Genomic DNA, 269,119 nt, shown 5'->3' with positions numbered 1-269,119 from the left:
GACATAAAAGGTATAGGAATTCCTGAAGCTTCTGAAGGGCTATACTCGCTTACACAGAGGGTTTTGGTTATCGCAGTCTGCTGCATTGTAAAGCTATGTAATATGGGGTGCTGGATTCATTCAAGAGCTTTGGGCAAACCTAAACAGAGATTGTAGGGTGATCACTTTCACACCTGAGTAACTAGAGTTAGGGACCTAAAATATATGTCAGCACCTATATTTAAGTGGAATTTTTTTAGGGGTGCTGAATGTTAGCAGTTTCCACTGACTTCAGGGCTTGAAAATAGAAGTCACCCAAAAATGAATTCATTAGGAACTGTGGGTTTTCAGTGCCTCTGAAAATGAGGCTGCTTTTATTTAGGTGCCTAACTATGCATGTAAGTGTTTAACTAAGATGGCAAAAATGTGGATCTGGATTTAAAATCCCCATAGTTCAGGAATGGTTGGTTTGAAACACTGTAATGGCAGGATGTGATTGTAAATTTCATATGTGGCTTTCACATTGGGGTAGATCAGATCTGAGGTTCTAGCTTGGGTCCATTTCTCCTTCCTAGGCCTGGCTCCATAGAAGTCAATGCAATGTCTGTACATTTCTATGCTAAGTGTCTTGAGGATTGCTCTTGAATCTGGTTCAGCAATACAGCTCTTCATTTATTTGCATTGGAAAAGCTATAGTGCGCCTTAAGTGCCTGCAGAGATTGTCTGACTTTTAATATTTTTGTAAATTTCAAAAACATAAACTTCAGTGACTCATTTAAATCTCCACTAATTGACGTTCAGTTAACGTATGTATTCCTCTAGCAATTAACAGATGTACATTAGTGCCAGTGTCAAAAACTGGAAAGGAGCCAGTCTGGGGGTCATTATTCCACCAGAAATCCTTGGTTGCTAATCAGTACTTGATAAAGATTAGACAGTTCCCCGCTGATGCTTGGCTATTAAATTCCATTTACACTGTTGCCCCATAAATACTATAAATTCTCTTGCATTAGTACACTGCTCGCAAAACCCTTTGAAAATGGAAGTTTTGTTTGAGGATGACTAAACAAAATGGAATTTAATTAGGCCAGAAGACCCCCCAAACCACCATTGTTTCTTAGTGTGTAGTAACTCCTCAGTAATTCTTTTAAAGCTGTTCTGCTACAGTATTTCAAAATAAATGTGTGGCATTAAATCAGTAGGGCTTAGCAAGCTGGGACACACAAAGATTTTGGTCTAAAGGACATGGATTTACAGATACCCATGAAGAGAGTTGGGATTTTTTAAGTTGAATTGCACTCATTCCACGCTGCTACAGTGGGAAACAACCAGTTTTGCTTCACAAAATCCTCTAATGAAAGTCAATTTTCCAGCTGTAGAAACTATGTCTGTGTTTTCGCACACAAATAACTTGAGGGGCATTAGAAATTTAGAACTGAAGGACATAATGCATTGATCTAGAATCTGAAGGGTTGTGTTGTTCTGAGTTCTGGATGCTCCTCCTTTCCTATTGGGTAGATGGGCTCCTATTGGGAGCAATATCTTGTATATTATGTTATTTTATAATTTGGTTGGAGAATAAGAACATAAGAACATAAGAATGGCCATACTGGGTCAGACCAAAGGTCCATCCAGCCCAGTATCCTGTCTACTGACAGTGGCCAATGCCAGGTGCCCCAGAGGGCGTGAACCTAACAGGTAATGATCAAGTGATCTCTCTCCTGCCATCCATCTCCACCCTCTGACAAACAGAGGCTAGGGACACCATTTCTTACCCAACCTGGCTAATAGCCATTAATGGACTTAACCTCCATGAATTTATCCAGTTCTCTTTTAAACCCTGTTATAGTCCTAGCTTTCACAACCTCCTCAGGCAAGGAGTTCCACAGGTTGACTGTGCGCTGAGTGAAGAAGAACTTCCTTTTATTTGTTTTAAACCTGCTACCCATTAATTTCATTTGGTGGCCCCTATTCTTTTTTGTGGGAACAAGTAAATAACTTTTCCTTATTCACTTTCTCCACACCACTCATGATTTTATATGCCTCTATCATATCCCCCCTTAGTCTCCTCTTTTCCAAGCTGAAAAGTCCTAGCCTCTTTAATCTCTCCTCATATGGGACCCATTCCAAACCCCTAATCATTTTAGTAGTCCTTTTCTGAACCTTTTCTAATGCCAGTGTAACTTTTTTGAGATGAGGGGACCACATCTGTACACAGTATTCAAGATGTGGGCATACCGTGGATTTATATAAGGGCAATAAGATATTCTCCATTTTATTCTCTATCCCTTTTTTAATTATTCCTAACATCCCGTTTGCTTTTTTGACTGCCGCTGCACACTGCGTGGACGTCTTCAGAGAACTATCCACGATGACGCCAAGATCTTTCTCCTGATGAGTTGTAGCTAAATTAGCCCCCATCATATTGTATGTATAAATGGGGTTATTTTTTCCAATGTGCATTACTTTACATTTATCCACATAAAATTTCATTTGCCATTTTGTTGCCCAATCACTTAGAATGAGCTTGCAAAGACCAACTTGAAAGCCCACTAAAAATAATGTTGTTGCTCCTAAGCTTGTTAGACAGCTGTATTAAAGTCCAAACTCAGTGCCACCAAGCCAGCATGTCCTTTGTGAGCCATTTTATACATCAGCAGTGAAAACCTGTGTGGTTGGTGAGAAATAATATTTCAGGATCTTGCATGCCAAGACAGATTGACGCTCCTTAGGGTTACTCTACAGCTGATGTTATGAATGATCATTGTGGTCAGGGATACACACTGTTGATGCCCTAAGGTATTTGGTAGAACACATGAGGCCTTAATAATGCTGGTAATCTTTAAGTATTTTTTCTGCCTTTCCATCCCTTACCGTGTACCCATCTTACTCAGCCACCAAGCTACCTACAAGTTCTTCAGGTCCCCTTCCCCATTTTGACCTTTTGGTGAGCCTTTAATTGATTTTAAAATGTCTTACATTTGGTTTCAATCTAAACTGACTTGGTGAAAATATGGTAGCTATGCCAATGACATAAATTTTAATTTCTCTGAGGGCAGCATTTGTTTGTTCTTCATCGTGTCTTTTATTAATATGCTGCTAAATCGCTCTGATAACTGCACCCACTGTGCTAGTGTGTGTGATGGCAGGTCTATTTTGGGAAATTATAGGTATATATTGCAGGCTGTGGAAAATGCATGGGCCAATAAACCTAAATATTATTAACTGTAGCATGCATCTAGGTACTACACTCCTCTACCAGTCACTAGATTCATTTACTACACTGATATTACTGATTAATAGCAGCCTTGAAACAGACAACTCTCCTGCTTATTTCAGTCTGCGCAAAGGCTACTCATTACTGGTAAAAGAACTTAATGCCTATATTTTTGTGATTTAAGAAATTTCAAGTAATGGGGCAATAGAATCAGAGAGACAAAGGACACCTACACAGTCTGGTCTCCCATCCAGGAGCATTTAAATTTTTGTAGTATCTTGATATTTGGAAGTACATAGAAGTCATATTTAAAAAACAAAAGGGTGAGGTGGAAAGTTGCACCACACAAGTGTGTTAATTATGTGTGCAGATGTGCCCACTTAAGTAGATGATCCAATAAGTCTTTTCTATCTCTGACCTCCATAGAGAGTCAAGTAGGAGGGGATTCAGCCAATCAGAATGATTATCTTTAGCACAAGAAAGGTGAGCTTGATGGGGATGCATTTATTCGGTGTAACTAACTTTAAAGAAGGACAGCAGCTTCCTGTTTGGGGTTGCAATGTCAGAAGATGGAGAACTTTATGAAATAATTTGAAAAAAACCCGATATTAATCTTTTCCTACCTTGCCCCATTGCATTATTGCATTAGCAAGAACCCTTTCTGAATCAAACTTGACATCATTAGTCACCTGCTGCCATCTTCTATGGTTGTGAACAGTGTAGCAAATAGAAAATGAAATTTCATTGTGCCTTTTCCTCTCGGCAGATGATGGTCCCCTCCACCCTTCTTGAAATGAGCTCTGGGCAAGTGGTTCAGCTGGAAGAACTGTTTTGTTGGCAACATCTGGAATGTGTTTCACCGCCAAACGACTAGACCTAGTCAGAGCCATTAAACTCTAGATTACCAGAAAATAACCTCTTGCAGGTTCTTTCCTCTCAATTTCTTCAGCAGCAGCAGATTCCTAGCAGTGCAGCTTTATCGCTCAGTGTTACATGTACATTGAAAACTGCCATTGCCATAGAGTTTATCCACATGCCGGATAGACAGAACAGTTCTGATCGCATATAACCCCTACAGATGTTAGAAATATAAAAAGACCTATTGTATTACCCAGTTTCTTATCTACGGTGTGTTTTCTAGTGTTTGGTGCAGTCTAGTGCTGGTATGAGATGGAAACCAGATCGAAATATCTTATCAACCATGTTGTAATAAATCTGTAGTTACCAGGGACTGCTGCACACTATGGCAGACTGACCTTCACATTGGCAGAGTGACCAAATTCTTATTCTTCTGCACCAAGAGCACAAGCCCCTATCACTTGAACTAGGGGAGAACTTCCATTAGCCCTTCATCTGGTCCTGATTTGGCTTCCAATTAAGTCAATAAGAGTTTTGACAGCAAACAGACTCAGGCCCTCTATTGCTTTCTATCTGTCTATGGATACAGTATGTTATAATACATACTGTACATAGAAAATCTTATTTTTATATGACGGGAAGTGGTCATTTAAACTTTCATTGATTTCAGATTCTTAAATGACGTTTTATTTTGTTGCCTTGCTCCCACCTGGGGTTGGTATTTTTATACCAAAACACCATTTGCTTTTATTTTACCAGCCTGTAGACTATCACAAAAGTAATAAATAATTCTGTTCTATTAAAAAACCCGTATTTCTTAATAATAATGTCAGGAATGAGAGCGCTGCTTTGAGAACTATAGAATACCAGATATGGTCACGTCTTACCGTGATGACACAACAGCAAGTCCTACTGGTGAGTCCCCCTTCTAATACCTTAATAATCCATTATAAGGTATGGTTGCTCTAGAATGGGACAAGGAGGGTGCACAGACCCAGAACTCCTATGTACAAGTGATAGGCTCAGAGGAGTGTGTGAGGCACAGCTCTGTGCTCATGTGCAAAGGGACAAAAGCACTAAAGGAAGGGCTAGCTATATCCTCTCTCAAGATGTAGGAAGTGTGACTGGTAAGGGTGTTCTAGGAGGCATTATGGCTGCTCCTGCCCAGTGCTAGCATAATGCCTCCAGCCTTCACTCTTGTAGTGCACCTCCTCTCAAGCCTACCATTAATGTGGCTCTGGTGCTAGGAGCCTTAACTGAGCTCTTTTTTAAATCTTGTGTAATTAACATGCTGAAAATACATTTCTGCTCTGAAAAGTGGTTGTGAATAAATGGCACCTTGGGGCTCCATGGTCAATGTCTTAGTGACTCCAGATCAAATGGCCTCCATTTACAGGTTAAAAAGTCCTTTTTTCAAACTGTCAAGCTGGGCTCTTAATTGATCATGCACCATCACCTGCTGATACAGGTTCTGCAGGCCAGTTATTGTCCTGAGTGACAACTAAGCCAGCTTCTTTATCTTCAGTGGGCTTGCCCAGGTCCAGCTGATTGAAACTTGATAATCAATTCTACTGATGGTGCACACAAAGGAGTGGAATCCAGCTCCCTCTCTCTGAGAGAGGCTGGGATGATTTAGTTGGGGATTGGTCCTGCTTTGAGCAGGGGGTTGGACTAGATGACCTCCTGAGGTCCCTTCCAACTCTGATATTCTATGATTCTATGATTCTATGAATACACTAACAGGATCTCAATATCCACTGCACTTACAGTGAAATATATGGCACATAGTGACAATGGAACATCATGTACCAGTGCCTCATAATGATAATGGCGCAAGTGGGCAATCCCAGCAGGGCCTGGAAGTAAGCTGGTATCTTTCACAAAAGCAGACTAAGCCTGAAATTGTACTTTTCAGATCTGTTTTTTCCCCTTTTCTTGTACTGTAGGGGGAGGAGGAAAAGGATCATGGAAAGTTGCATCTTCCCTTCTCCATGCAGCTCTTTAAAATCCAAGATGGCTTGTGTTGTTAGAAATGCCAGAAAATTGTTGAACAATAAATAGGTAGCCTTTCCCAGCCATTCAGAGATATTATGAGTTTTGTCTGTGCAGAGTAATGACCTTCTGTTTCATGTGTCTGCTACATACGTGTCCAACTGACTAATGGAGGAGGATAAGGGATTCTGACTTTCCTGGCCTGTTGTATATGGATCATATGTCGAGCTGCCCCAGTATTTGGGGTGTTTTTTGTGATTTTTTAAAAAAACAACAGTTTTTGTTTAGCTCAAAATGTTTCACTTTTAATTCATCTTTCAACAACAACAAAAAATCAAAATGAAAATTTTCAAAATGTAACTTTTTTTTATTTTTTAGAAAATTTCATTTAATTTAGAAATATTTCTTTTGAAAATGTCAGGAATTTTTCTCCTTTCTCTCACTTCTTATTTTTTCTGCTGGAAAAGTGTGAATAAATTTGAAAAAAGGGAGCCAAAGAGTTACTTTCTCTTACTATTACAAAAAACTGCTTTCACATTTTTCCAGTAGAAAAAAGGGGACAAGAGAAAAATAAAAGTGAGAGAAAATAGGTTTTTTCCAATTCATTTCCAATGTTTACTTTTTCCATCATTCCTAGAGGGAAAAAGTGAACAAGGAAAAGAAAAAGTAGAATTTTTTCCTTCACTTTCTCTAACATTTTTACCACCCGCCCCCAGTGGGAAAATAGTGTGTGTTTAAAAACGGATCAGTGGGTAGTGATCGATCTATCAGGGATCGATTTATTGCGTCTCATCTAGATGTGATAAATCAATCCCCAAATTGACGCCTGTACTCCACCTTGGCAGGAGGAGTAAGCGGAGTCGATGGGGGAGCCACCACGGTCGATTCGTCGCCATGAGGATGGCCAGGTAACTTGAACTAAGATACTTCTACTTCAGCTCCATGAATAGCGTAGCGGAAGTTGCGTATCTTAGTTTGAAACCCCCTCCTCCAGTGTAGCCCAGGCCTAAGAGTGGGAAATGAAAAATTCAAAACCATTTTGAAATTTGTCACTGTGAAATTTTTTGAAAGCCGAACTGTTGTAACATTTTTTATTTTTTGTGAAAGAAATTATTTTCAGTAAAACTCCATTTTTTGTCAAAAACACTTTTCATCAGAATAATTTTGATCAGCCCTAATCTTACCATTAGCCAGCAAAGACTCATCTTTGTTTGAGTTTTTTAAAAGAAGACGTTCACTGATTTCACAATCTGATGTGAAGAAACTATGTTCACTTGCATGATACTGTTACTCTAGAACCCATTCATCCAAGCAGATAGGCGTGACTCCATAGAGGGCTAAATCCTGGTCCAACTGAAGTCAGTGTGAGTTTTGCCATTGACTTCAATGGAACTATGTGTTGTGTGTTCTTCAAGTCACTCTTATTCCAGCTGTGTGTCTGATCTGTCTCAGTGAGGCACCCATGCAGATACTCTGATACGAGTGCAATTGTTAGGGGCACACTGATGTCTGTGTGGAACTTGCAGTGACATCAGTGAGATATACCACAGAGAGCCATCCAGATACACTCAGAACAATACCTACAGAAATATGGAAGAAAACAAAAGCTTTCCCATAACAGGGAAGAGTTCCATGCCAATGATTGCTGTGTGTGCTGTGGGCACAGTCAGTGTGAATGAACTCAATGTGGGTGCTGGCTGTGTGGTCAAGGGTATAGGTATCAAATACATGGCTATTGGTGCAAGAGCTCAGGTATTGGGGTACATGGGTCATGACTGAGTAGCCTAGGTGTGGGTAAAGTCAGCAGGATTTAACCTTTTGGGTTGGGAAATTAAAGCATCTAGGTCCTTCACCAGGATAGGGCTTAGATCTTGCTCACTGTACCCATCAATTCAAGATGACCGTGGGGGTAGTTCTTGAAAATTTGCTGTAGAGAAAGCACCCCCACATTCTTACTAGGATTGGAGGAGTGATGATCCCCAAAATAACTAAATTGTGTTGGAACTTTAAAAGAGCAGACTGGGAGTAACACTCAAACTGACTAATGTGTATATAGTGTGCATGCCACATAATACCGCTATAGAAAATGCTTACACTTGCTTCTCCAAAGCAATCTTCAAAGCAGCCACTAAATCCATCCCACATGGCTAACAAAAGGTTTACATACCCTGCTTAGAAGAGGAATATGCAGAACTTTTGAAGCAGTGCGATGAATTTGGTGACTCAGAGATAGCAAAGCACCTCACTGATGGACTTAATGCCTTTTGCAGGGAATGTTGGGAAGAAGTTACATCAAATATGGACATGACAAGATCTAGAAAGAAAGCATGGTCACTTATAAGGAAGATGGGAGCAGCACAGAAGTCACCACCTATATATCAGTTTAAAGTGTTACCAAAAAGCATCGCCACACAGCTTACATGGCAAAAGTCAACAAGGACAAGATTTTGAGGCATCAGAATACAGAGAATAGTGCAGATATAGATTTGGCCCACTTCTTTGGAGTGAAGAAGACATCTTCTAACCTTTCTCCAGTGAGGACCTGGAGAGAGTACTGAGTCACATGAAAGCAGGAAAAGCAGGCAACTTTACCAAGATTTCGCCAGAAATGCTACTACACCTTGGTAAGGAGATCATAAAATGGCTGTCAATTTTTATATCCCAGGTCATCCAAGAGAACAAGATGCCTAAGATATGGCAGAAAGCCAAAGTGGTACCTATACCAAAACTATGAAAAAATTACACTCTTCCAGCTAGCTACTTTCCAATATCACTTCTGAGCTGTGCTTACAAACTTCTGGAGTGACTAATTCCACAATAAATCATGCCTACTGTAAAGCATGCTCTGAGTGTTGGCCAGAGAGGCTTCAGACCTAATAGGAACACTTGTGACCAAGTTCTTGCCCTTATCTGTTTTACAGAAAATTGTTTTCAACAGAATAAGATGGGGGCTGTGTTTCTTGACTTGACAGCAGCATATGATACTGTATGACACACTGGTCTGCTGGTCAAGTTGTCAAAGATGTTACCTTGATGGGTTATTATGGCTATGGAAATGATACTTTGAAACAGACAATCCTAAGTGATGCTAGGCAGTAAACATGGAGGATCCAGAAGAACAAATGACCTCAGGGAGGTGTTTGTGCTCCAACTTCTTTCAACGTATTTATGAATGATCTGTCTCCAACATTTCAAGACCAATCAAGTATACAGGAGATATTGGCTGAGTTTCAAGAGTCAGACTTAAAAAAAAATGGAGAAAAACCTGAACCAAGACATGGCAGCTATCAGTAGCTATTTCAAGAAGTGGAGACTTAAGCCCAGTGACATGTTTCCATCTCAATCTCAATCATGCCGGTACTTCATGAGAACTCAATATCTTCTTGAATGAAGAATGACTGGCACAAAACCCAAAGCCAGTGTATCTAAGAGTAATTCTAGCTCACACATTACCTACAAAAAACACCTCACCAATGTAGCTCAGGTGCTTACAAGCAGAAATGGCCTTTTAAATAACCATGCAGGCTCAACTTGGGGAGTTAGTGCACAAAGACTGCACAGCTCAGCACTCTATCTTTACTACTCTGGTGAAGAATACTGCACTCCTGTGTGGTTAAACTCTTCCCACATAAAGCTAATTCCTATAAAATGGAATCAAATGAAGAGAATAATAACAGGGACTATGAGACTGACAAACATCAAGTAGCTACCAGTCCTCTCTAATATCCCATTTCCTAACATCAGATGCTATATTGCAGCAAAGAGCCCCCTTGAGAAATTCTGGGAGATGCCACAACTGTCACTTTTCAAAGATATATATAGGAAACACTTTGCCACTGACTCATCAGTAGAAAACCAATTTGTATTATATTACTGTCCACCTCTGTGGTGGATGATGCCATATTGTGGCAAGCAGTATGGGAACGAGCTACTCCCTCTGTAAGGAACTCCTTCCTCATCACTCTGATGAGAGACCACCTGGCTTCGACCTGAGGTGTGCTGCAAATGACCACACCTGGGGACTCAGGAACAACTCTCTGTGTAGCTACAATGTGACTGAAGATGCAACACATCAACAGAATGGCTGCTCATCTCATGCTGGTCTATCAGGAGGACTTTCCAGACTCCACACTGTTGACCCCCCTTTGACACTTTTGAGTTTTTCGCTCCTGTTTTATTTCGCTACTTTATATTTTGTGTTTTGAACTTTTTTCCATCTTTATTGCACTACTTGTGCATTCTCCAATAATAATAATAATAAAAATAATTAATAAATAATGAGTTATATCAGGATCACAGCCTATACAGGTGTTCCACTGCATGCCTAATAGCTGATTTCATAAGGAGGATAAGATTAAGCCTCCAACAGCTCCCTCCCTTCTGTTATTCTACATGCCTGACTCCTTCTGCTCCAAATCCTGTGTAAAGCTTTACTTACATGATTAACTTTACTTCCATTGAAATCGGTGGCAGTACTCACATGTACATGTATAAGTCTTTGCAGGATCGGAGCCAATGTGAGCACAGGGTGAAGTGAGCACTCGGTGCATTATTTTCAGTATGTTAATTTCACTTGTTCTTTGTGAAAAGCTTAAAGGCTCTGACTTCTTCTGTTTGCACTTTCAGGCTTGCAAGTAATTAAAATAGTGGCAGACATCATTTTACTACATGAGTAATGAGACTAATCAGATCATATGTTATTTGTGATATATGTGGTTAGTCATGCGTGAACTACTGTCTCATTACTTTATGAAGTGGTTCAGTGCAGGAGCATTTCTGAGTCTTATAGAGAAACCCAGGCATCTTTCTCATATGCTCTGCAGAATCAGGCTGGTGCAAAGTTTGAAATCAGTGCACCAGTTAAAAATACTGGTGACCATATGTTTCCTTAACTGGTGCATTGATCTAGGACTGTAGTCATAACCAGAAAGAAGAATAACTTTTTCATATTTGGTGGTTAAATTTTCAGCTATTTGGGGCAATCCAGGAATAATCAGTATATTTTCTGACATCTTCAGTATTGAAATTCTGAAGCTAACCCCAAAGGATTTGAGATGTTGTATGTAATGAATGGTCCATTTTCTTTCTTTCTTTCTTTCTTTCTTTCTTTCTTTCTTTCTTTCTTTCTTTCTTTCTCTAAAAGTTCCCACCCCCAGATACCACTGGAGAAAACAATTGGTTATTTTTTCTCAGAAAAATGTCCTTGCCCTTGACTTGAATCACAGCCCAGCATCTTGTGCTGCTACTGCCTTTTCCATTTCACAGAGATGTGGATCACTTTTGCATTGCACCATTATGATGTCATCTAAAGAGACAGTAAATATTGCAGATGAATCCTGCCAAAACTGAAGTAATTATTCTCTGATAAGTGACAGGCGTGTTATTAAGGCCATATGGCATTACACGTAGTTGGTATAATCACTAATCGGAAAGAGCTGTATTTCTAGGACATAAATGTTTGGCAACATAAACTTGACTAATAATCTTAGTATTAAACATATGTGCACTTCTTGCCAGGAAACCAAGGAAACCATCTATTCTTAGGGGAGTAAGCACATCTTCTGGGTAGCAACACAAATTATTTCTGGGACTTGAGATAAAAATGATACTTGCCATCTATTTTCTGGTCAATTAAGATTGAAGATGGCCATCATAACCCTTAGGGCAGGCTGGCTAATCCTTTCTATTAGCATTTTTTGTTGTGGTTGTTGATAGTGAATGCACTTTGTGTATAGGTGATTCAAAATGTTCTTTTATCGTGTCTGACCTCCTGGGCAGCTGGTGGTTGTTGTCCGTCTCCCCCCACCCTCCAGCCCACCCCAAGTGGAGTGGTGACATCAGCTAGAAGGACAGTACCAGTTTCTGCTGGAAATAGATTGTTTTCCTGGTCTGGCTCTAGGATTTACAGAATAAATATAAAATGACACTGGAGAGTCTCATTTGGCTCAGGTGGGCCTTGCATAGTTCTTAATAGCCTGCTGGTTCTGGGAGTGTTTTGTTGCCACAGTAATGATGGGAGAGGAGTACAGCGGTAATAGTTCCTCTGTTACTGCTGGAAATGTAACCGTGCAGATCAACATTAGGCAGGTTTTGCTAGAGCTAAAGAAAGCATGTCTGAGTGCTCGGTTTTGCCAGGAAACTCTTTACATAGAGTCTGATCCAGGCACCCTGCAGTTGATAGGAATATTTCTCTGAACATCAATAGACATGGGTCAGGCCATGGTGAAGAAAGCTGGGTCAACTGAAAACTGACGAAAGCCTCTAGGTTGAAGCTAGCTGGCAGGGGGGTGGCACTCACGTTCACGTTCACGGAAGAGATATTCCCTAATGCTTTACAGTGAAGTGAGGATCATATTACCGAGGCCTGGAGGCCCCAAAACCTCAGGGCCCCATTGTGCTAGACACTATGTGCACACAGTTCTGATATGGCACTGGGAATAGTCAAAGGGAATGGTAGGGCATGGGTATACTGTTCTCCAGAATTATACTGCTCACCTTTGCCTGCTCCATTAATGATGGTAATTGGACAGTGCAATAATAGTAAACTACAGGCTTGCATGGCCTCCACTTTTTGAATTTGTCTCCCCTATGCTCAGGAGATACCTGCTGATTGACCAATAAGAACAAAAATGTATAATATTTTTGCTGTTGCATTATGGGTTTCATAATACACTTTGCAGATGCTGAGACCAATTCATCCCCTATGCAATTCCACTGATCTCAGTGGCATCACACCAGGGATTAATTGGGTACATTGTATTACAAAAAATTGCTTGGTAATGGTTCTGGTAATGATAGTTGAAATCCATGGAATGGCTCATTATTCTGAATAGATTGAAACTCCTCCCCCATGATGGTAGTTCTGAATTCTCAATGCCTCTGGCCCTGTGTGTGTCAAGGTGGGTACTCTAAATTGATGAACACCTTTGAAAATATTGGCCTTAGTTTCTCTGGCCCAGATCCTCAAAGGTTCACATCTATGGGACTTAGGCATCTAAACACATTTGACGATCTGGGCCTCTTGGCCTCTATTTCACCATTTGTAAAATGGGGCTAGTAATACTTCCCAGGATTGTTGTGAGGCTCAGTTAGGTACTCTTAGTACAGCAAGCCAAGTATTATAATGAATGAGGCATATATTTGTTCATTGGACCCATAAACTTCTCTCCAAGCCCATAAATTGCTGAGACTTTTCTGGAGCAGATAGCACTTAGCCTTTAAAAAAAAATTATTTTCAGTAAAATCTTTGTTGTAATAAATCTTTAATGTTTTTATTTTGAATGTCAGTTTCTAAGTGGTTACATTTAAGCTCTCCAAAATATTTTCTTGTTCTCACAGAAATGCCACAGTGAAAAGCCTCTGGTGTTACTTTGATATTTATCTCACGGTTCTGTTGCTTTATAATTTTCAGCTGCAGAGTGTTTTCTGTATTTTCTCATTTTTATAACATATATTGCTCTCAGTATTCCATTAACTGGAATATGGGCATTTTAAATACAGACTGTCCTAAATTTTGTAAGTTCAGAAAAAGGGAACAAACATGGATTCACCATTGTTAAGCAGATACAGAAGGCTAAATTAATCTCTGGTGTTGCTTTATGATTTCAGTAAAGTTACATTGGGGATGTAGTTAACCCATAGTAATTGACATGGTGAACTTCAAACATGCACAGAGAATATGCTTTTTTTTTCATTGACCTTTGTGTGCACTTGATTGTGATTTTACTTCTTTTAACACGTCCTGAGGATCAGAGTGGTGCTTTATCTGAAGAGGAAGGAAATACATACTCTGGCTGGGAAAGTTTGTGAGTGGGATACTGTCTCTTTTAGTTTGGAGTCTAAGACTGCAATATAGTACTCAGGATTGAGGCAGATTAAACAGAGAGGAAGGCAGGGAGAAAAGCAAATCCTCCTGTCCTTGATAGGGGTAGAACTAGGCAATGAAAGTCTCCACTCTGAGGAAGGAACTTTTAATCCTCTGTGTAATGAGTGCCACTGCTGTTCTGCTTGAATAGGCTGTCGGGTTGAATATGCTTCTGGAATGAAGCTCCGGGCACAGCCTGTTTAATGCATAAGTAATGTATGTATTCAGTGGAAATAAAATGAAATTAAATGTGCATTAAAAACACTTATGCCATTTTTATTGCTAAGGTTGATGAGCTTATGCATAAAGCAGCATTCCCCTAGAGCTGAGCCAGAAGCCCTGGGGCACCTAGGGTTGCGGTGCACAAGGACCTTATGTTTGTTGTTCTGGGAGATGCAAAAAAGAAAATGTGAGATGAATTGTACAATTCCTCCTTCGTGGGTAAAGGGCTAAGTGGCAAATAGGCTATAGCTGTCACAGGGCCAGCACACAGTGGTCTTCATGCAGTTGCAAACATGCCCATTCAAAACAAAGGCAGCCCTGCATGTCATTATGGATCTGATCCAGGCAGGGCCGGCTCTACAGTTTTTGATGCCCCAAGCAGTGAAAAAACCTGCCGCCGTGGACAGCAAAAGGGAGAAGCTGCCGCTGATTTGCTGCTGCAGCTGGCAGAACAAAGAAGCTGCAGCCGAATTGCCACCGCAGCCGGCAGGACTGAGGAATTGCTGCTGCCACAGAAACACTGCCGCCCCTTTCTAACTGCCACCCCAAGCATCTGCTTGGAACGCTGGTGCCTGGAGCCAGCCCTGGGTCCAGAGCCCACTGAAGTCCTTGAGAATCTTTCCATTGACTTCAATGGGTTTTGGATTGTGCCCTATATAAGTAATCTGAGGCACTGTCTGTGCTGGGGTTTAGCCCCTATTTCAGCTTGTGGTGGCCAGCCACCAGTGTAGTTACCCTGGTGGAATTCCATAGTGTAGAGAAGAAAACTTGCAATTTACACTAATGGAGTTTACCTTGAGCTCAAGCAGGGGGAAACTTCTGGTGCAAATTCTGGCTTTTCTTGTCTATACTAGGGGTTTGCACTGGGCAGCTATGACAATTGCTGGCCACTGACATAGGTGCGGGAACTAGGAGTGTGTGGGGTGCTACAGCACCCCCAGGTTTTATGTGGGGCTCTGCTTCTGGCCCCCCACACCCTTCTGGCTGCTGGCCCTCCTCCAGGGGCTCTGCTCCTGGCCCTTCACCTGGGGTCCTGGCTGCCGGCCCTGCAACCTGGGGCTCTGCTCCTGGACCCGTGCCCGCACCCGCCCCCGGCTGTGGCCCTAGCCTCATCCCCCTTACTTCTGTCTGGGTCTCCCCCCCGGAGACACATCCCTGCTCCTGGCCCCAGCTTGGGGCGGGGGGTGGAGAGGGATAAGGAGGTTGGCTTTCAGCTCCCCCACTATTAAAAGTGTTCCAGCGCCACTGGCCACTGATTGCTGAAGATGGGCTAATATCCTGTTCAGATAGGCCCACATAGTTTTAGTTCAAGGAGGAACAAACATCGAGGTGATAGTAATCACACTCAAAACTTCTGTTTCTAGAGGGGTACGGAAACTCTCTGAATAAGGCTGACTAACTGCTGTCACTGCCCAGAAGGTGAAAAATTTGAGTGCTGGCTGGGCATGACAGGACAGGGAAGACCAAAAAACCCCCAGCAAACAAGATTGCAAAAGTGAGGGCACCTGCCATTTAAGGACAAACCTGGTGTAATTAGAGTAGCTGAAATGTGGCTGAATCAGGAAATAGGCTGTAATATTACATTACCAAGACCCACAGTGCATAAACAGGCTAAGTTCAATGAGAGGGGCAGGAGGAGATGTGATAATATAAACAAGGAAGGACATTATGTTTGAAGAAAGAAATAACATTCACACTGGATGGTAAATCTAAGACACCTTGAGCTCAAGACTAAACACTGACATGGTAAAACAATGATAATAGAAAACAATTACTGATCCCCCAAGGCAAGATGAGAAGACAGATCAGGAAATATTTATGCAGATAGAGGACTGTACAGGGTTATACCATTGATCATAGGAGAGTGCAATTACTCCGACATTGACTGGAATGAGAATTATGGAGGGATTTAGGAAGCAGAGGGTATATTTATTGACAGATTTCCTTATTCTGCATTCTCCGCGGCCAACGAAATCAGAGGCCCTTTGGAAAAAATTGCAAGAAATAGGCGAAGGGAAGCATCTGCTGACTGAAATAATCAGATTCGAAGTGAGTCAGTCAGCGGATAGGACAAAAGGAAACTGGTATTGAATCAGAGTCTGCCTTTGATTTACAAATGCACGAGGACATTGGAGGACCTTGTTATTTCATTTTACTTTTATTGTAGCCTCTGGATGAGCTGAGCATCATTCAAAGGACAATTCATCCTCTTTCAGGCCTCTCTGTCCGGCCCTTGACTGGAAAAGGACTCCGTGACCCAGGTGGGTGTTTTTTCATCTTCAATTTTCCTAAACAAGTGCAGGCACAAACACTGGTGATAAACTCATCTTCAGGAGAGAAGTCAGAGAGGGAAGTGTGTAGTTAAGAGCCTCACCTGCAAAACCAGTAGCACACTGAGGCCTCTAGGTCTTCACTCTTCAGAAATGCCCATTCTCTGCCCATGCTCCATCCCTTTTATACCTTGCATTCCTGAGAAGAAGGGAGCAGGTGCACATAGGTCTTGGGACTTATCTCTCCTCACCCTCCTAATGCACAATTTTTAACCTTGCCTGCTCCCACTTACACTACCACTCAGCCTTATGTTTGAGCACAACAGCTTTACATTCCCTGCCGGGCATCCATACAAGGATGTGCAAGATCCCCTATAACTGTGAACAAAGTGCGTCCCAGCAGCACTATCTCACAGCTGGGCCCCAATCAAGCAACCCCTGGAATTCCAGATCACCCTTTGACTTCAGTGCAGTGCAGGTGCTTTGCAGGGCCATAAACTTGTCTATTGGACAATGCAACCACTTGAGTCCTGGTGTGATGGCTGATATCTTGGCTGAAATTTTAGGGTCCTCCAGAACTAAAATATTGAACTAATTTTTCTAGATGGGGCTGTAAGAGACTCACATCCTCTGTGGGTTGGGTATAGAAGAGGATCTGTAACACACACTCACCAGTTAGTTACAATAGCCTTTCCTTTTGTGAGATCGTAGAAGCACCTGCTATCAACATTCTTTTTACTATAAAGCCATGATGAAAATAGCATTCATGGTTCACTAATGTTAAATAAGTTTTCACCTGTTTACCAGCTCCTTTGTTTTCCCATCTCACATTCTTTGCTGCGAGGACGGAGCTAGCTTTAAAAGAAAAACTAAGGAGAAGAAAAACCTGTGTTCTTTCAAACAAAATTAAACTGTCAAAAATGACAACAAAAGCCCAGTGGAGGAAGAAAATAAGCAAGGAGCAGTATTAAATATATACAAAAGATTGTAAAAGCTATTTAAAAAAAACTCCCTGAAAACAGGCAGAATAGGTAAATACAGGCTAATGGGAGAAAAAATATGAGCCCTACATATTCACCAAATAATGTACAATAACACTTTTTAAAGTGCATAGAATACACTATAAACCAGATAAATATTAATGCAAACTCTGGCATTTCTCTCACTGAATTCTAATGAGACAGGAGGCTATAAATCCAGCAGAGAGCGAATGTGGACTCCATTCATGCTATTTTATTCAGATCATGGCAGCATATGTTTGAAATCAGGTGACACATGCAAAAGTGCCCAACCCAGGGGTTCATTTTCAACTTGCCAGGTGACTAGGGGCTGCACCAAATTTGCATAGCAAGCTGTAGCTGCCCTCATCCTTGGTACCAAACTGTTCAACACTTACCGGTGAGCATAGACTCATAGAAGTCATTGGGATTACTCACATGCTTACTACTACAGGGGGTCACACAATTGGGTCCTTAAACCCTAATCTAATCCATCCTCCTCTTTTCCCCCCCACTGTTCCTCAGACATTCTTGTCAACTGCTGGAAATGGCCCACCTTAATTATCACTACAAAAGGTTTCCCCCTGTCCCCCCCCCCCCCCGGCTCTCCTGCTGGTAATAGCTCACCTTACCTGATCACTCTCGTTACAGTGTGTATGGTAACACCCATTGTTTCATGTTCTCTGTGTGTGTATATAAATCTCCCCACTGTATTTTCCACTGAATGCATCCGATGAAGTGAGCTTTAGCTCACGAAAGCTTATGCTCAAATAAATTTGTTAGTCTCTAAGGTGCCATAAGTCCTCCTTTTCTTTTTGCTAATTCCCCTTGGAGTCAATGGGAGTCCGTTTCCCCCCCCCCATTTACTTCAATGGGAGCTGAATTGTGGCCTTAAAACTGAGCTGCTCAGCCTGCTGAAAGGAAAGGGGCGCACTGGTTGCTGAGACCTGTTGTCTCTGCAGGTTGCACCTTCATGGCTCAGGTGTGGCCAGCCATTGTACAACTCCAAGGGCCACAGCTAGACAGGCAACTCCTGATGTCCACTCCCTGGCAATTTCCACTGGCTGGATCAGATTCTCAGCCAGTGTAAATTGGCATAGCTCTACTGGCCTGAGGTTCATGGAACAATGACAGTTTACACCAGCTTAGGATCTGTCCCTGTGACTGAACATTTCTGACACAAATACGAATTTGAAATATGCTTTCTGTGAATACGCTCTAATATTCACAGAATATTTGCTGTTTCTGTGAACAGCCCTGCCTGGTTACTCCTTCACTAGAATATTGTGGACATGGAACAAAAAAAGGGGAAGATGGGTAAACACAGAAGTTCAAAAGAACATTTGAGGTGTGTGTGTGTGTGTGTGCATACTTACACACACACAAATATATATTCAGTAGTTGCAGCATGTGCTTAGGGCATAAGGGCTACTGGATTGGGCCCAATATTCCTACTGGTTCTTTTAGAAGATAAGCAGTTCAGGAGGGATCCAAGAAGGATGGGTAACTCTGTAGTAGAGATAAGACAGCATATCACAGGCTCACACATGAGAATCACGCAATAATTGACCCTGTCTGTTCCAGGTAAATGAAAAAAGGCAACCATTGAAAAATGTCCAGCTAGGAAAAATAAATTCATGTTTAATTAAAAAACTCAGCTACTCATATGAAGTCAAATCACTCTGAGACAAGGTGGGTGAGGTAATATCTTTTATTGGACCCACCTTGCCTCTCTGATATCCTGGGACTGACATGGCTATAACTGCACTGCATATAACAGTATTAAATAAGTTTCAGTTCCTGAGCTAAATCTGCTTATGGAAAGGAGTTGTGATGTCTGAACACCCCAATGGATTCAAGCAACTAGGCCCAGGGCTCTCACTGTGTTGTATAGCATGTATCCATACATGCTATATTACCATGAAAGCACTACAGCTAGCCATAGCCACAACACAAAAGCCATTTTTCTTTCTGTCCTGTGAATGCGTGATTAGTGCTCATGAGAAATCCTGACTTGACAGCCCTGGTGAATCCTGTATCTATCCACCAATTTGTCTCTTTCTTAGATACAAAGAGAAAGTAAAAGAACCCCAAGAAAAAAAGAGTATAGCTGTATCCCTTTAATTGCATGGAATTTAATTCTCTTAATGTGGCTATAATATGCTGTATTTCCTGCACACTGCACAACTAAAATGGCTCACTACCATACTGATGGCCATTATTTCAAGAAACTTTCACATGCAAAGAGAATTAGCACCATCTACTGGCCATATGAAAAATACATGCATTCATTCGGTATAGCAAACCTTTCCTCCCATGGAAGGAAGCATAGTTCAGCATTGTTCCTCCTTGTTACACTGCAGGCTGTTCAAGCATGTGAGTAGCTGTAGTACAGGCTATTCACTTTGACACTTGGATACCAAGGTGATATTCACTTCATAGAGGGGAGGCAGCATGGTCCAGCAGATGGGGCCCCAGACTAGAAATCTGAGTGCTGTATCTGACTCTGTGATAGGCTCAGTGTGTGACTGTGGGCAAGGCATTCGCCCTCTCTTTGCCTCTGCTTCTCTTTCTATAAAATAGAGATTACAATACCTATGCTCCTTCGTACTGTATATTGAGATCGCTAGATGGAAAGTACTGTGTAAGAGCTAATCATTATTACATGTCTAAAATATAGACAGAAATGGTCCTTACAGACCAATTGCAACTGCCTCACCCCCTTTACAAAATCTGTCTTTTCATGTCCAGCTCATCCCACCAATCACAATCTCAGCACACGACATCCTGGAGTTCAGAGACCAGCCAGGGTTAATGACTGGAGGAACAGCTGAAGGTTGTCAGCCCTTTTCAGCTAGTCATTTATTGCCCGTAAATGCCTTATGCTGTCATTATTGCTTAAGTAACATCCCTGCCACGGCATGTGAAAGGGGATAAAGAGAGGGCCTTTGATTTATAGGATATGATCAATTCTATAAGGTATTTATGTGTCCCTCAAGAGTATGATCTCTGGTAGCATTAGTTCTGTGATTGTTCTTAATCAGAATGATTTGGCTTGCCCATGGCCAGCTGAAATAATTTGTTTCAAAATATGTTTGAATTTTTTCACAAAAATTTATTTTCAAAAAAATGAAGTATATATTTTAACCCTTCAATATCTTTCATTCACTGTGATCTCAAAGCTCTTATACAGCAATTATTTCAGCTACTGCTCAAATGCAGCCACCTCTGGGATGGAATGTGCCAGCTTTTCAATAGCACACAGCATTGCTGCAAAAATATTTAGGCCAATGCAGTGAAGAATTCAATATCTAGTTGAAATTGCAGGGGGAATTTAGGGAATGTGGATGTCTTTACTCCAAGTGGAATTTAACCAAAGCCCTGGGGCTAGTACTTTCAGTCCACTGAAAAATGTTGCAGTAATAATTAAAATAAATAACGGTTGATTTTCTACAGGGCAGGTGTGGAATGTTGCATATCCAAGTACATGGAACAGAGTAATGCACAGGAAGGGGAATGCAGGGGACACCAATTCTGTGTTATGAGACTGTGACACGTATCTCATTACAGAAGTGAGTCCAGAGAGGGAAGTATATAGCTAGCACCTTGTTAGCCTAATGAGGATCATGCTTAAATCCATGTCCTCTATAGATGCATCAGTTTGGTGCTCACATCTCACCTCTTTCTTGACCTACCCCACATGCAAGTAGCAGTGGTCATTCAGGGTTTTGAGAGTTCTGCTCAGCACACAGGATTAAGCCTAGTCCTTAATTTTACTCATGCTTACATGTAGCCTCTATGTACATTTGCACTGAAGTGCCACAGTCCTTTGCACCATGCTGTGCACTGAGCTAGGACTCGCAGGGTACAGGAGTTTGCCTTTAATATTTTTTTCATGTTCCTATCAGTTTACAAGCAGTGAGTAATTAATGGGGGTTCTTTCTACTTTGTATTAGATGGGGCTTCATGCCATTTTACTTCTTGACCTTCAATAGAAAAGATAAACCCAGTTTAAAGTTTTGATTCTTTTTAGGAACAAATCCTGCTAAAGGTAAACAGGAAAGCAAAAAAGGCAGTGGAGTTAAACGTGGGTTTATGTACTGAACATCTGTGCTCCACAGGCCAGGGTAGGCACTCAGCTCAGAAATAAGCTTTCTTCTTACGTGATTATTTGCCCCCCTCTGTGAAATCCACTTGCTACTTCCTAAAAGAAAAGGAGTACTTGTGGCACCTTAGAGACTAACAAATTTATTAGAGAATAAGCTTTCGTGAGCTACAGCTCACTTCATCGGATGCATTTGGTGGAAAAAACAGGGGAGATTGATATACACACACAGAGAACATGAAACAATGGGTTTATCATACACACTGTAAGGAGAGGTTTCAGAGTAGGAGAGTGATCACTTAAGATAAGCCATCACCAGCAGCGGGGGGGGGGGGGGGGGGGAAGGAGGAAAACCTTTCATGGTGACAAGCAAGGTAGGCTAATTCCAGCAGTTAACAAGAATATCTGAGGAACAGTGGGGGGTGGGGTGGGAGGGAGAAATACCATGGGGAAATAGTTTTACTTTGTGTAATGACTCATCCATTCCCAGTCTCTATTCAAGCCTAAGTTAATTGTATCCAGTTTGCAAATTAATTCCAATTCAGCAGTCTCTCGTTGGAGTCTGTTTTTGAAGCTTTTTTGTTGAAGGATAGCCACTCTTAGGTCTGTAATCAAGTGACCAGAGAGATTGAAATGTTCTCCAACTGGTTTTTGAATGTTACAATTCTTGACGTCTGATTTGTGTCCATTCATTCTTTTACGTAGAGACTGTCCAGTTTGACCAATGTACCTGGCAGAGGGGCATTGCTGGCACATGATGGCATATATCACATTGGTAGATGCGCAGGTGAACGAGCCTCTGATAGTGTGGCTGATGTGATTAGGCCCTATGATGGTGTCCCCTGAATAGATATGTGGACAGAGATGGCAATGGGCTTTGTTACAAGGATAGGTTCCTGGGTTGGTGGTTCTATTGTGTCGTGTGTGGTTGCTGGTGAGTATTTGCTTCAGACTGGGGGGCTGTCTGTAAGCAAGGACTGGCCTGTCTCCCAAGATCTGTGAGAGTGAGGGATCTCCTTCAGGATAGGTTGTAGATCCTTGATGATGCGTTGGAGAGGTTTTAGTTGGGGGCTGAAGGTGATGGCTAGTGGCGTTCTGTTATTTTCTTTGTTGGGCCTGTCCTGTAGTAGGTGACTTCTGGGTACTCTTCTGACTCTGTCAATCTGTTTCTTCACTTCAGCAGGTGGGTATTGTAGTTTTAGGAATGCATGATAGAGATCATGTAGGTGTTTGTCTCTGTCTGAGGGGTTGGAGCAAATGTGGTTATATCGTAGAGCTTGGCTGTAGACAATGGATCGTGTGGTATGATCTGGATGAAAGCTAGAGCCATGTAGGTAGGAATAGCGGTCAGTAGGTTTCCGATATAGGGTGGTGTTTATGTGACCATCCCTTATTAGCACTGTAGTGTCCAGGAAGTGGATCTCTTGTGTGGACTGGTCCAGGCTGAGGTTGATGGTGGGATGGAAATTGTTGAAATCATGGTGGAATTCCTCAAGGGCTTCTTTTCCATGGGTCCAGATGATGAAGATGTCATCAATGTAGCGCAATTAGAGTAGGGGCATTAGGGGACGAGAGCTGAGGAAGCATTGTTCTAAGTCAGCCATAAAAATGTTGGTATACTGTGGGGCCATGCGGGTACCCATCGCAGTGCCGCTGACTTGAAGGTATACATTGTCCCGAAATGTGAAATAGCTATGGGTGAGGACAAAGTCAAAGTTCAGCCACCAGGTTAGCCGTGATATTATCGGGGATACTGTTCCTGACGGCTTGTAGCCCATCTTTGTGTGGAATGTTGGTGTAGAGGGCTTCTACATCCATAGTGGCCAGGATGGTGTTTTTAGGAAGATCACCGATGGACTGTAGTTTCCTCAGGAAGTCAGTGGTGTCTCGAAGATAGCTGGGAGTGCTGGTAACGTAGGGCCTGAGGAGGGAGTCTACATAGCCAGGACTGTTCCTCAGATATTCTTGTTAACTGCTGGAAATAGCCTACCTTGCTTGTCACCATGAAAGGTTTTCCTCCTTTCCCACCCCTGCTGCTGGTGATGGCTTATCTTAAGTGATCACTCTCCTTACAGTGTGTATGATAAACCCATTGTTTCATGTTCTCTGTGTGTGTATATCAATCTCCCCTCTGTTTTTTCCACCAAATGCATCCGATGAAGTGAGCTGTAGCTCACGAAAGCTTATGCTCTAATAAATTTGTTAGTCTCTAAGGTGCCACAAGTACTCCTTTTCTTTTTGCGAATACAGACTAACACGGCTGCTACTCTGAAACCTTGCTACTTCCTGGTTCCCTGAAAACATCCAAGAACGCATTATGTGACACCACAATAGAAACTCACGGTATCAGAGAGGTGCTTAAGGTTTCATTTTAGCTTTGTAGTTCACCTTCCACCTCTCTTCACAAAACGAGTTGTTGACCTCTGTTGGATGGGAAGCAGTGAAGGATTATTCTAGTTGTTTGGCTTACTTCATTCAAAAGTACCCTGCTTCTGTTTGACAACAGCTCTGAAAGGTGAGAGAATCATGCTGTTATCATTGGCTATGTTATATTTATCTGAATCTCTAAACATGCTGGGAGTCATCATGTCTACAACAGGACTCAAGAAGATGCTTTTTGGCTGAAAATAGCATTGTTGTTATCATCCTTACAAGAAGTCCTTCTCAGGGGTTTTAGACAAAAGAACTGAGATGGGCAAAATCTAAGACTAGCATCCACGAGCTGTAACAGGTGGACTCTCGATTTTAGGTGTAATTCCAGGCTATATAGGACCAGATTTACAAAGGTAGCCTAGGGGATTTTCAAAAGTACTAAGTGAGTTAGGCACCTAACTCATATTTGACTTTCAATTAGCAAAACATTTCAGTTGACCTAAATGCATATTTTGATGAAAAAAGTTCAGCCAAAAAATGTAGTCCAGCTCTAGGTTTGTGTCAAGTTGTGATTTCTTCTGTGAGAACACTTGGTTAGAGAGGCAAAGAGGACATCCAGAGAAAAACCAATAAAGCAATCGCCTCTTGTTGTGGTTTCAAACAGAAATGAAAGAGCTTCTCAAGCTTCACTCTAACTATTCCAACTCTCCATTATGTGCAACCACAGTAAAGAAAAAAAAAATCAAGGTGATTAAAACATAGCGTGATCTTTAGACTCTGTTCTTGCTGAGGCTTTTAACATTCTCATTTTTTATTACAAGCAGTGACGACCTGTTAGTGATTGGTAAGAGGGAGGATGGATTGTGCACTTAGCTTTACCAGCTGACTTGGTTAATCTTCCAAGATGCAATTTATTCTCAGTGAATGTAATGGAACACAGAGTTAAAATTAGAAACCTGAAAAGCAAATATGGTCTATTGAGAAGCCAATCAATAATTGAACAATCTGACTCTCCAAGACCTGAGCCATCTTAATTTAATTGGAGTGTATGGAAAAGTCATTACATTCCAGAGCCTACTAGCATCAACTTCCATTACTGGTGACACTGCTCTAAATATACACATGCCTTTCACATGCAATAATGTGAAAGGAGTGGGACTGGGGAGTTGTGCTATGTATTTTAAATCTATTTTGAGTGATTTTGGGGGTTTTGGGAAGAATGCACTTTCCTGCACATGTGGAACCTCTCAGCGTGTCTGAAAATTTTTATGGACTACAGTCTACCTAAAACTAACGAGGCTGAACATCTTTGAAACTAGTTACACTGAGTCACAAGAGTAATCCATCAACTGTGGTTCCCCCAGATGAGCAAGAGTGGAACAAAAGTAATATTACCGTAATGGTATTATACAACAAATCACATGAATGACATCACGTGCAGAAAGTTATATACAGTGCAATTTGTTTTAATAATCACCTTTAATACTGATCATTCAACTGTTGTGATCAAAAATTGCTTTCCAAAAGCAAGTCCCTGGAAGTGCTGATATTTTGCTTCCTGCTCATACTAAAACTGGGGTACTCGGAAGGAGCAGAGTGGAAGTGATCCCTTTAATTTTCTTTGACTTTCAAAGATAAACAATTTCAGACCAGCTTGAGGGTGATTTATCTACAGGTAAAGAATGTAACAGTTTGTGGGAGAACCAGTTTAAGGTAGCTGCAACTAACTCACTGCTTTGGTATTAAAATGCCTGCCAGGTCTCATTCTACTTTTGCTGGGAAGAGGTTTTGGTGCTGTATGTGTTAGGTTGAGGAAGTTCACCCTTTTATAACTCTGGATGTGTATGTATAGAGATGATTCCATGTATATAATGGACCAGATCCAGAGCAGGTGTAAATTGAAATCAAGAGCTGATTTATACCCACTAAAGAGTTGGCCCAATATTTACATTATTGCTGCAGCCCATTAAAATCAATAAGAATTGGGGATCCATATCCATAGCCAAATCTAAGGCAGAATTGCTAATGCACCCATCATTGTGTTATGCCTGGGCGCCATTACTGTAAAACAATTTCCATGCATATTTTTCAGGAGATAACTGAAAAGTGTTTGCTGAACAATTATTTAGGTTCAGGGTCTCCCCCCCCCGACCATTTTGGAAGAGCAGAGAATGTGTGGTTTGGAGTCAACGTACACACCCTGTTATCACTTTAAATCAACCCTTCCTTGAAGATGAGTCCAGCATTATAAATTTAACAGTAAGGAATAAGTAGAAAAATATGAATATCAGATAATATTCAAGTGCACAGCACTATGGAGACAAACCACCCGCCACATGAACTGTGTGATGAAAGATATGGGCTTTACTGGGATCTATAAGGAGGGAGCGAGGGGACAGTGCACCATGCTAGGAGGAAATATGGGATATGTTCCAACCTCTGCCTTTGACATACACAAATCACTTACCTTCTCTGTACTGTTAAGCAACCTGCAGATGCAAAGCACTATGAAATTATAGCTGTGCAGCGGTTACTGACTGGGAAGTGTAGCCAGTGTGTTTCCAGAATCTTTATTGAGAAGGATCATAAAAAATGGGATTGCTTTTGTGCAAATGGCATCAACTTATTATGAATTCTTTGCACTTATTTACTTTAGTGTTTGAAAAGAAACCTATTATCTCACTTGAAACCAACAGGGTTTTTACCTACTGCTGCGAAATACAGATAGTTCCATAGATTTCTTTCATGTATTTTACAGTTTTACAAGTGCCCACAACTAAAACTCTCTGGTTATGAGGAGTAAAATGAAAAAGTATTAGTCAGCTATGAAGGCTTTATGTGGCTCTGAAACTACTGATAATAAAAGCTGATTCTGAACAATATTTCTGAGGATTCTTAATGGGTGAAGGCAAAGAAAACATACTATATGGGAGGAGGTGCTCAGAGCTGACCATGAGAAGCTCGTGTTTGAGGAAGGGCAGCAGCATCCAGTTCATTAGTTTTGAGAGAGTGGTTAGTACCAGCCTAGGGCTTATAATAGTGGGGTTCAAGTCTCTCTCCACCACAAACTTGCTGTGAAACCTTGGGCAAGTCACTTAGGCTCGGATCCACAAATGGACATAGGCTATGTCTACACTGTGAGCTAGTGATGTTATTCCCCAGCTTGTAAACACATACTCACACTAGCTCTTATCAAGCTCCCATGAGTATAAGTTGCAATATAGCCACAGTAGCTCTGGTAGCAACAGTGGAGGCTTGGCAGAGCCATACATGCCGAGTACAAACCCACCTGAAACCAATGATCTGAGATCAGGAGATGATATGGAGACTTGAGTCTGCCCTGTTTTGATTGGCCAGTGGCAAAAGATTTAGATGAGAAGTTCACTGACTGTTAAGACCTGAGGGTGGACTGGTGTTGGATTAGAAGCAGACTGTAAAGTGAAATGGGCTTGAAACAACCCCCACATCTAGACAACATTGGCTTTGTGGAAATTCAGATCTCTTACTTTCTGTCTGTGTAATGGGCCTAACCAAACCCATGAATACGAATCACACCTCAAGATCCAGATCTGAGTTTTATAGACTGAGTCAGTCTTTAATCCAAAATTTAGATAATTGTGTCCAAGGAGTACATTCTGTTGATCTGTGAAGAGTTGGCTGGTCATATGATGCTGGCTCCTCGTCCTTATTTTCAGCTGTTAAATTGCATTAAAAGGCAGATGAAGATACGATTAGGAAAGTATTTAATGTACCATTCTATGAAAGCAATTGATCTGGGATGATGTTATCCTGTTGCAAAGGGAAAGGAAGGGGATTAGTGTAATTGCAAATAGAAGGGCAAGTGCCTAACCAAACCCATGAATACGAATCACACCTCAAGATCCAGATCTGAGTTTTATAGACTGAGTCAGTCTTTAATCCAAAATTTAGATAATTGTGTCCAAGGAGTACATTCTGTTGATCTGTGAAGAGTTGGCTGGTCATATGATGCTGGCTCCTCGTCCTTATTTTCAGCTGTTAAATTGCATTAAAAGGCAGATGAAGATACGATTAGGAAAGTATTTAATGTACCATTCTATGAAAGCAATTGATCTGGGATGATGTTATCCTGTTGCAAAGGGAAAGGAAGGGGATTAGTGTAATTGCAAATAGAAGGGCAAGTGCTTCATTGGCCTACTAAAGTGCAAGCCACACTGTTTAGAATTTTGAGAACCACTGCTCTATTCTCGCTGGGCCTGAGCTAGACCCTGTTCATACTATTATGACCCCCATTGAATTAATTGGAGGAACACCTGATTTATTCTAAGGTAATCTCTGTATTTGGCACTGGGGCAATTACTGCTGGAATATTGTGTCCAGTTCTGCGTTCACAATTTCATGAAGGGTGTTGATATATTGGAGAGAATTCAGAGAGAGTCACGAGAATGATTACAGCATTAGAAACCCTGCCTCATAGTGATAGAATCAAGGAGCTGAATTTGCTTCTCTTAACAAAGAGAACCTTAAGGGGTTACTTGATTACAGTCTATAACGGGTGGGCAAACTTTTTGGCCCGAGGCCACAGCTGGGTATGGAAATTGTATTGCAAGCCATGAATACTCATGAATTGGGGTTGGGGTGTAGGAGGGGGTGAGGGCTCCAGCTGAAGGTGAAGGCTCTGGGGTGGGGCCAGAAATTAGGAGTTCAGGGTGTGGGCTAGGGCTCCAGGCTGGGGCAGAGGGTTGGGGTAAAGGGGGGGAGGGCTCCCAGCTGGGGTGCAGGCTCTGGGATGGGGCTGGGACTGAGGGGTTCGGAGAGCAGGGGGGGATCAGGGCTGGGGCACAGAGAGGGACAGGACTCAAGGGTGCAGATTCCAGGCGGCGTTTACCTCAAGCAGCTCCCAAAAGCAGTGGCATGTCCCCCCTTTGACTCCTATGCAGAGGCGCAGCCAGGTGGCTGTGTGCTGCCCCGTCCGCAGGCACAGCCCCACGCAGCTCCCGGAAGCAGTGCCATGCCCCTTCTCCGGCTCCTACACGGAGGCGCAGCCAGGCGACTCTGCAGGCACCATCCCACAGCTCCCATTGGCCATGGTTCCCAGCCAATGGGAGCTGCGGGGGCGGTGCTTGGGGCAGGGGCAGCATGTGGAGCCCCCTGGCTGCCCCTACATGTAGGAGCCGGAGGAAGGACATGCCACTGCTTCCGGGAGCCACGCAGAGCCACAGCACATGTGGAGTAGGGCAAGACCCCGACCCCGCTCCACAGCTAGAGCACCGGAGCAGGGCAAGCCCAGACCCTGCTCCCCAGTGGGAGCTCGAGGGCCGGATTAAAATGTCTGACCAGCCGGATGCGGCACATGGGCTGTACTTTTCCCACCCCTGGTCTATAAGTACCTATAAGAGGGGAACAGCTATTTAATAACTGGTTAATCAATCTAGCAGAGAAAGGTATAATGTGATCCAATGGCTGGAAGTTGAAGCTACACTAATTCAGACGGGAAATGAGGTGTCAATTTTTAACAGTGAGAATAATTAACCATTAGAACAATTTACCAAGGGTTGTGGTGGATTCTTCATCACTGACAATTTAAAAATCAAGACTGGATGTTTTTCTAAAAGATCTGCTCTAGGAATTATTTTGGGGAAGTTCTCTGGCCTGTGTTATACAAGATGTCAGACTAGATGATCACAATGGTCCCATCTGGCTGTGGAATCCATTCTATGAATCTATAAGCGAAAGGAAATAAGGCCCAATTTGTGTATTAGCTCATGCAGCAAGATACATTAGAGCTTGTATGGCTATAATGTTGCTTATTTTTTCACAAAACTATAATAAAAACAAATTAAAAAAATAAAAGAGGGCCGAGTTCATGTAAGATCAGAGATATACAATGCATCTTTTGCAAATCCTTCATTTCCAAGCACTGCATTCGTGTGGTGGCTTCATTAACTGTCATGCAATAATTTGAAAAGGAATTCTCAACCCAAAAAAAGCAAGTTTTCAAGTTCTGCTAATAATATGAATTTGATTTTACGCATTAAAACTGCGATAAAACCGTGCTAATTGTTTTTAAATTATCTGAAGACAAAAATGCCCCACTCGTGTAACTAATTATGTACGTAATTTAAAGCTGATTAAATAATAATGATTCTCTGCTCATTGCCCTCAAAGTGCTTTTAACCAAATTTAATTTTAAGAAGGATCAAGAAAATAATGACTTGATTCAAACATTAATTACTAATTTTAATCCTAATTCATTAAAAAACAGACCTATTTTCTCCCTGCAGAGTTTACGGGGCATTAAACAGCATTTCTTAAAGTGAGTCATTTCTTTTTATTCTGGAGCAAACAACCCTGCCCTAGAGAAAGAGAGAGTATGTGGGTGGGAGTCAGGAGTCTTTCTACTTTCATCTTTCCCATCACCTGAAATGGGAATTAAAACTGAGTAAGGATTTCAGGATTTGGACATACGCTATCTAACCTTACTAGTGAAGGATTGGTCCTTGTGATATATTTTATGGGTTTTGATCTAGTCTAATTAATTATCGACTTTCTCACCACCAGCCTGTCTGTCTGTCACTCAGGCCCACGACCTGGGCATCAGCTTCGATTCAGACTTCTCTCTCGATCCTCACATCTGGGCTCTGTCTAAATCTTGTCCATTCTTTCTGCATAACATTTCCAGAATACCGCCATTCCTATCCATCCATCCAGCTCGAACTCTCATCCAGGCTCTTTTCATTCTGTGCTTTGATTACTGCTACAGCCTTCTCTCTGGCCTTGGCAAATGGAATCTTGCTGTGCTCATGTCCAGTCAGAATGCTGCTGCAAAGAGCATTTTCCTAGCCCATCACTTTGACCTGTTACCTCTCTCTTTGCATCACTCCACTGGCTCCCCCTTCTCTAGCGCATCAAATATAAGTTACTTGTTGTCACTTTTCAAGGCCCACATTACCTATTATTCACTATCTCTCACCTCCAATCAGCTCGTGATGCCAGCTTCCATGGACCACTTATTAACTTTTCAATCAAGCACCTTTGTGCTTTTCTCCCATGCTACTGCTGCCGCTTGGGATGAGCTCCTGTAAACATCCTCAGAGCTCCCTTATTATCCTCCTTCAATCAAATCCCTCCTCAAAATGCTCCTTTGCTGTGATACCAACAAAGAAACTTGTCAATGGTTAGGCTGCTGATGTGCTGAGACCAACGCCAATCATGCTGACCAAGACTGTCTCACAGTTTCCTTGCATTCCCGTCTGTCTGCCTGTCTCCATCTGTGGTCTCTTGTCTTATACTTAGATTGTGAGATCTTGGGGGCAGGAACTATCTTTTTGTTCTGTGATAGTACAGTGCCTAGCACAGTGGGATTCTGCTCCATGACTGTGGCTCCTAGGCACTCTGATAATTAATAGTAATAGGGTCTTGGATTTTAAGGCAAGAAGGGACCATGATGGTTAGGCTTGAGAGGATTCAGTTTCTATTGGTAAATGTAAGTAAAACATCAATTTCACTGTACACACCCAAACTGACAAAAATATTTCCATTAATGTGGATAACAGGAATGTATAGATAGGCAAAGTAAGAAAAATGCTGCATGAGACTTTATCAGAGTCCCATCTGAATGTGTATAAAATGTGTTGTAATGCCAGTGATAAAGAATTATTGTCTGATTCCCCTCTTCATACTTTCACACAACTGTACAAATTTAAATAAATAAAAATCTAAAAAATGTTTAAATGACCATTATCAGTTGCAATTATAAAAAATAAAAATCGAATTATGACAATCTAGTCTGACCTCCTGCATTACACAAACCATAAATTTCTCCCAGTGATTCTTGCACGTAACTCAACTAACATGTGGTTAAAGTAGATCACCTCTAACTGTATTTGTACACTCTATCTAGTGCTATAAATACCAAGTGATATAGGCTTCCACCATTTCCCTTGGGAGACTAAGAGACCAAAGTTAATAGATCTCATCATTATCCAGCTTTTCGTCACATTGAATTTAAATTTTTTCACTTGTGAATTTCACTGCCTTTCCTCTCCCTTCCTGTCCCCATAGAACTCATGATAAGCAGAGATAGAACTGGGTCAAGCTTCTTATGGTGGATACTAGAGAAAATGCACCTTCCAGAAGGAATTATTTGAATGATAGAAAACCAGCCAAAAAGCTGCATTTTCCCATTTTGCTTTACATATAAAACCTGTTTTGTGTTGACCTAAAGTGCTCTCTGTACTTCACCAAACCCTGGCACAAGGAATATGTACAAAAGTAGAAACTGAGAATTCAACTATATCAATCTCACTGGCCACACATAGCCATTCTGGGCATAAATGTAACAACAAGAGATGGCATCACATGACATGGTTTTATTGACTCTGTGTAAACATCAGTGCACCCAGCCAGGTCTCTATAGTAATTAGAAAGTGATAGTTCAGAAAGAAAAAACACAATGTGTTAACTGAATGGCCATTTTATAACAGAGTGACCTGCACAAAACAGACAGCCATTTAATTTAATCATAAGAAAAGAGAATTAACTGACTCAAGGGGATTGCCAGTATTTGAGGGAGCACAGGGGTAACTCAGAAAGGGAAAGGAAACGAAACTGAAAGTTAAGACCCTCTTCTTAGCTATGGAAAATAGAGCATCGCACTTCTGAGGGGTAGAGTGGGGGAGAAGATGGCCTTTAGACTAGGGTGATCAGATAGCAAATGTGAAAAATCGGGATGGGGTTGGGGGGTAATAGGAGCATACATAAGAAAAAGACCCCAAAATCAGGACTGTCCCTATAAAATCAGGACATCTGGTCACCCTACTTTGGATGCTTCTGAAACTGGGCTGGCCATGTGCCAAGTTGGCCCCTGCTGTAGTAAAAGTGAGACTGAGGAGCGTGCAGGAAGCACAACATCCAAAACCTGATCGACCCAAGATCTGTGAGCCACTCAGTCATGCTCCTCTAAAGGTCCCCACTAGCTGTAGCAGCATGGCTCCTGTCTGGCCCACTGCTCCCTGTGAGGAGGGATCTATGTTGCTCTGAACTGGATTTGGTTTTTCCTTCTACGTTTTGGAGCAGGGAATAATCATCCTAGCATGGCTGTCCCTTGCTTCTTCATGGCACACCTCAATCACCCATTTATTGTGTAGTTTTTCATGTGTGAATTCAGCACACAGGGCCTCAAAGCAAGATGTTATGATGTCATTGACTTTCTCTGCATGCTGGCCAATTTCAATGGCTTTGGTCCTCTTCACACTGTACAGAACAGAGGAACATCTGGGCCTACATAATTATAAATCACTGATAACATTATAAACATGATAAACAGAAGAAAGAGCTAATGGAAAGGGCTAATGAGAAATGCACTGATGGTGCACTGGGCCTCACAGCTGATGCACAAGACAAAGGGCTTGGTCTGGAATGCAACAAGAGAGCGCAAAAGAGCTGCCAAAAGGCACATTTAGTCAGGCTGATGTAAGCACCATTGATATTTCAAACACAGACATCAAAGATGATACAACAGAATATAATCAGACAAGGGGAAGACTCCTGGAATAAATAGTCTAATAACTAACATGCTGGAAGAGCTATCCCTCAGAAGGGGATTGGAAGCCACACAAGGGACCCTGAAAGAAATGTGAGAATCATCAGGAAGGAATATATTTCACTCTGGAGACTGAGATGAAGCCATTATACACTGGTTTGTACCGCACACAGAGAGACAGAGACTCTGCAGGTGTGAGAATCTATACACTAATACACCTGCTACACAGAACTCTTTTTTCTGCCTTGTTGCATCTAGGGCAAGCTGAAACAAACATGCAGAGGAACTTAAGTTCTTTTGCTAATTTTCTAACTAAGGGGGAAGAAATAACATTGCTATGTGTTGCTGTTTACTAATTTCTTGTAATGGTGGCAGACTTGTGAGAATTCCAGCATTTTGTAAGAGTCTGACTATTACCAACATACAATGGAAACAGTTGCTAATTTCCTGTTGCTGCTCTGAGAAGACAGGATATTAATCTACATCACATTCATTTATTCTAGTTTGAAATTGTGTGCAGTATTGGTAGACTATTAGTATAAACTCTTCATCCTAGAGCTTCATTGGTTTTAGGTACCTAAATTCCTGTTGAAATCAATGGGAGTTAGGCTCCTAATACCTTTTAGAATTTCAGGCTTGCCTTCTGATACCACTCTCTATTTAGAAGTACCATTGTCATATTGACCCTTTGCTTTAGAAGGCCTAAGGTATAGAACTGGCTCAGTAAAGTCTGTCTCTTTTGGAGAACACTGTGAAAAGCTGCAGAGACCTTACCTGATTTCCAACAAGCAAGGAGTTAACTCTCGGCTCAATTACTAGCTCTCTACTTAGGCGATCAGGAGTAATGAAGCAGGGCTGGGGCAAAAGGCCCAATTAGGAAAGGCAGGTAACTCTATAAAAACAACTGGTGAGGCAGAAGATGGGAAATGCTTCTATTAAGGCAGGGTTCCCCACCTAGATGCTACAGAGCTAAGCTGTACCTCAAGAGGGAGGAAGATTGTTTGTGGTTCTGAATTATATTAGCCTATTTTTGTGTCCTCCTTGCTACTTACCTATTATAAATCCTTGAGAACAAAGCCCTGAGAAGGGAAACTTGCTGACTGAATTTTCTGTTGCTGAACCCAAATGCCTAACTCCTGTTATCCTTTGTTCTTCATTTTCCCTCCCTTTTTCCTTCTTTCTAAACCAGCTTGCCTTAGTGTTTGAGGCTAATTTTTAATGTAGTGTAGTTTGTAATTTAGGATGAAACAATTGCACAGCTTCACCTAGTATGTTGGCAGGGAAGAGGAGGTGTATGTTATCTTCATCAACCTCTGTTAGGTTAATTTCTATTCATATGCCACAGCAAACAATACTGTCTGGAGATTAATCCATTATTTATTAATGCTACCTATGGAATTTTAGTGGCAAATACACCCAGGCAGATGCAGCCTTGTTGTACTTGCTTGTGTAATACATGTTTACTGGAACAACCCCTTAGAACACTTTTTTAGCAGGCTAAAGCAGGTCCTTTATTCAAGTGCAGAGATTCTGTAGCTTCAGCAGAAGGAGCCCAAGCATTGTTCTTTACAGAGCCCATGACTTAGCAGCATAATGATAGGCTTTTTATGTGCACATTTAAGTTCATTGCAAATGGAGTGGGGAATGGTTAAAAACATACCAACATTAAAATTTCACAATTTGCAGGCAATTACCATTTTAGACCTAAACCACTTGACAGGCTAGATTTGAGTAAAGCTAGACTCCTGCCCTACTCTGTCATGCAATAATGGAACAGAACTGTGTTTTATTGCCCATCATCACAAAGGGTCCCTCTTGAGACCTGTACTTCCCTTTGGGCAACATTTCTTTCTGCTCCTATGAATATCAGGGAACCAAACTGTTAGCTCCTGGCCAGAGGCATACAGGAGATGGTTTTTACAAGAACTGACTCCATCTCAGTCTGCTTCTCCTTACTGGGAGCCCGCAGAAGTTTCTTCAGATGTGCAGGTGTATGCTGCTAATAATAAATACTGCAATAGGGGCTTTCACTGGATGATCTCAAAGTGCTAGGTAAACATTATGTACTGTAAGTAAACTTCCCAAGCCCCCTGGGAGATAGGGAAATATTACATTTCCCATTTTACAGATGTCTAAAATGAGGCACAGAGAAGCTAAGTGATGCATAAAATCAGTGACATCTGGGAGTAAACTATAGGGACCTAGTCAGTCTGTATTTCAACTGCTCTAACTACTAGCCTGCAGTACATCAGGTGATACCTTGGGATGTGATGAGTACTGTCATTTCTTTGGGGATTTGGGATGAACTGAAAGATAAATAGTTAAATTAAAGCATGTAGGCTAGTTTTGAGGGTATGTCTAGCACCTACCAGAGTTCCAGGGTTAAAGGAACCAAAGGAAATTGTAGATGTTAATTCAGTATCAAACCTGTAAAGGTTTGAAAGGCAGTAGTCCTCTAATTTTGTGTTTGCAACTCTGTGTCCATAAATACTTGCACTCACAATTTTGTACATGCAATGATATCAGCTAATTGGACACTGAATGGCTTGTTTACAGGCACAAAGCAAGCAGATGTCCAAGTGTTACCTATTGTGCCTGTAGTTGCTGTGAATGCTAAATTGCAAGTGTGGAATTTTGCCTACAGAATGAAAGGCTAGGTTGAGAATTACCTTAAAATTGGGCCCATGAAGTATTTAAGCTGGATCTCACAGTCTTTTCAGATGTAGAACTGCCGCTGACTTCAGTGGGAGTTATACCTGCAGAAAGGCTGCAAGATGGATCCCACCAACTCTAAAATCCAGATTCCAAGCCTGCTTACTCAGAAGAGCTAGGATCAAATTAGCAGTAATGCTTTGTTTCTTTAGTTCCAAACAGAGAACAGTCCATTTAGGGGGACCCTGCTCCACCTTTCCACACACACATTGATACTGTAAAGTGACTCTCTATGATGCATCATGGAGAAGGAAGCTGCTTGGCCAGTGCTTGCACACACAATGCAAAATCTCACGGACAAAGCAGGAGACAACTTCAACTATTTGCTCATCATAGCCAGCCAGAACAGATGTGGCCCAGTTGCAGGGATATCCTGGGGTTTGACTCTGACTTTGGTTTTAGTCCTGAAGATTCTATAGCCTGAGCCTGCTCTGCTGACTTCACTTGTAGTTTAGCATGAGCATCACCTTCTGACTCTAACTCTGCTCACTTTTTCAGGCCTGGCCTCAAACTTTGCAATTATACAGCCTCAGAATTGCTCTGTTCTATTTTTAATAAGAATTCTGAAGTGAAACCGCATCTGTAGGTGGTACTGCACAAACAGGAAGAGCTCAGCACTGCAGAGTCAGTTTGATCAGATATCAAAAACACCTTCAACTTTTGATCTTTCATAGCTCTGCAAAGTCCTAAATTCTGTCTAACAACAAAGAACTAAAGGGATAACTTATATAAATAAAATCATATCCTCTTTCATTGTAATATAAACCAACTTTTAATAATAAAATGTTCTAGCATGTATTTAATGAGAATAACACATACATTTTAATGTAAAACAGTGCACAGTGTAAATGCCCTTAGATCATCTTCTATGCGCCTTTAATGTCTGTACGAACTGCATAGATGTAGGTCAGGATCCTCATCTGGCAGTTTAAATCAGATCCACTGAAGTCAACAAAACTATGCTGATTTACCCCAGGAGAGGATACTGGCCCCTATGTTTTTATTTCTTGGGTGTTTCAATAGTTTTTCTTTACATATCATTACAGTTAATTTTAAATTAGGGGATTTTTCAAGAAATATCATTCTTTTCAACAGCAAATGGCAAGATTAAGTCTTCCAAGATTATGAAGAAGCACAAACTGCTTTGAAACAATGTTCTGCTGATCTGACTGCAGTGCAATGGATTCTACAGTAACTGACGCCTATATCTGAGATGTAACAGGAGACTGACTCACATAAGCCTCAGCTGTGGACTGAGGTGGGTCAGAAGGAATACTGAAAAGTAAATAAAACAAACAAAAGTGTGTTCTCTCCTACCCCCCCCCCAAAAAAAAATCAGTCTGAGCATGAAAGAAACCTAAACGTTAAAAACATTTAATAATTCAGAAAGCCAACACAACCCCTCAAAACTTGTAGTAAGTTATTTTGTGCTAGTTGAAGAAATGAAATTAAAAAAACCTTCACAGCCAGGTGGGAAGAGATGATTTTTAACTTTATATTTGGGATGGATTGGATTGTTAACCAAATAAAACTGGAGTTCATTAATGCCCTGTTCAGCACAAAAAACAAAACAAAACAAAAGAAAACCTTCATTCTCTAGAATGTCCATTACGCCAAACAGTTCCTGGAATCTCCCAACAATGAATTGTTTTAAAAGAGACTATGGCTTTTCTATGGTGAGAGACAATAATGTTAGGTTCCCCCACTGCCGTGAATTTTGTTAGATATAGGTGAATCATTATTAAGGCACTCACTCCAAAAGAACATTATTTCTGGCCTGAGACTGCTGACATGCTCAATGAGTATCAGCCAGTAATTTGGAGAAAATTACTGCACTAATGCTAATACTGATAGAATGGAGAACAATTTTGAAATAGGAAAAAAATAAAGTACATTATATACATGATTCCTTTTTCTTTTAACTTAAAAGCCTTCCTAATACATTTTAATAACTGTATTAAAGACTACTTAAATACTGAAAGATTTTAAATAATGTAGAATTGTTTCCAGTAAACTGGGATTAGCTGTGTAATTGCCAGCATATTGGTCCCATTTTAAACAATATAATTTTTATTTAAATCTTGTATATATAATAACATGATCCAAAACAGATACTCCACTCCACATAAATAACTATAGTTCTTCTGACCTGGTTTTAAAAACTACATCTGTTCAAATAATCAGAGTATAGGACTGCAATTTATTTTCTTTGTAATTTCTCCTAAAAAATCCTTCATTGCCAAACTCTCCTGTAAAATATTATTGTATTTCCAGAATACATAATAGACCATTAGTAAAAAATGTTAATCCCAAACCTGAATGTTACAGTAAGTAAGAGGAAGTAATGGTAAGAAGTATTATGGAATGTATACTCTGCAGCATACAGAGATTGGTTCTCACTGGCCTGAAGAGGAAAACGACTCTAGAAGAAATACTTTGTATTCATATGGAAATAAACCAGAAACTTGAGCTACTTATGGTTCAAAAGTGCAGGTCAGCATGTTAAATCAGTGGTATTTCTGATGCTGTTACTCAAGACCACTGACCAAAATTATGCTGGCAATTAAATGGATGCCAGATACGTTATTGGGATAGTAGATGTGCTTCGTCTTGCTTTTGCTTTATGGATCCATAACTTGAAGGCCACAACTTTCAGCCAGTAGCGCAGCTGAGTCATTAGTAAAGCTGCAGTTTCTTGACATGGAATTGCTATTCCTTCTGGGCATTCTGGCAGAAGGCAGTTCGTTTGTCTCGGCTCAAGGGTGTTTATGGTTAGAGAACTTCTCCAATAGCCAAGGAACCGTAAGAATCTTTGCCCATATACTGTAGGAGTTCTCAGCAGGTGGGCGTCGGAGATTCTTCTCTTACTGAACACGAGACACCCAGCACCATATCCTCCCGTCTCCATTTAACACCACCAGTGTCAGTTGACATGGGTCCTCGGGCAGGGTTGCTCTCAGCTGAACATTTTATTGACTCCATAACATGGGTGTCTCTTTCATTTTTATAAGTCCCCATCTAAAGGTGGCTGACACAGCCTGTAGAGTCTATAAGGGAGGATTAAAAGTTGGTGTTACATGGCATAATGATAATAAAAAGTTGTTAGAATTAGCATGTGATATGCAGCTTCTTTATCACTCTAAAAAGCATTCATTGACAGGATTGACAGGAAAGATTCAGCTAGTTGTAATTATTAATCATTTCGCAAACTAAATGTGCCACTAGAGAATTGCTAATTAAACCACAGAGGTGTTATCTTAAAAAATGACTTTTATTTTTGATACCTTACTCCATCCCTGTGCAACCCAAGTCAGATTCTGGCCTTTAGCAGTTGGCAATCCATAAATTATGATTTTTAATAAGTTTTTTTATTATTTTTCCTGGACTTTTTAACAGAGACAAGTCTCATTCCACTGTGATGCCATTCAATGTAATGTCAATAGGGTTGATTTAACCTTTTTTACAGAGACATTTAAAAATCCTAGAAATTGGAGATGAAAAAATCCCCACTTTCAGCATCTTGTCTAGCTCCCAAATACATGACGGTTCCCTGTTGTATATTTTCTGGGGCTTTGGCCAGTTTAAGTTTAAATAACTCAAATGATGGGGCCTTCCATAACTTCCCTTCCAAAATTATTCCACAGTCTAACAGGACTCACTGCTAGGAAATGTTTCCTGATACTTAGCCCAAATTCATTTTACCTGAAATTAATTTACTTTTGCTCATTTTCGTTCCATTAGGTCTTATGCACTTCACACTGATGAAACCAAATAAGAACCTGTGTCTCTAGGCTTTTCAAATGTAAGTTTTCTAAAATGAACGGCTCTTTAAAACCCTAAAATCAAATATGAGGCTTTTCTCTCCTTCATTCTACTTTATAAATCACAAGTACAACTCCAGGGTTATTTATCCTGAATTACTTCAAACACATTCCACCTTTTAGGATCATAAAAATGGATACTAGGTAATGAATATTCATTAAAAGGGAGAAAATGTCACTGCTGCTCGAATTGTGATGCTTGACATTTGGGATATGGCACAAAGTCACATGTAGACAGTGCATATTCATCGCTTATTGAGCTTGTACTCAGAATCCGAGAGGGGGTGAATGTAGTAGAACCAAAATATTGTTCCCTATGAAAGGTTTCTGAGAAAGCAAAACCAGGCCAAACTGTGTTACAGACAACTTCACCTCAACCACCAACTACTGTTTTGATGACACATGCTTGAAATAACTTTCTACAAGCACCTAAAGCAGTGGTTCCCAAACTACAGGCGCCGCTTGTTCAGGAAAAGCCATTGGCGGGCTGGGCTGGTTTGTTTACCTGCCGCGTCCGCAGGTTCAGCCAATTGCAGCTCCCACTGGCTGCGGTTCGCTGTTCCAGGCCAATGGGGGCTGCAGGAAGCGACGGCCAGCACGTCTCTTGGCCGGTGCCGCTTCCTGCAGCTCCCGTTGACCAAGAGCGGCAAACCACGGCCACTGGGAGCTGCAATCAGCCGAACCTGCGGATGCAGCAGGTAAACAAACCGTGCTGTCCCGTCAGTGGCTTTCCCTAAACAAGCGGTGCCTCTAGTTTGGGAACCATTGATCTAAAGGGTGCAGTTGCCACCGAAGGTGGGGAATTATTTAGGGTGGTCCAATGGGGTATAGATAAGAAACTGGATGAAAAGGAAAAATTGACACTGAAATATATTATGATCTAAGCCCCATCTCATAGGGTTTTCAAAAGTGGATCAGATAAAACACTATAATAGAATAAATCTGCACTATCCAGGAGGAATGCTGTATACCTAAATGATCTTTTCCACTGCTCATTTCAAGGGCCAGAGCTGACTTGTTTTACTCAAATGAATCCCATTGACTTCCATAGGAGCAGATGACTTCCATTGGCTACTTGCATAGCCGAGCAGGATTCGGCCCTAGCATTCTATGAACGTTCAGTGAAGCTATAATGGAACCCTCCTCTCTCTCCTGGGTCTGTTTGGGAGGAGGTGTGGGAGACAGAGAGAGGGGAAATGGGTTAAAAAATCTCTCTCAGAAATAAAGATAGTAAAAACCACCTGAAATTATGTCCTTCAGGGAGAGACAATGAGTATCTTCAGCTCCTATTGGAGTCAGTGGGATTTGCAGGTGTATAGCACCTCTCAAGATTTGACACTCAGACAACAGAATGGCTTTAACTTTGGGCAATTGATTCTTCTAGAAATTGCATCACCATAAATTCACTCTGATCTGAGCTGCTTGCTCTTAAACCCACTCTGCAGTAAATCATGAGACACTCAGGCTACTCCAGACAGTTCATGGGCGCTCTGGCCAAAGTATTAGCTCATGAATTATCTTTGCATAGTTGCAGTCGGATCTGCCATTCAAGAATTTCTGCTCCTCAGCATTCCATAGATAATTGATGGCCACTGAGCTTTAGCAACGCATTGCTATTGTCAAAAAAATCAGCAGTGCTGTTTTATTTAGACAACACAAGTTAATGGTGATTTGATGACAGGATTTGAAACAAAGCTTTTTTAAATACTGGTGCACTTGGTTTAGTATAGTGATGGCTGGGATAGTTCTGTGTATTGCTGCTGAAGAGCTTGTCAATTTGAAAAGGAAATGTCACAGCTGGGTGCAAAGATGCAACACAAATACTCAGATAACACATACTGTATATAACCTACCGGGGTGCAGACTGCGGCATCTGATCCATCACTTTGAGATTTTTAGCAGAGATTTCAACTCTTGGTCCCTAAGGAAACACAGAACTTATGGCATTGATAATATCAATAAAACATCTGACCCTTAAGGGAAAATATTGTAACAGGAGTCTGATTTCTATCTGACAATCCATTAACTACTTTTAGTAGCTCTGGAATCCACTTGGTAGGTACATCAGCCATCTGCATTTACTTAAGATGACAGAAGTCCCAAGGCACTTTACAAGCACTACTGTCTAACACTAGGAGATTGCCACCATATAACATTGTATGCATGAGAACACGTTATGGAATATACAGGATGTATATAAGTATACTATATGACCTACATTTTCAAAGGCCAGCCTCCTTTTCTTTTGTACATGTTTGTACACGTACTTTACAAGGGCATATGCCTGCACATTCTGTACATTTTTCGAACATCTGTGACACAATTTAAATAATGTAACCCTAGGTATGCACTTTAAATAGCCTAATATCCACACATGCAAATGTTAGAATTTGCTCCTGCAAAGTATGCATGCAGTTGTACATATTTTACAGTGTCTGGATGTGGGTGTGTATATGCACAACACATATCTTCACAGAGAAATTAACTGGTATCTCCACAAAAAGAGATCCCAGGGATTAAGATAGTGGCATGCAGGTGATCCAACTAAGGAAGTAGTAATAGGAAGAACCTAAATACTCACTTGCTTTCTCATGATGTCTGTAGCCTGCATGATACATTTGGGTAAAAGTCCATGACTTCGAGCCAGTATGGCTGCTTGTTCCATGGACACACTCAATGTACTTCTGGACATGGGTACATAAGGGAATGATAATCCACAAACAATTTTTTAAAATTACTTATGACTTTTAACAAAGTCTCGAGTTATGACTTTTAACAAAGCTATTTGGCTAGTAACTGCAAATTAACTTGGCCACTACACCATTTTTATGTTTACTTTCTGGCTTCCCATATAAAAGTATATAACCAGTTCTGCAGCCCAGCTCAGTGACACCTCTCCTACACCAGGTAAGCTCAAGAAGCTACACTGTTGTGATTTCAGATGGTGCTATCATTGCTGGTGGTTCACATAAGTGTCTTCCATGAGCTAAAAATCTTCTGAAAATGAGTTATTTTTAACACTGAAATTTTGGGCCATTTAATAAAATGATTTTATTAGCATGTACAAAAAAAGATTTTAAAACTGTTTATTAGAGGAGGTCACCTCTGTGATCAAAAACTGTGTTGACTGAAAGACATATACTCTATGCCCACCGAGCAAAGTAGTTGCATTGGGACATTGAGTCTCAACCACTGTACAGCAGTGCTAGAAGTCACAACCCCCATAAAATAAACCTTGCCAACAGAAGGGTTTTTTTCATTCTCATTTGTAGGGGCCCATCTCTCGCTAGCAGTATGTAACTGACTCAGATGCGTTGCTTAGTTTCTTATACAGAAAAAAATTTAGTATCACAACAGTACCACGGAGTGTTTCTTAAATCTCACCTCTGCATCCCAGTGCCACACATGGCAATCTGACAGGCTCCGAGACGGTAACAGAGCTCTGAGGATATAGGCAGCAGCCCAGCTCCTGGTGTGTTACTATTAGAGTATCCCGACTGGGTGGGTTTTGTAATAAAGGACTTCATCAGTCTGCACAGCTCATCCATTGCATTAATGGGGCGAATAAGCTACACAGGAATAGTGAACACATGCATCAGTGTCATATTTACTCCTTCATTTATATAGACTCTTATAAGAACTTTTTTCCTATGTCTAGTACTCTATGGTAACAGCTCCTTGGTAGATCTAAAGTAACAGCTATTCACAGTAGATACGATTTTCTGCACAAAAAAGTGAGGACTTGGCAAGGGTTTGAAGCAGTCTGTTGCAAGTGAACACAAATCATATCAATCTACTTTCCAGTATATGTTAATAACTGCACTGACAGGGGAGTCCCTGAATTGTCTCCACTATAATAAAAACACCCGAATCTCTGTTTGCTTCTACAGCATGCGCAAACATTCACATGAAGCATCTGCCCCAAATACAGACTGTTTACTACAGAATTGAGCTTTAGGTGAGGGCCTGGGAGATGTTGCTTTTATTGTATTGTATGTTGTGAACAAAATTCTCAAAAAAATAGACTTAAGTGATCATTTCTAAAGTGATTGCAGGCATCAGATTTCTGGGTGACAGAACTCTAAGTGATCCTCAGACGGGCTGATTCAAGATCTTGGGGCAGGGACTGTCTATTTGTTCTGTGTTTGTATTGCACCTAATGCTAGAGAGCTCTAGTCCAGGACTGGGGCTGTAAGGTTCTACCACAATATAAATAATAATAATAATACCTGGTCAATCTTCACTGCTGTTGTATTGGAATCAGTAGGCAAGTTGGATCTCTCAAGGTAAAATGTCCTGCAATTAGCCATTAAGAATTAGATTAGTTGGTGAGCATTTCACTTCACTAAGTACTGCATAACATCTCAGATGGATATGAAAGGGAAGTCCTGTAGTCCAAGATGGTGTATTTTCTTACTGAAACACTTGGATTGTTTCTTTCTATAGTGATTGAAGACTTTTTAGTTTAACTTTAGCTCCGATCAAAAATCTGAAGTCCCAATTGGATGGAAATTGTTTCTGACACATTCCTATATTCAAGGAGGAGTTTACAATTAAGGCTATTTTTTTGCTAAATAATTTAAGAAATTTTCAATACACCAAAGATTAAAAAAAACTCCTTCTGATTAAAAAACAACATGTGAAACTTAAATGGAATATCTTTTTTCCTAGAACTCTCCTTTCCATATCACTGGCGTTTCCAAAGAATCACTGTGTACAAGACATGAGGCCACCAGGAAGAAAAATCTGTCTGTGTCTGAACAAACAGCACCCTTTTCTTTTTTTATTGGGGGATGGGCAGAGAGGCACATTACCTGAGTTTACGGTAATATTGCTGCACTTTTTCAAGTGAGACGCCATTAATCTGTTGTGGGAGTTCTTGTAGAGATGAGTCACCTGGCTGTGGCTGGCTATCTGGGCTTTCAAGAGCTGGAAGGAGACAAGATTTTTAATAAATATATTACTCTAGCTATCATTTTTTCATTTGATTGTCTCTCTAGTTCATCCCCCTACTAGATAGCTGCCAAAACATGTCAAAGACCAACCATGTGAAAAATAAGATGAATTTATTTCTCTCAGTGGAGATGTCTTCTGTGAACCACAGTTTTCATTACGACTCCTCAAAGGGCAAGGGGTACTATGGTACCAGATCACTGGAATATGGTCATAGTGTTATTTCATTGAAGGAAGTATCCTATGCTGGATGCCACAATGCAGGACAGTGAATTAGCTGGTCCACAAGAGGTCCCTTGATTTTCAGCCCAGATGATTCTATGAATACACACATATGTGTGCACAGAAAATGTGTCCTTTAGAAATCCCAGTCTGTGGCATAGGAACATGGACATTTCCAGACTAGATCAGACCCATGGTATGTCTAGTCCAATATCCTGTCTCTGATTAGATGCTTCAGAGCAAGATGCAAGAAACCCCACAGCGGCATATGTGCGGATAATCTGCTCCCCACAAACATCTCAACCTAACCTTTTTAGAACATATTAACCGCCCACCTCAGAATATCAGATTATTATTCTGGGGAGAAGTTAATTTTTGCCTCTTAAAATATTTTCAATGGAGTTGTCAGTTTTGTTTCAATAACAAATTTATGGTCATTCCTTAATAATGAACCTTAAAATGTTTAGCAACTAATTAGATTCACATCACTAGTTTTTCTTGGTCAAGAATTTCGTGGTCACCTTTTGTAAAGAGCACCGTGTGCAGCTTCAAGCTTCCCCCATTCTGAAAGCGAGACGGCAGTTTGGAGAAGTAGTAGCTGTCAAGGTAAAAGATAATCTTCAAGGCCTGCCGACTTCCTTCAATGTGGTAGAAGACGTGAGTATCTGGGGAAACAAAGATAAAGACGTTTGTGTTTTTCCGAAACAGCTGTGAGAGACTAGCAGTGTCTGCATATGTCAATCCATTTAATAACATCTCGTTACTGAATTGTTAGAAGTGGTAGTAAGCGATGGAGATGCTGTGCTCAGAAGAAGCATGTTGTTTACAAGACATGCCATCGATTAACATGATGTTTGATACCATCACACTGATTGCTTTGCTTGTACGTCAGATCCCTTTCCCTCACTGTGTTCTCTTCTCCTCTGTCAGATTTCTAAACACTGTGGAGCAGGGACTGTCTACTACTCTGTATGTGTACATCACCTAGCACAATGGGGCCCTGTTCTTAGCTTGTCCCTGGGCACTACTGCAGTAAACATGGTTAATCCTGTCATGTGAGCTTGTACTGGATAAACACGGCAAGAGTGTGTGTCCTTTCCCTGCCGAAAGGCTGGTGAATTACAAACATCTGTCTGGAGCTGCTCAGCCCAGCGGTCATGTCTCTCCACATGCTGGGCAAGAAACACAGGCAGGGCCCAGTGGTTCCCAACTGTAGAGAATTTACACGTGGCATCATTAGATGAATGTAGGCAGTGAGGTTGACGCTACTAGCCCTACTATTGTGCAGTCAATTAACAGGTCTGGAGGCAAGGTCTTCAGCAATTATCCGCAGTTATGATTATAATTTCTGTTACACTTTAGCCACTACAGTTGACAGAGACACAAATACTTACTATTTCAAATGTCAGACTTAGAAGGATACAGGGCTAAGGAGATGGGATTTGAACCTGCAATTTGAATCTAGATATTCCAAAATGGATACTCAGTCTGATAAAAGATAGCAAGGGATACACATCTCACTAAGTCTCTCCTCCTTGCTCATATGAGGCAAGTCCTAGCAGTAGTCCTGGTTATGAAGAAAGCTGATTGGCTATTTTCCTTTCTTCCTGGTCCAGAGAACGGGGAGAGCGGATGTGAGTGATCATTTTAGGGCCCAATCGCGCAATGTACCCTTGGGTGTGGTGCTGTGTGGCTTTAACTCCCATTACATTCCATGGAAGTTGTGGGAGTGCGGCACTTCACAAGAGATGCTCAGCACCTTTCAGGATTGAGCACTTCTGAAGGATTTAATATCATGGAGTAAATTAACCAGGAATACAAGCAAGAAAGAAGAGTTCATAGAAAAACCTAAAAAATCTCACTTGCTACGAGGCTTTCGTCCAGCTGCTTGAAATAAAAGGCAACCTTATCCAGCTCAGACAGAGTGACTGGGATGTCTTCTAGCATGATGCGCTCTTCTTTCTGAGGTGGAGAGAAACAAACATGAATGGGTAATCTATCTAAGGGGAGAGGCAGAAAAGCAGAGACATCAGAGGTGTGGAAAACTGGATGGTTCAAGAGACTGAGAACAGGGAGGGGAGAGCGAATCTTTCAACAAATCCAGCCCAGGTCAGTAATGAATGAAGGTTGTTTCCAATTGACGACTGTGTGAAATGAGCTTCGGTTGCCTCAGCCCAGTTCTCAGTGGACAGGGGTTCACCGCTACTGGTAATATTGGCCCCCTTCTTGGTAGACTCTGAAGGAAGTCAAAGGAATGAACGGATCTTGGAGAGTAAACTCCCTTCTCCAAAATGTACCCCCTCCCCGCATACTACCCTGAGGACTAAGCCAATTAGTTAGTTAGGGTGAAAAATATCTGTGTTCTCACATCCCCTGCAATTTCAAGGAATAACAGAGCTGTGCAGTGGATTGTATTTAATTGTAACACATTGTCCATGTTTCTATTTAACAATGGGCATAAAATGTGTCTCACTCATAGCTCTTGCTTTTGTCAGACCTGATTTCCCTTCATAGCTTCACACTCATTTTCCTTCTAAAATTATTATTTTAGCTTAGATCTTGCAGAAGTTGGTGGCATTTGCCTGAGAGCTTCCTACTCAACACAGGCCTGTGGATTTTACGAGTCCTGCCCTTCTCATACCTAGATGTGGTGCCTCCAGGTCAGGCTTGGAGCACATAGTTAGGGCAGCATGACAGGAAGCTTTTAATACCACTGCCTGTGATGCACCTTCACTCAGCACATGGAGAAAGGACCAGATTTTCAGTTTGCTCTTAGCTCTGGGAACACCAAGAACCATTTTTGTCTGCTTGTTGAAATTCATTTTCTCACCAGCAGAGGTCAGGTCACACACACTTTCCTAGCAACTGTGAAATTAGTCCACAGTAAAGAAGGCAGCATTACTCCAGACAAGGAAACCTCTCTGGCAAAATACCAACCTGCCCCTTCTCTAAGGGGCAGGCTGTCTATTATCTTTCAATGGTGAAATGTGTTCACCTGGCCCAGGCCAGTAGTTTAGCATTTGTGGGGATCAGTGTGTGAAGGGTAGGACATTAGGATGAGGATAACAGCGGATTCCTTGAGGAGGTAGGAGTTTCCATATAGATAAACCTGGCCAGGAGGTGAGTAGGAGGAAAGTGTCTATGTGACCTTGAAGAGGCCAAGAGAGCCAGCATTCACTGTGGAGCTGTGAAACCCATTCTTTAGAATCTCTCTTACCACGCTGGGGGACAGTAGGGACTGGTAGTGGAGTAAAACCCCAGTGGCAGCTATCTGCTCCAGCCATTTCCTGCTGGCATCCCTGCTGTTCTCTTCATATTCCCCATTGTTATTGTATCTGTAGTTGAGAGCAGCCAGCAACTGCTCGGAGAAAGTGCAAATAGCAGCCACGAGGGACTGGCAGAAAATGACATCTCGTCTCAACTGCAGCTCAGTATCTGCCAGAGAGAAGGGAAGAGAGTCACAAAGGAGTCGGAGGGAGTTTGTCTGAGATGAAATAGAAGGCAATCTCTGTATGACCTTTGATTTGAGCTGTCATCTTGCACAGGCTCCTGTTATCTGTCTTCTATGGGGGGGGGGGGGAGAGAGAGAGAGAGAGAGAGAGAGGATTTTCCAGCCCAATCTTCCTTTTGTTTCTCCCAGACAGATGCCCTGTGCCTACTTGTCCATTTCTCTGATTACAAGGACTAGATGAGGCTCCCTGTGTCATCAATGCCAGACCTGGCCTGATCCCCTTCATTGACAACTGCATTCATGAAACAGGGTCTCCACTATTAGTGATGCCACTTCCCTTACCTCCCACGTTAGGAAGGTTTCCCAGACATGACAGTCCACTAATGGTACCATTTGGTTCATGTTTGCCTGAGGGAATCTCCACAGTGTTAATTGTGCTTCCACTGAGCTTGCCAGTCAGTCTTATGCCAGATAAACTGTGTCACACTTCAGGGGACTGCAGATTGTACAAAGAACATGGAAAGGGCAGGAAAGGGAAGCACATGAATAAATTAAGAGCAGCTTCCTAGGCACCTTGGGTTTTTCCTGATATGCGGTAGGTAGGTTATAGCAGCCTCTCTTGTTTCCAAGAGTGTTTTCTGCAGAACGAATCTGAATACATCACACCGAGGCTTTGAAGATACAGATTATTTTTATAAAGCACGGAATGCAACAATGAGAGAACTAAGACAATCAAGACCAAGGGCCAGATCCTCAGCACAGGGCAAGTCTCCTTTGCATCACTAGAGGTGAAGCAAAGAGGGCTCAAAGCTGCTCTACAGACAACGGACTCCGTAGATGATGTAAAGGTGGCACAGCCAGCTCTACACCACCTGCTCCTCCACCCTCTATGGAGGGTGTTCCATAAAGGGCTGAGGAGGAGGGATAGGATGGGGCAGAGCCAAAGCCATTACAGCTGTACTTTATACCAGGGGTCGGTTTGGATCCCAGCCAGCCCCAGGATTGGGGGAAGCAAAAAGGTGGCTTAGAGCCACTTTTGCCTCCCACCCTCACTTGGAGCAGCTGAGAATCAAGCCCCAGATTTTCAACCATCTTTTAAAATGATCCAGCAAATGATGAGGGTATATTATTTGTTATTATGGATTGCCCTTTTTACAGATACAAAATATGGCTATTAAAATGTGCCAATGAAGTAACTGCATAAATAGGGAGAGAGAGTTATCTGATTTGCCAGTGTGTGTTTTTTCCCCTTGTAACGATGATGCCTGCAATGTATACTAGTACAAACTTAGGGTACTGCAATCTAAGTCCAGGGTTCAGATTCAGACTCAATGCCTAACCCCCCCACCTTCCATCTACTCACAAATTGCACTAATCAAGGGCTCAGGCCAGGGTCCCAGGACAATATGGGGGGAGGAGGGTCCAAGCCTGAGTCAAGTCAGGTCCCAGAGTTCAAGCCCAAATTATCTGCAGTGTATACACAATCCCACTGGACTCGTGCACTGGGAATCTGCCAAAAGTGTCCCCAATCCCAAGGGCTGACTATTTTGTCCTCTGGACAGTCAAGTTTGGTGGACAATCAATTTTTCCCCCACTACACCATGAACAAAAAAATTAGAGTAGTCCCATTTTAGGAGAGTGCAAGGAAGTCTGGGATATGGGTGGTTGGTCTCAGGGCCGTACAATGCAGTGTAGATGCTGGGGCCCCACATTTCAACAGGTCCCAACCTAGGTTACAAATGAGTGTAGACTCTCCAGCGCGAGGTTAACAAACCCAGGGTTTACTACCTCAGTGTCTTCTAACCCTGGGCTTACACTGCTGTGCAACATAGCCTTAGGGTCTTAGACTGCTCCTATTAAAATCAATAATAAAACTCCCATTGTCTTCAGTAAGGCAGAATCAAGCCCTTAGGACTTTGGTATGTGAATTTGGCTCTTGTTAACACTAAAAGAGCTTATATAGGTGCACTGAGGAAATAATGAGCTGGTTAAAGAGGAAATGCACATCCTGAAATTATACACAGGGCAAAACCCAAACTCTTTATCTGGATAGTCTGCTTGAAAAGAATGACAGGCCCACAACCTCATAATGAATTGTGCAATAGCGTCTCGTTTTTTGCTGCATGTCTCCAGTGCATCAAGAAACAATGAAGGCCAACTGAGAATGAGGCTTACACAAGGGGAAGAAGATGAAGAAAGGGCAAAGGGACATGGTGTTTGATGACATTTACAACATGCTTGGTGATACAGGAGCATAAGCAAGACTAAGCAAAAAGGAAGTAGGAAAGAGCTGCCCAGCATGAGGAGTACAAGAGATGGCATAATGTCATCAATAGTGCGCTTGAACCAGATTTGCAAGCACACCACTAGTTGGATAATGTAGTGTGATCTCTGTAACTGGAGAGAGCGATTCCAACGTAGGCATGCATATACACGTTCCGGCCAAGCTACACACTTTAGAACATCTGCCAGCATGGCAAAATTTTCCACCAATACCCCAAACCAGAAGCCCTTACCTGTGCATTTTAGCAAGGCCAGAAGCAGCTGATTCTTCCCATCTAAAAGAGTAAAGAGAAGGAAAGACCTGATAAACATGATGCAAAGGTGGATTTGATTGTACCCTGCTGACACCTCTCTCCATTTTATTTAGTCTAGAGTTAATCCTCACTAAAAAACATTTGATAAAACAGGGAGTGAGGAACAAATCAGGCACCTTGATAGATTAATGCTCCATCGACTACCATGAATTATGGGGAACAAATTGCACATGTGGAGGAATCCCTACAGAGGTGACTTCAGTGCTGGGACTTGCACTTGAGTAGACATCATCAGACTCGGTCATTCTACCTGAATCCTACTGTTGCTTTTTAAGCAAGGCGTTTTGTAAATGTAATGGTTCAGGGAGTTACAGGGACTGATTACACCCATCTTCTTCACTCATCTCCTTTCAGAATCTGCCTTTTTTCTATTTCATTTTCTTCAAATGTTTTTTAAAATTACACCAGCAAGTAAGTCACTTTGACACAATTCAGTCCCTACAGACTTCGGAAGTAGACTAAGAGAATTAGAAAAAATTCCTCATGATCATTCAATCACAGTTGTTGTGCTGCAATACATCATCACTGGGAAGAATAATAACCCACTCTCCCCATTTCTCTCTAAAATCCAGGTCTATTCATAACCTATATTTCAATTACCATATTAAAATTAGGGGACAAAATTAACTGCCAGACTGTGTGACCAGAAGTCTACCTAGCACAGCATCTTGTCTCTGATGGTGGCCTATATCAGCAGCTTCCAAGGGAGGTGCAACAAAAACAGTGCTTAATTTGTGCCAGGACTTGCTAGGGCTGAGCACCTCTAGGCTTGACATTAATAGCCCCAGCACCTCTGGGCTTGCTGCATCAGTTATGAAAGTGAAAAAATTCTTGAGCCCTAGGACCTTATTGCTTGAGCCTTGGCACCTCTTTCATATTAAATACTGAACAAAACTGTGCACTAGACAGTTACAGAACAACCTGCCCCTTAGGAATGTTTCCTCCTGACCCTGATAGCTAAGATGTTGATTATGTTCTTTAGCATGAGGGCAAAAATAAAGCAAGAACTGGATATTTCAAACCCATTCCATTTTAATATTTTGCAAAGTTGCTGGGCACTTAGGGAAAGAAGATTTTTCCATAGATACAATTTGTACCTTAACAATCATGTATGGACCAAAACCAAATGTCAGAACAACCCCAACCAGTGGAGATGTTTGGCTCCAAACTCTGCAACTGGTTTTTAGCTCCCTAATGAACTCAACAAAAACGTCGGATCAGGCCCCTCCCCCTTTTTATTCACTTCCATGGATTTTACAGCTTTGCTCATCTCTAGAAACAAAACAATCCTTTAACACTGAAACTGATAAATGACCACCCCGCATTCACAGACCTTCCACATGTTTTTGAATGGTTTCAACAAGGTTCTTGATACGCAGTGGAAGGTTCCAGGGATCTTCTTGGACACTGAATTGAATATTATTCCGGCACCTTATTGTGGTTTCTTCCTTCTGTTTAAATTCTGCCGCAAGAGAGAGAAATTAGTCCAGCCAGTGGAGAGATGCCTCAGAGTAGCTCATAGCTATATCATTTTCATATAGGCCTAACCAATGAATACACCACCTACAGCAACCATCACCAGTAAGGGAATTTCTTAAATGGGTCTGATACAGATGGAAAAAAAGATTGCTGTTTCCTATAGTCTTGTCAAAAACCGGGTCCTAGCTTGTTATATTTTTGGCATCATACCCAAAAATTAGTCATGCGACTCACAGGCACAATACACTGGAACTGTGTGATTCACTTCTTTTGCAATATATTACAAAGATATCCCTGAGCACCACAGCTGCAGAACTAAGCTCAGCATTCCCTTCTGGTTCTCTCTGTCTCTTCTAATGTATAGCCAAGTGTGTCTGTGTCACCTCCTGGAGGAAATCAGACCCACCCTAAGATTGACTGTCACACCGACTTAAGGCTGCGGCTGCTGGGAAAGTATAAGCTAGTTAATATTCTGCTTTGCTTCACCACGTAGAAGTCTATGTATTTTGAACTGAAGAGAGTAAATTCTATTCCTTATGATGCAGTTATGCAGTTTAGCCAAACACTCTGGTGTCAGTGATATTGCGTGCCAAATTACTGTCTCCAAAAAGAGACAGGATGATTTGCAAATTCTCACCCATCACTGAGATGTGACCATGGTAAGCTCTCCTTTTAATGCTTATTTCCAACTCGGGACTGCATTAAGAAGGTAATTTGGGAAAAGATTCCAGTTGACTATAATCAGGGCTTGTCTATTCCTGTAGTGTGATTCCCGGTGATTAATATGGGACCATCCTGAAGCTGCAGTGAACTGAAAGGCTCTTTCAGTGCAATTGATCCAGTTTGAATAGACAAGTCTGTGTTTAAGTGAAACAAACAAAATAAAGCTTGAAGGAAATATATGCAGGGTGGCTGCTATTTCCTTACTGCATTCAAAGAACGTGAGGGCAGTGATAGGTACTCTACAGCTGTTTAAATGTCACAGGAACATGGCTTTTCAAAACATTTCCACAGCGTTCACAGGAGCCTCTCTTAACTCTGAAGAAGAGTGACCATGCAAGTTGCCAATGTAGCTAAAAATAGCAGATAAAAGAAAGAGAGAGAGCCCTTGACAAGAGCACCTGAAGATCAGCCAAGATAACAGAAGAGTTTAGGTTCCAAGAGGAAAAGGAAATGTAGCAAATGTTTAGGAAATAAACTCCTCTCTTTTTCAGAGAGAAAAAAACATATTCTGGTCACCAAACTCACAAGGCCAAATTCCCATCATCCTCTTTGAGGAAAAGAAACACAGCATCATTTGTGCTCTCTTTAGGAATGGATTGATTTCCAGAATGTGTGTTGGTGTTGTGTGTGGTGTTACTCTGGCAATTATCCATCCCCAAAAAGATGTGGAGTAGTTCCTTAAGCAAACTTATGCAGAACTTTTGGGTGCCACAGAGCTGCAGTACCTGACCCTCCATCAGCTTGTTAGGGTTGTGCTACAGAGGTGAGTCCTCCAGGATGTGTAGAGATCCCACTGAACAGTACATAATACCAATGGTCAACACGTCACTGGTCACTTATATGTCCAGTTATTGTGCCTGCATACATAACTGTTGTAACTGTGTGTGCAAATTATCTGTGCACAATTTTGTACATGAACTCGGGTGTACTGACTTCTGAACCTCTAGTTCTTAATGTTAAGGGCTTGTTGTATTCTGGGAAATTACATTATTTAATACAACCAAACTGTTTTTCTTTTACCTTGCAAACTGTGGTCCATTGGAAAGTGCTTGGTTTCTTCAAAGGCCTTGGTTATGACTGATCCTTTGAGGAGCGCATTGATAGCATCCACCTGGAGCAGGAATTATATTAGGTCACTCTTCGTAAAACTCCAGGAGAATTTTTGAAGAGGCCACTTATTGCGGAAAAGTGCAAAAAGAGTTGCATTTGCTGCATGTTGGCGCTAACACATTCACTTAAGCTAAGCTGGATGCCTCCACACCAGTCTAGAGCTATTAATTTTGATGGAAGTCTCATCCTTAGCAAACATAATTAAACCATTCCAGCCCTCATCTCTCCCCAGGAGCCTAGTATGAATTATGCGTATGCACTGTCAGCATGAGAGTCATGAGCTGGGCTCTGGTGAACAAGGGGGACAGAGAAGAACAATTTAGCTGAAGTTATAAATGTGTAAAGACATCTTTTGGTTACATTCTTTTCCACTAATAGGAGGCTGTTTTTCCAAAAATTATGTCCATGAGATCTTTTCTGACCACTCATAACAGGAAGATTTCACTCATTGTTGGTTTTCACACATCTGTTTTCAAAGCTCTTTGTCATGAATCCAAAAGCTGCAGGTCACCCTTGTCCTAATCACACAAAGCAACCTGAATGTTGGTGGAGACAAAACTGTTTCCTCAAACTATCTTACATCCACTTCCTCGCATCTTATTCCAAAACCTTGTTAGCTGGATCTCTACTGAGGTATGATTTAATAATGCAGACTCTGATATTTCTGACACCTTGTTCTGTGATGTAGCGTACACTGCTTCATGTAACTGTGCTAGTGTCCTGTACCTGGTTAAAAAGATGCTCAAGACAGCCATGAAGTTTGTCTTGTTTGTCCGAAGGAATCCTCATGTCATTGGGAAGTTCGTCACCTAATAAAGGAAAGATGAATTTTTTTTTATAAACCATCTAATCAATTTGGGTCTCTCACCTCTTGTGATGTGGTTACGGCACAACCAAAAAAGCACTGTGACCGTGATTTTAATGATGAAGAATATTATTGCAATATAATCACCTTGAAGAGATCAGTGAGGACAAATTGAGTGGCTTGCGAGCTCTCCTTCCCCAGTCCACAGATCAAAATATTTTTCAGACTATGCAAATACCCTCTGTAAGCAAATCAGCAACAAAGGACTCTAATCTGGCCTAATTTCTCCTCCACACACCAAGAGTACAATGGTCCACTGAGGAAAGAGCAGACCTCTAACTCCTTAATTATCATGTGACTAGTTTGGTCTGTGTTCCTTTGAATGAACCGCCTTTGCAGCTAAACACCCTGGTAACAACAACCAGCAAAGCTGTAGATGTTTAGCCTGCTGTGCTATCTGATGTTGGAGAGCCTCTTTTATTATGCCTGGCTGATAGCCAGGTACTCACTCACCTGATCCCATCTCATCGCTGCCCAGGTAAGAACTGTTACTCCGTACACTGGTGTAGGAGAGCACAGAGTCTCGGTTACTGTTACACTCACTGGAAGGAGAAGAAAGGAAGACGCTGAATATTTTTCCTTATCCGGGGCCTTGACTCAGTTATCACTCGTTTTATATTCAACCCTATAGTGCCTCAGGGAAATGTCCTTATTCATTAATGTAAGCTGACTTGAATAGGGACTGAATAATGCTAAGTAAGGCCTCCTGATTTGGCTAGTAAAGATATGTTACACTGCAATTAAAAACCCACGGCTGGCCTGTGCCAGCTGACTTGGGCTAGGGGGCTGTTTAATTGCAGGGTAGATGTTCGGGCTGGAGCTGGGGCTCTAGGACGCTGTGAGGTGAGAGGGTCCCAGAGCTTGGCCTACACCACAATTAAACAGCCCTTAGCCCAAGCCCTGCAAGCCCAAGTCAGCTGGCACTGGCCAGCCGTGGGTTTTAATTGCAGTGTAGACGTACCCTAAGAGGACATCATCCTTCAATGCTCGGGACTATTGAAACATGATTGTGAGCAAATCTCTTATAAAGGATGAACGCTGATTTCCCAGTGAGTGTCTCATCACTATCAGGGCACAGAGAGTTCATTAAAGATGCTCCTGGAACACCCAGAGGAGGTGACCAATACAAAATTAAACTCTGTGGGCTTGATTCTCCACTGAGCCCAAGCACAGGGGCCTGGTCATGTATCCTCAGCCATCTAACTCCAGCATATGTTAAAGTTGCAGGGGCAGAGCTGAAAGGGAAGGGAACCTTAAGGACCTTATGCCAGTGGAGAACTGAGCATAGTGGAGCCTTGCACTGTCATGCCCACTCCCTTCTCTTCCCTTACCACACTCCCTTCCCTCCCTGCCCCTGCCATGCCTCTCTTCAGAGCTGGCACAAGAAGCAGGAGGGTCACTTCAACCAGCTTTACCCCAGAGGAGATTCCTGTACACAGGGGGAATTCTGCAGCACAAGTCTCCTCCTGCTTCAAGTTCACTCACACTCATGGTGCAAAGAAAACTGGATAGACTGGAGAATCCAGTTCACTGTTTTTATCTAGCCTTGGCTTAGAATTTTTCAAACCTTAGCTTTGGAAACTTACCAGCACTGATTTTAAAAAATGTAAACCTAAACTAAAAGGGCTCTGAACTTTGCTATTGTAAGAATGAAAGTAATTTCCCTCATTAATAAAAAGGACCTACAAAGTCCTATCTCCCTGAACTGGGTTTTGTTTGCCCTTGTAAGAGCTATTATCGGTCAGGTCTGTTTTCTCTTCTTTCTGAAAAAGTTTAAAGGGAGATAACCAGTACTGCTGAACTGAAGTACAAACCCTTTAGGAGAAACACCGCTTCTGAATTAGTTCTCCCAACAGTCATCGAAAAAGGAGCGTGGTTAATGCAAACAAGGCATATTCTTATCTGTAATTTGCTCATTTTTTAGTTCCTCAGTATCCATTTTCTGGATCAAAAATTATCAAAATACATTTGATTTCCGCTTGAGTAACTATCATATCTGTTATATGTACCTAATTATTTGTCTCTATTTCATAAAGATAAGACAGAATAATCTTTTCTATTTTACATTGATGTGTAAAATTCTGAAGCAAGTGACAGCCTCACAGAGACTGTGAGATCTTTGACCTCACTGTGTTACCCATAATAGATTAGGCTCAATTATCGAATCTGTGTAAGTAAAACAGGATTCAGAAATGGGCTTCCTATTAAAAGAGGGAGACAATTCTTTGCATTTCATTAAAAGACCTTCAAAGCACATAAGCAGGTTTTCATTTTGGGGTGGGCAAATGTCTACTAGGAACAAGTTTGAACCCACCAAAGTCACCCTACTTGATACCTAGACCAGGGTTTAAAATAAGAAAATGCATTTTTCTACTTGTAAAAAAGCTCCACTTTTAGAGGAAATAAATGTTAATTCTTGTGAATGAGACGTGATAGCTCATGCTATCACTGTTTTAAAACAAGAAAGTAAAAGAAATAGCACTTCTAATCAACTAATCAACTTGTTGAAGCCTATTTTTTTCTTTACTTTGTAGATTCTAAAATACGTTGAGGCTTTCACATAAATTAGCATGAACACTACCCAGTTCAGGGCTGTTCCTTAGTACCGTTTAGTGTTCAGTAGTCATTGCTGCTCTCAGGCACATGCAAAGCTCAATCTAGCCACATTTCCATGGCCAATAATGCAGTGGACACACTGAGCCTACCTAAAAGCCATCTACATGCCTTACCACACAGAGCAAGAAGAGATCATATGGACTGTTGTGAAGAATTCCAGATGCCAGCATCATCTAATGCAAAAAAGCTACAATTGCAAATACAGTTTTTGTAGGCTGTTTGCTATGTTCAGACACACTCGTGTAAATCTGGAATAACTATTGTCTTCACTGACAGTTTTAACTGGTGTAACACAGATCAGAATCTGGACCTTTTCATCCTTCAGGCCCAGGAACAACCAAACATGTGCTAACTCTCATTTGGGGTCACCCATGGTCACGACCTCCGAAAGTTTATTCCAACCTAGCACAGTAAGCAGATGCCAGAAGGTTAAACAGTTAGAGCAAGACTTCTGATTTTTCACTGCTCTGCATCTTGTGTTGCCACTTACATCAGTGCACAATGACGATAACATGCTACTGTTCTCATAGAGTAGCATTTTATACCTCATTTGCATCAATGTAAATAGCAACAAAGAGAACAGGTCCATACTGCACAAGCTTCAGTGATGCGGGATTAGATTGAATTATTCTGATTTTTGTAAAACTCTTTGACAAGACTGCTCTGTCCTAGAGCAGGCCTATAACATGCACATTCTTCTCCATCAGAAAATGAAAAAGGCAACTTGTTTACTCTCTTCTGAAGTCCTGCCTTTAAAAACGTACTCTCCCAAGAAAGACGGCTCTTGTAGAGTGTGTGAGATTTCCTTCAGCAGCAAATATTCCAGGAGAAGCAGCAAGTCAATCTTGTCTCAAAAACTAGATTTTGAGACACCTGAGCAAATATTTGGGTTTGTGGTTTCAAAGACCCATTTTTTTAAAAAAAGGCGGGATGTCCATTTCTGTTTCTCAGTGTTTTAGGCTTCTGGGAAAATTGCTCACAGACTTGAATGGAAAAATCCTCTTACAATAGCATCTATCATAAGATCAAGCAGTCTACAAACTCCGTCGAGCTTCTGTGGCTCACAGTTATATGGTATAGGAGGGGAAAAGTCACATTAAACTTTTTGATGTTCCAAGATAATTAAATTTTCTAAAAGCCTTGGATTTGAGGGGTTGTGAGTGGGGGATGGCGGAAGGAGTGTTTGCTATGTTTATCTGTGTGATAATAAGAGCAGTGAGATAACTCGAGCTTAATAATGTATAACTGACTAAAAAATAAAGCACTGACTTGAAAATAATGCTGTTTATTTCCTAAGAGAAATAAGCCCCAGAGAACCTAGTTCTAACCTTGAGCTGCACAGCTGGGTTCTAATCCCAAAACACATGGACTGGGATTTTCAAAGGACCTAAGGGAGTTGGGTGCCTAATTTCTTTAGGCACCTTTAAAAATCCTAGGAGTAGTGGGCACTCCTGTCTCTCTCTAGGGGCACTGGCTGGGGCACTGATAATTATGCTGGGCTGTGCATCTGAGACCAGAAGCTGGTTCAGAGTGCTAACACCTGAGAAAAACCCTGTCTCTCTTCATTCTATACTGAAAACCTGAAAGGGGACTCCCAAGAGCTGGCCAGAGGCTTCACAGGACTTCCTGCAAGAAATCATATGGGAGCCCTTGCACTTGCTGAAAGACCATGAGAAACACACTACTTTAATATTTGCTTGAAGTGAGGACCCCTGCAAGATCTTCTGGTACCCATAGTAGGTCTTATTGCTTTGTCCTAATAGATGATAAACTGTAGAGTGAACCCCAGCGTATTTGGGAACCTGATGCAGGCAAAAATTAGCATTATTGGAGGATCCTAAATGGAGTAATTTGTTGGGGAATATTCCAAAACCATTCCACTTTAAATGCTAAAATGGTCTTATAACTTTCCCAAGAATAGAAACACTCTTGGGACCAGAACCATCCCTGGTGTAATTCTACAAACATGACTGCAGATACACCAGGGATAAATCTGGATGTCTGTGTTTACCAGGGGAAATCCCATGGCAGTTAATCAGCCCACAGTGCGTAACTATACTAAGAGTGGTTATCCTTGTAGCAGATCACCACACTCATATTAATATCAGGAATTATAGTCCGGTACATGCTTTTCTTTTGCTTCCTTATCATTCAATGTATTGTCTAGAAACTGTTCTGCTTAAGACCTAAAATCACAAAGAACAATACAGCATCATTACAATCCTGCTGGTGAGCTCTCCTGACAACTCGTGCTACGTTAACATTGTTTAGCCTAGAAACCTCCTACTGGGGCCAAGATACAACCATCAGCATAATCACTCCCAAACCTTAATTAGTCTGCATTTTCTGTGGACAATGTGTTTGTACACATGAGGCACTAAACCATCAGGTTCAGATACAGAAGCTGCTGAGTAGGTCTTAAAGCAATGGGCTACTCCTCCTGAAACTCTGGAGAATTTCCTCCTGCAGCTGCTGCACTTCATTGCCGAACAGCCTTCTCTCTGACCTTAGATGACTATCTGATCTTTTGATCCTGCAGTAAATGGATCCTGTGGTAGCCTGTGTGACATGTGAACCATGTCAAATGGATGAGACGTTGTGAATCCTGTACTGGATACACTTAAATGCATTCCATATGAGCAGGAACTGGGGCCCATTCTTACACTCCCTGATTCTGATGGGAGTCTTGCCACAGGCTTCTGTGGAAATGGAATCAAGTCCTAAGTGTCCAGACCTATAGGCCCATTAATTGGGTAATGGGGGGAACACTGAAGCATTTACTCAATAATAAAAATTGAAGTTACTTCAAGGAGAGTTTTGCTAAGTAAGCAGTAAGGATTTCAGGATATATGCTACAGTTTGTACGGCACTTTTAAAGTGTAAGCATAGTGTATAACTACCGCATATTAGTACTAATATGATACTAGGTACTAATTCATTAGTATTATGAATTTCAACAGCATTATCCTATGTATCAGTTACTTGACTTTCTGATAATTAATCTGTCTTGATCTGTCTAACTAACATTCAGCACTGTAATATTAAGATTAAATAGCCTCAAAGTATTCTGCCAATCAGAATGGAGAGCCAGGTATATCTTTGAACACACCTGTAGGAGTCTCTGAAACTCATTGTGTCATGTCCTGAGTCTTCCTGGTCCTCCTCAGAAACTTTGAAACAAACCTTCTTACTCCCACCATGCTCAGCTTTGTCAGTGTCGCTCTCTTCAGCCCCCAAGGAAGGTGGGGATGTCTCCTCACTGGACAGAGGTTCACATGTGCCAGTGGGTTCTGTTATGGTGGACAAAAGCCTAGAAAGGTAAAATACATTGCTGTCAGTGACTGGTGAGTAATCTTGTGAGTTATGCATTCACTACTGTGATCTGAACTCAAGTGCACTTGAAATCAAAAGCAACATTTCTATTACTTCAGCTATATGTAGACAGGAGCTACATGAAACTCACTCAGTTTGATTCACAGGGGGGCATGCAAATCTTTTTTTGGTTTTAGTTCATGTGAACTCACAATAGGTGAATTTTGCATTCATTCAGAATCTAAAGTGCAACATGAAACTTGGCTAAAACTGCCAAGTTCTGACTAGTTTAAGGTTAAAAGCACTGACTTTCAGATAGCTTGTACAAAAATATCAACCCAGGTTCAAAAACCTAAGCAAACATGCCCTGCAACAACTCTTAAAACCAGGTGAGTTTTGGTTATGAGAGTTTTATGCAGGTCTAGATGATCCCTTCCCCATTAACACAGTGTTTGGAATAAAAAAAAAAGACAGCAACACAGAACTGTGGCAGTATGCTAGGAATAGTCATCCACCCAATTTTCTGCAAAATACTGTGAGACTCTTAGGCACATTTTAAAGTGTAATTATTTGCTAAAATAAATTATTCTGCACAAATAGTCTCACTTCCATCAAGAGTGAAGAAATGTCCCCACGTTTGCATCCTTTTTTCCTGCTGGATTTTTCCTCTAGACACTAACTGGCACTCCAAAAACCACAGAGTATAAATCATAAATTTGCCTTTTACTGGCTAGTGGAGGAAGAATTCTAGTCAGTATGTGCTAACTCTTTCAGGAGATCTCATCCTGCTGAGACTGGCCCAAAGCCTTGCAGATTTTCCTGCATGCTGAGTCTGCCAAACTGCAATCACATTTATAAAGAGTCCTTTTTACTTGACCTATTAAGCTGACTCCCATGGTTAAAGCCAGAAAAAGAAGGATAGAAGGTGAAGACTGAGCCCCTTCTGCTGTTCATCTTAGAATAAGAAAACATTATCCCCCACAATCCAAGCAAGGCATGTATCATAACAGTCTATGGCCTGACCCACACACACAACCACCACGGTCACGAGCTAAAATGCACACAAACGGGGCATAAGCACTGGCCTTTGTAATTGATCCAACTCCTGCCATATCCCATCTTCCCTCTTCATTCCAGTAACAATATCAGCCTCATTGCTTCTTTCTTCTCCTGTTCCAATCTCTGTACCTTCTCCCATGCTTCCCCTCTCCATGGAATGAGCTCTCAGTCCTAGTCTGCCAGGCCCTCCTTATTCAAATCCCTTTTGACTACTGACTTCCGATCTAAAATAGCTCCCTTATCTGGGCCTCCCAGTGTATTTTTATGTCAGTCTTATAGACAAACTCTTCGGGGCAGGGATTTTCCCAGTGTCTGTGACTCGTACAGCACTTAGCCCACTCTTGGAGTTTAACGAATAATAGGAATCAGAACCAAAATGGACAACCTTTAATTCTAACATAGACTTCAAGCCAGAGAGTGCAAAGAGCAGCTACACTAGCTCATTATGTAAATGGAAATGACATATAGGTAGATGGATCCGCATTTGAGCAAGTCCGGCCGCCTCCATCCAGCAAAAGGCCGTGGTGCAGTGGGGGGCGCGGGGTATACACAAACATACTAACATATTATAATTTGTGCTAATGGACACAGAATATATTTCTGTGGTTGCATATTTCCATTTTCTCATATAGTGTGTCCCTTTATTTAGGACGTGCCCTCAGCAGCGCACACACAGGGGTCTCTTTACTCACTTATTTATCTGAAAGACGTATTGCTTCATTTCCTTCACTGCAATATCTAGTTTATTAAAAAGTTGAAGGTATGAGTCCTGTATCTCCCGGTCTTCTTCTTTCAGCAGAAAGCTGAGTCCCCTTTCCTCCTGGTTTGTTCCCCCATTCTCTTGGCCAAAGCTACCCTCATATTGTTCATGTGGGTTGAGTTCTCCATCTTCTGGGGGTAGGCACCTCCATGATGGTGCAGCCATGGTGGTGATGCTATGCTGAGTGTATGAGACTGGATTCAGAGTACCTACTAAACATTGAAGGAAGTAGTTAGTATGGCTCTAGTGACTGTATGTACCACCTCTCATACTTAGAGCAGGTTTCTATGGAATTTAATAGGAATTAAACCAATAGGCTCATGCAGAAATTTAAATAGGTTAGTCTATAGAAATTGCTCTAAAATCCTACAGTGTTTAATAGAGAATGTGCGCTTCCCTATAGGAATTTTGAACCTTCTTTAAAACATTGTGGCAAAAATATAATTTTCTATTTATTCTATAGGACTTCTCCATGGCATGCAAACTAAGTTTTTTGCCATTACTGTAGTTCAGGATCATGGTAAGTCATATAACTAATAATAGTACATTTCCCATTCATAGCACTGACCATCTGAGGAGCTAGATGCATTTTTAAAATATTAACAAATTTAAGATTGAAACAAACCTGTTAGGTAAGTATTATCCCAGCTTTACAGATGGGAAAACTGACTCCTGGGAAAATAACTATCATTGTTAGGAAAAGTAAAGAATAATTATTTTCATTTATAAATGGTGGCAAGGAGAATATCCGCAGCAGAGCTGGAACATGACTGTGATACTGTGACTAACCCCTCCTACTCTCATGAAAAGTGCCATGGGATCTTTAAAAAGTACAAGTAGGCAGGGCTTCTCTAGTTGGCCTAATTTGAACAGGGTCTCCAACCATTCTTCAATATTTGGGATAGTCCAAATTTCCATGGGGCTGTCCCAAGTCCTCTTGCACACTCATCTTGTTGGACACTGAATGAGTCAGAAGTATATTGTGAGAGGTACAACAATGAAACATTGCAGCATAAGGATTTGCCTGGCAGGGAAATCCTAAGTAGTAGCCATACATCTGAAAGATAGCACCTCCAACGTTACAGAGCCGCCTACTGCCAATGTGGGGGATTAGTTCAGTAACGGCTCAGAGAGAAGAGCACTACTATCTGATTGGCTACTTGAGGTTTCTCACCCTTGTGATTATGATACCACTTCACATTATGGAACCACTTAGCCCCATCACTTTTTTTCTTCCCCTCAATAAGTCAACTCTTCTAAGTGGAAAAAACACCCCAGGGCATTTTAGGTGTGATGAGAAAACCACATTACTTCGCTGTTAAAGATGTTTGACTTGAAGCCATAATCTGTGCCCAACACATTGAGTTATTTTACAGTAACTGCATACTGCCGGCCATCTTACTATGAGCATTTTAAGAAGAAGGAAAAAAAGTATATTGTCAAGGCAACATTTCTTTGTATTTGTCTTGAACTCACTGAAAATACAACTCATCTTTTTACTAAAATAATGTCACTGAAGCACTCATGAGCACCTTGTTCCGGATCAAGTCCAATTATAGATGGCTTCCGTCCAATGCGAATGCTGAATGACCTTCCTGTTGAGGTAGTGTTTTTGGGGTAGGATACCTCCATGAGGTTAATGTGGCAGTTGGTGGGGCAGAAATCCATGCTGTTGAGGGGGTGAGGCTCCGATGTGGCTTGTTTGAAGGCTGGGCTCACCTTCATTTTGAGCTCATCTGCAAACTGGTGGATAAAGCAAGTTTGTGAGATTTCATTTGCAAAAAAAGATGATGCAACACAGAAGATCCTTATTTTTCCCTGCCAGCCTCCCATTTCCACAGCCATCTCATCTCTGCTATCCTGGAAGGTACTGTTCCAAAAATATCACTGGAAAAAATGACATTTTAATTTCCTTGAGAATTGTTTAAAAAGTTCTTCTGAGGGTCAGATTTCAAACATGTCAGATAACTGTACCAAAAGCATACTTTGTTTGTGCATACAGGTATACAATGTGCTCATGCAATCATAGTAACTTGTGTGCACAACACAGACATGTGACAGCTCTTGTCATTGATGGGGAACGGGGTTGGGCTCTTCATTTGGATGGGCAGGATGGATCCGTCAGCAGAGGCATGCATTCCAGACCATAGTGACAACAGTGTGTAGATGCTCTAGAGACAAGTCCTTACCCCACAGAGCTTGCAATCTACATAACTTCTAGTTCTGTGCTCAGACCAGTAGAACACTTCTCTCTAAAGCAATTAATGGAGAAAACACAGTAAAGAATACTGAGACCCCACTATCTTGACAGTATAGGACTGTCTAGATATGCCACTGAGATCTAATAACGCTGCACCTTGTGGTAGTTGGTGAGCCTTTTGCAGATGCTCTCCAGCTTAGTGTCACAGGTTTGCCGGAAATCATACTCTGGCATGGTCTCCACAGCTCTGCTTTGGGAGATGAGCTTCTTGCAATTCTTCACAAAGTGACTGTCATCTGCAGCAAAGGCTTCTAAAATCTGAAGAAGGAAACAAAATTCCAATAGTATAGGGCTGAGAGCCAGGAATACTGCAATATCCTTCCACTGCAGTATACACCCCACATTTTGGCATGTTTCAAGAAAGTGGCATTCAGCACACATCCAGCCCTCTTTCTTCCCTAATTAGCCCTTCTGAATCATTGTCATGCCTAATCTCAACACTCCAAAACTTCGGCCAGAAGTTTTTAAAATATATTGGATGTGCTCAAAACAGTCATTTTGCCACAGGGAATGTTCATTCTCTGGCACATTTGCCCCCTCTTGTTGTTTCTGCTTTGTCCTATAATGGATATGCCAATAATAATAATATATAATTTATAATAATTTGTTATAATAACTTGATGCAGACATTTATTATTTGTCCATTGTAGTGCACACCAAAACATAATACCAATCATTCCTGCCCACACTAGGCAGCAATCAAACCCATGCTTCATATCAACCAACACAACGCATCTGATGGGGAAAACCTCCATAGTCTTACCCCAAGGGGCAGCAAATGTTTGCCTGAAAGGATGAACCTCACATTTTCCCTGAGGAGCAGCAAACTCCTGCTCTAGTGGACAGACAAAAACAGGAGAGTTTCACTGGGAGAGTTTCCCAGCTGAGGACCCTCCTGCAAGAGTGCCTTGACTCAAGTCCTCAAGAGTTGAAATGAAGGGAGAGTCAGTGGAACTTGCCTGTACCAAACAGGAGTTAGTTACTCTATACTGGTGCATTCTAATCAACTAGCCTAAGTTCCAGGCAGGGCCAATAGCATAACATGCTGTGTCACCAAACAGACAAAGTGGGTAAGCTCATTGGTTTCCTTTACTGTGCTTGGGAAGGAAGCTGGCAATGTATGGTGGCAGGTACCTTTGCAGTCAGATTGAAACAACCCTTTGGCTCTACGGTTTTCTCCAAGACATAACACTTGATCCCAGCAGTGCTCACGTATTCATACACCACCGCGTGTTCCAGATGGACATTGTCCACAGTCAAGCTAATGAGAGGCATGTCTTCGCTCATGATCAACGGAGAGACTGGAACCAAAGGCAAGCCGTTAGGGAACCAACACTCAGTAACACATACGTGCTCAAACACAGGTGTGCATGCGTGCACACACGCTCAGGAGACATGTATGCCCAGCATACATTTATGGCACAGATTATGGTACCTGGCAGGGAGGTAAATTACATTAGCTCTCAATGTCCTTGATGAAACACGAAGCAGTTTACTGTTCCTAACTGACTTCCCTTGAAGCCCTGTCACCACTGTATTCCAAATTGCAGTTAGTGCTGCAGGTTCACCCTGATGAGTGCACTTCACATGCAGCTGTGCCAGAGGGAGATTTGTCCCAGGGAAGGGCAGTCAGTGCTATCACCACCTCCTCTCCAAGGCAGCTGTCAATGCCACTCAGCATGAACTTCACCAGCAGAGGCAGTCCAGAGGTGCTGCAGTGTGTCTTGCAGTGGCCTATCCCTGTTTTTTTCTGGACCAGCCCCTACCTTTCAGGAGCAGGGGCATGCGCAGGAATTTAAATTTGACCCCTTCTGTGGGGGGGCACAGAAGCTCTCTCTCCCTGCTCCCCACTGGCCCCAGAGGAGCTCACTACCCTCCCTCCCCCTCCCGGTCCTGGGAGGAGCTTCCTGCCCCCCCTCCCCACCTGGCCCCAGGAGGAGGTCACTTCCCCCCCTCCTCCCAGGCCGGAGCTCACTGCTCCCCTTTCACCCCCGAGAGGAGCTCATTGCCCCCCCTCCACCCAGCCAGAGCTCGCTGTGTCCCCTCTCTCCCTGGCCCCAGGAGGAACTTGCAGCCCCTCCTCCCTGGGACGAACTCACTCCCCCATCTCCCCATACAGCCGGAGCTCACTGCCCTCCCACCCCCGGGAGGAGCTCACTGCCCCCCTCCCAACCCAGCCCCAGGAGGAACTTGCTGTCCCCCCTCCCCACCCAACCCCAGCAGCAGCTCGATCTTCCCTGCTTCTGCAGCCCCGGGGCTGGAGAAGTTCTATGCCTGCAATGATTATTGGGGGGGGCATGCCCCTGCTTGCCCCCCCTTACACACACCCCTGTTTAGGAGATATAGTGTTTGGCTTCAGATCCCCTGGTGCATTAGGGTCTGCACGCAACTTGCATTGCTGTACACCTGATCCCAGATCTATTGTTAATAGGAATCCAGTGAGTCTGGATTCAACTTGCATACCCCTTGGAGTGTTCTTTGGGAATGTCCTCCCACATCAATTAATTTTCTCTATCAATATCTTAATATGAAGTAAGTCAGTCTTTTTACTTATACTTAGACTAAGGGGAGGGTTGCCTCTAGAAAACGATGTGCCCAGAAATGTTGCTGACACAATTTGCACACCCTCTGAAAATTTGGTCCGGAATAGCAAAATAACTTAAATTACAAAAAAAAGACGTTATTCTGGCTGGAGTTATTTGCAGACCTTTAGTTTGCAGCCATGTCATCCACACAGCTTCAGGGAACACTTCTCCCTCCCCCTGCTGCTGCCATCACCCAGCCCTTCCTTTGTGGGAGATGATACCACACAGCTATCAGAAGTGCTCACTCCAGAAACTTTAATAATGAGCAATTGTCCTGGAGGGGTAAGACAGGGGATATTGCAATCTGGTTTCATTTGGCGTAGCAGGCTAAGAAACACAGACAATATGTGGAAGAGATAAACATGGTGGGCCTGAGTCTTGCTTAGGCCCTAGTCTTGCAAATGCTTTGTGCACATCCTTCACTGTATGCATGTCAGGAGTACCTCTGAAACCAATATGGCATAGACGGCTGCTCAATGTGAGTGGGGCTATCAGAATCTGCCCCTAAAGGTTAGATTGTACCATGCCAAAGAATTATGCCCAGGACTCTGTTACATTTGGATTAAGTTTTCTGTTAAGTATAAATACCGTATTTGTTTTAGTCATAATCTAATGCCCATGATGGGAGCCACATGGCCAAAATGCCAAATGGGGGCCAGATGTCTCAGAGGAAGAACCTCCTCTCCTGTCATTTTAGCCTTTCATTTTCATCTCTCAGCTTTAGCTCACCCTATGGAGGCCAGTAAACAATATCCCATGGTCCCTTACTCTAGTTGAGACCTAACCCCTTACAGGGTTTGTAGAGTATTCCATATTCCAAGAGTGAATCAGTCCCTGCTTTCTACTGAGCAAGAGCTAGGAGAACTATCCAAAGAAGTTCAGCTACACATGGCATAGGGGCAGGGCTCACTCCATGAAAAGTGTTTTCCAATGTGATGCATCTTGACCCAAAATTCAGACACCGTGTAATTATGCTGGGTTGTGGCTTGACGTCACAGCTACCAACTATACAACTCCAATTAGTACATACTCTCTCAGCATGTGGGGCCCCAGTCATTGACTGTAGGGCATGGCATGCAAGAGAGAATACAAAGCAGATGTACTGAAAAGAGGGGGGGGTTTCTGCCTACCTAGCTTTGTGACATTCGTACCTGTAGAGATTCCCGAAGGCGCCAGCAAGAAGCAGACTCTAAAACCCCACAATTAATTAATGCTGTCTCTTCTGTTCAGAGCAGGGGACATTCCTCTCTGTTGAGAGCCACAACAGCAAGATTTCCATGTTACATCCCAATTTCATGTTCCTCCCAAATAAACTGGAGCATGATAATATTTCACCTGGGAAGCTGCAGCTTGTTGCACATTTTTGCTAGAATGAGAGATTTTCTACAGCAGTAATTACATTTCACAGGTCCATACCCCTTTTCTCCCAAGTAATCAGAAAGTGTCTGGCTTGCCTGCCTACATTTCCTTCCTTCATGAAATTGGGTGGGTTTTCCTTTACCTGCTTCCTGTTGGGTTTTATAAAGGGGATCCAGTTCTCCACTTCCTTCCACTGAGATCTGTCCATCGCTTGACTCAAGATGGCTGCCGTTCAGGTATGCATTAAATGTTGGCTGCTGAGCTCTATCCTCTTCAGCGTCTTCGTGTGTTCGGTACACCCACTGGTACAATCCCTTTCAAAAGAACAGGAATATTATGAAGAGCTGCCTCAACTTCATCAGGGATACACCTGGATTTCACACTCTCTTCTCGCATGGATTTTAAGCCTTTTGATGATGGCTGTGAAAAGTTTTTGTCCTCTAGTAGTCAGGGTTTGTGTGTCATGTATGTGAGAGCTGAGTTTAGTCTACTGGCAACTGGAACCTTGTTGCAACCATAACCTAAGAATTAATAACTTAGATACAAACACCTGAACACTCTGAGGAAGGGGTGTAGGTTTGGAGTATAAACCTGGATGTATATGTGAATTTTGCAGCTCATCCCTATCTCCAAAGTGGACTGGAGTAGAATCCAGGTCCAATCCCCCTGAAATTTAGGAGTATGAAATTTGAATCTGGGTTTAAATTTTGTAGCGCAAACCTACCTCTGCTATTAGCTGGGAAGCAATCTTTAGAAGTCTATGGACTGGAATACTTGTGATTCATACACATTTTACAACTAAGGGGTAAATTCTATTCAGGGTTTCACCCCAAGCATCTCCATTAATTACAGTAGAGTCCCATGAAGGTAGGCGGATAAGTTAAAACATACTTTTTAAGGAGCACGTGTGTATAAGACCATTATATTATTTTTCCCCTCTAAAAACGTTATGTTAAGTTCCATCCAGGCCTCACATCTGTGTACTTACCAGCAATTCTTGCTGCCTGTTCCTGTATGCTGTAAAGTGCTCCAGAACTTCTGTGTAATTTTCATTCATCATATTATTTCCATTAACTTTCAAAATGCACTGCCCTGAGTGGAGTCCCACAGCTGCAGCCTTGGAGCCTGAAACAGAGACAGACCAGAGGGGAGTTCAAACAGCTCAGCAGCCCAACTATGGAGAAGATTAAGAGAACAGAGGGAGTAAAAAGCATTTCTGGCTAAGATGCATGGGGAGTCAGGATATTTGGGAGCTATCTTGTGGTTTTGCTGGGTTTGGTGAAAGAGCTCTGGAAGAGCTTTGTCATATGAGGCAAATGTATATAACCTTCAAACAGAGCCTTTCTTTTGAGCCCTCAGTGCACACATTATTACATCGTAGGTGATGTGCAAGATGAGGTTGTAAATTACACTCTGGTAAGTTGCTGTGAGTCTGTCTGATTCTCTAGTACTTTGCACTTTGTCTAGTCAGTCATTCCAGTGCACATGCATATGTGGATACTAAGAATTTAGGACTGGAAGGGACCTACTGAGTCATTGAGTCCAGTCCTCTGCTATCACAGGCACCCACATCATCTAATATCATTAATAAACTTATCAAGCACTAGCTGGCCCACGATCAAGAGAACAGAAAAATAGGTTCCCTGCCCTCATTTACACATTGAGTCCAGAGTGTCTAGCTTCATTCTAGAGGGCACAAAGTATGCATCAAAGGGCTAGACTGGAGTGTTATACCCTGGAAAAGTCCTACAGATTTCACTGGAGTGATTTCTGATATACACTGTTGAGAGAAGAGATTCAGGCCCTTTGTGTCTGCCTAAAACACAGTGATAAACAGAATATATGTTAAGACTTGTAGGGAATGTCTATGCAGTAATTAGATATCTGCAAGGGGTGAGGGTCCCAGAGGCCAGGCTCCAGCCCAAGCCCGAATGTCCACACCACAATTAAACAGTCCGAGTCAGCTGATTCGGGTCAGTCGCGGGTGTTTAACTGCAGTGTAGTCCTAACCATAGAGTCCCTGTTTTGACAAGCCTGGTTACGAATTTTCAATGTTCTATGGTGAAAACAGAATCCATAATAAAGCAATGAATTAGTACAAAGAAAATATTGATGTTAGAATGCATGAACGGTTGGTTACTTTATGCAGATTTTTCTGTCAAACACAATATTTTATCAACTGTACTGAAACTGGGACTTTCAATCTTATTTTGCAAATTATAAGAATTCCACAAGTCATTTTAAATGTTTATTTTAACCCTCCCGCTCACTTATCACTGCAAGTTAGTGTTTTTTGCTATCAAACCAGGTTTTCATAATAAAAATTATAGGCAGGCAGCAAGTATGTAACAATTGTTTCATGTTATCGATGCACTTTGGATCATTGTCTAAAGTAATTCATTCCAAAATTACAAAAAATTCAGATCAGCTACAGGTAGCTCCCTCTAACTCACACATGTGGACATATAAGGTATGATTTGCCTCTGGCCTCAATGGAGTTAATCCTGATTTACTGATTCAAAGTTCTTAGAAATCAATGGAAAATCTGCTATTCACTTCAGTGACCTTTGGAAAATGTCCTAGTTAAGTGAGAGAGGGGAATCCGGCCTATTTAACAAAGGAGAGTCCTTCTCTCTTTGACTGAAAGACAAATATCTTTTTATTTAAGGACCACTTTTAAATCAATATGAATTTAAGGTTTACCCCTTCATATAACACAAAAACTAGAGGTTACCCAATGGAATTAATAGCCAGCAGATTTAAAACAAACAGAAGGAAGTACCTCTTTACACAAGGCACAGTCAACCTGTGAAACTCATTGTCAGGGGATGTTGTGAAGGCCAAAACTATAACTGGGTTCAAAAAGAATTAGACAAGTTCATGGTCCATCAATGGCTATTAGCCAAGATGGTCAGGGTGTCCCTAAACCTCCAGCTACCAGGTCTGGACGAGAGGGGAGGATCGCTTGATAATTGCCCAGATCTGTTCATTCCCTCTGAAGCATCTGGCATGGACCACTGTCAGAAGAGAGGATACTGGGCTAGATGGACAATTTGTTTGACTAAGTATGGCCGTTCTTATATAAACCTGGACACAGTCACAGCAGAAAGCTAATGAAATTCTTAGGGGGGAAACTTATCTTTTGGGAATCTTTTCTTTTTAGTCTTAATTGGCTAAGATGTTGTTTAAATTTGCATTTAAATACAGTTTGCACACTATCGCGTGTTAATTGAAAGAAGCTGAATATTTCCCCATTAGGCAATTTGTCAGAGTCTAGGAACAGCATTCTAATGTCAGTTACACGAGAGTAAATCCAGAGTAATTTAACCAATTTGAGTAAATTTACATGAATGAAATTCAGATCAGAATTTAGCCCCTACGAGTCTTCATTAAAGCCATAATTACTTTTTAAGCTCAATTATCTAAGATACAAACAATTTTAGTCAGTGTAATTAGTCCCTTTTCTAATAAAGGCTTCAGAAATGCTAGCTAGCACATTAAGAAAATGCTTTAGTACTTTGTCTTAAAAATTATATTTTGTGCTTGTTTGAAGGTATGTAATGAAAAGGTGCTTTGAAGTAGGGTATTGTTGCCTGTATATGTGACGATAAGTCTTTGCATTGTTTCTAAATGCTGACATTATATATTTGTACATACACACAATCCTACTGAAGGAAGGAAGCTGTACACAGTTGAAAGGTCTTACCCTTTGTAACTGCCAAATATAAAGGTAGGAGCAATGCTTCATTTGTGGCTCATTTGACATTTACTCCTGAGGGCATTCTGTGCCAAAAAATTAAAATTCTGCAAAATTCTGCAAATTTTATTGATCAGATAAATGTGGAGGCACAGGCCACTGGCTGCACAAAGGTAGGAGATCACTGTGTATCTCAATGGGGGAGCAGCTCCCTGTACAGGGATCCCTCCTCCTGCAGCTGAGGAGCGATGGGTGCAGGAAGCTGGGGGGCAACGGGAAAGGGGAGTTTGCAGAGCTTCCTTCAGCCAGGGGAGAAATCTGGGGGCGGGTCTGACCCAGCCCTGGATGCCGTGCAAGGGAAGAGCAAGTCCCATCCTCCCCAGCCCAGCCGGGACTAGCAGCTGAGCCTGGAGCTGGTTAGGAGCCACCTGCCAGATCTTCTCCAGTCCTGCCTCCTGCCCCACAGTGATTTACCTCTCTGCTTGCTGCTCTGGGCTTCCAAAATATACTGCTGGGGAGGGTCGCATGACTGCTCCTGTGGCTTCCCTTTGCTTCCCTGTCAGAAAGTCATTTTTCTGTGTGGAAGCAAAGAAATCTGTGGGGGACATAAATTCTGCGCATGTGCAGTGGCGCAGAATTCTCCCAGAAGTATGTCACATTGCAGTCACAGCACTAATGAATACCTCTGTGTCACACCCTATGCTTTCTCCTTTTAAAAGAACCGAAGGACCCAATTCTCCTCTCACTCATTCTAGTGTAAATTAGGCATAACTCCATTAAAGCCAATGGAGTTACAGCAGTACAAACTGGTATGAAAGAAAAGCAGTCCCCAAATCTGATATAATGCATTGCAAAGTTCATGAACATTGAAAAGATGATCCATCCACCTGAGAGCATCGGAGTGATTCGTACTGTACATTCTCAAGTGCTTTATCCAGCCTGCAATGGCTCAAGTGATAATGCTTCCTCAACATCTCTTCCAAGTCTAACAACACATTTCTCCTGGCATTGAGCCAAGTCACTTTTTGCTTCCTGTAGGTGGGAACAGCCACCCAACACCCAGCTTTAATAGTGAAGCAATACTTATACTGAATTCAGACTGTAAACTCTTTGGGAAAGGGACTGTCTTTTTGCTCTGTGTTTGTATAGCACCTAGCACAAGGGGTCCTGCTCTGTGACTGTGGAACTTAGAGACTTCCACAGAGGTTTTTTTTTAGGACCTTGGGACAATATAATGTGGCTCTTGTTCTGTCAGAGGGATGTACCTGGCTGTCTGTATTTCAATATTTCACGCCATAGCTACATCACACACTCCTTGCTTACCTCTGCCCACAGCACGGACATAGGGTGGCGCTGTTCCCCGTATCTGGAAGCAAAGAGCTTCGTGACAATCTGGTATTTTTATAATTCTGCAGAACACAAGAAAGAAAGAAAGCAGCATGTCAAATTAGACTGCTAGACCCATGTGTACTGCTATCATACCTGTTCTTGTGTAAGATCATACCTGTGTGTGTTTGGGGCTCAATAAAATTCCTAGACTGTTTGCAAACAGCTTTAAATATACCCTAAAAGTTTAATAAGAGATGAGTTAACACCATGCAGTAGCTCTTGTCACATAGCAGTAACTTATTTTACCACCTCAGCTGTCTTTCTGTCAGATAATATTTTGACCTTTATTTTATTTTAATGTGGGTTATGGCCAGATTGACAACCCTGGAGAATGAAGATGTCTTCCCAGTACCCACAGAACTCGTGCAGTCTAGGCAGCACCAGTGCAAGATTCCTCCATGCTGCCTGACTTGGAAGGAACCTTCTCCAGAGCTGAGGGGATAGATTAGCTGGCAAGCCCAGTCACTTGACAACAGAGGTCGCAATTAGTGCCAACGGAGGGCGTAGATTTTATGCTGTGGACCGACCACACTCACATAGGAGGCCACCAAACAGTCTCTGATGGTAACAATTTTTGACCCTGAACTGGATTTCAATCAGTGGCCTTGTGGTAATATGTACCGTATGCAATAATGAGGCCTGTGATGAACCATCTAATCCTCATATGCAGGACAACATTATTTTGCAACTGATTAGGCTAATTCTAGGAGCGTGTGTTTCATAGGACCTGAATGGAATACAATATAACCTACTCTAGTCTGTGTTTTTTGTTGGGCTGGTCCACATGGAGAGCCAGAGCATGGCAAGCTGGAATGTAAACCTACGGCATACTCGCATGCTCATCGCTAACTGTTTCAAACAGCAGTAGGTCAAAGTGCACTATGGAACTTTTAGTGTGCAGTAGTAGGGCCCACATGGCCAATTAATGCATGTTGTGTTACAGTACTGTAGCTTTACTTCCCAGCTTGCTGTTCATTAATTCTCCATACAGACATGCCATTTATTAAAGCGACAGTAAAAGTGAAGAAGAAACAAACAATAAACCACATAGTAGTTAAGATCTCGTGAGCACAGAAGTGACTGTCACTAAGTAGTTTTGCAGATTGTGTTTCTGTCTGGAACATCATCACAGTCTATGCAAATTAAAAACTAAAGACAGCTGCTGCACATGTCTGAATGCAGAGCGTAGGAAAGCTGAACATGTGGTGGATCAGCCCCCCTGCATGGAGACAGACTCAAAACCCAGGTCTAACGAAGGCTACAGCTAAGCATAGTGTGCAGGGGGAGCACACAGGACATAACCCCTATTATTCTCAATTCAAAGAAATTAATTCTGATGAGGTTTTCCTAGAAGCCAGGTACTAACAGGTCTTGTTGGCTCATGTCCCTGTTGCTCAAAATGAAGTTGCAGGTTGTATGCCCCAGCAAACAAAGACAGATGGCATTACCAATATGTACTCCACAACTAATTGGGCTGGACCAACATCCAGCCTGGGTTCTGTAGCAATTTGGTCTGGGAGATAAAAATTATGTCTTGCTAATTAAAAATTGGTGTGTTTAATGTATTTAGCTTGAAAGTGAATGATACAGTCAGTACAGAAACCTCCATGTTGTTTATTTTTATATTAAATTCCATTTCCAGGATGACTTCAATGCAGCTGTTCTGATTTACATCAGCTGAGGTTCTGGTCAATTGTTTTAAATAAAATCTTAGACTCTGGACCATAATTCCACATCAAGGGGTACATTACATGGCAAAGTCTGTGGCCATGTAATCCAATAATACATGGGACCCTGATTCACTATGGGCCCTCTTTCACAGGGTATCTGACCCTCTAAGGGAGTTGGGGCCCAGCAGTGACCTATTAGTTATCTCTTAGCTGAGATTGATTAGCTAGAAGTCAGCTAAATATACAACCAGCAAGTACCTCAGCTGAGCTGCAAACCTGCAGGGAGTAGGAAGGTTCCTGCAGGGAACCCTAGGGGCAGAGCTGCAGGAATTGGATTTGCTCCTGTGGCAGACCCTTGACTCCTAGGCAAATCGCTTGTAGGAGGATTGAAAAAGAGCTGCCAAGAGCAGAGGGGGCTCTGGCAGGAAGCCCTTGGGTCACAAGGGGAAAGGGCACATGTTGTGGATGATTCTCAGGCAGCTGGATATAGAGGGGAACCTGCAGAGAAGAGAGAGCTCCTGTAGAAGATCCTGGATTGCGGGGGAAGAAATTTGAGTTACTAGTCTTTTATGTAGAAGAAATAAAGTTGAGGCCCTGATAAGAAGGACCTGACCAAAGAGTCTGGGTGTGGTGTCAATCCTTTCTGGACTAAGGAGAAAGACCAGCAGCCTACGCTCTCATTATGGAGCACAAAACTGAATGAACTGAGATGGAAAGACAACAGTCCAACAACAAGCAAAGTGATACTGTAGACTGAGGTGATTTCTCTCAAGCAAAGACCTACTGCTGAGAAGCTTTCTGCTGCTGACAAAGTTATACTCCTTGTAACTCAATTTCATTTGTGCCCATGAGGGCCAAAAGTTAACTCTGATGCACAAAGGATAATCCACAGCTGCTTTAAGAGATGTAAGGACCACTAACAAGTATGATTCACAACTTCTACCTCTTTTAACATCTTATTGAACTGCAACTTCTGATGGGTAACATGTTTATGTAGTTACCTTAACAACAGGTAGTAAAAAAAGTTAATGTCTCTGGATAACCTTCTATGTCTGTCCCTCTGGGCACTTACTCTTTAGACTTGGTGGCCACCAGAAGTCTAAGTGGTCTCCGAGAGCAGAAAGATTGGTTTAAGATGGCCTCCACTTCTTGAAACGGACGCAGGAATACCAAGTCCTCATTAATGGAGTAGATCTTTCTTCCAACCTGGAGGCTGGCCATCTGCAAATGAAACATAAATACCACACAAAGCTTTAGGTCATTTGAAAGGTCTTTAACAGTTCACGATGCAGGGAAGGTGGCTCTTGTAATACTCACTGATAGTCACAGAGATTTATGGGGACTCTGCAAGTATCAACACCAATACATACAGACGGAACTGAATATCCTGCCAACACCACAGGTGAGATCAACAACATACAAGACAACAACTTAATAGTAAGATACAGATATAGTGCCACCTCTTGCTGGTGGTGCTGTTACACTAAACATTGCAGTTCACAGGTGTGGACTGATAGCTTCGACTACTCCTTAGTTTGCAAGCTACTAGGATTATTAATGTCCAGAAGATATACACAAAGTTTTTTTTCTTTCCCTAGGTCACCAAATCATTTGTCAGTTACATTTAGAGACCCTACGACTGTCCACAACTAATAAAAGAATCTCTATCCAACAACAGGTTTCAGAGTAGCAGCCGTGTTAGTCTGTATTTGCAAAAAGAAAAGGAGTACTTGTGGCACCTTAGAGACTAACAAATTTATTAGAGCATAAGCTTTCGTGAGCTACAGCTCACTTCATCGGATGCATTTGGTGGAAAAAGCCTCTGATAGTGTGGCTGATGTGATTAGGCCCTATGATGGTATCCCCTGAATAGATATGTGGACAGAGTTGGCAACGGGCTTTGTTGCAAGGATAGGTTCCTGGGTTAGTGGTTCTGTTGTGTGGTGTGTGCTTGCTGGTGAGTATTTGCTTCAGATTGGGGGGCTGTCTGTAAGCAAAGACTGGTCTGTCTCCCAAGATCTGTGAGAGTGATGGCTCGTCCTTCAGGATAGGTTGTAGATCCTTGATGATGCGTTGGAGAGGTTTTAGTTGGGAGCTGAAGGTGATGGCTAGTGGCGTTCTGTTGTTTTCTTTGTTGGGCTTGTCCTGTAGTAGGTGACTTCTGGGTACTCTTCTGGCTCTGTCAATCTGTTTCTTCACTTCAGCAGGTGGGTATTGTAGTTGTAGGAATGCATGATAGAGATCTTGTAGGTGTTTGTCTCTGTCTGAGGGGTTGGAGCAAATGCGGTTATATCGTAGCGCTTGGCTGTAGACAATGGATCGAGTGGTATGATCTGGATGAAAGCTAGAGGCATGTAGGTAGGAATAGCGGTCAGTAGGTTTCCGATATAGGGTGGTGTTTATGTGACCATCGCTTATTAGCACCGTAGTGTCCAGGAAGTGGATCTCTTGTGAGGACTGGTCCAGGCTGAGGTTGATGGTGGGATGGAAATTGTTGAAATCATGGTGGAATTCCTCAAGAGCTTCTTTTCCATGGGTCCAGATGATGAAGATGTCATCAATGTAGCGCAAGTATCAGCCACACTATCAGAGGCTCGTTCACCTGCGCATCTACAAATGTGATATATGCCATCATGTGCCAGCAATGCCCCTCTGCCATGTACATTGGCCAAACTGGACAGTCTCTACGTAAAAGAATGAATGGACACAAATCAGACGTCAAGAATTATAACATTCAAAAACCAGTTGGAGAACACTTCAATCTCTCTGGTCACTCGATCACAGACCTAAGAGTGGCTATACTTCAACAAAAAAGCTTCAAAAACAGACTCCAACGAGAGACTGCTGAATTGGAATTAATTTGCAAACTGGATACAATTAACTTAGGCTTGAATAGAGACTGGGAATGGATGAGTTATTACACAAAGTAAAACTATTTCCCCATGGTATTTCTCCCTCCCACCCCACCCCCCACTGTTCCTCTGATATTCTTGTTAACTGCTGGAATTAGCCTACCTTGCTTGTCACCATGAAAGGTTTTCCTCCTTCCCCCCCCCCTGCTGGTGATGGCTTATCTTAAGTGATCACTCTCCTTACAGTGTGTATGATAAACCCATTGTTTCATGTTCTCTGTGTGTGTGTGTATATAAATCTCTCCTCTGTTTTTTCCACCAAATGCATCCGATGAAGTGAGCTGTAGCTCACGAAAGCTTATGCTCTAATAAATTTGTTAGTCTCTAAGGTGCCACAAATACTCCTTTTCTTTTATCCAACAACAGTAACATGAAGTGATAGGGGATACCAAGAATTTGCATTTCTACTGCACTTTTTGTTGGAGGATTGCAGATTGAGCCTCACTAACCCCTGTGAGATAGGGAAGTATTGCTATCCCTAGTTGACAGGTGGGGAAATTGAGGCACAGAGACCAACATTTTCAAACTTGAATGACTGAATTTAAGCATATAATCTATAGTTGCCCACCTAATAAATGTAGCCTGATTTTAAGTTGCGCAGAGAGCCTGCCATGGACTTCAAAAGGAGATTTGGTTGCTCAACATCTCTGAAAATCAGGCCATATTTATTCAGATGCCAAACTTTAGTCCCCCAAGTTTGAAACTTTTGTCCTTAGTGACTTGGCCACGGTCATATAGTAAGTCAGAGGCAGAACAAGGAAAAGAATGCAGAACCTCATTCTCTAACTATTAGATAATAACCCTTAGCAATTCACTTACTAATCCATCCACATATCAGCTGATTTTAAATATGTGAGATACCAGGGGTCGGCAACCTTACACATACACATTACTTCACAAATCCACTTCCAGGTGTGAAACTTAACCTCTGGCATGAGGGAAGATGGAAGCCCAGATTTGTCTTAGCCTATGAATGGTTTGGCTCATCTTAAATTAGCACTGCGATTTTGGAAATTAGAGCTCAGTTTATAGTCTAAGGTTCATTGATTTTTTTCATTAGAATTTAGGAAGTACAAGTGCTTGGTTTTGTTCATTTTATTACAGAGACAACAGGAGCTGGTGCAGCCTATTGTCTACTAAACTATATATTTTTCTCATACAAATTATTAAAGGGAGAAACCATCAAATGCTCACTATATTACTTGCACTTTCTGTTCATAACATCTCTTTAGAAACCTGTAAATGGCATTTCATTCCCCTCTCCTCTTTTATCTTTCCATCTGGCAAATTTTAATTCAACCTAATCCTCCACCTGCCCCCCATTTCTAACACAGCTGAAATGAACATGACTCTTTTGACCTCCTTTGCGACTGGTGTATCATCATTATCAATTATGAGAGTTCTGTGACTAAAGTGAGGAGGAAAGATTTTGTTAATATTTTGATTTATAGTTAAATGGAAAAGTTTGTGTCATTAGTAGCTATTTATACTGACAAGTTGCAACAGGGGATGGAAGGGTTAGAAAAATAAATTCAGATTTTCAGAATTGTGCCTTTGCATTTTATGTTTGCACAATTACTTCAAATTCATGCATAACTGCACTAATTCTATATGCAAATGACTACTTTAAATTTCTAATTGTCTGTTTATACACACAACAGACCAATTTAGACAATCATGGTAAATCCATGTACAAATTAGGTGCAAAGTTTCATGCCAAATTGAACAAACTAGGAAAAGATATTTTCTTCCATGGATTATAAAATTCAAGCAGATTAAAATTTGGAGTCATGTTTCTTTAAGAGTAAAATTCTACATTGTAATGGCTCTTGCATTTCCTGAATCATGGATGTTCCTTATGATAACTCCGTTCAGTTGTCTGGATATGGGCCTCTGGTTTTTCTGAAGAGCGAGCAGCCCGCTGGTTGCTATCCATCAGATGGCCTCTGGCCAAATGGTTATATGTTGGACATGGTTTGTTCAAATATCATACATCTGCTTATCAGTTGGCAGTCCGAAGTCAGATAGCAAGCACAACTCTCAATGGGGTAATTTTTTCCCTGTTGTTTCCTTCCTATGTGTCTGAACGTACTGTTTACAAGCAAACTCCAGGATCAAAACATGTGGAAACAAGTGTTGCTGGAAATATACTAAACATGGAATGGGTTTAATGAGGCACACAGGAGATACATACAGAAGGCAAAGTGCCACATGCTGGAATCAGTTTCACAGGTTTTAATCACAGAATGATAGAACTGTAAGGCTGGAAGGGACTTTAAGGGATCATTTAATCCAGCCCTAGTGCTGAGGCAGGACCAAGTATACCTAGACTATCCCTGACAGATGTTAGTCTCACCTGTTCTTAGAAAATTCCAGTAATGGAGATTCCACAACCTCTTTTGGAAGCCTATTCCACTTAACTATTCTTATAGTTAGAAAGGTTTTCCTAATATCTAACAAATTTCCCTTCCCGTAAATTAAGCCCATTACTTCTTGTCCTACCTTCAGTGGACATGGAAAACAATTGATCACTGTCCTTTGGATAACAGCCCGTAACATATTTGAAGACTGTTTATCAGGTTCCCCCTCAACCTTCTTTCCTCAAGATGAAACATGACCAGTTTTTTTAACCTTTTATCATTTTTGTTGCTCTCCTCTGGAGTCTCTCCAATTTGTCCACATCTTTCCTAAAGTGTGGCACCTAGAACTGGACACAGTGCTCTGGTGGAGGCCTCACCAGAGCCAAGTAGAGCAGAACAATTACTTCCCATGTCTTACGTATGACACTCCTGTTAATACAACCCAGAATGATATTAGCCTTTTGACAACTGCATCACATTATTGACTCATATTCAATTTGTGATCCATTATACTCCCAAGTTCCTTTTAATCAGTACTACCATCTAGCTAGTTATTCCCAATTTTGCAGCTGTGCATTTGATATTTTCTTCCTAAGTTTAGTATTTTGCACTTGTCTTTTATTGAATTTCATCTTGTTTATTTTAGATAGACTCTCCAATTTGTCATTTTGACTTCTAATCCTCTCCTCCAAGTGCTTGCAACCCCTCCCAGCTCAGTGTCATCTGCACGTTTTATAAGCATACTCTCCACTCCATTATCCAAGTCATCAATGAAAACATTGACCCAGAGCAGATTCTTGTGGGACCCCAGTTAGATCCGTCCTCCCAGTTTGACAGAACCATTGATAGCAACTCTTTAAGTATGGTCTTTCTAGCAGTTTTGCACCTACTGTATAGTAATTCATCCTAGACCCCATTTCTCTAGTTTGCTCATGAGAATGTCAGATGGGATCGTGCATTACTAAAATCAAGATAATCACATCTACAGCTTCCCCACATCCACTAGGCCAATAACCCTGTCAAAGAAGGAAATTAGGTTGGTTTGGCATGATTTGTTCCTGACTATTACCCTATTATCCTCTAGGTGCTTACAAACTGATTGTTTAATAATCTGTTCCAGTATCTTTCCATCTATGGAAGTTAGGCTGACTGGTTTATAATTCCCCAGGTCCTCTTTATTCCCCCTTTTAAAGATAAATACTGTGTTTGCCCTTCCCCAGTGCTCTGGGATCTCACCCCCTCTCCATGAGTTCTCAAATATAATCTCTAATGGTTCCAAGATTGCTCCAGCTAGTTCCTTAAGCATCCTAGGGTGAATCTGATCAGGCCCTGATTACTTGAATACATCAGACTTATCTAAATGTTCTTTAACCTGTTCTTTCCCTATTTTAGCTTGTGTTCCTTCCTCCATGTTGTTAATATTAATTGTTTTAAGTATCTGGTCACAATTAACCTTTTTAGTGAAGACTGAAGCAAAATAGGCATTAAATACCTCAGCCTTCTTGATGTCATCAGTAGCTTTCCCTCCCAGCTAAGTGGAGGATCTACACTTTTTCCTTCATCTTTCTCTTGCTACTAATATATTTATTGAACCTCTTCTGATTGCCTTTTATATCACTAGCTTAGATGTAACTCATTTTGTGCCTTAGCCTTTCTGATTTTGTCCCTACATGATTGTACTATTCTTGAGTATTCATTATTAGTAATTTGTCCATGTTTCCACCTTTTGTAGGATTCCTTTTTGATTTTCAAATCATCAGAGAGCTCCTCATGGATCCATATTGGCCTCTTACTATTCTTCCTATCTTTCCTTTACATTGGGAGAGATATGCCTTTAATAGGTTTTAGAGTAGCAACTGTGTTAGTCTTTATTCGCAAAAAGAAAAGGAGTACTTGTGGCACCTTAGAGACTAACACATTTATTTGAGCATAAGCTTTCATGAGCTACATGCATCCAATGAAGTGAGCTGTAGCTCACGAAAGCTTATGCTCAAATAAATTTGTTAGTCTCTAAGATGCCATAAGTACTCTTTTTCTTTATGCCTTTAATATTGTCTCTTTGAGAAAGTTCCAGCTCTCCTGAACTCCCAGCTCTCCTGAACTCCCTTTTCCCTTAGATTTTCTTTAGATGGGATCTTACCTACCAGTTGTGTGAGTTTGTGAAAGTCTGCTTTTTTTACATCAAACTGGCCTTATTCTGCTGCTCTCATGTCTTCCTTTTCTTTAGAATCATGAAATCTATCATTTCATGATCACTTTCACCCAAATTGCCTTCAACCTTCAGAGTCACAACCAGTTCCTCCCTGTTAGTTAGAATCAAGTTACTTTCCCAGTTACTTGCTCCACCTTCTGAAACAAGGAATGTCCCAAGTACATTTCAAGAACTCACTGGACATTTTGTGTTTTGCTGTATGGTTTTTCCAGCACATGACTGGGTAGTTAAAGTCCCAGTTACCAGGTCTTGTGTTTTGAATATTTCTGTTTGTTCTAGAAATGCCTCATCCAACTCCTCCTTCTGATTTGGTGGGCTACGGTAGCCCCCTACCGTGACATCGCCCCTGTTCATTTTCCCTTTTTATCTTCACCAACTGACCGTCAGCAGACCTCTCACCTCCTTCTGGACCTCAGAACAAGTGTATATATTCTTGATACATAATGCAACACCACCTCCCTTTTTTCCCTGCCTGCCTTCCTGAACAAGCTATACCCCTCTATAGCAATATTCCAGTCATGAATTTATCCCACCGCATTTCTGAGATGCCAGTTAAGTAATAATTTAGTTTATGTACTAATACTTCCAGTTCTTCATGTTTATTCGCCATATGCCTTGCATTTGTATACAGACATCTTAGATGCTGAGTAGATCCACCCATTATTATCCATCTTATTGCTCCTATGACCCTACTGTAATTTTCCATTCTCCCCTCTCCCCAATATCTAGCCCTATGTTAAGGTCACCTTTTTTTACACTTAGCTGTGGGCTTTTGTCACCTGTCCCCTTTAATCTGGAGTAATTCCCCCCTGAAGTTGATGGAGTTATTCCAGATTCACACTAGTATATCTGAAATCCTAACCTGGCCTAAAGATCGGTAATAAAATCCAATGAAGTGTGGTTGGACACAATGAAGTGAAACTCCTTGCCCTAGTTTTGTCCCTGGAGTGTTAAAACAGGCAGAGGATTTCCAAATGGCCTAAAGCTGCTGAGCTGGCACAGAACCATATGCTATATCGCTCTGTAGTATCAAAAAGCAATTAATGAAATGCATTACTGCTAGACTTCAAATCTTGGTGAATGGAGTTGACAGCTTTCCAGTTCAGTGAGATCTTGATTTGGTTTCTTCAAGATTTTAAAGCCAAGTTGAAAAGATGGGCAGATGGTCACAGCTTGTTTGTCTTGGACAGTCAAGAAAAAGATTCCTTAGAAAATTGTGTGCTCCTGTTGTCTCAAAACACAAACAGATTTTCAATGCAGAATGTTCTACAAGCAGGTGGCCAAAGAAATGACCGAGGGATTATCTGTCAGGCAATGGTTTACCCTAGAGGTTTGCATTAATAAAATATTTGCCCAATTTATGTTAATTTGAGTTTGATTTTAGGCATGGGCCCAGCTTTGCTGATGGCTACAAAACAAGGGAGAATAAGATCATTTAATTCTAATATTAAATTGCCTATTAAAGTTCCTATTTGGGATTCTCTCAATATGTCAAAATCAATCTGGTTGCTTCCTCTCCTTAGATCATTAAGGAAGCATAGGTAACCCAGAACAGTACACATCCAAGCAATCTGCAGGATCACCAGGAAAGATAGCCCACGGATAGAGGTGCTAGGCTTGGATTTGGGAGATTAGCGTTCCAGTCCCTGCTCTCCCATAAGCTTCCTGTGTGACATTGGACAAGTCTCTCCATGCCTTCGTTCTGGAGAATGGGGATAATAGCACTTCCTTATCTGGGGGGGAGGTTTGTAAGGATAAATACATCAAAAGGTTGTGAGGTGCTCCGATACTGTGGTAATGGAGGCCATATAACTACCTCAGATAGATTCATTAATATATGTGAGAATCCAATAAAGCTGATTAGTGCTTTTAGAAAACACCAGGGATCAAGGAAGAAATCAGTTTATATATGGTTGAAAAAACCAGAATTCAAATATCCCCACTCTGTAAATCCAACTACTGTCTCCCTGCTCTCAGCTTTGCATCTTCTGACACTGTCCAAGCTTTGCGATCATCACAAAAAGGAGTTGTCTGTTGTCTTCTCACTTAATAAAAATGTTCAGCAAGAATGTTTTATGCAAAGCAGCCAAAAACGTATCAATGTACAGAGGCAGTTTATGACCAGAGGAACTGCAGACAATCCCCAATTTCCTATTAGCTGCCACTAACATGAAACAGGCTTATAAAGGATATTGCTGTGCCTTTTCAAAGAAGAAGCTTCTTCCCACTGCCAAAAGGGAAATGTTTATAATTGTCAGAAGGTCTCACCTCTGCATGAGATCCTCGCTCAACAGACTTGACCACGATTGCTTTGTTCTTTTCTTCAATGTCAAAACCGTAGTTGTCCTCTCCAGGTAAGATCTTAAAAATAAAAAGAGCACAGGGTAATGTTTTACAGATATGGAAGTGTGTTTTGGAGGAACTGGTGAGCTGAAAGGAGACAGAGCTGGGCTTTTCACTTCTTAAGTCATTGTTATCATAGATTCATGGATCTGAAAGTCAGTAGGGACCATTAGATCATCTAATGTAATCTCCTGCATAACACAGTTTCTAAAATTGTATCCAGTTACTCCTGTAGTGTATTGAACTTAATAACTTGTGATTTCAGTCTCTAATTGTACTGAGTACCATCAGATAAGCCTCATGCATTTTCGTTAACTTAACACATTTAATACACATCTAATAAGAGAGATAAATCTAATAAATCAGATGAAAAGAAAAGCTGCCTATAATCTAACACGTGCCACTATGACAAGAAAATTATAGAAGATTACTCCCTTGATCCTTCCGACTTCTACACTGCTGAAAAGCACTAGTCTTTTTCTATTACAGTCAATGCCATTAACGTATCAATTTCCTCCTGTTAGTGGTTCATCACTGCAGAAGATTACAAAAATAGAACCTTCCTTCCCTGAAGGAGCCAAAATCTTCAGGTTCAAAATAACTCACTACTCTAGGACACCTACAAGAGAAAAAAACAACAACAACAACCTGTTCAGGAGATGTTCAGATAAAAAGGGAAACACCAAGGGGGGAAGATTCAGTGGAAAATGTGCGGTGGTTCCTTCTAACAAAATGCTTTGAGAACAATGCTACTCAAGCATACTCAGTACAAAGAGTTCATTAGAAAATGAGCACAGTTCTAGTTAGGTTTTGGCCTTGCACTGTTACAAGTGGCATGAGTTTCAGCCCAACATAATGTGTATTTTATCGCCTTAAGTTTGGGATTCAATTGAAAACTATTTGGGCAGCTCTCCCATTCAACTTGTCATTTTCAAAGCACCAACTGGGGAGTTAGCATTAAAATTCCCATTTATTTTAATGGGAGTCACACGGCTAAAGGCAAATGCAGTGTTAACCTTTTGGGAGAAAAATCAACCAATAGCGCTGAGACAGGTTGTTGGGGAATAGTAGTATTTCAGATAGCTCTACTGGAAACAACACTAACTCACCATCCTTGTATTCCCTGATAACATGGTAAAGTTGCCACTCTATATGACCCATGACCACTACTCTGAACAAAACCTTGGGTGCTTCTGAACATTCACATGTGGCATGACAAGACCATATTCAGCTTTCAGACAGCTGTGGATGGTGAAACAAAATGATACAGTATCTTAAACATTCAGGGCACATCTACACAGTGAACAGCAGCCTGTGGCCTCAAGTGTCAAGCCCAGATCAACAGACTCAGGCTCATGGAGCTTGCACCACGGTGCTAAAAATAGCTCTGAAGCCTAGGGAGAAGTGTAGGTTTCACAGCCCAAGCTATAATGTCTACACTGTTATTTTTTGCACTGTAGCCCAAGCCCATCAGCCCAGGCTCTGAGACTCACTGCTGTGGGCTGCCACTCGCTGTGTAGATGTACCCAGAGGTCTTGATTTGCAAAACCTGAGACACCAAGGGCTACACACCACCGAATGTCTAGTTTGTGTGCACATACCATGACTGCACATGGAAATCTCTTTCATGCCCAGTCATTTTCTAATGACCTTCCTGCCCTTCTCAGTTCTAAAACTGAGGGCAAATGGAATTGTTTGTAAAGTTTTTAATGTGGGTTGTTTTCAATGAAAGTGATGGTGATGAAACTAATAGTCCTACATTTCTGTGCCACTTTTCAAGCCAAAGAATCCCAAAGCCCTTTTATAAACATTTATGCAAACTATAGTCAGTGTTCACTTCATCTGCTGCTATGCAACACTTTGAGCAAGCAGTGATGTGTTTTCCACATAATGAAATAGTAATACCTTGCATTTCAGTACAGTACAGCCTTTCATCCTAAAGCAATTAAGAGACTTTCCATATACAGGAATCATTTCTGTCACCCCTGAAATGCAGCCACTTTGGGAGTATAAAACAGCAGCTGCTTAATATTGAACAGCAGCTTCACACAATTATACAGTCCAGGATGTAAAGAAGAATATTCAATTGAAATTGCAGGGGAAGTTTAGACAGGCAGAACATCCTCAAATAGAATTTGGCCAGGACACAGGGAGAAGAAATATCCTAAAAATAGCCCATTATATTTGTTTCTATCACATCTGCTTTGTTAGCAACAAGTGAGATATGAGTTCCAGTGCATGTATCGCCATTTATTAGTGACTGAACTCTTTCCCAATAACAGCTTGTTACCACCACAATGTCCATCATAACAGTTATATAGTTCTTTGTTTTGCTAGTCACTCTAGTACACAGGTTTACAACTATGGTCTGCAGAGTAGTCCATGCTCAGCAGGCTGGTCACATGATGCTGGCTCCTCTTTAATTCCTAGCTACTAAATCCTATTAAAAGGCAGCTAAAAATACTGAATTAAATATTTCTTGTATGACACTTTCCCACATAAGCAATTGTTGTAGTGCCACAGGGAAGTCATATAACTGTGAATGGTGGAGCTATGTCCATGATACAATGTCTATTAAAAGATGGTCCAGGCTCTGAAAAAATTGTAGACCCTCTACTTAATGTAATCATGATAATAAATATGTATAAGGGACTGTGCCTTTACGGGCTGATCTTTCCAGACAAAGCCACGGTATTTAATGGATGGCTCTTGGCAGAAGGGAAGATGGCTATTTGGGATATGACAGAGAGGCAGAAAGTATAAGCTTTAAGCTAAGGAGAATTTAAGTCATTAATGATCAGTTTCTGCCCCCAGATTTCCATGGGCAGCTCCCCACTGAAATCGAAGGGGCCTGTGTGCCACGATGGACCAGCAGAACTTGGCCACAAGCCAACATTAAAAAATGGTGACAACAACGAGTGAGATGATTCAGTGAACACGGAACTATATCCCTACTACACTATGAAACTGCCCAATCATCTGGTAAGGGACTTTCCTCCAACATGGAAAACACGTTAAACCATTATCAGTTGCCAGGACATAAAAGTGCAGTATGGTCTGTCTGAATAAACAGTAACACCAAATGGATAGCTTGTGGCTTCCTTTATCCCAGGTTAACCTCTATTTCAGCCATCTTCTATACACAAATGCACATGGGCTAAACTAGTGTTGGGAGGGAAGCAATGTTATATCTGCTACTCCCCTCACATGCTTTCCAGTCACTGGCTGATGGTGGCTATGCAGTCAGAAGGCTTGGAAGCACGCAGAAGGCTGAAGATTTCTCCCCTCACATCTGCTGTGTTTTCGCTTCAGCTCAGTTTTCGTAGGGCAAATCACTTTCACTGAGACTTTGTTCCAGTTTTCAGAATTTGGCCCAAAAACTGTATTTTTAGGTGTGCCTTAGATGTATTCATTGTGCTCCTTGCATGCATACTGACCTAAGTGTGTGATCTTAAATTCAATCCCCCTAAGGATACACATCAGTAAAACTTGATTGCATGATTGGAAATCCAACTCAACAGAGAGTATGAACATGGTTGAAGTGAATTAATTGAAAACATCAAACATACACTAGTGGGGAAAACATTTGCAGCATAAACCCAGCTCTGCTATAAGCCTTGACAAGGAAGCCTTTGAGCCGCTAAAGTCTTTGGTGTTACATTTCGCCAATCACGAAACACAAAAAATAAAACACAACAAAAACCAAGATCCTTTTGATCCATGATCTCCACAGTGAACTGAACATTCTGAATAACTTAACAATGAAAGATTTACAGTATAAGAGAGACTTATTTTCACTTCAGTGTTTGCTGGGGTTTTTAGTGGCCAAATCCACTCAAAAATACCCTTATCATGGCATCTGGCTACACCTGGATGACAGATGCCTCTTGTTATTGACTTGCCAGCCCAACTCCTTGGGAGTTCAGAGATCCCTCTGGGACAGACTCTCATTCGTGACTCTGTTCCTGACGGTGTTTTTAATCAGTGATTTTGAATTCTCAAGCCTGAATAGACTTTGGGGAGGCTAGATTAATGAAAGGCAATGAGGCAGCCTCTCTCTTGCAGAAGCTGTGAAGAATGAGATCATTTTGTATTAGCACAAGACACAAGAATAATTCCCCTGAAATGAGTAAACAGTGAAGAGATTTTATTAGGGAGTGAGCAGGACTTTATTTTAACAATGCAAGACAGTATTTAAGCTCTGAATAAGATAAATGTGTTTTGCAATGCCATAGTTTTATCAGCACATTTAAGGGGGTTGCCTTGTTCATTGAAATGGCTCTTTTAAAATTGTAGTGAGAAACATGAATGAGTTATAATGCTAGCTAATATCTACACACTTGAGACCCTGGGATGGGAGGGTGCTACACTATACAGAGAAAGTTCAAAGTGCTATTATTATTTGATTTAGTGCCTTTTATCTTCAAAGCCCCTTCTAAATATGACAGAGATAGCAGGTAAATATTATCCTCATTTTGCGGATGGGAAAACTGAGGCACAGAGTGATTAAGTGACTTGCTTAAGGCTATACAGTGAGCTCATGTCAGAAACTGGATTAGGACCCAGGTATATTCCTCATTCTTGTGCTCAGCCCACTAGATGCCAACTTTCTCCAAAACACCTACAATGCCAGAAAGCAGTCATGTTAGTATTGACTTTCAATGTGGCTAGGCTCCTGAGCTCCTACAAGAGCCTCAGGTGCTTTAGAAGCTGTTCCCCAAGATGTTTGCAGGCAGTATCTCTACAGTTACAGAAAAAGCTCTGACATCTTCCATTTAAGATCAGACAAATGATCCTGACTCGGTTGGTGTCCCCTACTGATAGACAGAACTGAGAGTGTGGGTGACTTCTGGTGGATCCTTCATGGATGCCCATCTCCACAAGCACATTTGTCTGTCTGAGATTTGATTCTTTAAGCGCTGGATCTGATGAGCTAAAGTGTAGAACAAAAGTTAACAGGGGAATGCTGCAACACGGATACGATCCCTGTAGCTGGAGGCAGTCAGAAGCCCTAATTCTTTCTATGAACTATGCAAAGAATTTTGTGTATGTTTTCAGCATGTCAAGATTTATGTCCATAAATCAAAAACAACTGCATAAATAAATGAATATCAAACTTTGTTTGAAGTGCATTTTATTCCAGCCTGGAAATCACTTTCCTTTGGCATTTGTGATTTTCATTGGCCAGAAAGCTCTTGTTGTTTCCCTCCTTACAGTGCAAGGTTGTTCAATATAGGGAAAGGGGGGAAAACTTAGCACCACTTGGTGAGTGAGTTGGCAACACAGGTTACACTGTAGAGATACAATACAAAATCCAGCAGAGTGGAAGTTATGTTACCCTAACTACAATGTGGCTTACATGGAGCCCTAAGGAATGGAGTGATGTACAAAGGCCCAGTTAAAGAGAAGCAAGGTGGGGTTGTTCTGCAGACAGGGAAGCACAAGGATTCCAGCAGCTCCTTATGGCTAACCAAAAAAGGGAGGCATGAATGTTGTCATGAATAAATATGATGCATTTCCAGTGCTTGTGGGATTGTCTACTTCACAAGTATTCAGGTAGCTCTTGGTTTGTTTATGGAAATAGCAGTGAAGCCCAGAATTTTAGCACAAATAATTATTCATTTGAAAATCTGTACCAAGAAGTGTGCTGTTTGTTATTTGCTATGCATCGTTTGTTATTCATTTTTGACTATTTGCTCTTTGGGAGGGGATTGTGTTTGTGCCTAACACAATGACACTTGTTTAGGAACTAAAATAACAGTAATATAATAAATATTTCTCCTGTTTTAAATCTTGCAGTTACCCAGAGTCAGAGAGTAGATGTGACTCAGGTGCTCAGTCATAAACTACTCATAATCAATACCAGAAAGACAAAGTGAACAGCCCAAAAGGTTGAAATTTATTCACCTAAACTCTTTGGTGAATGCTAATAAACACCCAACGCATTAGCAGAAGGTAGGATCAACCAGGTCTTCTGCTGACCTTTAAAAGGCTCCCTTATTTCAGGGGTAGAAATAATGCTGTTGTTAGACACTTGAACTTTTAAATAAGAGGGAAGAAAAGTGGACGATGTATGTTGGTTAATGTGTTTTCCCCAAAAAGGGACCTCTGTCCACAGGGAAGAAAATCAAAGTAGCTTGAGTGATGACAGTGCCCTATGAGTCAATATGAAGATGATCTCTGAGTGCTTTGCAAAATGCAGGAATCAAGCCCAGAGTGTAAGTTCTTGGCAGTTAAGTAAATTATTCCTTTAGCAGCTTCTTTGTATCATATGACTTTATTGGAGGATGAATATGGACACACAGTTCACTAGCACTGGATGCGCAGGTGAACAATTTTTATGGAGAAGGAGGGAGGGACATCATTGTATGGTGCTTTAAATATCACAATTAGCCATTAAGACAAATATTGATCTCTCTGGAGGTAGAATAGCAGCAGGAGGGTGCAATTTTGGCCATCCACCAGGAAAACTCTTCCCTCCTTTAATGGGCCTCAGGATCCTTTCCAGCAAAGCTGTTTTTTGTTGTTAATGACCTGGGCTTTCTTCCTGCTCCTGCATTCTGCTGGTGCTCAACAGGAGAGGAATATGGGCTCTGGGCCACAGGCACTAATGAGGTTTTCTGGACAAATAGCATCCAAGTCCAAACAAGGGTAAAGCAGTCCACATGTAATCAAGAGTGTGATGGTATTTAACAGACTGGGGATCATGGGAAATAACTATTTGAAGGGCAATCAACATGGAGAACAATACTATTGCCTGGAAAATGGTTTTCTTGGATCCCAGCCATGATATTGGAACTGAGACTTGAACTGGGTATGTTCTGTATAGGAATCCAGCCTATCTGAATCTACTGTATTTGGAATCACTCTCATAGTGACTCCCAAAAACATATGAAACTTGGGGAGTTACCTGACTTTTACCTAAGTTCATCTACCATGCTATTTATGTCACTCAGTGTTTAACTTCAGCCCATTTGATGCCAGGCTTCCTTTTGAATCTACCTCCCCCATCTTGTCTCTCAAGAAAAAGAAGTCTTGCAGTGAAACAGTCAGCTGCAATATCTGGCTAATGTCTGTAATTTCCCACCCTGGTTTTTTTCTACTACACTGTAGTATACATTTAGTCTCTTAGAAAGTGAAAGATCACAATGCCTTATGTGAAATGAACACCAGACAAGCTCTGTCTTACCAGCAGGTGCTTTGCTAGGATGTTTTCAACAAGCTTGAAGTCATTACGCAGCTGCTTGCTCTTGAAACTTGTACCCTCCATCTCCTCATCAGCATAAAAACGGAAATATTGGGATTCATCCTTGAATTCGCTCTTCTCCAGGACTGAAAACCAGAGGTGGAAGACACACACAAGTGGACAGAGAGAGAGCGAGTTAGAAGGAAATCTAAAAATATTTCTCCAACCTTTAGAAAACCAGAGACCAAACAAAATCCTGACCAATTCCAGCCAATCATTTATTTAGCATACTTTGGGCACACCTCTCCAAGCTGCATGGTGGATCGTGGTGTGATCTTCATTTCTTCTGATCATAGGCATAGTTTGACTTCTATATTTGAGGGTCAGCTCCCGTCAGGCCAGTGGGGCTGCATGTGGGGGGTGGGGGAAAATTCCATGCCTGCCTGAGGCTTGTAGTTTGGGAGGGCAATGCCCTCTCTGACACCCCTAAACTATACCTGTGCTTCTGATGCATGTGGAATGCCCATCGGGTCCTCTTAGAAGAAAGGTGCTATGTAGTATATTATCAAGCATTAGACAACTATGTATTAAGAGGTCTCATCTCTGGAAACACCACTTGGAACCTGGAAAGTAAATATTACTTCCCCACTGAATCAGCATTTCTTCATTGGTTAAATGCTGATTTATCTTTGGCAGTTTGTCTAATGGAGCTGAAACACATATGGATGTGATTTGTTTACTTCCCTGTCTTGGCACCAGCATCATGGAGGAAGACAATGGGCAGATTCACAGCTCTGGGAACAATATTGCTCTTGAACTGCTTCTTAGAGGGATAGCAAGGGAGTCCACATGTACTGGTTCAGCGTGTATGTGGAATGAAGGTATTAAGAATGGATAGGAGAGCTGAAAATGGAAGTGGAGTTCCACCATATGGCTCTGAGAGAGGAAGGCTGTTGTATGTGTGTAACAATACCTTTATAAACCAGAGTAAATTTGGGTGCTAGTGCCCAAAGAGTTCCATGCTGGGCCCCATGATCCCTATCCTTACAGCTTTAAGACCATGTCCAATCCCTATGGCTCCTGCTTACTCATTTTCAGTGTGCCTCTCCCTGCAGTCAGATATGGGGCACCTTTTCATGCTATTGGTGCAGAATCTGAAATACTCAAGGGAGGATGCTGTGGCTGCTTTTTCAGCCACTAGCTGGAGAAATTCCCATCTGTAAACACAGGCCCATTGTGAGGGTTCCAAAGGCCAGTCAGCTCCACACAACAAAAAATGGCCTCAGAAGAAAATTTAAAAAGCTGCTGAAGGAAAGAGACTCTCTTGAGAAGTTAATCACTTGTCTGGCAGGGACTTGCAGAACCAGTTTGGCCGTGGTGTCTGTTTCCTAATGTCTCTTTCATCTTCTGGGGCTAGGTCAAGGGTGGTTCTGATTAAAGCTTATGGGTAAACACTGCAGAGAAATCTACAGATAGCCTCTGATCTGGCCCAGAGCAGCAATACTGAGTGCTCGCCACACTCCTCCTCTCCAGTCCCTGACTCACCTTTTCCAGGAACATTTCATGAAAATTTTTGCAGCCATTTCATTTATATATGTATAAAATATATCTATATAGTTAAAAGCCTGCAGTTGTCACAAGGCAATGTATCCCAAAATCCAGGCAATGGCTGGGGCACTCCCTGAGGGTCTGCTAGAGATGGGGGCTCTACAAGGCACATTTTCCAGCTCTGAGCTCCGGTCTCCATCACCCAATCACCAGGCTGGAGGGCAGGGATGAAAGTTTGGACCCTCTGCTTCCCTGGGGATTGCTCATCACTTGTCTCCTTTTCATGATAGGCCATATTCTGAGACACTTGCTCATGTTGAGTAGGACCTTGCTCTGAAAGGATCATTGGGGCTCTTTGAGAAGTAAGGGACTATGCAATGTGAATAAGGGAATCACAATCTGACCCTCCCATCCCTCTTCCTCCAGGTTTCCTGACTGGGGCCATAGCTGCCAGGTGAATTGAAAGAGAACGAACATGCTAGTGAATTTCCATATGGTGAGTTACCCCAGTTCCATAAACTGAGATTAACAGTTAGACTCTGGGAACAGGCTGTGCTTGCTACAGTGTCTGTTCAGGGATGGGCAATGGGGGCAGAGAATTTAATTCAAACTCTAAAGCTCCAAATGGCCACAAATTCTCAGAATCCATGCTTTTACAACCGATGTGATTTTTCCATTGGCTTTGCCCATCTAAAATGCCCATTGGAGAGATGGTACCTTTTCATTTTGGGGCAGAAATTATAACGATGCTCCTTTACATCCCCTCACTAATTGCTACTCCTATATTGCACTACGGTCTTTGGATATTTCTGCTGGGTTTCCCACATGCCGCATCTTGATTACTATGAGGACATGGGAGATGGCAGAATATGGGGTCATTAAACAGCCAGCACTTTTATTTTAGAGCAACTCTTCACTGCTGGAGGGGTGTAAAAACAATCTAAAATAGCCACGAGAAATTAAAGAGCAGGGCAGACCTCAAAACACAGGGCTAAGCTTTAGAATCTGGCAGCTCCAGCCACTCAGCTCTGAGGGCTGCCAAGGCAGCTCCAAGAGGCAGGAACTGGACTGAGCAATTTGGCAATTCCTTTAGAGTAGCTCAGCCTAGTGTTTGGAGATTCAGCACAGGTTAGACCAGTGCATGTCATATTATTTCTGAGGTACATTTCAGGACAGTACTTAGCATGTGCAGCATTTCCAATGGCCCAGTCGTGGCACTGAAACACATGGCGAGAAAAACATCCCCCCTCTAAACTGGCTAGGTGCTGCAGTGCTTACCAAGAACATCATCAACATGGGGACCCTATTGGGGAGTTGTTACCCCAGATATCCTGTATAGGCTCAGTGCCTGCAGTATTCCCCATGGCTGCATTTCTGCTGGATCCTGCTGGGACCTCTGCAGCTGTTTGTATATCGGCATGTGTGGCACAGCCTATAGGAGAGGGATTTGCAGATCCCTCCAGTTAATGAGACTGAAGTGACAGCCCTGTTAATTGGCTATGAGATGGGTTATTGATACATTACCATGATGCATGAAGCCATTATTGCAGAGTCCAACACCCAGTGCGACGGCTTCCTCCCGAGTCTGACAGTCTCCCTAGAAACAGGAGGATAAATGGTACACCTCAGACTACTTCCTAATCTAAACAATTTCCCCTCCCTGTGCTTGCAGCTCTGAAATTAGCAGACTGGCAGAGAACAATAGCAAGCAATTAAAATAGGCCTCCCTTTGCCCAAATCCCATTCATTCCTATATATAGCACCCCTTCCCTAGGGAAAGACTAGACAAAAAGACAAAAGACTAGGCCTCTGGAAAGCAGCTATTTTACCAGCACAGACGCATAATATTACCTCAGTGTGGAGGCATTTTTCTTTATTACTGGCAATCGTGATAAAGATTGAGTTCAGTACCCATTAGCCACAGACAATACCACTCATTCTTAGAAAGAGAGAGAGATTTTTATCTATATCTTAACCAAGAGAGGGAAAACCCTCTCTGCATAATCAGTTCAAGTGAACTCCCAAACGTTGCATTTAATTAAACTTATATGGTACTCTGTGTTCTCATTCAGCCAAATCTGCAAAAAACGACTCGCTCAATTAAGTATCATTTGAAGCCCTCAAGCCAACATTTCAAAGTACGGTGCAAGAGGTGAGTTTGCAAATGTGCCTATTACAAATCATTAAAAAGTAATATGCATGCAGAAAATTGGTTATTTGCAATAAATGCCCAAATTCTGCATTGCAATAGCTTATTTGGCATGCACAAAGGAAGATTTTTGCAGGTGTGCCTGCTGCACCCTCTCTTGCTCGTTGCCAGACCTTGCAAGGTGCTGAGTATGGTTCACAGCTCTGAGTGACATCCCACTGAATTCTGGGTGCTCAGCATCTCTCAGGATCAGACCCTATTGAGGTGCCTTTATTTCTAAAATAAAGGCCACAATTGCAGCCATTTGAGATGGTTCTCAAGAAAAAATACAAAGAAACAAAAAATGAAAAATGTTTTCTAGAATGACGAGGCTCCACCCTGCAGACTTTACCCATGCAGCCTGGGAATTAGCACTCAGATTAAGCACACAGTTTGAGCACAGGTCCCATACTCCCCAAGCCTACACCCTGCAGTTGGCTAAGAATGACTGACATGCTTAGGGGTAGATTCCTATTACCCTGACTTGTTTTCATTTAGGCTCCCTCCCTTCTACTTCCTGATCTTCTGCATATGCTGCTCACTGTGAGATGGTATGACTGCCACTATCTGACAGCAAGATAAAACCCATGATATCTGCAAAACAAAAAGCAATGGCTGTATCCCTGCCAGGATACAGTGTGACTGCTCCAGGGGTTGCCTGAGTCTATTTCATAATCCCCCAAGGATACACAAGCAGTAGGTATTAATAAACATTAAACTCATTTTTTAACTGTAAACTAATTTCAAGGCTTTACAATTCTCCTCTCAGTTTCAACATCCTGCCATGTGACAACTCCCAGCAACCACTATGACTTATTTTTTAGGCTAAATGGATAGTTCATTCTGCGTAGGGTCTGGGATTTAAAATCTAATTTAATTCTGTAATTGTGAATAAATTGAAGGGGAAATGCCTTCTGACACCGTTCTTAAATTAGCCTTTGGGATCTGGTTCTCTTCCAGGCAACTACACATTAAAATCTCCAAGTGTGGGGATTCTAAAGCAAACTTGGCTACTCCTGCTGACATTAGCATGGCCTCAGATTACATCCCTTGAAAACCAGCACCTTTTAAATTTAGGAGGTAACTGAAAATAGAGCATTTCAGATCCTCTGTGCATATTTCCAAATAGTAATCCCTCCAACTGCAATAAGAGCAGTACTAAAAAAAACCTTAAAGAGAGACATCATTTAACATTCTGTATATAATTTTAGATGTGTCTCTTGCAGAAACTGCACATGAAACTCAACACACCACCATGTTACTCTGGTTTTATGCCAGTGTAAACAATGGATTGCACTCAATGGAGCTACACCCCGGGAAACAATGAGCTAACATAGTGGTGAATAAGGCCCATATCCCTTTATTATTATTTGTATTGCAGTATCACCTAGGAGCCCCAGTCATGGACCAGAACCACACTATGCTAGGCACTGTACAAACACAGAGCAAAAAGACATTCCAAAGAGCTTGCAATCTAAGTCTAAATCAAGAGACAACAGATGCAGACAGACAAGAGTACAAGGAGACACTAGTCAGCATGTTAGGCAGTGTTCTCAATACACTAGTGGCCAAACCATGGCTAAGTTTTTTTGTAGACATCACTCTAAAGGAGAGTTTTCAGGAGGGTTTTGAAGGAGGAGGAGGAGTTAGTTCTGGGGATGTTTACAGGGAGCTCCTCCCAAGCATGAGGGGCATCATGGGAGAGAGCACAAAGGCACCTGTTTGGAAATTTAACAAGGGGGTGATGGATGGTGGCACCATGAGCCAATCGGAGGAGGGGTGCTGGAACAATTTTTATAGTGTGGGCGCTGAGAGCAATTGAATCAAACTGTAAACCCTGAATATAATTGAAACCACTTCAAGTTAGGGGGTGCTGTCGCACCCTCCCTCCCCGCACCCCTAGTTCCAGCACCTATGATCAGAGGTGGGAGTCTACCTCTCAGTAGTGAGTAAGAAATGAAAGGTAGAATGGGGATAGGCCATGGAGGGCTTTGAAAGTGAAGACAACACTATAGGTTTCCATAGCATGGAAGCAATTTTCTGTTAAATTTTATGGGAAATTTAAAAAAAAAACATAGAAAAGTGATAATTTAATGTTAAGTTCCATAGGACCTATTCATAAAGGAAGGAATGACATAAGTAGCAGGAAGAATCCTGCTGGATTTTGATATCCATGGAAGAATTTGTAGTGCCACCAGTTAGAAAAAAAAATCATAATTTTTGATTTTTAATTTAGAAAATTTGGGACTCAATCCAACTCCCACTAGAGTCAAAGGAATATCTCCCAATGACATGAATGGGAATTGGGCCCAGGCCAAGATGCAGAAGTTAAATGTTGACAATGTTCCTATTAACTAACTGAATACACCAGACATTTTTTCTCATATAACACACACACACACACACACACACCAATTTAGCCTCTATACACAGATGATTCAAGCTTAATGCATGAAGTGTAAAGGAAAATTCAGTGAACAGCAAACCTGCAGGCTGGATTAACCAAAGAGAATGAGGAAAAGGAGGAAAAAAATGAGTTCACTTTCTCCAGACCTAAGAGTGATCTTTTATTTTGACCTCTGAGTCATCCTCTTGCCTGCAGGACTGTGATGAACTACAATATGGCCACATTAGATTGATTAAATTGCTCCCCTTTGGCCACAGTAGCTTCTTCCCCCCCCCCCCCCCCCACCACGTTCTCCATGGACCCTGTTTAAGCCACATGGAAAAGATTCAACAACCGAGCTCTAAGCTGCCTGTTTTACTTCTGCCTTTGCTAGGCGGGAATAGGTAGCCCCCCTTTCAGCTGTTTCATTTGATAAATGGGGTCCCACAGTGTCTCTTCAACCACATTTGTTTCCTTAACGTAAAAAGATGTCAAATGCAATTGAAGAGAACCTTTCCGAAGAAGAACATTCCAGGCGTGATGCTCATTTACACAAAGGCCCTTTTACGTCACTTTGGCAATATCATGATACCTAGCTCTTATATAGTGCTTTTCATCAATGAGAACTTAAAATAAAGAGGTCTTTATATAAGGGAGAGTCAGGTTCTAGGGCTGTCGATTAATTGCAGTTAACTCACGCAATTAACTGAAAAAAATTAATTGTGATTAAAAAAATTAATCATGATTCATTGCAGTTTTAATCACACTGTTAAACAACAGAATACCAATTGAAATTTATTAAATATTTGGGATGTTTTTCTACATGTTTATATATATATTGTATTCTGTGTTGTAATTGAAATCAAAGTGTATATTATTTTTGATTATAAATATTTGCACTGTAAAAATGAGAAACAAAAGAAATTAGTATATTTCAATTCACCTCATACAAGTACTGTAGTGAAATCTTTGTCGTGAAAGTGCAATTTACAGATTTTTTTGTTACATAACTGCACTCAAAAACAATACAATGTAAAACTTCAGAGCTTACAAGTCCACTAAGTCCTACTTCTTGTTCAGCCAATCACTAAGACAAACAAGTTTGTTTACACTTACAGGAGATAATACTGCCCTATTCTTATTTACAATGTCATCAGGAAATGAGGACAGGCATTTGCCTGGCACTTTTGTAGTGCCATTACTGAGAAGCTGTCAATGATATCATGATAGCAATATACATAAGTACTATTTATCTACATTTTCCTACCTGTGCAATCAGCCAATCCACTAGTTTACTGGCAGGGATGACTGATTTGTAGGTCTTCAAGTGGTAGTCTCGGTCTCTTAGGTCAAAGAAAATAAGAAACATCAGTATAAAAATGTACACATTTCAATTGGGCTGGATAAATAAGTAAATTATTGCAATCTGTATTTTATGCAGGAAGAGGAATTATAGATGGGAAAGACCTATGAGGTCAACTAGACCATCCCTGTTTTGTGTAGCATTGTAACTAAATAAAAGAAAAAAAAAAGTAGAAGCTACTCTGCTCTTCTAGAAGAAAGGACCGAGATTTAAACTAGGGAAGATCTCACAGCCTGGATGAGAAACATATTCCAGATCAACATAATGTCCAGATTCAGATCCACATTTTTCTAAAAACTAGGAATTTAGATTTTGTTTCCCACCATACCCAGGGAGAAGAAGTCAAATACAGTGTGTTCTTTTTAACTGCCAGTACTTAGATCTTCTAATATGGACCAGCACCATTCTTGAGACAAAGAAAAGATACATTTATAACTCAATGGTCCTTAGAGGCTTTGTCCATTCCAGTTCAAGATCATGGAAATAATTGATGCTTTGGGTCTTTATGAAAATAAATTTGTCTCGAGTCTCTAAAGCAAAGGGGATTAGGTGGCTCAGGACATTGGGATATAAAACCTTTTACCTTTAGGTCACTGGATCGAATGCATCCCAGGGCAGTAGTGAATGAAAGCTGTTTCCATGTTATGGCTATTCACTGGCCTGGGGTGAAATGAGTTTGGTGAACTTGATCCAATTCCTAATCCCACATTGCAAAAGCCATTACTGCAATTAATTTGCATTAATTGGCTCGCTCTCGTTGGCAGTCTCAGCAGAGAGGCCAATTGCTGAATGGACCATGTAGGATGAATTCCCCTCTCAACCCAGAGGTGGTCCTTCCAATTCAGGTTTGAGGTCCATGGGCGCAGCTTTGTGGGAGAAACTTTCACAGCCACTGCCAGGATGTACCTATTCTGTAACTCAAGAGAAGATTTTACTCTCTGGTGCTATCAACTCAGCCCCTTTCATTAGCAACAAACTATACAACAGTTTTTTTGAAGACAAAGAAGAAAAATCTAAAACTAAAATTCACCCTACCCACATTTTTCCTTTACTGGTCACCTACAGATGCGATTGTGCTGTGTCTGGCTGTTTTAAATAACATCAACCTGCATGTTTGCATAACCCAGAGAGTAAGAAATTAGAAGGGGAAGTTGCACTTCCAGAACTTGAAAACACAATGTGACATTTCCAGAAATGTGTGTCCTCAGAGCAAAAGCTTTCCCCATAGTGCTTACACACACATTTTTTAGCCTGGCTTCCAGTAATGCACTAAGTCCAGCACAAAGCTGTGGGAGTTCTGAGGGCACCTTCTCCCTCTCACACACTTATCATGAGCAAATGTGCTTTGGAAATGTCAGAATAATAAAGCAGAGCATGAAAATATTGAGCTGTAATGAATAGGGTTTTCCAGATTGTGAGAGGTGGCTCCTTGCATTTTAATGTTGGCCAGCAGCGTACAGGGACAGCTTTGACACTGGGATGAAAGGGCTAACATTTCATTGGCTTTGGGCTCTTGGTCCAAGGCCCAGTTGCTCACTGCTGCCAGTTAAATACTTCTCAGGAAGGATGTCTGGACCTAAACTCACTGACCCATCAGCTGCAGGTGATGCCACGACATGGAAACATATCTGTGTGACGTCTGAATCGCAGCCAGTCGCCCTGCCTCAGACAAATTAAAGTAGCATGATGCCTGTTGCCCTCATAACAAAGGGAAGTGTTTTCTACCACTCACATGTTCGTGCCAGGGGAATAAACAAATGCTCCTGCTATGCCCCTTACCGTCATTAGCCGGTCAATCACCTATTCCCGGTCTTCCACAAATCTAACAATTTTCTGTTTAGACGCCCTCCTCACATACTGTGCTGTTGAGGCAATGCACTCCAAAATAAGACATGCTCTGCTGCCAGTGGGCCACCATCATATTTTGCCCCAAGGCTTCATAAAACCATCAGTGGATGGGAACAAACTGCAAAGGCAGATGCTGTGTTGAGGCCACTGTGTTTTCAGTAAAGGGAATGGATTAGGGTTGTGATGGAGGGAATATCCACAGAGTCATAAAATCAGGGACTTCCTGTTTCCCCCCAATACTTCTTGGCATTTAAACCCAAATATTCCAATTTCAGCAGGTTTCCCAGCTTATTAGAATGCTAAGCATGCTCTGAAAAGTGGGCTTCCTCAACTAGGAGCTTATGACAGCAGGAACGGAAGGCTCAGATGTTGCCAGAACAGTGATTGAAAGGCAGAACAGTTGGGTATTGGGGCAACGAACAGCTGAATAGTGCCAGGCTGCTGCCTGCTGGGACAGGCTGAGACTTGTCATTGAGCAGGAAGATCAGAGATTCAGGAGTGGAAGACATCAGTCCACCCTGGGCAGATGGTAGGAAGAGTTTGTTTGAAGGACAGTGGACTTAAAAGAAGAGTCTGAGAGTGTTGAAGGTCTAAGTCTATTCATGGGGAGCCCAAAGTTTTCAGTGGCTCTAATTTTTCACAGTACCAGGTCATACTCCATTTAAATCCATCCCTGTCATAAACTTAGATTAATCTTGAAATAAAAGAACGGCTAGAGAATCTCCTGGTAGCAAAAATGGTGCATTGTTAAAATGCCATAAAATGGATCCATGGTGGTTATTTTGTCCTTGCTGATCCTTATCTCATGAGACTGCTGCATCCAGCACAATCCATCTGATGTTGTAGGGACCCTGAGGTAAGGGACATTTTTTTCTCAGTTCAAGTTACTATTAGCTTTTTCTGCTTTACAATATGAATTACTTTCTTAGGCACACACACATTGCCACTTTGCTTACTCAAAGCTGCATTACCCTCCAGGGTAATGGTCTTTTCAGTTAGGCAGAATTATGATGGATTAAGTGTGTCCATTCTGCAGATAGACCATTGTCATGCCAAAAGTATCTTTTGCCTTGGAACATCTCCTGAGCAACTCAGGGACAGGAGGTCAACTCTGATCAAATTGGGACTCCAACCGGACCCCATATTTGTTTTTTCCAGGGGTTAGTCTTTGTCATCAAAATTGTATGAACCGTAAAACAGAAAGTTCCTGTGAGTGAAAATGTCACATTCTCAACCACGGGCAGCTGAACAGGACATCCAAACGCTTCATTCCGAACCTCAAATAGGCTCATGACACAGGCTTCCGTAATTGCGAATCTTGACTTTCCATTAAGGCATTAAGGTTTAAAAATCCCATGTCTTGGAATCAGGTTAACTAGTGCACCTCGATTAGTTCTATGCCTTGGGCTGATATTTATTTATACAGGGTCAAATTCCAAAGCCCCTAGCCAAGCTATCCTCCTGCCGAAGTCAGTAAGAGTTTTTTGCCAAAGTCAGGATTTATCCCTTCGTGGTTTTTTATGAGCCCTTTGCTTCAGCCTCTGGGTAAGTTTACATAATTTAACAAAACAAACAATACTGCCTGCAACAAGCAACAGCTACAGATGCACCTCCGTGATCTCTCCTGGTTCAGGCATCACTTATTAATATGCCCACTCTAACCCCAAACTCAGGAATATACCTGGGGTAAATAAATGCTCTGAAGCTAAAGGTTGTGATGAATGGATAGAGAGAGCAGACTTCAGAATGGCCCTAAAACCAGCCCTCCAGAATTCAGTTCTACAGTCCTTCAGCAGAAGCACCTCTGCTATTCCCAGCTGTGGGGGAGATAGGATGGTAGCAAAGGAGCCCGGATAAACTGAACAAACTGTTTCATTACAGGTTATAGGGAGAAAGAGAGAAGGTTTCAAATGGAAGCATGTTATCCCCTTAAGAAAGACAGACACGACAGACAAGCAGAACTTACTTTATCACTGGAGTGTAAAGACTATGCAGTCGGCAATAGATCCTCACACCCTAAGGAACAAAACAAATGTGGCTTTATAATTATGCACCAGATCCAGTGTTTTTTTTAAAAACCATACTCTATAGCAGCTCTGGAACTACAGTAGCATGGCCCTGGACGACATCTTCTCATCAGGAATTAGACCAATCAAATGTTTCTAGAAACTCTTTTCCTTCTCCTCTCTTTCCGCTTCCACTTCCACTTCCAACAATCTCTTTCCCATCCCTGGCACTGAGGTTTCACTTCTGCTCTCTACCTCTAATATCCTCCTTTCCAGCATCCACCCCCATTCCAGCCCATGCAAACTGCAGCTGCTAAGATCACTCTGACTGAATCAAACCCCTGTTTGAGTCCCCCTTCACTGGCCCCCCAGTCTCATTTTACCAAGTGTGAGCTTCTTGTCTTCACCTTCAAGTACCTCCTCACCTCTCTCCCAGCTTTTCCACTCTTGTCTCTTACTGTGTCACCCCACCTCCTTTGCTCTGCCAACAACGGCAGCCTTGTACATCAGCTTGTCAGCTTCTCACACAAACACCTCAGCTTCTTCTATGCGGCTTCTTACCTAGGGAATTACCCCTCTTCTCCTCCTCCTGATCTTTCCTCAAGAACCACCTCTGAAGTGATGGCCATGAGAAATCAGCCAATTAATAATGGATTGAGGGGCACACGGGGATCACTGGAACTCACCTTAGATATGTGTATGTATCTGGGAAAAAAACCTAAATAGCTATACACCATTGCTACATCACCTCTCTTCTTAAACTGGAAGGAGGCCTCGGCTAGTATAAATTAGTCTATTGTGTTTTTACAGAATTCAACACCCTTATCCTGACTGGGGGCTTTGGTTGCAATCATAATGTACATAAATAATAATAACAATTTATCACTAGGCCTCCCTTTCTCTCCTAATCAATAGAATAATAAATAACAATAATAAATCAGTAATAAATAAAGCATTATTATAATTAAATAATTTATTTATAATAAATAAATAAAAACATAATAATAAATAAGTTGGCAAGATGGGGAACGAGAGGGAGAATGTCTCCTACACTACCATGGTGGCAGATTGATACAAATTAGTGGTTTTACTAGCTTCAGAGAGTATGCTATAGTGCTGGTCACAGCCAAACATATGTAAAAAAGACACTTTTTATAACTATTATTCAGAGTTATTATCAGACTCCAACCTGGAAGGGAGATCGAGTACCTTGGACATGATATCTTCCAGTTCGCTTCTTGGTTTATATGTTCCATCATCATACCGAAACCTGTACATCACCTGCTCATTCTTAAAGTGGTGCTTATCTGAAACTGAAACCATCAGCGCAGTAATTAATAATCAGTCTATGCCGCCTCCCATGCCATGCATTATGACAGCACAGTATTTCTGCACGCAAAGAATCTATCATTTTCTACAGTCCCGCTGATGACAAACGCTCACATTCTCAGGTTTGCCCACACACAATTACCAGTCCTGCTGTCGTGCATACCTTGCACAGATACATTTCTGAATGTCGGGCCACAAAGTGATGGTTTTTCAAAATGCTGCAATTTCAGTCAAGTGAAATACCCTGCAAAATGCTGTTCTCTTCCCTCAAACCTGTTTCAGTTGTTTACAGCTTTGGAACCAGCTCCATTGAAGTCAATGGGAGTCTTTCCAATCAGCTTTGAATCATGCCCTTGCAGATTCTGTAAACCTACAAAAGTCATTCTAACATGAATGAAATGATTTTTGCAGCTGCCCAAGGCTCTGACATAGGGATCTGCTCCAATTCCTAAAGGAGAGAGCATGCTGGTGAGATGAACTACAGATGTTGGATGGATTCTTCCACCAGAGCACTGGTTTTTAATAAGGTGTTAATGGGCTCCCTGATATAATTAAATGGTGCTCTCCAGACACTACTTACTTTGCTAAAATGGCCATTCTGCAATGGTGCAGCTGAGATCTGATTGGTCCAGGCTGTATTACAATGGTGACTCGAGGTGAGCATAGGAAGCAGAATATGATTCTTTGGGGATAGGGACACACCCCAAATGGAAAGATGAGTCCAAAACTGAAAGCAAATAGAGAGGAAGGAGAAGGGCAAGGGAACAGAGCAACCAAAGCCTCAGGTAGAGATGAAAGAGGGGAGTGAGCAGTTCTAATCATCCTTGTCATCTCTAATGAGTCATATGACCAGGGCCGAAAGTAAGCTGGTACAGGCCGGTACAGCGTACTGGCAAAAAGTAGCCGCTGGTACCGGCCCGTACTCAGCTGACATTAAAGTGCTGCTGCAGCAGCACTTTAATGTCACCACCCCTTTTGTGCCCCCCCCGGGCCACCAATGTGGGAGGCAAAAGGAGCAGCTGCCCCAGGACCACGATTTAAAAGAGCCAGAGCCCCAGGCCCTTTAAATTGTTGCTGGAGCCCCACGTGGCGTGGGCCAGGCAGTGTGGATGGGCTGGCTGGAGGATGCTGACCCCTAGTCCCACCCCTTCCGCCCTAGGCCCCGCTCCTTCCGGGGTTGGAACTGGCCCCCATACTGGTAAGTGTGGAATGTTACTTTCACCCCTGCATATGACTGACCAAAACTAGCTGGTAGCCCCATGCCTTTTTCTGAAGCCCTATATTCTGGGCTGGGAACTGTGCTTGATGAATTGACTTAAAATGTGGTTTAAAACTATTTGAGACTAGCTCAATTTAGATGCAATTTGGCCAACCTACGAGAATGGGGATTCATTGGCTGGCCAAAGCTGTTTAAACTGAGTTAGCCTGAGCCAGTTTAGTCCCAGGTTTTTGTCTGAGTTGCATAGTGGACGGGCCCAACCCTTAGAAGGCAAAGAATGTTCTTTTGTGGATATTTGGGGATTGGGCAGAACTACCTATAATCTACCTCCTGTCCTGTGGGTATCTAATGCTGCTTCCTCTCTTTGGCGGGGAGGAAAGATTGTATAAAATTTCAAAGGGTGAAACTGGTTCCATGTTGCAGAATCTAATCACCGCTTTGACATAGGAACACTGGACATAGGACTGGAAGGGACCTGTAGGCTCATCAAGTCCAGTTGCCTGATACTGAAGGCAAACTCATCATATAATCCTGTTCAGAAGTTTCTCAAGTCCTTTCATACATGGGGAATTTTTGATGCCCTCTGTAATGGCTGCTGACTCTTCCTTCATTGAGAGTCTGAATGCTCTGGGTCTGATACTTCTGAATCTGACTGAGAACTGGTCCTGCGGGGAGATTCCTTTGATCCTTTGTGCCTGGCACAGGTTAGGACAAAGTTCTGATGAAACTCCTTTAGCTCGCTGCTATGCGTACCATGCTGTCACTTACACATCAGCAGCCTCAGATAAAGGAGCCAGGATTAAAGAAGATGAGGAAGCAAAGTGATAAAATGCACAAAGCTCAGCACTCCTGCAAGTCTGTGATCTGCCAGGGTCTGTTCTGCCTTGAACAGAGCCCTGCTCCCAGAGGAGGTCAGGCAGGCTGGGAGAATCAGCAGTTTTCTCCCAACGGTCACATTATACCAAGTGAAAAACAAAAGATAAGACACATTGCCTAATGTGGGGCTACATTGCGGTGTTTTGGTTTTAACTCAATTCAAGATAAGGAGATGGATATTGTGACTCTTTTCATGTCATTAAAACTCATAGCCTAATTACAGGGGATGTTTCCTCAGCTAAAAATAGGGTTGAAGGTGCCTTCTAAAGTATGCCAATTGTCACCAGGTGACAATAGGAACTCTAGATACAGGCAATATTTTAAACTCTAGGGATCTGCTCTTTGTCAGGGGCCTCTGATGGAATGTAATATTTAACTATTTTTGTTTCTCTGTGCTGGGAGATTTTGTTGGGATAGTTGCTAAATCACATCTAAGAACATCCAGACCAATGCCAGGGTGGTCAGCTATAGCAGCATGGATAGCTGTAATAAAATATCAATACTGGATCATGCAGCCTCAGAAGAGCTTCTTGTGCTGCGCAAGTGATTGTGTGTGTGTGTAGAGTATGCAATATCTGTATGCATATGCACATGGGCCATAGTTTCAAGGTCTCAGAACCCACAATTAGGGCTCCATTTCTATTTAGGCATGTAAATAAGACATCGGTGTCACAACGGGAGCTCCTGGGTATTGAGCACTTTTGAAAATCTGGCCACTTATTTTGTTGCCTAAATGGGAGTTGAGCATTTCTGAAAGCCTGGCCCATAGTGTGAGTGCAAACGAATGACTGTGTCTGCACGTTGGCAGTGGAAGTGCATGTGCATGGGGAAATCTGGTGCTGCTGGTATTAGCACACAGCAAGAAAAGGCTTCCCTTTGTTTTGATTAAGAGAAGACAACAGACATCACTTCTTAACACTGTAATAATCACCTGGAAGAAGCCCTTGTGGAGCTGTAATGCCAACAGATTAGTGTTAAAGCAATACGAGTCTAATTAAATAGCTCCCCTATTTAAACTGGATTAGAGATTGCATGGACATGTGGACAACTGGTGACTTAAGACCTTAAGGAAAAAATTCTTATTCCCTTGATGAGCATTTTCCAGCCACATGCACCTAATGGCTAGAAACGGGGCACCTACTGTTTAAATTGTACATGACTGAGTTATTCTGCTTTCTGAAACGGAAAAAGAATGGGAAAGAACAGGAGAAATCTGGGTTTTGAAGGGCACAAAAAGCAGGAGAAAAATCATGCTTGACTAGAAATACAGGGAGAGGGTCAGATTTTCAAACAAATCAGGTGTGCAAACGTTCACGCAACTGCTCATACAAAGAGGCCTCAGAGCCTTAAAAATCTGCCCTAGGATTTCATATAGAAGGGACATTTCCTGTGCTTCATCAACAAAGTCACATGACACTTTTAAAAAGATATGCTCTTGGAAAGTGAGCTGGAGAGGACAAATAGTCCCCCGCCCCCATTACTACCTCACTCTATAGCTAGGAATCTCACGGCATAAGGAGAATACTGTGTACAGAAAACACTCCTAACTTCTGCAGCTCCTGAGGCTGACCCTCATTTTTGAAGGGAAATTGTCAAATGTCTCTACACTCAGTCAGCCACAGCCCTCCCTGTTACTCAAGTCTCTGGCCCTTTCCTGATTTGCACAACTCGGCTCTCCTCTCTCGTGTTCGATAGCATACATCAGGACTGGAATTGTTGCTCATGGATGGATTTTTAAAAATATTAAGTGCAAATGAACACACAATTTTTAGGCCTCTGTGTGTGTGTGCGCGCGCGCGCAACTCATGAGATGGTACATGCAAGTCAAGTAATTACAGTCATAAATGGCCGACTAGGTGTGTTTGTGCATCTAAAGTCTGAAAATCTGGCCCTCAGAGAAGACAAGTGCCTGGATTGTCATAGATGAGGGCACTGCACCTGGAATACTGTCCTTCTACTCCCTTGCTCAGTAAAACAGCTAAGAGGCATGGAGAAAGGACCCACTTACTCTGTAATGCATTTGTCTCAAACTCAAGGGTCACTTTTCCTGCATATGCCACTTAGGGTTGTTACTCATTCCAAGATTCAAACAGCCTTGATTTTCACAAGACCGTCACACAGCCTGTCATTGGAGAGATGCAGGCTTGCCTTAGGATGGATGCTGAGTCATTGTAATGACACAACTACCACAAAGGTGGCCCCCTCATGGGAATAACTCCCATTAATGCTAGTTGGAGTTAAATGCCCTCTCACAGTGGGACTATGAGGATTTGATGCAAACGTTGAGGGAAGCTGTTTGAATGTCATATGGTTACAGCTAATGTGTGCAGGTAATAATGTGAACAACTGCAAGTGCCCTTACACCAATGTCTCCAGTGTCTTACTAAGATCTGGCACCTTGCTATGACACAGAGCACTCACCATGATGAATGATGCCATTTTCCAACAGAGCTTGTCCCAAGTTGACCCCTTCCTCCGGCTTACTTATCTCGCCAATCTCCATGAGCCAGGATACAAACTCACTGCAAGGGGAAGTAGAATAGCAAAAGCAATTAGCTTTCTCTCCCTAAGGGCAAGCAAACAAGTCTCTGCCAGACATTAACCAACCACTGATGACTCTCTTCTTGAAGCACCGCATTAACATCTACACGACATTTCGGCTACACGACACAGAAGGGTATGACGGCACATCTTCTAGACAGCTGGATTTCCTACATTTCTGTAGGAAATGCTCTGCAGATGAAGCATGTTTCCTGTGGGAAACATTTCCCTTAATTCTCCAAAACTAGCAGACTTGGAGGGAAAGAACGTCCAATTGGTTCAAAAAGGGCTACAACAGAGACTTATTTTAATGAGCGCTCCAGACTCCCAAATGAGAGCAGGAAAGGAAGGTGTACTGATGCCCTTAAAAAACAATAAATCACAAATAGAAAATGATATTTTTACCCTGGTATCCATCAAAGCAATGTACATGGCTTGAATTGAAAGATATATTCATCTTACTTCATTGGGTCTGATTCTTCTCCCTCACTGGTTTTGCACTGGTGTAACTCCATCATCTTTAATAGAGTTACATCATTGTAAATTAGAGTAGACTCAGACTGAGTTCAAGTCCTGTTGATAGGCTAATTTAAGGTCACTGCATTAAAGATGGTTCCTGTCTTATAATTAAATGATTATCAATCCCTCCTACCCTACTAAAAGTTGGTGGTATGTGGGATACTAATTCTGAATGAGCAGGTGAATCACAGTGCTTTGACACATAGCTTGTTTCTATGATGAAGGCAGAGCTGCAAACAGGGCAGAGGAAAACTTCTGATTACAGTTAGCTATGTAGTGTGTGACTCGAGTGACAGTATGTATAGAAAATATAAATGTTGCCAGCCTGATGAATGGGACACTGGCAGTGCCGTTGGGGGACCTAGCAAGTTTGTCGGTTTAATCAGGGACTACACCAGAATGTGTAAAATTCATTGAAAAGAACAAATGGAATATTTGAAAGCAGAGCAACATATGGGAACTCTGAGTTCAATAAACCAGTTGGGTGCCTGCCAATTTGTGTAGGGCTGTTGCTTATCAAAACCAGCATCCGTGCCTCCAATTATGGGCTTTTAATGCAGCATTTTTAGTCTTTCTTTGTTTATCACAGGCTGACTCATCCCAGCCTAGGTAATGTAACTGTTTTGCTTTTAGAACAACAACAATAAAAAACAGCTTCAGCTTGTTGGGGGACTACCATGTAATTGTAACAGCAAAAAGAAAGCAGCAGAACTGCTTTGTTACACCAGCGTCATCGCATGGAAACCAACAGTTTGTAAAAAGACCAGAGTAAAACAGTGATGTATCAAGCCCAACATCTTAGAAGGGTCTCCCAGTGATTCTGAATAAGGAAATAAACTATCAGAGAGATGGGTGGGAATCAGATGTTCCACTCGCATTACTGGGAATAGGAGTTGTGCTACCTAATTATGTCCCTGCAGATTCGCATGCATGTTCCATTGTATCTCTCTGGCATAGCTCCCAATAGGCTTTGCAGGTGCAAATGATACACTTATGTGCTAACAGGTGTTAGGTTATTTAAAGGGCATGTACAAACATTAGAATGTGCAGATGAGTTTGCAGCTGCAAAGTACAGGTGCATACTTGCCAATGCATGATTTTGTGTGTGCACAAGTAAAAGCTGAGGGCTGGAAGACTGGCACCTAATACTTTAGGGAAAGAGTATGTGAAATAACTCCTGTATGGAGAGACATAGAATCATAGGGTTGGAAGGGACCTCAGGAGGTCATCTAGTCCAACCTGATCCTCAAAGCAGACTTAATCCCCAATTTTTGCCCCCAATCCCTAAATGGCCCCCTCAAGGATTGAGCTCACAACCCTGGGTTTAGCAAGCCAAATGCTCAAATCACTGAGCTATCCCTCCCCATGTCAAACACTATGAACTCTTCTTGTAGCTCAGGCGATCCTTTGCTTTCCCCCATGGATTAAAGGTGAAGAAGGTAGGATGTGTCTTTTCTTTGAGCCAGTCAATGCTACTCCTTGTCTGCCAGAAGGGGTCATTATCAAATGAAATGAGGAACTAAGCCCCAGGGACTCATGGGAGACCGGATTAAACACTCAGGGTCTGATGTTCAAACACATTTAGTTCATAAATTAACATGCAATTAAACTGTAGGGAAAGTTACCTGCAATATTATTACCTTTGTGCATGGAAGTCATGGAAATCAAGTAACTGTGTGTGCAAATGATCACTCAACTGTCTACCTGGCAATTTGCACTCCCACCCCCTCCTGCTTAACAAATGCATGAGGTTAAAATTCCATCATCCTGTAAACTCCCTAATTGTCCTTCTTTGGCTTCAAACAGATGTTTTTGGCAACAGTCCAGCAGCTGCCAATATTTCTGGGTCACATACTTCTCAGAATTTATTAAGCCTGCAGAGCAAACACTAATTTTGCTTGAGAATCAAATGCCACAGAAATCTTAAAGTAGCACTTAAGAAAACCATCTCATTTTGCTAAAGGCTTCAGGGTCTTTGGAACAGTATTCAGTTATTTTTCTCCATCAGCTCTTAGTTTTATAGTTAAAGAGAACTGTTTTATATTGGGGAGTCCCAGCAAACTCCAGGGATCTAGTTCTACACAAAAAAAGCAGGAGCTGGAAGGGCTGTAGCCTCCCTCTCAGATCTGGGGGCAGATCCTCAGAGGGTATAAATTTTCATAGCGCAAATCAATGAACAATTTGTACCAACTGAGGGTCTGCCCCCTGGTATCTAAACACAGTTTCACTCCCTGGTCTGTATGTCTGGAATGGGGTACACCACTCTAGAGTTTAGCCAGAGGCCCAGCACACAGCAAAATCTACCCTAAAGTTAGGGTTGCCAGGCATCTGGTTTTCGACCAGAATGCCCGGTCAAAAAGGACCCTGGTGGCTCCGGGCCATTAAAAGTCTGGTCAGCGGTGCAGAGGGGCTAAGGCAGGCTCCCTGCCTGCCATGGCTCTGTGCAGCTCCCAGAAGTGATTGGTATGTCCCTGCAGCTCCTAGGCACAGGGGCAGCCAGAGAGGCTATGCATGCTGCCCCTATCCTGAGCGCCAGCTCCACAGCTCCCATTGGCCAGGAACCACAGCCAATGGGAGCTGTGCGGGTAGTGCATGCGGGCACGGGCAACGTGCAGAGCCCCCTGGCCACCCACGTGCCTAGGGATCGCAGGGACATACCATCCACTTCTGAGAGCCACCTGAGGTAAGCGCTGCCCAGAGCTTGCATCCCGAACCCCCTCCCGCACTCCAACCCCTGCTCCAGCCCTGAGCCCCCTCCCGGAGTATGCACTCCGCACCCCTTCCCACACCCCAACCCCTGCCCCATCCTGAAGCCCCCTCCCGGAGTCCTCACCCTGCACCCTCTCCTGCACCCCAAACCCAGTCCTGAACCCCTTCTCTCACTCAAACTCTCTCCCAGAGCCCACACCCTGCACCCCCAAACTCCCTCCCAGCATTCGGCCCCAGCCTGGAGCCCCCTCCTGCATCCCAAAACACTCATTCCCGGCCCTACCCCAGAGCCCGCACCCCCAGCCGGAGCCCTCACCCCCTCCCACACCCCAACCTCCTGCTCCAGCTCAGTGAAAATGAGCGAGTGAGCGAGGATGGGGGAGAGCGAGCAATGGAGGGAGGGGGATGGAATGAGTAGGGGCGGGGCCTCAAAAAGCAGGCAGAATACAGGCAGGGCCTCGGGGAAGGGGCAGGGCAGGGGGTGGGGCAGGGTTGTTTGGTTTTCTGCAATTAGAAAGTTGGCAACCAGTGCTTAACACAAATGTGTTAGTTAATTTGGTGCTATTTGGGAATGTCCTTAGAGTCACATTCTACTACATACATGACTTCAGTGTTAGCTGTATGCACGTGTGTGCGGGCAGAATTTAGCCCTTGGTATTTAAACAAAATCTCTCTGAGGAATTGTCTATATTCCTGCCTTTCTATTTCAATAAAATGCACTTTAAAGCCCTAAATATATGGTCATTCATTTCATTTTCACTTCAATAGGTGGAAAGTGGTATAGATGGCCAGCTTAGGTCTTGGGGGCAAGAAGGTGCTTGGACACTTTTGCCTCGGCTTAAATAGGGACCACGGGAAAATACTCAGCTCTGCTTGGCTCAGGTGGGGTTGGGAGGTGGGGTAAAGCTTGCCATAAGCCCCCTTGACACTTGTAGGATCCCTGGTTTGTCCCCAGCATAATTTAGATTAGTCTTAATTCTAAATTCTGACAGCCACATCACTTCTCCCAACCCCTGAAGTTACTGGGTTTTGGCTCCTCAAGAAATACACAGAAAAATCTTTCCAACCCATTTAGGTTGCTCCAATCTGCTCAGACACATTTGAAACTTTCTAGGGTTGCTAACCCCTCTACATTGCAAAACTCAGGAAAAAAAGTACAAAAAGCAACCCTTGTGGCAAATGCATTCCTGGTACTAAAGCATCCCTTTCACAGAGTATGATTATTCGCATACCTGGATGGTCTGCCAGTGCACCTGAAGAGAAGTAATCCACCTTTAGCAAGGTGGATTTACTCTCTAATAAATCATTCCTTGGAATCAAATTCCAGAGAAAGTCCAAAAAATGAATACACTTGATATTTCTATAACATTTCATAACATCAGAGTGTGGGAGGCAGTTATGGCTAGTTCACAGCACATCAGTGTTAGCTTTTCCCTCCACAGCTACACTTTCTCCCTTGACTCATTTAGAGCTATTGCTCTAGTGCAGTAGGATGCTGTGAGATAGTCTAAGGGCAAGAGTGAAATGAGTTTAGCAGCCTCAATCTTATTCTCAGCTGACACATGCCTGTACCTCAATACCACCAAGCACCCACGGGGAAAAATTAGTGGGTGATCTGCACCCACTGGCAGTCAAGACCCCCTCCCTCCCACCCCACCTCCTCCTCTGCCACTTTCTCCTCCCCCCATGAGCGCGCCGCGTCTCGCTCCTCCGCCTACCTCCCAGCACTTCCCCCCCGGCCGCTGCCACACAGCTGTTTGGTGGTGTGCTGGGAGGGAGGGGGAGGAGTGGGAACATGGCGCGCTCAGGGGAGGAGGCGGGGCGGGGATTTGGGGAAAGGGTTGGAATAGGGGCAGGGAGGGGGCGGAGTTGGAGTGGGGACTTTGGGGAAGGGGTTGGAATGGAGGTGGGGCAGGACCACATGGAAGGGGTGGAGTGGGGGCAGGGCCAGGGGCAAAGAGGGAGTCGAGCACCCAGGGGAAAGTGGAGAAGTTGGCGCGAATGTACACAATTCAACACGACAGTAACTTCTTTGAGATCCTGGGCTGGAATGGCCCGCAAATGTGCAGGTCACCATTGAAATGAATTGTTCAGGGCAAGCCCAGGAATGGAATGACAAGTTTGCAAAAAGGCTAAGATTGAAATGCATTGGCTGAGCTGTACTGGGAGCCCAGGACTAGAATAGCAAAGTTGCTTTAGGTAAAGGCTGAAGTGCACTGGCAAAGCTACTTTTTATGGAGAAGAGTGGCATTCTGGATGAAATAGCAGAGACACAATAGTTCAGGATTAAAGTGCTTTGGTAGGTTATGGGTCCTAGGAGGGATCAGGATTGTGGAGCATTGGCAGAGCTGCATCAGGTTTCCAAGACTGGAATATCAGGCTTGTTGCCAGGCTGGACTGAGGGCAATGAGCAGAAGAAAGTGTGAAACATTTACAATACCAAAAGGAGTATGTTTAAAAAGAAAGGGCTTGACCAGGAAATTCCATGACTCTTGAAACTAGATAAAATACAGGGACTCAGTAAAGGAGGAAGGGATAGCTCAGTGGTTTGAGCATTGGCCTGCTAAACCCAGGGTTGTGAGTTCAATCCTTGAGGGGGCCATGTAGGGGGATCTGGGGCACAAATTGGAGATAGGTCCTGCTTTGAGCAGGGGGTTGGACTAGATGACCTCCTGAGGTCCCTTCCAACCCTGCTATTCTATTGTGAGAACACAACCTTTCAGACTGGCACTTCTGGTTGTGCATAAACTAGGAAATACTAGAACTTGCCTCACATCCAGAGCCCAAACTTTCCATGTGAATGTAGCAAAAATAAAAAGGAGCCAAGCGCTTTCACTCTACCAGGAATACCAATCTGTCCATCAAGACTGCCATCTGTCAGGCATAAAGACAGTGCATCACTTCCACTTCACATACACCCAAGGCCTGCTGCATGCAAACCGCCTCGCTACAGTGATTGGGCACAGGAGGGAGAGGAAGTATCTGGATAAGCTGTCTCTCAAAATTATTTTTTCCCAGCTGATAATTTCAACTATAGGCAGCCGAGTCGGAAAAGTCTTCTCAGGTCACCAACTCTGACTCCCTGTGAGCTGTGCAGGACATTTCCCTACAATAGTCCCACTAGTGCCTTATCTAATCTCTCCTTGACCGCCTCTTGTAATGGCGCTCTGGCAGCTCCACAGTGTCTCTTCCAAGACATAATCTCTGTGACGGTTAAGAATTATTTCCTAATGTCAAGCCTGACAGAGAGTTTTCTCCCATAGAAAAGTCCTTTTTATCCCTTACTTCTACAAAACATGAGGTCTCCTGTTCAATTTACGTTGTCTCTGGTGAGCAATAACTAAATGAACACACTTTAGATTTGATACTGAGGCTGGTGTAGCTCTACTGGGTTCAAACATTGCTCATAAAGCATCCCCTACAGGTGGGCTATCAGGGGGTTAGGCTCTTTTTTTTACTCCTGCTGCCGATCTGAAATAATTGTTGTGAAATATTCCACAGTGGAATGTGCTGCTATTGTACAGCCTGCGCAGAGCACTGAATAGAAATTAATGATTAATTTTAATGAACTGCAGCTGTAATGGGGGTTATGGCCTTTCCGATTAAGCCCTGGCAAAGCACAGCTGATCTGCCCTCACAATACCATCCACAGAAAACCCAGTCCCTTCGGTTAATTGGCATGAAAGGGCCTTTTCAATCCAAACACCACTTACTTGCCAAGAAAGCACTTGGGAACAGTGCTTAATTTTCTCCTCCTGTCTTTGATAAGGTTCACTTTCTTGGTCATCATCATGTGATACAGCTTCTCTCCTTTCTCCGCAATCATGACGTATGCATCCCGCTCCATCCCCAGTTTCAGACCTGGAATACAAAGCAGGGGTTCCCTCAGATCCTGGCCATCAAAGCATTCGCTCAAAGCCAAAAGTTGAGACCAGATGCATACACAGAGCAGCAGCAGCCACACGGGACAATAAGAGTTTATGGCAGTGTCTTATTTTACAAGTATTGGAAAAATGGGCCCCTTCACAATCTGGATGCAAAATTGATGGGTGGTTCAGTGCGCAGGTGAAGCTTGCAGCCTTTCTTCTGTGTTTCCCATGGAGATCATCAGCTCAGAAACAAAGGGCCCCAAACACGAGGCTTTCATCACATCCCACATAGTGGAATGTTCTCAGAAACATGCACTGAGAACATGGGCGAGTTGGAACGAACAAACAAACAAACAAACAAACAAAAAAACAAACAAATCATTCCCCATTCATTCCTGGTGCCGCTGTAACCTTCACAAGAATTAGTTCAAGATGACAGAAATTTTGTCAGAACAGATGATTTTAAGAGACTTCCATCATTGGGGCCAAAATTCTGTTGACACTAAATCCAGACCCTGACTTAAACCCAATTTAGATATGAACACTGATTCCTCCGTTTACCGCCAGTAAATAAGCTGTTTATAAATGCCCCTGTGCTAGATGATACACTGTGGCTACCATATCAAGCAGCCAGCTGGAGAGATACTGGATGACTTAGGCGAGTGGTGATGGGATATAGGAAGGGTGTCACCTTCCAGCTCTCAGTTTGCATGTGGCCCAATTTAATCATGATTGAAAGTTGCAACAACCAGATGGCTAGTCTGAAATGAACCTATTGGTCTGACTCCAGCTCCTAGTGAACATGCATCCATGTCACAGCTGGCCTTTCTTATCTTATGAAAGACCATGGAAACTATCTTAATTTTTTGCCCCTGCCATTGAGGGTTAAGGCACTTGGGTGGGACAGAGCATGGAGGGAGCACACACTGCTGCTGTCTGTGCTGTACCCATCTGGCAAATGAACAGAGGACTTCGTTTGCCAGTTTTTGTATTCTGGCACCTTTCACCAGCAATACATTCACTTTATAGACTAAAGCAACAGCCTGAAAGGCTAGTTAGATAGACCGATACATAATTATCTCTAAAGGATGCCAAGTTTACCCCTTCTAGCCTTATTTTATGCTTGAAGAACTAAAGTTGAACAAAAATTAACAACTCTGATGGCCACCAATTATTCACCACACTGCCTTTGAGTTTTTTCAAATGGTTATTGCATTTGTTTCATAGGTTTGGTACATGTGCTTAAGAAGTGAGTCTTATGCAATATTTCATTCTGCAAAGGTAGCATGTTTCATGTATCCAATATCTGCCTAAAGGTTTTGGTTCTGTTGACCTCCTGACTTAGTATTACTTCCCCTATCCTATGATCTGATTCAAATATGCTGATGTTATGTGTAGCCAAAGCTAATTTGCAATGTGAACTTGTGATAGAAAACAGCCAGTGTAATAGTACACGTTTCATTCTGGTCTGACATGACCGAATTCCCCAAGCTCCGATGTAAACAGCAGACTAGAATGAACATTCTACACAGCTCATTCCAGGATCACACAGAATTGGGAAGCTCACCAAGGTTTCTAATCCAAACACTGATAGCTCTGTGACCTTGCAAGTACTGAGTCAAATGAAGCTTTCCAATAAGGTCTGGAATGTCTGCCATGATAGCCGTGTTTATCCAGAGTTCCTGTCATCGACTGCCACATCATAAACCAGGATGATGAAAAGCAGCCGGAAAAAAAAAGACAGAGTGGCTGATGCTGCACATAAAATTTTGAGAAATTTTGAGAAATTTAAAAATAATTTTGCTTCCTTCACCAAGATTTTCTGTATTTTTTTCCTAAGGATTTCGTTGTGTATTTTTATTGTTGTTGTTGTTAAGAGTTCAGCTACTCCAACAGATGGTTCATCACCTGAGTCAGAATTCTCTGTTTGAAAGGCATAATAATAATAATTGATATTTCTCTAGAACTTTCCACCTGAGGATCTAAAAGCATTCTACAATTATTATATTTCATACTATGGCCCCAAAGTAGGAAATTATTGTTTCCCCTGCTTTACAGAGGCACACACGGTGGCACACAGTGGATGAGGTTATAATTATCAAAAAGTAATCAACAATTTTGAATAAAGGCTATAGAATTGGAGTCTGTGTCTAAGCAGAATGGACCCCGGGTGCCGGACAGTAGCAGAGCGTGGGGTGGCAGCCAGGACCCTGGGTGTGGGGCGGCAACCAAGACCTTGGGCATGGGGTGGTAGCCGGGAGCCTGGAGGTGCTGCAGCACTCCCCGCACCCATAGTTCCCGCACCTGTGCATACCAGCAAAGAGCCTGTATCATTACAATACTCTAATTTTTAAGTGTTCTTGTGGTTCTGCTTTGTCCCCAACCATCCCGATGGTTGTCTCTTCTCTCCCCTGCCCAACCGTTTATTTAACCGTGGTTCTGTTTGTCTCACCCTTTCTCTTTTGTTTCTTATTAAACCTTTCTCTCTTTTTTATTTGTAACCTGATTGCACAGGAATGTTCACAAAACATCAAGCTGCCATAAAACAAGAATTTCATCTGCAATGAAGATTTGGAGTGACATGGGCTAGTGTTCTGAGCATAAGCCTGGGAGCTAGGAACTTCATTTGAATGAAAAATGCTAAAATAGTACAGCAGGAGCCCTCTGTTAGAATGTGATGCAGAATTGATTAGTGAGCAGAGACCTCCCAGCCTCCAATGGTTAGAAACATTCTTTAAAAAATTAAAACTCTTTCACTGGCCTTCAGAGATATTCCTTCTCGTATTGATTTTAGCCTGAGGTTAGGAGTTCACTTTCATTTATGCTATGGCTCGACAGTATTCTGAAGCTGGTTTCCCTATTATTGGCAGGTACCTTGGCATTCAGCTATGACAAGGCACGCTATCAATGATTTTTGTATTCCAAGATAACAGCCCACATTGTAATTTGTATTGTATTACACTACTCTGTACTGCATTTTTATCATGCAGTAAAGTATTGTATTATTAGACCTGGGATTTCCAAAGAAGCCTGAGGGATTTAGGCACCTAACTCCAATTAAATTTCAGTGGGATTTTGGTGTCCATCTTCCTTAAAATCCTTTGAAATTCCTAGTGAAAACCAGGATCACTTAACATTTATAGAGCTTAGGTACAAAAGGGGTCTCAGACTGACCTCAGTTTGTGCTGGCAGAAGTAGGTAGTTACAGCTGCAAATGAGGCCAACTGCACCCACAAAACAGTGCCTGCAAAATGGGAGGACACTTCTATAGGTCAGGCTCCTAATCTCAAAAGTGCTTTGGAAACATTAACTGGCCACACCTCTGCCAATGAGTTATTGTTCCCATTCTGAAGATAGGGAAACAGGCTGAGTAGTCAAATAATTTGTCTGAGGCTACAGAGGGAGTTGGTGTCAGAACCTTTTCACTCAAGGATTCCTGGCTCCCCATCCTGTGTTTAGGCTCCATCGACCTTACCTCTCTCTTACAGAACAGCTCCACAGACAATCATGTGTTTCATTCAGTTCCAGAAAGATAAAAGTGACACAAACATTTGCACAGATTTGTCAGCATTCCTAGTCTGTGAAGTCCAAACAGTCCCAAAGATGTTCTCCCTGAATTGTTTTATTTCAATGCACAGCCCAGAAACATTTAGGTTGACTCCTTGTGAGGATGAGTTTGTAGCACCGCCTGGCAAAAGGCTGTTTTTTTCCATCTTGCAGATTCTATTTACAAATAAAAGACTTAAAATCGATTAAGTATAGACGTTTCAAAGTGCTTCAATGCATAAAAGAAACTGACAATTTCATTCCTGTAAATATAATGATGCATGGGGATTAAAATGCCATGGGGTAAATTAAGAAGTAGATGCTTCCAGTCACTTGATTCTCTTGTCATTAAAGTTGGCCATTAAAAAGCCACTGTCATATGGAGGAAAACTTTAAGAAACTAGAACAGCTTCTCTCTCCCTCTGACACATTCATAGTCACCCAAACATGTACGCACACATCCATGTATGCCTACACACGTGTTCACATACACAGTGTCTCTCCTGTGTGAGTCACTCAGTGCTGTTAGAAGATATGCCATTCACTTACTCTCTCTCTGTTCCCTTTCCTTGATTATAGCATCTAGCCATTTCTGTTTGTCCTCTGGAGTCTTGGCCATACAGACAAACCATTTGTTTTTGGCAGTGTTGTGTATCTTCCAGCCATTGGTCACTGTGTAGCCATTGCTGTGGTAATCTGCTGCAAAAACACAAAGCACAGCCCAGACAATGAATGGAAGGCCTGGCCCTTTAATGAAAACAAATTAACCTTGGACAACTTTGGCCACAATTTCCATATTTAAATGCCCTGAATTTCACAGATGCTGGACACTTGCAGCTCTCTTATGGAAGTCAATGGAAACTGAAGGTGCTTAGCTCCTCTGAAAATCTACTACTCATGTAGGTACCTATCTTTAGTGCGCTAAGTTTGAAACTTCGGCTCTTGTACATTATGGGCCTGAAACTGTGACTGCTCAACAATCAGAAATCCCACTGATGGCAGTGTGAGTTCCATGCCTGAGGAGCAGTCCCTCAGTCAACAAGAGTCTGAATAAGTTTCATTCCAAGAGCCATGTTAACAGTGGAAGTCCGCAGTGGGCTCACCGATGGCTTGAGTTCCAGTGAAAATACACTGATGTATTTATATTTTGTATTAGACAAATCCCTTAGTGCAAGGTCCCGCCAAGGAAAGTGAAAAATGTCAAAGTACAACCCTAGAGGCTGAAATTCTCTCATCACCCCAGCACAAATGACACATGGCAGGGAGTGGCAGTGCACATCTGGAAGCGACAAACACTCCCTCACACATGGACACATATACACACTGTGTTTTCCCAAGAGATCTCCTCTAGTTCAAACAGGGATTCATTCAGGGCACTCCTTATGGCCTGTGTTATATAGGAGGTCTGACTGCCTGATCACAGTGGTCCCTTCCGGCTATGGAAGCTATGAATCCATGAACCATCCCCTGGTTTCTCTGCTACAACCCAGACCTACAGCAACCTCTAGTGTGAATCCCTTTCAGTCTCCATGCTCCATGTCCATGGCCTCAGCCCCAAAAGGGGCCTAATTAGTGAGGCTTTATACCTTGGCCACATTGTACTAGAAGCTTTCAAATGAAAATCCTTTAAAGAAAATATCTGGATCTAAAATGTTGAGTGAAAAAGAATCTGTTCTTTGTTAAGATTCTACATTCTGAGCCTCCTGGGAATCCCTAGCTCCTCCACAACTTACATTGGGAGGATTTTTGCATTAAGAACATAGGGACTCTTGTATTGTCCCCTTAGCCTGCCCCTGGCCTCAAGGAATACCAACCTCATGACCCAGGGCAATAGTAATAGGTGGGCAACTGAGGATTTGAACTGAAACCCACTAGTTCTTTTCTATCAACGCCAAATTCCAGTGTCAGCCCACAAGGACAGTAATATCTGATCATATTTCATTCATGGCAGCAAATCCTTTATAAATGGCTTGATTCTCAGGGTAACAATTGACACTATTTCAAATGACAACGGTATATAATACTTTTTGCTGCTCACATGGGACCTGAACCAAAGGCCCAGGGAAGGACCCAAACTGCAACCAGATGCAGTACTTTTGTACTTTGCAGTTTACCAAGGGAGGCTATGGACCTGCTTTGTCCTTAGAGGGAGAAATCTGATCCCTTACCTGTCCCATCTTCCACATTCTCCACTTCCATGACCTCTGTGTTTATTCGGCCCCTGAAGATATAGAGGGATCCGTTGATTGACTTGGTACGTTTAGATGCCTTTTTCCCAGAAACTCTGCAATTAGGAATCATAAATGTAATTAATAGTTCTCCTTTATCTTTGCCGGGAGGAAGAGATTGGAGTTGGTAAATGTGTTGGCTTTCTTTTAAATATCTTTAAAATAATTTGTAGTAATCCTGTTTTCAATTTACTTTATTAGGAGCTGGGAAAGTAACTATTAATAAGGCAGTAAAAATAATATACTAAATGCAATAAAAACCTGGGGCTGATGGATTTATATTGTTACCAATTCTACATGTGAATAAACAAGTGTAGCTGATAACAAATATCTTGCTTTAAATCTAATGAACACTAGAAACAATAGTTCCACTCCATTTGAGATATATTAAGACTAAAAAAAGCCACCATGCCAACTGCATCTACATTATTCGAATTTCACTTTTCATGGGGATCTGACCACTTAACATATTAATTCAATTATTCTATTGCACAACATGTCAATGATAACCATGCCAGGTTGTCAGGGTAGCAAAAAGATCTGTTTAACAGCTGCATTTTGCAAGGTTTAATGAGCATTTTGACCTCTCTGAGTTTTGCTTTGTTGTGGGTTTGAACCAACCAGAAATGTCAGCAGAGATTTCAGTGGACACAGCTGAAGTCCACATGTTATTTGATGAAACCTCCAGTTTCGCATGATTTTGATGTAAAATGTTAAATTTGGCCTCTGTTTGGTTGACAGTTTTTGGAAACTTTCAGAACCTCCATTCTGAGTTCCTAGTTGGCAGTGAAACACACAGAGGCTAGTGTTACATGGTTTGCTATATGCATTTTGAAAGTCTTTGCATGTTGCATTCATACCATCATTGTTTGGTATAACAGCCCCATGGATGCAACCTTTGCATCAGAGTTTGTACCCTGATCATTCAATTTACAGAAGAGTCTCTGTTAAAGTGTATTGTTAAAAAACCTAGGAAAGGCCTTTTCACTGTTATATCCTGGGCCTTTATGCATAGAAGATGTTTAAAACTATCCAGCAGCACCTGCTGTGCTTTAATTGGCTCTCATATTTAAAAACAACCCCACTATATGAACCAGCACAAAACTGGCCAAATGAGCATCATTTAAGATGGCGGGTGTTCAAACTCTGTGACATTAAGGGGCAGCCGTCGTGACTTGCCAGGAGTCCAAGGGTCATAAATAATGTTGTGATAAAAAGAGCTAATCATAGAATTTCTGTTGAAATGAAAAACAGGTGTCAGGTCAGGGGAGTAGAGAATCAAAAAACTTTTGTGAACATTATCTTTCGTTTTCCAGATAGCACTGGTGATAAATACAACTTGGTGATGATCAGATATTTACATGCAATCAGATTGACAAGGGTTGAAATCTTAGAGTCATTAGATCATTTCCTCAAGGGGACTGAGTTGATTCAAAAGAGAAGCTCTCCAGACAGTCCTGATGAAGACCTTCGGATAGACAGCCTATTTCCCCAAATGAGGCATATTGTTCCTGACATCAGGACACAATTTGAACAGCAATCAAAGCTACTTCTAACATAACAAAACAATACTCAGCCCTGAAAATCTGTGTCATCAGTTTGTCAGACTTTGCTAGACCTCTGTAAAAGATCAAACAGCAAACCTGCATTTAAAAATCTGGGTCCGGAGTCTGATCCCAAACCCATTTTACGGTGGTGTAACTCCACTGAGCTTAACAAATCTACTTCTGATTTACACCAGAGTGAGAGTCCATATTTTCCAAAACAGAGCAGCAGCATTTTTTCTTATTGTTGACATTTTACTGAAAGTTGTGGGCCTGATTCTGATCTTAGTTACACTGAAGTAAATCAGGAGTAATGCCAATGGAATTAGACCAGTTAAAATCAGCGTAAGTGAGATCAGAATCAGGTGATTAGGCTTTAAGCCAGGCACTACTGTAGAAAGTGTTAACTTTGACAAAATCTGCATCCAATTAATGTGTCAGTTGTTTTTCATGCAGCTGGCTGACAGACAATGCTATCACATGTGCATAGACTTTCATTTCCACTCAGGACCAAATTATAAATAGCAGCTAGACAAGGGAAATAACCAAAATTAAAGTAGCCTTTTAGTCCCTAAATATATCTTTCATATTATGCAATGCCCAAAGGCTTCTTTGAATACTCTGCTTTTTAATGGAAATCATATTCTGGAGATTTGGACAGTCCATGTTACGTTACTGAAGAAAGAGAAACAACACTGATCCTTTGGGGGAACTCGAAGCGTTGGAGCAGCCTGGTCCGATCCCAAGCCAGAGTACAGAGTAGCTCAGTAATGTTTGCTGTGCAAAAACACAGACACTTGCTTAAAAGGCAGTGGAACATTTTGTTTCCTAAAACTTAGTGTTCCAGGAAGAGTGCATAAGGGGACGGGTTGTACCAACCTAAACTACAAAGAGAACCAGAGAGCGAGAAAGCTCTTAGGCAGGCCAAAACTGATCAGTAAAAGGTCAGATCCAGCATTCTGAGTGTGAGGCTTCCTTCAGGAATGATTTGTAAAGGGGGAAAAGGAGCACCTTTAGCAGAGAGAGGAGAGGAGAGGAAATTGGTGAGGGTTATGAGAGGGGGTATAATAGGAAGCAAGGAACGAAGAATGAAGGGAAAAGTAGGGAAAGGGGAAGGTGTGGGGATGAGATATGAGCCATGAAGGAAGAAATAAAAGTTGAAAGGAGAGTTAAATCAATACAACATGGACTAATTGCTGTAGTAGCTATATCTGTGAAGAGCCTTGAACACTGTCAATGCTATATTAGTAATAATAAATAGTTTATACTAATAGGGCTATAAGGTGGCAAGATGGGAGAGTTAGTGTTACCAGGAAAAGAAGGGAAAATAATGCATATAGTTCTGTGGCTGGGAGCCTGGGATCCCAGACCCTGGGGCAGTCCTCATAGGGATGTTGCCCCACAGCCATAGACCATGGAAGCTCTGGGGTTCCTAAATCTGAGGCCCATGCTCCCCAACAACCCACCAGGCAGGGTTCCATGGACACCAAGCCTATGTTTCAGCGAAAATTCATCAAAACCCACACATTTCTAGAGAATATTCCAGTTTCAATGAATCTGCGTTTTCCGTCAAAAAAACCCTGTTCCATCAGAAATTTCCTGACCAGCGTTACTCCTGTGGTCTGTCTTCTCCTTCCATTCTCTCTAGACTCCTCCTCTTGTATCCTCTGCCCTCTCCCGATTTCACATCTTCTTTCACCTGGCCCCTCTTATGCTTGGAACAACCTGCCAATGAATAGTGGCGAATTGCCCTTCTTCACAGCATTCCTGAAGACTCACCTGCTCTATGAAGCTTTTCAGCTGTAAGGGCCACACCTTACTCTGTTTCTTCTGTGCTGTATCAACTCATGCCTTTAGACTGTACATTTTTCAGGACAGGGACTCTATTACTGGTCTGCACACTTATCCTGGTGTATAGCACTTTGTATGTCCACCCGACTGAATGAAAACAGTAGTAAAAGCAGATGAAAGGAACAGATAATAAACCTGTGACTCAGTCCTAGAGGCTGATGGGAGATAGCATAGCTGATCGGCTGTTGCTGTTTTTCCCCTGGTGGAAGACATACTTTTAAGAATTATCCCATAAGCCTGTTAATGCCTCTGGGGCTCACCTGGATTTCCGCTTGCAGTAGACCAGAAGGTTATCAAACAGAAAAAATGTTCTCTCCTGGATGTTTCCTGCTGAGATTTTCAACAAAGTCCCTTGGAGCAGGAGTTGTGTGCAGATATCAGTCAGATTGGACCCCTAAAGCAGAGAGAGACCATTTTATTTATTTTACCTTTTCTATTCCGTGGGTTCAAACATTGTTACTAATAATCTATGCATTTGTTTATCACATCTGTCACAACTAGAGCTGAGCAACATTTTTCAGACAGTTTATTGCCCAAAAAATGCAATTTTGGGTTGACTGAAACTATTTGTGAATGAGAGTCAGATTTGGCTAATAGTTTTGGCAAAGAAAGAAAAAAGGGAGAGTAACGCATACAGCTCTGTGATATTTGTTTTTGCCACTGAACTGAAAAACCAGTTATTTACTCAGCTCTAATCACAACTACTGAATGGTGAACTTATCATAAGTGAGAAGGTAAATCTCCTCTTTCTTAATTTGGAATGTGACTATTTGTACTGTCCTCTCCCTGGAGTTTAAAACATGTCCTAAGTGAAAACCCCATGTACCATGATAAGATTTCCCTGTTCAAATCAATGATCCTTTCTTCATAAGAAATCCCTTTGAGACCCAAGACTGTTGTGTTGCCACCTGTGTACTCTCTCCAGAACATCAGTCAGACTCTGTGCCCAGCATTGCAAATACTACAAGTTGTAGCCTTAAGAATGGGCAACGGAGCCTCCCTGATATTGCAGCTTTGTTATGTTCTCTGTTAACCATCTTTCTAGAAGATGAACTTACCAGAGATCCATCTCCTCAGTCCTGCTGTCAGTAGCATAGATAGCTGCTCTCCTTCCTCAAGTTCTCAATAAACACGTCCAAGTTAGAAACAAACCCGTGAAAATCATATGGTTGTGTCTTATATGGGCCAGATCGTGCTCTGCGACAGACCATGTGTACAAAAAGCAATCACAAAGCTGGCTGAGGTAGTTGCTCAAGGATTCTCCAGCACAGGGGAGTCCCTAGGAGACACAGGGCCACTGTAGCTGGTTCCTGGCCATCCTCTCCTTGTACCATTGTACAGAGTATGGCTAGAGTGTCATTGTACTTGGTTGATTCCCAGCTAGAGAAACAGACCTTTGAGGGCCATTGCATTTGGCACAAATTAAGTGGTAGGAATGTTCTAGGTTGCACTGGGGGCTGAACCAGTTCCAGCCAACTCCATGATCAGGGGGTATAACCCTCTCTTCTTCCCCCTAAGCCTGCACCAAGTGCAGTTTGGCCATTCCCTAGGGTCTAGCCCTATGTTCCTATGTTTAGCATTATTTCACACTATTTTTATCAGTAAGATGTGGGTAAACAGCGATTTCACCATACACACACAAATTGATGAAAAATATTACTATAGATAATTGAAATTTGCAAATAATCAAAGTAAGAAAAATGCTGCTTGAGAATTTATTAGTTTGATTTACGGTTATTTACTTTGTATATTCTGACGTGATGTTGGCAATTTGTGTTTTAACAGTTGTAAACCTTTAACTTTTTGAATCTCAATGCCTACTGTCATGAAATAATTATTGTCTGAACCTCCCATTGTCTAACCCCGCCCCTCATAATTTCTTGCAACTGTGAAAATGTAAAATGATAAAAATAGAAGAAAATGCTTAAAAATAAACATTGAAATTATCTGTCAAAAATATGAAAAAACCCACTGAATTCAAATTAGAGCCAATTATAAAATGATTGATCTGCCTCAGCATTAACACATCTCTTACGATTCCTGCTGTTCTTTTAAGATGGGAATTTTGCTTCTCTGCACATATCAGATTTGGGGGGAACCTAGGGTATCAGCGTGTAGTGATTATAAAGGGAAAACAATCTATATGGGGTGTCCCTAACTGATTACTGTAGAGTATCTTCCATTGTTGTTTGCAGTGTTGTTGCAGCCATGCTGGTGCCAGGATATTACAGAGAGAAGGTGGGTCCAATAAAAGATAAAAACCTCACCCACCTCATCTCTCCCCTACAGAATTGTCAGTATACAATAAATTGAAACAGTGTATGAACTGGTTCTGTGCTAAACAAAAGCCCCATGTAAAGGATTCTCCTTTTATAGCATTCTCTCTCCACCACCCTTTTTTAAACAAATCTGCAGAATTCTGAAAGGAATTCACTACGAATCAAGTGGAGAAAACAGCCTGTTTGATGATACTCTAATGCATAAATTATACTGCCCATGATTTAGCACAGTTCCCACTGAGAAATGAATGTGAGCGGAGTTCATCCTGGCGAACAGACCCTGCCTTCAAAGTGCAGCTGTTTCCCTGTCCCTGACATAGTATAGTGCATCCCATCATTACATTATGTCTCGGAAATGAATTGAAACAACATTAGGCCAGGACTCTGTCCTGTGCATGGAACTGAGCAGGGCTGTGGTGGAAACACAGAACACTTGGTGAATATGTTGCAAATAGAGGCGTAAGTGAGAAAAGGCTTTTAAAAAATGAAAACATTACCCAATGGTAACATGGATTGAAGTTACACGAGGGTTACAGTATAACTACAGCAAAGAAGGCATTTCATAGCGTGGGTAGCCATACCCTTAGAAGGAAAAGGAAGAGAGAGTACAGGAGCAGCAAGATGTCACCCTGTTTCACATGCTGGAAATAATAATGGCAGCGCAGACTGCAAGTGGGATGAAGACTGGAGACTCCACTTGGACATCCAGCAGGGCAGGCAGAGTCAGGGATGCCAGTAAAACTGCCCTGGTTTATTTAATTAGAAACAATCGAAAAACTGGAGCTCCTCCCAAATTAGGTGTGCAGATTTAAACTGAACTGAACATATTTAAACTGAGCTGCTCTCAGATTCTCCAGAGAGCCATGTAGCTTTCTTGGTGATCATAAAAATCTAGTATCTATCTAGTATATCAAGGTGATATTTGCTGGCTTTTTGACAATGTACGTGCTGTGGATTAAGCCTGCTAGAAGCAGGGGCCATTGTTGATCTACAACAGGGGTGGGCAAACCTTTTGGCCCGAGGGCCACATCGGGGTTGCAAAACGGTATGGAGGGCTGGGTAGGGAAGGCTGTGCCTCCTCAAATAGCCTGGCCCCCACCCCCATCTGCTCCCTGACTGCCCCCCTCAAAATCTCTGACCCATCCAGCCCCTCCTGCTCTTTGTCCCCTGACCACCCCCTCCCGGGACCCTCTGCCCCTAACGGCCCCCCGGGACCCCACACCCTATCCAACCCCCCCCCGCTCCCTGTCCTCTGACTCCCTGACACCTATCCACACCCCTGCCCCCTGACAGGCCCCCTAGGACATCTGACCCATCCATTCCTCCCCCACTCCTTGTCCCCTGACTGCCCCCTTCCAGGCTTATTTGAAAGCCTGTGAGGCAGGTGGGTGCAAGCTGCGCTCAGCGGCGTCACTGCAGGGGAGGGAGGACAGTGGTGGAGGGGCTGGGGGCGAGACTCCCTGGCCAGGAACTCAGGGGCCAAGCAGGACGGTCTTGCGGGCCATAGTTTGCCCACCCCTTATCTAGAATGAGTGGTGCAGGGAGCTTATATACATGATGCTAACATTTCAGGGGCCACATCAACACCATTGAAAAGGGAAGAATTCGTATTTTAAAGATGAGACTGATTAAAAGTTTAACTGAAAATGAAGGGGAAAACCTGTTCATGATTTTTCTCTTTCCACACCCAACCCTGGAGCTGACATCACTGCATTGTTAAAGGAAAACATTTTGCTTAGTCCAGGAGTTGGAAGTTGCCATAGTTGAGAGTCCTTCTCACTGGGAATAAACTGTGAAATGTAACTGAAGACATGGTTCTGAACTGCAAATGGTATCTGAGTCCCTATTACTTCTAGGGATGGCTGCGTTGCTCAAATGTGACATCATTTTGTGAGACCCTGGCAGTGTGGAAGCCCAGGGTAAGGGAATACAAATCAGTTTCCAACTTGCTTAAATGTACATCAGAAGAAATGACATGGTCAATATTGATCTCCTTCTACAATATGTGAAGGTACCGCAACCTTCAAACCACCAGTAGGAGCCTCAGAAATGTATTTCATAGCTTATTGCTAGTGCAAAATACTTCTGAACTTTCAAACTGATGGGCTGAGTGACCTAGGTAGCATTCTTGTACAATAGTGCAGATAAACAGATCTCAAACTGTTCTCCTCCCTACAATGTTGTTGTGGGTTATTTAAACCCTAAAAAAATATGTGCAGTTTAGATATTGTTTTATATATGACATCATGGACACTCGCAGAGTCACCATTGAGGCTTCAAAGTTCAAGACATGCCTCTGGACTAACTGACTCCCAAATCACATCAATGCTGTAAAGGTTTTAACTGCTTCTGGGAGTCTTGCTGCACTGAACTTTATCTGGCTTTGTTTGCTGAGCTTGCTATCCAAAAACCACACAGCTGGATATCTGTGTTGCTCTCAGGTCTTCAGCTGGATGCCAAGAACATCCTTCAGGGGGAAAATGAGCAAGGTTTAAAACAAACAAACAGTCCTGGAGCACACCCAAAAGTCCGAACATGAGGAAGTTTACATGACCTCTGGATAGATGTCATCAGCGAAGGAATCCTTAGCTGGCAGCACTCAGCCTGGATATTTTAAATGTCTGGCACACAAAACTCCTGACGCCTATCTCTCCATGAAGCCATTTCACACCACTAACTCCCTATGGTGGAGTAAAAATGAATTGTACATCTCCCTCGGGCTTGCAGCACTGCTAATCCCGTGGCCTCGGCTAAAGACATCAAATTGCAAAACTGACAAACTTTTTTGGATTAAATCTACTGCCAGAATCTACCACTGGATGGCTCCTTTCCAGACTGCCTTTCCCCCCCAAATTTCTCATTCTGTCTCTCTTAATCTCTCTCTCGCCGTTCTGTTCCCCAGCATCAACTAATAAATACTTCACTAAAAACCCTTCCCTGAATTACCTAACCACAGCAAATATAGACATAGCAGCCCTCGTCGTTGTTTTGGGGGGAGAGGGCAGGGGAGACGGAAAACTTTTATTAAGGCAGATGGGTTAACTTTGAAAGCTCCCAGGAAAAGTCAAGACTTGTAGGAAGAGGAATTTAGAACACCTTTGATTTCATCCTCTAGACTTCCATGTTCCTCAAATAAGATCTACTGATTTCAAATGTAAATCCCTTGCAAATCTAACAAATTTCCTTCTTTCATGCTACCATTTAGGCACAGCTCACACTCCCATAAAAAACCTACTGAATTTTAAACCCATCAAAGTGCTACCCACACCTTTAAGTGCATTTATATACCACATAAGACATGTAGAGATCCCTCTATACAATGTGAGTCATTGCGCTCCAGTCCTTTGTGCTATGCAGCGTAATTAACTGCCTACAGGGGATTTAGCAGCCCCCCGATCTGCCACCATACCTCCCATCCTTCAATGTGGGACTGCAGCTGCTCAAGGGCTTCCAGCTTCTCCATCTGCCTCTTGGTTTCATTGATATTGGTGCAGACGGTCTTCATCGCCTGCAATGCATTCTGGACCGCTTGGTGATCGGGATGCTTAGAAGGTGTCCTCTTAGCTAGTTCCTAAAAAAGGAAAATTGTAAACTTGTGAAAGGCCCTGTCACTAGCATGGGATTCGAGTGCAGTTGCATAAGAAAAGCACTCAGAAGCTTGTTCAATTGAAGAAAATTGTATGTCTGCTGCTGTAAATGCTGGTCTCTGAAAGGCTGTTGGCCAGTGCAGGGGTATTGTTATATTGCTATGTTGCTAAATGAGTGCAGCCATTGCATGATGATAAATATGTTGTCAAGGTTGATTCCCCACTCTGGCACTTCGAGTGCAGAAGGTGGGGGCCCACAAGGATTCTAAAGGTTAATATTGGCCAATCCAGGCTTGTATTAAACTCCCAAGGTTACAGTTTTTCTCTGACGAGTGAGTAGATGCTGCCACCACAAAGTGCAAAACTCCTTTGAGAACCCAGGAAGGGGCACTTGGGAATTCCTTCCTGTGGGGTACCCTCAAGACCTTTCACCCCCCTGCCGAGGAAGAGCTGAGAAAGAAAACAAAGGAAATCAGTTGTTGCTACCAGCTAATTAAACAACATGTGCACAAATCTCTTAGGACACAAAATCTAATCCTGTTCTTAAAAAAGGTAAATTTTATTAAAAACAAAAAAAAGAAAATACATTTGAAAACTCAGGCTATTGCTAGATTTAAAAAAACCCACTTATAAGAATTAAGCATCAAGAATAACCTTCTGGAGGTCCAGCTTAAAGGTTACAAGCAAAACAAAAGCATTTGGGGTTAGCACAGAGGAGTCTACAAACCATAAAGAAATAAAAAGAAATAAACCTAATGGCATCTTCCTCGACATTTCCTGATCTATTTACATATCTGGGGGTTTCAAGTGAACAGTTTCTAGGTATGATTCAGATGATTTTTCATACTTGGCCCCAGCATAGTTTCAGCCCTGTCTCTCCTTCTTCCCGAGAACAATAACAGACAGACAAAAGGGGAGTCTTGTTTCAATTTTTAAAAGTTATAGCCTTCCGATTGGCTCTTTTGGCAGATGCCCACTCACTTCCTTTTACCTATGCATCGCAGTGACTTTTAACCCTTTACAGGTAAAGCAAGTAGAGAACAGCTACTAAGAGGTTTCAGAGTAGCAACCATGTTAGTCTGTATTCACAAAAAGAAAAGGAGGACTTGTGGCACCTTCGAGACTAACAAATTTATTTGAGCATAAACTTTCATGAGCTACAGCTAAAGCTTATGCTCAAATAAATTTGTTAGTCTCTAAGTACTCCTTTTCTTTCTACTAAGAGGGATTTTATAGCTAACTGGCTGGCTTGGACCATAAAAGGGAGCTACTCTCCCCCCCCCACCTTCATTTATCACATATGTCAAAAGAGGAAAGACATACAAAGTGTGTTGTGCTGTGTCACGTTTGGTGCTAACAAGAACCACGCTAAATTGCATTAAATAATTACATTAAAAATAAATTATTTTCTGCTGCACATATGCAAACAGACATATTCTAATGATAGCCCTATCTATGGGCTTGATTCTGTTCCCACTGAAGTCAGTGGTGCACCTCCCGTGGTGTAAAATAACGACCTATAGTCCAGATTTTCAAAACAGTTCTGCCCTCAGCAGCCTATAGAAGCTGCATTCTTTTGAAAATCTAGCCCTGTAGGTGCAGATAATAAGTTGGGTATCCCCATGTGCAATACTATAAATAACAGTGATAGTAATACTTTGGAAATTCTGGGTTGAAAGGCATTGTACAAGAACACAGCATTAATTAATCCTTCCAACATTTCTGGGTGGCAGATGCTCATTATATCATAGGGGAGTTCAAGGCACAGAAAATTAAATGACTTGACCAATGGTCACAGAGCCAGCCAGTGGCACAACCAAAAAGTCCTGACTCTCACAACATTGCTATAACCCCTAGACAATCCCTGATGAGCCAAAGGCCTTAGAGGCCCCTGGACAAGCACACAGTGATCACAGAGAGGTCCCAGAAAGGAAAACCCTACCAAAGAATCTAGGGTGGGAATGAGAGAGGTCCAGATAACAGCAAGAGCTCAGCAGTTCTTCTCTGGATGAAGTGTAGTCAATGGGCGTGTGTTGTCAGGACTGATTAACATAAATATGAACAAATTGTTACCTGTAAAGAATTCCTGAGAGACTCCAACTCACAAGGTTCAGATCAGAGCAGCCCAGCTAGCCACTGCCTGCTGGGGCACAGCTATGGGGATAATTTGGAACCTGATGATAATCACCAGTGATTAGGGTTTGGCAAATAGTGTAACCACTGTCAAATCATAATTCATCATTTTTCAGACCAATATTATTTTATTGCCAGGCTCAACTGGATAAAAGATTAAAAATTAAAAAAACCTTAGCGAGATTCACTGTTTCCTCTTGATACATAATATGGTGTTTAAGAGCCACATTTTGAGCCCAGCTGGAATATTTCATGTTCTCTCAATATTCTTTTTCTTTTTCACATGACGTTGGTTGTTTTTAAGTTCTGTGACTGCATGGCAAACTGCTGCTGAGCTGCCTCATTCCACATTTCCAGAAAGGGAGCTGGAGTGAGCTTAAGTGCAGCAGGGCGGGCTGCAAACAGAGCTAAGAACTGTCACTTCAGGGCTACAACACCCAGACTGATGGTCTTCCATCTAGAGTAGAAGATTGGCCAGGAGACCTGGGTTCAATTCCCTGCTCCTCCAGATTTCTTGTATGACCTAGGGGCAAGTCATATAAGGTATGTCTACACTGCAAAAAACAAAGCAGTGAGTCTCAGAGCCCACTGACTCAGGCTCCCAGAGCTCATGCTGCTGGGCTAAAAACAGCAGTGTAGATGTTCCCTTTCAGGCTCTGGAACCTGGCGAGGAAACTGCGTCTCAGAGCCCTCGCGCCAGCCCAAGTAGGAGCATCTACACTGCTTTTTTTAGCCCTGTAGCACGAGCACTGTGAGGGCTAGTTGGTTTGTTGATTGTTTTTTTGACGTTCCCCATCTGTAAAATGGGGATAACAGCACTCTCTACTCTACAGGGCTATTGTGAGGAAAAATACATTAAAGAGTATGAGGTATATGGATACATGGGAAGGGGGCCAGATAAGAACCTGAGACAGAATATGGAAGTTCGTTAGTCAACATTTGGAGATGTTTAAAAGATTTGGACAACTGTACATGAAAGAAAATAATTAAACAAGGGGCATAATGTCAAGATTTAAAAAAAGATTCTCAAAAACTGTTACGGATTTAATAACAATATTATAAAGCAGGAGGCTGGGATTTGGGAAATCTGGCTTCCATTTCTGTCTTTGCCCCAGAATTCCCCATGTGACCACGGGTAAATTACTTAACCAATGTGCCCCGTTTTCTTCTGCTGTAAAATGAAGATAATATTATCTACCTCACATGGGATGCTGAGAGGCTTAATTAGTTGATTTCTGTGAAATTGTTTAAGAGTCGATGCTATAGAAGTGAAAAGTACTGTCATTACTTATTTACTAACTAGTCGGTTTTGTGTGACCTTTTAAAATGAAATCCACATCTTGAGGCTAAACTACTGTTCTCATGAGAATCATGATGCATTGGTATTGCATTTTCTGGGCTCACTCTCACTCTCACATGTTGGGTGCTGTATAATGAGACTATTCATCTTTGTACAGTAGAAGGTAAATTTACAGGGCTATACAGATTTGCAATAATAATTAACCATCAAATTCAAAACTGATAGTTTTAAAGAAATACCATTGAGAGGTGGAGAAAATGGCCCTCCACTCCCATCACACTAAACAGAAAAAGGAATTCATCTTCTTCCAACAGAACGCCTGCCTGTGTGCTAGATCAATCTCCACAGCCGGCATATGAGTAAAAAGGAATGGCTTGCCACAGACTGACAGAAAGGCAACTCCTGCTCAAGCTTGGCACAGAGCTGAGAGAGCCTCCTGAGCCTGTACTCTGAGATACCCCTCCCCTGGAAAGGCAGTGCCCAGGACTTCTGAAAAGCAGCTAGGTGCTTTTTTATTTTAGCAACGGATTTATGAATGCAGAGAGTAAACGTATGCCAGCATGCTGAAAAGCACTCTAGAGACAGTGACCAGATGTCCGACCATGGGTAGACTGTCCTACCTTCCATAAAGCCCGTATATGTTTTGCCGGGCCTGAGTCAGGATTGCCAAAAGCCCTGCATATTATCATTTATGCACTACTGGCCTTGCATGGGGAAAGTAAGGCTGCTGCTTGCAATAAGCATGTAGCCACATAGGAGTCCTTCAACAAAGTAAAAAAATAAACCAACTTTCTCCCAAACCTGCCTTCACTGGGGAACTGACAAGCCCGAGCTTTTCCAACAGCCACTGTTGTCTGAGTCACAAACCTTGGGTTTCTGTCTTCCATTTGAAAAGTAATTATCATTTCAAATGCATTATTTTAATTTAAATTAAGAAAAGAATCCCTCCCCTCTTTAAGGGAATTGAAATGACAGAGGGGACTGTCTCCCTTGGGTCTGTCAGGATAGGCCCTCTCTGGCACTTCTCCACTATACTCCAACATCACTTTCACAGTTGCAGGGCCCTACAGACATGCCACCCATAGCAGCCCACCATGTTCTGACTACACGGCCGTGGAGACAGAAGACTGCTTTAAAACTCAGTGAGGAAACAATGATTGGCCACTCCATGTATTTACTGAACTGTAAGTGTAAGCTAGTATATGCAACAAATGTTAGATATCTAAATAAACAAAGCAATGAATTTTGCTTGTGGTGCATGGGTATAATCTCATTCCTCCATGCACCATGCTTGAAAACCACCTCCCCAGAAGAGTTAGGGTCTGATCAGACGCTCATTGAAATCTATTTAACAACTTTCATGAATTCAATGCAAGCAGGACTGGATCCCAGTGTAACTGAAATCAAACCTATTTTGCTGCACATATGCACCACTTCATTTGGAAATGGCAATTTGTGTGCTTATTTTTGGAAGAAACAACATAAAAGCGCCTTGTTAACAGATGCATCTGCAACTTCTGTACCTGGATTCTAAAAGCTTATTTTTGCTTGTGATTTCCATGCAAACATATCAGAGCCTAAGTAGGATTGCCAGGAGTCTGGTTTTCGACCAGAATGCCCAGTTGAAAAAGGAACTTGGCGGCTCCGGATAGCATTTCCATTAAAAGTCCAGTTGGAGGAACAGCAGGGCTAAGGCAGGCTCCCTGCGGCTCCCAGAAGCAACGGCATGTCCCCGCTCTGGCTCCTATTCATAGGGGCAGCCAGGGGGCTCCGCACGCTGCCCCTGTCCCAGGAGCTGGCTCTGCAGCTCCCATTGGCTGGGAACCACGGCCATTGGGCACAGGCACCAACTTTCGTTGGCACCAGTGGGTGCTCGTGCTCCCCATCCCCTGGCCCCGCCCCGACTCCACCCCTTCCCTGCCTCTATTGGACCTCTCCCCAAATCCGCGCCCCGGCCCCGCCTCTTCCCCCAGCGTGCCGCGTTCCTCCTCCTTCCACCCTCCCTCTCAGCGCTTGCCGCGCAAAACAACTGTTTCATGGCACAAGTGGAGGAGGGAGGGAGGAGAAACAGGACGCGGCGGCCGCTCAGGGGAGGAGGCGGAGGCGGAGGCGGAGATGAGCTGGGGCGGGGAACTTCTGGTGGGTGCAGAGCACCCACCAATTTTTCCCCGTGGGTGCTCCAGCCTCGGAGCACCCGTGGAGTCGGCGCCTATGCCAATGGGATCTGAAGGGGCAGTGCCTGCAGATGGGGCAGCATGCAGAGCCGCCTAGCCATGCCTCCGCATAGGAGCAGGAGATGGGACGTGCTGCTGCTTCCGGGAGCTGCTTGAGGTAAGCACCACCCAGAGCCTGCACCCCTGACCAGCTCCTGTGCCCCAACACCCTGCCCAAGCCCTGATCCCCCTCCTGCCCTCCGAACCCCTTGATCCCAGCCCGGAGCATCCTCCCACACTCCAAACCCCTCATCCCCAACCCCACCCCAGAGCTTGCACACCCAGTCAGAGTCCTCACCCCCATGCACCCCAGCCCCCTGCCCCAGCCCTGCTCTCCCTCATGCCCTCCGAACCCCTCGGTCCCAGCCGGAGCACCCTCCTACACCCCAAACCCCTCATCCCCAGAGTCTGTAACCCCGCCAGAGCCCTTACACCCCCCACACCCTAACCCCCTGCCCCAGCCCAGAGCCCCCTCCTGCACCCCAAATCACTCATCCCCAGCCCCACACCAGAGCCCACATCCCCAGCCGGAGCCCTCACCCCCCCCCACTGCAATCCCCTGCCCCAGCCCCAGCCCCAGCCTGGTGAAAATGAGCGAGTGAGTGAGGGTGGGGAGAGCAAGCAACAGAGGGAGGGGCGATGGAATGAGATGGGGCGGGGCCTCGGATAAGGGGTGAGCAGGGGTGGGGCCTTGGAGAAGGGGTGGGGCAGGGGGCGGGGCAAGGGTGTTCAGGTTTTGTGCAAGTAGAAAGTTGGCAACCCTAAGAAAGCCTAAGAAATGTGCACATAGGAAAAGCCCATGCTGCCCAACACACATTTTCTTTTGAACTGTACATTCTTTTGGTGAAATTGTACTCTTTGAATATTCTTCACATGCTCAGTGCAGCATTTTGCCACAGAAAACAGAGAGCTCTATGCCCGACAAGCAGAGATGCCAATCATGGACCATGCAACACAGCAAAAGGATTTTCGACTTAAGTCAAGTATTTCAGTCATGAATGCCGGTCACATAGCTCAAAGCTAAAAGATCTGCAAACATCCAATAGAATACAAGTGTAAAAACTGAATCATTCAGGATGAAAACCATAACATCAGGCAGCAGAAAAAAACATGCACTGCTAATTGTGCGTGCCCCATAACCTTAAAACTGAAACAGGGTGGCGAGGACTCAGTGTAATGTGCATTTTAAAGGAAGGTACAAACACTGAAGGGAAGAACAATGCAGATTATTTAGACAGAGGAAGTACGGGGGTTTTCAAATATAAGCCCAGCTGTAACACTTCCTAGCAGAAAGGATGTTATTCGGCTAAACTGTTCTCTTTTTTTTTTTTTTTTTTTTTTATTATTAAGTCTCTGCCAGCCTTTTCTCCACCACCCTCAAAATGATTATCTCTAGTTGTATACTGTAAACTGAAAGCTGAGCACATATTTTGCAACTGAAAATTACAAGTATCCACATAAAATATTCCCATGATTCCTCCTCCATATGTTCGAGAACACACACATTTACGACCATACACTACATTTTCCACACTGGAATGTTCACTCTGCACATTCACTGCAGATGCAAATCATTGCCTAGATTTGCACAACACACTAGTGCACATGTAAAATATAGCTTTAGGTGGGAATCCTGTGGGCTACATATTGAAAAGCTTAGGGCAACAGATAAAGATAACAAAGACACCAGATTTCCTGATCTAATCTACTTGGAAAGACGCATTAATAAACAGTTCAGCTCCAAACTGTATTTTTGCAACAAAACCTAATATGAATAGAAACAATTACATGATTTTAATGTTTGTGTGATTCTGTATTATTTTCCTTAAAGTAACTGGAATAATAATAATAATATTGCACTCAGTCAACTTGAAATTTAGTCTCTCTTTTTTTTTTTTAAAGTTAAAAGTCACTTCAGGTTGTATTTATGTCCCTGAGTCTGCCTGCCAATGTATGTGATTTTATAATCCTATTTTTAAATGTATTTTCCCCCTTTCTGCTCTGTGAAAGACTCTCACAAAGAGTGGGAGAAACAATATCACTGATTATACACAAAGTGCTGTAAACTCCAGAAAGTGAACAATCATTAACCATGAGAAGTAATTTTTCTCTTTTTCATTGATAGGAATCTTAGCTATCACTTGTGAAAATAGCAGATAAAAATTAGTTCGTGCATAGGTGGGATTCTTAAATCGAATAGCATCCCTGAACAACAGTATATCATTCATTTATGAACACGTTTTTAAAATTTCAATTCATTCTGGACAGGGGAATTAATTTAAATGTTTGATGCAATGTTATGAACCCAAATACAACCCCATTGTTTCTCCAAAGTGGGAAAGTTAGATGGTAACACATTAAATGCTGGCTAATTAGAGGTGTCCTGTCTTTTAAACAATTCTGAGGGGAATAGAGGGGAAGTTAGCTCCAGCCCACTCTGTATCTGCATCATTGGCCTCATTATTCTCCATTTCAAAATTCAGGCACCATATTCATTAGGGTTTACATATGCCTCATTGTTCTGCTTTATCTTTCAAATGGATTCTGAATCTGGCCACTCAGCTTTTGCCTCCAGGTCCTTCTTTCCCTCTCAGAACCTAGAACTCTCCCATCACATGAGGAAACAGATAATTACTACCCTGGCTTTTCTGTATAGCTATGCATATTATGGGGCATGTCAGAAAAAAATAGACTGGGACTTGAGTGTAAATATCTGGCTGGGTATTTAGTAACTCCTAAGCAGAATGTGCATAAAACAGGAAACATTCATAACCTTTGTGACATGCCTTCAGAGATCAGATGATTCCAGGGGTGTGGTGATCATGTGCTATACATTCCTAATATAGTATGAAGTAGGGGAGAAGGGGGTTAATGCCTCTAATCCCACCCCCTAAGGGTGTGATTAACTCATGGTCACCACTTCCCCAGGTTCTCTTCTCACTGATATAAATGCACTTTCTTAGAGGGAAATGGCTATTTTTGTGCTGGAATTAGCTAGCACAAGAGCTGCTTCTACTCCTAAGAAGTGTAGCAGTTCCCACTAATTAATGTAGAGTCATAGGATTGTTATCAGCCAGATAGAGTGCTGCTTTAAAATAGATCTTCTACTAATATTTACTCAGTGAGATTTCCAGCTGACACATCCGTGCTGGACTCCACGTCATTGGCAGAGTGTGCGCTACCAAGGTCTGTGGTGTGGGTCTTTGTTTCTTCTCCTCTTAAAGGATCAGAACGCTTGCCATAGACAGCACATTTCTCCCTGTTTAATTTAAGCCTTCACTGAGCCCAATCCCATGCTTAAAAGACGATTCCTGTTATTTCGTGTACATGATGAAACTCATTGTCAACAGACAGATGAATAGTGGGATAGTCTGAATGCCAACCTCCCAAATAGAGACTCTAAATCATTTGCCAAAATGCAGCACCAACAAGAAAGAGAAGAATAGAAAGTAAGATTAGAAAGACTTTATATTGAGGATCATTAATGTGCAAGCCAACAAATTCTGTGCTTAGTCCCTTATATGTTAGGCAAAAGCAGTATCGGGAGGAAGAGGGCCATTAATAGTAGTATCAGAATTGTTCTACCTATACACAGAAGCTGGAAACCTGTGTTGAGGTTTGAGTACCTTTCCACACCTGGGATAGGCAAACTAGGGAGAGTCAAAAGAAAAGCAACTCAAACATTAAAAAATATTAAATCACACTCATCTCTAGAGCTGCTGCATTTGATGGACAAACTAGGAAAATTTAAATTATCATTAAAATAGCAACAATCATCAACATTTGAATTCATTTTTCCATCTCTATTTCTATCATGCATTGGTTCAGACACCAAGTGGCCTCATCAGATGAGAAACTATAGGAGGATCCACCACTAGATATCCTACTATACACAGGGAATCATAAAAAATATTGGCGATACCTGCTTACTTACTATTTCCATAGCATCTTATCAACACTAACTACTTATCTATAGCCAAGTACCTCAGGAGATGCTCAGCAACTTCAGTGGTTTTATTTTCCTGTTCTTTCAAAAACATCTATAGCACCGTACACCTAAGGAGCTTAAAGCAATTTGAAAATAATTTATTAACTTCACAGCACCCTCCTATGATGAAGATGATTCTCCTGGTGGTAGAACTGAAAAGAGAACCCAGAAGTCCCGATTCCCAGTTTGTAAATCTAATCAGAAGACAAAAATGCCTTTCAGACTAATGAAAGAACAGAATATTGGGTAAAACCTGACCATACCAAGATCATGTCTAGGTTATCTGAAAATCCTGAAATTCATAAGCTCTTGTTAAAGACAAAGTAAAAGAGAAAGGAGGAATAACTCTTGGCCTATGATTTTGCTAATCATCAGGAATACATTTGTATCAGAATGGCCTAGGAGTAAGAGAAAACAGAGCCCGATCTCCAATCATTGCAGTTCAGTAGCTTTCATTTTATTTGGAAGTTGCATTAACACCAACTTTATTTTTGGGTTTGGAGAGTTGGTTTTACTCAGTCAGCTTTTTTATAATCACTCAAAGTTCTTTCTCAGTTATTTCCAAGATTGAAACACTCATGACTATTTCTGAGGAACTGGTATTAAAACTTTCCATTTTTATTTTATTTTATTTTTTCTCAGTAGCATTAACTGAGATTTGGAAGGCACACAATGTATCCATCATAAACTCATCCCCCTGAGAAACTATCAACATGTGTAGCTTCTGAAGATTAAGGACATTTTCTTAGCTGAAAGACATTTCCACTAATGACATAGACTCTCTTGATGAGGCTGATATATTGTTGTCAGACATTGAATTGCCTTCAGCATTTTCCAGTAGATCTATTTCATGTCCATGAAACTTTAAGAAATGAACAGTGACTTAACTGGGATGTAAAAGGAACCCCATAAAGTATAGACATGCAACAAAATAAGAATTTCCACACAGAACATCTTTCCCGATAATGCATTACAGTGCACTCTACTACTGTTTCATAAGTAGATTTAATACTGGTGAAGAGTTCTAGATTGGCAGCACTGGTTTCCTCTATCCAGAAGTCAGGCACAATAGGGACATCAACAGTGCATGCTTAACCCCATTCTTCCAGTGTGCCTTCATATTGACCTGGAGGGACCATTTCTAGGTAGGAGAGGCTATTTCAGTCTCCAGGCCTAGTCAGTATTTAGTCTGCCTTCAGAGAATGGAGATTAGTGCCAACTAGGATTTTTATCACAGACACACCTGAGTCTGAGGGAAGGAATTGAAACCACCAGACCATTTCAAAAAAGGCCAATAAATGGTCATCAGATAATAATGACTTGGGTTGCAGCTGAGCTGGGTTAGATTTGAACTTGTGGCTTAGAGGCATTTATTCAAACGTCTTTTCGATTTTCTCCATTTATAAAGCAACACATTCTTTATTAAAGCAAAGCAGGAGAAATTGGCCCTATGGAAATTCCATTCATAGGCACTGCCATCTCTTGGCATAGAACCCATCACTAGCACTCAATGCCTTGCACCAAAAGCTATGGAAGAGAAGAGAAACAGAAGTCAGAGGGTGCTAAAATTCCATCATATCACTAGAACTGCTATCTGACAATCAAAAATATCTGTCTCTGTCTGAGATGTTTCCATAGCAACTATGGTAGTTAAATAGTGGCACATATCCCATCTGTCTTTGAATGAAGTCACTGAGGTTTCAGGATTCGCTTTAATATTTGCAGAATATGCTGTTCTAATATATTGATGGGCTTTTAAAATAGAACACAGACTTCTATTCGCATGTCATTAACTTGCAGCCAATGGATAAGTATCTCCATAGATCAACACAGACTAGTAGAAATCCACGTTAAAGTATCATATTTTCCAAAGACTTAGGAATTCACCAACCCCCAGTCAGCACAGGCTGACTCAGCAGGCGAGACTTACCAGACATGGATGGAAAAGCAGAAGGCACGAAACCAGGGGTGGGCAAACTTTTTGCCCTGAGGGCTACATCAGGGTTCCAAAACTGTATGGAGGGCCGGGTAGGGAAGGCTTTGCCTCCCTAAACAGACTGGCCCCCACCCCCTATCCAACCCCTCCCCCTGACTGCCCCCTCAGAACCTCCCACCCATCCAACCCCCCCCTGCTCCCTGTCCCCTGACTGCCCCGACCCCTATCCACACCCCCGCCCCCTAAGAGACCCCCCAGGACTCCCACGCCTATCCAACCCCCCACTGTTCCCCCTCCCCTGACCACCACCACCCAGAACCTCCGCCCCCTGCCTCCTGACTGCCCCCCAGAACCCCTTGCACCTTTTTCAACTCCGCCGCTCCCTGCCCCCTTACCATGCCTCTCAGAGCAGCAGGCCTGGCAGTCATGTCACCCAGCCGAAGCCAGCCACACTGCCCAGAACACTGGTGGCACGGCAAGCTTAGGCTGTGGGGGAGGAGGTACAGCAGGGGAGGGGCTGGGGGCTAGCCTCCCCGCCTGGAGCTCAAGGGCTGGGCAGGACGGTCCTGCAGGCTGGATGTGGCCCGCAGGCCGTAGTTTGCCCACCTCTGCTCTAAACTGTCTGAGAGAAACTTCAAGCATGTGGTCTGATTGAAAGAAAAGGTCAACGGGGGAGGAGGAAGGCAGCAGGACAAATCTAGGCATAGAAAACCAATGGCCTTCCAGAAGCGATATTTTTCATTGTCTTTTAAGACTCGATTTTCCGCTATGTCCAGCTTCCGCTAGGTGCAGTAGAGGAGATCCCTGATTCTCTCACCTGCCCTGGTCACAGGTGAAAACAGCCCAGAGACCAATTGGGGATAGTTAGAGGATATCATGCACTAGATACTCTGGCCATCCACATCCAGTATGTCCCCACCATGCCCACCATGCTATGCAAAGGCAGGTGTAGGAGCCAGCTCCACAAGCTCTGCACCTACTGGGAACTCCCCCATACAGGCAACCTGCAGGAACTTTCCTGAGCAGTGCAAAGAGAGTGGAGCAGGAGCAAGGATCTGGTCACTACTCTCCTGTGTGTGGCCAGTGTTTTGAATCCTTTGGAAACTCCAGTGAATCCAAGGAACCTCAGATTTTCTGTCTCCACCACTCTGCATTTTAACTCTCTGATAAACACAGCTGGGAACCAATAAAGCAACCAGCCACAATGTGGAAACAAGGAAGCATAAATATTACTAAGGTCCTGGATCAGGAATGCAAAGCAACCACATTTTTAGATCCCCACTTCCTCTGCTCTGTTTACCCTATCAGATACCACAGCAACCATCCTTCTATGCACAGTAATGTTGCTCACAGTCCCAGTGTAAATTCAAAGACTGAACAGACATCCAGTCCTCCGCAAACTATCCCACATAAACAAATATATATATATATATATTGCAGGAGCTGAGACACCATTCAAAGTCTAGATATGACCAGTCTTATGTCCAAAGATACACCAGAGCTGGTGGCACTGTAGGACAAAAGCTATTGTCCTCTCCCAACTATTGCTAGCAGTAAGGAAGAAAGTATCAGAGGGGTAGCCATGTTAATCTGTATCCACAAAAACAATGAGGAGTCCGGATTCCTCGTTGTTTTAGTAAGGAAGAAATGTTCATAGCAGTCTTCATTGGCTTCCATTTTTGCATTTATACTCACACTCTCTTGTGTATGCAAACCTGATGTGAACTCAGCTCGCACTTGGTTTGCACACAAAACTGGTTCAGTGTGTGTAAATCCTAAGAGTTGTGCCCACAAATGATAGTGTGTGAAAACCAGCATGTACATGTGATTGGGCATGTGCAAAGTTGCACAAGCACAAATGGAAAGCGTGTTTGAAACACTTGACACTGAAAACTCCAATCAAGTGTCTGGGGGAGGAGGGGGCGAATTAGATAAAATACAATACGATTAAATAAACAAACAGTGGTTTAATAAAAGGAGAGAAAAGGCAAGGAGTCCACACTTAGGTAGTGATAGTTTTCACGCATTTGGGATTAATGGACACAGTAGTACAGTAGCATTCTGTGGCATACAGTGGTGCTACAACATTATGCCTGGCAAAGGCAGCTTCCCCAGCCCTGATTGGGACATATATTTTCTTACTTCACTCCACACGAAGGGACCTTTCTTTAGAGATGGAAGGGAGTTGTGTCTTTTATTTTTTGTATTAATAAATGAATGTGATTCTAGTAGAAGGCATGAGACTGGCAGCCCAGTAGACTGACGACTTCTGTTTTAACCACAAAACAGGTACATCACGGGCAGTGCAAGTTCTCCAACGTTGGCCTACTTTGCCTATGTGCCTCAGTCCTGACCTAGAGGGGCCACTGCTAGGGAGGAGAAGTAAGTGCAGTTCTCATTGCCCATTTGTTCCTTGGCTCATCTGCTAAGATTGCCAACAAGGAGGCCAATTAGTGCTAACAGCAGGGGTGGTATTTGCAGTGTTACCTGTCAATTGGGAACTGAGCTGAGACAACTGAACACATTTCAGACAAGCTGCCAAACAACAAGAGGTTGTAATCCCTAAGGACACACGTAGATTCAAACCAGTGACCTAGAGATGAAAGGCTAGGTAGCCCATTACTTGTCCCCTGAGCCATCCAACACCCTCAGAATAATGGTAAAACTGTGGCTGTGTCTACACTGGCACTTTCAGCACTAAAACTTTTGTCGTTCAGAAGTGTGAAAAAACATCCCCCTGAGCAACAAAAGTTTGAGCGCTGAAAAGCGCCAGTATAGACAGCGCTTTATCTCCGGGAGCCACACTCCCAGCAATAAAGCTACTAACGCTCGTTAGGGGTGGGTTTTTTTTATCACCTAGAGAGTTGTCCCCCGGCGATAAAGTGTGTCTATACTGTCCATGTCACAGCGCTGCCGGAGCCGTGCTGTAACGTGGGTAGTGTAGACATACCCTGTGTTTGAACACAGCTTTTCAGGAAGTGGCTAAAATAGCACGGACTCTTCTGAGTAAGCATAAGAGACTCTCAAGCAGAACGGCATTATATAGTCCGTACATCTCCTTTTTCCACCTACCCAAACCACTGCAGTAATCACTCATCTGTTAAGACTCGAGCCAGCCTTTGACTACATCTACAAAAGTCATTCATGCACATAGGGTGGAAGTTAACTTTTAGATATGCAAACTGGGAGGGCAGAAGTGAGTGCACACAACCCAGGGCTGAAAATCTGCAGAAGCAACCCAGGAACAAAGCAGCCAGCTGGGGAAATTCGATGCTAAATGGTACCTTTAGGAGAAGTGGATATTTGCAAATTCTCTGAATTGGTGTCAGCAGATAACCCTCTAGTGGAATGTCTGTCGTCTTTCTGCCTCCCAAAAGCATGCAGTTCTGTAAATGGAAAGGAAAAGAAACATCATCATTGATACAAAGCTCCTATACATTCTTGGATAATGACTTTATAGTTCCATAGCACTGTTCACACATGAGGATCCCTCACCATATTGTACAGGAAATAGAATCACTTCATCACCATTGAAAAGCAGCCACCCCCTGAAAGGCAGCAACTGTTTTTCTGCTGCTGTAACACTCAATAGCATTTCAGAACAAGAAATGCAGAGGAATGCTGCACCCTATGAACACTGCATGCACAAATCCAGGGAGACAGAATGTCATTCCCAAACAGTGGTCAAGAGTTGCCAGAGGAATTCTGATAAATTTTCAGGACAAGTCAGAGCTGGGGGCCAGTCGATTGTAAATTGTATTGTGGTAGTGCCTAAGAGCCCCAGTCATGGACTAGGACCCCATTGTGCTAAGTGCTCTACAAACAAAGAATGAAAAATTGTTTCTGACCAAAAAGAAACAATAATACTAATAGCAACTGAGTGGGAGTGAATCCTGCATAACAGGTCCCATCAACTCTCTGCAATTATGGGGGATGGGAGGGGTTCTGCCACATTTTATATTCTTTATCCAGTGTTTTCCTTTTTGGTATTGGAGCCCAGCTCCTTCTGGAAAACAAGAATTGGTCTTCACCTCCTAAAACTACCTGCACAGTTGGAGCACTGACAACACCAGGAAAAACCTCCAACATGCAAGTCTTGCTGAAACTCAGTGGATGGAATGTGAAAGGATGGGAAATGCTCCATGAAGATGCTACTATCTGTGGTGGGAGATTTATATGTGCAAGTGCTGATGACACAAAGGAGGGAGTTAAATGCTCAAAGCTCTCCAGGCATCAATAGGAGATGAGCCATTATGGGTAAAGATGGTAGTGTGGAGGGTTCTGAATCCAAAGATAAACATTATACTGCCTGAGGTTCAGAAAATGTCAAACAATGTGAAGGGAAAAATGTGCAATCAACAAAAGGTACCCAACTAGCTCATTACTGTCATTACTCAATAGTTCTATTGAACTTAATGTGACCTCTCATGTGAGTTAGTGCTCACCTATATAAGGCTTCCACCACTGGGCCCCAAAAATATCGAACTCAAAGGGCTAAAATAAGATGCACTCATTAGGAACAGTATAATAAAGTTATGGCCAAAGTTTAAGTGCAGGAAATCAAAGTCCACTGCATTCCATAGACAGTCTCACAGCCTAAACATCATGTGTGAACCCATCGTTTGGTTCCAGGGTGTGTTTCGTTTACCCTGTGTGAGACCCTGCAGTTTCCAGACAGAAAAGCGTGCATGGGCATGTCTGTACTGAGAATAGGACAAACCCACCCAGTTTTGGTTAGACATAGTTAAATGAAAGGGACAATATAAACACTCCACAAACTATAGAGTCAGTATAGTTATTGCTGATACAAGAAGTAAGAAAAGTAAATCCAAACCCAACCAAGTCCAGGTAAAAGGGTCAGAGTTGTTCCATAACTCATTCAAAGTGTATTTGAAAGACTCACAAAACCCTCCAGTCAACCAAAGCTAAGTTTTCTGTTTGTAACAAAGCCCCAAACAAGCCAAGCTTTACCTGCTTTGTTCATTGAAAACATTTTCCAAGTGCATTGTTCATTCTAGTGGCCCAGAAGCACTCTGAGCACTGGTGCTTTTTTGGCTGTAGGTTTAATCATCTCTCTATTTTCAAACAGCCCTCACAGACACCATTCATCAACAGCCCTGAATGATATTTTTATGTACAATCTCCTGCACAATAACCACTCTCCAGGCTATTCTATATCTGTGGGGCTTGCTACCAGTTCACAAAGCTCTCAGTTCAATTTTCCAAGAGTCTCGTCTTATTCAGTCCTTCCCATGCCTCCTCTCCGCCCATCGCTCCAACACTGGATCAAAATTGCCATTTAACTCTTACTGAGTTTTCAGATATATTCCCAGATCTTCTGAGGATGGGCTCTATATTTCACCAGCTGTGAGGGGGCACCCAGGCCAAATCCATTCACACAAGCAATGCTTTGTATTCTAATGTCTAATTCTAATTCACGTTGCAGAGTGACATTATAACATGGGCTTTCATGGGAGACTGGGGGTGGAAGGAATTACAGCAGCCACAGCAAAGCACAGGCTTTAGTGTTTTCCCCATATTTACAGCTATTTTAAGAATCTTTTGAATTCAGGTGCTACAGAAAACGACAGATGAAGCACATTATCTCTTACTCTGGGACTCCTGCCCAATTTGCCAGTTGAGGCCAACAACATAGCTAGTGCTTTTTCTCTGTTGGCATAATTAGTAGGTGCAGAGAACACTCTAAAACATTGGCTGGAAACAGCGAACTGCGGCCACTTGGAGCTGCAGGAGGCCGTGCCTGCGGACAGTCAATGTAAACATAATGTCTTGCGGCCCACCAGCAGATTACCCTGATGAGCCACGTGCTGAAGGTTGCTGATCCCTGGTCTAGACCTTCTCCCAAATAATTTTTCCTTTGCAGTGACACACAGAGGAGCCAACAGGCTAGAAGATGACACTTCAGTGCTTCAAAAACACAGTGACATTATGGGACTAATTCAAACTCACAAGAGTGAATAGGGCCTGAATATTTAAGGGAATTAACTCTTGTTCTCCATTCTTCCTGTTAGGTCTAGGAATTGTGGCTGAAAAGTGCCCAGAGGATAAGGGCGTACCTGGAAGGGATATTCATTCATAAGGGGCTTCTGCTTCTCTATGTAATCAGGAAGGACTAGGCCTTTGGCAGGCGGGAGACAAGTCAGGAATGGAAGGGAATGAAGCCCTCATATGAAGGGCCACATTTTCAAAATGGCAGCCTCCTTTCTACCTCAAGGCCTACAGTAAGTGGTGCAGTAAGTACTTGGCCTAACATCCTGAATCACCCTATCAGCTGGTGGCAACTCCCACTCCCAATGTCTGTGCCTATGGTTGGGAACAAAGGAGAGATGACCTAGAACCAAGGAAGAAGGGAGGAGGATGTTGGAGGGAAGAAATGCCACCAAAGAAACAGAAAATAATCAAGAAGTGTTGTTCACTTTTTTGGGAGGGAGCTCTGTCTATTGGCTAAAGCATGGAATGGGAAATCGGATCCACTGGGGTTCTACTCCTAACTCTTCCACTGACTTGCTGGGCAACTCATTTAATCATCTGTGGGTCAACTCATCTTTGGCCTAAATGGGAACAACCTCCTATTGAAATTGCTCGTTCCAGGGCTGAATTTAGTTCTGTGACTCAGTTTGCCAATCAAAACAATGGGCATATTAATATTTCCCTTACCAGCAGCTGTAAGGCTTGAATGGTTCGTGTCTGTAAAGTGCTTTGAGCCCCTGGGACATGAAAGGTTCCTTGTAAGTACAGTACAAAGTTGGATTGTTAAGTGCAAAATGCTAGAGAAGATGCTCACCAGGAGGAATGCTCTCACTGCTGGAATCTTGTTCAGTTCCATTAGGAGCCTGAGCGCTTTCTCATGGTTGCTGCAATATTCCTCATATACAAAGAACTTGTCTTTCTGCAAGAAAAAAGTAACACATGTTGACTCAGAGTGTGATTGCATGGACAGAGCTGGTTTGCGTATTTTCTCTCAGAATAATACAAATTAAATACTTTACAAAGGAGTCTGAGTTTAGGCACAACATTAACAATAAATGGAGGTGCTCCTTTAATTTCTCATCTACTGTGCTGTAAATATACACAATCTCTCTGGCCATATACATGATGTCACGCCCACAAACTGAAATGAAATCTCCTTGTTAAAGTACAAGAAGCAGCTGGTAGTACCATGTTCTACTTTATTTAAACCACAGAGTGAGAGTGACGGTAGAATTTTTTCCAGTGTAATAGATTAGAGATGCTGAGTACACCGCAAACATCCCTTATTTGGAGAACAACATGGAATATTTTACAGAAAAGCAATAAAAACCATTTCCAGCACCTTGCAGTTTAAAGGCCCTTGTGCCCTAGAGGGATGAAAGCTCCATGCACCCTCCCATATCCAGGGTCCAGACAAAATCTGCCCCAAACTATAAGAAGGGCACTTTTAGAAGCAGTATCTTGCAGGTATTAGTCTATATAGATCTTCCTGTGTAAGCTGCAGATTACATACTTGCAGACTTTAACAGCTTTATTTATGTAGATATGCACAGATCCATGTAAAAACTGTGGCTGATTGAAACAGTTAAGTAACATGGATCCAGAGAAATATAGCTGCATTTCCTATGACTTCATGGAATAGAAACTGTGTTTACACACTGATACAGGAGGCTAACTCAGCATTCAGGTCAACAGCTTCAGGGCTGGACACATGCTCATGAACTGAGTAAAGTGCTGCTTGTTTTTATTCCAAAGGATCACTGATCTGATGGGGCATTTGTTTTCCTTTAATTGATGGGTGTAGAGCTAAGACTAAATTGATTTCTCCCCAAACACAATAATACCAATGGCATAAGGCAAACAAAGCAGCAGCCACAAAGAAATTGGAGTGAGAAGCTGGCAAGTAGATGCTCGGGACCTTTATATCTCAGCTGCATGGCTCACATCAGTATATGGCTTTAACCCTGGGGAGTTCAATAGAAAGGGAGGCTCCAGACCACCAGACACAGGGAAAGGCAGGCTGGGTGTATGACACACATGGATGGAGAAAACTGGGAATCATGCTGATTGTGTCTTTAAAAGAGCAAGGTAAAGGAGGAGAAGCTGGGCATGTGAGTTCCTCAAATATTTGCTCTTCTTGACTCCCTCATGCAGCTCCAGATGCACAGGAGCAGCACTCCTGAAAACTAGCTTCCTAGAAATAGCGTCCATTAACATGACAGCATCTGTTTCAGATCAGGAGAAGAGCCTGTATCAATCCAACATGAGCAAACGTCGTTGCTCAGGTTACTGACTGTAGCATCAGGCGTTCAACATTCTGAGAGGTTATATTTGTATCATGACAAAATCACCCTGCTAAACTTGACTCAGTATAATAATTATACACACAGCAGAGTGCTTTCATCAAGTCCTTTCCAACTGCCTTTCATGCATAAGACCCACAAGTATGAGAGCTATGCTTTAAATTACTCAGTATTTGAAGTGTTTAATTTCCTCTCTGGGTGACACTGAGGTTTCCCTCCTCCCCATCGATGAAGAAATGATCAGTTCCATAATTAGAGATGTTATCCCCTGGAATGCTGAGCCTACAGTTACCACTACCTTAAAGTGCAATTATGGTCAGAAAAGGGACCGTGTAAAAATGGCACCTTCTTACTCAGCAGATCTGCTCCCCATGTGCTTCCAGAACCAGAGATGCTGTAGTGACAAAAATAAATTTTTACTGCTCTAAATTGGAATATTCCTAAAAGCCTTGTTCCTTCATATTCTCTCTGAGCCTTGCATGGAATCCTCAGAGTGGGAAGAGAAAGAAATTCCACTCAAAGGAGCCCCTCAGCTTTTGGCCCCAATTCATCAAAGCATTTAAGCACACATTTAATTTTAACCATGCGATCCGTTCCATCCTTATTCAGGAACTTAAGCACATTCTTAAATGCTTCAAGATTGCTTGATTCCAGTGTACTTGGGAGATGCTTCATTAACTTGCCTCATCCTTGAGACAGTATCGTCTGATCATATTCACACAGCACCAGGCAATCAGTAGATGTATCTAATTCAAATTAATAAGAGCTCAGAAAGCTGATGGAATCAAATAAACCAGCACTGCTGAACTGGAGGTTGGAGCTACATGTGTTGCATCTATTTTTGATACTCTTCCTTTCCGTCAGTCAGTAAGGCTCCTACCTAGACCTAGTGGCTTGCTTAGTCAGCAACCTGTCTTGTCCTCATCACTCCTGATACAAGGCGGAATGAAGGCTAAGGCTGGCCTACAGTGCAGGTCAGTTGCCATAGATATACAGCAATAGATGTTGCTTGGCTGACTTGTGCCTAACTGTTGTGACATTAATGGGAAGCCCCATTGTTCCAGCAGGGAGGAGTCAAGTAAAAATAACGGAGAACTCAAAGTCCCATGAAAGTACCTGGGTGTTGTGGGGGATTTTTTGGGGTGGGGAAGGGGAGTTCTGTGTTTTGTTCAGACCATAAGTTACGTGGAGGCAGATGCTGCTTGGCCTCTGAGGTTATATCACTGTCAGCAGGTAGTTCACTGTGATCCAGGAATCTGCACACAGACTTCCTGTACTGCTTCCACCCAACATGAATCAGCTCTGGCAATAACAGAGAGACCAAGCTCTGGCCAGCTCTGTGCATTTCTGGTCCTCAGACAGCCTGATGTTTCCATGGCCAGCACAAAAGAGCCTTTATGACAAGGAAACTCAGGGAAAACGTTTAGAGCTTAGAAATTCAAGGCAAATGTCAGAAAGAGGGCCCTTGAGTCCTGGGATTCTCACTCTATTTGCTGAATTTAGGAGCATTTTTTTTAAACAGGTATCTGCTGCAGGGGGACATCTGTGCTAACATCTGGCAGGTGACATGGAAGTGGCACTTGTAATCAGGAACAATGATGATCTTGCTAGTAAGTCAGGTGATCATGAAGATACACAGGCACATTCAGGTCACAGGCTTTATCTAATTTCCTCACCACTATCCCCCTTTGGGAAATGCTGTGACTTGACCAAAATGAAAAACAATGTGGTGAGAGTGATGTTTGGAGTCACAAAACCTTTAGTGATTTTCATATGCAAGCCAGGGTGGGAAATCCATCTATCTATTCTACCCTATTTGCTAGGGGGACCCAGAGACTCGAAAGATTTATTTTTAGAATATTTGTTAGCTCAAGGTTTTCTCTCTCCCTGCATCTAGATTGTTTGCTCACTTGTCAAACTGTCTAACAACATGTGCTATGGCAAAAGTATCAGCTCCACAGCTATGTCCCAGAACTACATCTCTTGGAGATCACCGTTGGCTTTTTTCCTTCAAAGCCCAGAGTGTTCCATCCTTTATTCTCCTTGTGACAAAATACTGCCCACCATTTCGCTGAAACTATGCAACGACTCCATGGAAAAATGCTGAGATCAATAGTAGCTCCATAGTACAGCTTGCTCACATGTGCCACCACTTCACTAGAACAGTACAATTACAGACTGGTACCCTAAGCAAAGAGGGAACTGGAGATCTGCTTTAAACCCAGGCCACTGCATTAGAAATCTCTCTGCCAGTTGCCAGGGGCTCATTATTTAAATCTGCATTGTGGCAAGACACAGACCCCTGAGAATTAGCCCTTTCTGTCTTCCACATTGTTGCACTTCAGGCTGTATATTATCTTCTGAGCTCCAGCAGGACCCCACATATTAAGAGATTGCTTTCTCCTCCTTTGCTAACCTTCTCTTGGTCCTTGCTTGCCTGGAACTAAGTGGCTATAGTGCCTCCCAGCATTATTTCTGCATCTGCTTAGATTTGGAGCCCTAGGTGGACACACATAGCAATTATGGTTATGACCAGTCTTGACTGTATATTCTGAAATGGAAGGAGTTTGACTCACTGCAGTGTATGGACTACAGGCCTTTGTCTCTTGCGGGACTGTAGGATAGAATCACGTAGACATTAAGAGCAATGCATTGTACAGGCTTCAGTGCAAACTGATGCAGAAGGTGCCAGTCCATTAGACTCCAATAGAAGAGAAATTTGCAGTAGCACGCATCCATCTGGCATTATTGTCTAATCAGTGGCTCTCAACCAGGGGTCCAGGGCCTCTTGGGAGGCCGTGAGCAGGTTTCAGGGGATCCGCCAAGCATAGCCAGTGTTAGACTCGCTAGGGCCCAGAGCAGAAAGCCAAAGTCCTGCTGCACGGGACTGCAACCTGGGGCACTGAGCCCCACCACCTGGGGCTGAAGCCAAAGCCTGAAGAACTTAGCTTTGCGGTGCCCCGTGCTGTGGGGCTCCGGGCAGTTGCTCTGCTTGCTACCCTCTAACGCCGGTCCTGGCTTTTATATGCAGAAAAACAGTTGTTGTGGCACAGCTGGGTCATGAAGTTTTTATAGCTGGGGATGGGGTAGCTTAGAAAGAAAATGGTTGAGAACCCCTAGTCTAATAATTTCTCTATTACACATTTATGTATATTTTAAGGGATATTCGATTATGAATTAATTACTAAACATTTCAATAACAAATTATACATCAGTGGTTTTCAACCCTTTTTCATTTGCAGACCCCTAAAAATTTTTGAATGGAAGTGCAGACCCCTTTGGAAATCTTAGACATAGTCTGCGGACCCCCAGGGGCCTGCAGACAGTAGGTTGAAAACGACTGTTATATTATATTACTTGAAGGGTAGTTGTGGCCGTGTCAGTCCCAGGATATTATTAGAGAGACAAAGTGGGTAGGTCTGGAAGAAGAGCTCTGTGTGGCTCGAAAGCTTGTCTCTCTTACCAACAGAAGTTGGCCCAATAAAAGATATTACCTCACCCACCTTGTCTCTCTATACCAGGGATCGGCAACCTTTGGCACGTGGCCCATCAGGGAAATCTGCTGGTGGGCCAGGATGGTTTGTTTACCTGCAGCGTCTGCAGGTTCGGCGGATCGCAACTCCCACTGTCCCCGGTTCGCCGTTCCAGGCCAATGGGGGCTGCAGGAAGCAGCGTGGGCCAAGGGATGTGCTAGCCGCTTAATCATAATCCACTTAATCCTGCTTCAACACAGGGGGGTGGACTAGATGACCCCTTGAAGTCCAGTCGAGCCCTACATTTCTATGATTTGTTATTCTCCTGTGTGTTTGCACAGCCTTAACGTGGTACGGCCCCACTCCTCACCATTGCCTCTGGGCACTACAACAGTATAAATAATACATTATACTACTAGTAATAATATTTACATGACTGTCACATCATAAATAAACAAACATATGCAAAGGGAGAAGGTGCTGTGGTTCTATGAATGTAATGAATGGCTGTATAAATTCTGTGCACTCAGACCCAGGTACGCTAAAAAGTCTGATTCACCACAGATTATTGAAGCATGATGGAATAGATTTGAATGGAGAGTTGCTGCTGTTGAATATAATTATTAGAGTTCTCAGCAAAGATGTTACGTGGGAGGTTTCTGATTTTCAAATGCCTTGGGAGTGCAGTTGCACACACAAAATGTCCATGCAATTGTGTGTTACTGTACGCAAATCAGGTGACTTTGCATGCAAATGGCACATGAGTGAGATGCTAATCAAGTTGTACACATTCATAATTACTTGTCTTGCATGCACAATTAGTGTGTTTTATGCACAAATTAGACATGGGATTGCACACCTAAATGTTTGAAAATCGGGCCTTCATTGTGTAACCAAGTTATTAAGGAGAACTGCTATAGTAGGTGCCTTGGTTTTGAATTTCCTGTCTTTTGTGGGTCTAAAATCTCTATCTTATTTTGAATTTAAAACATAGAGCTTTTTGCATTGATTCTATTTAGAATGGAGATGCTCTTTTGAAATTTTTAGAACCAAAGAAATAAACTCTTAGCAGTAAAATGTGATCAGCTGGATGAGAAGGAAAGAAAAAAGAAATTCTATGCAAGGGGAAAAGGAAGAATTTCTAAAAATACCTCCTTATTTTGCTGGGTTTGATCTGGTTTCCATTGTTCCAGTCTCATTCACAAAGGTTTTTCCCACCCCACATAGTATGTTCATAAAAGATACACATTGTCGTGGTACCATTACCAAAACTAAGAGATTAGGACATGGGAGCATGTGACAGGAAGCTGCATTTACAGATAGCATTAAGTCATTGTACTCACAAATTTTAAGAAAACATTTCCCAGTTCATGCTGAGATTGAGGTTCTGGTTGTAAACAAAATTCCAGGGCATCCAAGAACTCCTTGTGAACGTCAAGAATGTCTTCGATGTTGGAAAACAAGATCTGAAATACCAAGAGAAATGCAGTGTTAACCATTGATGAAGGTTGGGGTGTCTTATTAAAGTAGAAGTGCCTAAATATGGTGTCTATCTACTGCTGCCAGGAAACAATCATTTTAAAATGTTTCTGGGGTATGGATGATTATGTGTCTTTCACACTCTCGGCCTTCCCCCAGGGAGGATCTTAGTTTTGCTGGTGCCATTGACCTATGTAAATAAAGATGAACTTTCCAAGTATCTAGGCCTGATAATCATCATCGGCCTTTGTCAGTTCTATAGAAGGTTTCTCACAAACTCTCAAGAAGGTAAATGGAAATACCATGTGGGCTCACAAAGGCCAAACTCACATTAAAGGAGACGGGGCAAAAAAAGTCTTCTGCCTTCCCCTCCCACTCATGACAAATCAGTTTTTGGAGGAAACAGCTGTAAGAGGTCATTTGAACACGTCAGCACTTGTGGTCATTAAGGATCCTGTGGTACTTTTTGCACAACATGAGGGCTGGCAATAATTTTCTAGGTAAACTGGAAGGAATTATTATTCTTATCCTTTAAATAATTATGATACTATTCACTTATGGATACCATTTTATCTGACCCTGCAATGCAGTGTTGCTGTGTGCTGTGAAACAGCAGCCACGTTCCACACCTTTAGTGTATTTTACTAGTGGACAAAGCATTTCCTTCAAACACAGGACCTAATTTTTCAGACCAAAATTAGGCATGTATTTACATATGCACAATTGGGGTTAGCTCTTGCACATACACATACACACACAGAAGTGCATGTGTAGATAAAGGGGCTCAGTTCTCTATTACCTTGCTCCTTGTGTTGCCATTTACACTAGAGCAAAATCAATATAACAATGCTGCCAAATCACAATAGTAGAATTATACTCCCACTTTGCACAGATGTAAATGGCCACATAAGCTGCAGGGTAATGGAGAATTAACCCCCTAATTTGCATATGCACTACTGTGTGTCGGTGCAAGTTGGGCATTTGTGCATCCTTTTACTTGATAAGTATCTTACTAGCCATGTTTGAAAACAATTTCTGACTTTGTGTGAGCATCTATGGTAGTGAGCATGCACAACTGCTGATGTGCAAACACACACATTCAGTTCAGGTCTGAAAAAAATCCCCTGGGGTGTAGTGTGCTGACAGAGTTCTCTGGGTGAAAGGTGCTACAAACATGCAAGCTGTATAATATTTAGTTATCACCATATGAAAAAGGAAGAGAAACCATGAGAGGAAGTACAGGGTCTGGAATGCTGCCATTAAGAGAAAGGAGTCCCGACAAACAAGTGACCCACCTAGACTATAAACATTGGCAGTCACTAGAGGATAGGCTTAGCAGGCAGGCTGTATACTAGTGCCTCGGCTGGGATATATGTGTTACACTGTATCCAATCCTTTCTTCTTACCAGGCCAGTGTCAAACGGAAGGTATGTGGTGAAGTCAAGCCATTTCTCACACTGCAAACAGCCTCCTAGCTCTGGCTTCATCAATAAGTGACACTCTTGTGATGTAAACAATACCAAGGAGAAATGGTTTCCAAACATTCACTGGGTGAAGTGCAGGAGACGCAGAAGCTTCCAGCACTTCCTACCCCACATTTTAGCTATCAGGCATGCTCTCAGGTTGCAATATTGTGCACTGAATTTTACCCACTGGATATGACATCACATGCTTCAGCCTGAGTTAATGTGATATTAGCCACTCACGGGAGGAACCACCTTGAGCTCAAGTCCTAACTCTCCCCAGGACAGGTATGAAGTCCATTTCCTCCTATGGCCAGTTTGTGTCTGGCCCCTGCCAGCATGTGCAAGATTGAGGATTCAAAGAGCCTTCCACTCTACATTAAGGATAGACACAACTGTGTCCCTCTAAGGCACCGGTGGACAACCTGCGGCCCGCGGGCCACGTGGCCCATCAGGGTAATCCGCTGACAGGCCACAAGACAATTTGTTTACATTGAGCGTCCACAGGCTCGGCCGCCTGCAATTCCCAGTGGCCATGGTTTGCCGTTCCCGGCCAATGGGAGCTTCAGGAAGTGGCGCGGGCCTCAGGGATGTGCTGGCTGTCACTTCACACAGCTCCCATTGGCTGGGAACATCAAACCGCGGCCACTGGGAACTGCGGGCAGCCGTGCCTGTGGATGCTCAATGTAAATAAACTGTCTCATGGCCCGCCAGCGATTACCCTGATGGGCCGCATGTTGCCCACCACTGCTGTAAGGTTCTCGAGGCAGTGCCATAGTCCTCTCCCGCTCCACACTTGTTGGCTGGATGTGCAGAGAAAAGCATGCTACATCCTCCTAACGGAACTGCATTGTACATGCTTTCTCCTTTCACTGCAGGAGGCTCAGAGCTTGCCTTAGAACAGGACTTCTCAACCTTTTTCTTTCTGAGGCCCCCTCAACATGCTATAAAAACTCCATGGCCCACCTGTGCCACAACAACTGGTTTTCTGCATATAAAAGCCAGTGCCAGTGTTAGCGGGCAGCAAGCAGGACAATTGCCTGGGGAAGCTACACTTCTCAGGCTTCATCTTCAGCCCCAGGTGGTGGGGCTCAAGGCCCCAAGCTTCAGCCCCATGCGAAGGGGCTTCAGTTTTCTGCCCTTGGCCCCAGGGAGTCTAACCCTGACTTTGCTTGACTGAACCCCTGAAACCTGCTCATGGCCCCGCAAGGGGCCCCGGACCCCTGTTGAGAACCACTGACTTAGAACACCATAGCCCTGCACCATCCCAATGCAGGCCTGTGGCTTAAAGCCGCCATTTGGCTCAAAAAGAATCAAGCATTCCAACATGGCGAATTTGCACTGTTGGCCTTTAAATAGTTCTCTGTGCTTAACCAAAGAAAGCAGAAGAAGGAGGAGAGGAACACACGCTTCTCGCTCTACAGAGGGACTGTTTGTTTGCTTGCAGAAAATTCCCAGTGCAAATCCTAGCAGAACATACCACAGCTCTCCAGCTCAGCTGCGACTGATGTTATGATATATTAGCCTCTGTTGCATGGCCAGGAGGAAAGCTGTGCCAGAAGGAGATTAGCAAGGAAGAGGAAAACATCTGTTAGGCATGACTTTACCCTACAAGGAGCAGTCTTCAAGGGGGTATTTTATGATCCAAGGAATATCTGCTGTGTAATATACTATGTTCTGTGATGGTCAATGGGATCCAGGCGCCTTAGGTAATAAAGGTCATCTGAGGTTAAAGGGGGCAGAGGGACCTTCCCTAACTTTGCTAAAAAGTCTGTTTGTTTGATATGAAGTTTCTATTTCCCAGCACTATGTCAGGGATCTGCAGCTGGGGACTTGTCTACACACAACAGTTGTATCACTTTAGTTAGACAGATACAGTAAAAGTGGGACAACCATCATAGTGTGGCTGCAATTATAGCCATATACCCAGTGCTTTATACTGGGATAGCTATTCCCATATGGAAAGGTGAATAAGCTGTATGTATTTGAGGCACCTTTACGGTGCTATAACTGCATCCAGACTAGGAGTTGTATCAATCTAATTATTTCAGTAAAACATCAGCCCTCGAACCGAAATAGTTATATTGGTACAAAAACTGTGTGTAGACCAGGCCTGGGACTGGTCATTTTAGAGGTGACACAACTGGTGCCCAAGGTTCCCTGAACTCTCCAACCACCTAAAATACCAGCTATAGGAGAAATCTACAGGGCTAGTACTGACAGTGTTATCCCAGCTGGTCCTAAAAAACATTTTCTTCCTTTGCTTTGCAGTGAATAATAGTCAAAATACTCTAAACTTCCCTCCAGACATTCCCACTGCAGGAAGAGGGAGAGGAGGAGAGAGATTCATCTTTAAACAGGCTTCTAAACCATTTATACACTCTCCACAGTTCGTGCCACCAGCCAGCCAGGATGCTAGCTACGTCACAGCTCCCTGGTGACCAGAGATACAGAGCACAAATGGGCACCTGCCTGTACAGGGCACCAGCGAGGAACACCATGGGGAGGCCATGAAGGAAAAGATCGTGGCTGCAGGAAAGACACTGAAACTGCTTCTGGTGGGAACAGAAAGGAGGAAATGACGTTCATACTGTGCTGCTATGAACCGGCCTCCACTGTAATGTAAACAGGCCTTTCATTTCCAAAGGGAAGCTCTTCTACTGCAAGCTGGTTAAGATAATAATAACCATTAATAAGAAAGAGCCTTTAAACACTGCATCATGAAAGCCCTCTGGGCACCTAGCGAAAGAAGAAACCAAAAATATAATGGTGCATCCCCAGAGAGGCGCAATGGAACTTCAAGCACAAATCCATTTAATCAGCAGAGAAAATGAGGAGTTTTCTGGACGGGCCAGTGGTTGTTGCATTTGATTATGGAACAGTCATAATTAGCTCATGTTTTAGTACTAAATGAATAATAGCAGCAAGAATAACATTCAGCAGAATCTTTGTTCATTCATCAGATCTGCAAATTGGTGTGTGGGTTTATTAGTTTTTTACTTTTTTTGCAGCACACAGGATCTGTAGTCACTAGTCACTGCATGTGTTATTCCCCTGAACACACGCTCTCCGCTGATGGGTGACACTTCTGCCTTGCTAACAGGCCACGCTAGACTGCACAGGGAATGCTTAGGGACTCCAGATAACTCTTGCCTTCACTCTGTCAACAGTGGCAGCCTCAGTTGCCCACCTGTCCGCTTCTCTCTCAAGCCTCTCCATGCTTTCTCCCCCCCACCCCCAATGCACAGGAAAAACTCCCTGGTAAAATCTGTGCCCTTATTCTTTAAAATCCCTCCTTCAAACCCACCTTGATGCCTCTCAATCATTCCCATGTGGCATAGGTGGACTAAGTGATGAGCTGTGACTTCTACTTTTTGGGTAAACTCTGTTTATTTTATTGTTATCTCATCTTGCCAACCCACCCCCACATCATCTGGCTTGGTTTGTGCCACCCATCTGTCCTGTCTGACATGAAGATAGTGAGTTGTCTGCAGCAAGGCCTACTGTTACTGACTGCACACCAAATAGCTCAACAGAGGCCTAAATCATTGATTAGGGTCTCTAGACATTACAGTAATACTAACATATGAAAGGGAGGAACCAACTCTGGGGAAAACAAGGGGTGTAAACCTCCTTGTTCATGTCATGATGAGGATGCTGCTGCTGTCCCCTTGTTCTATTACTGTCAGATCCTCTGCCCATTAAACCTCATGGCAAAGCTTCCATTGATTTCACTGCTACAGGAGCAAGCCCCAATTCAGTTTATAAACCTTAGATTAATGGCTGAAGCTCAAGTACTTCCATTTCTGCCTGCCACAAATTTCACTTGCCTACAGGTCCCAAAAATTGTTTTTAACTAAAATTCCTACAAGACAAATGTCACTCACAAAATGTTCATGAAGAACAAACGAAAAACAAATGTGAATATGACCTGTGCGTATTTGGTTTCTCATTCATTGAAATGTTCATGAATAATTTTCCGCAGGATTCTCTAATGCCGCTAATTATGAATTCTTCACATAAACGAATAAAACTGCCAATAAAATGAGAAAGCTGGAAGAAGTACCTTGATATTCTCCTCTGTTATGCATTTCTCGGCTTTGTCCACAGCATTCTGTCTGATTCTGTGCAAAAATGCCTGAAGGAAGAGAAAAACGGATTATTTTCAAATGGCTTAATACTGGTTGAGTTCACTGCTTGTGCTTTCTGGATTTTCCCTAGCATCTAGCCACACAAGTATGATGTTCTAACACAACGAACCCATCACTTCTGAGACTTGAATCTAAACCTACCTCATGTCATTACTAGGACTCTTAGACTGAGCTTAGCATTTCAGGTACATAAAAGGCATTTCCTTAAAGATGTTTGGTTTTTGCCCTGTGGCAAATGTCTTTCCTCAGAAGTTCCATTGACTCTTTTTGATTTAAATATCTGTTTAAATATCTGTTTAAATATCTGTTGGCAGACCAACCTGAGGAACTGTTTGTTTATTCTCTTGAAGGCTTCCTCTCTCTCCTCTGACTTGACTTTGGGAGGCAAAATGCCTGTCTCCCATCAGGATATATGTAAGGAAAAGGACTGCAAGGAACAACAAAGGATGTTCATGTTGCAGAAGCTGAGAGCATATCAGAGCTAGGAACTGGGGCTATGGACAATCTCAGTATACCCAGAACTTGGGGAAGGGAAATGGAAACCTGCAAATAATGCCTGGGTTGCATTTTCATTTCCATTTCATTTTACTTGGACTAGTTTAAAGGTGCAGTCAAAACAACGTCAGAACTTTTCACCCTTGCCTAGGCCCCCCGACTCAGTACATCTTTGGCTGTAAAAGTCAATCCAACAAAAAGCTCAGGTCCAGATACAAATGGACAGTGATTCCAATACCTGTCTTTAGAGTTCTATTCAGGCTACTGCTAGTGAGGGACCATCTGTATTTACACTGAATATATATGACCACAACATGTTTGATCCAGTTGTAAGGATTTAGCAGAGGACATTGGCGATGCAGTGATGGGGTAAAAAGCCTCCCTTAAGGTGAGGAGAAGAGAATTTTATCCTTTCCCTCCAAGGCATCCTGGCAGACACAGACAAGCACCTGCAGGGGAGGCTGACTGAGGGGGAACCGAGAGGAGGGAATCTGCTGGGATCAATTAAAGCAATCCAGACATAAAAGGGGAGAGGGTTTTTCCTGTCTGTCCTTGTTAGTGGTTTCTATACTTACCTCCTATGCAAAGGGGCCTGGGGAGTGATGAAAGTGGGGAAGAAGAGGCTTTTCTTACCCACCTGAGACGGGGGATTTGTGTCATTCCTTTGTATGTATGGTACAAAGCTGTCCTGTTACTGAACGATCATAAAAAGCCTTTAAAAGCTGGACTCTTTCTAAGCAGCGTCTATGTCAGCTGACGCAGACCCAGCTAATTATTGATTCAGCTTCATGTGGAGCTGGCAACTACCCATAACATCACAGGGAGCTGTGTTGCTGAATCAAACCTGTGGCCTGTGACTGTCTCTGCCTCTAGTTTCTTGGCTTGAAGAGTGTGAGCGTGAGCCATTTATTTGCCCTTTAGTACTGCATGGGCACCACTATATTCCTGCTCAGCCCCGGCCTTCTCTCATTTGTTACTGCTGGACCGCAAGGGAGAAGAGAATCAGAAGGTGTTCAGACACTACAGGGATGGATGCCAGTACACAATTGACAGTTAGATGGATGGAGAGACAGATTAGGCCCATCGTATATATATAATTCCCAGAGTATGGATTCTCAACCTGGGGTTCACAAAGAAATGTCAGGGGTCACAATCACCTTGCTTTTCCCATATGGCTACATGAGAAGAGGATCCTGGCTAGATCCCAGCTAGCTGTGGGGAGTTGGGAGCAGAGTCCCAGGATGGGAAAGTTTTTGAGAACCACGATTTTTAGGGGACAGAACATTTTTTCCACATGACCCAGGAGCCAGTTTATAAAAACCTAGCCAATAACCTTAACCAGTAAGTTTGCTGAAGTCACCCACAATGTTCATGTGCTTCCAAATGTCCTGGCAGCAACTGGGGAAGCCACTGGGATTGTTTGAGATGAACTGTTCAACATGATGAGCAACGGTACCAGGATCGACAGGAAGTATGGGGAGAAAAGGGGAGTATAATGCCCCCCCCATCTCCAGCACTGGGTGTGATATCTGAGCACTAATTAATAGGCGCCAGATTTATATGAGACAGAAAAGCTGTTCCCCTAATTCTAAAACGATAAGCCAAGCAGGGACTCTTGGCTTGCTTTAATACAGGCTCCTCTCGTTGTTTAGAAATAACAAATCCAATTGGAATAATTAATTAATCTACACAATTAGCGAGCTCCACTGGTGACTAATATTTACCAGCATCTAAGTCCCAGCGATGTATATTTCTAATAATAGAAAGCTGGTAAGAAGAAGGTGCAAATCACATTAGCTGTTACAGTCTAGTCAATAAAAAGCAGAGCCTGTGTTCATTTAAAAAATAGCTTTTCTGTGATGCCTGTCTGAAAAGATCATTTAATATGAGTGTGAGACTTAGAGAGCGAGCGGCGCACACAGAGAAATTGAGATGAAAAAATAGCGAGACACAGAAGGAGAGAGAGAGAAAAGAAAGAGGGAAAGGCATGCTAGGGGGAAGAGAGAGAATCAGCTTTGTAGACAGACTGTCTAGTCTGTTCCAACCTTCTGATCATTTTGATGTATATAAACAACAATCTCTCTAGTGTCTCTGAAACAAGACAGTTGTTAAATGAGATTGTTGTTGTTTTTTGTCCTAGAAACCTAATAGCCAACTTTTCAAAATGTAACCATAAAAATCTGGACTTACTGGATGCAAAACTATCTGTTCCCTGGTTTTAAATCCCCTTTCTTCTGAAATCAAAGTCTTTTGCAACAGTCACTCAGACTAAAGAAAACAATCCAAGTGGTTAAAGAACAGCCCAACAGCTAATGTTCCGTGCTGTGTTCACATAACAATGCTGCCTTCCTTCCAACCTGCTCCCAAATATGCTTGGGAAAATAAGTCCTTCTCTAAACACATTTTGTTAAATGCTTTGAGTCAACACTTCCCATTCTTTGCAGGTAACTCTTACCAGTTTTTACCTGGCTTAGACCACATCTGCACCAGCATCGTCTCCCATTCAGCAGTTGGCATAGGCTCAAGTGCCCGCAATACATTGATGGCAGCAAGCTCTACATATCTTCTTTAGCATCCAACATCATCAACAGTACCATCACCCTGGTACCTGGAGATGAAGAATAACTGGCTGAAGTTGAGCCCTGGCATGACAAAGGTGATGCTGGTGGGAAGAAGGGAGCACTTTGAACTCCCTGCCATGTCCATAACCTCACCCTCCATTAAGGGCATCCCCTCTCTTAGCATTCAAATAGGCTTCTGCTGTGGCATCCTTCTAGATTCCTACAGATCTGGAAATGCAAAAAATGGCCTCTTCCATCTCTGACTGGCCAGAAGTCTGTATCCCATCCAACTCTGATTTGGCCACAAAAAGCCAAACGTTAGTGACCCCTTCACTTAATTAAAAAAGATTCAGTTGGTTCTGAAGTCAGCCACTGGTTACTCAGAATCCAAGGCTGCAAAGAGCCCCGGCTCCATACTCTGCACTGGCTACATCGTGAATTCAAGGGTTTGGTCCTGATGCCTTAGACAGATTGTCAGAGGAACTGACACAGTCATGTTCACCTATAATAGCTGTGCTTCTCTGGGATAGCAGAACCATCAATCACAAGGGCAAGACTCATAAACATAGGGAACTGAGCTTTCCATGGTGATGGAATTCATTCACACCAGGATGGCCAGGAAACTCACCCTTTCAGAATCAAAGGCAAAACTCACTTATTTGACTTGTTTTAGCCTTCCCCAAATTATAAAGAAAACGATGGGATGGTGGGGGAAGGGAGAACAGCTTAAGACATACAGTATAAGAAAGTTATAAGTAGGGCTGCAGATTTGTCATGGTGGGAAACATGTCACAGATACTGTGATTTTCCCATTTGTCCATGACTCATCTTTGTGTCTATGATTTTAATAAACTCACCCTGCATCAACAGCTCTGAAGTTTTTGTTCCATGGCTTTGGCTCCCTGCTTTGTGCCTTGACACTGGTGTGTGAGGTCACAGTGGTGCTCAGGTTTGGCCTGGCTGCCTCTCCTCTGTCATGATGGAGGGTTGGCCAGGCCAAATCTGAGCAGCGCTGTGACCCCATGTGCCAGGTTGAAACACCTGGAGTGGGGATCTGGGCCCAACCTTGCAGGACAGGAGCTGCAGGAACAGTCGCTGTGGGGTGCATGCGTGGTGGGATCATTATCCAGCCCTCTGCAGACCCAGAACCCTCCTCCTCATTTGTTATTGCATTTTTTTAAATCAAAAATCACTTCTCTTAAATTTCCCATGACGGCTCTGTGATTTTTGATTAAAAAATTCTGTGATAAATCTGCAGCCATAGGTATAATCAAAAGTTAAACTGTGAAGATGCTCAGGTCCCATGGCAGGTTTCAGAGTAGCAGCCGTGTTAATCTGTATTCGCAAAAAGAAAAGGAGTACTTGTGGCACCTTACAGACTAACAAATTTATTAGAGCATAAGCTTTCGTGAGCTACAGCTCACTTCATCAGATGCATTCGGTGGAAAATACAGTGGGGAGATTTATATACACACACAGAGAACATGAAACAATGGGTTTTATCATACACACTGTAAGCCTGGGATGGATGGACAGACAGTAGATAGATACTGTTCCTATTCTATTTGCCCATATAACTTGGTCTTGTGCAATCATTAGTCTGGGTTTTAGAACAGCTCAAGCTCAGTGGTGGATTGCTGCATGCACAACAGAAAAGAGGGAGGAAATGGTAACACACCAGCACAGAGAGGTAGAGCCTAGCTCAGAACTAGGACTACACAACGTCTAGAAGCAAATGGAGAATCACTCAAGTCAATAGCACAAGCCAGATCAGTAGGACAGATTTTCCTTCCCCTCCTACTTTTCTTGAAACTCAAGGCTCCTTCTTCCCTGTGTGCGTGCTAATTGCTCAGAAAACAGCCCATTGCAGAAAAACAGCCCATGGAGGATTTGTTTTTATTTAAAACTCTGCTGCTGCATCAACGTAATATTTATTTGTGCACTATGAGTCTGTGACTCGTTGCCTTAAAGGTCTGCTGGCTCCCCAAACACAGTAGGCCATGTCTGATTCACCACACGTCACGCATGTTTACTCAAGATGCAAATGCCTTGCAGGATTCGTGAAAAGCTTTATTAAGCAGAAAAGACTATGAAGTAAAATGTTTCCTTTCTGTACCACATCAGAGGGCAAGCTGCATCATGCATCTTTATAAGGATAGGAAAAATAAGGTCCTCTCCATCCTTACATAGTCTCACAGGGAAATGCACACACACTCTTGGAATATACAAACAATAGTTACATGGATATTTTCTTTTCACCAGGCCAGATTTTTTTAATGCTTCCCTTTGCATGCAAATATTACGCCATTCAGTCTACTACACTGACACAGTCCACTGTCACAACTGCAAGTCATTTAGTTTGAATTGTGCAACTCAGAACTTCCACTGCATGTGGCATTCAGTTTAAGGCATGAATTTGGCAGACAGGTATCACAGAGGGATAATCACATTGGATTCCCTCTGAAATGGGTTCTGAGGGGTTCTTGTTGGGTCTTAAATACTTAGTCTTTATCTCCACTAGGAAACAAGGTGTGTTTTTACCACTTTTTAGTGAATGTGTTAACTACCACATGGTAAAATTCTAGTGTGGACAAGGCTGTTGTAGTTTTAACGTGTATTAGTAGGTCAAGTTAAACATACCTTAGTGTTTATTTACAAGGTGTTAGCTAACATGGTAAAAGAACACTTATTTTCCTAGTGTGTACATGCCCTTATATTCAGCTATCTTCCCATCTCCCCGTTTTCCACCACAAACCACTAAGAAGGCTTGTTAAAACCACACTCCAAGAACTCTTCACTCCCAGCCCTCAACAATACTAACTTCCAGTCAAATTATCATTGCAACCACATTCAAAACTGAGTAACACTTAAGAAACTAGCCCTATCCCTAAAAAGAACAGCACGGTGTTTGGGTTAGCAGAGTACCTGGATTAGCAGTAGCTGTTGCATCCCCTGCATTAGCAGCTCAAGTGTCAGCTGCACTCGAATGTCAACCCCTCCGCACCTGATGGGCCAGCTAGCTCCAGTTTAAAGCACCACTTCCTTCGAGCTAGGACTGGTCTACACTACAAAGTTCTGCCAGCACAGCTATGTTGGCTAGGGAGCTAAAAACTTCACACCGCCATAGGAGACATAATTATGCCGGCAGAACCCCCACAGTAGACACAACTACACAGCTATGCCGACATAAGCTCTGTAGTGTAGACATGACCCTACAGATTTTTGTGTGTGGATGGGAGTCAGGTTAGAGGTCAAACTTGAGTTATAGCTCTAGCTAATAATGCAGTGACAACAAGCATTACATGACTACATGAAATATACAAAGCAAGGACAGACTCTCACCAACTCTTAACTCAGTGATCGCAAACTAGAAATAAAAACGAGGAGTGGACGACACAGTTGAAAACAAAGTGGGAATGACTCTGTAACCAAAACAACAGAGCAGAGATTGCAACGAGACACATGCTCAACTTCCCTACCCAAAATTCAAAGCATACTTCCTCAAATGTTCAGGAATAGAAAGAGATTTCCAAGCAAATACAAGGAAGAGAGGCTGGGTATAACTCAGAGAGAAATGAAAAAGGGAACAGAAACAGCCAAACAGCATGGGACAGTCCACCACCAAATCAGCAATTAACAGTATCTGAAAGTGCAGTATTATGAAGCCTGTTCCCTAGACAGGTAGCTGATGCCATGTATTGGCTTGGATTGATATTTGACAGACTATTTTTTAACTTTGGTAATACTCAGGTTTGAATTAAGGCAACCCAGCATCCTAGCCAACTCCTTATGCCTCCTCATGGCCCCACTCCAGCTGTGGGGGTGGGGGGAGATGAGCAAATTTCAGAGTTAAGATAAAGTTCACACTTCCTGGAGCTATTGTTTCAGGCTTCTGCAAACTCAGACATGCATCAGCTACACTCAGGCAGGAGCGACCCATGCCCTGCCAATAGTGAGGGGCCGGAGTGAGGGTAGCTGGCTTCAGCAGTGTTACTGAGCATGCTTAGTCCATGTGAGCATGCTCAGTACAAGCCAAGCAGCAAATGGGGGGGGGAGCTGGCGAAGGTGCGACCCTGCCCGCCCCTCCCCCCACGTATCCCCTCTGGTGCAGGTCACATTTCAAGCTTTTCTTTGCATCTATGAGGAAACAGAAACACATTTTTCAAATGAAAGCTGAGATATCATGTGCCTTCAGAAAGTGGAGCCCTCATCACAGGCCTGCGGTTTCTATACCTTAATCTGGCCCTGGCAATGCTGGAAATAACTTCTCATTCCCATAAAGACCCTGTATTTGAATGTACAACACCTCCTTTCTCTTCTCATTGCTTCGGTGAGCATTGCCACTGCCCTTGGGTCAGCGCTTCGGATCAATTGGGACACCAAATTGACACTGTTATAACTCAATTGTCTTCAATGCGGTTGCTCACAACCTCTTTGGGAACATGGATATATTAAAATATTTGGATGGTTTCAAATGAACATTTGGTGAAATCTGGGTTTTGAATGCAGGTGCATCCTAGTTCAAGCTGCTTAACAGCTAGCCCTGAGCCTCAGCAGAGTGCTCACATTCTTCTAGTGTGGATTAGATGCACAAATCATAACCAATCACCCTGCAGAAATTACAGGAAACATGAACATCCTTCATCCTCCATGTGACAAACACTCACATACAGATCTGCACTTAAGTCTCAACCACAACATAGTAAATAATCTCAGGATAATTTAAACAATGACTGCACTGGGGCTATTTCCAAACATTTCAATCTGATATGAGACATATTTTCATATTAGCACATTCAAACTAAATATATAGGTCTGACGAAAACCAGGTCTTTGGGTATTTCTTTCTAAGCAAATTGAAAACCACCTAAAGACAGAACTTTTATGAAAGAAACTCTGCTACAGTTCCCAGTCATATTCAATCAGGAATCAAGTAATTTCAATTGGAGATGGAATTGTTCTCCTCTTTGTCATTTCCAAACTTTTCCATAGTGTTGTGTGCTGTTAAAAAGCTACTGAGTTCCACCCAAGAGGAAGCTGGATTTTAGTAATGAATAAAGTGATTCTGTCTATATGTAGACGGTATGGTTTGTAAAACTATTTGGGCTACTTCAGGATGAAAGCCAGTATACCAATGTAAGATACTGGGTTTGATTCAATTTTCACATATACAGGTTTTACATGGGTGCAACTCCATTTACACCAGTAAATCAGGAGCAACTCCACTGATGTCAATGAAATTACACCAATGTAAAACTGGTGTGAGATCAAAACTATTTATTATTATAATTTACTATCATGCCTCTTATATTGCAGATTATACTGCAGTGATTTATTGTGTTAATTGCAGAATTACTGACTGCTGAACTGAGGAACTGAAATGTTAATGACCTGGAAATGATAAAGAAGAAGAAGTAGAATAAAAGCTATGTACTATTAAAAAAAACAACCCTGCAATAGCCCAGACAGTGCCTGGATCTCTGAACTGAGGACCGGCATTACTGCTTTTTTCTCAGTAGAATATCAAATCAGCTTTTCTATACAGTGTTTTCAAAAGGGCACTTTTTCTTCAAATGTAAAAGCACCAGCATAACACTGGGCTTTGTTAGACATGTGATGAGACGGATTAATAGTAATAATCACTTGTGCTTTGTGCTGTACATTTCACCATCCTTTGCAGGCATGTAAGAAGATCTCTGTGATATGTGCAGAATTCTACCCAGAAGGACGTTGTCTCTTTCTTGCTAATGTACACTCTTTGTCTCCTCTATTATGAACCTCTTGCACATTTTAAGAACATGGACGTTAGCGCAAATAGGGTTACCAGGTGTCTGGTTTTCGACTGGAATGTCAGGTCAAAAAGAGACCCTGGCAGCTCCGATCAGCACTGCTGACCAGGCTATTAAAAGTCTGGTCGGCGGCGCAATGGGGCTAAGGCAGGCTCTGTGCCTGCCATGGCTCTGCGTGGCTCCCGGAAGCAGCAGCATGTCTCCCCTCCAATTTCTATGCATAGGGGCAGGCAGGGGGCTCTGGCATGCTGCCCCCACTGCAAGCGCCACCTCTGCAGCTCCCATTAGCTGAGAACCACAGTCAATGGGAGCTGCAGGGGCGGTACCTGCGGATGGGGCAGCATACATTGCTGCCTGGCTGCACCTTCCCGTAGGAGCTGGAGTGGGGACATACCGCTGCTTTTGGGAACTGCTTGAGGTAAGCATCACCCAGAGCCTGCACCTCTGACCCCCTCCTGTACCCCAATCGCCTGCCCCAGTCCTGATCCCCCTCCCACCCTCCAAACCCCTCGATCCCAGCCCAGAGCACCATCCTGCACCTAAAACCCCTCATCCCCAGCCCCACCCCAGAGTCTGCACCCCCAGCCGGAGCCATCACCTCCCCGCCCGCTGCATCCCAACCCCCTGCCCCGGCCCAGAGCCCTCTCCTGCACACCAAACCTCTCAGCCCCAGCCCAAAGCCCCCTCCTGCACACCAAACTTCTGAGCCCCAGCCCAAAGCCCTCTCCTGCATCCCAACCCCCTGCCCCAGCCCAGAGCCCTCTCCTGCACACCGAACCTCTTAGCCCCAGCCCAAAGCCCTCTCCTGCATCCCAACCCCCCTGCCCCAGCCCAGAGCCTCTCCTGCACACCGAACCTCTCAGCCCCAGCCCAGAGCCCCCTCCTTCACACCGAACCTCTGAGCCCCATCCCAGAGCCCCCTCCTGCATCCCAACCCCCTGCCCCAGCCCAAAGCCCCCTCCTGCACTCCAAATTCCTCATCCCCGGCCTCACACCTGAGCCCATACCCCCAGCCCAGAGCCAGTACTCCCTCCCACACCCCAACTCCCTGCCTCAGCCCAGAGCCCCCTCCCATACACCAAACCCCTCATCCCTGGCCTCAGCCTGCACCCTCATATGGAGCCAAAGCCCTCCCCCCCCGCATCCCAAACCAAAGCCCCCTCCCACACCCTGAACTCCTCATTTCTGGCCCCATCCCAGAGCCTGCACCCCCAGCTGGAGCCCTCATCACCTACTGCATCCCAACCCCCTGAGCCAGCCCAGTGAAAATGAGCGAGTGAGTTAGGGTGGGAAGATGGAGCAACAGAGGGAGGGGGGGATGGAGTGAGTAGGGGCAGGGCCTTGGAGAAGGGATGAGGAGGGAGCAGGGCAATGGTTCGTTTTTGTGTTGAGTAGAAAGTTGGCAACCCTAAGAGCAACCTAAGGAACAAATCATCTGCTCCTATGAAAGGCTGTGTGAACATTTTTAAAAGGTAGCCCTCCTGTGGAACTGGATAGACCACTAGAAAACAAACGCCAGAGGCAACAGCTGCCTCTCCGAACAAACACAGGGAGAAGTACAGTGAATACTGCTAGGGTTCCCCGGAGACCTGTCAAGTCAGGCTTACCTCCTCAGATAGGTAAAAAATAACTGTGTCTATATGTATTACAAAACACACTGGTACTGGCAATCTGATAAATATGAATTAAGCCCAGACACTGGCTACAAAAAACCTTGTGCTTCCACTTTTTAACGCAATATAAGGGGAATCCCAATGAGGGCTGTGTGCACTGTGGAAAAGAACAGCTGTTTAAAATCCAGAAGTGTATGAATAAACTGAAGGGTTATTTCTTTATATTTTGGAAGTGAGAAGTGGCTGCTGCTTACACAAGCCAAATCCTTGATAGCATGACATTTATCCTTTCCCTTAACTAATCCTGCATCAAAAGGACCACCCGAATATTAAAATGGACGACTGATGTTTCTAACGTGTCTAACTGTAAGTGGGTATCATGCTGTATAACACAGAAGGTAATTGCAGAAAGAAAAGGAGTACTTGTGGCACCTTAGAGACTAACAAATTTATTTGAGCATAAGCTTTCGTGAGCTACAGCTCACTTCATCGGATGCATTCAGTCACGAAAGAATCACGTGAGTCAGTAGCTCACGAAAGCTTATGCTCAAATAAATTTGTTAGTCTCTAAGGTGCCACAAGTACTCCTTTTCTTTTTGCGAATACAGACTAACACGGCTGCTACTCTGAAACAGAAGGTAATAAAAAGGATTGCAAAATATAGGTATTACATAGGGCTGGGATTTTCAGTGGAGGTCAAGGGAGTTAGGCACTCAAATCCCATTTTACTCCCTTAGGCTCAATTGTAAATCTCAGCTGACGTGTCTGGATTGTGTCAGCAAGTCATTACGTAGCCAATGCTGGCTTGCCTGGATGGTACCAATCTCATAGTTTGTGCATGTACAAAATTCCAGGGCAACTAGTGAAATGTAAGAGAATCAGCTCAGCCCATGAGCCAGTGTCTCTCAGCATGTATGGGTGACAGCACTGTGGCTCTGCAAGCAGCAACTGGGAGTGTGATGCCTGCAACATGAATATGCATACACATGGACATTCTCAGTAGAGCCCCGTTCTGGATCTAGGACATGTGAATTTTGTGACCTCACCTAGCATAGCTTCCTGGGGAAAATCATTTACAGAGCAGGTTTGGAAAGGACCCAGCTTGTGTCTACATTTCCATTATACTAATGTTTACACCTGAAATCTGCAAAAGTGAACAAAAGCCATTCATGCCTTGATAGCAAAGAAATGGGGAGTAAGAGCAACATGTGGCCTGTCTGACACTGCAGAGAGAAAAAAAGAAAAGGAGTACCCGTGGCACCTTAGAGACTAACAAATTTATTAGAGCATAAGCTTTCGTGAGCTACAGCTTGAGCTGTAGCTCACGAAAGCTTATGCTCTAATAAATTTGTTAGTCTCTAAGGTGCCACGGGTACTCCTTTTCTTTTTGCGAATACAGACTAACACGGCTGCTACTCTGAAAATTGCAGAGAGAGGGAGAGATTCCTTTCTTATGGAGAGATTGTTTTCATTTAAATGATAAAGACTACTTCTTGAAGTGACAGACGGTTGTAGCTGCAAACCAGCTTATTGCCACTTCTGTACCTTTGCCATGACCTCTACTGAAATCCTCTTGGCTGTCACCACCTCCTGCCTTTGCACTGCAGCTTCCACTTGGCTTCTCCAAGTCACAGCTCCACAGGCTGCAGTGTCTGTAGACTGCTGCTGCTGCCCACGTTCTTCAATGTACAAAGAAGCGAGGGCAGAGCAATCCCATCCTCAGGTAGCACTAAGGGCTTTCCATTCATTTTGAAAATTGCCACCTTCATTTTTAAAACCCTTCATGGGCATGCTCCAGCATACCTCATGTCCCTCCCCTCCCCACCAGTCTAACATCACTCACTCAAACCCCTACACGTAATCTCACCACTTTGGTGAAAGAGTCTTCTCCTTCTCCTGCCATCTGGGTTAACCTTCCTATATCTCCATCTCATTGCTACTCCAGGTCATTTCTGATCTCGCGTGAAAACATACCAGCTGGTATTTTCAAAGGAGGCTGTGTGCCTAACTTCCCTAGGCTCCTTTGAAAATTCCATACAACTGCTGTCCCTTTCCAAGGCCTCTTAATTTCTCTCTCCCTATGCTTCTATCATTTGTTTATTTTGATCTTTTTGCTGCATCACTTAACTCTGCAAAGTGCTTTAGGGTGCCGTTTACATGAAAGGTGCATTGTATTCTATCCCTCTTTTAGGTGGTTTATGACACCATAGGGCCAAATCCTGAGGGCCTTACTCGGTGTTTATTCAGCCTTTACTCTGACTTCAGTGGGAGTTTGCCAAATCCTGAGGGCCTTACTCGGTGTTTATTCAGCCTTTACTCTGACTTCAGTGGGAGTTTGCCAAATCCTGAGGGCCTTACTCAGTGTTTATTCAGCCTTTACTCTGATTTCAGTGGGAGTAAGGGCTGAGTAAACACTGCGTAAAGATCTCAGGAGGTGACCCATATTACCTAAACTCTTACTGAACCCATACCTGAAAGGGGGCTGCAGACTAAAGCCAATTCTAGCCCACTGAATTTTGTTCAGTTAAACAGAGCCCATCAGTACCAAGAAATTCAGAGCCATTTTCCAATATATGTTACATTACTCAATTCTCCAGGGGAAGGTTCAAGCATCAGAGTGTCCACAAACATCAAAAGGTGCCAAAGATAGGTTTGGAGAAGGACCCACACACACACCAGTGTCCAGATGTTAAACTGACACATACCAAACTGTTGGACCCGCTTGAGTTTATGTTCTGATTGCAAAGATGTTGCTGACTTCTGACCTAACTAAAGAACTGAGATGATGGGGACTGTCTCCAACATCTCTCTCTCTCTCCCTCTGCTCTTTCTCTTCCTAGTGATTCTTTCTTAGTCAGAATATCAAATACTGCACAGGGAAGTCTGAAATTTTTTTAGGGTAAAATCCTATCCCCTTGAAGTCAATGGGGTTTTCACATTGATTTCAGTGGGGGCAGGATTTCATCCTCCTGGGTCTTCCCACAATGTGGAAGAGTCATTTCTGCTGAACAGAAATAAACCAGTGGGCCAGATGAAAACCTGCAGAAATCCGTGAAAGAGCCCAGCCTATCCTTGCAGACATTGTGCTCTGCCTCCAAGAAGCTCTTACTCCCCGGTCTTTTCAAAGCTGAAGAAAAGTTGTTCAGGGGTTCATGCAAACATAAGGGCCAGACGCTCAGCTGAGGTAATTAACCGTAGCCCCACTTCGGCAAAACCAAATTACACAGCTGAGACTCTGGCCTTCGGTCTTCAGATTCCCACACCCTGAGTTTCACTTGGATTTTCAAATGCAGAGGAAAGCTCAGAGTTAGTTGAAACAGGTGAGATTCTGTATGTTTCCACCAGTTTTACCACCAAGTTTACACAGTTTCTATGCACAGTCATTGTTCAACGCAGGCTTGCTCCAGAGTCTTATGAACCCACAAACCAGGTCTATGTTTTAAGCATGTAACAAAATCCTAAACGGAGCACATTCACCTGGTTTTGTATTTCATTAGGAACATTTTGCTCAGATCTAATTATCATATGGTTAGAGGGTCACTGAAGTAGCTTAGGTTCCAAACTGGAACTTAATATTGAGATGCTGCTGTGGGGCATACTCTATATGAGCCATTTTTTCAAGGAGGACTCACCCTGGTCTTTATTTGTGTGTATGCAAATATGTAATGAGCTGCATTCACAGTTTTGTGTGCTCTATCATTTGCAAGCCCAAAAGGTAACATTTAGGAGTCAGGCACCCAATTGCCCACACAAAATGCATCTGCATTTGTGCATCTACTTTGCATGTGCAACTACTGTACTGTTCTACGGTCACCTTTATGGTACACAAAAAAACCAGGCCACCAGTTCTGTATTTTGATCTTTGTACTAGATTTTAAAAGGACCCAGAAAGATAAAATGATGGAACACAGGGCGCTGTTTCTGTTGTATTTTTTGAACTGCTGTATTACAAAGCTAAAAAGGAACTAAGAAAAATTTTAAACTGGAGCAGACATTTCCATCTGGAGGGATTTCCCCCAGGACACAATTACCCATGCAAGGAGTTCTTGTTAGCCAAACTTTAGTGTTGATATAGAGAGGATAGCCTCAGAGTCTGTACATGCCCTCTACAGCCAGAGAGCTGGTCTTAGAATTTGGCAACAGTTGCCATGAATCCACTTCAAACAATCTGCTGAATTCCAATGAAGGTATATGGGGCACCAGAGTTAAAATAGCAAGTGTTAATGACTGAAGTTAACAACCCTCTGCTCCCCATATACATTCTGAACAGTGGTGCAGGAATGTATCTATGGAACTTACATTGGTGGAGTTAATGTTTCTGAACTAGCCCATCCTCACATAAATCTCTTCAGTAACAGCAGCCCCTCTAGTTAGTTCTCCTCAGAATCATGTCAGCATGGCACAGCATCTGTCAGTTCACTACCAAGGGTTATAAAGACTTCTGGGATATTTGAAAAGTCCCTTCAAAGCTGGCGACCAGAGTTCCAGTACTGAACACAAATGTTATAACTTCTGGTCTTTGGCGCTTCAAATATTCTGCCAGGAGAACTTTGCTAAGCGGCCGTGCTGTGACAGCGGGGAGCTCAGCTTTCTTTGGAGGCAGCACAAACCCCACAAAGGGCTATGACAAGCTGGGATTCTCACCATCAGAGCCTAACACGAGAAGCTGTTTCTCTGTGGGCCTGTGAGCAATTTCCGAGAAGTGCAGACATACGGAAAAATCTGTGATCTGGTGAAAAGGGCAAAAGCCGGAATGATGCCAGAGAGTCCCAGGAGGCGTGATAGGATTAGAACAGTCCCAAACTATCTATATGGAAGGCAGGATAGGCTGCCTGCCCTGGCATCTGGGAGATAAACTCTCTCCCCTCCCCTTCTATGCCCCGGAGAGTGTGCAGTTAATACACTTTGGGCTGCTTTCAAAAAGCAAAATGCATGTTGGGCTTTCCCTGCTGTGTATTCTTCCACCTCATAAAACAAGCAGTTAGTGCATGCGTGTCTGTCAGCAGCAGGATTAACCTGCTCAGGATAAATGGAAAAGAAACTGAATCCAGAGAAAGACACGTATCAAAATCCCCCTAAAAGCTAACAATATAGTGGCTTATCCTGCGCCCACTGAATTCAGGGAACCCAACATCGGATCCTTAGTTAGGGTCTTCAGGGAGGAAGGAGTGTCTGAGTTTAAATTAATACTCCCTTCTACAGCTTGCTTACAAATGCAACAATTTGTCTGAAAGTTCCCGCTTCCCCCTCCCTTTATTTGGCTGGAAATGAGGACAGAAAGAGTTAACTGTGTTGTTGTTTTTTCTTAAGGTGCAACTTTGGCCAAGTCAAACAGCTAGTCTGAAAGATTTCAATGTACAGTGAAATATTTCTGTTTTATTTGCTTTTTCATATTTATTTTGCAAACCACTGGTCCCTGTGACAGGGTTCTCGGCTCTCAATCCCAGCACAGATTTGCTCACTTTCATGGCAATTACTGCGGCAAACTTCAGCTGAAGTTCCCCACCATTCCTCTAGGCCTGGCACTAAGGACAGCACTCATTTGTTGTTCTTGACCCAACATCTAGCCAGCAGGAGGTGCTCACAAGCAGCACAACTACTGCTACAGGGTCTGACCCATCCATTGCTGTGATCAGATGTCACCATTCAACATAGAACTAATTTCTAAGCTACTTCTAGAAATAGGATATAGTATATCCTGTCATAGAAATGTCCAGCCTTGCTTGTGCCCATTACGGTAAGTGTGTTCACCTGAAATTATCAATATATTTATGTGGGATTGTTTCTTTTCCTCCTCAGAAGATCAACCCTGAATTACAAGCTGCGATAGGCAGGCCATTGACAAATAATCAAAGCCTGTAGGAGCCAAGGGCAGATACACATAATGGAGTGCTTTACAAATACTGACTTCAGTAAGCCCTATAACACCCCTGTGAGGCAAGTAGTAGTAATCTCCATTTTGCAGACGAGGAAAGCTTAATAGACTTGCTCAAGGTCACACATGGAGTCAGTACCAGACATAGGAAGTTTCTGATTCCCAGGCTGGTGATAAGACCATCAAATCACATCTTTGTCTCTAAATAAGGTAAAAACTTAGGTAGAGCTTAACAAGCCCTTTCCCTTCTTCAAACACTGATGCCTCCTCATTCCACTCACTATTCCAACACACCCACGGTGAAAGCCTGGCTCCTCTGAAGTCAATTGGGAGTTTTGCCATTGATTGCAACGAAGGCAGGGTTCAGGACTGGTACTTCCATTTCTAGAGAATGAAGACAGGAAGTCTTCTGTGTTTAACTAAAACTCAATTGTCAATAAAGCTGTTAATGTAAATCATCTTTAAAAGAAACATAATCTCTTTATAGTTTCAGAGTTAGAAAATAAAGGGCCAGATTTTAAAAGGCTCAGTTTTGCATACTCATAACTTCTGAACTCACACCCAAGTTGTGAGTTGTGCATGCAGATCCTGGGACTTGCATGCATGTGACTCAGGCCACACGCAAAATTGCACCTCTCAAAATCTGGCCTGGAGGTGATTTAGTTTTCCAGCAAATAAGTTTTCCAGCAAATCCTGCATATAACAATAATAATTTTATATGCAGGTTTTAAAAAAGGAATTAAAAGAACAAGACTCGCAAGCCACAAAGCCACATTTGATGTCATTAACAGGAACAAACCGTTCACTAATGAAAAACTGCCTGATGCTAGTGCAGTCATTGAACTAAGCTGCATTCTTTACTAAACCCAACACAGCAGTGTCTCAGATCTCGCCTTCCGGGGGACAGTTAGCCATTTGAGTGCAGTGGGGCAGAGTGATATGGAAATCACTATAACAAAAGTCAGCCCTTTATTTACCTCTTGGTGCAAGGACCCTGCACCACAGACTGGAAGATGCCTGTGCATGTCAGCAGCCTGCACTTCCACAAGAATAATGTGGTCAATGAAAATAATGCAGAGTTGGACAAATAGGCAGCATAAAATTCTCACAACACTGTGAAATGTGGCCCCAATTTCTGAACCAATCCAAAAATCTTCCTGGGGTGAATTGCGCAGATTGTTTTTTTCCTCTTTTCACAGCTGCCTTTGCATCCCTAAATTCCATATAAAAAAGCAAGCATCAAAATGCTGTGAGAGACAAGCTCATCTACAGGGTTCTCCAGCTCACAGAACACACCAGAATATCTCACAAGAAAGCTTGTTCCTGTGAGATTTCCTGCCCAGTTTTACAGATTTAAGAAGTTTGGATTGTTCAGAGAATCATCTACAATTTGAGGTGCTTACCGAGACCCAAATTCAGAAAGCTGTCCCATGCCTCCCAAAACAAACAGGAAACAGTGTGTCATTTTGCCTGATCAGAGAGCTAGACAAGAGCACAATCTAAATATCTGCTGCCCCACACCCCCAAAAAGCTAGGTTTCATAGTTCCCCTTACCATACATTTGTTTTGTCTTGCTGACTCCTTCTCATTGCAGCATTTCTTCCTTGCACACATGTTCTTGCAGAACACAATCATATCACACACAGCCTCCAATGCCCACTTCCTCTGAATCAGGGCAAAGAATCACACCATTATGTTTTAAACATAATGGGGAAGTTAAGAAACTTGCTAGTGTAACCTGACCTGAAAGCTGTGGTGGGCCGGGACACTTATAATAAGGCATGCAATTCTACATGTGCATTTGGGGACCGGACAGAATGGTCCTGAAGGCACAGCCAGTTGGAAATCATATTCAGGGCTTCCCTGGGCATGCAATGCACACCACTACCTGAAATGCACCAGCAAGCCGGCTGCCCTCCCCAGCATTCCCGTTGCCTCAGACTACATTCAAACATTTAGCAGGGCATATTAGTTCCATCCTTGGTATCCCTCAGGATGTTTGGGGTTCCATCTGCCATAACACAGATTGTATGAAGAGGTCATCCTCACCGCAGGCAGTCTAGACCCCATGGCTTAAAGGCCTTGTGCTGTATATGCATAGGCATGTGTTAAAAATGTGCAAGCATTTGTGTGCCTAATTTATGAGAACATGCTACACATGTGGCTTGCTACTGCGGTAAATGTACCCTCAAATGCAGCTCTAACCATGTCCTCAAGGTATTTGTGTGTACTTTCTGTACTGGGGATAGAAAGAGGTCAATAAATATATTAAAAGAGCTGGTCAAATTTTATTGACAAAATATGGCTTTTTGACCAAAATGGAAATTTTTCCAGAACATTTTTATTTGGGTCAAAATCTTTTGAACAGAAGAAACCAAAATCATTTTTGAAAAGTTAAATATTTTCGGTTTTCAGTTTTGGTCTTTCATGGGCACACTAACAAATTTTCACTGGATATTTTGGGAAAAAAATGTTTTTACAATATGTCCTGTGCAAAATAATTGGCAGATTTCAGTTTTCAGCCAGCTCTATGGAAAAAATTTAGCTGGCTCTGATGGTGGTTATTTATTGTTCAGTCAGAGTGATTAAGGGCCTTTTGTGTTTAGTGCCCAATCATGGGCATTTTCCTCCACTGCCCTTGGCATGAGGGCTATGCTATGATGTGAATCTGAATATGATCAGGTTCCAGGAGGGATGAGGGAAGAGGGGTTTCCCTAATATTTCCAGGCCCTCCTCCATTCCAGAGTGACCTCTTTCCCCCGCTTTCCTATAACCTCATTTTTCATATTTACATTACAATGCATGTTACTCACAAAATACTTCAGTAAAGCCTCAGGGGCAGATTCTGATCTCACACACACACCAAGTTTTCTTTCCTTCATGTGATGGCAACTGAGTTTCACCAGTGTGAGATGAGAATCAGGGCCTGAGATTCCTCCCTGGGCTAGCGTTTCTGCAGCCAGTGCTCTTCCCCAGTCAGTGTGCTGGCTTTATCCTCCTCTGTACTATCCACGTTGCTGGTAGGAATAGCTCAGCAGTGGTTTAAGTCTCCTATTGCCAGGATAGGCCTCTGAAATTGGGACAGCCACTATGAAAACAGGCTATTTGACAACCCTAGATTTGAAGGTAGGATTATGGCTTTGGCACCCCAAAACATGAAGTCTTAAGAATGGCCTCTGCTAAGAAAGGCACATTGACCATTCAGCCTATGTGCCAACGCACTGACTGGCTGTACTAAGCAGCCCATTCATTCAGGCTGCCATTTTCCTGCCTCAGCTGCCCTTTCATTAGCTGCTGAATAGTAGCACCTAATTTCTGGCCAAGAAATGCACACAAGGAGTTCCCTTTGGAGCTGACACCCCTGCCATTCATCCTATCTGTCACTGTGGGAGCTCTCCACCCAAGACTATCAAGCATCCTCAGCCACCCCAAGGGCTGCCTGCACTACATTCCCCACATGCTCCTTCCCTACCAGCCCACAGAACAAACTCATGAATGTGCTGCCAAAGCCCAGGTCTCCCACGACAGTGTCCTGGTCCAAGGCAAATAGCTCATTTAACACTTCATCCACCAAGTTTACACACTGGATTGAATTTAGTCTTTGCAAGAGTCCTAACCGCATCTGTGAATTCAGCTGAGTGCCAGTCACTGAGGGTTCACACAGAGCAGAGCAGAGACTTTATTTGCAATAAGATACTGAGAGTGGAAAAAAGACCCCAGAGTTTAATAAAAGCAACACTCAGAGATTGCCAGTGACTTGTGGTGCATCTGCTGAGATGCTCAGAATTCCCTATATAAATCTGGACTTTCAAGGCCTGCCAGTTTAATTAATTCTCCTTCTTTTCATCAGCATTTTGAATTGAACAGTAACCAATTTCACTTTAAAAAATACAATATAATAAAATAAATAAGACTGGCTGTTAAGTGTGAGATCCTGATTTGTAGGGTGACAGGATAGCAACTGTAAAAAAACGGGACAGGGGGTGAGGGGTTATAGGCACCTATATAAGAAAAAGTCCCAAAAAACGGGACTGTCCCTATAAAAACGGGACATCTGGTCATCCTTCTGATTTGTAAGAAATAGATTCTGCTATTGGGTGCATTTGCACAGGTTACGGGGCCTAACTAGTTGTCTGTGCACACAACACACCCAATTTGGCTCTCCAACCTCAATTATCATGCAGGTCAATTTAAGGGCCTTCTCCATTCTCTTGCATGGAGAAGCAGTGCTTCCACACAATTCCTCCCCACACTTGTCTGATGTGGTGAGAAACCTACTTCTGTTTCAACCTGCTCTTACCACTACTGCAGCTAAACACAGTTCTAAAGCCTTGTCTAGATTAGGATTAAAAGAGTGACAGTAGATTGAATTAGTTCTTCTAACACCTTCTAAAACACGATTCAATACAAAGCAATTCTACTTTAGAACATGTTAAACTATTCAAGTTTAAAGGTGGGGGGGAGTTTAGAAAGGTTTGTCTTGACTAGATCTTACAAGGTGGTAATTAGATAACATCACACCTTTAAATCCTAGTCTGGATAAAGTCAAATGATTTGGCCAGTCCATATAGATAAGGCCTCATGGTTTGTCTGCACTTATTTACAGTAGTGTAGACCAGCCTTTGGACTGTAATGTAAATGCAGAGGCGTAATGGTTTTACTATAACATCTTGCGGCCAACCACTGCTGATGTGTACAGGGAAAAAGTGTTAACTGAATGGTAAGTGTACATAAGGGTTTGCCTATACTGGCAATTTACAGCACTGCAACCTTCTTGCTCAGGGGTGTGAAAAAACACCCCCCTGAGTGCAGCAAGTTTCAGCGCAGTAAAGAGCCAGTGTAAACCGTGCACGAGCGCTGGGAGCTACGCCTCTCGTTGAAGTGGGTTTTTAGAGTGCTGGAAGAGCTCTCTCCCAGCGCTGCGCCGCGACCACACAAGCCATGTTAAAGCACTGCCGAGGCAGTGCTTTAGGGTTGCCAGTGAAGACTAGCCCTAAGTAAGGGACTTGTCCAAGGGCAACCTAAGGGCTGGAGGCTCAGCCTACACTTAGTAAATATGTTGCAAGCATGGAAACTTGCCTGAAAACAGCCTTCAGGTCCCAGGTTTCCCTATTCACTCAAGAATTTCCTATTCACTTCAGGCCAACTTTGTATGACTTCCTGTCACAATGGCAGCCTGTTTGTTTTTAAACTTAATTTTTTTAAAGGGGACTTAAGTGGCTTTAAAGACGATAGAATTCTAGAATTCCTGACAAACTGTTGTTTGCCTCTAATTACTGGGGCTTCCCTACTATTTATTCCCTATTCTCCCCCACACCCTGTTCATAGTGTACACCTGACTTCTGGAATTTAGAAAGAGTCCCACTTTAGAACTGCATGAGCAAGAACAGAGGACAGCATGCAAAGGGTCAGTAATGCCCAATTCATTCTTCCCGTTTCTCCCATAGGGAAATTCTGGAGACATAATTAAGGCCTGGCCTACACAGGGATTGGCTTTGACTACAGCCATCAGTGGCTAGGCACAAGTCATCAGTGTGGCTGTACCGGTGTAAATTCCTCATGTACACAGGGAAAACTGTTATAAGCCTCAAATGGCACCAATGTGCTTGCCCTGCTTTTGTAAGCTGTACTGGTGCAACTAGTGGCTTTGACTAGAAGTTTGCACAGGTGCAGCTTCACCAATGACTTGTCAGAAAAGGCTGTAACTAAGACAAAGCCCCAGCGTAAGCAAGGCCATAGGCTTCTGTTGAAAGTCAGAGGGCAGGGACTCAGTCAGGTGCATTTAGTAAAGAAGTTCTTGGGCCATCTGACAGCGGGGGGGAACATCTGGAAAGCTGAGTGAAGAGCCCTGAAGACACTGAACAAAACCTAGATTAGACAATATACTGTCCTGTGGAAGAGACCTGGTTGGGCCTCTGCCTCCCAGCTCCAACTGTAGTGACATGCAGGAAACATAGGCAAGCTCTTATCTGTAACATTATCAGTGGTAGGGCTGCCAGGTGTCTGGTTTTTGACTGGAACACCCAGTCAAAAATGGATCCTGGCAGCAGTGCTGACGAGGCCATTAACAGTGTGGCTAGGGGCACTATGGGGCTAAGGCAGGCTTACTACCTGCTGTGGCTCCATGCAGCTCCTGGAAGCAATGGCATGTCCCCCCCCCTCCGGCTCCTACGCATATGGGCGGCCAGGGGGCTCTGTATGCTGCCCCACCCCAAGCACCAGCTCCCATTGGCTGGAAATCACTGCCAATGGGAGCTGCGGGGGTGGTGCCTGTGGATGGGGCGGTGTGCAGAGCCACCTGGCTGCATCTCTACATAGGAGCTGGAGAGGGGACATGGCGCTGCTTCTGGGAGCTGCTTGAGGTAAGTGCCGTGCAGAGCCTGCACCCCTCACCCTCTCCCATGCCCCAATCCCCTGCCCCGATTCCCTTCCCAGACTCTGAACCCCTTGATCCCAGCCCAGAGCATCCTCCTGCACCTCAAACCTCTCATCCCCAGTCCCACCCCAGAGCCCACACCCTCAGCCAGAGCCCTCACATACACCCTGAGCCCCAATCCGCTGCCCCAGCCCTGATCCCCCTCCTGCCCTCCGAACCCCTCAGCCCCATCCCGGAGCAACCTTCGGCACTCCAAATCCCTCATCCCTGGCCCCACACCAGAGCCCCACTTTCAGCCAGAGCCCTCCTCCCCCCCCCACCCTGCACCCTAGCCCCCTGAGCGAGTTAGGGTGAGGAGAGCGAGCAACAGAGGGGGTTGGATGGAGTGAGAAGGGGAGGGGGCTTGGAGAAGGGCAGGGCCTCAGAGGAGGGGTGGGGTTGCGGGTGGGGGCAAGGGTGTTCAGTTTTATGTGAGTGGAAAGCTGGCAATCCTAATCATTGACCACAGAAAATAGGAGACCCAAAGCACAGAGGAAACCAGGAAGAAGAACCAGGGAAGAACAACAGTGTGATGCCACAAGTGAGTCAATAATTATTATTTAACCCTCCCTCTAATGGGGCACCTGGTGGCAACTACAGGGAGTGTCAGGTTCAATTACAGATAAGCCCCAAGTGGGGAGGAGCCGGGTGGCTAATATAAAGAAAGGGCTTCCAGAGAGAAGGAAAAAGGGGATTGAGGGGCTGGGAGTCCTGATTCTGTCTCTTATGGAAGGAAGTGTCGGGGGAAAATAGGCCTTGGGGATCCTCTCCTGGGAAGGAGGTCTGGCAAGAGCAGGAAAAACTTGGAAGGGTTACAGGAGAAGTGTGAATCCCTGTGATGGGCCTGGGTAAAGGGGCAAGACTCCAGGAAGACAGACCTGACAGTTGGTATGCCGGCACTAACCTGCTAAAAAGCCTTCCACAGACTCCCTAATGACTGCTCTACCAACTTACCTTGGGTCTTTTTCACCAAGGAATCCAAAAGGCTTGCTGGTCAGCTTAGCTGTATTTAAGAGCAAGATGTAGGAAAAAAGCAATAGCGCATAGGAGATGTCCCTGTGAAACCTCTCACTGTATGAATTTTAGCAACTGGAGCAGAAAGAACACTTGAAAAGCCAAAGCATTTTGCTATTGTATGCCAGATGCATGTACATTCTAGTACCTCTTTATTTATTAAAAAACCTTGGTTCTCCTAATCTATGAAATGCTTTAAAAGTCAGTTCGGATGGACCGGCTCCCATAAGGGATCTGCAGTGGATGTTCTGAAGGGGAGAGCTTAGTCTATCCTACCAACATCTGGAAGTAATAAATAAGGAGATCAGGTGATAAAAATAGGGACGCAGAGCGGGAGAACTCTTTGGAGGAACGTGAGGACACCTGATCAATATTTTCTGAGTTGTAGAATCTGCAAACTCCCAGTTTCTAATCTCACCAAGGTTTCTTAGCCCTTCAGCATTTAGAGATAGATAAATGGGAGTTCTGCACAGTTTATTGCTTGAGCGTATCTTTCAGATAATGTAAAAAACAAGGTTCTGTCTGTGATGTATGGATGACAGAGATCCCTTTGCACCTTTCATCAAAGCAGGCTCTTCTTCCAGATTCCCCAGCCAGCGTTTCCCTTCTCTACAGGATGTGAGATGTGTGGGATGCTGTCGACCACACTGATGTTCTCCTTCCTCAGGTATTTCTGCATGTCAGTGGTGCACACACATTTTTGTGGGGTCCATTTAGAGAGAAGGGGTGTCATAGAAATCTAAAATATTATTTATCTGTAAAAGCCAGGTGGTTTGGGCTGAGTTAGCATATCAGGGACAGTAACAAACCAGCCGCACAATCCCAGCTAATCACCCTAACCTACATTAATTACACTAGACCTGCTATCTGTTGTTTTCCCCTCCTTGGCTCCATGCATTGTACAATAGATGATCGATCTTTATTTGAAATGTGCATGTTGATTGAACTGAGATAATTTTAAAGATATAAAAAATGCAGATCTCCATCCCTAAGGTGACAGCTCCCTTGCCTTTGACAATGTCAGAGGCTCATTATCATAGTGTTAATTTACACAGCTTTAATCATGCTGCTTCTGATGCCTTGTCAATTATTGAACTTTCAGACAGACTGTTACTTCTCCTTCATTTTATCCCTTATGCTGGAGCTAACAGCAATGCTTCTAATTACAGAGGGATTGTCACAAACCAAACTTCTTCTTTAGGGCAGAATTCTTAAAAGGCAAATACCAAGAAGCGAGGAATGTCAGAAATCTGATGAGACAGAATTCACGGTCCTGATCATTTGTAGTTATTACTTACAGATCCCCTGGCACATTCTGCAAGAGTCAGTGTGCTAATCCTGCTGTCTAGCCAAATTTCAGCCTGGGTAATTAATTACACTGTGTGTACCTAGAACCTCTTCCCATTATCACTATATTCACTTGTTTTAAAAAGGGGCTAAGTTTTTTTGCTTTGTTTTTTTAATTAAAAGAAAATAGACCACAATTCTTCTTACCGTATGGCATTAATTAATCAGCTCCTTCAAAGATAGATCCTTCTTCCTCCATGGGAAATGATTAAATATTCCTTTGTTGTACTTTATATAATAATCATTTTAATTTTGCTTGGCTAATTCATTTTTGAGATCTGAACACTGAAGCCACAGAAATAACCTAGATTTGGGGAAAACCAGTCTCCAGTGCTCCTTGGGTTTGTTATTTTTCCTGCAAATCCTTCATAAATAACCCTTAATAATTCTGCAACATGGGGGGGGGGGGGTAGAGAATGTCTGAAATCCTGCTAGATGTGAAGGGTTTGATCGGCTCGAGCAATCTATCTAAACAGTGCTAAAATATTTCCAAGCCCCATTGTAAATCAAATGTTTACAGTTATGGTTCATATTAAAAAGGTCTACAGTTAGTTCAGTTTTGAAGTGGAATTTTGAGAGGAACCTTGATTAGAAAATTGTTTGCAATGCATCCATACATTGTTAGCAAACTAAGTTACAGATCACTGTACAGATAGTTGGCAGAACAAAGGGAGAGGACTCTAAGGGAGGCTGTAGCTCGTTACCCCTCCCCACGCACCCCCCCCACACACACACACCAAAAATGGTCTGATCATATCCTACCTAAATGTTCCCACTTAAATGGCTTACTCTGGGGACAATGCCAATTCATCAAGATGGTCTTTCAACAGCCAAGCAAGATGATATATCAAGGTCTATCGTGACATTTAAGCCTTCTTTTGTCCTCTGCCTCCTCCAGGAATAGCAGAAGGGTTAGAGGGACAAGGTAGAGGAAGAAGGAGGAATGGCTTCACATATTATGTAGGCCCAGGTTCAGAAAGGCACTAAAGCACATGCATAACTTTAAGCATAAATCTCATTAGCTTCAATAGTAGTTAAGCACTAGCTTAAATTTAAGTATATGTTTAAGTACTGTCCTGTAGAGGGACGTTTTCCTAAATCCAGGCTAAGTGAGATCTTGGCCATGGTCTGAAAGGTACTACAGCAATACGGATCTGTACTGTGTGGAATACACAATCATACATCTTTGCTAAGATTTCTGTATTTCACCGTCGTCATCTCTCTCTTTGATTGTCCCAGTTCTGAAAGGTCTCACTTGTGTAGTCCCACTGTGTGGTATGATCTTATCCCCCTGCTGTATGGTGGGGAGAAGCAGGCCTATACGGCTCCTGGATCTGGTAGTGTTAACAAGGCACTGGAAGTCGGGAGCAAATTGCTTTCTTGCTGGGAGAGTCTCTCCCAGGCCTCACACATAGAGCACCCCTGACTGCTTCCACACAGTCAGTTCAGGGAGGTCTCTGCAGGCAGCTGAGGCATTTGACTGCTGTACTCCTTTGCTTTGCATTGCTCCCAGGTGCACCCTATACAACACAAGGCTGCCTCAGAAGTCCTTCAGGATAGGAATTTGAATGTCTGCATTATTGAGATGCCTGTGTTTCTAGTATTTGACACTTCAGGTGCCTTTTCTCCCTACTAGTCTACTATAATAATACTAGATTCTCTGGAGCCACAGGTTCAAATTTTGGCAGGATCCCCTTGCACTTTCCCTTTTCTGCAACAACCCATAGGTTCTCTGATGCCCATCCAGAGCTTGGAGGAACCCTCCAACTTTCCCCTTGATACTTGCTTCTCCAAAGGCCCACATTATACGGGCTCCCCATTAGCAAGGGAGGCTGGATGCAGCTCATTCTAGAGGCCATCAGTGAAGCTCCGGGAATGATCCAGCATTGACCCATGTGATCACTGGCCACATGGCTTCCTAAGAAACTGTCACAGCCAAGTTTGTCTTGGATCAGCTGAGGGTGTTCTTTTAGTTAACTACAAGTTGAAGCCAATGTATTTGGAAACAGCACAGGTAGGTCAGATATGTCAATCAACAGCAACCCAAAAGGCTGGCAGGGAACATTGTTCAGCTAAGTAAAGATGTCCTATGGTTGAAAAAGAAGGGTCTTCTGCATTGTTACTTGTTATGTACCTTAATCACCCACATCTGCATGTGTGCGCACACACACACGTACACTATACACAATAATCCTCCCAGCCTTCCCCTCTCTTCAGTTGTCCAACCCAATACAATAGTTTTGCTTTGGGAAAAGAATTGCACAGGAAATGTCAAGAGACTTTTCTCTCCCCTGCCTCTCTCTAGAGAACCCTGCTTATTTTTACACTCTGTCTCTTTTGTATATTGTTTCCAGAGAACGTCTCCTACAGCTACATAAAACAACATACCCTGCCCACCATGGCAATTACTCACTCTGGGCCAGGGCACAAAGAATTGTTTAGGGAGAAGTATTTTTGGTTTGATTAGAAATCATTCTCTCTTGATGTCAAGGATTACCTTTCATTGTTCTCAAGTCAAAATCTATTTTATTTTTGTTTGCCTTAAACCGAGGACGAAGAGCCAGAAACTTCTGAGATCTAATTCTATCCTTATAAAGACATTATCAGTAATCTGGAGCAAATCACATAACTTCTCAGCCTTTACTTCTCCAGCTGTAAAATGGGAACAATATAATTTGCCTGTGTCTTCACTGTGAGGATGCATTAGTTGATTTTGAGAGCAAAGTTCTGGGTGAAATCTTGGCTCCATTGAAGTCAGTAGGAGTTTTGCCATTGACTTAGATGGGGCCAAGATTTCACCACTTATTTGTTATTGAGCATTAAACAAGCAGCCCAAGCCCTGAGAAAGCTTCTAGTATTCTGACCATGCCCCCTATGTGCAATCAACTATAACACAATGATTGATTTTTTTTCACTTTGTTTCAATGCCTTTTTCTTTCTCGTGAACATATCAAATTTTTAGTAGTTTTTCCCACTTACTATCAAGCACCTTGAGTATCCTCATTAGATGCATTTTGTGAATTTTAAAATGATATATAAATATTTGGATATAAGTTGAGAAATGTTTACATTTCAGACAGCTTTGAGGGTGGAGTCGTCAAACAGACTAATATAATTAGTGTAACAGTATGTGAGCCATCTGAGGCCTTCAAGGCTGGAGAGAGCATGGTAGGCCAAAAATGAATCCTAAGCAGAAAATATCCTCAAACCATGTTGCTTTTACATTCTGACTGACAGAGTATGCTAAGTGGACCAAGGGTGGGCCCAATCCTGCAGTCCTTACTTGGGCAAAATTCAGATTGACTTGAACTGAAATTATGGACACTCATCATCTCTGAAAATCAAGCTCTGTTTAGCTAACACCGGATAATTAAAAATGAAGGCACCCAAACGTAAAGGCCACTTTTGTAAATTTGGGCAGAGCTGGGTTAAGAACCTTTGAGTTCTTATTAGAAGCCTGCTCCAATCACTAGGTCACGCTCCCTACTTGAATGGCTTGTATTCTTGAGTGACTGGAGGGTGAAGGGTTTTGGTTTGGGAATAAACTAAAACTACACATCCTTTACATTCAGTAACTCATTACTGTTGGCATGAAAGGGAACTCTGTATGGGGAAAGTAAATGAAGTATCTGGGAAGAGAGAAAATGGGTCTGTCATATGAAAACAGAGGCTATCATACCTGCTAAAGATTAGAGAAACGTGTTGCAAAAGTTATCAAAAAGACACTAAATCAAGGCAAGTGCTGTGGGGGGGGGGGGGGGAGCACAAATCCTTTTAACTCACAGATCCCTAGAAATGGAGAGATACATCCCTCAATTGCCAGCTGACTGCTGGTGGAGATATAAAAGCTTGGACATGAGGATCCTTCCATTCCTGGGATTTACTACATACTTTTAACTGAGAAACATGACTAGCCCTTCCGCAGGCAGATGCCGTTGGGAGAAAGCTGCTGACTCATGACATGAGGAGTAGGTTTCATGCTGGATTGAACTCGGAAACAGCTCTTTGCTCCTTTCCTTCTTTTTCATCCATGAATGTGGTTCTCATTAAAGTGAGGGGACCAAGAATTCATAATAAATAATCATTTGAATTTCCTTTATGCCTTAAACCTGAAGGGAACCAACCTCACACACTGTATACATACAGGGCTGTTTATGCAGCTACCTTTAGGGCAAGAGGCAGCAGTCAACCAATGGAAGGCAGATGATCCACCACTGACATATGTGGAAATTTTGTCCCAGGACACTAAAGGCAAACCCCTTCGCTGAGGGAATGTTTTGCCACAATCCTATTGCACCCCCATGGAGTAAACAGCATGGAAATCTGCCTTGACGGGAGGAAGGACTTATGTTTATTCCGTAGTTCTAGAGTGTAGTCCCAACCAAGGTAATAAGAGAGGTACCCTGTGTCCCGAGCTTAGCTGACCGCTAACCATGAACGTGTTTATGCCGGGCAATGCCAACCAGTGATGCCAGTGGCCTGTTAAGCGTTCAGACTCTCATTGCATGTATCTTCAGCCATCTCAAAATGTTCTGTCCTGTTTAAAAGAGGTTCTAAAAAAGAGGCTGTGGATGTCTCACTGCGGGTATGTGATGCCTGACATTTTACCTGGACCCCATTCTCTAACAGCTGATCTTTCTCACCATTTTGATAGGAACTGCTCAGCAGTTGGCCTGCATGAACTACCCCCCAATAGTGAGAGCTGCTGCTATGCTTCTGAGCTGGCTCTGCTGTCAGGGACTTGGCAAGTCACATTCCAGAAACAGAAAAAAATAATTAGACAATGTCATCAAAGATGGTAGAGATTTATGGCTCCTCTCACCATGTCAAGCAAAGGCTATTACAATCACCGGTTCCATATTCACCTTCTGGCCCATTGTTCGTACTATGACCTTCAGATCATTGACTACTGAACGGATGAGCCAACTGTGTCTTCTCCTGCTAAAGGCTTGTCAGTGGGAGGGGAATGTCCTATTGAATTTAGTTCACATCCTGTTGCACTGTAATGAAGATGGAAATATCTTGACTGCAGACGAAGTGGATGTGGAGGGAACAAGACTGGAATGATGACTCGGAGGTGTTACCAGCTACTGGGGCTTTGTACCCTGTGTTGGCACTTCTAGAGGAGATTGTAAATTTGATGGCAGTACAAAAAAAAAGTTGCATTTATATTGTATCTTACATCAAAGCATCTCACAAGCATTTAATTAAATCTCACAACAATTCTGTGATGCAGATCCAACTCTAAGTACTTGTGGCACCTTAGAGACTAACAAATTTATTAGAGCATGAGCTTTCGTGAGCTACAGCTCACTTCATTGGATGCATTTGATGGAAAAACTCTACACACACAGATCCAGATCCAACTCTGTTTGTACAGAACCTAGCACAGTGAGAACCTGGGCCAGGATTGACGCTACTGGAATATAAATAGTAATAATAGGTAAGTGATACTATTGAAATGAGGTACAGAAAAGTTAAGCAACTTGCCCAAAGCAACACACCAAATCAGTGACAAAGCTAAACATTGAACCCAGGAGTTTCATCTCACTGTCCCCTGATATAACCATTAGGGAAGACTCCCGTTAACCTGCTCTTTCAGTAGTCTACAGGTACATCAACAGATCCCAGTGCAGAAAAATGCTGATAATATTAATGATTACAAAAATCTTAGAAATCTTTAACTCAAACCTTTCAGCCTGCACAGTTGCAAGCACATTTGTTCAGCACCTTAGTGCTGTCGAAAGCAGGAGTTCTCAACCTTTTCCTTTCTGAGCATCGCCCCTCCCCAACATGCTGTAAAAACTCTACTACCCACCTGTGCCACAACAGTTGTTTTTCTGCATATATAAGCTAGGGCCAGCGTTAGGGGGAGCAAACAAGGCAATTGCCTGGGCCCCTGCCACACAGAGCCCCACAAAGCTAAGTTGCTCAGGCTTCAGCTTCAGCCTCAGGTGGTGAGGTTCGGGGCTATGGGCTTCAGCCCTGTGTGGTGGGGCTTTGGCTTTCTGGCCTGGGCCCCAGCAAATCTAATGCCAGCACTGCTTGGTGGCCCCCTGAAATCTGCTCGCGGCCCCACAGGGGATCCTGGACCCCTGGTTGAGAACCACTGATCTAAAGAACAGTTATTGACTCTTCTGCAGCTTGATTCTGAGTTATTCCACCTGCCTTTCTTTCTGCAAGAGGGCTCTGTGGCTGCAAGTTATTGTGAGCTAAATCAGTTCTGTAACTGATACATTTGTATGCTTTTCTACAGTGGGAGAATTTCCACTGCAAAATAACATCTTGGGAGAGAATGAGTTAAAGGACAGCGTACTCCTCTAGTGCTACGTCTACACTTGAAGTTAGGGTTGTGATTCCCAGCTTGCTTAGACATACTTTCACTAGTTCTTATCAAGCTAGACTGGTAAAAATAGTAGGGGAGCCACAGCAGCACGGGAAGCATTGAGTAGCGGCATGGGCTAGCTGCCCCGAGTACATACCCTCAGGGTCCAGGTGGGTTTGGTCTCAGAGCAGCTAGCCTGTGCTGCCACTCATCATGGCCCATGCTACCCGGGCTACACTACTATTTTTAGCACATTAGCTCAACAAGAGCTAACATAAGTACATCTATGCGAGTTAGGATTTACCCCCCTAACTCCTCCTGAAGACACAGCCTGACAGTGAAGGGTTTTTTCTAAAAGAGACAGGCCTCTTCCTTCTCAATAAACCGGGTCACTGCTGATTTGATAATTATTCTGAAGTTGGTCTGAGATTTATGTTTACATTCTAGTTTCCCATCCCTTTGCCTCACTTAGTATTCTCTAGCTCTCCCTTTTAAACCAAAACCAAAATCCATGCTTAGATATTTTTAAAAGTGGAAAAACAATAGAAAGATGGAGAGAGTCAAATTCTAAATCATTTCTCTTCACTATTTAGTGTAACGGGTGAGTGTGAGTGTGTGTGTGTGTGCAAACCTCAATATTTTTCTTGGTTTCATTTGTGGAGTGAACACACACACACACACACACACAATGCAATCAACTGCCATCTTCCAAAACCAACAGCTGCACAGCCAATTAATCCCCCTATAATACTCAAGCAGATGCTTAGACTGCCAAGGAAAAGTTTTATAGGAGAGGTGAAAGTTACTGAAAGCTGTTGGTTGTTCTTTTGCAAAGATAAATGCAGAGAGTAATTTACCTGCTGGGTAGATTTTCAAGTCCAACACTTTTACAGGGTGGTCTGATCGACAAATAGGTCCCAGAGTATTAAACTTTCCAAAAAGATGCTGCTTTAAAAAAAAAAAATTACAGCCTTTACAAAGGGCTCGAATGCCTTGTTGGAACAGCTTTGTGAGAAGCATTTAAAGGCTTACAATCCCTTTGATAATCTCAGAAGAGTCTGATTTAACTTTAATAATTCCAAGAAGAGACCAGCATGTCAGGAAAGCAAACTTTGCTTATAACTGCTTCTTTGCCAAGTATTAGCCACAGCTACACTGCAGATTTCTCAGTAAGCAAAACAGAGAAACACTGAAACCAGGGCTCAGTAAAAATAAAACCACACCACCAACAACAAGAAAAGAGTACTTGTGAGAGCTTAGAGACTAACAAATTTATTTGAGCATAAGCTTTCATGAGTTACAGCTCACTTCATCGGATGCATTGGATGAACTTCATTGGATGAAGTGAGCTGTAGCTCACGAAAGCTTATGCTCAAATAAATTTGTTAGTCTCTAAGGTGCCACAAGTACTCCTTTTCTTTTTGCGAATACAGACTAACATGGCTGCTACTCTGAAACCACCAATAGCCTGATCCTTTGGCCAAAACCTGAGCTGAAACTTTCTTCTGTACTGCATTTAGTTAATTTTTTTCTTATTATTTTTGATGTTCACACATCTCTGCTCTTTGGGGTTCCAAATAGAAGTAAAAGGACATGGCAATACCACAAGAAATAACAGATTTCATACCATTTCCAGCCAGAAAAGCATTACAGGAGTAACTGGGTAGGGTTTAGTGACCTGTGACGTACAGGAGGTCAGCCTAGATGATCTGGTGGTCCCTTCTGGCCTTGAACCCTGACTGTAGGAGATTATCCTGCTTTAACTGTATTAGTATGTACAGCTTTAATTATAGTACAGTTAAAGTGGTACAACTAATTCAGAGTGTCCATGCAGACCCTTACACCACTTTAACTAAACCGGTTTAAAATCACACCCTAAATTAAACCAGTGTATCTCTGCATTTAGACAAGCCTTTAGAAACCCATTAAACATAAAAATGAAGATTTGCCAGCTAATCTATTTGGACTGACCCCGTAGCTCAGTAGATTTCACAACTACAGGAAACACAGAGTTGTGGTTAATTTTTGACATCTCACAGTGCAGGGAAGGGTGCATCTCCTTCAAAGCTCTGGAGTAGCTATGGTTGAAAAGTGGATTTATACCGGAGATTGTCAATCCTGCTGTCCAGCAAGAGTATCAGGTGTGGCTAGTGTGGTGATGGCTGGTGAAGAAGGATATCACTGAAGAAAATACGACAGCCTCAATGGCTGGGATTTGGCTGGCAGTGGAGAAGCTACTTGTATTGTACATTTGGGGTGATAGAAGGTTTTCATCCCAGTTGTACTCCCTGAGCTAAAGCCACTGTTTTAATAATTTGGAGAAGGCACAGAAGAAAGGTCCGAGGCTGGCACTGGGGGAGTGGCGAGATGAGGAGAGACACAATAGGAGGTGAGATGGGAAGGGGTCATACAGTCATACGTGAAAACAAGACATTTAAACTTAATCCAGTAGGCAGAGGAAGGAAGTGGAGTGTTTAAAAGTGCGTGTGAGTAGACAAAGGGGATAGGTGACGAGGTCTGAATGATGAGCAAGAGGGATAATTTTGGACAACTGGTGCATAGTGATGAGAAGATCAAAGAGCCCAGAGATGAGGCAGTTACAGTAATCAAGGTAAGGACATGTGTTTTGACCCTGATGATGAAGAGGAAGGGTCAGATTTTTCAAATGTGGAGAAAGAAAAGGACAAGATTTACGGTCTGTCTACACTTGAAATGCTACGGGGCATGGCTGTGCAACTGTAGCATTTCAGTGTAGACAGTAGCTATGCCGACAGGAGGAGATCTCCTGTCAGTGTAGGTAATCCACCTTCACCTTTTGGGGTTAGGCCCGCTTAACTATGTCACTCAGGGGCATGGATTTTTTAACTTTTTAGTTAGGCCTGGTCTACCCAGGAAAGTCACATCAGTTATAACCTAAGGGATGAAGTTAAACTGATTTAATTAAATAGGTGCAAACCTCTGAGTGGATGCTCATTGACTTGTTTCTGGTAGACTTAAGCTAAACCGAAATCAGAGCAAACTAAGGGCAGGTCTACACTGCCGCTTATGTGTACACTACGAGGGTAAGTCGACCTAAGTTATGCAACTCCAGCTACATGAATAACGTCTTCACGAGACTTGCTAAATCGATCCCCAGTGCATTGATCACCAGAATATCGATCTGGCGGTAGTCTAGACATAGCCTCAGAGGTGTGAAAAAGACACCCCCTGAGCAATGCAAGTTATAGCAACCTAAGCACTATCCACACCAGCCCTATGTTGGTGGGAGACATTCTCCTGCCGACATAGCTCCCGCCTCCTGCAGAAGTGGAATAATTATGCTGGCGGGAGACGCTCTCCTGTCAGCATAGAGTGTCTTCACCAGCTGTGCCGCTATAGCACTTCTAGGATAGACCTGCCCTCAGCATGTCCACAAAAGGGATTGCACCAATTTAACTGATTCTGGTTAAATTCACACCTAAGGTTAGACCAGTGCAACTCTGTGAATGTGTGAGGAGGTGGAGAGGGAGTCAGCAGTGACCCAGAGGCTGTGAGACAGAGAGGAGGGAAACAATTCAGGAGGGAAACCTCTACCATTTTCTTTCAGGGTCATAGGAATGAGCAAAAAACCAGCCTAGATCCACCCCCAGCTCATCCTGTCAATCTGTGCTGCAAGTCTCAGTCAGAGTGCCAGCTCCTTTGAACCTTTGTTAGACTCTCTGACATTTGCATAACATTACCTACGCTCTTTTGATTCAGATCCTGCTTTAGGCCCCCTTTCAATGATTGCATTAACCTATTCTCCTGTACTGATTGCATTGACACTGACTCCTAAAGGGCAGTGACTCAGACACTGGCTTGCTCTGTGCATGGGGTGAAATCTGGGAATGTATTTTAAACCGCCAGGGTATGTGATTTTAATGCTTCAGTGTCAAAAACGTCAATGTAGGCAGAACAACGCAAGTCCTTGCTCTTGAACAGCAGTCACCCTAATTGACGCAATCCACAAACTCTCTCAGTAAAAATACAGTTCTGTTTCCTCCTTTCTTCCCAGTGCTGTTTTGTTATTCATTTAGGGCCAACTGTTGCTCCACTTACACCAGCTGAGGATCCATCTTCTTGTAAGCAATGAAGTGCAAGTTTGCCTCAGTCCTGGAATCTGTAGGGCACCCAAAGCTTTGTTCTCATTTATTTCACTTGCAGAATAATATTGTCAGAGATACAGGGTTGGACCTTGGGCTTGTATCTGGACTCAAACTCCCCAAAACTGTTTTAAGAGGGGGCCTTGCCAGTTTGGATGCTCTTAAAGACACTGTATCTCTCTCTTCCTGCAGACGGAGAAATAATGACAGACTGGTACTCTGGGATTTCTGATCGCTTCTAAAGAAGCTGCCACATTAAACAATGCTATCAGAGCTTACTTCCCCAATGCCCTCCTGAGAAGTATTCACCAGCTAAAGGGAACACCAGCAGTTGTAAGTCTCCTTCACAAAGAAAGAAAAGCTCCATTACCAAAGTGTCACCCAGCAGCATAAGCTTTCACTGACCCAGAAGCATCAATTTTACATTACAGTAACTATAGAATGGCTAGGCAGGTCTCCTAGTGCAGGTGTTATTCTTAGCAGCGTGTCTGCACATAGGAAACTTCTTTTGATGGCTCACACGCTTCTCTTTATTTTTAAAGGCATATCACCCAAAAAGTACTTACAGATCAGCCCTGACATAAAAGCCACAGGATGTCTGACAATTAAACACAAGCAAAATTAGCAGCAGATCAGAGCAGTTAAAAGCAGAAGCAGATGTATTATGTATATTTAAATTTCATTTTAAATGGTACACAAAATTGGACAGCACAGATGTCAATGGGAAATGAATTTCTGCTCTCAAGAGGCATGATTACAAAATGTCCCCAGGTTATAACCTACTACAGAACTACCTGGTGATTCTAATCACAATGCACAAGAAGGTACATTAGCTAAAAAAATGCTTGTCAGATGCATATGAGGCTCTTAAGTCATTGCAGCCTGGTGTAATTACAAGAACCTTGAAATCAATCTGAAATGTTACAGGCAGCCGATGCAAAGATTTCAGAATTGCAGTGATCAAGGTCTTTGTTCCTAAGGAAACCACCCCTTCATCCCCTTCCTTTCATTAACATCTCCCTGAGAGATGTCAGCTCTGAATCCTTCCCAAAGCATTCAGGGACGCTCAAGTACTGGAAGCTTGCCTAGAAGGCTTGTAACTGTCTTGAGAGGGAGGGGGGGAGACTCCATTTCCAGGGAACTGAGATTTGCTTGGCTATCGAAAATTCAATCACCATGCTAGGAATATAAATCCATGGGAAGACTTGAGGGATGTGGGTGGAAGAAACCATGCCACCACTAGCCACAATGGGCAAGAAGCTAAACCCCTTAGGCCCTGACTGATGGTGTAATAACCACATACTTCATATATTTGCCTTAGCACAATGATTCACAGTCCAGGAGTTAGGCCAACTGTCTATATTGCGCTGCTTGTTTCTGAAACTCAGCTGTGGTAGTCACGCCGTCTTCCCCAAAATTTATTTATATTGCCCATCAGTTATCTATGGCAATAGATCTGGCTTTATGAAAAATAAAAATAAAAACAGAACTGTGCCCTAAAAACCAACATAGAATTATGATGCAAAGGCCATTGTGTCCAATGCTTGCTCCCGCAGAGCCTTGAGGTCAGGGACGCTATCTCCACACTGAGCAAAAAGGAGTTCTGACTCACCATCGGAATGCATCCGATGAAGTGAGCTGTAGCTCACGAAAGCTTATGCTCAAATAAATTTGTTAGTCTCTAAGGTACCAGAAGTACTCCTTTTCTTTTTGTGAATACAGACTAACACGGCTGCTTCTCTGAAACCATTATAGTTAGAATCCAAATCTCCCCAGGCTCATAAGCAGAGCTGGTTGGAAATTTTCCGACAAAAAGTTTTTTAATCAGAAAATGGTGATTCAACTAAACGAAAACATTTCATAGGAACATATTGATTTTTGTCACCATTTTTGATGAAACTTTATTGAATTGTTTCAATAACTCAAAGTATTGCATTTTGAACTTATTCTGATATAATATAATATAGAAACAAAGTACGTCAACCTTACTGGAAAGACCTGTTTTGATAAAGTCATTTTGACATTTCTGAGAAACTTTAAAAAATTGATTTTTTTTATTCTGGTTTGGGACAAAAGGAAATTTTGAACTCTCGGAATGTCCCGCCGAAAGGGGAAGCCCCTCAGTCTGCACAATCACAATACTCTATTGCATGTTTGTGAACTAGAAAGAGATGCGGCTCTCTCAGATTTGTTCATTCATTCAGGGAAACCTGCAAGGCTGTTAGATACAGGGTTTGTCAAGACATGAAATACTGTCCATTCTTCAACCTGCCACCTAATGGTGGAGACCAATTGAGTTTCGTGTCCAAGAATCTGTTTGATAAAAAAATCTCTGTTAAAAATGTGTGCATTGACTGAAACTTGCAGCAGTCCTTTAGGTGAATGATCACTGGCAATATATATTGTAACTGCACTTGAAAAGAGATTTAGATTGATTTATAATTGTAATCTGGGGTTCTGATGAGAGCTTTGTATTGATGTTACTAATGACTGAGGTTCTTGTAATAAGCAAATGCAGCTGCCCTTGACAATGGCCGACAGGTCTCTGTGGGAGAGGAGAGGCTTGTATAGTAAGGCTAATGAGGTTAGTCTGGAATGAAACTTGAATTCTGTAAAACAAGCCGAGGAAGACACACTGCCCTTGTCGTACTCTGCATGAATGCACACTCAGCATATCTGCAAGAGAAGACTTCCATTTCTAAAGAAACATTGTCAGGCCTCAAAATAGATAGGTTTTTTAAAGAGAAAAACCAGGTTTTCACTAAATCTAAGACCAGTAGAAACTTTTCCATATTTTTTTTATTTAGTTGAAAACAGTTTAAGTCTGTACCAGACTGGAAAGCAATACAACCCCAATGTTCAATTTATTATTATTATTATTATTATTTATTTTTTATTAATTATTTTCCAGATGCATGAGAGCCAGACAATAAAACTGACTAGATTATTTTCAATATGCTAACCTCAATGCAAAGATCAGGGAAATGCTAAAAATAAACAAATATAAACAGTGACAGGTACATTATATTTTAATAGTCTTTACAATTTTAATAATCTACAATTAATTAACAGCTAAGCAAATAATAATTACATAGGATGGAAAGTGGTGTGAAGACTTTCAAAAACAGAAGCCTAACTTAAGGTTGCCAAGACCATATTTAAACACCTACCTGATTTTCAAATGTACTGAGCAACCAGCAATTTAGTATGGGAGCTGATGGGTGTTGGGCACTTCTGAAGATCAGGCAGGTACCCAAATATGGATTTAAATCGTGGCTGTGGTTTGGTTTGGTTTTTGTTTTTTAAAACATGGGACCTGATTCTGGTCTCACTTATACTGGGTTTACATTGTATAACTCCACTGACTTCAGCAGATATTTCTGATTTATGCTGGCGTATGTGAGGTCAGAATAAGGTTCTGGATTTTTTACCTGGCAGTATCCCTTTCATATACTGCCTAGCAAGGGTAGAACATAGAGTAAAAGGGTGATGATACTCTTCCAAGCTCCATTCTTGTGACTTGCCAGAAAGGGCTGCTGGACACACAATATGAATATATATAGCCTCCAAATCGGTTAGTAATTAAGATTGCGAGTTATCTTTTGAAGAAGCCAGATGTGCTCATGACACTTTATCATTTTGCTTTGTTCATGTTGCACCCATACAAACGGTCTCATTCAAATCACTGTCCATTGTGAACATTCCCACCTGCTTTAGCAAAATCAGACTCAACTCCTGGGGACCTTGTTTCCAGAGCAAATAGGAGAGCATCAGAAACCCACCGAGGAAAAGATGCAGCCCTCAGAAAGTATCCACCCTCATGCGATATCACACATAATCGCATTCTTGACAGGGATCTGCACACAAAAGTGCCGAGCTTTGCTTCATGCTCCTGTTGCTTTAAGAACACATGGGAAAGCCCCATTACATGGAGAAATGGGAATGAGATAATGTCAGGTGCCTCATTTTGGATTAGAATTTCACCAACAGCAAGACCAAAATGAGCAAGAGGTGGAGTGAAGAGCAGCTCTTTCTGATAGGACAGAGACACAGATAACGGTCAGAGCTCCAAAGAGGGCTCATCCCGCAGGCGAAGACAATGAGTATCGTATCAGAATGACCAGCTGATCAGTTTGGAACTGCGCCCATTGGCTGAACATTCAGTGTTACTTTATAGCGTCTCTCCTTCACATATTGTACTTTGAGGCATCCATTGTTCTGAAACAAGGGTTGGTTGATTTTCTGTCAGGTTTCATTCTTATCTGCAGGGCAGTTATAATACTCACCTGAGGCTACACATTATGCAAGTAACGGGGGATACGGGCGGATACATCCTGCTATTTACCATTCATACAAAGTATGTTGCTACATCTGTGAATCAATTAGAGTACACAAAAGAGGGGCCTGGATGGTTCAGGGGACTGGTGATGGTAGACAACTCTACAATTGGTCCCCAATTTGAATCCAGCTCAGATTGGTAGTGCCCAAAACTTACTATCTGACAGCTGATTGGTGTCCTGTGTGAAAAGAGGGGAGTGGGTCTCAACCCAGTTCCTCCAAAGCCACCACCGCAGTTGGCACTAATTAGCAATTGTGTTGGTAGTCTCAGCAGAGAGACCAAGGATTGGACGAGCCATGGAAAGTGACAGGTTTCAGAGTGCTAGCCATTTTAGTCTGTATCAGCAAAGACAACCTTAGAGACTAACAAATTTATTTGAGCGTAAGCTTTCGTGGGCTAGAACCCACTTCATGGGATGAATGAAGTGGCCACTCTCTTACCACTTCAAAAATTATTTTTCCTCCCTTGGTATCCTGCTGTTAATTGATTTAACTCGTTAGACTGACCTCACACTTGGTAAAGCAGCCCCCATCCTTTCATGTATTTATACCTGCTTCTGTGTTTTAACTCCATGCATCCGATGAAGTGGGTTCTAGCCCACAAAAGCTTATGCCCAAATAAATTTGTTAGTCTCTTAGGTGCCAAAAGGACTCCTCACTGTTTTTTTTATGGAAAGTGAGTCATCCTTAGAGATCATCCCTGGAGGTCAGAGTTCAGGTATTTTGGTCTGGTAGGGTGAGGGGAAGCTTGTTCTGCTAAACTGTCTGTGCTGTGCTTGCTGTGGGGATAGAGGACCTCCATCTCCAAGGCTGTCAAACTATCACCTCCACCCAAACTGAATACAGGGATATGAAATGGTGAAAGCAGCAACAACCTGTAACTGTCTGTTTAGGGAGATGTTTTCTGAGCTGGGCCTGACACACTCCTGTAGAGTTATTAAAGAACTGCCTAACTCCTGCAGTTAATACTACACCTCTTAATGCCGCTGCAATTTCAGCAATGTGTTTGCTTTCAAGTCATATACAAACAAAGGGAAGGAAGCTCACGCTGATCCCTAATGGTGCTGTAGAAGTAAGTTTCCAGGCCCAGCTAGAATTACAATATTTTGTGGAATTTAACACTTCTGGAAAAGCTGTCACTCTAGTGACACCTGTAAAAACCAAGCCAGGCATTCAGCCCAACAGGCATCACAGCCCTAAGTGCACGAGCAGACAGCATGGAGTAGAGAAGCATCGCTGGAGTGAATAGCAACCATGCACACATTGCAACACAACTGCCCTGGTCTCACCTCTGCTTTCAGCATTCTTTGCAACCAAGCAAGTCAAAAATCACCTCCACTGTCATGTACTATTCAAAAATCTAATTGGCTTGATTCCTCACCAGGTCGCTCCAGGTTACACGAGTGAAGCTCTGTTGACCCTAGGGGAGTCACATTGGAGTAATGCAGTGGTCAGTCATGCCTTGCATATTCTGTTCCCCATGCAGACCATGATCACTGACAGACTAATAGTAAACATAAAGCAGCCACGTCGGCTCTTGCTCCATTAGAAATACAGGGAGGGACAATAATACATGTTCTCCCACCACAAAAGGACAAGCGCTGGTTGGGCTAATGTTTTGAGCCAGATTCTACTCTCACCTATGCTGGAGTAAATCTGAGTAATTCCAATTACAACTGAGAACTAAATCTGACTCTTTAAAATTTAGCCTCTACAACCAAAGGATAAAGAGTAGTTTAGGCCCTGAACACCTTTCAAAGGCTCCCATCTTATAGAGAGAGGAGGTTGCATGGCCTGCTGATTTCTCCCTCTGCACTAGCTCAGGATTGTCCCTGATCCTCTCTCTCAAAGGTTTTATGTAGACGAGTTTGATATCTAGGGCCTATAGCCCACTCATCAATGTCTTTTTAACCTCCCTAAAAAGTAAATCTGACAAGAATCCCTTGTATTCTGTGCCTAATTTATTCGAACAAAACAAACTTTACCAGCATTTCCACAGTTAATCAGTTGAATAAGCACTGCAGATGTCCCCCCTTCCCTCCTGCACTCTACACCCTTGGGAACGACTTTGCAGCCCTTAGGAACCACACCTCTAATTTAGGGTTAGCTGCTTAGATGCTCTGGCACCAGAACTCCTTCTATTTCTATCATGGCTTGTGATGTGGCATTAAATATGCATATGTGAGTCTAAAGCATAAGCACTTTGAGGACAGCACCACTCACCACATCTGCTTCAGCAATCAGGCCACTCTGGCCTGCTTGATAAGGTGCTGAGCCATCTGATGGTGGAATCTTATCCTACTCCCTTGTGAACTCTGATCTAGGAGGCTCAATGGGAAATCTACAATGCCAATGAGGAGCAGCATATCTTTGGCAGCTCCTTTCCAGGGACATTAGGTTCATCAGCAGAGGTGAGATGGGGAGAGAAAAATCCAGTGTGGAAAAAGAGAGTGCCAGAAAAGCTTTAGACCGCTCAATGCTCTAAGCCCCAGTTACAGGCTTCTTAGGGAGCTAAATCCAGTCCTCCTCAGCAGGATGGACAGGCTGCTCCAATAAGGAGGCAAAAGAGGAGAAAATAAACATTTAACCAAAAAGGATTAAACACCAAGGACTGTAAAATTATCCTTTGCACGTCTAGCTTGCTTTTCCTCATAGAGAGCTCAAATCACTTTCCTCTAGACACACTGACTGATGAACTCTCAAATGCCCCTTCTGGGGGGGGGCATTATTATCCTCCCTATGCAGAGGGGGGAAACTGAGGCATGGTGAGGGGCCATAACTGGCCTCAAGATGCTAGTGACTCCCTGGCAGAGTTGGAAACAGAACCCGGGAATTTTGGCTGCCAGTCTCACTAAATTAGCCACAAGACCCCATGCCTTTCTCACTACCTAGTGGATTTATCATAGAGATTATAGACAGCAAAGGTTTAATAGGTCACCTTCTTCCTCCCCCAGTGTCCTGGCCAGTACAGCTCCACGATACCAAGGAATATTAATTATTCATTCCTACCATCAACAAACACCAGCCAGCACGCTGAATGTCAGCACGCTTGGAATTGAAGCTATCTACAAATTCATCCCGTAGGCTGCGAGGCTACTGGGAATCCAAAACACCTCCTTTGTACTGGTCAGCTGCTGAAACTGCTCATGAAAACCTGGGATCCATCATCCATGTACATGAGCAATGGGAAGAGAAAAGGGGGAAGACGGCTCTTTACGATGTACAGGCAACCTCCCATTTATCAGGGATTTCATTTAACCCTAGGAAAACAACGAAATGATAGTTGGTGAACTGATGGGTTAATGAGGAGGGAAATGTGATTGTCCCATTTTTCTCCCATTGAAAGCAATTTTTAAGTGTAAAAATCAAAGAAGTTTTGTAAGAAAATGACAATGACATGTTAGGTTAGTGCTGTGAGTCCATCTGCCAGTTATGTCATCATCATTCTTTGTTTGTTTAGCACCTACAATGTGCCTGACGCTGTACAGCATGCAGTATGAAGGCATTCCCTGCCCTAACTTACAGTCTAAAGAGAAGCTGGGACACATTTAAGGTCTGACCCAGCACACTGTAATAGAAAGATTCTCACTGATTTCAGTGGGTGTTGGATTAGGTCACTCACTGCACTCAGCTGAATCTTCCTTTTTCTATTACGGACCAAAGCTTACTTGGATAGTGACCAAAGCTCCTTCATAGAGGCGAAGTACTGAATAAGCCATGGATCTGAGGCACATTGACGGGGTGGGTGGGTGTGTGTGTGTGTGTGTGTGACATAAAGAGAAATAGAAATATATAAGTACAGATATAAATAACAACAGACAGATTTCACTGTATGCATCACCTTCAAACTTGTTACTGCTTCCACTGAAGTCAACAGCAAAATCCTAGTGACTTCTGTGTGGGATCAGGGTAGGCCCTTTGTTCTTTTGTCTATATTTCGCATAGAGTGTTAACTACGCTGGGAAAGAACTGAGCATTAAGCTGTGGGGGCTCAATAAACAATAATATCTTTGCCGACACAGCTTCCACCAGCTTTGTGTGTGTTGCCCAGGCCCGCTACAGAACAAGTTCCTAAAAAAATCCCCCCCTTGTGTTCCTGAATGCACCGTGATATGGTGTCCATGACAAAGAAACCGAGGAGAGTCCAAGCCTTTTAGCAGCTCTGCACTGCGCCTTGTCCATGTAGAGAGAACTGACTATCCGCCAGAACTCTCTCCTGGAGATTTGCTCCTATTTTATTCCTGTGAATTTCTATGAAAGCATCTCCCTGCGCTGCCACTGAATAACATTTGTAACAGATGAGTGACAGTCGGTGCCAGGGGAGCTCCATCTGACAGTGGCTAAGTGAACCCTCTGCCTGGCTTCAGTTTTCAAGAAGTGGATTTGAGATATTAGAACGACACAGATTAGACATGAAAGGCTCAGATCATTTAAAAAAAAAACATGTGTCATAAAAGCCAAGAATGTCCTATGGCTCCGAAAGGACTGGAACAGAGCTAATTCTCCAAGCCAAATTCTGCTCCCACTACCCCAGCAAAAGTCCAGAGTAACTTCCCTGATTTCAGCACTGCTTTCATGGTCCACTCTCTGCTCTGTTGTTTTGTACCCGGTCAAGTCAGCTGCTGCACAGACAGTTTTCACCAATTATTTTTTCTTGAGTGAATTCTAGTGTTGATGAAAGGAGCTGGATTCACAACTCTGGAGACTACGTCTTCTAATTGCCCATATAACAGAGGCCATATAGCCAGGGCAGCATTGTTATAAGCATCCCCATAGCATGCACCCCGCAGATTGCCCAGCCAATCTGCAGCCACCCTGATCAGAACTTCAGCATGAAGGGAGGCTACTTGTTTCCATGCCCACAACATGCCTGCCTCTCTGGTGCAACTGCCAACAAGGGAGACAATCAGGGCCATTTATGATGGAGGTCTGATAAGATGGCCACCTCTTCCCAGAGAACTGGACGAAGACAACTAAGCTCAATGCTATACATGGGCCACTTGAGCAGGCATCAGATGGTAACAGCTATCGACCATTAATGACCTGGGCTGATAGTTTTCATCGATGTACCCTATTTGGGTGCGCCTCCATCTCACTTATCAACCCAAAGGGATGCAAAACCCCTGGATGCCAGGAAGAAGTATGGAGAACTTGCTTGATATGAAACATGAGTAACACACAAAATGTATAACACACACACAGACTCGTGGTTCCATTCACCCCCAACAAATCCACATCTGAGCTAAGTGCAAAGCCCAATACACGGCTTATACAGGCTCTGAGATACCCAACCCAAGAGGCAAGCATGCCCCTTACACTGTGTTCAGTGAGCAGACAGCATCTTCCCTCCAACATCATTGCTTCTGGCTACATTGGATACCCGATCCTGTAGTGCCATGTATCTCCACTCACATACCACATGCTGTTTATGGCTTCCACCAGACAACTATGCTTTGTTCTCACAGTGAAGAACTTGCTCCCTCCTGAAATCCTTGGGCCAGATTCTCAGTTGGTTCCACTGAAGCCAATAGAGAGAGCGATGAGAGTTTACGCCAGCTAATGATCTGGCCCCATGTCATTTTATCCTTCCAACTTTAATGCTTCCCCCTAACTTTCTCCATGGTGTTGGGCCATATTAATCAGTCTGTCTTTCCATCCTTGGTCTTCTTTTATAAAGTGCCCCTCCTTTGTTTAGTGTGTTGGTATTTTCGATGGTGATGGTGGAATGGGGGGAAGGTATTAGGTTTTTGTGGTGGTGTAGTTGTTTGCATTTGTGTGAGCCAAAGTGGCCTGTTGGCAAGGAGCTGTTAATATACAGCAAGTTGTTATTGTGTAATTATTTATTCCCACTGAGTCCCTACCACCTTCACGTTCTACAAGAAATTAAGAATCTACCCAAGCCGGGAGGGTCACCCCACTGTTTATTCAAATCTGAATAAAATGTGAAAAAGAGGGGAAAGGAGCATTTGCTTGGACGAGGGGGAAGAGAATGAGAGCCCAGCTGGAGTGTGGTCTGACATATCACTCCTTTTGGTACCACCATATGCTGCTGGCGTGGAAAGCCATAAAGGTAGCCTTTGATGCATGTAAATTCCAGATGTTAACATGCAATCAATTGTTTTCCCTACCCCTGTTCGATTCCCATGTGAATCTAAAGCCATCACCCCATGTCAATAAATTGCACCCGTCCCCATCGGTCTCAGTTTGTGCCCAAGCAGAGCACTACAGGGCACCCACTGGGCATTGGCAATACCCAGAGGTAAGTCACTGAACAGTCATCTCATTTATTTCATTTTCTAAGCTGCAAAGAAATAGATTTTTGATTAAATCCCTCATTCTCCCCCCATCTACCCCCGAAGAGGATTTGTCTTATAAACAACAATTGTTCCAGTGGCTTCTAAAAGCTGAACAAGATAATTAGCACTTTGAGAGCAGCCTTTGACATCTCTGCCTTCTGTGACAGTAACTTAACCTCGCATAGGACAGCTCGCAACAACCTGGGACAATTGCCCCTTGAATAGGGATGGTGATTGCATCCAGGAGACTCTGCTAATTGCCCCAACCCTATCAATACGTACAAACCCCTAATCCATTTAACACAGGAGTGATATGATGTCTGATTAGCAGTTTCTGAACTGAAAACCACCACCGAAGGTAAAATGATAGCATCTTTGTTCCTGAGGTTTCACAGCCACCTGTCACTGTCTGGATGCAATGTGCCAAATCTATCCCTAGTGTAACTCTGTCAGATTCAGAGGAGCAGCACCAGGGCTGAATTTAGCTCAGGTTTATGGAAGTCTTTTCCAAAGCTGGACATAAGGATTACAGGTAAAAATTCTGCAGAAGGACATTCTGCTCTTGCAGGGTGAGAGGATGGCTTCTCTGTGTGGCCTGAATTAAGCACCAGAGGCCCAATTCAGAACCTGGCAAAAGCACCTACGTGGCATCTCGATAGTTGGAGGCCAAGAGGGAGGCAATGAGCTGTGAGAAATTCAATTTTACTTTAAACATTAGCACAATGTAAAGTAATTGTTAAATAAACAGGGACCAACCTACCACTCATCATCATCCTCACTCACTGAGTTTGATGGGAGTTTTGCCTGAAGATATGGCCCCAGAGTAAGATAAAACCAAGTCATGGAACAGTCACAAAAAGCAGGAAAGCAGTATAAAGTGACAAGGGGCTGCCCAGTGGGAAATCAATGCTTGGAAACACCAGTTCACAGCTCCGAATAGGCTACACACTACTTATACAAGCTTTGGGTGCCATATCTCCAGTGTACAGTCACTTATGTGGATTTCACTGATTCTAATCCCTGGTAACAGTCCCAGTTGCGGGTTCAGTTGCAACTGGGTGTAGCAACCTACCTGGAATTTGGATGAAGGAGCACAGGTTGCAAGAGGGAAGAGTTTGAGGAAAGCATCATGAAGTCAATCTGTGGGTACATGGTTAGAATACTAACAGCAGTTGCAGGCTGCACCACTGAAAATAGTTCTCTTAATAAAGGTCCAGTTTAGTATTACAAGCACGGAGTGCCCTTGTGTTGTTACCCAGCCTGCAGTACATGAAACACTGGGGAAGGAGGGTGCAGAACCGAGCCACCCCATCCCAGCAGGAACTTTGCGAGACCCAGGACCTCAAAGATGCAAAACGCTCACTGGAGCTCACAGGGGAATGGGCCCACTGCCACACTTCTTAAAGGAGTGCAATAGGTGCTCCTTTCCATGGCCAGTCAGCCACTACCTAGCCTTTTCTCCTCCTCGCTCCTGTTAGGATGCTAGCCTTGTGCTTGCACTTAGGGGAGCATGGAAACTGCAAGTGAACAGGGACTGCAAAGAGCGGGGCTCTTTGTGCCTTCCCACCCGTCCCTAATGCCGCCACACAGGGCCAGCCCCAGTCTGGCTGTAATCATGGCTACGCTGTCTATTGGGGACAAAGCACACGAGCACTGAGATCGTTTAGTAAAGAGAAACCAGACTTGTCCCACACTTACAAAACCCATAGAATGACAGTGCTGGAGCCCTGAGTTTATGTGACACTTTTAACACAGCCATTAGGATTGGCTACTTTAAAAAAAGCTAACTCTGGAATGGCTGGATGCCACAGGGTAATAATCTGTTCCAGAGGTTTGTTTTAGGCTGCAAAGACAATTCCTGCAGCCGCCTGAAAGGCCTTGCAAGATAAAAGGCTCAGCCAGGCAAAGGACAACACAGCCCCAGTTATTTTGTGATTAAGGTACGGAGATGGCTGTACGAAGCAAACCCCTTCCACACTGTTTTCCTGCAGATGGAAAAACACATCCCCATAAACAAGGAGGAAAGGAACAAAAATTATAAACAGAGAAAACCTCCTTTGAGCAGCAAGCTTTGCCTGAGGCCAAAACACCAGCCGGAGCAGCCAGACGAATGGTCTGAGCAGCAATGGGATGAGTCGCTTTAGGTAAAATGCCCAACAACTCTTTGCTCAAATACAAATGGAAACTTTTTTGGAGACTCACAAGCAATTCAGGATTGCTTGTTTGTTCTTTTTAACTTTTGAGTCCCTCTGTGCTCCCTAGTGCTGGCAACAAGCAGCAAAATATACTGAGAAGAGCTTTGTGTGGGGTATTTCTGACCCATCCTCTTCTCAACAGATTTCCAGGGCAGGTTTTTTTGCCGACCGAAGCATTTCAGGGGGTTCAGCGAAGAATTTATGCTTCTCTAAACCAAGTGAAACTTCACAACCTTCTGATATTAACCAAGCACTAAATCTTAGCCATTCATGGCTGAATTCTGCCCTGACCTGCAGAAGCTATGCTTGGAAGGCACTGGAGCTATCCTACCTGTGCAAGGTGACTCAAGGATGTGAATGAGACTTGCATGATAGGATGCACAGAGCTGCTATTAAAAGAAACATCCTACATTCCCTGCTATGTATGCTGCACAATCCAGTTGCCTGGGTGTCTTCATGCACCTCTAACCAGCAGAGCATAATCACTGATGAGGTGCTGTGCCAGTGGGCACAATGACTGGCACCCAGTAGTGTTCTCTTGAGTGCAGGTAGGTATCCTACCCTTCTGCTGCATAAAGTCGCTGGGGTGAGAGAAGCAGCATTCTGGCCACCTTCCTTTCCACATGCCCAGGCAAAGTAGAACAGGATGTGGCTCTTATTCATGAAAAAGTGACGGGATATACTGCCAAGACTTAATATTCCAAAGAGGTGTATAGCTCAACCAAGTAGCCCAAGACTTTTAAAACTAAACCTTAAGCATTGTCTCGTCACCAGGGCTCCACTTTGAACTGGGCTCTCTAGCCCTTCACATACCTGGCATCTATCAGACTGTAGGCCGAATACATCCCTGGGCTAACTTCAATAAGCCCCTTCCAAAGTGAGACAGCCGACACAGAGCTGCAATTTAAAAAGGCCAGAGCACTGATTCCCACCTAGACCCACTGATGCATACAAAGCCATGCTTCTGAGAAACTCTACTGCCAACCCCAAATATTCAAAAATCATGATTCAGGTCCCAAAATATCATAAGATTGTCTTAAAAGTAACACATTCTGGCTTCCTTCAGTTTGACTAATTTTTGGGGGAGGTTTTTCTCATTGTATGGTTTTGATGCCCGCCCCCCGCCCCCCCATACATCTTTTGTTAAATTTGCTATTTGTCGAAAACATGTCGCACAGCTCAACTCATGATAAAATCATGAGAGACGGCAATTCTGGCAAATCACAGACTGTAGTGAGCTTTCATCAGAAAACACTTAGTGCATCATGGAATCCTCTCATTAAAGACCCTGTTGGCCTCTGCGTGATCCCCAGACTTCCAGCCACTCCAAGGCCAGTGATCAAAGCAGAGCCTTATGTTGACAGAGAGGGTCAAATTTCCACCAGGCCTCCCAAAATGCACCTGCAAAATTTATGGGTGCACCTCAGCACCTGTTATTGTGGATAAATGCCTGCACAGTTTCCCAGCATGTCCACATACACAGTGTACACAAGCCTGATGTTTGTGGATGTTAGTCAGAGACCCATTTAAAAACCTGCCCCTGTATATTTTTTTAATCATTAGGAATGTTGGTTGGAGCAAAGTTACAAATGCATGTCAGAGAGTTATTTAACATCTACATTTACATTGTGGAGATAATTTGCAGACAATTGCTATCAGGCAGCCAAATGTCTCCTTTAAATGATGACTAACTTACACAGGGTTGTAATAACAAAAAACCATTGGCTTTGCAGCAGCTTTCTGGATCTCCTCCCTGCTCAATGATAGCAGGATGGTATGTTTGTTACCCTGCCACCAGCTCAGATCATCCCCTGAGACACAGCTGCAAACATACAGAAGAACTAATGTAACTTGTGTAAGGGGACTGTTGCCCCCTTACTAACATTCAGTGGGGGTGTTTTAGTTGCTAGCTTGCAGTACTAAAAAGGGGGAAGGGTCAATGGGGAATCAGGACCCTGAGACTGACAGCCCCCAGGAACAATGGGGAGAGGCCAATGCTTTAGGTCAGCCCGAATGACAGGGCGAGCAGGCTAATCAGGGAGTCAGTAGGCCGGGGAGGGATCAGACAGAGTGGGGCCCAAGCTAAGGCTGGGAGCAGAGCTGTGCAGAGGGACCAGAAAAGTAGCCCAGAGAGAGCAGATCCTGTCCTGGGAGAGGAGCTGCAGCCCCAAAGCCAGAGCACAGCCCAGAGAGAGCAGACTTGCCCTGGGAGCAGAGCTGCAGCAACCAGAGCCAGAGGGGCCAGAAAAGCAGCCCAGGAAGCAGGTCAGTGCTGAGAGCAGAGTCACAGAAGCAGCCTGCAGAGCAGACCTGTCCTGGGAATGGAGCTGCAGCAACCAGAGCCAGAGGGGCCAAAGAAGCAGTCCAGGGAGCTGGTGGCAGAGCAGCAGCAGTGCAGAGACAGAGTGGTGGAGCTGGGGCTGGAGCAGTCTGGAGCTGGGTGTCGTGAGCAGCTGGGGAGACTGAGGGGGACCCTGGGCAGCGGGCCCAGCACAGGGAGACGCCTCAGCCAAGAGGCTCTGCAGGCCAGGCTTGGATCATAACCCCAACAGGGCGGGGGTGACACTGGGAAGAAGGGTCCTACCACTTAGAGCCTGAGAGCGTGTGGCCACCACCAGAGCAAGTGTCCAGCCCACAGCGTCCCTGCAGCACAGCCAGCGCCTGAGAAGAAGGCCTGGGACTTACAAGGAACAGACTGTGAACTGCCCGGACATTCCAGAGACACTGTTTGTGATGTTCCCTGCCACAGAGCGGGCTGATGTGTTTCCTTTAACCTTTCCCATTTTTCCTTATTCTTTTTAAAATTAATTGTTGATTAAATAACTTGCATTTGCTTTAACTTGTGCATAATGGTCAGTGGGTCAGAGAAATGCCCATGGCAGAGAGAGAACCCCGGAGTAGCCCCTGTCCTAGGTGACCACAGCAGGGTTGGGAGTCAAGTTCCCCAGGAATCCTGGGCCCAGCCTTGTTGGGGTTATGAGGACTCTGCCAGACAGGAGAGTGGAAGGGGAGTCCTCAAGGGCAGGGAGGCCACTGGGTAAAGGAAGTGGGAGCGAGGACTCAGATCCTTTCGCTAGGCCACTTCACCAGGGTAGTGCAGAAGCCAGGAAAGTTCCCCACAATAGCGGGACTATTCCCCCGCTTACACTTGCTACGGTGCTTCATTTAAAAAGAAACTAGGAAGGAAACAGAATCATAAATTGGTTAAGGAAGATTGGAGCATCAACTCAGTGCATCAGCCTAAGAGGCTAATGGAATAGCCCTTCTGTAGCTTCCCTCCAATGTTCAATGTGGAGACAGCCAGGGGCTGAATTGTAACAGCACAGGGGAGCCTGGATGCAGAAGCAGGGGCACATCCTAGTCCCGTTATTAATGGAATCACTTCAGTTTAACTAGATGTGCCCTACTCTGAACCCAGCCCCAGCTCTAATCAGAGTAATAAAAAAACAGCTAGTTTACCGAGCAAGTTTAACGCATATGCATTTCAGAAAGCTTTTCACAGATCAATGACAGAGAGCCAAGTCCTGAAGACCTTACTCAGTTTCCACTGAATTTTTATGCCAGCAAAATTTCCACTGATTTCAGTGAGTTTTTCCAGAGTGAGGATGGGGGAGAAATCTTGCTATCAGCCTGCCAAAGGGTCCTGAATTTCTGAATACTCTGCTGTCATGGGTTTTTACTGTTATAGTCAGCGAAGAGTCCCTGGTGATCCACAAAGGCCTGCAGAACCATCACGAAATGCCCCTTTCAGTTCAACTACTCTGAGTCTCTCTAGGGGAGAGGGACTTAAAATTGGTATATTCATCCTATCTATAGCTCCATCACAGGAAACTGCTTAGACCCATCTGTTATTTCCTGCACATTGCCCAGCCTGACCACTCTGTGCAGCAGCACACACTTTATTGCTTCGCAGGCCTCCATGACAACTGCCTGTCAGTTTTCCCATGCTGAAGTGGTTCCTCACTGACTGGTAGCAATCTGTGCGTGCAGCCTTCTATATTGAACCATCACTCGCTTCTCCACATTAAAGGCAGCTTGCTCATCCCAGTGGTTTCTGCACTGGCAGAGCAGAGGCTAGCTCAGCACACAGCTCCAGGATCATGGCCTTCTGCATCTTGAAGGTCTGGAGTCAATGCTTATCCTCCTGGGTTTGTATAACAAGCAGGTCCCACTATTCAGTGCTTGTTGGACACAACCTTAAACATCGCTGCATCGAGTGCAGTTGCTCCGCAGCCAGATCAAACAGGAGTCCACCCACCGCCTTCATGTGCGAGTTATCTTGTCAAGTCCATCTGCTCACAGGGTCCTTTCCAGTACACTACGATCGTATGCCCTGTCCCAATGATGGACAAGAGCGTTACATTCTTCTATGCCTCATCCATGTTGGTGGTAAGTAGTTTGGAATGCCATGTGGGTGAGTGATGGATTTTAGGACAGATCAAAGAGAAATCTGGGCATTTGATCCCCAGCTCCCACAACGCCAGCAGGTACCCCATAACACACTGCAAACATTTCAACAAGACAGTGAGCCTGTAGCAGTGCAAAGGATACCGGAATACCTAGCCAAAGTTGCCCTATACCAATAAATGCTATACCAGTGCAACGTTTGTGTGTAGACAGCCCTTGGTGGAGACATCAGAACTAGGCTTACAGTGGTAAAATTATAGCATTACAGATGGACAAACTGAAGGACAGAGAAGAGTGACTTGTAGGTTGTACTGAAAATAAACCGTGAAGTTGGAAATAGGAGTCTGAAGTCTTGTCTCCTAGACCCCACTCTAACCACTAGTTAACACCTCCTCTCTAGACCCAGATTTTCATAAAAATTGGGTACACAATTGCCTGGGCAAAATTCATGCATGATTGTGCATGTAATTTGTGAGTGCAGTTACCACAACTTCACATGCAAATCTGGTAACTGTGCTTGCAAATGGTCATAATTATGAAAGGCACATGTAAAACATGCTGGAGCTCTCTGAGGCGCAAGGCTGTATATAATCAGTCCAGGTTTTCAGGAAAGATGGGACTCTGCTGAGAATGATCTGAGACACATACAGGATCTTTCACTCCAAAGAATTCTAGTATGTGTTGCAAACTTTAGCTGATGTCCAAACTATGAGAGAGTCCAGTCTGGCTAGCGACTGAGTGATGGGCAGACAGCTTAGAGCACTGGGTGGGGAGTGTTCTCTCTTACCAGCCAGCAAAGGTTACTATGGACACACACAATTATGAGCAGACTTCCATTAGGAGAGAAGCTGAGCTTTCACCCTCTGACCTGAACAAAACCAAGGGCACTCCAGGAGCCCTGAGGCAAACCCACAAAGTAACAATCCTGATTCTTTCTGGTGTCTCCGTTCTGTAAAATAATCCAGAAAAAAAACGCTCACTGGGTACGTGTCATTTCCCATAGCAAAATAGGAACCAGTTGAGGTTATCTGGGCAAAAGATCAAGAAAAATTCAAGCTACAAACAATGCATTTCCAAGGCAAACATCAATCGAGGCTCAAAGAGTTTCTCTGCGAAGCTCTCTGAGAGCTTGGCCTGGTGAAGAAACCCTTCTGCTAGAAAGGGGCCTGGCGGCTCAGCGCTGTGAAACTGAATAAAACCTCCCTTTGTGGCAGCATCCAGCAGAGAAGGACAAAGGGCCTCTGCCACTGCAGTGTTTCTGAATGACAGAGGCCTCTAGCATCCCTCCCACCCACAGCAGATCCCAGGAAACTGAGTGTTTATTCATGACTTGGGCTCTGTCGGGCTTTCCGAGTTTCTCCCTGCGTTCTACGCGGCTGAGCATTTAACAATATCTTCTTTTAGCTCGTCTCCTGTCTGCCACTTCCGCCTTTAATTGCAAGTTCATGGGTATTAAGTGGCCTGTACAGCTGAACGAAGTCATCTTGATTTGAAGGCTCCCTTTCCTCAAAAAAAAAGAAACAGCTCTTTCTCTGTTCTCTTTCCCTCCCTCTCTTCTTTCCCTCCTTTTCCTTTCTCTGCTTACTTTTCCCCTTCTCTGTCCCTCCCCTCCAATTCTTTCTCTCTCCCCCAATCCTTTCCCTGTTCTCCCTTTCTTCCTCTGACTCTCCCTATACGTCTAATTCATACTGCTCAAGAGGAAGCTGAATTTGAAGGTAGGGGGAGGATGGGACTCTCAGAACACCAACTACCTGTCTCCTGAATTGCCTGTTCCCAGATTTCTGCTGGAATTTCCCATCTGCATCAATGTTTGTAACAAACCAAAACATTGGTCTAACATATGCTAAATCACTACTTTGGTTTAACAGGTGTGAAAGTTGCCTGCCATCTAGCCAGAGATCAGCAAGATGCATAATGTCCATCTGCAGAGGTGGGGTTACACCCTGAGTATAGACCAAACCTGAAAGGAAGATATATGGGCCTGTGTGTCACTTCTGTGAAGGTTACCTCATCTTATAGTCTGCTCTTTAGAGAAGTAGCAGTAAGGAAGGCTTTACTCATATACAAATACACACTCACAAACATACATACATATGGCACGTTACATACCAACTCACAGAGATTTAAAGTGTAAAACCCCACCAGCACTGTGTGTTCCCAGTCACACACATGGTACCAACCATGGTGAGGCTCTGACTTACCGTCCCTCGCCCACTGGGACGAACTGACTTTGTGGAGTCTCCACTGTAAACCAAAGGAATGAACAGGGCAACAGGTGCCTGATTGGAAGGAGCTGAAGTGTGTGCTGGACTCAACACACTTCAGCTACTGTCTCAGACAGGGGAAAAGCAAAGAGCTGGTGCCAAAACCAAAAGCCACAGCTAAACAGCAGCCTGAGCCCAGGGAAGGGGGGCTGACACCTGGAACATAGAATCCAAGAGCTAATTGTGACATATGTTAAAAAACCACACCTCATCAATCTTCCTCTTCACCCGTCTGCAGTCATCCATGGAGTCATGATTTTACCGGCTGGGCTCATGCAGCCAAACTTATGGTGCAAGCAAAATTCATACTTCAAACCCTAAAACCTGACTCCATGTATCGTTACTGCCCTATTCTGCAGGCACTCTGTACATGATGATCTCTGCTCACTGAGTTCCTGGCTCACAACTCATGTTGTTTGTTATAAGATGATAATACTAAGATAAATACTTACTGTCCTCCAGCACCTTCCAATGGCATCAAAGCGTTCTACAGACATTAATGAATTAAGCTTCAAATTCCTTGTGTACGCTAGCTATAATTACCTCCTTTTTATAGAAACAGGCACAGAGAGGTAAGCTGACTTGTCCAGGTCATGCACCAAGTCACTGAGAGGGCTGGGAACAGAATCCTACAGTGAAATATAGGCCCTATTCAAGACAATGGCAAAACTCCCATTAACTTCAATGGGACCAGGATTTCCCCTTCAGTCTTTGCAATCCCAATACCCTGCACTAGCCAATGTCTGCTCTGTGACAGAATTAGGGAGGAAAAGGACCTACTCACTCCTCCCCCTGCCAGGGTCACAGGTGGTCACCTGACAGAGGACATATCACACAGAGATGGTTGAAAGGTTTGGATCAAAAAAGTTTCCTACTGGAAAGCTGAAATTTTCCACAGGAAAATGTCAGTATTGATGAAAAAGTTTTGATTTTTTCCAACTGGGAAGTCTGAAACAAAAGATTTTGCTTGGAATCAACATTTTGAAACAGAACACATTTTGTTTCAAAAATTCCCCAAATTTTTTGGTTGAAAAGTTTCAAAAGGGGAATTTTTCCTGCAAAATATTTAGCCCTTCCTCCCAGAAGGCTCAGCAAAGGGGGCCTCAAATTTGGAAGCTAGTGGTGACTTCCAGGAAGACAGCAGAAAAAATGTGCTAGGGGCAGTGAGCATTAACTTCCTGGATAATCATATGAATTCAGGAAAGGGGGGAGGGAAGGGGGGGGAACAGTTTTCTTAATTTATTCATTTTATTTATTCAATTATTGGCTGCATTATGATTATGCAAAATAAAAGCAACGGGAGAAAATTCCTCTTTTCAGATGTGTCCAATAGTCAACATGGCAGAGAATGACCCATTGTGTGAAAACAGAGCTTGCCATATTTTGTAATGGTGGATCTCTTTGTTTACAAGCCATGACTACCATGGAGTAAGTTCACTCTCCCGCTTATGGAAATGCATAGCCCAAAGCTGTTGTACAAATACTGCATTTTTAAAATCGTGAAAAGATTTGTGTGCTCATCAATTGGTTGTTTTACATTGACGCACACTCACAAAAGGAAGCCCAAGTTCACATTCTTAGCTGCCCGCCTCAGGGTTCCACTCTGAGCAGTGAAAAAGCCTCCAGATCATAGACAGAACTGCAGGCAGAAAGAAGCAGCACAGGAAAAGATTCAGTCTATCCCACTGCTATTTCCACAACCCTTTCATATCTCTAGACCGGGAATACTCATGAGGTGCGTGTGATCCTTCATAACTCAGCATGTGGCTCATTCTCCAGGTTGAGTCAGTCCACACAATGGCTATTTAGAGCAAAAACACTGAGACTGGCAGACAGACACAGAGATGCACACACAGAGACACATATAGGGGGTCATAACAATGAGAAAGCCAAACTCCTCTGATGACAGGCTGTGAATGCTAAATCTCTCCCTGAGCCCTAAATAACTCTGTGACCTTTATTTTGCTGTTTTGGTGAGTGAACTCTCGCTAGCTTGTTACGTGCATTGTTGCAGACGGAGTAGGGACTGTGACTCACTGTGGGACTCGTTGACACACAGGTAGCTTTTGCCCTTGTTGAAGGTTGCGTGTCATTGCCCTGCACTAACTCCAGTAATTGATCCTCAAGATGTGATTCAAATCTTTCAAATAATTTTGATTCCATCATCTTTCAGAAGCTGCTCTTATTCCCTTGTTGCCTGAAAAGAACTATGCAAATCTCCAGCTTGGAGCAAATGGCTACGGGCAAGATAAACATGTCAAAAGGCTGTGGCACCAGCAGAAGACAGTAGAATCTCTCCTGCTCTTTACCTATGTTAGTCAGCTCACACACCCCTCTGCCCCTTTCTTCCCATACCTGTTAAATACAGTATGACGGTTTTGTAGGTACTGGAGAAGGGAAGCCAGATCACCTCAATAGTTCATCCCATCAAAGCATGTTTTTGTTCGGCAGATGTAAATAGCAACCACTGGGAGTTCCCTGAAAAAGCAGGATTTTTAGGGAGGCTGTTGTCCAACATGGACTTTGAGGTCAGACTCTGATCAGTTTGGTACCAATGGTCAAAACCATCTTTTGCCAAGTTTCCCACCCTGAATGTGGGGGACCAAGAAGTGTAAAGGGAAAGCACAGTTCTGCAGCCCTTTGTGGCGCTTTGGAAATGTAGCCAGTGCCAGACTGCTCAATGGTTTGAGCATTGGCCTGTTAAACCCAGGGTTGTAAGTTCAATCCTCAAGGGGGCCATTTAGGGATCTGGGCAAAAATTGGGGATTGGCCCTGCTTTGAGTAGGGGGTTGGACTAGATGATCTCCTGTGGTCCCTTCCAACCCTGATATTCTATTCTATGATTCTATGAACACTAGGCTTGAAGGCTTCTCATAGATTTTTCCTAATGATCACAAGTTATTTGCTGTCCAGTCACAGCCACCCGTGTCTGGACAAGGCAGAGCTATAGGTCCCTTGACCTTTGGGAAGGCCTCCGTTCAGGTTTACAGCTGTAGAGGCAATGCCTCCCAGGCTACCGTTAATGGCACTGGGACAACTCAAGCACCTGCTGCACAGCAGCCAGCATGACCTCTGGCCACAAGGAGAGACAGCTCAGGAGGGGCCATAGGGTGTAATGAACTGAGCAAGGGACTCAGGTGTATGCCAAAGAACCCTCTCCCTAAGCCACCCCAAAATTCTCAGGCTGGCACTGTGCCTAGCAGTGCAATCACAGTAGACAAGAAACTTTACAAAATGGAGGGAAGCGGGGAAGGGCTTTGGGGGAGGGGGGGAGTGTTTTTCAGACCCACCCCAAAATGCTAGGGCTTGTCCTACTGTAGAACTTTCATACCAATGGCTGAAACAAATAATCCCCCTGACTTTGACCATTAGGGACTGACCAATGAGCTACAAGACAAATGATATGGGCTACACTACTGCCAGCCCCTTTGAGTTCACGTTACTTGCTGTACAGTTTCTGAGCTGTTAGGGTGCCCTGACTTCACATTTTCAAGCTTTTCCTAGAAATGAAAACTGAGATTTTCCTGTACTCACGTGAGCTCGGGCTTTAAGGAAAACATCAAATACGGCGAGACGCACCATAAAATTGCAAGAGTTGGCAACACTGATACTTAGACCTTCATCCCCACTAGCCTGTCTGAATCATATTGTGAAGCCTGGGCTGTGATAGACTTACCCACACACTGCACATTTTCCGGATTTTGCCTTCCGGAGATCATAACTTTCTGAAACTTAAACTGTTCAAGAACCCTTGAGCTCCTCTGGGATGGTTGCAGGCCTGGCAAAAAACTGCTAAGGCTAGTCCTGATGATGGTCCTCATCTAGCTTGGCGGCTGAAGGAAGGAGCAAGGAGAGAGAGATGGCTGCCGGGAGAGGGGGAAGAGGTGCAGAGAGAAAGAGGTGGGTGTTGAGAGCATGGAATTTCTATCCATAGAGCTTCTGTAGTACTGTTTGATTCACTGAAGATTTTTACTATAGAGTCAAATATAGTAAAAATCTTAAATGAATCAAACTATACCACAGAATCTCTGTGGACAGAAATTCCATACTTGAAGAGTATAGCAGTAGGAATATACTACACACCGCCTGACTGGGACAGTGACAATGACTGTGAAATGCTCAGGGATATTAGAGAGGCTACAAAAACAGAAAACCCAATAATAATGGGGGTTTCAACTATCCCCATATTGACTGGGAACATGTCACGACAGGACGGGATGCAGAGATAAAAGTTCTAGATACCATTAATAACTGCTTCTTGGAGTACCTAGTCCTGGAACCCACAAGGGAAAAAGCAATTCTTGATTTACTCCTAAGTGGCGCATAACATCTGGTCCAAGAGGTGAATATGGATGAACTGGTCAATAATAGTGACCATAAAGTAATTAAACTTAACATTCTCGGGGGTGGGGGGGATACCAAAGAATGCCACCAAAGTAGCATTTAACTTCAAAAAGGGAACTACACAAAAGTGAGGTGGCCAGTTAAATGGAAATTAAAAGGCACAGTTACATTGTGAAATGCTTGCGAGCTGCATGGAAACTTTTTAAAACACCATAAAGAGGCTCAAACTACATGTATTCTTCATATTAAAAAATAAGAGGACCAAAAAATGCCACCATGGCTACACAACAGAATAAAAGATACGGTTAGAGGCAAAAAAGGCATCTTTAAAACCGGGAAGTCAAATCCTGAGGAAAGAAAGGAGCATAAACTCTGGTAAGTCAAGCATAAAGTATAATTTGGCAGACCAAAAAGAATTTGAAAAGCAACTAGCAAAAGACACAAAACTAACTGCAAAATATTTCCAAGTACATTAGAAGCAGGAAGCCTCCCAAACGATCAGTGGGGCCACTGGATGATGGAGGTGCTACAGGAGCACTCGAGGAAGGCAAGGCTAGTGCAGAGAGGCTAAATGAATTCTTTGCATTGGTCTTCACTGCAGAGGATGTGAGGGTAATTCCCACACCTGAGCCAGTCTTTTAGGTGACAAATCTGAGGAACTATCCCAGATTGAGGTGTCAGTGGAGGAGGTTTTGGAACAAATTGATAAATTAAACAGTAATAAGTCAGCAGGACCAGATGGTATTCACCCAAGAGTTCTGAAGGAACTTAAATATGAAATTGCAGAACTACTAACTGTATGTAACCTATCGCTTAAATCAGCCTCTGTACCAGATGACTAGCTGATAGTTAATGTGACACCAATTTTTTAAAGGGGCTCCAGAGGTGATCCAGTCAATTCCAGACTGGTAAGCGTAACTTCAGTACCAGGCAAACTGCTTCAAACTAAGTAAAGAATTGAATTATCAGTCACACAGATGAACACATATGTTGGGGAAGAGTCAACACTACGTTTGTAAAGGAAAATCATGCTTCACAAATCTACAAATATGTGGTCAAGGGAGATTCAGTGGATATAACATACTTGAACTTTCAGCAAGCCTTTGATAAGGACTCTCACCAAAGGCTCTTAAGCAAGTCAGCAGTAATGGAATAAGAGGGAAGGTCCTCTCATGGATCAGTTACTGGTTAAAAGATAGGAAACAAAGGGAAGGAATAAACTGTCAGTTTTCACAGTGGAGAGAGGTAAGTAGCAGGGTCCCCCATGGATCTGTACTGGGACCAATGCTATTCAACATATTCATAAATGATCTTGAAAAGGGGATAAACTGTGAAGTTTATCAAGATAGTTCCATCCAAAGCTGACTGTGAAGAATTACAAAAGGATCTCACAAAACTGTGTGACTGGGCAAGATGAAATTCAATGTTGATAAACCCAAAGTAATGCGCATTGGAAAACATAATTCCAACTATACATACAAATGATATGGTCTAAATTAGCTGTTACCGCTCAAGAAAGAGATTGTGGAGTCATCATGGATAGTTCTCTGAAAACATTTCAATATGTGCAGCAGCAGTCAAAAAAGCCAACAGAATGTTAGGAAGCATTAGAAAAGGGATAGATAATAAGATTGAAAATATCATAATGTCACTATATAAATCCATTGCATGCCCTCACTTTGAATACTGTGTGCAGTTCTGGTTACCCCATGTCAAAATAGATATTGGAAAAAGCACAGAGAAGGGCAACAAAAATGATTAAGAGTAAGGAACAGCTTCCGTGTGAGGAGAATTAAAAGACTGGGAGTGTTCAGTTTGGAAAAAGACGACTAAGGGCTATGATAGATTCTATAACATGATAGTGTGGAAAAAGTGAAGAAGGAAGTGTTATTTACTCCTTTATATAACAGGAACCAGGGGTCATGCAATGAAATTAATAAGCAGCAGGTTTAAAACAATCATAAGGAAGAATGTCTTTACCACAATGCACAGTTAACCTGTCCAGGGATGCTGTGAAGGCCAAAAGTATAACTGGGTTCAAAAAAAAAAAAAGGAGTACTTGTGGCACCTTAGAGACTAACAAATTTATTAGAGCATAAGCTTTCGTGAGCTACAGCTCACTTCACGAAAGCTTATGCTCTAATAAATTTGTTAGTCTCTAAGGTGCCACAAGTACTCCTTTTCTTTTTGCGAATACAGACTAACACGGCTGCTACTCTGAAACCTGGGTTCAAAAAAGAATTAGATAAGTTCATGGAGGATAGGTCCATTAATGGCTATTAGCCAAGAAGGTCAGGGAGGCAACTCCATGCTCTGGGTGTCCCTAAACCTCTAACTGCTAGGAGCTGCGACTGGACGATGAGTGGATCACTCAATAAATTGCCCTGTTCTGTTCACTCCCTCTGAAGCATCTGGCACTGGCCACTGTCAGAAGACAGGATGCTGGGCTAGATGGACCATTGGTCTGACACAGTATGGCAGTTCTTATGAAAGAGGGAGAAGAGAGAGGGAGATGAATATGAAGAGAGATTGGCCTGGGAAACTGAAATGGATATGATGTGAGCTGATAGCAGGCACTGAGTCCAGAACAAGAAATTTGTGAGTTGTATGAACACAAGCTCTCCAGAACATGCACTGTTAAATAAATGTGACTGTCTCTTTGTGGCTGGCATTTTGAGAAACCACATCCCCTATGTGTCTCTAGCGTGCACGAGAATCATATGCTTTGTGGTGCAAAGCTAATCATTATTATTAATTGTGTCATTAATTGCTGTTTTAGTATTAAAAAACATTTTATTCTTACCAATAAAAGGCCTAAGAATTTCCTGGAATGGTTATGTCTGGTACGTCATCACCAGAGCTCTTTTAAAATAACAATTGAGGCTAAACAACATTGTATTTTGACACGAGATGCTGTGGCAACCAAAAAGAATCCATCCCACTACTCTGGGCATTTATGGAAGGGTGATTTTGATACTGCACAATAAACCATGAAACCTGAAATGAGATCTCCTGAAAGCAGCCGATTGGGCATATGCTCGTGCAGATCATATCTTGCAAACAGATTTCAGAAGCAGACTTTGGAAAACAGCACCATCTGGATTGAATTTGCAACTCTGTCCATAAATAAGGGGGTTTCTTATAGCACTTCTGCAAGTGTATTTATAAAGTGTGGGAATAACAGGCTGACGAGGAAGATCACTATGGGGTGGGGGGTGGGAGGGGGAACTGTCTATGGCATGAAAAATACAGCTATACCTGTGTGTGGAAGCCACTTCCAAAGAGTAGTGATACTGATCAGGATAAAGAATACTGGAAATGCTGCAGAGGGATGCCAAGAACACTGAGCAAAGACAAAACCCAAGTTCTGGATCCAGAGTTATTTACAAACTATGGGCAAATTCTCTGGATCTGCTCAGCAAAGCTTCACTCTGATCTGCTACTCCTCCTACTTGTGCAGATCTCAGAGAGCCAGGCATGTAAGGAGAGCACAATAGAAGAGTCCAGCTCTGCCATGAGGAGTTGGGCCTTTAATGTGTTTCTAAATTAGATCCCAGCCTTAGTAAAAATGGCTGCAGTGTCAAAGAGGATTCCAGTGTAACTTCGATATGTTTCCGGCCTCATCAGTTTAGCAGATGTAGAGAGCTGCGTTGCGTAGTTCTGCCTGATGTAATAAATCTCTGAGCCGTTCACTGATTTGTTTACTGAGCACAGGCTGTCACTTTGCCACCTGTCCCAACTTTTGTAAGATTGTCCCAGTTCTGATGGGACATTTCTACAACCTTTAAACCAGGTCAGCTACATGCCAACGTGTGCCTGGAACTTCTTCCAGACCCAGCACAATGACATCATCCCCAGCCTTGCACCACAGTGTGCAACAGCATGAATCATTCTTTTATCCCTGAGGAGAAATCATTCATGGTGGCACCCCTACCCAAACAGACTTTTAACACAGGCTGGGCCACTGACTGTAGACTGAGTAACCATTACACTGATTCCAAAGACACTGTGAACACTGCAATACAAGGGCACAACGTTGTAAACCAGAGCCCAACTTTTCAGAATGTCAAACCTAATTTGTGCACAGAATTACCATCCCTGCACATGCCAATGACCAGTTTATATGAATTTGCAACTTTGAAAATCCAAGTCAAAAACCATATTGAATTTGGGAGGTGGAAATGTTCCAAGTATAGGAAAGGTTCACAGAATTCCAGGAAGGAAGGAAACCTTCATAAACCAACCTGAAGATTACCATGAATAATTTGTAATTATTAATGTATTTAGTATCATGGCTGTACGAGGTGCTGTATAAAACCACTCCAAGTGGCAAATCCCTATCACAAGGCATTTATAACCTGTAGCACGTTCATTGGAAATTCTTTAAAATCATAAAAAGAAAAGGAGTACTTGTGGCACCTTAGAGACTAACAAATTTATTTCTAAGGTGCCACAAGTACTCCTTTTCTTTTTGTGGATACAGACTAACACGGCTGCTACTCTGAAACCTGTCTTTAAAATCATAGACAGTCAAACCAGGACACCTCTCAGATCTCACCTCATCTGATCCTGAGTGAATGATATCAGACTTTGACTTCCAATAGTCCCTCTAGTGTTTTAGCTACTCTTGTCTTGACTCTCTCCTCTACCAGTGCCTCAGCTACCTCTCTGGAGTATTGATTCCGAATGTGGATTCACCTTTCAGCAGCAAGTTGAATTTTTCCTTAAACAATATCTGACAACCTAAGGAAACGGCTCTGAACACTTTTCTCTAGAGTGTTCTCTCTGCTATGATCTTTCCCAGGCATAGAAGTGAAAGGGAACTGAATGACAAGTGTTCAGGAAGCTGGATGGGTAGGAGGATGAATGGGTCGGAGACAGACATTGGGCATTTAACCATCCCAGGGAACGAGTCACAAGTTCGCTTGCATGGATTGTCAGATCATTCTTTTAAATAACTTATATTCTCTAAGGGGCTGATTCTGGCATCCTTACTCACACTTAGTCCAGGGTGCTGGGACAATTTTTACAGTGGCGGGTGCTAAAAGCCGTTGAACCAAACTGTAAACCCTGTAGATGATGGTAGCCAAGCAGTCAGTTGCTATTATTACTTCAAGCCAGGGAGTGCTGCTGCACACCAGCACCCATAGTGCCAGTGAGTAGCACTTTACTGTTTAATGAGACGACTTGGAGAGGGAATTACTCAGCATAAGAGTGGCAGAGTCTAGCCCAAAGTGAACTTAGTTCTCATTGAAGGTGCTGGAGGTAGGGCAACTCCTCTGTTTGTTCACAGAATAGCTAAAGCATCTGCACTAGCAACACAGGAAACCTCTAATATGCCATGGGGCAGGAGTGCTAATTGTGATATAGGCACTTGCTATCTAGGCACTAGACTACACAATAACATCACACAATTTGTTACAACTGGCAAATTCACTCACGGTCTCTGCTGATTTCAGAGTAGCAGCCATGTTAGTCTGTATTCGCAAAAAGAAAAGGAGGACTTGTGGCACCTTAGAGACTAACAAATTTATTTGAGCATAAGCTTTCGTGAGCTACAGCTCACTTCATTGGATGCATTTGGTCTCTGCTGAGGAGAAGTTCAAGCCTGGAGTAGCAAATTAAGAGATTGGGGTTGAAATGCATTGGCAGAGCTAGGAGGAAGGCTGGAATAGCTGGGGCAGCTGTAGCATAGCACACAGCTGAAGTGAACTGGCAGAGCTACGTGGGGGATCCCAGACACAGAACAGCAGGGTCTAGATTAAACTGCACTAGGAAAGCTGTGTGGGGCAAGCTTTCCCTGTGCCTCACCCAAGCAACAGCAACAAATTCATTGATAAAAAGCAAAGACACATGGCGATGCTGTAAACGAAGCATCTGTAGGTAAGACCAAGATAGAAAGGGAGAGAATTTTCTGGGACATTCACATTTTTAAAAAGTAAGTGTCATCATAATAACCAATGCCAACCAAATGTATCTAAGAGGCAAGGATTCCCCGAACCCAACAGACTCGCATAGGGGTTGCTAATGAATTATTAAAACATAGTATTTGCAGGAAATATCTTCAGTTTTTCGAGGTGGGTACCACTTCTGGAAAAAAAGAATTTCCCTAGCAGAAAACACTCACTCTCCAGAAAAACTTGGGCAAAATATTTACCCAGTTAATCACCTCAAGATGTGGAAATATCCTTCCAGTGTCACAGCATGTGACACACAAGATTGTTTCTGCACCTGTGGCTAGCGGTGGTATTTTTAAAACTGCAGTCCAACATCTGACACAAACTTAAGGGAAACTTCCAGTTAAAAACTTTCCTTCATTCCACTTGCTTTATCCTGAGATTTCCCAACATCAAAAGGCCAAGTCTTTCTACATTTGGATATTTTTTAAAAATATGCTTTTTTGATTTAGAAAAGACAGGGTAAAATTTTCGAAAGCACCTAAGTCCCATTGACTTTCAGTGAGACTACAGGGATAGGATAAGATCAGATCAGGTAACTAGAAAGGGAAGCTGCCTAGAAGGAATGTCCATGCTGAGTGCAATGTATAAACAAAGAGCTTCAATGACAAAATGCAAATTAAAAATCTTTCTTTCCGTTTTAATAGCATATTAGCTGCACACAGATGAGGGAATTTGTTTTATTAACGGTGTGTGATTTTTAAGCAGGCACTGCCTGTTCCATTCATTCATAAGAGGTCTTATATATTAGTCTTGCTTTATGACCCATAGGGCTTTTCTCCACTCGCTTGTGCTGTCTGTCTCCCAGCAACATGCTCTGTCTGTGTTGTCCTCTTAGGGTATGTCTACACTGCAATTAAAAACCCATGTCTGGCCTGTGCCAGCTGACTCAGGCTAAAGGGTTGTTTAGTTGTGGTACAAATGTTTGGGCTCAGATGGAGCCCAGGCTTTAGGACCCTGTGAGGGGGGGACAGTCCCAGAGTTGGGGCTGCAACTCTATGCTGCAATAAAACAGCCCAAGTCAGTGGGCACAGGCCAGCCGCAGGTGTCTAATCGCAGCGTATCCATACCTTTAAAGAATGACTGATTACTTCTGTCCCTGATCCAGCCAAACAAAAAACAGACAGAGCCATTCACCTGTTCACTCAAGGAATCACTGTGCACAGTTGGGGTCATCTCCTTTCATGCTTCTCCAAGAAAAAAAGAGGGCAGCTTTCACCTTCAGGCACAGCCCCAAATTAGTGCGTTCCAAATCAGGTGCCCAGATGGGGAGCCTTAAGTTTGCTGCTACTCTGAAACTTGAGTTTACTTCATGCTGAAGTGAGTGTTCAGGACAGGGGCAGCAGTGGGATGTGGGCAGCAGGAAATGTGTTGGCCAACTGGCATTTCTTCTTCAGCCCATTGATTACTTGCCTTAAAAAACCAACAACCCTCAATTCTCCATTCCTGGGATTGGAGCGTTTAGTCTTTGTTCCCTCTTTCTTGAATCCTTTCTTCTCATTTTATTTCAGAGGAGACACAGTCCAGTGACATTTCTGTGTTTGACTCTCGCTGCTGTAGGCTGTGCTTCAGGCCAAGCTGCTCTCCAGCCAAGGGACATGTGTGCTGGTCACTCAGACATGAGAGGAGGGGCTTCCTCGTCCTTTCCCCAGGCCTGAGCATGCTGCCCTGTTGTAATTACTTCTGCCTCTGCAAGATTGTTGCCTCAGTTTCCACCATTGCATTTGTATCTTTCACTTTTCCTTAATAAAATCCAAATCAGGCTCCACCATCACTGCTTCATTCTTCGTTTTAAAGAGACCATCAGAAACACTCCCCCCGCCCCCCAAATTAATTCTTAATCCAAGCTCCTAGAGGGTAGAGAAGGGAAACAGCAGTAACTTATCTCCCTCTGACTTCTTAGTCAATGAAACAAAATTCTATTATGAATCAAAATGCATTTTGTGATGTTATTGTTGTTTAAAAAACAGCCATTGCTCAAGCAAACAGCTGGAGACCTGGCAAGCCCATGTGAACCACTGGGCAGGAGCAGCATCACATAATACTAACTTCACACACTCCATGCATGAATGCTCTTCATAACTCACTCCAGACTCTGCTTAGATTTGCAGTTGGTGCATGCTTTAACAGTTGGTGCCACACATCAATAGATTATGCATTTGGAGTTATGACTGCTATGTAAACTCATCAGAGCTCTACATTAATCTTCAGTAACATCCAAGCATTCACTGTCCAGCACAATGATCAATACCATAATTCTGTCATTGTCAAGGAGGTAAGGATAGATAGATAGATAGATAGAAAGAATATTCAGAGTTACTGATGTATTAGAATGCATTTAGAAATACCAAATAAACATAACAAACTGAAATATGATGGCGTGGTATGGTACATAAGCTTTTGTGGCATGCATATGAGATGTCTAAGTTACACCCAATTTCTTCTCTGCTCCCCTCTTATTTCAGGAAGGTGGTCATTGTTGTAGCCCTATACCAGAAGCAAATTACACCTCCTATCGTCTCTGGCTCAGCTCTGCCCATTCCTGACCCTTCCCCATCCACCTGTCTCTGGAACGGAGGAGTAAGCAGGCATGCAGCACCCATTACACCTATGTGCCTGGACCTAAAGTCCAGGTAATCAAGCAACAGGTGTCTATGGGACAGTATTCCTTCCCTGTGTTGGTGCACAGACGGAGTCAGATTTTATCCCTTATCCTTTTATATCTCTTGTGTAATCTGCATATGCTGTATATTGCATAGAAAATCCACGTGAGAAACATTTTAGAAATGTATCGCTCCTGCTTTTGTATACCTTGGTTAATATGAACACAAATGTATCCTCCAACTGGAGCTGAAGCCACATAGAAACATCTGAAACCTATTTGTTTTAGAATCCACTCTATCCCCAGGTCCTTTATTTTCTAGAGTATTTACCTGTAATAACTTTATTTTGTATCACTGGGGACGTATACAGAGGGGATGGGGAGAATCTTCTCTTTCCTAGCAGTTCATCTGCTTCTCCTGTCTATCTCCCCTGAGATTAAAACCCTGCATGGCACCACAGTCACTGCCAGAGCACCTGCTCCTCTATCCACCACTCCAGAACACATGTCAACACACACAGGATTCTGGCTGCTGCTAGGGAATAAGCAGAAGAAGCAAATGAAGTCAGGAATAAGGAACCTACTTTCATACTGATGTCTCTAGCAATAACAAAAAACAGTAACACAGAGGCAGAAAAATTCCCATTTTATGTATCAGCAGAATTTGTCTCCAAATGGGCTGTTTTTTTGAGTTCCCCATGAAACATCAGTGGATCTTTAAACAGTTATTTGCCTTCATTTTTGACCCTATGAAAACGTGTCTGCTCTACAAAAGGGTCAGTTTATAAGCTGAAATAGTTGCATGTTTTAATGTCTTAGACTAAAACCCCCACACTCTTCCAGAACAAGAAATGAAAACATGTGGCAAAACTGGCATTTTCTGGCTTCACAGTCTCTTGACTGAAATATGTTCTTCCAGAAACCAATGAAAGCCTCTTCAATGGTATGCAGAATGTTGCACACCTAATGTAGATCTCATTTCAGTGCTGATTAAAGAAAGATGTGGAGAGAGACCTTGCTATAGGATTTTGCTCCTTGTCACAACTTGGAGTCCATATTTAAAACTAACCTGAAACCGATATGTAGCTTCTCCTTCTCCCCTGCTCTAAAAGAAAGAAGAAAAAAAAAACATCTCCATCAACAAGGACAAAGAGAGTGAAGAACCAGCAAGGATTCATCATGCCCGAACAAACAGAGCCTTCATCTTCAGAGGGAGCCATATTAGGAAAGTCAGTATATCAGGAGGTCTCAATCCCTTTTCTTCCTGCCATACTAAAGTCAGCCATTCTTGCACAGATGCACCCGAGATTCCTTGCAGCTCTCATAGAACTTCAAATGAGATGTGATTTGATAACAATATCAGGGCTCTATGGGTTCTAGGCCTAGGGATGGTCTTGATGGATGTCATTATGCAAACTACCAAACAGTCTCAAAGGGCATCCTCAGCTGTATCCAGGGAGGGGCAGGAAAGGTTGAAAGGAGGATAACATCAAGGGAGATAACAGGATTAGGAGAACTGTAAAAGGCTCAAGACAATTGATTGATGTGTAAAACGCTGGGGGGAAGAGGCCTCTTTCAATGCACAAGAGACCTTTCCCCTTTGAAAAAATATAAAAGGAAAAGACAGCTTTGTCCAAGGAGGAGGGAGTTGGAAATGATTTTGTGCAATTTAAGATTAACGCATATGAAAATGGCTGGGTTATCAATCCCTAAAGAAGAAGATTTGCAATGGAAAAACCTAGAGACTTCTGTCTCACTGCTGCTAGGGCTGGTATATATTTGAGTCTTATTATGGTCAGAGAAAGAATATGCCCACCCCCAAATCCTGCTTCACATTTACAACCCTGGGGCATTTATTCCTGTTTCTTGTTAAAGCCTCAACCATTTGACCACATTTCATCAGTTCAGCTGGAACTGCTGTTTACACAGCAAACATAACCAATGTCATCATGAGCTCATAAAACAGAAATAAAAGGCAGCAAGATTTCTCTCTCTCCCCCCCCCATATTTATTTCTTTTGAAGCCATCTCTCAAGTATCTTCTGCACTCACCTTTGAAAAAAGGAAAAGCTAAGGGCTTATGTCCCAGAAAGCAAGCACTGTACTAGGGTTCGTCAGCACTGCAGAGTTATCCCAGGTGACCAAGTCTGAGCATGAGCATCCAGGTTAACTTAGTCCAGGTGTGAGCATCCACACCACAAAGCCCGACCCAAGTTATCGTGTTCTCACTGGTGTTGGAGTCTACCATGTGTGTGACTAAGGCTTTTGGGGGCATAGCCGATGTGCTGCAGTAAGCTGAGCCACTCTGATTCTTTCGCAGTGAATTTTGGGAGAACTTGTCTGTCCTGGGCACATGAGGGGAATTGTGGGACGGCACTGGAGGACTATCGACACTTGAGCGCACCCTCACTGCAAATTGAGTTACCAGCCTCAAATGAAAGTGGACCTGAGTCCAGCCAAGTCAGAGAGGTTGAAAACGCCACCAAATACGGTTAAGAGTGATGTGTATGTGTGGACAGGAGGTGGGTTGGGGTAACATCTGAATGAACTCTGAAGTGAAGACATACCCTTAGAACAATGCAAGAGAGAACAGGAACAGGATGCACCTTTGAGAGGAACAGAGAAGTTGAGAGAGATTCATAAACACACTGGAGATGAGAGACTCACAGCAGAGTCCAGTGTTTGTTTCTAAAAAGCTCAACTACTTCTCCACTCCTCATCCAAACTTCCCGAGCCTATACCTCTAGGCTGGAAATCTCCTCAGAAGAGGCTTCTGTTTTGTGGCATCTTAACATTTGCATCACTAGCCAAAATGAGGAAGTGCAGAGGAAGCCACACAAATGAAGCATTCTCTATTTTTAAATTTAAATCTCCCCAGATTTTTTCACAGAAGGTTCAGTTCAGGTCCAAGTCAGCTCGTATTTTACTAGAACAGCTCTGCCCATCCCCAAGGGACACAGAGGGCATCCTGGTCAGATCTCCTGACAAGGCAAGCCACTGACATGTGCAGTTTGCAACTGGCATTGTGCAAGTCAAACTTGGTTACAGACTTCAGGAGTGTGCTCATCTCTTAGTAAGAATAAGCAATTCCCTCTAGCACTGAGGTCAGATCGTTTCAGCAACGTGTGTGAGTATGCAAACAGGTAAAGATCCAGATGTCCAACTGTTTGGTTGTGTGAGCATTTGCTGGGATTGCACTTTAATCACAATTGCTCACACAACTGTGATCAAGAAATTCTGCTAATTTGAGACATAACTTTATTTTATTATTCACTTAAGAGCAAGAAGGTGGCAGCAACTGACAGCCCTGAAGAATGAAGTCCTCTTTTAACCACCCAAAGAGCACTCCACAGGGTTGCAGCAAGGTAAACTTTCCACTTCGCCCTAACAACAGTGCCTTAATTCTACCAGGGCAGACAATTCCTGAAGTGAGAAAGGAATTAATCTCTCTGGCCCCATCAATTCTTGGTGTCTCCACTGAGAATGTCAATAAACTGGCCAATTAAGGTCAATGTGATGCAGACACTTCCTCTGGGAACACCAGCTCATTTTGCATGGGCTGCCAAAGAGCTGTCAGATGGTTGTCAGAAGAGTGAGTTAAAGTTCCTTCTTTACCCTTTTTCAATCAATGGGGCAAAAGTTTGTGTTCTGCTGTTTGTTCTGCTTAGTTTCCTGTAAAGGGGTCCAGGAACAAGGGGCCAGGAGACTTGGGTTCTATTCCCAGCTCTGCCACTGCCTGCCTGTGTGGCTTTTAGGCAAATCCCTTCACCTGTCTGGGCCTCAGTCTCTCTATCTGTTCCTCAATGCTTTTGCATCATGGAGAGGTACAGATGAAAAAGTGCTGCATAAATGCAAAGTAGCAATCTGTCTTTTGTACTTCAAAGCCAAATGTTCTTCTGTAAGTGACTTTTCTGGGATTTTTTTTTCCACTGGGCTAAACTGTTTCCTGATATCACTCTGCCTGACAGCACACCCAGAACCACATTAAAGGAAAACAGATGTCATAAAGCACTGTCTCCAAACACACACCACCTGGACCCAGCAACTGCTGCCACTGCAGTTTAATTCTTGCTGCCGGGTTGCAAATTTCAGTTCCTCTGGCTGTACTGAAGTAAAATTTTGATTCATACTTTACTTTCCAAATATTGTGGCTTTTTTCTTGTGCAATCGCTTACGAAAGATGTAATGTTCCTTTGTTGTGCAAAAGAAACCCTCCATGACACACACAACAGGCACAGTCAGACTAACAGTTGTTGCTTCTGGCCGTATTTTATGTCAAAATACTTATTAAGCTGTTTTTAAATGGAGGAAGGAAACAGAGTTCAAAGTAAAAGTGTCTGATGTGCCTTGCAGATGACAGTGCTTGCCATCTGCACACATGATTCTGAAGGGTGCTAGGCACCTCTTGACAGGGGCTGAGCTCCCTCAACTCCCACTGGCTTTCACACTGCTCAGGATTGAGCCCATAAGGAGACCAGAATATTGGGGATAAATTCTACCATGCTGGTCTCAGAGATGGATTTTATCCAAAACATTGTTCGGGGGTTGGTTTGTTTGTTTGTTTTGCTGCTTCTAATGTAGTCTCAGTAGATTACTGAAACCCTTCATTCCAACACAGACCCTCCCACAAGGCAAAGCTTTGTCAACCTGAGCTGCTCACCAGCTCAGAATCAACCTGCAGCTGATCACATTAACATTGTCTTCCTTGAAATATTTGACAGCTGAAAAAAATTGTCTTTCTTCAGGGAATGTTTTGTTCACTGTGTAAAACTATACAGAGCTTTATCTGGCTTGGCAAACGTACAGAAAATAAAGTAATAAAATAGAAAAACCATATGCAACTTCTAAGATTGTAATACTTGGACTTGCTCACAGCTGAGTTTTTATAGGACACCATAATAATTAATGAATAGCAAAAGGCTTTATTAAATGCTTCCATTGCCATCCATCTACTTACTCCAGTAATCTCACAGATCTCCTCTCTCCCTTCCTACTCCTTCCATTCATCCAGAATCAACCTCCTTTCTGGTTACTCTTAGTACAAGAGCTTTCTCCTCTGTTGCAGCTTCATCGGTTCATTTTTCTTTCAAAATCTCTCTTCCCCCTGCCCTCTATCTCTGAACGATGGTTACTTTGGAATGTTCTGCGTATAGTGTTGGTACCAATGGCAAGCATAGAAAAGGAGAAATGTGAGAAGATGTAAAAAATGTGTGGGATGGGACTTTCTTCCTTCAGAGCTTGTGCAAAGTCTTTGCAGGTCACTGGAGAGGCAATGGTAAGCCTGGAGTGTGGGTACACTGGAAAGCTCAGACTCTCAGCCTAGAGGCAAAGCTGTAGGTCTGGCCCAGTTACAAGTCCAGATGCATTTTAAACCAGAGCCTGTGACATGAAATTCTGCATTCGGTTATATGTCCTGCAGTGCAGTATCAGCACAGTTCACCTCACCCTCCAGGCTGCAGTGACTGATGACACCTGCTGCTATTTCCCCCGGACACAGCTTGTGAAGATTCTAAATATAAAGGTGAGCTGTGCTTAAACTGTACCCCACGGCAGAAATTAAGCCCTGTGTACAGGGCCTGCACAAGTCTCAATGCAACACTGAAGATCCACATTAAGGACTTAATAGGACTTAAATGGTCCAAAAGGGCTTTGTACAAACCCTGTGCCCTGCAGTGAATTCCACCACCCAGGCAAAGTGTCTAGAGAAGAGAGCACCTTTCTGCCCAAATAGCCTGCAACACTGATTTGCTCTGTTCAATGCAGTTCAACTGTTCGGGCCACTTGGCCTCTCAGCTTTATTTGGCCAATAGCCAGGCACAGGCACGGATAGGGTACACTATAGGAATGTTTGCATGTGCAGTGCCTTGTTTATATCTGAAGGTAGCAAAGGGGCCAAGTCCTGGGATTTCTGATCCACCTCTTTTCTGTTTCTCTGAAGGATCACGCCTCAATCCGTTGCAAGTTCACATCAGATGCAACTCTGAAGCTTTCTTGGGAAATAGAAAAGGAGTACTTGTGGCACCTTAGAGACTAACAAATTTATTAGAGCATAAGCTTTCGTGAGCTACAGCTCACTTTCATCGAAGTGAGCTGTAGCTCACGAAAGCTTATGCTCTAATAAATTTGTTAGTCGCTAAAGTGCCACAAGTACTCCTTTTCTTTTTGCGAATACAGACTAACACGGCTGCTACTCTGAAACCTTTCTTGGGAAATGTTCCCCTGTTGTTCTTTCCTTTTTCTGTAAGCGTCTTGACATAACCTCTTCCTCACCCCAAGCCACTCCCAGCCTCACCCTACGTCTGAGCACAGACAGCTGTTGAGATGACACACAGAGCCCCATTCGGGCATCCAGCTCAAGTGACAACATGTGGATGCCCAGCAATGATCATTCAAAGCCTCTGATTTCCCTTGATAAAATAAAAGGGATGGGGAACTGACAGATGATCCCAGGCAGAGTTTGATGTGAAAGATCCACATCCCAGCTCACAGACACTGGTAATGACTTTCAGAACGAGCCAACCACAGTCAATCTGAATTCTCTGAAAGAAGAATCTGGTCCCGCTCACTCTGTCTTGATCTAGCCCTGGCCCAGATCATCTGCATTCTCTTCCCATCTCCTCTCATCCAAGCATATCAGTAAGAGACCTGGCCCCTGGGAGGAGGAAGGTGGTAGTGTTAGTAATGCCAGAAATTAGCTATGGAAGCCAGGAAAAACCTAACCCTCCGGTCAGGGACCAGAACTCAAACCCAAAATTCCCACACGGCAACAAATCATGGAAATAATACCAGCCACAGAACAAGCAGAGATCAGGACTAGTTATGGAAAATAGGCCTCTGAGAAATAATCCCAATCCTACTGCTCCTATGTTCACAAAACACCCCAAGGCTGGGAAAGGAATTTATGCCTCTTACTCAGCAATACAGAGCATTGACCACTGCTATAAAAGGTCATGCCTACCCTACAAACTTTGGTTGATACAAGTTAAAGCCGCCACAGTCAATCTATCACTTGTGTGTGTGCACACGTGACTCTGTCTGCCAGCACTGTACTCACCAGGGGTGCTTGTGTCAATGCCAGTGTGCTGCACCATGAGTAAGTATCACCCTCACCCAGTACAGTCTGTTGGGAAATTTGGGCAATGCATGGTGAGGCAGAAACAGGTTGTGCAGGAGTGACTGGGACAGAGGGGTTAAGTTTCTGTCGTGCAACTTTCCCTATCCCATAATTTTTGCGCCTTTTTTAAAAATCCCACAAACCCACATGGCCCTTCTCGCTGTCAGCCATCCCTGACAGGAAGGTGGAGTCTGCACAGCTCTGCACTATTGTCATGAGCATTGCAAACACAGGGCGCACGATCTGCCAGTACTTGCAGAGACACAAGAAGAACCACCGCAGCAGGGAACATGATGCTTTCGTGGAGGGCAGATTGGACACAATGGATGAGCCCAATGTAGTTTATCAAAGGACCTTGACTATTTCACTTCTAGGACACACAGGGGAAGAATTATGAACCATGAAGGCAAAGGAGACCTGTCTGTTATTCAATCTTGTTTCAGGCCTGGTTTACACTACAAAATTAGGTCAATGTAAGCTGTGTTGTATAAAGCTAGCTGTGCATATGTCTACATTTCAATATGTCTCCTGCCGATGTAAGCACCCCATTATGGCAACTCAGTAACACCACCTCCTTGAATGGCATCGAGCCAGGGTTGATATACTTAGGTTGACACAGTGCGAGTGTAGACAGGGTGTGACTTATGTCAACCCTAACAGTCCTCCAGCAGCTGTCCCACAATGCCCGACACTGACCGCTCTGGTCACAGTTGTGAACTACACTGCCCAGGGGTTATGGAGACCGGAAGCCACACCCCCCCTTAAAAAAACCTATGAATTTTTGAAATGCTTTTTCCTGATTGCCCAGCTTGGTGAGCACACCTAGGATCTCTTCCTTGTTTATGCAACTTCCCAGTGGACTATGCCAGCTACATGCTCCAGAGGTGGTCCTGCCTGGAATAGACAGGAGGTATTGGCTCTCCTGGACCTGTGGGGAGAAGAGGCTGGGCAGGCACAGCGACAAAGCAGTCATAGAAACATTGACATCTATGAGCAGATGGCATAAGAGTATGACAGGGATCAGCAGCAGTTCCTCATGAAAGTGAAGGAACTGCAGCAGGCATAGCAGAAAACCAGGGAGGCCATCAGTCAATCCGGTGCTGAGCTGCAGACCTGCCACTTTTCCAACAAGCTGTCTGCCATACTTGGCGGAGACCCCATCACCACCCCCATGGATACCTCCCAGGCCTCTGCCATGAACAGCGAGGAGGAGGGGGGTCATGCGACTGGGGGAGTCCAGCTATGATGTGAGTCAGGACCTGTCTGAGACTCCACTACGTCCAGTCAGTCAAGCATAGGTGAGCCTGATGCAGGGGAAGGGATCTCAGGTAAATGTGCGAAGGCATTTCTCATTACAATGTTAAATGTACTGATGGCGCCCGATGCCAACACAGCAGGACACAGCTATCGACTTTCTAGTAATGTACTCATACTAGAAGAGGCAGCGGGTACAACAAATAGAGGTGGAGCTGTTATCTGCTTTCCATTCCCGTGTAGAGTTAGACGGGGGAGCGGGCATGCTGTGTAGCTTGTTTATGTACACAGGGATGTCCCATGAATCCTCCTGAGAGATCTTGATGAAACATTCATGGAGGTACTCTGCAATCCGGCACCAAAGGTTTCTGGGTAGGGCTGCCTTATTTCTTCCGCCGCAGTAGGACACTTTCCCATGCCACTCTGGGATCACTTCTGCAGGCACCATTGCAGTAAACAGGCTAGCAACATATGGGCCCAGGTGACTTTGGGATGCCAACAGCAGCTGTGCTCTCTGGGCTTTGTTACCTCAAGAGGGAGATTTCAGCCAAAACCACCACAACCTGTGGAAAGCAGTGCCAGCATTCAGTGCCATTGCCCAATGCTTGTTTCATGCCCACTACACCACATTACTGTGGCTGCTGGCTGCAGAGCTCCGTATTGAGCTCTTCTAATAGCCCTTGTACCTGGCTGTTAAAATGCATCAGACAGCTGCTCCACCTCAGTCCTGCCTGGCAGGAGACAATTAATGGCCCTGCACACCTGTGTTACAACAGCCCGACCCACTGTGGATTTTTCAACTCCAAATTGATGTCCAACTGACTGGCAGCAGTCCAGCATTGCAATCTTCCACGAGTAATCGCCACTCGCTGCTCTACTGTCAGTGCGACTCTCATTCTGGGGTACCTGCTCTGGAGGGCTGGGCTGAGGTTGGCACACAGATCTGGGAATGTGGCATTTTGCATCTGAAAGTACTGCAGCTGCTACTCGTAATGCCAAACCTGCTTATGATACGATCCCATCATTCAGTGCTTGTTTCTTAGTCTGAGAGGCAGCGCTCCACTGTCTGCAGCTGCTCCATGAATGCCACCAACAACTTTGACTAGATTTTTGCTAGCTACGTCCCACAGAGAGCGCAGCATTTTTGCAAGATCAAAAGTTTTACAACTTTCTGTATCTGCCCCTCCAAAGGAAAGGCAGATACCTCACCACCCAGTAACAACACTCGGAGCAAATGGCTCCAGTGAGGTGATGAATTCATAGTCAGATTAGGCAGCGAATCCCATAGGGCCAGAGGCTCTTTGCTGCATCACTGAAACTCACCCACCTAGCTGAGATAAGAATGCAGTAAAGTGCAGACCCCTTATTAGCACTCCATTCCTAAGCCTTGGCCCCTACCAATTAGAGTCCTCTCTCCAGAACAGGGAACTCCCGTCACCCTCACAACCCATTCTGGAGACCCTTCGTGTTTCCTTATCCAGGCTGCTGGAAAAGCCACAACACAATTCTTCATGCCACTCTCTGTCTTTCCAGATAAGCATTTTCCTCCTATATCCCATCAGGAGTCACCAAGAGTTACCACAAGCATTTCCTAAAGCAATGCTAGAGGGCCTTTAACAGCAGCCACGCAACACTGTCAGGATGACAGCACCAGCCTTAGAATGATTTATTGTGGACAACTTGATATCTCAGGGGATTTAGAGTTTATCTATAGGACCCTGCTTCAAACTCAGTTCCGTAGTTAACATCTGTTGGTCATTCAGTGGCCCCTATGTAAAATGGGTTTGGTTTCAATCTGTTTCATGTCCACATCATGTTGGCAGTCTCAGCAGTGAGGATCAATAGGCATAAAGACTGGGCTATCTTCTTCTATGTAGAAGTAGTCTCTCTTGGGCGGGCCTGAGGCACACTGGCAGAACACTCTCAGAAGTAGCACTTATGTGCAGGATACAGCAACTGGAAGGAGGTGGGCCTGTGCCACTCAACCCATGAGGTCCTGCAATATCAAGTGCTTCTGTAATGCCAACAGACCCCGGTCGTCAGTGGGCGGGATTGAACCTGGGGCCTCTGGAGCTTACTGCATGAGACTATACTGCACAAGCTAAAAGCCAACTGCTTGTTAGCTAACGCTGTAGAGCAGACTCATTTTACCTCTCTAAGTGGTCTCGGGGCCACTAGATGGGACAGAATACCACACCCAGGAGGTGTGTGGGTTACACTTCCTCCAGCACTCTGATTAGTGCAAGCAAAACATTTACTCATGCATCCAATTGCATGCCCAAATCAGATAGCTATGCTCCTAACGTGGACTATATGGAGCCTTGGAAAATGTGTCCCTAAACACTGGCAACTGAACAACTGATGACTCACAGGGAAAAAAAAAAGCTCAATTGTCTGGATGTAAAGCATAGCCCCTCTCTTTGTTGAGTGCAGCTTTTGAGGCCAGCTGAACAGCAATCAGCCTCTGTTTTTGCAGGAATAAATGACAGTGCCTAAAAAAGTGGATGTGCATCCATTTTACACAGGCAAACTAGACACTTTGGGAGGCACAACACAACCTGTCTGCACAGATCAGGGATCTGCACATGCAAAACTGGGAGTGCAAAAATGGAGGCCAGCTTGAGACTAGCTGAAATTTTACCCTCTGGGCCACTGAAGTCAATGGAGTTACAGCAAGGATGAATCAGGCTCCTCTGTGTAGTTGATATGGTCCCTCAGTAATGACCTGCTGCAGAACGTTGATAAGCTCCAGTCCACTAAGCAACCAAAAGCTTAAATGAACATAAATGGTTCCACAGCTCAACACTCCATGCCCTCTCCAACATCGCCTTGGGAAACCTGGCCTAATCCGAAAATGATTCTGAGGTGCAGAAATCGACTGCCTCTTCCATAATCAAAGCAATAAAGGAAGTGGAGGGCTGCAGCTGTGCTCTGCATCGCACAGTCAGGCTGCCAACCAGTTCATAAGTCCCTGTGCTGCAGAGTGGTGCTGGAGAAGAGGGGTCAGACCCCGTCTTTCTGTCATCAGGCTTCCAGTGGCCTATCAGAGCTGCCAGTCAGCTGCTGGCAATCACTATCTTATGGTCTGACATCTGGCTATCAGCTGTGTAAGCAGGGGGTTATTCTCCTAATGAGGAGGGCTCTGCACTTCCCAGAGGAAGAGGGAAGAAGCACAGCCACAGAGCTGTTTTCTCTCACTCTGGTGTTGGCATCTGCAGTTCAAAGGGTTCCTGAGGCCTCACCAAGAAAGTGGCTTCTACAGCGGGGGAAGGAGGGAATGATCATCAGCAAGGCATTTTGAACAATGACACCTCCTGGGGGTTCTTTTGCCATCCAGTTCTGCCACCAGTTTGACTCTCCCTAGCAGCGTGACTCACTCACATCCACAGGAGGCAAGGCTGAGGTCCCAGTCAGGCCTTTGATCTGCAGCTAGATGCAAGTTCCCGATTCTGCTCAGGTCGCAACTACAATGCTGGATGCACTCCAGAGACCAGGCCTCAACTTATGGTCCAGCAGGGAATGGGAGAGCTGCAAAGGCAGCAAACTCATCCCCTACATAAGAGAGACCACGTTGCACTGCTTCTGGCTTTGTGGCTGATTAAGAACTGACATTGTTGGGCATTTCAATCCCCGGCCCCAGCCTCTGACTCTAGGGGCTTGGAATGTTGCACTCATCCCCAGGAACACTTCAGATACTAAAAGGCAACCCTTGCAAATAAATAAGGATTGACACAAAGGGAGCTCCAGAAGGGGATCATAGTTCCAGCCCATGCTCTGTGGACAGAAGGATGGTTGCTTTAGTGTGAGCTGAAGCACATAATGTAAATTACAGGGGAAAACTGGAAATGGATGGACAGCAACCACCCCAGCCCCAGAGGATGAAAACAACAGTGAAAATCCAAGATGATGACTGTGCCCTGCCCCTGCTTTTTAGCTCTTTAATCCAACTGGCCTTCATGTGCCCTAAAACAGCATCACCTAACTGATTATATTAATGAAGGCATTTAGCAATTCTGTCAGTTCAGGGCATTTAACAGAAATACTGCTGTGTAAACACGGATTAAGTGTCCCACCACAATACAAAGAGGTTGGGAGTAAGTGGGCAGCACTAATGAACTGCACATTCTTTCCTGTCATCCAAAGCACAAAACAAAAGGCTCTGGCTTTTTCACAGCTGAAAGTCAGCTGCAGAGGAACCATCATGCCATGTAGACAACAGAGATTTCCCTGATAAGACAGATTTTTTGCCATCATGAAAACTGTTACTTGCAAATCAAAAGTCTCTCCAAAATAGCAGAATCTGTGGAAGCCACCAGCAGCCATGCTCCTCCCCTTCCCTCCAGCACCTCCCACTCACTGGGGGCCCCACTGATCAACGCCTCCCCATCCCTCCTAGTGCCTCCCACCCGCCGCAGATGTTCCGTGGTGTGCAGGAGAAGCTGGGAGGGAGGAGGAGGAGTGGGGACGGGGCACACTCGGGGGAGAGGGTGGAACTGGACGGGAAGAGGCGTGGCAGGGGTGAGGGTTTGGGGGAAAGGTGGAGTGGGGGCAGGGCCTGGGACTGAGTGGGGGTTGAGCACCCTCAGGGAAAGTTGGAAGCCGGCGCCTATGGTTTTATCTGCTAAGGCTCATACACAGGAACTGGAAGAATATGAGGAGCAAATGAGCCAGGTCACTGCCATCGGCAGCGCCTGAGTCAGGCAAGAACTCAGAGGTCAAATGAGGTCTCTGCAAAACTTCTGCTCTTCTCCATTACTGGATTTAATTTTTGTGGTGCGGAAGGTGGTGATGGTCCTTGATGGAGGTCAAAGCTATGGGGAGTAGCAGAACATATCTGGGCCATCAATGTGTTTCAGCTGATTTCTCAACTGGCAACCCACATAGACCTTCTGACACTGGACAACAGATTCCAAGAGCCACAGCAGTTACATCTCACATTTGAAAAACGGTTGTGACGGCTGCTGTAAGGCATCTGCCAAGAAAAAACTGAGCTCAGATAAAGAACCCAGCTCCCAGGATGAAGAGAAAAACCCAAGATGTCAGGAGGAGCTGGGAATTTCAGAAACTATCCTTGTTTTCAGTTCTCTTATATTTTCTTCAAACTGCCTGAAGGGAAACAACAGGCAGGCACCAGAAATTGTTTATTTTTTAGCTGCTACTTTGACAGGCTTCACCTGTCACCCAGACGCATTTGGATGAGTACAGACACACTTCACTGGGGAGCACTCTACTCCTTAAAACAGGGGTGGCCAACCTGTGGCTCCAGAGTTACATGCGGCTCTAAAGAAGTTAATATGCGGCTCCTTGTATAGGCACCGACTCTGGGGCTGAAGCTACAGGCCCCAACTTTCCAATGTGCCAGGGGGTGCTCACTGCTCAACCCCTAGCTCTGCCTCCACTCCACTCCTTCCTCTGAGCCTGCTATGCTCTTGCTCCTCCCTTCTCACTCACAGCCTCCTGCACACCACAAAACAGCTGATCGGGAAGCATGGGGAGGGATGGGGAGGCGCTGATCGCTGATCGCGAGGCTGCTGGTGGTTGGGAGGCAGGGAGAAGCTGATGGGGGGATGCTGACATATTATTGTGGCTCTTTAGCAACGTACATTGGTAAATTCTGGCTCCTTCTCAGGCTCAGATTGGCCACCCCTGCCTTAATACGTCAAATGCTACGTTTTGCAGATAGCACTGAGGGCAGGTGAGACAAAGACAAGTACAGTTTAAGGAGATGACCTTGAAAAGGGAACCCAACTTTTGCAGATGTGCTTTTCTGACCACATTTAACTGTGGCTGCAAATTCTCCCAGTTCAGGATGAAATCTTCCTCCCCACTCTGGCCCCTTCATGCCAGATGGAAGGGCTGGAGCAGCATAAAAAGGTCTTAAAAGTCAGGGGACGATTCCTCCATTACAGGCTACAGCCCATAGTGCTGCACACATTCTGCGCTGGGCGACAGCCCATAGGGCAGCCCCAGGAGGCTGCTGTAATATGGACAACCCCAGACTAAGTTACACCAGGGCCCCTCCAACCTCTGGCTCAGGAGAGAACAAAAGTGGCTTAAAGTTGCCTTAGCCCCTTCCCCCGGAGCTGTGAGATCTATGTTGTACCTAGCAGCACAACACAGAATCTCACCCTGTATGTCTAAGTACTGGAATGCTGCTGCAAACCAGACACTCACACATCTACAATGCTAGCACTGGCACAAGCAATAAACTGTCTTAAAATTGTAGGTGCAAAATCTGTGCCCACAAAAACAGAGTAGGCCTTTTAAAAACATGACTGATTTGCTATGATATATATAAAAATTACAGGATCACATAGCTCACCCAATATGCATCACCTCTGCTCATAGCACACAGCAATGGTAACCAGTTTAGGGCAGGAGATGAAGAATAATAAGCACATTTGAAAGCGCAGGAAAAATGACAGGTTTCAGAGCAGCTGCCGTGTTAGGTTGTATTCGCAAAAAGAAAAGGAGGACTTGTGACACCTTAGAGACTAACAAATTTATTTGAGCATAAGCTTTCGTGAGCTACAGCTCACTTCATCGGATTCATCCAATGAAGTGAGCTGTATCTCATGAAAGCTTATGCCCAAATAAATTTGTTAGTCTCTAAGGTGCCACAAGTCCTCCTTTTCTTTTTTCGTAGGAAAAATGTAATCCCTCTCGTTATCTATAGAAAGCAAAATATTCTTAATGGATAACAACCAGTTTCCCATCATGCAAAGCCAGGGATTGGGTGTTCCCTGCCTTCAGCCATATAGGCAGAGGGGGTTCACTCAAACCATGTGCCAGGGAAGGGAGCCAGAAACATCTTCACTATTAGTGGTTTGTTTTATTTTTCTATCCACAGGTCCTTTCCTGTCAGAGCCCAGGGTCTCTGCCCCTCACTTGCACTCACCCTGCTGCTATGCTGCTTCTGAAAAGGAGATTAGTTGCAGAGGCACCAGAGTGGCTGGGAAACCATAGAACAATTCTCTGCTCCCTGCCCCCTTATAATGACACATGGTCAAACCACTGTCATCCTTGTAGCGAGGGGAAGGATTGAATGGCAAAAGGGCAGATTGCTGGTTAATGGTCTTCAGGCACACAGCAGAACTATATTCTGCTGAGACACCTTGATCCTAGCACAAGGACAGTGGGTTTGAGATAAACCACAACAAGGGTCATTCCTGCATTGGGCTGGAATGAACCAAGAACAAGAGAAATGACGGGTTAATCCGCACCAAACTAGCATGTCTGGTAGTGAACTGGTGACAAATGAGCTGTACACAACAATTAGTTCAGGGGTTTTTAGCATGCAATGGTCCCATGGGCTGTATGCAGCTCAGTAGAATTAGGGGTTCCAGTTCTCTTCCCTTCAGTCCTGTTTATGCAGGAAGGTGTGGTAGGGCAGGGTGAGCTGGGCACAGCCCCTTGCATCACACTTGAGATGGCATCTCAAGTGCAGGGCCTGCTCCATTTGGTCACTCAGATTAACAGATGATGGCCTGGTCTTCAGAGGTGCTGAGCACCTATAGTTCACCTTGCCTTCAACTGGAGTTCTGGGTGCTTAGAGCATCTACCAATCAGACCCTGAGTGAGCTCTTAGGGCTCCATCCATGTGCCATCTACTGTTTATAACAGCAAATAAAAAAAAAGAAGAGAGTTTTCCAAGCTGCATTCTGTGAAATAACCCCCATCCCAGTTTAAATGTCCCTTTGGCTGACTTTTTGGCTCCTTATGGACCAATCCGCAGTCCCCAATACCATGAGCTGAGCAGTCTGAGATCAGTTCTGGGCAGATTGTAGTGAACAGAATAGGATGTATCTGGTCAAATCTATGCTCTGCGGTAGGCAGGGCTCTGCTATTCTATCCATCATGTCTATGCAGTAAAGGAGACTTTATTAGAAAGCAGTAATAATACATGGTAATTACACGGCTCCCTTCACCCAAGACACCTGCAGCACCTTTACTCCTCTTAATTAACAAAGTCTCACAGCACCCCTTGAGGTCGGTATTATTCACCCCATTTTGCAGATGGAGACACCCTTACCAACACCTCAGAACAAGCCATTAGCAGAATCAAAAAGAGAACCCTGCATTCCTGGTTCACAATCTCCTGTTCTAACCCTTTAGACCAGGGGCAGTCAGTAGGCAGACTGCGGGCCAAATCCGGACACAGACGCTTTTGAACGGACTACAAAATCTTTTTACTTATTTACTCATTATTATTATTATTATTATTATTGCTATTGCTGTATCGAAAAATGTTTCTCTGGAGTCTGCACTTTGTCTATACCTTGATCAAGAAATTTGGATCTAGACAAAAAATAATTGACTACCTCTCCTTTAGACTATATGCTGTTGCCTTCCAATCTATGCTGTAGAAAGAGAGTGAGAGGAAGCCGCTTACTGACACACCGAAACAAGTAAAAACAGTAGGGATCTCTCAGCTCCATGGCACACAGAGAGCTCAGTGTCATTAACATCAACACGAATCAGCCTCTGGAGTATGATGCTCTGAACTACAAAAGATGAGTTCCACAGGAGGCTCTGGAAACATCTGAAAGGCATGAAGATACCATGGGAAAAAGCTAATCCCTTCCATTCTCTTTCTCCTCCCTTTCAGACATGCTAGTGCACACTTCGGAAGTACACCTCTTTTATCTTTGGTACCACAATTCAGCAGGGGGGAGGGGAAGGGTTTACCCTATCCTTTTTACCTAATAACCCTTTCATCGCTGCTAGGACATTATGAGCCAGATCCTCAGCAGGAGAAAACTGCTGGAGCTCCACTGACTTCAACTGAGCTACACTGATTTACATCAGCTAAGATACTGACTGAAGAAGAAACAGGGGTTTGCACTGGGGTTGGTTTGTCTGGTTTTAATTGCTTTTGTTTCATTCCCTACATTCAGGTTGCTTTCTGCAGTGGAAAATGCAAACTGCCTCCCATGGCTCGGCTGCTGCCTACAGACATTCTCTCTGCATACCCTCTGCATACCCAGAGTGATTTGAGGGGATGTCTACCTCTAAAACACTACAGCAACACAGCTGCAATGCTTCAGTGTAGACACTCCCTACAGCAACATTCTCCCATTGCTGTAGTTAATCCACCTCCCCAAGAGGTGGTAACTAGCACTGTCAACACCAGGGGTTAGGTCTGCACAGCTATGCCTGTCAGAGGTGTGGATTTCTCACGCCGCAAGTTTTCAGTGTAGACCAGCCCCGAATCTCTCCCTGATTCTCTATCTGTTGGTTCAACTATGTCAGTCAGGGGTGTGAAAAATCCACACCCTGAGTGGCATAACTGAGCTGATCTAAATTCTCATGTAGACAATGAAAAATCGATGGAAGAATTCTTCCATCAACCTAGCTACCATCTCTCAGGAAAGTGGATTATACTGTCTACAAAAAGAAAAGGAGTACTTGTGGCACCTTAGAGACTAACAAATTTATTAGAGCATAAGCTTTCGTGAGCTACAGCTCACTTCATCGGATGCATTGTGAATGAAGTGAGCTGTAGCTCACGAAAGCTTATGCTCTAATAAATTTGTTAGTCTCTAAGGTGCCACAAGTACTCCTTTTCTTTTTGCGAATACAGACTAACACGGCTGCTACTCTGAAACCTATACTGTCTACAGTGTCTATAGTGAACCACTACAGTGGCCACCTTTGTAGCATTTTAAGCCCTAGTCCTTAACAGTCACTTTTGCTGGGAACTTACCCAGACTGGAAGGGAGGACTCTTCTGAGAAGGGAAATCTCTTTAACTAACAGAATGAAGTATTGCCAACCCCAAATGTTCAAGCACCATGAGTCAGGCCCCTAAAAAAATCATGGGGTTTAAAAAAGGATAATACACTTGGTAGTTTTTTCTTTTGCCTTCTGGAAGGGGGCTATCGCTTCACATTTTCAAGTTTTCTCCACAACCTGGAGGTTTAGAAACTTTTTTTTTAATGAAAGTGGAGATTCCCATGTATTTATGCAGCTCCAGGAGCTGGAGCTTTAAAAACAATGCTGAATATGAGACTCACACAAAAAAATCATAAGAGTTAGCAATATTGAGAATGGTAATGATTTTCAAAAGGAAAATAAATAAACCTGAGTGCCTCTCACACACAGTGTAGCAATACATAAGCACATGGCACTGATCCCCAGAAACTAGAGGCCAGCAATGCTAATTTAGATCTTTTCCCAGTGAGTTCCTTTCCTCACTCCCTTCCACTCCCCAGTTACTCCTTTAGCTGCCTCAGAGCAAAGAAACAGTAACCTAAACGACAGGGTATGCCTTCCTGCAGGCAGAGCTTATCTGCATCTGTTGAACCCGAAACAGTCATAGAACAGGGCAGGACAGGAAATCATACCATACCTCAGAGACAAATGTGCTGTTTTCTTTACTCTGAACCCCAAAGCACTATTCCTGACTGCAAACAAGCTGGTGAAAATATGAAAAACATCTCTGCCTGTTACATCTTGAGATGGGTGGAGTGCAGAATTCAGAGATACCAGATCAATTACAACGCAAAGCAAACAACAGAAAATTCTGCAGGTTACGGAACAAAAATATTTTGAATCTGTAGGATGTGGGCTAATTTATGCGATGGCACGTATCCTAACATATCACATTTACACAAATGATAGATATGATAAAATGGAGAAAGATGTCTAGATTCTATCAAAAAAGATTGTGTAATACTTTGATCTAAAAATAGGCCAGGTGCAAATACTTACCCTACATGAAACCTGCCTTAGATAGGGACAGTCTAACTTAAAAATTATTCTCATGCCACTGCAATACACACAACAGTTGCTCATAATGACCAGAAAGTATATTCTGTCAAATGTTACAAGTTGGTGATTTGACTTTACAAAGATGAAACATGGAGCCAGATTTTCATACAAGTTGGGCACAACTTAGCCATATATCCTTGCAATTTCCTGATTTCAGGCACAATTGTGGTAGCTAAAAGCATAAGGGCTCAATGTTCAGTGAAGTTCAAGATGTGTACAGAAATGTGCATACAATAGGGTACCTATATTTGCAGTGGGAGATGGGATTCATGTAGTTACCACAGTGCCACATGGAGATCAGATGTTTACACTGGCAAACTGGCTGAATGAACATGTAAATAACGATGTCTAGCTAACTATTTGTGGGCAATATTTGGTTTGCTCTTGGAGTCATAGTAAATGAGCATGCATGGAATTGCAAATGCATTTCTAAGCCGGCTTTCAGGTCTCCCTTACCAAATATCTGGCTCTTCATAATTGCAATGCTGCAGCTTTGATTACGGATTTTTGGAAATGAATATACAGCACTCTAACAAACACAGCTTTCTCGTTTTCTTTTTCTTTGGTAGTTAATTTTTAGTGCTGCTTTAAGATGGACAATGCTGGCGAATGAAGACTTCTCTTTATCCACAGACTAGGTACAGCCTGAACAATCAGTTGCACACATACAAATTGGGAAATGACTGCCTGTGAAGGAGTACTGCAGAAAAGGATCTGGGGCTCTTAGTGGATTACAAGCTACATATGAATCAACAGTGTAACACTGTTGCAAAAAAGCAATCATTCTGGGATGTATTAGCAGGAGTGTTGTAAGCAAGACATGAGACACTCTACTCTGTGCTGATTAGGTCTCAACTGGAGTATTTTGTCAGTTCTGGGTACCACATTTCAGGAAAGATGTGGACAAATTGGAGAATGTCCAGAGAAGAGCAATAAAAATGATTAAAAGTCTAGAATATATGACCTATGAAGGAAGATTGAAAAAAATGGGTTTGTTTAATCTGGAAAAGAGAAGACTGAGAGGGGACATGATAACAATTTTCAAATACATAAAAGGTTGTTGTTACAAGGAGGAGGGAGAAAAATTGTTCTTCTTAACCTCTGAGGATAGGACAAGAAGCAAGGGACTTAAATTGCAGCAAGGGAGGTTTAAGTTGGACATTAGGAAAAACTTTCTAACCATCTGGATAGTTAAGCACTGGAATGCATTGTCTAGGGAGGTTGTGGAATCACTATCATTGGAGATTTTTAAGAGCAGGCTAGACAAACACCTGTCAGGGATGGTCTAGATAACACTTAGTCCTGCCACGAGTGCAGGGGATTGGACTAGATGACCTCTCGAGGTCCCTTCCAGTCCTATGATTCTATGAACAATAGCAGTGCCCGGCCAACATGCCTCAGCCTCAAAGACAATAGCCCATTCTAAATTATCTATTCCATTCTTGGCCTCTGGTGGGAATGCCAGCAAGGCTGCCATAGTGTCAACTGAGATGGTGGGTTTGGAATGTACCCAGCTGGGCAACGGATTGAGATTATCATTGGATTTCCACACAAACCCTTGATCACAGCTTCTTATTTTGTCACACAGAGCAAAGGACCTCGAGAAGCCTTTCCAAATCACAGTGAAGAAAGTTAAAACAGGCAGCAGTGATAGAACAAATTAATTAAATCTTTAGGTTCTGGAGACTCTGAAAATTCTTATGGTTTACAATCTCAGCAGACACCCAGGATAAAATTCTCTCTCTGAAGCCCATCTTCTGCCATCGGTAACTTTCAGTAAAGTTCTATTAGCCTTTGACATGTTTTCCATTTTATCTCCTATTTGACCAATATTCCTTTAACTACATTGGCATCCTCAGATTTTCACCTTCTCCCTCACTGATGGTTTAAAGAGCTGTTGATGGAAACTTTTGATCCCATCTGCACCACAAATGGCTTCAATGAACTTATACTTGTGTAAGTAAAGTTTAGTTATGTAGGTATTTGCAGGGTAGGGTCCTGATCGTCTAATGCTTTACGCTTATGGCTACATCTACACTATGAACTAATGTGATTCCCAGCTTGTGTAGACATAATCATGCTAGCTCTCCTCTGAGCTAGCGCACTAAAAATAGCACTGTAGCCGGGATGGCATGGGTAGAAGCAGCATGGGACTAGCCCTACTGAGTACAAACCTGTCTGACTCCATGGATATATATGCAGTGTGACTAGCCTTTGCTGCTGTTAGCCCTGCCCAGGTTACCTCAGCTACACTACTACTTTCAGTGTGCTAGCCCTGGTGAGCACTAGCACAAATATGTCTAGGCAAACTGAGAATCACACCTCTAGCTTGTAGTGCAGATGTAGCCTTACATAGCAGGATTCTTGTACATTGCAATACCATGCCTGCTTAGGAGTATGGAGCAGATAGGCAGATAAGAAAAGTGATACAATGATACATATCCACATTCATGATAAAATCCGTTGCCATAGTTCATTAGTGGTGGATTGCCCAGAAGAAAACTTTGACTTTTTATTCAGGGTGGTAGCCCTTAGTGTAAGGAAATTATAGGCTTTGCAGGCTCAGAAGGATAATTAAAAGGACATTAAAGGTGTGCTATTGATTTAGGATAGGTTGAAAATCTAGATATTGTTTTAAAAAATTGGTGGAATTAAAGTGAATAGGAGCATTTTTGTGAGAACTTGAAAAAAATGTGATAAGTCGTTGGTTTTATATAAATCTCCCTCTCCAGGATTCTGAAACATAACATAATGCTACCTTCTGGAGTTCCAAAAACAAGACAAGACAGGGACAAAACTGGCTAGAGACTCTTTTCATTGTCCAAAGCTCAATTAAATGCAAAAAGTTAACCAATGGCTAACTGGTGAAAAATTCATTAAATATTTTATATCTTGCCAGATTGAATAATCTTAGATTCTAAAGTATTATCAATAACACAGGACATTGGCATTTCATGTATATGATTATTTTGGGTCAGTTACTTTAAATATTAAATATATTTTATTTAGATACATAAATAGTTGAAGCTTGACAACTTAAATCAAATGCCCCTTTCAATGTACATCTTCTTATTCCCCAGGAGAAAAAAATCCAACAGTTTTCCGTGGTGATTGTCACAGTTTTTGTTGGGAACCTAAAAGACGCTCCATTCTATAACTTCCTTGATGTCCACTTGACTGAGTCATGAAAGCAAAATAAAGGCCATAGAATCTTTCATACAAAACAAATAAAGGCTGGGTCTCTGTGTGTATAGGGACCCCCACCTAGCTTAGGGGGAAAAGGTCTTGAAGCACCAAAAAAACAAAAATCCTTTCCCTTTACTGCTACATGACCATATACAAGTCTTTCTAAAAGAGATAAAAATACTCTTAGTTACTTTGATTTATTGGCAAATCCATAACATCAAATACCCATGAGATTCCTTTACATTACCAGGGAAGACAAGGAGGTTGCTGGTAGATGGCTGTGTCAACACTGTGAATAAACCCATAGAATTGTGTTGTTTGCTTTTTAAAACATTGTTTATTGAGAATACTAAATGAGAACTAGGGCTTGAATGGCGAATGTTTAACAGGGGGCACCGACTCCCTCTGCCTAACCTCCTTCTAGGCCCATCTGTGTTGTCCTTATTTAGAAAAACTCCCACTGATAATTTTGCCTGAATAAAGATGGCAGGATTTAGCCCTCTTGTATTTATCAAACTAATATTTAATGTCATTAACCAAGAGAACTGTGCTCCCCCTGCCCTTGTGTCTCTCCTCTTAAGCACTGATAGGAACAAGTTGGCCTCAGACAAGGGAAATAAGTTTCTGTGGGTTTGCACAGTGAGAATACTGCACAGACTTTTGTTCCAGTTGGGCCAGTAACTTCTAATGCATATAGAAATCCACTTGATGGCAATAAAATTCACAGCATCCAGTGAAGCCTGACATTTTCCTCAACAATACTTGGATGTTTACTGGGTACGTTCCTCAGAATGGGAGCAGTTTATGCTCACTTTACACAGGGGTAAATGACTGGTCACACAAAGTGCCAGGCAGTGGAGGATCAGATCCACAGATGGGAAGTAGCAGTTCTTAAGCAATACTATCAAAGGACCAAGGAAAAAAAGGAAACAGGAATAAAAAGTGGACCAAGGCATTTGTACTTGGGAGCACAGGGTCATCTCTTGTTTTTATTAGAACCACAGAGCAAAATCCTTGCCCTACAACCCCATGCAATCTCACTGACTCCACAGATCATATTATCCTAGATGTTAAAGATGAAAAAGATCGAATGGGTCACTCATCCATCCCCTGGGAACCAGTGCAGATTGTTCCCTGCACTAGAGTCACAGACATAGAGTTTAAGGCCAGAAGGGAACATCAGATCATCTAGTCTGACCTCTTGCATATCACAGGCCACTAAACACCTCCCACTCACCTCCACTCCAAGCCCCACAACCAGAATTAGAGTATTACAGCTCTTGTATTTTCAGAGCTTGTGCAGTCAAGTTTTGAAAGTACCAAGTCATGGAACTTCCACAACTTCCCTGGAGAGGATATTCCACAGCCTAATAGGATATTCATACCTAATCATCCTCCTAATGTTTCACCCCATTACTCCTAGTTTTACCTTCATGCTCCACACTACATAATTCTTCTCCCTTATGGGTGCTTATACCATTCAAATATTTGTAGGGGGATGCATAGGGGGTAGCCAGGGCAGAATCTGACCAATAAAAACTAGGCCCATGATTCAGGAAATCATCCTTACTCGGGACAGAACTTAAGCACTTAAACACATGCTTAAAGTTAAGCACATGCTTAAGTGCTTTCCTGAATCAGGGCCTACAGGTGGAAAAGACCTGTTAGGTCGTCTAATCCATCCTCCAGGCCTGGATTCAAATAGCATTACTAAAACTCAAACTTTTCAGTGGGGTAAGATTATAATGTAACAACCAAACCTCCCAAGATAATACCCAAGCCAATCAACACCCAGCAGCCTGTACGGCACAGAACCATGGTGAAAGACAGAGACTGCCTGCTGCTCTGTTCTGAAATGTGAAAATGAAATAAAGTGCCTTTGTCAGTGTTTTCCCCCTTCCATTACATAAGTCACAGTAATCACTACTGCTGTCCTGAAAACTGACAATAAATAAATTTGCTATTTTTTAAAAATAAATGAAAATCCCACTAATGAGACTGAATAGGCATTGAACTGTACATGTTGAAGCTAAAATACACTCAGCTGGATCATGCCAGTGACTGACATTCCAGCCTGCAGATGACAAAATCGCAAATTCAGTGCTTAGGACAGAGGAGTTTTTCTCTAAATGTTTTGTTTTGTTATGTCTGGGGGCTGGGGGCAGTTTTGCAACTGGTAGCATTTTAGAGAAGCTCATCAAACTGAAATAGAATTGTGTTTTTAAATGAAGCAAACTGACACTGTAATTGGGAGCTTTCAAAATGTACAGACTCTTCCTGTGTTCAACCATTTGTGAGAGAAAAGTAGGATTTAAGTAGGTACTAGCTCATAAAGCAACCACAGTCTTTTCATTTATCTTTTATCTTAGGCAATTTGCCACTTAGGAGATGCCGAAAAACCCTGCAGCCAAACTGATAAAAAAACAACAACGCCAACTGAGAAAGGGTTCTGCGTATAAGTCAGTTAGATGAGTCCAGGATTTAGGACCTGGCTAGGAATCCACCAGACAGAAAATTTCTGCCCCCTCCAATCTGTTAGAGGTCTCTGCAGGGATTCTTCCTCCAGCTGTGCATCTTGATCTACTGCAATCAGTGTATTTAGTCTCTCTCTCTCTCTCTCTGCTTATTTACATGAACGATTAAGCCCTTTAACTAAATTACACAGGAATGTGGTGGCATGCTGATGAATTCCAAGTCCAGATTTAAAAATTTTATTAAGATGATGTTAAAATAAAAAGAAAACGGTACAGCGTAGAAATTTCTGGTTATCAGGGAATAACCTACACAGAAAGAAATGGAGCTTTTACTTCTGAACTTGTCGGTGGATAATTTCAGGGGAAGGGTGTAACTGATATTCTATGAAGACAGGTTTCAGAGTAGCAGCTGTGTTAGTCTGTATTCTCAAAAAGAAAAGGAGTACTTGTGGCACCTTAGAGACTAACAAATTTATTAGAGCATAAGCTTTCGTGAGAGCTCACGAAAGCTTATGCTCTAATAAATTTGTTAGTCTCTAAGGTGCCACAAGTCCTCCTTTTCTTTCTATGAAGACAGACACACCCTGCCCCACTCCTATAGTTATGTTTAGCGTTACAGTAAAAACCAGGCAACGGGGATAGTTTCCCTCTGGGTGTAATAGACAGTCACTTCTCAACAACAGCGAAAGGGACACGACTCATTTTTCTACAGGTCCCCGTCATTATCCTACAAGCCACCAGACGTGAATCCCCCTCCCGCTCCGCCCCAGGCTGGAGAGCAGCGCTCACAGATCCTGTGACTGTGGGCTACACAAGGAGGCATTTAGATCACTCTGCCTTAAAGGGTCTTCTGAGTTTAAAAGAAAATTCTGCTGCTAATAGCAACGCTCTTTCCGAAGCGCTCGCATGCCTCCCCCCTTCGACCGCGCCACACCCCCCCGCCCCCCACACGCCCCCACCACACACACGCCTCGCCGCCCCCCACCAGACATACACCCCATACACACACACCCCCGCCCCCCACACGCCCCCACCACACACACACCTCGCCGCCCACCAGACATACACCCCATACACACACCCGGCCCCACCACACACACACCTCGCCGCCCCCCACCAGACATACACCCCATACACACACACCCCCGCCCCCCACACGCCCCCACCACACACACGCCTCGCCGCCCCCCACCAGACATACACCCCATACACACACCCGGCCCCACCACACACACACCTCGCCGCCCCCCACCAGACATACACCCCATACACACACCCCCCCGCCCCCACCACACACACACCTCGCCGCCCCCCACCAGACATACACCCCATACACACACCCCCCCCGCCCCCACCACACACACACCTCGCCGCCCCCCACCAGACATACACCCCATACACACACACCCCCGCCCCCCACACGCCCCCACCACACACACACCTCGCCGCCCACCAGACATACACCACATTCACACACCCGGCCCCACCACACACACACCTCGCCGCCCCCCACCAGACATACACCCCATACACACACACCCCCGCCCCCACCACACACACACCTCGCCGCCCCCCACCAGACATACACCCCATACACACACACCCCCGCCCCCACCACACACACACCTCGCCGCCCCCCCACCAGACATACACCCCATACACACACACCCCCGCCCCCCACACGCCCCCACCACACACACACCTCGCCGCCCCACCAGACATACACCACATTCACACACCCGGCCCCACCACACACACACCTCGCCGCCCCCCACCAGACATACACCCCATACACACACACCCCCCGCCCCCACCACACACACACCTCGCCGCCCCCCACCAGACATACACCCCATACACACACCCCCGCCCCCCACACGCCCCCACCACACACACACCTCGCCGCCCCCCCACCAAACATACACCACACACACACACACACACACCCGCCCCCCACACGCCCCCACCACACACACACCTCGCCGCCCCCCACCAGACACATACACCACACACACACACCCGGCCCCACCACACACCCACACCCTTAACGGCGCAACCCGCTCAAGCATTGTGAACGCGCCTGTGTGTAAACATCACGACCGGCATCCTGTAAAAAACACACCGGCAAAGCTGCAGCGTCCACTGGGCACTTGCGCCAAGTGCCCCCCATCCCTGGGACCCACTCGCCGCCTCGCTGCCCCCCGGAGGCGAGTGCATATGTCGTGGACACCTCACAGCAGGGCTGCATAGGAGGCGCCCATCCACGTGCCCCATGGCAGACCCCAGCTTGGAACTACTATGTGTCCTCCCAGCTACCCCGCGCCGCTGCCTTGGGGACCCCCAGGCCGGACGCGCTGTGCGCTCCCCCTGCCCCGCTGCCTTGGGGACCCCCAGGCCGGACGCGCTGTGCGCTCCCCCTGCCCCGCTGCCTTGGGGACCCCCAGGCCGGACGCGCTGTGCGCTCCCCCTGCCCCGCCCCGCTGCCTTGGGGACCCCCAGGCCGGACGCGCTGTGCGCTCCCCCTGCCCCGCTGCCTTGGGGACCCCCAGGCCGGACGCGCTGTGCGCTCCCCCTGCCCCGCGCCGCTGCCTTGGGGACCCCCAGGCCGGACGCGCTGTGCGCTCCCCCTGCCCCGCGCCGCTGCCTTGGGGACCCCCAGGCCGGACGCGCTGTGCGCTCCCCCTGCCCCGCTGCCTTGGGGACCCCCAGGCCGGACGCGCTGTGCGCTCCCCCTGCCCCGCGCCGGTGCCCATTGGAAACCGCGCCCCCCGCCCTGCACCCCAGCACTCACCGACTGCAGGAAGCGCAGGGTGCCCACATAGTCCCGCTCGGTGCCCAGGATCTCGCTGAGGACGCAGAGGCGGAGGCGCAGCTGGCGGTCGGAGTCCTTAGGGAAGCCGCAGGGGTCCGGGGCCCTGGGGCCCCCCGGTGGCTGCGCTTCCATGGTGCCGTTGCCTCCCCAGCCGGCTGCGAGCGCTGGTGCCGCCTGCTCTTCCTGCTCCGTGGCCGGCTCAGGCTCCCTCCATCCCCGTGCGGTGCCTGGCGCTGCTGGGCACAGAGCCCCCGCTGCAGCCGCCCCGGGAAGGGGGCGCTCTGTCCGGCTACAAGGTCCGGCTGCCCGGGGGAGCTCGGCTCCGGGACATGGCGGGGACAGCGGCGGCAGCGCGCGGCGCGGGCAGCACTGAATGGAGCGGGGAAAGGGAAGCCCCAGCGCCAAGGGAGGGAGGGAGGGAGGGAGGGAGGCGGGCGGAGGAGGGGAGAGGGAGGGGGCCTGAGCCCAGCTCCGGAGGCGAGAGCTGCAAGCAGGAGGGGGGAGAGAGGGGGTAAGGCGCAGCCAGTGGTGCAAGTGCAGGGGAGAGGGAGACAGACACACAGAGACTGCAATTCGCACAACTAGAGCCACAGACAAGTCAGTATCCCCATAGATACACATGGAGCGATACACACGCACACACTCCCACAGTAATGCATCCGATGAAGTGAGCTGTAGCTCACGAAAGCTTATGCTCTAATAAATTTGTTAGTCTCTAAAGTGCCACAAGTCCTCCTTTTCTTTTTGCGAATACAGACTAACAGGGCTGCTACTCTGAAACTCCCACAGACTAACCAGTATATCCACAGAGACATACAGCGAGACTAACACGCAAACAGAGAAATACACACAAATACACGGGGACACACAGATGTACGCAGCTACAGAGAGAAATACTCATAAGTAAAGGAATGTGTTTGTACTCAGAGAACTATACGTACACACCCCCAAAGAAATCTGTACGGACAAACACACGCCGAGATAAACACACACACAAAGAAATACACACACCGAGAGGACACAAATATGAAGAGAGGGATAAATATATGCACACATACAGATTGCAACAAAAATACACACAGACAAGCAAATACAAACACAGAAACACAAAAGGCAGCACTTAGAGTACACGTACACATACACATGCTTGAAGAGAGAGCTAATGCTGAGCTGACACACGGATAGACACAACTACCCCCCTCCCCATATATATATATGCAAACAGATAAACACATATACAAACATACACGCATGGAGAGATCATCCATTTAAAATTGTGACTTTTGGCGTGTTTGTGGTGTGGACACACTTTTACCACCACATAGCACAGTACAGAGGGGAAATACTTTCTTAATGTGAACCAAACAAAATTTGACTCTTAAAAAAAAAACAACAGTTGGTCAGGTGATTATATGTGCAGAGTGGAACTGGGCAGGTGAGCCAGATCATACATAGCACACTCAAATGGGACACACCCTGAGCGGGTGCAAATTGGCATCATTCCCATTGACTTTAACAGAGTTATGTTGATTCAATGTCTCAAATGGCTATTGAACCATAACAAAACAGTGAAACAGTCAGGCATTCTCTGGGCTGCCCTGTTAATACATATTTATTCCCCATTTAAAAATATTTTAATATCTCAAGGGAAAAATTATGAAAGAATGAAGAAATGTTAATATGAACTATTATTAATTATTATTAGTAGTAGTAGTCATATTATTTATTATTATTCATATTTATATTACCACCAGAAGAATGGAGGAAAACTTATTAGATACACATTTAGGATCCATCTAGCTTATCTACAGGTGAACCAAAATGGACGTTACCGTCTTAATTTTAACAATAAGCTTTGCTCTTTCTAGAGCTCCTTTATTCTAACCTTTAGGAACATTTTCTGTTTAGCTGCAAAAAATGATGCCAATGAAAGATACACATTGTCATCCTGAGGATGATTTAGGGTCCATATCATATTTCATGAAATAAAAAAACATCTATTCAATAAAGATACAGTTGAAGTTGGCAGCAGATTTCTGGTATAACTGAGAGAGCTCTGTTGTTTTCATTCCTAGCTGGATGACAATATCCATTGTAAGGAGGTGGGGATTGTTCAGGGGGAATAGGGGGGATATGTTGGTTTGAGAAGTTGCCTGCACAGTATGAAAACATTTGTTTTAGTTTAATATCAAACACACACACTCACAGAGGCACACAACAGAAGGCCAAATCCTTAAATGCTGTAAGTCCCCTTGTGCCATCATGGTGCCACAAATGGATTTAAGGCTGTGCTAACAGCAAAGTAAATCCCCAAGCAAAGTAAAGTGAGCCCTGAGGACTACACCACCTGCTCATAGTCCACCACCATAGGGGCTGTCCAAGGAGGTTTGTCTAGAGTGCTTCTGTACTTGCTAATCCTGGACAGGTATAATGGCTCCTACAGGTGCCTTTATGTCCAGTGTAAGTTAGAGCAGCCCTGCAACTTCTGTAACTTGTTCCAGCAGCCAATCTGACACATGGCTGTCCCCAGGACTGGAGAAGACAGAAACATGGCAAAAAGCCCGGTGTGTCCCATGCTCTTCCTCAGGTGTACGAGCAGCGCTCTGGTGCAATTGAAAATGGAGCCCAGAGTATGCATTAGAGTTAGCCAGGAAACTGAATTTTAATTCTGTTAAAATTTTCACATATTCAGACATATTTTTCATTTTGAATCATAACAAAAGGCACAAAACTCAAAAATGTTTGCAACACTGAAACCCTACAATATTTCATTTTGGACAGTTTCATTTTGGACAGTTTGGGTAGTTTCTGAACAGGAACAGGGTAGGGGCGCAGCTTTGGGGATTTTGAGCTCCCTTGGACCCCTCAGCTGCCCTCCTGGTGGCCTGCAGTGGAGCCAGGGATCCTTGAAGCTGTGGCAGCTACTGGTCGAGAATTACATGATCCTTGATGTTTTCACCACAGCCCACCACTGAATAGCAGCCATGAAACCGTGGAGACTCTCACTGTCAAGTTAATAACAATCTGGTCAGTTTCATGACTGTTATTTAGTGTTTGGCAGTGGGGAAAGCCTTGTAAGTGCCAGCTCCCAAATAGAAGGTTCCTGGCTCAGAGGGCTGCCAAGGAACCAGCTGGGCAAGCTGGAAGGAAACCAGTCAGGTTCTATGGAACTCTGACTGGCGTCCACCAGAAGACCATTGAAAAAGAACTGTTTCCACAAATCATTTTGATTTTCACCAATTGGCAAATTCCTACCAAAAATGTTTTGTCAGGATTTTGCCAACCGGCTTTAGACTGTCTATAGGGAGACAGACAGACAGACAGACAGACAGACACACACGTTTTATGTCTTGATACACTGCGACACCACAATCTGCCTCCATAACAGTAATATTAAGAGACCAGGCTTTTCTGAAGTGCATCGCCCTCAAGTGTCAGTGCTCAAAGTGGAAAGAAAGATGGAGAGCTCCTGTAACTCTATAGACAGGTAGTATGAGAGAGGAGCAGTAGGGGAGATGGGAAAGCAAGGGAAGTACTGTAACACTGCAATGCGGGTCTAAGCCATTGTGAAGAAGAGCACAGTAGGAGATGGGAGAACAGCTGCAGTGCAGGCCTGAATGTGGAGGTGTAGAGCAAGCACTGTAGAACGGATCTGATAAGACCCTCAAGTTAATTGCTCTTTTCTTCAAGTCTGATTTAATTTAACCTTATGTTTCTGTCTCAAAATCACTGCGGTATTTATTTATTTATTTTCCTGTTGCTAAGTTAAATACTCTCAGATACTTTTTCTGTTCCAGGCAAATGACTGGACCCTGTCACTGATTCCTGACATAATTATAATCACATTGCTTCCCTCTGCTTCTTCTGCCTGGGAGCTCAAAATCCCCAAAGCTGTGCCCCCACCCTGTGGCTGAACCAGAAAGTTGGTAGCTTGAAAATCGGTAGTTTGCCAATTTTGTCTTCTGTGTTCACCTCAAAAGTGAATTTCATTTCCCTTTAGCAAATGCTGATGCAGGAGAAAGTCATGCAATCGAAGCAATGCTGTCTGAGTAATATTTAAACTACTATTTAATGTGGCTACCTTTTGTTGATGCTGCTGATGAACTACCCAGCTTCAAAGGCTTTCCTGATTTAGATGCTAACATGGGGAGCAGTGCTGTGACTGTGTCCTTACAAAGCTATTACAGTTGCTAAAGGGATGTTACCCATGTCTGGAAAACTCAAAGTGCTAATAAAATGCTTTCATTCTGGAATTTTTAGTCACTTCTAGAGGATTTATTATGAGATGTTCATGTTAAAGTTTTGGGAGAGAGTTACAGTTCACATGGTCAGATGCGCTGTAGAGACTGAATGGTTCACAGGGAAGGAATATGATCTACTCGTTAGAGCCAGTAACTGAGACTCAGGAGACCCGGATTATGTTCCAGGTTCTGCCACTGACTCACTGGCCCTGTTTTTGCTAGCAAATTTGGTGCCCATTTTTCATCACGGACAGGAATGGTGAAAGTACTAGTGATGATGGCCCAGGTATTTTTACTGCTAGGTCATGAAGGAATCTACACTGCTGGTACCACTGGTATCAAGCAGATGACAACTGTCGGAGTTCAGTGAACAGATTGTGTCAGCATGTTCTGTCTATTGAGCCTCCATCAATTATTTCTACAAGTTATCGGGTACTTCAACTCCATCATGGCTTCCCTATTAGTCAAGGGACATACTTTTGCAAGGTGCATCTTAATCAACTGCGGAACATAATCAATTGATGTATTTAAAGTAGAGAAGGCCTGAGTTAGTCCTTTCATGCAAGTAGCATAGCTAGGCTGGTGATTTTTGAGCTGAAGATCCAGGGCTTTTTACTGACTGGTAATCTTAGTGTCTGTTTGTTTATGGATGTGGGCTCTTTACACATGTCTGGCTTATTGGGTGTCTTCTTCATCCTAACTGCTCATCTGAGTTGCAGCACCCCAAGAAGCCATATAGATCCAGAAGAGAACAGATAAAAGGATTTCTAGTAAATCCAGAGGTGAAAGTAAGCCGGCACACCCCGGTACGGTGTACTGGCAAGGGCTTTCCCAGACAGCAATTTAAAGCCCTGGAGTAGTGAAGGAGGGGCTCCAGCGGGGATTTAAAGGGCCCCAGAGCTCCAGCCCCCGCTACCGCGCCAGGGCCCTTTAAATTGCTGCCGGAGCCCCGCCACCACTACCCCAGGGCTCAGGCAGCAGGGATCAGGTGGGGATTTAAAGGGCTCAGGGCTCCGGCAGCCGCTACCACAGCAGAGCCCCAGGCCCTTTAAAGCTCTGCCAGAGCCCAGAGCCACGGGGTAGAGGTGGCAGCCGGGAGCCCCCAGGGTTCCTCAGTGATTTAAAGGGCCTGGGGCTCCGCTGTGGTAGTGGCAGCTGGAGCCCTGGGCTCTTTAAATCGCCCCCGAACCTGGGCTCCCAGCCGCCTCTGCAACTGGTAGCTTGGGGGTGATTTAAAGGGCCCAGGGATTTAAGGCCACGCCTCTTCCGGTTGAGGCCACGCCCCTTGCTCAGGACTCCGGCGCACTGGTAAGTCCTTTAACTTACTTTCACCCCTGAGTAAATCACCCCAAATATGGAAGAGATAATGACTGAGGCCCAGTAATCCCATTACTGCTCAGCAAAGCACTTAAACATATGCTTAACTTCAAAGAGTGAGTAGTCCTATTGTCTTCCACAGGTACTTAAAACTAAATCAAACACTTAAGTGCTTTGCTGAACTGGGACCTGAGAAGAAAAAGTAAGATGTCTTTTTGATAACTTTTTTTCCAAACAAAAAGTTTTAACATCTTCAAAACATTGGGGGATCATTTTTCTTTTCTTTTTTTATATTATCTAAAAAGATTTTCATTTGTATACAACTTTAATTTTCGTTGGCTGAAGGTTTTTTTAATTCCTATTTTCTCGTAGTAAATCAATATTCCTTTATAAAACGTGTCTTCCTTTGCTCTTAAAACAGTGCATTTACTTTAGAATCCCCATGATCCTTGCTTTAGACTGGAAATTTTATAGCTTGCCAGCATGGAATTTTATTTTAAAAGGGAAAATTTGTAGTTTGTCAGTAGGAATTTTCGTCTTTAAAGGGACACTGTGTGTTACCAGGATGGTGTCTCAACTAAAAATTCAGTTGTTTTTGGCCTGTTTTCTGTTTCTTTGTTTATTTAAAAGATGAACATTTTGTAGCTTGACACAACTGCTGTTTGATTTTAAAAGACAATTTCATTGCCAACATGTTTTTCCAACCAAATATTGACAAGACAGCCTGAAAGAAAATGCAACTGGCCACTTTGCAAAACATTCACCATGTCAAGGATTATCACTGGGTCAAAGTATTAGATGCCATGAAATTCCCTGTTTTTCATAAAGATTCAATTAATTTTCAGTAGATTGTAAGCTGTTTGGAGCTGTCTTTTTGTTATAGGTTTGTACAGTGCGTACCACAATGGCACAATGGAATTAAGGGCCCTAGGTGCTACCACAGTATGAATGACAAATAATAGTAATAATCCATTGCATGTCTATGTCCTTATTGGCTTTAGTCCACAATCAGGGGTAAAGTTCTACTGTTGTAGAATGTTATGCAGTAAGGGCCTCATCCAGCACACACTGAAGTCAGTGGAAAGGTTCCCCCAGACTTCAATGAGGTTTGGATTGGAATTCAGATGCTGAGGAATAAATATTAGGTGATATCTGGGGAACTTGTTGCGTTTATCCATAGTGGACTCATCCTTTAGACTTATGAAGGAAGTAGGTACTTCAAGAGACAACCAGAGCCCATAAGCTGTCTACCTGCCTCTCTCTGTTTCTTTCTCTCTGTTTAACAGACTTGGATTATCCAATTTTGGGAGAATGTCTGTTCAGCAGAATCAGAGTGACTCCTTGAAGGTCTTCCCAAAAGCACACTATTCTGTAGTATTGCCTGCTGTTCTAGTGACCAATCTAAAGTCCATTGAACCCAATAGGATTCTTTCCATTGACTTTGGTGGACTTTTGATCAGGCCCCTATTCCTGGCTGAGCAAAAATTCACCACTTGGTGGTTTGGGGATGAGGGCAGATGTTCACTACATTACCTATCTGTCATGACCCGTAATCCGTTCACACATTGCATATGTGATTTATATGAAGCAAACCCCTACATTTGTTTATGTATTTGTTTATTTATTTATTTATTTATTGTGGTGCCAAATAAACACCAGCCTCACATGCCTTGACTTATGAAAATGTTTATGCAGCTTTTCAGTGGAATTGACTGCACCACTGGCTTGCAGTTTATTGAATCTCTCTGTGGTGGAAATTATCCGGACAAGTGAAGAAAGTTTAGGAGACAGCATGAGAATAGGAGCAATATAACTGTGCATTTCTTTGTACTGGGGATGTGTGTGTGTATGGGGGGGGTTTCTCCCCTGTGTCATGACTGGTGCTTTTGTGTGTGTGTGTCTGTGTCAGAAAAGCAGCTAAATAGTGTCTACCCGTATATTACTATATAAGATAGCTTTGCAGATTCTCATTGTGAATATGGGCCACAGGAAATCTTCATCTGGACACTGTTGACTTTAACATGTATTTGCCTAAAGCCAGCCTATGTTACAGTGTCACTCATTCTTGAACTGAGGTGCACAGTACTTACACATTGGACCAGTAGATTTTCAAAGGTCCATATATTCCAGTGGGGACCACTCCACCGATGATGTTCAACAGTGCTAGGTCCCTGATTAAGGATTGCTTCCTTAGCAGTTTTCAGCACCAATTGACCCATACCGTCTATAAATACTTTGCTGGTATTGTCTGCTGTTAAAAACCTTTTAACAAAGACATATTTGATGGTTCTAGCCAGATGAGGCTTCCCTCTGATGGTGAAATAAGAGAAATAGGGGGCTAGAATCTGACCCCCACACTGATATAGATCAAGAGTAAACCCACTGAAGTTAATGGAATTACACTAGTATAAAACCACCAAAAGTGAGATGAGAATCCAGCTAGACAGGCTTTTGTCTGGTGGAATGTTGCAAATGTTTATAAATTCTGAGTCATGTTACAATAGCATACTGTTCAAAGAATATTAGATAAGTAGCATATATCAGTCAAAGACAGTGATAATTTGGGCAGTGGCACACCCTTTAAACATTTCTGTTGGGCTTAGGTACAGCAACAGTTGTAATATGTAAAAATGTCAAAGAGAAGCAGCAGGAGAGCCATGTTCTAGGTGCTTCATTAGCTAGGCAAAATGAGGTCTTCAAACTAAATTGGCTTGGTCATTTGGGTTTAAGGCATCACCGTACCAACTGTAACCTAGTTTTTTGGTTTTTCATTTCCTCCGTTTATTTATTTGTTTTCCTTTTTACCCCAGGACAAATTGTGTTGCCATCATTTTGTTTTACACTGAATTCTGCTGAAATTCTTTCATTTCCATAATACACATTGTAATGGTTCCCCTTGTTGGTCTCATCTGGTGACATTATTTTCTTAATTTAAATATTTTGGCTACTTTCTATCTTCTTTCTTTTCTTCAAAGTGTTTCTGTTGGCATCTGACAATATGGCACATGTTGCCTGAATAGCAAATACTTTTTAAAATTAAACATTTTTTTTAGATTGAATTCATCAGAAAAGCTTCTAAATTATGTAACCTTTAAAAATCTGCATTGTTTTATATTGGGGAATGGTATAGCAAGTCACTATATATTTTAAGAAGCATGAACAATCTACACTGATCCTTAACAAAAACCTCAACTGATTGACAACTTGTGTACAAGGTTTCTTCCTAGTGAGACTTGAAACAGATGAGATGTTAAAACCAGGGTTGGTAACGGAAGCCCTTGTGCAACTTTAATAATGGCATTACTGACCTAATGGAAGAGGCATAATTATACCATCTTCCATGCACTTTGGTATAACATGCACCCCGATACAGTGCACACCACTTAAAAGAAATAGGAAATGAAAACAGATTTCTCACATATACGGCCAAATTCAGTAACCAAATGTGGTCTAAATCCAGAATATCTCCTTCGAAGTTAGTGGATTTACACCCGTATCAGTGAGAAAAGAATTCTGCCTAATATACTTTTTCTTTAACTTACCTAAAAATAACACTTTGCCCCTAACAGATCATTACATTTTAGGATTTTCAGGGCATAAGAAGTCTGATAAAAGGCAAGCTGGTAGGTAGATTGGCAAATTCACTGAGTCAAAGATGCCCAGTTTCTGCTCTTCGTTACATTGGTGTAAATTCAGAGTAATTCCACTGAAGATAATGGAATTACTCCAGATTTTTACAAGTATAACAGAGATCAGAATCTGGCCCACATATAGTTGACATGAATCTTGTTAAATTTACCCCTGTGTAATTCACAGCCAATTCATTGACTTCAGTGGAGTCATTCCTGATTTATTCCCCAGTAAGCAGCTCATAATCAGGCCCTTCTCAGGCCTTTGTGTCCTACAGATGAATTCTCTATAACCAAGATAAATTGTGTTAGTTTTCAATGAGCTTTGCAGAAATCATTTCTCGAGTTCTCACTCTCCAGGAACCATAGCTGACAACAGAGCATTTGCATTTCCTTTTTCAGCATCAGCAAAAAAATTCCTTGCAAAGAAAACGTTTTCAAGTTCCTAGACTGCAAAAAGGAATTTGAACAAATATAGAGAGCAAAAAAACAGACTTGCTGGTTAGGACTGGATAAAAAAAAAAATCTCAGCCTAGAATAAAAATAGCTTGCACCTTTCACATGAGGATCATAAAGCACTTAATTAATTTAGACTCATAACATTCTGCAAGGGAGATAAGTGTTATCATGCCCATTTTAAAGATGGGAGAACTGAGGCACAAAGAGATGACATGACTTGTTCAAGGCCACACAATAAGTCAGGAGCAGAATTCTTGAGTACTGACCCTCAGTCCCCTCCTTTAACCAACAGATCCCACTCAAAGAGGATCTGTTGCCAAAGAGCTTCCCATTGTGGCCACCCCCTGTTCAACTCAATTGGTGGCAGCACTTAAGTAGACAGGATCCCAAGCTGCTGCTGGTATTTTAACCATCCTGATGTCCAGACTTTTTCTGAGCATGATAATGACACGGCGGTTAAAACACTGACTGCTGCTTGGCGCACAAGCTATGCTAGCACTCCAACTGGTGCTACCACCAATGCATTAGGGGAAAAGTTCTAGTGTCAACACAACTTTATGTCAGAGGGGCTTCAGCACTTCAGGATTTGAAATAAGTAGCATTTCAATGTGTCTCTTAGCTGTACAGAACATTATGTAAAATGCTACATTACAAGTTGGTTTAGCAAAGGACTGATGCACCCAGACTGTACATCTGCATGTGGGTGTAGCTGACCGGGCTGTAGGTGGTCAAGCCTACTGGTTGAAACAAGAGTTTGTCCTACTGGTAAGAGCTGGTCCAAGATGGGCAGAGTCCAGGAGGGTCAGAAGCCAAATGCCAAAGCTAGAGGGTCAACCACCATCATAAGCCTGAGACAGACATGGATCGAAGCCAGAACTCAGAAGCTGGAGGGTAACAGGGCCCTGGGCAGAGCAGGAGCATGGCTGGAATAGAACAAGAGCAGGGACTGGAACAATGGCAAGCACAGCCGTGGGTATGGTATAC

At 43.4% G+C, this 269,119-nt stretch overlaps 1 protein-coding gene across 6 annotated transcripts; it reads right to left on the bottom strand.

Moving 5' to 3' along the window:
* Positions 1–36,869: 36,869 nt before the first annotated feature.
* On the bottom strand, positions 36,870–259,054 carry PREX1 (phosphatidylinositol-3,4,5-trisphosphate dependent Rac exchange factor 1). 6 transcript variants are annotated; one of them, XM_038369848.2, is made up of 40 exons: positions 258,469–259,054; positions 162,836–162,907; positions 157,171–157,293; positions 150,866–150,970; positions 147,345–147,446; positions 132,313–132,474; positions 126,885–127,018; positions 123,170–123,285; positions 121,551–121,700; positions 117,300–117,447; positions 110,239–110,339; positions 105,603–105,706; positions 104,354–104,403; positions 100,444–100,519; positions 96,127–96,199; positions 93,058–93,200; positions 85,794–85,886; positions 77,114–77,262; positions 74,306–74,391; positions 70,274–70,410; positions 69,428–69,599; positions 66,476–66,642; positions 65,438–65,599; positions 64,614–64,824; positions 63,014–63,290; positions 61,060–61,260; positions 55,788–55,876; positions 55,196–55,278; positions 54,380–54,470; positions 52,491–52,619; positions 51,077–51,118; positions 48,327–48,544; positions 46,972–47,071; positions 45,631–45,774; positions 44,749–44,863; positions 44,164–44,230; positions 43,319–43,503; positions 42,516–42,618; positions 41,788–41,855; positions 36,870–39,160 (listed from the first exon to the last, which is right to left on the bottom strand). In XM_038369848.2, the coding sequence occupies exons 1-40, from the start codon at positions 258,619–258,621 to the stop codon at positions 39,118–39,120; spliced, it is 4,944 nt and encodes a 1,647-aa protein (XP_038225776.1). In that variant the 5' UTR covers positions 258,622–259,054; the 3' UTR covers positions 36,870–39,117. The 6 variants fall into 6 exon arrangements, with proteins under 6 accessions (XP_038225776.1, XP_038225775.1, XP_043351526.1 ...); XM_038369847.2 differs by having other exon boundaries at positions 63,014–63,293; positions 258,469–258,884; XM_043495591.1 differs by having other exon boundaries at positions 63,014–63,293; positions 121,551–121,697; positions 258,469–258,879.
* Between the last annotated feature and the right edge of the window lie 10,065 nt (positions 259,055–269,119).

Source organism: Dermochelys coriacea, chromosome 13 (assembly GCF_009764565.3).
Source record: "Dermochelys coriacea isolate rDerCor1 chromosome 13, rDerCor1.pri.v4, whole genome shotgun sequence".
Lineage (NCBI taxonomy): Eukaryota > Metazoa > Chordata > Testudines > Dermochelyidae > Dermochelys > Dermochelys coriacea.
This window is presented reverse-complemented; position numbering and strand designations above follow the sequence as displayed.

Coding starts and splice junctions, on each gene's coding strand:
- PREX1 (XM_038369847.2), bottom strand. CDS start 258,621: ATGGAAGCGCAGCCACCGGGGGGCCCCAGGGCCCCGGACCCCTGCGGC. Junction 85,887..93,057: donor TCCTAGCAAAGCACCTGCTG/GTAAGACAGAGC, acceptor TTTATTTTTAAG/ATCTTACCTGGAGAGGACAA. Junction 74,392..77,113: donor GTGGCCACCAAGTCTAAAGA/GTAAGTGCCCAG, acceptor TGTGTTCTGCAG/AATTATAAAAATACCAGATT.